The 288,358-nt window shown below is 38.0% G+C and overlaps 2 protein-coding genes across 3 annotated transcripts; both read left to right on the top strand.

The window, feature by feature from the left end:
• The first annotated feature begins 69,146 nt into the window (after positions 1–69,146).
• Positions 69,147–115,675, top strand: MINDY3 (MINDY lysine 48 deubiquitinase 3). 2 transcript variants are annotated; one of them, XM_039707086.1, is made up of 15 exons: positions 69,147–69,174; positions 72,402–72,481; positions 73,567–73,624; positions 74,062–74,235; positions 77,816–77,867; positions 79,739–79,853; positions 80,280–80,353; positions 80,812–80,891; positions 85,772–85,842; positions 87,799–87,879; positions 104,419–104,491; positions 105,278–105,350; positions 110,399–110,486; positions 113,674–113,745; positions 114,604–115,675. In XM_039707086.1, exons 1-15 carry the CDS (start codon positions 69,162–69,164, stop codon positions 114,751–114,753), a joined length of 1,254 nt encoding a protein of 417 aa, XP_039563020.1. In that variant the 5' UTR covers positions 69,147–69,161; the 3' UTR covers positions 114,754–115,675. The 2 variants fall into 2 exon arrangements, with proteins under 2 accessions (XP_039563020.1, XP_039563029.1); XM_039707095.1 differs by lacking the exon at positions 69,147–69,174 and adding an exon at positions 70,219–70,765.
• A 5,395-nt stretch (positions 115,676–121,070) lies between these two features.
• ITGA8 (integrin subunit alpha 8) lies at positions 121,071–235,176 on the top strand. The gene is made up of 30 exons (XM_039712677.1): positions 121,071–121,410; positions 121,568–121,692; positions 133,261–133,361; positions 135,873–135,996; positions 137,437–137,498; positions 138,777–138,822; positions 139,749–139,874; positions 140,996–141,040; positions 142,469–142,512; positions 143,453–143,509; positions 143,634–143,686; positions 149,071–149,276; positions 151,426–151,617; positions 163,893–163,938; positions 165,911–166,018; positions 173,617–173,672; positions 174,311–174,465; positions 175,621–175,758; positions 176,232–176,299; positions 177,251–177,398; positions 183,673–183,765; positions 189,432–189,511; positions 192,499–192,579; positions 198,066–198,171; positions 199,964–200,122; positions 206,022–206,147; positions 208,916–209,029; positions 221,816–221,917; positions 230,780–230,902; positions 232,153–235,176. Exons 1-30 carry the CDS (start codon positions 121,226–121,228, stop codon positions 232,237–232,239), a joined length of 3,156 nt encoding a protein of 1,051 aa, XP_039568611.1. The 5' UTR covers positions 121,071–121,225; the 3' UTR covers positions 232,240–235,176.
• Positions 235,177–288,358: the final 53,182 nt, after the last annotated feature.

Genomic DNA, 288,358 nt, shown 5'->3' with positions numbered 1-288,358 from the left:
CTGTGAGACCTCCACCTCACTCCAGCCATCCTTTTCTGTTGTTGAGCCTTGCTTGAGTCCAGCTCTTGCTTTCCCCAACTAGCACCATCAATTCTTCAATGAATTAAAGCAACATTGTACTGCTCTGACCATCTCCCACATTGACTCAGACCTCTCAAAGAAAACAGGAGAAAAACAAAAAATTTAAAAAAAAAAGGTTTTATATAAAAAATAGAAGGAATTAGCTGCTATGCATTCAGAGTGGAGAAAATTATTATAGACAGACTGGCCTAAAGATTGATGAACACAAGTCCTCCATTTTTTGTAACAATACTAGAAGTCTTTCTAACATTTAAAAAAATAAATTGTAGAAAAAGGCTTTTTGGAAGTTCATAAAATCAAAGGTTATATTTGTAGACCAGCAAACATGGTATCTGTTTTTAAAAGAATGACAGAAGAAATGAAATCCCAGCAACTATGCTCTAGTTTGTGGTCATCCCAGAACATGATGTCTGGGGATTTTGAGAACAAGTGAGAAAACAGTGCTGTCAAAGACTCAGAGGTAAACAGAAGAGGATTCATCAGGCCAGGAAAGAGAAATTAAAGGGTTCTGTGTCTTCCCTTCCTTCAGCCCTGGTTGGTGTTACATAGGTGGTGCAGTTGCTGGAAGGGTGGTGGGCAGTGGTGGAAGGGCTTTCCTGCAGCTGTGAAGAGGCACCAATCAGAGCACTGCTGTTTCCAGTCCTGTAGGAAGAAGATAGGATAAAATTCAGTATGAGATTCCGATGTTTTTTCTGATATCCTAGAAGAAGATACTGTCAGAATAACTGTGGCTTCCCCGACAATTTGTTTTTCCACGCAGCAGAATTTAGCTCTAAATATAAAGAAAACTTTTTTACAAAACCCAGACAGTCATGAAGACTAGGTTACCTATGTAAGATCACTAATGTTTAAATTACTCTGACTCTGCCCAGGCTGATAACAACTCTGTGTAATCCTTCAGTTCTGCCAGGAGCATTTGACCAAAATGTTCTCAGAAAAGGAGTATATCTCCAACTTTTTGTGGAGAAAATCAAAGCAGGTTCCAAAACTTTAGAAATTCGATGTTAAGTCCTTGGAAGTTACTTGTCCTTTCCTGTTGGTTTCACATGTTTATGAGCAGCTGCTGCAGTGTGAGCCTTGGTGGACTGGGAGCATTGGCAAGCTGCGGGGCATCACTGAAAATAGGTTTAGGCAGCTCTGTAGAGAACCCCGGAGCTGGAGAGTGAGGGCTGATTGCTTTACTGGCATAGCCTCCCTAAATAAACAGGTTTTTTGCTTTCCATCTCCTGGTCCTCAATTTGCTCCCCGGGAGTCCCTGAGGATGCTCACTGGTGACAGACAGGCACGTCCACCCTGAACGTGCTGCCCCCAGGGCACTGGCACAGCCCAGAGTCCTTGGGCAAACTCTGCTCTGCTGTTCACAGTTGTTTTCCTCTCCTGCAAAGGTTTACTGTGAATCTTAATAACTTGCCTGAGACAGAGAAGGATTCTCAGTCTTTCTTCCCCAAGTTAATGTCAGCATGCCTGTTAATATAGGATAAGCTTAGCTACAAATCAAGTGTTTTTTCCAAGCTAAAACAAACCAAAAGATTTCAAAGGCATTTCATACAGGTTTATAGGAGAAAATCCTTTCTGTACTTGCCTCTCAGTGTTTAAATCCTTCAACCATTCCCTAACCCATCTTCTTATTTTATGATCTGAAACAAAAGGCACTAGAGCAGCTCTTTCCTTGTCTCTCATTTCACCTCCCTTTCCTTCAACCCACAGCAAAACAACAAGGACAGTGCAAAAAAAGTATTTTTAATTAATTTTGTAATTTTGCTTTAAACACGATACACTTTCTTGAGAGTGCAAGATGTTTCTCACATGAATGGGTTAAGATGAGGGAAAGAAATAAATCAAATGCTGAGTTTGCATGAGGGAAAGAGAGACATGAATTGTGACTGAAAGGAACCCGTACCTGACAAAAGGTTAGTTACTTGTTAACCACCAGATTTGGTAAAGATTTGTCTTTCTGGTAGTTGCAAAAATCAGGTCAGGTTCTGTGTTCCTTAATCTGCCTCACTGACTCAGTCACCATCAGCTCCATACAGTACTGGTAGTGTCCTTATCAAGCTGTACTGACTTATTCTGAGATTTTAAGTTTTCTTGTGTTGTTTCAGGAGGCAGATATTTCAGATGGGCCCACAAAGCCAAAAATGTAACAAACCCCTAAAATACTCATTTTTAAAAGGTTAAAAGTAGTAGAGCACATTTTACGTAGTTTTTAGGATTGATCTAAAATGCTTGGGCATGGGTTGTTAGTCATAGTGACTGCGTTGTGCTTCTACAAGAACTTCCTCATGGATCATTGCTTAGTTACTACTTAATGATTTCATCCATGATTACACAAAAAACCATTGCTAAAAACACTGGCATTGACATAAATGCCTGTGGATGGTATATAGGAACGAAGCAGAACAGACAGATATTTTAATTAGTGAAAAAATATACAGAGCCTCATGCGTGAAACAAAGCCACCTGTTGAAGGAGACATGGGAACATGAGACTTCCCAGTAAGGCTGTAACTTGCTGTGCTGCCCAGGCTGTCTCATCCAAGCACCCTTCTGCATCTTCCAGTCTCTGCTTTCTGCAAGCCAGGGGGACAGCTTCAGAGGACCACCAAGAGTACTAGTACTGCTGTTTCATGCCTGTTCTTCTCTACAACACTTTTCTGAGCAACACTATTAATTTCTTGTTTACCATTTGGATGGGTTTGAATGTGGTAGTTGAAGTTTTTCGACTTATAATTCAGGAAGGACTTGTTGAAGAGGTTGATGGTGCCCTATAACTTACTCTCAAGGACATTTCATGGTAATATGAGTTGATGTATATGTACTGCTTTCAGAGGTTTTCCTGATGTGTGCCACAGAAGCACAGAGAACATTTTTTAGATGGCAAAGAGTGGTCACTTTGCCTCAGACCAGCACTCTGCTAGCCCTAAATAACTCTCATGAAGCCTTTTGTCTTTTCTTCTGACACCAGCATGCTGTTGTTTTTATCCACATTTTCTGCCAAATTGCGTTCAGGAAATATGAGTGTCTGTATCTTGTGACACCCTCTAGTTTCACACAAACTGAATCACACTGTACAGTTCAGCTGAGTAATAAAATATAATCTGATTGGCAGGAGGTATTAAAGAAGGCCACATCATTACAGATCCTCTCTTAACCCAGTTTAACAAGTTGCTCCTGAGAAGTTATTTATTCTAGCTGTCAACATCTTGTTGTTGAGATGACAGCGATCAAATCTCTCTTAGATCCTAATCTTGTTCTTCTTACTCCACTTTCAAGTATCTGAGAGCCTCATATAAGCAATATCACTTTTTGTCAGCAAAATGATTTGTTTGACTCTGATCATTTGCTGGAAGTTACAACAATGTATTTTTTAATACCTACAACAATTATTAGTATGAAATGGGGATGGAATAAATAGCAAGCAATAGTGAATCGTGGAGCGTTGGAAGTCTGAATTGTTGCTGTGTTGTGCACACTGATCCATATACAAAACAAGAATTTCACAATTACAGAACTTAGCAATGCATTCCCAGGTGCATAGATGTCACAGCAGCAAATTATTAGTCAGAGACTGATGCTCTTCTAGTGTCCTGGGGACATCTTACTAGCTAGCAGAGTGCCAGACCCATCTCTTGTTACGAAGTTATAAAAGTTATTTTATTATGACTCTTATGATGCTAGGACTGGGAAGGAAAAGCTATATATTATCCATCAGGCAGACTCCACCTCAACTTGAACAGTTCTCCGAGTTGGAAAATTCTAGCCCCTAAATGATGCATTCTATCCTGATTTTAACTTCTCCAGTCCCCCAGTCCTAAAAACTCCTGCAACTCTATCATGCCATGCATTATACTGAAAAGTGAAATGTTTTAAAACTAGAATTTTCCTGAAAGTAAAGTTTAGAATGTTAATTGGAATATGGGAATATTTTTTTAATTGTTGGAAGCTTAGTACTTTAGGCTTATGACACATCTGAAGTAAAACCACCTGCTGAGTTCAAAATTATTCATTTAATAGGTTACCTGTCTCTTGGGCCATTTGTGAACGCTAGAAGATCTCATTCCTTCAAAGGAATCTGAAAGCAAGCTCACTTTCAAATGTGGTAATATTAAAGGTAATACTCCTGATTTTCATCTGAAATCATTAAGGAATGTTCTTCTAGTGGAAAAGTTTTAAACTCAATGCACAGTATATTTGTGTCAGAATGGATCCAGCTGATGTTTTTGAAGTTCTTCACAAAAGTGTGAAATTATTGTACCTGATGGAAAGACAGCCTAATCAACCCTGCATCTAATTGACTGGGCAGGAGTGTTGATCTGCTGGAGGCCAGGAAGGCTCTGCAGAGGCATCTGGACAGGCTGGATCGATGGCCAAGGCCAGTTGTATGAAATTCAACCCAGCCAAGTGCTGGGTCCTGCCCTTGGGTCACAGCTAATCCAGGCAGGACTACAGGCTGGGGGAAATGTCTGGAAAGATGCCCAGCAGAAAAGGACCCGGAGGTGCTGGTCAACAGCTGCTGAACACGAGTCAGCTCTGCCCACACAGTCAAGAGCACCAATCCTAGCCTGTATGAGAACTAGTCTGGCCAGCAGGAGCAGAGAAGTGATCATCCCCCTGTACTGGGCACTGGTGAGGCCACACCTCGAGTGCTGTGCCCAGCTCTGGGTCCCTCACTGCAAGAAAGAGATTGAGGGTCTGGAGCGAGTCCAGAGAAGGGCAATGGAGCTGGTGAAGGGTCTGGAGCACAGGTCTTGTGAGGAGCAGCTGAAGGAGTTGAGGGTGTTTAGTCTGGGAAAAATGAGTCTCAGGGGGAACCTTATGGCTCTCTACAGCCACAACCTACTACAGCCCTGAAAGGACCTTGTAGCCAGCTGGGGGTCAGTCTCTTCTCATGGGTAACAAGAAACAGGGCCAGAAGAAATGGCCTTAAGTTGCACCAGAGAAGGTTCAGATAGATATTATGGAAAATGGTTTCATTTTCCATAATATCTATCTGAAGAAGAAGGGGTTGTCAAGCACTGGAACAAGCTTCCCAGAGGCACATTTGAGTTACCACCTCTGCAGATATTTAAAAGACATGTAGATGCGGCACTGAGGGACATGGTTTAGTGGAGGGCCTGGCAGTGCTGGGTTAACAGGTGGAGTCAATGATTTTAAAGGTCTCTTCCAACCTAAAAAATTCTGTGATTCTATTCGTATTATGCTGATTCATTGCTTGTATTTTGAGATCTTATATTTTGGAGACTAGAATTTTTGTGCATAAAAGGAAGATATGATATTTTCTGACTCCGTTTGGATAGGCTGGCTTTCTGCAGTGATTTTAATGAAGTATGTATTTCATATATATGTATGAAAAAAAAAAAGCTGTATCACACCTCGTCATCCCTCATCTCCTCCTCAATCCAGCAGAGAGTCTTATGTTTTTAACATTATTTTTTCCTTCTCATCAATGAATCAGTTTGGCTTCATATTTTGACATAGCTATTTATGAAAGCAAATACCCTTGAAATTCCTACTAAAACATTGATTTCTACATTTAGTTTGCTGGCTTTCTTTTCAATTTCACTGCATCCATTACATAATTTAAAAAATAGTACTTCTATATTGGTTTGAACACAAAATAAGAGGAAAGCCTTCCTTTTTCTCCCATAGGAACATGTTTGAGAAATATATTGATTTCTCTCATTGTTGGAACTACAGATGTAAGCTTTGTGGAGGTTTTCATGGCATGTATCTATTTCTGGAATTTCTGCGGAAATTTCTGCATTTCAGAGCAACATGTTTCTGCATACATGGGTGAAGGAGACATTAAGATAGAAAGCTGGTGTAAAATGCTGTAGAATGAAAAGAAAATTCTCTAAAAGCAAAATACCTAATAGAGGTTATTTCCCATGGATTTGTCTTACATTTGAATTCTGTGGTGTCCAGTAATGCTCAAATCTAGATACACTACTTTGCAGAAGACTTCCCTGAAAGCAAGCTGGAATTAAGCACAATGGGAACTTCCCAGTTGCTCCTACTGGGGTGAGTCACTGTGCTCCAGAAATGCATGCCCAGGGAGGAAACTGGAAATTCTGGACCCCTCAGTGAGATAATGGGCTGCTTTGAGACTGGTTTGAAATGGGTGTTCAACATTATCCCTTCACAGCAAAGTGACTGATTGTGACAGGAGCTCTCCAGATGGGAATTTCATGCAGTGATGGAGATTCTCCCCAGGCAACCATTTGTATGCTCAAATGTGTTGATTAGTTTCCTGATTGGAATGTCCCAGAGATGCCCAGGCTGCTTCTGCTGTAGAACTCATATGTGTGCATAGATAAGACACTTGTTAATAGTCGAAACTGTTCCTGCAGCTACAGAAATGTTCACATAACCCATTTTTGATATGTTGTTAAGATATTTAGGAGTTGTTTTATATGTTGTTAATTACATTCTGGAGGTGGTCATGTAGGACCATGAGCCAACCAGGTTAGAACTGAGCAGAGCAGCAGCTCTGGGAATCTCAACCCAGCCAAAGACACTGCTGCAAAGACTCCTCCAGCAGAGATCCCTGTCACCACTAGACAGCCACTGGCAGTCATGTTTGAGGGATCTGATTCCTTTTGCAAATGTCTTTATGCTAACAAACTTCCTGTTCATGCCTATGCAAAAGCTAGAAAGTCAGGCTCTCTAACTGACCTTGTGATTTTTCCTTCTTTTTTCTTTACTGTCATTTGACTTTAACACATTAATACTCTGCTCTGCTAGGTTATATGGTAGTCATTCAAATACTTTTATGGTGAGTAGGGACTAGAGCTTTGAACCTGTCTTTCTTCCACCTCTGGGTGAATGCTCTGGTGAATAGGTTCTTCTAGAAGCTGAGTACTTTCTTTTTCTCTGATTGTGTTTCCAAGTAAAAGTAATCCTTTGTAAGTTGTGACCTCAGAAAATTTATTTTAACTCCCAAATATGATTAGATGGAAATAGGTGCCAAGTGCTTAGGCAGAGAAAACCCCCTTGCTGGATTAAGCATCATAAATTCAAAGATATGATTTATTGGTTCAGCCTGTTTTATTTGGTGTTATACTTCTAATCTGAGTAATTTAAATTCCTTTCACTAAAAATAGAAAGACACAATTCAAGGATATTACTTCCAATAAATGATCCTTTCTTTCCATTGATTACAAAGACATCTTTGGGTAGCTACGTCAGATGCTAGTATTTGCTTTGCAGATATTGAAAGTCAGACAAAATTTACCCACAGGGTCCAAGGCCTGTTCAGGAAAAGCAAAGCAAAGGAAGATGTTCCTCCCTCTCCACTCAGCCCAGGGGAGACACTGCAGGGCTGTGTCTAGTCCTGGGCTCCCCAGGGAAAAAGAGACTGGGACACATTACAGAGAGTCCAGAGAAGGGCCACAGAGATGTTGGAGAGGTTGAAGCATCAGACACATGAGGAGAGTCTGAGAGAGCTGGGGCCATGCAGCCTGGAGAAGACAAGGGTCTGGGGGGACATTATCCAAGAGTACAAATAGCTGAAGAGAAGGAGTAAAGAAGTTCAGATGGAGCTGCAGTCCTCCCAGCAGCCCTCAGTGACAGGACAAGAGGCAATAGGCACAAGCAGAAATACAAGAAATTATGGTTAAACATCAGAAAAAAAAAATTTTTATTCTGCAGGTGGTCAAACACTGGAACACGCTGCTCGGATTGATATGTCATCTTCATCAATAGAGATACTCAAAATCTACCTGAACGTGGCCCTGAGCTACCTGCTGTAATTGACCCTACTCTGAGCAGGAGGTTGGACTCATCCATCTCCAGAGGTACCCTCCCATAATTCTGTGATTCTGTGAAAATTATTCCAATTCATTCCATCTATGTTTAGTCTAGTAAACTTTCTTATATCATATTTTGTTTCTTTTTAAAAATTTTTCCTTAATCTTAAGAAATGTGCCACATCTCTAGCATAACATTTTGAGAAAAATTTCAAATTTCAAAGATTTTGTGATATTCTTAAACTTGATCTTCCCATAAAAATACTCATAAATAATGAATCTGAGAAAATTGCCCTATATTTAGGAATTTTACCACATGTCATAAAAAAAAATGTAAAAGAGGCTTGGACTTTTGTTTGTAAATATAAATGTATCTAAATATGTGCTTCTCATATCTGAATATAAAAGTTAATCTTTTGTGATCTTTGTACAGGGCATTAACTTGAAACCCTTGCTCAGGTAACAGAAATCGTCTCTAACTAAAGATCAAGAGGAAAGTACTTTGAAGATATTTTGCTACATTATGTAAATTTGAAAAATTTACTGTGCATTTGGGGCATGAATTTCATCCTGTGACCTAATTCTTGCCTACAACTATACCATGAACATACTGAAAAAAATGTAAAGATTATCTTTTGATCTCCAGCTCTGTCTAATTAGGACAAAAAAACTTGTTTTCAATAATAAAACCAAAACATTCCATAGGAGAAAACTGAGGTTTGTTTTATTTTCATATGCAAAACTAAACCTCTAGAATACTCCTGTATGAAAGTTAAACTCACAGAAGCATAGAATGATTTGGATTGGGAGGAACCATCTAGTTCCAGCACCCTGTTGTGGACAGGGACAACTTTCACTAGACCACATTACTCAATTCCCCATCCAGCCTGGCCTACAACATTTCCAGGGGTGGGATAGCCACTTTCTAGACCACCGTTCCAGTGTCTCACCACCCTCACAGTATAGACTTTCTTCCTAATAATGGAATGATTGAAGACCCCCATGAGGGCCAAGACTTCTGAATGCAAGGCTGCTCTAATCTGTCTCATCTGCTCAGTCTCACTCCTTGGTCTTCCTGGTCAGGTGGCCTGTAGGAGACTCCCACTATAATGTCACCAGTCCCTGCCCTCCCTGTAATCCTGGCCCACTTCCCTCCATCCCCAGGCAGAGCTCCATGCACTCCAGCTGGTCACTGACACAGAGGGTGACACCCTCTCTTTTCTCCCTGCCTGTCCTTCCTAAAGAGCCTGTATCCATCTATTCCAACACTGTGGTCATAGGAGCCATCACACCACACCTGCACAACGCAGACATGTGCATGGCTCTAACTCCTCTTGGTTAAGGTGTGTGCATTTGCACAGAGGCATTTCAGTTGTCCCTGCCCGTGCCCCCTCTCTTCCCCCCTCCCTGCATCCTCCGATGAAGCTGACTGGAGTGGCTGCAGTTCCTTGTGCTGCTTTCCAGGTGCTCTCCTGCTGATGTGCGATCCCTCCGCAGGCTCTGGGCATCTCTTGAGGGCACTGGCACCACACTCGTGGGAATGGGATAGATGGAGGTTCCCTAATTTAAAGTCCACGGCTGAAGATGCTCGTCCCCTTCTCTGACAGACAGACCCCAGCAGCCCCAGCTGACCAGGATTCTCAAGGACAGTCCCATGGTCTGAAGTAGTCAAACCCTTGGCTGTGGCACCAGTCCTATAACCACTTGTTGATTTGTCACATTCAGCTGGCTCTTTCAGACCCCTTCCCTTTGATCAGGGGGACTGATGAAAAATTACCTGTTCTCCAGAGTCCCTTACCACTCCTCCCAGTGCTTTGCAACCCTTGATACTTCAGGCTGCTCCTGGCGGTACCACTGGTGCCCACATGAAACAGCGGGTAACAGTAGCAGATAACAGTCAGTGGACTCTAAGAGCCTTGCTAGTCTCTTGGTGGCATCCCTGATGCAAACACCAGGTAAGCATCACACCTCTCTGGAGCATGCATCAGGTCAGCAAACGGTGCTCCAGAACCCTCAGAAGAGGGTCACCTCCTACTACCACTCTGCACCTCTTTTGAGTTGCTCTGGTTCTTATACAGGGAGCAGATTGGGCTGCCTTACTCAGCTCCAGAATCTCTACCAACGTGTGGTAAATTAAAATTAGATTTGCTATGTCAAAAGGCTCTCAGAACAGCATATTTGTTATATTATACTAAACAGAAGATGAAAAAGCTATATTCCTAATACTCAAAAAATAGAGCTTAGAACTTCTGTCTTTGAACCACAGCAAAGCATTTGGCTGTAGTTCCAGTGAAGCAAATAATGCATCAATAATGTTTGCAATACTTCCTTAGGTTACATATGCAAAACAAACAAGAGGTTTACTTAACGTCGGCATAACTATTCCCCCTATTAGTTTTGATCAATTGCTCTGTGGTCATGTTCATTAGACAGCCTAATCTGAACTGCAATTAGATTTTATCCTTTTAAAAGACAAAGCAGAATCCCAAGTCATTAATTAAAGGGTCTGACTACAGTTGGTTACAAGATGGATGTTGCATACCCTTTAGTGATGACTCAACTCAGCAAAACAGAGCACTTTAGTTTTAAGTGGCAAATACACCAGCACTAATTGAATGCAAGCTTTTGCTCTAGTACAGCTGGAGAAAAGGAAATAATTTCATGTGCAGATTCTTGAAGACATGAAATGCTAATGAGAACCATGTGAATAAGTTAGATTTACATAGGGCAAACTGCAAGTATGAGGAAGACATTTGAAATAGGGGAGAGTGATTAATATACAATCCTGAACCACTTACAGATTTTTTATTTCTCCCAGAAACTGAAAAAACATTTAGTATTTGTTTTCAAACCTTCTGTATTTAATGCTGCAGTATCCCAATGTCAAAAACCAATTTATGGTACCTAAGAAATAAAAAAGCTCATTGCTTTCTAACTGATTGCACTCCATGGGTGCTCCCCAGTCCTGGCTCTGGAGTAGGCTGCTCCCTCCTGCTATCCAAAGTCTATATTCTTTCCAGATATTAATAAGTCCATATTCTTGGTCCCTCTCCTCTTAAAACCAGAAAAAGCCTTACAGGAGTTGCTGATCTTTAAGATCTGAAGTTGTCTGGCCAGACAATAAGCTGCACTCAGCCACTCACAAGACCATGTTATACCACATGCTCTAGGTTTATGTCTCTGCTTCTCCAAAGATTTCCTGTATAACCATGAATAAATCAGAGGCATTTAAACCAATTTTGAAGGCAGGTAAAACATGGTATTTTTTGTGTATGAGACTCAGGCTTTTGTGGATAAAATGCCCATATTTCTCAAACTCCCAGGGGTTCTGCAAGGCTTTGAGTACCTGTGGTAACTGAGGAGATGCACAAAATGTGAGGTTGGAGGTAAAAGTGAAATTTGGATGCAATAACTAAAGTTTCAAAGGAATTTTTAAGGGATTTTGGTTAATTGAAGAGAAGAAAAAGTCAGATTTTTTTTTTTTTTTAATGCAGGATTCACTGAGCTATCATCTGGTGCCTATTTGAATGTCTTTCCCTTTCCATGAGTTTGGAACAAGACTATTGCCTAGAAGCTTTAAAAGAAGAAGGAAAAGCTGATCACTGTTAGTGATGGAAAAAATATAATGCAGAGCTTGGCAGTAAGGGCCTGCAGCTCCACCAGTCATCTCAGCATGTAGCCAGAGCTGCTAACTCAGCTAGAAGGGAGCCAAAGCACACAGAGAGGTGCTTTTTTCTTTTAATTAGTTTATTGTCCATTATTAATAGAAAACCCACAGAAAATAAAAATACAAATTGTAGACAAACAAAAAAGCCTATTTTTAGTCTGTGAGACGTGGGAAGAAGGTACATTGCAGCCACAGGAGGTTATCTTCCATTTCTCTGAAGTTTTCAGCATAAGTTTACCTCCACAGCTGTCTGCTGCATGCTGCTGGCCAGAACTGCTCTCAGATACTACCCAGTGCCCTTGCACTAGGCTGAGGGGATAGCAAAGAAAAATCTTGCAGTAGCTTGAGGAAGGTTGTTTAGCATACATGTCCTCTAGGATGAGACTGAAAATGAAGAAAGAGCTGGGTTCTCCCATGATAGCCAAACAAAGCAAAAAACCAGGAAAATATTGGAACACCATCAAGAAAAGCAACAAAACCAAACACAAAATCGAAAGAGGAATTGGGCTTTACCTAAGAGCTGCATTACTAGCACAGGGAGTCAGAATTTAATAATCAAATTTTGTTTGAATCTGCTTTGAAAATCTGCTTTTAATGATTTCCATGTAGGTATTCATAGACCTTGGAAAAAAACCCTACATATCAAACCTCTGGTCTATCTCTTTCTGATAGTGAGCAAAATGCTGAGCTGAAAGCACCAAGGTAAACCATCATCTTCATCAAGTTGTCTTCAGGAGACAACCAGCAGAGTAAATTATGCCCTGACTTGTATGTGATACATCATTCAATATTGGAGACACTTTGAGTAAATTCATCCATGGATAGAAAGAAAAAGGGGGAAAGGCTGCTATTTTTCCTGGCTGTGGGGAATTTGCTACAGAATAAGTAGTTAATTTAATGATAAAGGGCTTTCTCACTAAAAATTGTTTAAAGCAAAATATGAGAAAAGCTCTATATTTTAACCTACTAAAATAACAGAATATTTACATAAACAGCACAAAACTTCCAATATTACTATTCTAGGAAAAGAACATGTTGGATTTTTAGTTCAAGATTACTTCTATACTGACATTTAAGTTACTTAAAACATAGAAGTTGGAAGCAAAATGAAATATTTTAAACTATAGAAATGACAACTTCACCCATGTTATTGCTTCCTGAAAATTCTCAAATTTTGATTTCTTATATTTGTATGGTTTAAATTTTCAACATTTCTGAACCTTTTTAGTACAAAAAAATAATTTCCCCTCCTTATTCATTAAGTCTTTACCCTTCCACTGATCATGAGTAGAGATTGTCCTCCCAGTCTTGCAGACTTTTGCACACATTGGAAGATGACATGCATATTTGTGAGCCTTTCATATATCTATATGGAAAATCATATAAAATATTTGTATGTTTTTGGTTGCAGCTTCAGTATAAACATGCTTTTCTCTCCTAAAAGGAATACCAAAAAATCCCCAGACACTGGTAGAAGCCTAGAACTGTTTGGGGTTTTTTGATATATTGCTGCCTACATGCTCATTAGACAACCTCCTTCTTTCTAATTTATCACTTTAACATCAGATTCAGTACAAAGAACCAGCCTCTGCGAAAGGTAAAAAAAATAATTATAAATTCTACTGACCAGTTCACATTAGTGTGAATGCTGGCAACACTAAGGTGTTTCTATTTATCACCATTTGCTTTGATGGGGCACCATTCATTTCATTTATCATTTGATTCTTTTCAATTATTTCTTCTTGGGAAGAAGTAGAATCAGCATTATTTAGTTAGGATTGTGTTTGCCCAACAGGTTTTGTAAAGTCCACTAAAAGAAAACAGTTGCTAGATACTTGTGTATTGGATGTACAGTTTTCCTTCAGTATCTGCCCATTTTGTGGTTTAAAAACTTATGTGTGTTTTTTAGTATTGCAGGAAGCCAACATAGACTTAGGCATTTATTCTTGAAAGAATGTAGCAAAATTATGTAATTATTTTTTTTCCAACTTCAGGGTAACACACTTTTGTCTGGAATAACAGCCAATTTGAAAATATACCAAGGAACATTGCTGTATACCTTACTGTTTGGGTTGAGGCTATGGTGGGGGTGAGGATTGTGTTGTTTACAGTTTTTTTCTCCCAATTTTGGAAGCATTGGGAATCCTCAGTAAATATATGGAACACATGATTTCAAAAATTAAATTAAAAATCCAGAATTAGCTCTAGTGCAAGCACAACCTGCTTAGGTGCACTGAGTCATTATGGGTAATAAGTCTGGGCCACCTCTCACACCTCTTCTTCCCCTACCATCATCTTTCCCGAGAAAATACTGAGAAAAGATGCATGTATCCAATGGGCAACGTAGTTCAGGGAGGGCTCCTGGACTGTAAATCCCAAGCAGTTCTCTCAGCATTTCTGTATAATTCCCTACAAACCAGCTGGATATGTGGGGCGTCATGACTTTAATCCTAACCTCCCGTTTGCTCTGGGAATTGCACTGTTGGATCTTGATATCTTGGGCAATAACAACTGTCTCTTGCACCCATCCCTCAGCCCCTTTGAACTTGCTCTTTAAGTACCAGAAAATATCATATGGTGAATAAATACTGAAGTGGTGTCCAGGAGAACAAGGTGACAGTCAAATGTCAGATGTAAATTTACAAGTGTGAGTTAATACATTGCAACAAGCTGTTCTTTTCTGTTCTTACTTTCAGTGAAAAATTTCTCTCTTACTTCTGGTTTTTTTGTTTGTTTTTTTTTTTCTTTTGCGACTCTGGGCTTCTCTTGCCACAATCCTGGACAGTTGAATGTTTGAAAACATTGAAAAGGAGGAGATCCTCCCCTGAGAGTTGGTGCAGACACCAAGGAAACAGTACATGTGAGGGTCCAGAACAACTTTGGCTAAAGGAACAGGGACAGGACTTGTCTCACAGTGTTTGAATTATTTCACTTGGAGGAAAAGGATTTTAAATTCTGTGAAATGTTAACTGTTCTTCTTTCAAATTTTTCATTTTGCCCTTTACAGGAGGTGGTCAAGGCCTTTCTGGAGCCATCTTCAGATTGCCAGTTAATCTCTTGACAATACCTGCAATTAAACACTTCCCTGTGTTTCACATACCAAAATGATTACGAGAACAGTGAGAGGTCTAGTGGGAGCTTTGAGGGCCACAGAAGAGGAGCACAGTACTTAACACTACCTTGTGAGACACATGCCAGGCCTTAGACTTCACAAACCTCTAGTTTTCTATGGGTAGTAAAGGGAGATGGAAAAAAAAAACCATTTAACTGTCAGAAGTAAAAGCAATCTTCAACAGCTTTTTAAAGAAGGAATTGCACAAAGATATCCCTAACGTAAGAAGCCCATAAATATTTATGCATCAGCACAACAGTCACACAGTCCCATCAAAAATTTCTGTGCCAGAAACTCTCTGGAAGGTAAGGGTGGTCCTGTTTGACTCTAGGACTCTTGCCTTTGACAAAACACCAACCAAACTCATGGACAATAGCATCACCTGCAACCTCAACATCTCTAAATAGTAGAAAAGTGTTGTGATTAGAGGTCAGGAAGGTATCTGCCTCTGTTTTGTTTGTTTGCAGAACAGGGACTCACGGGGGCACAGCAGGGCAACTGGCCCTCCATCTGTTGTGCAGAGCTATGGGTTTTTTCTGCAAGGTATACAAGAAACAACCAACACTTCATTAGGAGAGCACAATTTGACCTTCACTTTAAACATGCCTTAGTTTGCCTAAGAAGCTACAGCTTGAGATTCCCAACCTCACCAACCAGTAGTAGTGAAAAGAAAAAATAGTCACAAAAAATCCCCTAATTTTTGCACCACCAGAAACCTCTTGAAAGATCACATGGAACCTACAGGCTCTGAGGTTTTTTCCCATCTCCTCCATGGTGTTTCTCTAAACACCACCACATAGGAGTGATGTCATAGCCAAAGTTGCTGACCTTTTCTGAGTTTTATAATGCATGAAGAACAGGGATGATTTATATTAAAAAATAGGATACAGCATCAAATTCCCCTTTGAATATTGGTTTGAAGGCTTGGAAAGGCAGATTCAAGTGCTTTTACGTTCAGAACATGTTCATATGTTCAATAACTTTTACAAAAGTCTCTAATAATTTATAATCAAATTTAGGTGTTCCCCCCTTATACACTGCCCAGTCTTTGTCTGCAAAATCCTATAAAGATTTTCAGACTTTTAGGACAGCTTCCTTCCCAGGGAGATACCAGCTCTGCCCCAGTCCCACCCTTGCACTACCCCAAGACAGCCTCCAGGACACCACTCAGCTCACCATCAGCTCACCCTTTGTGCCTCAACCCTTTGATCTGATGTTTCCAACACAAAATAATATTACCCAATTGTTTGGTCAAAACTCCCAAGCTCTTGGCAGTGAGGAGGAGGTTAATGAAAGGGGGGAGGAAGAGGCAGATGGGTGTGGAGAAAAGTACAGGGATTTTTGTTGATTATAGCTGTTAGACTTTCTGAGTTACCTGGATAGAATTGTTGTGCAAGCTGTGATTGTGTTAAACAAACAGATTCTATACATTGAGTCTGTGAAAGGGCACAATCTGCCAGACATTCCCCATCTCAAGAACATGCTTCTGACTAAACTTTTCTTCATAAATACTTTGCTTCTCAAAAGGGCAGCATCTGGACTTTAGAGTGCTATCATAAAGCCTATCTTTTGGGGTACAAGATGTTCAGCACAGGAGTAGTTTAGACAGTAAACTTGGAAGGCTATTAGACATCAGGAAAAATACCAAAGGAAAGAACAAGTGCAATTAATAAAACATAAAACATTTGCTCCATAAAAATCTAGAATATCATCATTACTGCTTCAAATTAGTTGAAGAGTAATTATCCCCAAGATGCTCCAGCACCTTCTACATCTTGCTTTCAAAAGTTTAACAAAACAGGAAGGAACTGATAAAGCTAAGGATGTAAAACTCTGTTTGATTAATAAGGGGAAAAGAATGAAAATAAATTATTTTAAGTAGAATGACAATACAAACAAAATTGGACAGCTCTAGTTATCTGTGAGTGTGCACATGCAAGTATCTGAACCGCAGTGAAGGTGACCTTGCATAGTCTCATCTCATAGAAAAGCAGATTAAAATTCCTATTTATCTCAACTATTGTCATTACTACTTTCAATAAACAATACAAACCTAGTGGAAGAATCCAGCTCATTGTTTACGTGAGTAAATGCTTGATTTGCTGAAATTGAGCGGCCTTTTTTGCTGAGGTGATTTAGAAAAAGAATTTATTGAACACTTTTGGGGGCATAGGAATGCTTTGTGAACAGGGTGGAAAAAGTCCTTATGAAGCTTTACTTTAAGGAAGGTCTTCTCACGAGACTTGTAACATGTGAATGAATATCATAAATATTTCCACTGTTTACCTGTGATAAGGAAAAAGGAACTTCTGTATATCCCAGTGGTGTAAAGGCAGCAGAAAATTCAAGGTTAAGATTGTCATTGAGGCATATTCCTCCCCTGGTAAGACCAGGTGAGACTTAGTGAGTACAGCAAGTGTGTGCCCTGCAGAGGGGCAAAGGTGGTGAGCTCCACAACCCTTGGGTGCACCAAGCGACTGCAGGTCAGGCAGAGCAGAGGAGCAGACATCTCTTCCTTGGAAAAAAAAAGGAGCAGGGGAGGAGAATGTGCTGAGAGTGTATGGAGAAAGTGAAAGGAAAGAAAGATGGGCTGCTCAATGCCCTTCCTTCCCACCAGATCCTGAGAAGAACAATACTGTGCTCTATACTGTGCTAAAACATGACATTTAGACTTAAGCACTTTAAACAGTCCCCTGGGCTATGTTGAGGGTGCAGAACAGCTGTACGTATAATTAAGTAAAGCTAATTACAATAAATTAACTAGAAAATCAGTCACAGCTTTCATTCCTAAAAGTTCTGTTGTTGTCAGACTTGAAACTGCTGCAGGGCAAGATGCTGGGCCACTACAGATTGTCAGAGACCTAGTCACTTAGTTTTATTTTTAGGACTTAATTTGTAACTGGAAAATGTTGGAGTAATGGGAAGGTTCTTCATGTATTCCAAATTTAGCATCTAGACTGCTGATCTCTCTGGGATAATTGTAGCAGTGAGGTATATGCCTTCTCTTTCTCTTGGCTACAGAAGACTGCTGAATGTTCAAATTGGCACCAGAGTATGGTGTGAATGTTTCCTTTGCCCATCTACCCAGCCATGCCTGCACAGCTTTACTCTAAAACTGTCACAGGTGCAAAAGGTTTTGTTCTACCACAGCTTTTAAACATGACACAGAGTCCACTGAAAATATAGTCCAGCTCCAGGAAAGCCAGCAGAGTTACATAAATATGCTGTTGGTGAGTCCTCCCAGAGAAAAGGGCTTGCCTACCCATTTATTGAGAATCCTGCTTCGAGTTGTGCCAGGGAAAAAGAGGCAACCTGCCAGAAGCAAGCCTTATTCTGTTGCAACTGGTGGAGTATGTAATGCAACAGATGAATTTGTTTGGATTTACGGTGGAATCACTGTCTTGAGGATCAACTGCAGGGAGAATTGTTCACAAAAGTTTTCTGAGGAAAACGTTGGGCAGAATTTGGCTCTAGCTGGGAAAATGTGTGAAGCACAAAACCCTGAAATCAAGGCAAAGACACCATGACAGTGTTACTGTAGCTTTCTTTTATCTTACTTCTTCCCAGAACATCTGCTGCTGTCCACTCTCAGAAACAGGATAGTGGGCTGGACAGATCTTGAAACTCACCTTATATGAGTATGATGATTGCAAAGTCTGCTTTTTCAGTTGCAGGATGTATTCAGGAAGGAACAAATTGTGGTTCAGCTGGCACACAGCAAAGAGAAGCCAAAGGCTGTGAAAATTCCTCCTGTGCCTCAGTACTGGATGCTGGAGTTGCAGACCAGATTGTGAGAGGGAGAACGATCTTTCTTTGCAGAGTAATGACTTTACTTTGTACAAGGAGAAAGGAATTACGCTGGCAGAAGCTTTGATGTTTCCTTCTCCCCACAACAAGGCAGCTCCCTGTACTAGCAGATATAAACTGCTCCATGCATCACTGCCTCAAAGTGCTCCCTTTTCCTCAAGCCTCTCCTGGAAAAGTGCAAAAAATTCCCTTCCATTGCCCCAAACAGGGGCAAAACCTGGAGCGAGCCTCCTAGCACCAAAAATGCTATTGAAAACTACATTTAATTCATCTGCATTTACCTTATTGGATAAGAAGGGATGTCACCACAGTAAAGATTTTTGGAATAAAAATGAGTCAGTAACTATCTTTAAAGGACTCAGTTTAAGAGTAGGCGTAATGCAATCCACACAGGCTGTGAAGTTATTCTCATCAGGAGGCTTAAAGGAATGTTTCTGGGAACCAAGGTGAATTAAAGTTTGACCTTCTTTATAAAATTGTCTTTCTCAACACTTTCTCTTATATATATACACTTGTTTTCAGGTTTCAGGAATGAGCTGCATTGATCCTGTTTTTGGAGATCAGTCATAGTGGTAAACAGCAAGTCTCTGTGATTTATGACTGGGCTTGCTGATAGTACCTTAGAGATGTCTGAGCACCTGCAACTGGAGATCCAGCTTAAGGAAGCACCAATTGAAGCCCTTCAGGTATAGCTTTTCCAGCTGTGCTCATTTGTGAGATGAAAACAAATCAGATGAGACAACAGTGATTATTACCAGTGATACTGATCACTGTTCAGCCCATGAAAAACAGATCATCCTGGTGCTATAATATTCTTCAAATCCCCTTCCCCCATGCCATCCTTGACCAGTCCTTTATTAAACACCACACATGCAGAATTTCTCATAGCAGTAATAATAATGAAGCGACAATATCAGGAACTATAATGCATAACATAGATTTGACAAAATTAGTAGAGAACTTTTTAGTTGGTAAAGTATTCAGGGCAGTCAAAAGTGTTTTTGATGTTGTATTGACTCACAACATGATTTCACACCAGCTACCCCAAGAACACAGCTACTGTGTGCAAGTCCTAGTTAGTCATCATAAATGTCAGCAATGCAAAATAAAACTGTATTTGTGAAGACTAAGATTAATTAACGTGTTTGCTTGCCGTTGTACTTAATGAAAACAAGGGCAGCATAGAACACACTCATGCATAGCCATGCTCACACCATTATCTTTTCTTTCTGTCTGACATTGATGGATATAAAGGCATCCTGCACTACAGATAAACCTGTCAGTGACAGGAAAGACTGGCTAGGGAAAGACCCTCCTTAAACTGCCAGCTTCAAATTCAGCCATTTTCACTGCAAACTAAATGATACAAGAATAAACTTGGCTACATGGGACTGGATGTTGTCATGATATTGGTAGACAAGACTGTGGTACACTTCAGCTGCACTTCTGGCTGCACAGCATTGAGCTTAGGGGGAAGTCTACCACTCTCTGAGCCACAGCTCAATCTGCCCCTTGGTGTTGATAGGAAAATGTCAGGATGCCTGTGATTCATCAGCTGGTTTGTAACATTACATCCTTTGACACCAACACAGCAGCAGCCGCAAACAATTCTGGGGAAAACCCTGCAGGTAAATGGCACATCTGTATTGATCCAGACCCACTAAGAAAGGAATTGAAAACATGCCACTCTTTATTAGCAGTGATGAAAGCACAGATTTTTAAGACTGCGAGGAATGATTATGATTTGATAGTCTGAGCTGTACAACACAGGTCAGAGGAGTCCTCTGGCACAAGGCCAAAAGCCAGATTTCTAGGGTGAATTTTCTAGGAAATAAAATATAGCTTTATTTCTTAAAAAGTCTGTGCAAGAAGAACCATCTCAGTCCTCCATAATGTATTCCAATTGCTAATCACTCTGAGCAATACTATACTGCTCTTCCTAATCTCCACCAGTCAATTCACAGACATTAGGAGTAAAACTTAACCAACTTTGAGCAACTTCAGTAGTGGTCTGCAGCTGTTGCAGTCACACTAGGTGCCTTTCACAGACAGTAGAACAAATAGAAACTTTAAGGGAGTGATTCATCTAACCTGTTTTAGACATCTCCTTTAGACTGAGATGAATTGTGCTTTACAATCTACTGAGAGTATTGCTTAGATCTGTATTGACACACAGAGCTTCTAGATGGACTGGCTCGGGCACAGTCATCTATATTTAGCCAGATGAATCCTACCATCATGCATGACTTCTTTCTGTTGAAGAGTTTGGCCTTTCTCAGTTAGATACTTTTGGACTATAAGCAAAGTGTCCCTTAGCCCTAATCTTTTTAAGAGGAATAGAGAGGGTCCCTCAGTATTTTACTTGTTTCCTAATACTAAAAAAAATTCTTAGAGTCTTCAAATTTTCAGTTTCATTCTTGGACTGTGAACATCAGAACTAGAGATGTGATCATATATCAGGATGGTAAATATATCAGTAATAGGAACAACAACACTAGCTGCAGTAGGTCAGTCCCAAGGTCCACCTAGATAAATGTCCTGTCTTTGACAGAGGTGTGGATGATTCAGGGAAAGTTTAAAACAGAAAAGAAGTGATATTTTCTGAACCCCTCTACCAGCCTCCAGCTTTATGACAAATACAGACACCTCTGTGCTCAAGAGTGCTCCATGAAAGGTACTTACAAGAATTTGTCTCATTAGCACAAGCTTTTGGTCTCCATAATCATGGAATCATAGAAAATTTGGGTTGGAAGGGGCCTTAAAGATCATGTAGTTCCAACACTCCTGTCCTTTCACAACTATTTTCTGAACCCCTCTACCAGCCTCCAGCTTTATGACAAATACAGACACCTCTGTGCTCAAGAGTGCTCCATGAAAGGTACTTACAAGAATTTGTCTCATTAGCACAAGCTTTTGGTCTCCATAATCATGGAATCATAGAAAATTTGGGTTGGAAGGGACCTTAAAGATCATGTAGTTCCAACACTCTTGTCCTTCCACGAGACCAGGTTGCCCAGACCCCCATCCAACTCAGCCTTGACCACTTGCTCATATTCACAGCTTCTCTGGTCAGCCTATTACAGTGTCTCACCACCCCCACAAGTAAAGTGTATCTTCCTAACATCTCATCCTAACCTACCCCCTTTTAAGTTACTGTCCCTTGTCCTACCAATACATACCCCTGTAAAACATAATATTGTATGACAGTGAGTTTAGCAGTTTACACACAGAGCATTAAAAAAAGAATCCTTCTTTTGTTTTGTTTTGAATTTGCCATTCTCTTTTCCCATCCTTACTTGAGATCATCCTGTTTATCTTCATTAGTGGTTATGTGCTTCAGCACTGAGCATCAGATCATCTGCTTCAAACCCCAAGAATTGTTCAGAATTTCTGTTTCTGGAGGTGTGTTTTTTTAAAGTAGTAGTCTTTGTCCCTGACATTTGTGCTTGTACTAAGTTGCTTAGCATTACCTACCAAAGCTGCAGCCTCAAGAGGAAGCGCCAAGTGACAGGAGCTGCTCTCTTCACATTCGTTTTGGTGGAGGAGGAAAACTCCTCAGTGCTGTTTACAGTTTTATAAACAGAAGTATAGTGAAGCTCTGATAAAAATTGTTGTGAATGAGTGAAAGCTTTCTAAAATGTTATTGCTCATTATTGTTTACTGTATTCTTCCTTCTCAACTAAGACCCTGAGAGCCCAAGAAGCAATTTAGAGGCTGTAAGTAGCTTCATGCTACAAAATGAAGCACAGTCTACAGTTCACATCAGGCTCAAACAAATCTGTTTTTACTGTTTGTATATCTAGGGTTTCTTTGCCAGGAACAGAGGGTGGCAAGGTATAAGCTGAGACATCATTCAGCAGTGCTACCCAGCAAGCTAGGCTTAACTGGAGAGAACATCCAGGAGCAACTGGAACCTGTGAGTGGGAAGCTTATTTTGAAACCAGAGGTACGAGCCAGTGGAGATAGAGTTACTTAAAAACCCCACCAACAAAGGAATATCCAGAACTGGGAGTGAGCAAAGATAAGAACCATGAACAGCCGTGGCCCAAAATCACTGGTCTGTGATTTTGTGTCTGTTGTGTTCTCTCCCTGACTTGCCTCAGTCAGATCACACAAAATAAATTTCTGAAGGAGAAAATAGGACTCTCAGCCTATGCAACATAGCCAAAAATAGTTAACTCCAAAATGTTATTTACAATTTTTATCTTCTTCCTCCTGGAGGTAGAAATGCTGCTGACATCCTCCATAGGAAAGATGCCTGCCAGAGGGTGGAATGCATGAAAAAGGATAATTTCCTGAATCATCCTACGAAGGCGGCCACACTATGGAGGAGGAACAGAGCGACCTCTTTGCTTCTTCCCTGTTTTACTCCATCTGCAGATGGATGTTGAACGTAGGGAGTAGGAGGTAGAGGGGAGGCACACAGGGAGTTTTGTACCTCCCACTCATCACATTTGAAGACACCAGCCCACTCACCCAGGCTTGCCCTCTCTGCTTTAGGCTGCTCTTTCATATATTGAAGAAGACCAGGGAGCCATACTGAAACAGACATTCTACATCCAAGTTAAAACAGTTATTTTATAGTTTTATATTTTCAAACACATTGTGGCTTGCTCTATGTGCAAAACTTAAGCACAAACCCTGAATCCTGCTCAAAGCTTCGGACGTGAGGGGTCAGTCTTTATATAGATCTCTCATAAAAGGCAATTTTTGTTGCCTGTGAAGATGAAAAGAAGGAAAGGTAAAGGTTTCAGGATATTTGAGGTAGAAAGGGACATGCCTGGCTCTGTGGAAGCAGTAACTGTGAGAAAGAGAAATCAGTCCTGCTGCATGTACCAAAAAATTTTTAATTGTTCATTAAAAAAATTTCATACAAAAAATATTTGAGTCGCTCATGCTCATGCAGCAACTAGTATCTCTTACACTGCCAGAAATAAGAAGAGTTTATAGTGATGAAGAAGTCTGCACACAGTTAAAGAACAGAACCTGCCACCACCAGGCTTTCATTTTTATACCATGAATAAAAGAACTTTTTAGGAATAATCAGACAACCATGAATTGTCATTGTAATATGTTGTTTCATGCACTACAAAGTTATATTAAAGTGCCCTCGGATTATATAATCTGCATATATCAACTGACAAAAGAGTACCTGTGCTTGTATATATGTATAGGAATAAAAAGAAGAAAAGGAGAAGGATAGAATGAATGCAAAGGTTTGTCATTAAAAATTGGTTTAGGATCTAAACAGAACAGATAAATAAAATTAAATATGAGGTATGTAATTTCAGGTTTAGTAAGGATTTTGCAATCTAATTGTGTCATTGGTGTAAGAGATCTGTTTCTACTGACACCAATGTCCCCTGAAGACTGTATGATTGTGGCCAAGGGTGACATCTTCCCTGGCTCTAGCTGTTCACAAGCAGAAATACAACTTAATCCACTGCATTTGAATTGCCACAGATATGTGAATCTATAAGATCTGAAGGATCTATACTTTTCTTATAAATATAGTAGCTCTGTGTCTGAGGAATATTTTCTGTTGGAACTGCAGCATCAAAAACCAAGACAAAAAAATCCTGTGGAAGAGTAGGTCCATGGTGTAATTACTGCCCCCAAATCAGCTGGCTCCAGAGCAGCACAGAGTGAAATGTCGTGTGACAAAGAGCTCCTGAGCTGACCAATAACTCAGCATCCACTTTGCTTGATCTTTGTATCACCACTGAGAAAGAATAAAGCTTCATGTCTGCCGATGCAGGGTGAATATAAATTATCACAGTATTTGCTATCGATACAGTAGCACAAACGTGGAGACAAAGCTGAGCAGATCTGCATCTCTAAGGAATATGAGATCATACACACGACTGACACAACTGCTTCTGCAGGATTTGCAATAGTATAAATATGAAAATTGACTTTGAATCAAAATGATCTTATTAAATAAGCATTCATGTCAATGTCATGGACAACACAATGTTTATTTTATCAGACACATCCACTTACTCCACTAGTTCAACAAAGCATTGTATATCGATTTGACAAAGATACTGTCAAATCATGTTGAGTGACTGCTTGTGGTACAAGTACAAATCTTAATTTATATTCTGGAACTGTGCCCTCTCTGCCATCTTGGATCTCCCTACAAAATCTTCTAAGATGCATGAAAAAAATCTATTCCGCATTTTTCAGATTTATGACTCTCAAATGAAAGAAGGAACAGAAATAATCTTTCCATTTGTCAGCCTGTCACCTACATGGAAGAGACAGAGCTGCTGCTGATGCAAGAAAATTCTATTACAGGTGCAAAATGGACATTTTCTTCACAATTTTTAAAATTAATTTAGCACAAAAATCTATGAAATCTTAGGGCAGTAGAATACTCATTTCATTTTATGAACAAAAAGGCAAATCATAATTCACTTCAGGTTTAGACTTTGTTATTTTGTGCAGCTGAAAAGCTAGCAAATTCTGTGTAGTGCTCAGAAGTGCATGTGCCTGGTTTGGGGAGAGGTAAAATGCAAAGCTGCTCTTTCACTTGAGTCTTCCACCCAGGAGACAACAGGTGGAGTCCCTCCTAGCTCCCTTGAAATTAGGAGGGAATGAGGATCATCCACTCCAGCAACCTTGCTCGCTGATTTCCTCAATCAGTTGTGGATAAAGACTCTCTCCAGACTGCAGATAACTATCAATGAGTTAATTTCTTTTACAGAGGAATATGTTGCTTAGGAAATACATGCAAGTGTGACATTTTATGAAGTAAGCGTTACTTTGATGGTAATATGGAAAACTATTGGAAACACGAAATAAGGAACAACCTTTAAATAAGAATGAAATCAATATAAACTAAAAACCTTAGAAAAAAGGGTAAAAGCCCTCACCTGACTCACCATATTGGCATGCAATATCCCTGTATTCCATCCCAAAAGCTTCCATGGGAGACAGACGGGAACCTGGAGAGTGAAATGTGACAGGGAATGTGCAAGGTGCAGAGTCACCACAGAGTGCTTTGCTGTGTGCTTCCCTTTCAACCATTCACGTCCTGGGAGAAAGCAGCCATCTCGTCCTTGTACAGCAGCTCATCCTGAACCCCATCTAGCCTTGACTTGACCACTGCTTCCTGCCCTGATCTAGTGTAGCCAGACCCTACTCTACTCTCTGTCACTCTCCTGAGTCCACAGAAACCATTTCTTTTCCTCAAATTTGCATGGGCTCCTTTCACTCTTTGCCCTCACATCCCACCTGTCACCTGAAGCCCCCTGGCACAGGGGGATGTGCTGCACCTTGCAGAGGGATGCCTTGCTGCCCCCCACCTTTCTTCCTCCTCCCTCTCTTCTTCCTCTCCAAACGATGGCAGGGGATAGAGAATTGGAAGCTACTAAATACCAACAGGAAAGAGAATCAAAGTGCAAAATGTAACTAAGCCTGGGAAAACAAGTTGTTTCCAATCCCAGACGTTAATGCCAAGTGTTTTTGCTAATTTGTTAATGCAGACGCAGCATCGTATGACTTTAAAAATAATGAAACTAATATTTGTGAGCTTCTTTCATTTTATAAAAGAGTGAAGTCTTGACATTACAAAATGAGCTTTATATCCACGTGTCTGACCTGTCTGTGTGCTTCACAGAGAACTTCAATGAGAACTTCAAATGAAAGAAAAACCAAATTTAAACTATAAATGGGTATGGAGTTAAAATGCAAAGTGAGATTACTGGACTAGACTAACCATGTATTTTGAGAAGACTAACTGATTTTTAAAGTGTAGAAGAACTGGCCTGTCTGGATTTCAGCAAGGAATTTAGCATGATGCCACCTCAATAATATTTCTGGGTAGCATGAAACTAAGTTCAGAGAATAGATCTCTGGAAAAAAAAGTATCCATTTTAGTTTTTCAAGCAGACTGTGTTTCAAAAACAGAGATCCATGAGAGCAAACAGATTCCAGCATGGAAACTTGATTTTTGCCTCATTTTGAAAAGTTCTACTTATAGACTTTATATTAGCAATAACAGGATACTTAACACTGCTGGGATAGTTTAAACATCTGCTGTGTCCAGAATTTAGAAATGTTCTGCAGCTCATATATATAATGATGCATTATAGACTGGAAAGAAAATTCTTTCATATTCTAATTCCTTACAAATAGAATATCTATTTTTTCTTAGATTCAAAAGGATAAAAGTAACAGAAAAAAAAGGAGAAAAAACGTCAGAGCCTGCACTCGTTGGCTTCTGCCATGATGACATAAGTAAACCTCTAATTTTCTGAGAAAAGTTATTTTAAAGTTCTGAGACCAGAACACTAGATAATTCACCATTTTTATAAGACTACTATGTTTATCCTTTGGTTTTAGTGGAGTTGGCATACTCATAAATCCCACCTTCCTCTGGCTGTTATTTCTGTCTGGTAAATTATTTTTTTATTCACAAGGCAATAAAAGGTCACTGGAAAGAGGAATATAATATTCACTCCCATAAAATAAAGTTAAAGAGTATTTAGCATTTATATCTTTCCAGGGTGGTAAACAAAATATGGTTTATTTGACTCAATGAAGACCTACGATACTGAAAGAGATAAATCTAATGACTTGTTTTAACAAAATAAAAGAAATCTTTCAAGACAAACCTTCAATAATGCTCTGTTGTTCCTGTGAAGGTCCACTGCACAATTATACATATGTGCACATAGAAAGAGCAGCACTTTGGCTCTTACCTGCCAGAATTACTTATTAGATTCACAAATAGATTTCTTAACCACTTCTGGAAGTAGAACACACTTCTAAATTGTTGCTGTATTAAATTATAAAAGCAAAACATTGCTTAATAAAGTTTAGTACTAAATTTGTTCATAAAATTACAGGAATAAAGGAGGATTTTCATTTATCATGAAGATCTGTTTTGACTGAGACCTGGTTCCTGCAGTGTGTTTTCAAGAAGTGAAGTAAATTAATTCCTATTGAATGGAAATTTTAATCCTACTTAGTAGGAAAAATTAATTCTCTAGCTTGGTTTAAAAAAATATGTAACAGCTAACCAGTAAATGCACCTAAGTGTATACTAGAGACAGGATAAGCCAGAATTTTTTAGAACACAATTGTACGTGAAAACACAGTGAAAGAATGTTTAATAAAATACACTTTTCATTTTGCAACTACAATATTCACTTCAATTTTCTTTTTTTTTTCTGTGATTTCTTCATATTCACATTCTTTAAATGTAGTCTGCATGAATGGGAGTTCTGCCAGAGAATCATTCTGGCCCCAAATAGCTCTTTAGCAAAAAGTAGAATTTTATATTCACAGCCCAGATTTTTCCTGGTTGAACCCATGTATTAATTGTGATCCCTTACATGGACATCCAACAGATTAAAAAAGTCACAAGTTATTCTGCCAATGGAGAGTTGAAATAAGGTTTTCTCCTAAATGTGGACTCAGTTTTGGAGTTTAGAAAGGAAAGTGAAATGAAACATTTCTGCTTCTGCCCTATGGTTTCTGATCAGTCTCAGCCTGTCCAGCTCTTTGCAAACCAGAGCTCACTTCATTAATCTACATTTAGCACAAGTAACAGCAGTGGAAGCCCTCATTTCTCAAGAACTATTTATTCTTACATTTGCTGTCAGGCTGATGCCCCACCATGGGAGGGGACTATTGTAGGAGAAGTCCTCTCTTGGAGTCCTCTCTAGTGACAAGAGCACCAGCCAGTGTGAGGCCAGTCACGCAGCCAGGAGCCAGGGTGGTGTGGGTGTGTGTTCCTTGCCCAGCACGCAGGACTTGGGCACCCACTCAGCATATTCCAGTACAGCAGAATTTGATAGAAAATTATGTTGATGGCCTAAAAAAATTATTTTGCAAAGTTAAAATTTCTGTTATCTGGGAAGCTTTGATTGAAATAACTGACCCATGCTAACACATGGTAGATTTTTAAAGCAAATCTGCTGATGGGAGGAAGAAAAATATAGAAGGAAAGAAATGAAGGAAAGGGAAAATGTTTTGAGGGAAATTATGGCACCCGCAATAGGTGCCATAATCTGACAAAGAACTGGAGTTTTAGAGGAATTGAAAGTTCTTACTGATGAGAAAAAACTTGAAATAGAGCTATTATCAATAGCTTTGCATAAATTATTCACATTTCCAGTCAAAGGCTCTCAAAGTATGGCAGGTGGGAAAATGGAAAAAGAAAAGAACAAGTTCTGTTTTCTAAAGCTAAGAATCTAAACAGAACTGACTGTGTTCTCCCTTACCAAGTAGTTTCCAGCATTCCCCTTGGAGTTAAGGTACACAACATCTCTTATAACCCAGGTTCCTAAGTTCAAGCAGACTACCATGTTGTTTCTTCCTGGTAAATAAGCCTGAATCCTTACACAGTTTTCCTCTCAATCTGTGATACACCAGGCAAGTCTGTTTTGAAAAAAAGACTGACAGATTCAGCAGAACCAAGCTGTACTTCCAGTGCTCTTCCAACCACTGAAAACAATACTTTCAGAGACCCTCCACTCCATTCCCCACCTCAAGGCATGAGCACCTACACCTAAATCATCTCCAAGATTATCTATTTGCTATTTCATGCTACTGGTGTCCTAATAATGTGAAGAATGTGGGGAAAACAGTACCAAAAACCCGAAAAAGAAATGAGAAAAGTGCTCACATTTGGACACTGTCACTCTGATAATCAAGTTACTTGCACTGACTGTCATTTCCATACTATTCCATTAATTAGATACTAGAACTATTTTCAAGTGTAACACAAGCAGGATTTGGTCAAGTCTGAAATAGTTCTCTAACTACCCACACTCAAAATCTTAAAAATTATTTCTTCCCTTGTTCAGCTGCCCAACTGTGTGTTTGGAGAGTTTGCTCTTATGTGAGGATCTAAACATCCCATTCTTGCAGAAGAAGAAATTTCCCCTAGTTGCCTGCATGAAAATCCACATCCCCACTAAGCATTTGGGTTTTAGCTATTTCTCCTGTTTCAGTGAAGGACCACCCTGATGTGATGCTGGAAGCTGCCCAAATGCTGTTGTATCTGATAGAAAGATATTTCCAGAACAAAATCTTAAAGAGTGATTGAGGCTTGATGGAACTTTTTCTTCCTTTCTACCTCAGTATTGAAAATCAAGTATAATCACTATTTATACTTCCACCTGAACAGCTCCCTGCCTTGGGCTTCTCAAGTGGCACCATGTAACTTCATAACTCCCATAAATCAGGTAATCCTGTGTACTCAGTCCTACAGGTGCCAGGAACTCATTTTTTAACCCAACAAGATTTATTGGGTGGTGATTTTTCATGCCTTCTGGCACCTCAAGACAGTGGATATTTATATTTTTCTTCCCAACTTATTCTCTAACATTTCAAAGCAATGACTGTATATCACAGTTTGTGTTCTAAAAGTATCACCTCATGACGAACTCCCTACGCATTGATACGCACAAGATCTAAGGGTTCTGCCATTTTTTTTCCATGGCTGACTGTGCTGCAGTTTTTACAACCAGAGAACATATATATCTGGAACAGTGTGTTTTACACTGCTGTTTTGAAAGACCTTGTGATGTACCAGTATAATGGATCTCCCCACTTTGATGTTTGTGAAAACTTGCAAGCTACAGATTGTATATTATGTTCTGCATGACAATCTGTTACCAAATTTTGTCACCAATTTTTCAAGAGGCTATTAAGAAGACAAATTACCTGTAAATAAGATACTGCAGGGAGTTTCTCTCTTAATACTAAAGTGTCCTGATACTCCAATGATTGAAGGTGTAATGATTGTCATCTTTGTCAGGGAAGCTGGATCTGTGGTAGAAATCAGTAATACTACAATTTTACAGATGTGGTACTGTCAGCTGAACTTTCCTATGCCCCTACTGAAACAGTGAGAGTTGAATGTTTCCGAACAGCTAAACATCCAAGGCAAAAGTAACAGTAGGAAAACTGCACATTGAGTCAGGTTTAAAATGCTTACCTTGGAACAAAGCTCGTGCTATAAAGCCTGCTAAGGAAATCAAACACACTGGAGCAATGAAGCACGAAATGGTCTAGACCGATTTTTTTCTACATTACTCTCAATAATGTGATTTTTTTCTTAAGATATCTAATGAAAGATTGCCTATTCTGTCTGGTCTTATTTGTCTTTTTGGCTAGACTAATAAGGAGAACAGAGCTGACTGCAGCCACGCACATCCCACTGCAGTCACATATCCACTAATTGTCAGCTCAATGGTTCACAAAGACAGGTCTCTTCATTATAAACATGACACTGCAATACAAATATTACTGGGTGCCATCATTATGAATTTCATAATACTAGAATGTTAATAATATTTTGGTTTTATTTATTTATGCTTTACCCTGTCAGTGTTTTGTTTCTAGGAGTTTCTAACTGTGAGGCATTTTTTGTTTTAGACATTCCCTGACTACATTTATCTGTAATCTTACTGTTGCTGCTAGACAAGCTATTGCCCTACTATATGTAACATCTCCTAAGATCACATAGGTGATCTTCTGAATATCTTAATAATGTGAAGCAAAGCCCTATTAGAATTTCTTATTATGCAGTATTTGAGAACTAGTGCCTAGAAGTGAATAAAACACAGAAAAAACCCATCTGAATTTTAAAAGAACTATGACTAAAGCATGACAGTTAGTGCCTGAGAGTTTATTAAAGTTGCAGAGACTGCTTTGATCTGCATTGTACTTTAACAGTAAAGGTAAAATTGCTACAATTAATCTTGAGTTTGGGGGTGTGATTACAAAAGAAGAAGCTGAATTGCTCCTTCAAGATTCACAGAACTAGGAGAAACGCTGACACTTGGAGGAAAACAAACAGTTTGTATGGAAGGTGTCCCAGACCATCTTTAAGTTCAGGGTTAGGACTGCTTTGGGGTCATGGTCACAGAAACATGCTAATTTATACAGCTTGATGCTCAAATCAATTGCAGTTTGGGAACAATTTCTGTTCCCATTAACTGTGTCTTGATAATGGTTAGTGCCAGAAAGGGTTCTGATTAGATTTACAAAATGTAGATAAATTATTACTTTTGCTACATGATCTTGGAAGAAAGAGGACACAGAAACAGGAGACTGGGCTACAGCAAGAAGTATTTTTTTATTCTTTGCTTCTATTAGCTCTAAAGATGAAGTCTGATCAGCACCATAGACACCAGGAACTTACTTTTTTCTTATTACTACTATATGAAATTTAACACCTGAAAAACAGGCTGACAATTGGTGTGAAATGGGAAACCAGTTATATTTTATTTTGGCCACAAGAAAGGTGTCTAAACTACTATTAAGGATTATTGTTAACAGTAAGACAAAGGCTGGCAAAAACATATTAGAGAGAGCAGTGCCTGAAGTGCTTGGTTTATTTCTCTACCTTGCCAAATCCGTGGTCTAGTCAGTGAAGCTGTCCCAGCTTGCAGTTTTCCATCAGTCATTTTCATAGATGGAAAAGAGTGTTCATGATCCACAATGAGGACCTTCAGGTACTGAGCAATAAAATCAACATGTGCTGGTCCTCTGCCTGCCCATGATCTAACTCCACTTAGCCTCTGCTACATATCTCAGAATAGAATGGAATAAAAACCATTTTGCAATTTTTTTGTAAGTCCTCAGCTAGGTCTATGTGCAGTATCAATTTCACTAACAGTATCAAGCCACTTATCTAACACTTAACACTAAACTCAAGTGCTCTTTTGTGGAGAAATAGAATCCATACCGTGCCTCAGTCAGACCAGCCTTCATGTGGCCCAACACAGCCACAAGCCACCCACTCTTTTCAGCATTGTGCCTAACTAAACTTGACAAGGGATTTGTGCCTGAGGCTCCTTTGCAGACCTTCCTGGAAGCGACCCTTCAAAGACATTGGTGGCATTCTCTCCTACTGGGCCTGGAGTGCAGGCAGCTTCTACTGCAACCTGCTGACCCTTGGTACAGAATGAACTCATGATGAATTGTAAAAAATCTACAAGAATAAGGACTTACATGAGCAGGTAATGATAGATGAAAAGGGAACAGCTTTAAGATAGATTTAGATTAGATATTAGGAAGAAATCCTTTACTCAGAGGGTGGTGAAACAGTGGAAGAGGTTGCCCTGAGAAGTTGTGGGTGCCCCATCCCTAGAAATGTTCAAGGACAGGTTGGATGGGGCTCTGAGCAATCTGCTCTAGTGGGTGGCATCCCTGCCCATGGCAGGGGAGCTGGAGCTAGATGATCTTTAAGGTCCTTTCCATCCCAAGCCATTCTATGGTTCTGTGACTCTATGACACTATAATTTGCATACTCCAAAGTAACTTTAGCTCCAATGACTTTCCATAACTAACCCGTAACCAACCTTACATTTAGCATCATGGCAAAACCCCACCCTTAACAGGCACATAAAATGTAGGACCCTGTGTGTCCCAGCCCTCATTCTCACTATAGATGATAAGCAGAATCCAAACATTAAGCAAAGTTAATAAACTTAGAACCCTATCCACAACCCTACAGTTATTGCTAAACCAGCAGCACTCACAAAGCTCTTAAACCAACATGGACAAGATCTCAGAGGATTAAGGTGTAAAACTATCAACACAAGCCTCATTCCCACTCTCAACCCTAATTCAAACTATAACCTTGAGTCTAATCCGTCTTGCCCCTTGCTCATTCCAGTTTTGTCCTAGGCTTGTACAATGAAGAAATTTGAACAGTTTGACTCTGACTAATCCTTCTTGCCCCTTGCTCATTCCAGTTTTGTCCTAGGCTTGTACAACGAAGAAATTTGAAGTTAGACTCTGAATTCAGCCTTTTCCCACACACAACAATGGATCAAGAAGAAATTACCCATTAATCTTTTGTCATAAATCAGTTTCAATTCAATTGTTGCAGAAAGCCCCAGTACCTGGCTTGGTTAAACTAATATCAATAAATCAATATATTTCATATTGTGAATTTTGAGGACTAAAACGAAAAGCAAACTTTCATCCCTTGGGATTTTAATTAAGAGTAAGCCAAGGCACTAACATACATAAAGCGATCTGTTTCAAAAGTTTAAGATATTCTATAAGCTACATTTATTCTTCTGAATGCTCAGTTGTTTTGAAAACTTATAAAATAAATTTTTCCAAGGAATACCAGATCTAAATAAAGACTATTATATTGCCTCTCAAAAACATGAACACACTAAAGTTAGGATCTGAAAAGCAACAAAACGGAAGCAACCTGTAAAAGAGGATGCTGTTGGAGAGAACATCGGGTTCTGCCTGAACCAGAGGACTGCAGAGAGAATTCATGATTTAAAAATTTACAATAGTTCAGTTTGAACAACTTTTAACCATGTAGCCTGCTCTCTCTGAAGGGAAGCCACAGCAACTCTCAACATGTCTCAAAAGAGGAACAGCCCATATTTTAAGCCTATCAGTTCAAAATTTTCTTCCTAAAGATTTTCAAGTATACATGTAGGAAATGGGAAGAAGGATTCTTGGGAAATATCTAAAGAAAAACAGTTAAGATATGGATTATTTGGATGCATACTACTTTCACATGTCCTATGGATGTATAATTTAATAGATGATACCAGAAAATGTAATATGGATTATGTTAATAGGTTATGGATTATGCTAACAGAGTGAGTGCTTGTGGACTCTATAGAACAGGAGAGAAAATTCCTTCATTTTTTAGAAATTTTTGTCTATAGCAAACACAGAATTGTTTGCTCAATTAAAGAATTAAAAAAAGTAATTTAGAAGATCTTGCCCTATAGTTTCCAGTGTGAGCAATAATGACAAAATCTGAAAAGCATATTTAGGCTCAGCCCTGCCACCTTTCTTGATGAAGAAGTCAACCATGTCACCTTATTGCCCTCAACACCAAAAGAGAGGGTGACATGTCAGCAGTGGTGACACTCCAGCTTAGCCTGCAGGGCAGGGGAAAAGGGCTCCCCTTTGCCCAGTCAGAGGCTCTGGAGCTGTAGCCCACCCTGCCAGCGGGGTTGCCAGGGTTACCACAAGGATCTGAGTGTGGAGATTCAGGATTGTAATAGAGAAGCTCTGCTTCACTAAACAAAAAATAGAACAAAAAAAAAGAAAATAGAGAGATGATTAAATACTAGAGGATTGCTGCAGAAATAAATAAAACTGAAGAAAACATTAACAGCTATATACAGACGAAATACCAAGACAAAATCTGGCAAAATGATTGCTAAATCCTGAACTACATGTTAATTTTAAAAAGTGTTTGATAAACCTGGAGAAATTTTTTGCACAATTACATTAACATTCCTGTCTCTGCCACACCCTTTACCACTCACACAGTATGCACACATTTAACCCAGCTATATCACCAGGAGGTGTCTTGCACCTGGTGCAGGATAAGATGAAACCTCAGCTCCAGCCACCTATGATGGTTCAGCACAGCTCCTCCTGCATTTGGCTGCAATGAGTCTCATCCAGGAATTTTTTAACTGAGCTACAGGTTAATTCAGTTTTCATTTGTGAGGCAGCAATTGGATCAGGACAGCTGCTGTGCATTGTCCCTTTTTGGCACAGCAGGTCTGTGTCAGACAGGGTAGCCAGGGCTGAAGAGCAGAGCAAGGCATGAAGCCATGCTGCTGAGTGTGCCAGGGGCCAATGGGCAGCCCTGTATAAGCACAGCAAGAGTCTGGTTAATTTTATTACAAACCCCCTCATTATTACAAAATTACTCAGCTTGTATCTGACTACAGAATTGAGCTCCTGGTATAAACACAGCTTTAAAATATCAGTTCACAAACTACAAACGGTTGCTCTGAAATGCACTAATACTTCAAAATCCTCCTAAAATTTTGAGAAAATTCCATCAGAGACTTAAAACTGCTCATGCTTCTCATAATTTTCACGATATTTTTCTGCTTCTATATTATACTCTGTATTGAGGAAGTTGCCTTCCTTGTCTTATTTAATGCAAATCATTCTTGACATGGAAACACATACATTTTCATGGTCACCATTTAAAATCTTATGTTATCAGGATAAGATCAGGAAGAGGTGACATGTAATAGAAGAGTTTGAGAGAAACCTTAAGAGTAATGTCCCATCACTTGCATAATTATTTGCAATACAATATCATACTGGAAAAATACTTTGAACAACATTTACACTTTTTTTGGAGGAATTGCATTTTGTATCTGAAGTTCAAACATCTACTAAAAATAAAATTAAGAAGGCAAATATAAGAATGAAAAAAAAATAATTAGTAAGTTCAAAAGGGCACTTTACCCAGGGAAAAATAATTTTCTGACCTTGGCTATTTAGCCTTGTATCTTTACTTATTGTGCAGGTTGTCAAGCAGAATGATTCAATTAGAAAGTGGTGGTTTATTATCTTTAAGTTAAGCCCACACTGTGAAGAATTCCACAAAGAAGCAACAATGCTCATTGTGGCTATTTCTGCTTTTGCCACTTTATATTGGTGAACATAGAGTGATTTTAGGAGATGAGGGAAAGTGACACAGGCCAGAGGCCCAAGATATTTCTATTGGTAGGTCTTAAATTCATGTAAATGGGTAATCTGTTCATTACCTGCAGTAGTGGTTGGTTTGAGCACAGGAATCCCTTCATCTGGAGTGACGAGTCTTGTTTCCCAGGACACTTACAGGGGGTTTGGCCTTTAATGTGTATTTAGGTACCAAAGTGGCCATTTCTGTGTTTCTTAATGCTTGACTTTCTCATAGGAAGAACTGTGAAAGAACTTCTGGAGGTGGTACTCACATCAGAAAGCTTTGCATTTCTGCATTTCCCTTGGACACATTCCTCAAGCTGTTGTGTGCAATGAGGAGTGCAAGACCTGACTCCTTTACCCTTCACAGGAAATCTGTGATACCTCTACAGGCTCTGCTTGGCACACTCCAGGGGTAGGTGCCTTCTTCTCCTGCTTTTCTTAGGAGATTTTAAGCTTCTTTTTACTCTTTCCATATCTCCAACTGGTAGAGATTCAAACTGAAAGAGAATGTAGACGGGAGATAAAATACTCTATACGGTACATCAAAATCCCATAGCAGTAGCCCTTTTATGTCACAAACAGGTTTGAGGTTTCATGGTGGTATGAGGCTGAAGAAGAAGCTGACAAAGATAAGAAAAAAATCTCCCAGAATGTATAGAAAATGTAGGGAAAAATAATGTAGCCAGATTAATTGTTTGTGCTAATGGTGTGAAAGCCTGACTTCAAATTTTCAATGTATACATGAATTTATTCACAGTTTTTCTGTCTTTCTACCCATCACCACATTTCTGCGACTTTGAATTGCTGGACCAGATAACTGAATTAAAAAAAAATATTAAGTGTTTAGCAGTAACAAATGGATATAATATAATTTCAGTAATACAATTATCACATGATTCTGGGGGTTTCACAAAATTAAAGGGATTAAATGCCTCTCTAAAGGTTTATAGTTTGATGTGAATCTATAACTCAGAAAGCCTACCTGCAATTCAGCTGTCCAAGAAAGATATATTTAAGATGCACACAGAGCTTTTGATCAAAATGAGAAACGTGAAGAAAGAAGTTGTCATGTTAAAAATTTGAGGGTACATTGTGGCTGACTTTTTGGATTTTGTATTTTTAAGATAAGTTTAGAGGCACCTAAAAAGATTTTTTCACCATATCTAGAATAAATGAGAGGACAAAGGGAGGACTGTCCAGAGAACAAACGATGACCTACGAGATTAAAAAAAAGTCTCTTTGTTGCAATTTTTTCATCACTTGTAAGTGACAAAGTGCCAAAAGACAGGTTTGTGGCAGCAGCAATATATTTTCTTCAGGGCAGGAAAATCATCAACAAGGTGTCTGTATATGTGTAGCACTGCTTGAATATGAAAGCAATTTTCTGAATCCCTGTGGCCTAATTCTATTGTTTTCATCAGGAATGAATATTCTGGATCACAATCTTTAGCAACTGATAACACTGGGCACATTTTGAAAAATGGATGAGTAAGTTCCTCAGATGAGTGCTAGACAGGGCTCCAGTATCATTGACAGCAATATTTGCATTTATCTAAAAAGAGATTAAATGCTAACAAGGTTTCAGTACATTTATCTGCCTGCCTCCTGTGTATGGTTCCCATTAAATTAAAGGGGGAAAGAAAATATGTAAAGGGAATAAAATAGAGGGGAAAAAGAAATAAAAAGCATGCTGCATGTAGAGAACTATCATCTCCCATTTTCTAAAATACACTTATTCTAGAAAAAATATCAACTAGAGATGCAGAAATACAAGCAGTGATATAACTGCTCAATCAAAGTACAGGTAATGTGGGGTAACAGAAATTATTGGATATTCTACCTCTAATGTACTAATACACCTTCAAGAAAAGTCATTATGCATCTAATATTCATTCTTAATATCTTCTGAAAAATGCCTCAGACATATGAAAGCCAGTTCTTTTGCAGCAGGATCATATCCTCCAGCAATTGATAGCAACATAATTTACAAGCTTCTTTAATTATTCATCTCCATCTAGCCTAGCCGGCACCTTCATTATCTTCCCATTCAGAGCATCCTCCAACTTGGAGTAAAGGCTGTGCAAGGGAGCAAGTTCTATATTCAGCTTCAAGGGATTCTCTTTTCCTTGCCAAGCTGAGATACTTGTTGACTTCTCCATCCACTCAAAATCCACACAAAATCCCACTGTGTTTGTTGCAGTTATGGAATTGAATTAATGCTTTTTGTAAAACGTTCCTACACTTTTTACTTCAAGGGATTCTCTTTTCCTTGCCAAGCTGAGATACTTGTTGACTTCTCCATCCACTCAAAATCCACACAAAATCCCACTGTGTTTGTTGCAGTTATGAAATTGAATTAATGCTTTTTGTAAAAAGTTCCTACACTTTTTTTCTTTTCTACACTGCCTTGAAAATTATTTCAAAGCAGTGTCAAATATTTTCATTTGATTCTACTCCTCCCAAAATCAAAGGTAAAAAGATATCTTAGGTAGGAACAAGATCGGGGATGGAAAGCATTTGACTTCATGTAAAACTTCTAGATTCTGATCCTGATGCAGGTAAGAATATAATCTAGGTACTGGCTTTACCTTACCTGTGTAAGTAGCTTCATTTCAGACGCAGCAAGATTAAAGCAGATGGAGGTAAGATTGTCTGTTCAGTTCTTTCCACGTTTAAACAAAGGCATATATTCCCAACATTTCAAGGCCCATTTGGACACCCTAATATTGCTGAGAAGCTGAGTAGTACTTAGGAGCTGTTAAACCATGTTTCTCCGGTAAACAAAACTGTAATAAAATTGTATTTTTAAAAATTTACGTTATTAATCTGATAATAAAAATATTAATATTTTGTATTTAAACTTATTGAGTATTGATTTTGATTATTTGGGTTTTTTTTTCATTAAAAATACCTTTATATTAATTTTAAACCAGACTGTCCAGTTAGTGCAAAAATTAAGATAGTAATATAATATTGGGAAAATAATTTTTGGAAATATTGATTATTTGCTATTTACAAACAGAAACTTTCCACTTCTAATCACACAGACAGGTTCATTAGCTCTCTGATGCAGGAGTAACACAGTTCTGCTGAAGACACATTAGTAATTTGTTATAAAGATGATTTCCCAGGGCCAAAGCACTGCCCATCCACAAAATTCAATGGAAGCTAGCAGTGTTTAGTCAAGGACAGCCCCGGCCCATAGCTTTATTTATTTATTTCTGCATTTCTGGAGCAACAAAACTGTACAGTCACCACGGGACATGATATCCAAAGTGATAGTGTACGGGTGTGCATATGCTGCTACCTCCCTCTCCAGCTGACAGAGGCTGCAGTGAAGCACCAAGGGCTGCCTGGTCACAGACCCACGCCTTGATGGCATCTCCTGTAGTGGGACTCTGTGTTACACTAGGAAGTATTTTTGGCTTAACCTCCAGGAAAAATGTAAAGACAGCAATCTGTCTTCAACTCCCACTCCAATAAGCTGTGAATAATAAATGTCTGAACAGAATAATGACAAGTGGGGCTGCTGTTTAGGATAAATACAATAGCAGGCACTGACTACATGGAGTGCCATAAGGACAAAGGGGAGCTGTTGGTGTTGTTAAACACTACCTACCTAACTAGGGAAAAGAATGTTCTTTATACCTCCAGTATGAAAAGGGAATCATGGATGCATTTCTATCTAATTCTTTTCAATGACAGTAATTTTTGACACTTTTTCCTACAACATTGGATTTCAGAACACATTTAAATAGGCATTTTGCACGTGTATTATTTCCGTACATATAAAACTGATATAAAACCAGTATTGTGAATGGCTGTGGAGTCTGCTATTGTCCATTTGAAAACTGAATTGAATTCGCTATTGAATGAGTTTATCTTGCAGCTGTAAAGTTAGCTTTCATTTCTTAAAGGAAAATTGTAAAAGTATACACTATTATAGTATAGCAAAATATTAAAAGTGTTTTGCCATGAATTTCAATGGAATATAACCAGCACCAGATCCTCCAGTTTGATTTCTTAAATTTCTTCAAAATTTTCTCTCTTCTCTATGTAAAAATAAAGCTAGTCACAGCAAAAGTCCATTACTGGACTGTGGAGACCAGTCTGATGAGGGCCTGGGACTCTGGGAGGGAGCTCCAGAAAGATCAGACTATCAGCAAGAAAAATAAGTCTATTATTTACCAAGATATTGACGTTCTGTCTCTTCATTCAACTACTTCTCACACCACACATGAGAACTACAGTACCGAAAATATACTGTATCAGGAATGGCACACAAGATCTATGAACAATTTGTCCCTCCTGTCATTGCCAGAACAAGCCTCACTGCAGATCAGAAATGAAGCAAAACAAAGGAATAGCCGTAAAAAACTTCAAGCAGCAGATACTACATTCAAACAACCCATATATCAAGGCCTAAATTTTCAAAGTTCAAATTTGGGAAAAAAAAATATATAATTTGCAAAATTCAAATCGCGTGACACAGTATTTCTATGAAATCATACAATGCATACATCCATTAGTGAAGCATTTCTGAGTGTATGCATTTAATTTCTCACTTAAAGTACCAGTATTTTTAGTTTATCATCTACTTGATGCAGCTAGACATGGAAATCACATAGGTATTTTGCTCAATGTAAATATAATAAATAATTTCAAAAATGAAAATTACTTCAATTCTTATATGTTAAAAGAGCAACTAAGAAATTGTTATATTGAAATCCTTTCTATGAAAAATATTTGCACAGCATTTGGGATACATGAAATAAATAGTCATGCAGTGATCTCTGGACTTTCAGTCACATAATTCCTTTCCTACACTCATCAGGCTTCATCTGAAAATCTATGTGTCTTGTGTTCACAGCCCACTGTGCTAGTTTTGGCTGAGGCACAGTTAATTTTCTCCAGAGTGGCTGGCATGGGGCTGTGTTTTGGATTTGTGCAGAACCAGAACATGGGGTTGATAATATAGAGATGTTTTTGTTGTTGCTGAGCAGAGCTTACACAAAGCCAAGGCCTTTTCTGCTTTTGGTACTGCCACAAAGGCAATGGAGCTGGGAGTGCAGGGAGGAGACACAGCTGGGACAGGTGACCCAAAGTGACCAGAGGGGTATTCCAGACCATGTGGTGTCATGCTCAGCGTACAGAACACAGTATGTGTGTTTGGAGTTATGGTGTTTGTCATTTCCACATGAAGGGGCCCTGCTTTCCTGGGAATGGCTGAACACTTGCCTGCCCATGGGAAGCAGCAGATTAATCCTTGTTTTGTTTTCCTTGCATGCAAAGCTTTTGTTTTCCCTATTAAACAGTCTTTACCTCAACCCATGAGTTTTCCTGCTTTTACTCTTCTGATTCTGTCCCCAGCCTCACTGGTGGGCAAGAGACCCTGTGTCTGCATGGGGCTTGGCTGCTGGCTGGAGTTAAACCACAACATGCACACACAGTATTTTCACAAGTTCTCTCTCTTAATATTCCTTTATATTTTAGCCTAAATTTATTTATTCATGTTTACTCATCTGTCCTCATTTGAGTCAACAATGCCCTTGAGTTTAAGAAATTCTCAATTCCTTTTCTCCCCCTTCCTGATGTGATTAAAGCAATCACATTTTCTTCCAGCTTACTTTTTGCAAGACTAATAGAACCCTGCTGTAATCTCTATCTCCTTGATCATCCAGGAAACTTTTCTTTGTGATTGTTTCAACTTGATCTTCGCTTTATTGCATATAAGTGAGCAGAATTTGATCAGTACTCCTGATGAGATCTCACTAAGGTCTTATAAAATGGCATTTGTGTTTCTTTCACCCTTAGAAATGTTTCACCTGATATATCCTGTTTACTTTTCACAGTCCTGCATCCAACCAGCTTCAGTCATCCTTTGGCCAGCTGAGACTGTGGCCACATTGCTTAAAGCACCTTCTACAGGCAACAGCAGAGGTCACAGCCACAAATGATGCCAAATGCCTCCTGCCCACACTGCTTGGGACATGCAGTCCTTTTCTAGTGAGAACCATCTGTGTCTAAATTGCACAGCACTTGATCTGGGTCCCCTGTGGTGTCTGCATGACACTCCTGTGGGCCTAAGATTTCATACTGATTCTCTTGTGGCTTTCCAGTTAGGGTGCCCAAAATAAAATGGAAGTTGAGTATGCTGGAGAAATGCCAGACCAGGGACACTCTTTGGATGTGGGTGATATATGAGAGGTACTGGGTTTGATTGAACAGGTTTGGATGGCTACATACAGGAAGGAATTAATGGTGAAGTCCAAGATACATGCAGAGCAGGAGAAGAGCAAGAAGCAAGCTGAGAATTTCCATCATTTCACCACCCCACTCGTGTGTACTCCTTTTTTCCTCTGTTGTTTCCTAAAGATTGTGACCCCTCTATTGAAAGAAAATGTTCCTACTGCTCTCTATTGACCAGACCAATGCACATTACTTTAAAGTTGTTTTTTTTATAGTTAATAAAAAATTACAATCTCCTTTTGATTATTTTCTGCAGCCATTTAATTCTTAAAATCTCTGTTGTTCCCCTATATTGTATATCAAACATCAATTTGTATTGATTCAATGATTGTTTACTGAAGAAATAAGACTGTTCCCTACAGACACACCATTACACAAAACAGCACCAGTAAACAATAAAACTGTTCCATCATGCAATTATTAGAAAAGTCCATGGTGCAATTTTCCCTTATTTCAACTAGCTGTCTCAGCCCAAGCACCACTCAGGACTTACCACAAGTTGGCAAAGAGTCTCAATCAGCAGTGTGCGTGGAGGCAACGTCTTTGAAGATGAAAGACAATTAATAATATGGACATGGGTTACACCATGCTGTTGGCTTCTTCATCACAAAATAGTCCCAGGCCTTCTTAATTTTCTGGTGTAGATTGGGCTGACAACATTATTAGCTTCCCTTAAAAATACTCATCTGGTTTTATTGCAAACTCTTAAATACATTTAAATCTGAATTTGAATGCATTTCTTCAATGTGTGCCATGGTTTGCCATTTTGTCAGATCTTTAGAAGTGAGACATTCAGTTGAAGTCATCTAACCATGTTTGAATATTCTGAAATCTAATTGTAAATATCCCAGCTCACTTCATCTCTGTGATGAACAGAATCAGTCTCTGAATTCAGATACCTCTAACCTTGGCACCTTTTGCCCAGCTTCATTATTGGCATGGAAAACCTTGTATTTTAATGTTATGAGGCATTTTTCCTCCAACACTAAACCCATTTAATTCCTGAGTTATATACAGAAGACATTTTCTGTCCATAGAAAAGTGGGACTATAAAAAGAACACAGACCTACAAAGGTGGTCAGAGATTGTGATCATACAGACTTTGTGCAGATCACACAGAGTTTCAGAGGAAAAACCTTATCAGTACAGATACAGCAGCTCCAGCCATTATCCAGCAGAGACACACACACCTCTATTGCTCCCTTACAAGCACCACCAACTTCAGTGACACCACACACACCTACAGAGCTCAGCAAGATAAGGGACTGCCTATTTCAGACTTCTCTGACCCTGACTGGCTCCTCTGAGTTCTCAGTAATTAATAAGTGATCACCACCATGTATTATGCATTCAAAAATCTATTTTTTACATGGATATTTCTTCATTCTCCCAAGTAACATACATGTGGAATTTTTACTAAATGCATTGCTCTAGGTGACTGTTTCATACTTGGGCTGTGTCTCTGTGCCCTTGCTTTCTCAGCTGCTCTCACCAATGCTCAGGAAATGCCCAGGTTGATTTTGTTAGCATTTTTATAGTACTGGGAGCAAAGAGGGAGGGGATAATGAAAAGGAAAAGAATCATTTATCAAGACAGAATTAAAAGCAAAACTTTAACAAAAATATATTTGGGTTAAGATTTTAAATGGCATTTGCCTGAATTGTCTGGGAACCAATTTCCACTCGCTCTATCCTCCTGTGGCCAGAAGGCTTATACAATGCATTTTACACTGTGATTTTCCCCATATTATAGGAGGTGAGTTATTTCAGATTCCACTGTGCTTTCAGAGTTTCAAAGCTGAGTCTTAACCTTTAAATCTGCTTATTAATACTCATGTCATGGCTCCTATTGAGAAAGAGGTTTAGTGTCACTGTCCTCAATCAGTGTCCTTTCATTCACTTTCATTAAAGAACCATGTTTTCCTGACAAAGGATAACAAATGGACGCTGTGGGTCCCTAATGTGCTTTTTGACTACAGAGCCTGTACCATTTCTCTGAAGCAATGGCAATTATTTGTCATTTTAATATGACTTGGCAAGGAGATCCAAAAACATATGACCATTATTCATCAATATGTATATCTTGTGCTTGCATTAATATTAGAATATCATTATTATTACCCTGACATTGTATGAGCTAGACAAAATTACATCATGTAAAAAATGTATTAAACTATGTTCGGCTGTATCCATGCAGCAAGGCAAAAGTAATTTAAAGACCTGTAGCAGCTCTTTGTTGAATGCAGCAATTCATTCTGATTAGAGGTAAAGTCCTTTTACCTGTGTATTAATGAAATATATTTCAATACTGCTCCACTGTTAATTGAAAACAGCATAGTTCTGTGTTACCGTTGTTACCAAACATACCTAATGATCACATTAATTTTCTTTGTTCTTAAAATCTCATGGTATTCTATACTCCTGACATTCCTGGTATATAGGAAGAAAAAAAAAGTCAATTTCTGTTAATTTGAGCAAAGGCATAGCCATGATTTTCCCATTTCTTGTTGTTTTTTGTTGTCACTGTTTTTGTTCAAGCTATTGCACATCTTGAGCTTGTATACAATACTTGAGTCCAGAACTAAATTCATTATTATAGTTTCCTGCAGAGGAATAAAAGAGCTGTGCTTATGTCGGTGTCTGTTGTTTTAGATCCAAAACCACCGACTAAAGCCAGGGGGATACTCCTACTGTTTCTTGGGTTTGTTGAACATGAAATTAAAAGTGAATGAAGGAAACATCCTAATAATATTTAAAACTTTCCTTTTCATTCCCTTCCACCTCATAAATAACACTGCTCCATGTTAAAAAAAAAAAAAAAAAAAAAAGATAGAAAAATCTCAGAATAAAAGCTCTGTAATAAAATAATAAAATGCAGGGACTTCAGGTTCTATCCAAGCAGGCTATTCAGGATATTTCTCTCAACTAAGTACGACTTGAGGGACAAAGACTCTACCATGAAATAACATTTGAGGAGCTATGTTTTCATAGATGATGTACTTATTTTGGTATGATACTAACATAGCTCAAGAAGATACAGTCCCTTCCACTTTGCAATGCAGCAAGTTCAGGCTTTTAAGGACACTTTCCTGGCAAATCATTGGAAAACACAATTCATAACTAAACAGCAATGGCAAAATTAAAAGAGGTGATGGCAGAGGCAAATGGCTTCAAAACGCTCAAAAAAAGTAGTTTATATTGCAAAGCCTGGAACTAAAAACAGCAATGGCAAAATTAAAAGAGGTGATGGCAGAGGCAAATGGCTGCAAAACGTTCAAAAAAATAGTTTATATTGCAAAGCCTGGAACTGGCATGATAAAGTAATTAATTTATTAGCTGAGTAATTGCATAAACTTGATTTTTCATCTATTTCTCTCTCAGTTGAATGAAGATACGAGGAACTTGATGTTCTGCTTACAAACTTACATCTGTGAGAGTTTTTCAGGTCACTTAACCCCAAGTGTCTCAGTCCCTCCACTTAGTAGGCCTGGACTAATATCCACTGTGATCTCCAAGGGGTATAGGACTCTTCCTTTCATTTATTCTCCTTAACTTTTACTTAAAAACAAAAGCTACATTATTCTACTCATTTTACATAATTTGCCCATGATTTCCTATTTTCTCCAACCGTAGCACTCTATCAATTTTGTATCAGATATTTCAGTTAAAATTAGGTTACTCTAAAACATCCAAACCCATCACACCAACCATGAACCTCACTGTGTGCTATGTACTTAGAACATTGCCCATTCTAGGAAGGGCTGCTCTTTGGCCAATTGAGTGCTTCCTTAGTAGGCAGAAAAAGTGAGTTGTAATATGTCATTGAACTCCTCCATGGAACAACATAATGGGAAGCAATAGCTGAATCAACATAGGAGCAAGCATGTATGACAGCCAAACAAAGGCACTTCAATTATGCAGGTGGAGGGATTTTTGTAGAACACCATTTTGTGCAATTCAAAGACATGAAGAGAAAGAATCAATAAATCAACAATATGAAAAGAACAGAACTGGGATTGTAGCCCTAAAAAAAGCCCTGCAAAAGTTATGCCAAGTGCTACCTGCAAGACGCTTATAATTCCTGTTTTTGAGTCATTTTGAGCACTCTTTGTAAATAAAGAGCATGATTCCTAGGTACCTAACACCTTCAATGGCTTTTCCTAGAAGAAATGTCTCATTGACCACTTGCTCAAGTCAACAAAAAAAGATGTAGGAGGAGTGTTGTTTCCTGTACTTTCACATCATCTTCACTTACAAGCCAAATAAGCAATCCAGGCAGAAGGAGATAAGTGGGTCTGGTCAGAGCAAACCCAAAAGCAGTAGCAGAATGGAGAGCAAAAGGGGGAGTGAAGATGTCTGCAGCATAAAAATCACATAATGCAGTGAAGAACATGCAAAGAGAAATCTGGACTGCTTTTAGGTATCTGTAAAGACAAAGATGATTGCAAAGGGATTCCTATGTGAAACTTCATGGTCATTTTCCATTCTTCACTAAGTATAAGAAAGTTTTAGATATGTCAAGCTGGAAATATATTTCTTCAGAAGTCAAAACCACAAAGGGACTCAGCAGCTCTAAAACTGCTACAGATTTGACAGTTACTGAAAGAGACTGGAAACAGGAAGATAGTGTTCCCATCTCAGAACTTGGGCATATCAAGTTCTGCAAAACAGAAGGACATCCTGCTCAGTAAAACATATGAATCAAGTGAACAAGTTGTGTTTAATATCTTTGTCAATGACACAGATAGTGGGATCAAGTGCACCCTCAAAAAATTTGCAGGTGACATCAAGCTGTGTGGTGCAGCTGACACACCTGAAGGACAGGATGCCATCCAGAGGGACCCAGACAAGCTCGGGAAGTGGGTCTCTGTAAACCTCAAGAAGTTCACCATGCTGAAGTACAAGGTGCTGCACCTGGGTTGGGACAACCTCCAATCTCAGCACAGGCTGGGAGATGAAAGAATTGAGAACAGCCTTGACAAGAAGGATTTGAGAGGCTGGACATAACCTGACAATGTGCCCTTGCAGTCCAGAAAGCCAAATGTATCTTGGGTTGTGTCACAAGCACTGCAGATAGAAGGTTAAGGAAGCTGATTCAGCCTCTACTCCAGTCTGGTGAGACCCCACCCAGAGTGCTGCATCCAGCTCTGGGGTACCCAGCATAGGAAAGACGTGGATCTTCTGAAGCAGGTCCAGAGTAGGGCCACAGAAATTATCAGAGAGCTGCAGCAAGTCAGCTATGAAGACAGACTAAGAAAGTTGGAATTATTAATCCTGGAGAAAAGAAGACTCTAGGGAGACCTTAGAGCAGTCTTCTAAAGGGGGACTTAAAAAAATATGGCGAAAAACATTTTAGTAAAGATCTTGTAATTGAACATGAGATATGGTTTCAAACTAAAAGGGGGTAGATGCAGACAATGAAAAAATGAATGCATACAATGAATAAACTTTTCACAATGAAGGTGGAGAAACGCTGCAACATGATGACCAGAGAGGTGGTAGATGCCCTACCCCTGGAAACATCCAAGGTCAGGCTGGACAGAGCTCTGAGCAAAATTATTCAGTTGAAGATGTCCCTTCACATTGAAGGGGAGGTGGACTAGATGCCAAACCCAAAACTATTCTAAGATTCTATGTACAACAAAACGATGAAGCAATTGCAAAGCACGATCAAAGAGGAAGAATCTAAAGCTTAACTACATGCAATGGCTCTCTGAGAATCAATGAGCCCTGGAGAGAGTGAGCTCTGGTTAGGTGTTTAATATCTGCTCAGAGTGCACTTACTAGGGTGTGTTTTTAATACCACTTTGCAATTGACTTTCCGTTTCCTACCTTTTGATGCAAAATCAGTGAGCATGTGGGATGGCTGAACTAGCTGCATCAATGTTCAGTTATTGCCTGGAGTGCTTAAAAACACACCTTTCTGCTGTTTTCTCAAGTGTATATATTATGGTAAGAGCAGCAATATTTCTTCAATCTTCTGAGAGCACTACTAAGAACAAAGAAAAATGGAAAATGCAGCACAATTAAGATCATCACCCTAAAGAATAGCCATACTGAAAAGCACAGAAAGAAATCACAATTATTAAATTGGTATTTGTATTTTGAGATTTGTGTTGTTTACCTTTCCAGTTTTTAGTAAACAAAATAGAGCTGGAATGAGCTGAAAGAACCACTTTATGCAAAATAGTTCATGGAAGACTTGAACTGTATTTGAAATAGCAAATTGCCTGCTGGTGTTATAGAGACAGATGATAACCAAAAAAAAAAAACTAAATAAAAATTAAAACTGCAATCCTCATTAGGTTCCTGACCTGGCTCGCCAGTGGGAACCCACTACTGGACCCATTGGCATAGCAGCGGGTGAGGCACATGACAGAGCAAATGGCTTGAAGCGAACAGTGGCAACAGAGAAGCTGAGAGTGCTACTGAAAGAAAGGAACATTACACAGTAAAATAATTCTGGTGCAAGCTTTATGTCTTTTCAGGACTGCACATTTGTGTAACTGCTCTGAACACAGCACCATCTTTTCCTTGTATTTCATTGGAGAGGATCCACAGTACACACTGTGTGTGTAGCTGGGTGGCCACCAGTTGTGGTCTAAGAAATCAAACTTTGCAAGAAGTTACAAAGAATGGGCATAAATATCTGAAGGATATAAAGAACAGTTTTCCAGGATGACCTAGAACAAAGCTATTTAAAGTCTGAAAAAAATATGGAACCAATAGAAATCTTTTAGTGATCTTAAGGGTTTGAAATAGACACAAAAAGGCACTAATGGCTTTGATGACCTTGAGCTCCTTTAGAATGAAACCAGAGCACTGGAGAATAACAATGATGAAACAAGACCTCTAATTTCTATCATTTGGGCATTCTCTTTCACCACTTGATCACCTTCTATATTGTCTAGAGATAAAACAGAGATGTAAAAAGAAAAAAAATACACAAGGTAGCATGGCTTATGCTAAAATACAGATATAATTTAATAGATTTAAGTATTTTAGCTTAGCAAAATTATTTTCACTTTACTGGTTTTTGGGTCTATTATATTTGTTGTATTTTACGATATTTTGCATGATGTAGCAATTTTCTGGTAAAATCTCTGGGACAAGGCTTGTCTCCTACAGTCATTAATAAAATTCACAGACTACCAAAACTTCTGTCCCTTTTTAGGTTTCTGAGAAGTGACATTGAAAAAAACAAAACCAAAAAGGAAAGAAAAAAATAAGGGTATTATCTTGCATATTTTAAAGCTGCAGATGATGTGTATTATATATTTGTTGCTGCTCTTTTCTTTCTATGAAGGCAAATATTTATCTTGAGAGGTCAACTAATGCATACTAGCAGCAGGTATTCCAAACACTAAAGTGCTACACCAAGAACATCTTCAAACTCCCCTCTTCCAGGTTATTTACTGTCCTTGACCTTGACTGTTTTTGAGAAGAGAAAATTTGGTTTTAGCTTTGATATGCAGTAGGAAAAGCTAATCAAACTCACTCGCACTTCCATTTCCGGCATCTGTGTTGCCTTTTGAAGAGGAAGCAGCACACAGAGTTTAACCCAAACAAAAGACACTTCTCCCAGGATCTCTGGCTATCCTGACATGGTAAAGTAACTCTGTGTCAACTTCAACAGGTTTTTAGCTAATCTGGCATCCTGCAGAATTTACCCTCAGCATCCCAGTTGTATTTTGACCTGGACAGCCTGGCTGTCTCACTGTTTTACAGTAAACTTTTGATAGTAAAGAACAGTCAAATTCCTTTAGACCAAAGGGAAATTTTCCAGTAGGGGAGTGGGGTTTTATCTCATTCTAGCTGCTTTCTAAATAGAAACACTGTACAGCACTGCTTTTACTTCCACAGTGACGTTCTTATGAAGGGACAAAAATTTTTCTCATAATAGATAAGCGTTTCTTTTAGTGAATCAGTGCTATAAAGATGGTACAGCAACAACACATTGGCTTGAATGATGTAACAGGGTTGAATGCATTTCACATATATGAGATCAAGATATTAATGTGTAAAAATCAGGACAGTGTTCTTAAAAATGAAACATTACAGCCACATTATCTTATCAAGAAAAAAGCTTTCAATAAAACATATTTACATCTAACTGACCAATACCCAAAAGTATTCCCATAAATATTTTGCAAGCTAAAGCTACTTTTAAAAGAAACTGTCAATAATTTCTAAAACAAAGCATAAAAATAACTAAGGTGTCCTTTTGATCGTTTGGAGTATACTTTATTTGTCCTTGAAAAAAATATATCCAATGTACTTTTCAAAATGATTTATTATGTGTTATTGTTACAGTGTTCAATATTGTTCAATACTGAACTACTGTACTGATTACCACTCTCCCAGTCTGCTTTAGTTCTATCATGTGCTTTTATTTACCACCTGAGGCAAGAACATTTTAATTGGTTTAGGGAAGCTTGAACTCTCTTTTATCAATGACACATTTCATCAAAATAGAACAAAGCCAGGAGCTGTACGTACTCTTCCAGTGTTGCAAAACAATGGGTTTGTTTGAGGGCTTAAGTTTGGAAATGGATCTTTGCAGTGTAAATTACTTAATCACTTGAATAACAACATCAGAACATCTTGACTTTTTCTTCCATTTTTTTTAATAGTACCAAAATTTATCAACAAATTGCACTAACTTTCCATATTTTAACTTCATTTTAGACAAATATATTCTGCAAACTGACCCTAAATCTCTACTGTACATCTAACAAAGATCTAGAATATAGCATAACATGGATTATAGCACTGTGACAGAACTAAATCATGTACACATCGATTTAAAAAGTTTCTGTTAAAATAATCCTTACATGAGACAGAGAGAGAATTGAGTCACGTTTGAAGTTTCATTGTTTGCAGTCATTAGAAAAAAATATCAAATTTTTCCAGATCAGTTCTGTCCTTTTAAGAAAGCATGCGTGACTTACTTAAGGAAGATATCATATGACTTGTAAACAATAAAAGTAAACTACCTTTCTATTTCATTAAAAGTGCTTAGCTGAAACAGCAATCCCATTGTAAGCATTGCATTAAAAAAAAATTACATGAAAAAGATATGTATCAATAAAATATATTAGTCAAAATTACTTAAAAAGCAAGGAATAAATTTATTAGTCTGTTTCTATCAAATATTTTCAACTGTGATCATAAATATTTTACTTTGAAATACAATAAGAATTATACAAAATATTTTTTTTCATGAACAACAGAGCTAATGAACCCTTTTCTCGTAACAGGTTACAGACTACATCCTTCACAGAGGTTGCTGCCATAGCTCCTGCTTTTATCCCAGCTTTCTGTCTGGGCAAAAGGTGAAATAGCTGGCTGGTATCACACACATGGTGACTGACCAGCAGTTTCAGTACATGTACTGGCTCCACATGTACTGACTCAAATAAGTTGTTTTGTCTTTTCCTCAATGGCATAGATATTAGCTATCCAAATACCAATTTTCACGAAACTTCTCAAAATTTGTTACTTTTAAAATCTCAGATCCCTGTCCATATTCTTTGGAATTAGTTTTAGGATTCAAAAGTTTTGATGGATAGCTGGAAGGAAAGATGTACAGAGAGGCCAAAAGAATAATTACATGTGCTTTGCTTCTTTAGGAATTCAAGTTTTAAAAATGCAGTATAAACACACAATGATGACTATCTTTACCTTTTAAAGTACTGCTGCTTTCCACAGCATGTCAGAGACCCTTCAGTGTCACTGGAAGAGACTTCTGCTTCCCTAACTTTTGTGGTGCTTGATTTCTGTCTGTTTGCTGCAGGGGGAACAAGTCTGCAAACTTCAGACACTGCAGAGGATGTGCCAGGCCTCCATGGCACTGGTTAAGATGCCCAATGGCCCTGCTTCACAAAATCTTTACAGGCTGAGATGAGGAATGTCTTATCAACCCTAAATCACAGGAGACAGGTTGAGAAAAAAAAGGAAAAAAAAAACCAAAAACATTATCTCCAGAACAAATTGTACATTTTAAAACATTTACAGAATACATTGACATAACTATTTGTGTTGGATTTGTGTGACAAGGTTTTGGGAGTGGGGGGCTTAATACCTCTGGGATAACACACTTAAAAGGAGGAAAAAACTGCTGTGAAACAACAGCAGCTAGAAAAGATGAGTGAAAATATGTGTGTGAGAAAACTCTGCAGACACCAAGGTCAGTGAGTGGCAGGAGGAGGTGCTCCAGGTGCTGGAGCAGAGATTCCCCTGCAGCCCGTGCTGCAGACCATGGTGAGGCAGCTGTGCCCCTGTAGTCTGTGCTCGACCTCCTGGCAAAGCAGAGATCCACCTGCAGCCCATGCTGGACCTCCCAGCAGAGCAGGTGGATACCTGAAAGGAGTCCGTCACCCTTTGGGAACACCACACTGGAGCAGCTCCTGACAGGACCTGTCAAGGCAGGAGCCCACACTGGAGCAGGTTTTCTGGCAGGACCTTTGACCCATGGAGGACCAACACAGCAGCAGCCTCTTCCTGAAGGACTGCACCTTGTGGAAGGGACCCACACTGGAGCAGTTCTTCTGGAACAACTCACATTTTAATATAGATTTTTCCATTTCACAGTTAAATAACTGCTTCTCTAATACCTAGTAAGGAACTTGGAAAAATGAGATTTAATGAGCATTGTATTTTACAGTGGAGCTTATACTCTTTATCCATTTTTGCATTAGAAACATACATGATACAACTATGTAAGAAGCTAATGCAGTGTAGCTTATTGTTTTCTCCAGCTTGAAAACAGATATTGGAATTTATTAACCACTTTAGGATGATCATCTTCTTTTGAGTCACTGATTCTTAAGCTTTTCCTTTTAGGCCTACCATAACAATATAGCTTAGAGAAGTTTTTAAACATGCTAAATGGAGCTAAATATATTAATTATTTTGGTAAAGCTTCTCAGTTAGCTTTAGAAGCTAAATAAAACAGATCTCTTTCCCATTTTTCAACTCTTCATGATTCTGAACAAGCATTTGTATTCAAAACCTCTATAGATGAAAACAGCATTCAATACTGGGAATCCATAATGAGACACGGAGAATGGGATTTATATTTCAAAAGATCAAATGGACTTTCTATCACCTTCAGTGTTCCAGATGAACAGCTGGAAAAGCACTGGCAAATCTCTGCCGGACCTTTAAGACGACACAAGGTTGAAGGTCTGGTACCAGCACTTGTGCCAAGTTTGATTAAAAGAGAAATTTGGCCAGGTATTAAAGATTACTGGAAATATTAAACTGTTTCCAACATTATCCTAACCCAGATTTCTATATCATTTATTCTGAAACAAGAAAGAGACTGTCATCTAGAGAACTACTACCACCATTTGTGGGATTGCTACAAAAAGTGGATATATAGGACCTAATTTTAAATAGCTTCCCCTATTCTGTTCTGGTTGGTTCTGGAACAGCTTTGTTGACAAAGTCATAGCTAAGTCATAAGAAAAATGGCAATACTTCCAAACCATTTGTTGAAAATCCATCCAAATTTGGACCTCCTTGGACTTAAGGTTCTGACCACATAAGTTGGCATTACTGTATTTTTTACCATGTACAGTTATATATAAAAGGATACTCAGGATTATATATAAGACGACGGTATATTTTTTGTACTTATGAAAGCCTCACTGGCAAAAGTGTTAGTAAGGTGTTTATTGAAAATACTTTTAAAATTTATTTTCAGTTTTACTTTAAAAATGCTTCAAAAGCATACTGCAGGAGACACCTGACCTAATTTACAAAAAGTCAATAACAAATTTTTGCACTGAATCCTAATTCCATTCTGTAATCTAAAATATTAATTTTGACATACCAAAACTTAAGAGTCAAGAAGAGAAATCAAATACTGCAGACCATGCCTATTAAGAAGTTCAAAGACAGCAAAAGACCCCGCTCTAGCAGGATCTCTAGGCAAACAGAGAGGTTGCTATAACACTTGGTAACACAGAAAACATTTGGTACGTTATTATTTCACAATCTTTACGTACACAAACCCAGTTTAAAGGAGTGCATTGTAAAATTATGCTCTATAGTTTCCTATAAGGCCTGGTTGATATTACATAAAACAAACTGTGTGGAAACTAAACTAAGTCCTATGATTTACAATGTTTTTTCCATGTTATTTATTACACTGAAATAGTTTATATATATATGCCATTATTACATAATATTAATCTCTGGATTGTTTTGAGTTAGCACATTATTCCTTAAATTCTATTCCCTTTCTTTCCTTTTGTTTATGGGCTGCAATAAATTCTTATTGTTTCTCTTTCTTCATTTTACAAGGTAAAAACTGTTCTTAATGCCTCATCTTATGGGTATAAAAATGGAAGTTGATGGAGCACACTGTTATGATTTATACAACTTCACCCAGAACTGCCTGTGTATTTAATCCCATAGTGAGACTATAATGTCTGTATAGCTACCATTTATTTCTGAATAATATTATTTAATACTCAAAATACATAACTTGGGGGGGGGAGGCAGGGAAGCATTACAAGAGAGAAAACCAAGAAAGGCTAGAAACAGCTTCATTATCAATGCACAACAGCCAAGCTATCTGAAGTCTGACTTTAGATCTCATCATCCATTGCACAGTGATTTTGTCTTGGTGCTTTTCCTCTCTGGAGTATTAGCCTGAGAGAACAAAGATGATCCTGTAACTAGTCACTAGCTTGCATGAAAACATCATTTCTCTTTTAAGCTTTCAAATACTGGACTGTCAGTGGGGGAAATCTCAAAGTCTGTTAATTTTCTAGTTAATAACATAGTGGAAAGCACCAAGATACTTCAGATCAAGTAGAAAACTGCTAAGCTGTTAATCAAAGCACTCAGTATACAATTTATAGTAATTCTCTTGTGTTGTTGCTTCAATAAAATAACTTCACCTCTCCATTGAAGAAGAGACTTCAAAATTACTAATAAACTTCTCTCAGCAGAAGGAATACACATTATCATCATTATCACAATTAGCTTGGGAATCAGAAATTACAGGAAAAAAGAAAACAGACCAGGAAAAGCAAAAAGTCTAGGTTTCAGCTGGATCACCACTGGTGTAGGCAAGCAATTGATGAATGCAATTACTATGATATTCTTATGAGAGAAGTTATCAAATGAAATATCAAGATGACATAGAGAAAGTGATATGCATATAATACTGTTCATGCACTTCTAAGACTCAAGCAACACACTATACAAATGAAAATTCACAACGGATTTCTTCTTCTTTTATTTTAGTTGCTTCATTTTTATATATTTCCCTGCAAAACAAAACTCCATTGACCTGTACCTGTCACTTCAAAAACATGAATGAAGAGAGAGAAATCTCTCTTACTGGCATCAGTCCATATGCATTCAATGACTACCTTAGACAGAAGCAGCTGGAAGGAACCACTGGAAAGCACAGTGTAAGTCTATTCAGATCCAAATGCTGAAGGCAGTGGCTAGTCCAAAGGGGCTAGTTTCCTTGAGTGGAGATTCTACAATCTATACAGGCAATCTGTTGCAGCATTTGACCACTCAGGGCAAAGATTTTCCCCTTGCACTGGGATGGGTTTCCAATATCCCAGTGTTTTAACTTCTGGTCACAGGCTCTTGTCCTCCCACTGTGCTGCTCTGAGAAGAGCCTAGCTCTGTCTTCTCAACACTCTCCTGCTAAGGGAGAGATATAGAGCATTAGCCTTCTCTACTTAGGACAGAAAAAACACATCTCTCCTTGTACATCATGTCCTGTAGGCCCCTAGACATCCAAATGGCTCTCTGATGTACTTGCTCCACTATCTCACTATCTCTTCTGTGTTGGGGAGCCCAAAACTGAACACAGCACTAGAGATGTGGTCCCACAAGTTCTAGATAGAGGGAAAGAACCATCACTTCTCTTCAGCTGCTGACTACTTTCCTCCTAGCACAGCCCATGATGCAGCTGCCCTTTTAGCCAGAAGTGCAGCTCACTGGTGACTGAGTGTTCACTGCCCACAGGGGCCTCAGGTCCTTTACCAGGCTGCTTCCCAGCTAGCCAGTGATGCCCTGTGCTGTTCCATGGGATTATTCCATCCTGGAACTTTGTATTCTTCTTTGGTTATTTTTCTGAAGCCCCTGACAGCCCATTTCTGGATCCTAACAAAGTTCCTTTAAAAAGCAGCCCTGCACCCCAATGTACTGAACACCCCTCCCAATTCATGTATCTGCAAACCAGCAAAGGATGCACTTGATCCAGTCATCCAAGCAGTTACTGAGAACAGGCATGGCTGGAATCAATCCCTGAGGCAAGCAACCTCACAGCCAGGTGAGCTTTGTACTAGTAATCACTATCTTAGTGTTCAATGGCTGAGCTAATTTTCTACCCATCATACTGTCTATTTATTCAGCTCACCAGTTTGGCTGTAGGAGCAGTATGTACATTCTTAAAAGCCTTGCAATGCAACATCCATTACTCTTAATGGCTTAGTTGGTAGTCTCATCACAGACTAGAAGGCAGATGATCCTCCCAGACCACATGGCACAGAGGATATACAGGTAAAGAAAGCTTAACAGAGATGAGAGGTGGCCAGAGTACATAAGAAGCCGTCCTACAGCAACTGTTTCCGACTGGTGCAAACTCAACAATCCAGAAATCTGGGAAGCCAGAACCAGTTAGTTTCCTGCTGGCTTTGCATTTTCTTCTGAAATTTTGTCAGGAAACCTCTCTTTCCCCAATGTTTCTGCTCATTGTAAAAATGATGCCCTCTAAAATTCAAAAGAAAGTGTTGGGATTTTCATTTTCTCTGTCAGTTGTAGCAAGCTCTCATGTAAATGCAACAACACTGGAAGCTTGCACTGGAAGAAGTGCAAGATTTAGAGTATATGTCCTTCTCACTAATTGCCTGAAATTAACAGATTTCTTCACTAAAATACACAAAGCTTGTTAAAAATTTTGCCATGCTAAGCCACACATGGATTTTTCTTTTCAATGTCATATGAAAACTGTTCCAAGCCAAAAATGTTTCTCTGTCATCATGTGAGTCATCACAGCACTGACTTACACTCACATCTCCCGATGAGCTCCTCAGTTTTGCTTTCAGTTGTGCTGCTACAGAATGAAGCTATCATAAAAAGAGGAAAGCTGCACTAGGATTTCACTGTACATAGGTGAGGCTGCTGCAAATATACTAATGCTGACTGCTTATGAAGATTTTTAAAGCAAAAATGAATTAGTGAGGCAATGGGAGAGGCAAATGGCTTTTGAAACCCATCCATATGCACTTCATGTAATGTTAAGTTTTGTAAAACACTACACAAAGATGTACCATATGTCAAATTGCAGAACAGGCTCTGACACTACCAGTTTCATACATTTAATAACACGTATTTAAACTTCAACCATTTCTAGTGACTGTGACAAGATGCTTGAATATCAGACTGTCTCCTCTGTTTGCCACAGCCAGCCATCTTAAGATGAGAGCTGCCATAATACTTTAAATTTATGTGCTGATTATTTTTCTTAAAGCAGTGTTAGCAGCAGCAGTCCCACTGTTATGCTGAATGAGCATTTTTCTTTTTAGCATTAATTTTCAGGTTTCTAAGAATATGTAATACCCAAAGCTACCCAAAGTATATTTTGAAGAGGCAGGAGGGAAGCAAAAAGAGAAGAAAAGCTCAGGACTTTCTGGAATTGTTAGTTTCACAAAACCCAAAGAAAACTGAATTTGTAGAAAACAAGGAAACTTGTTTATTTCCATCTAATGGCAAAATTAAAATAAAACATAACATTTCTAATACTTGCAGTGATGGTCGGTAGGGACTATGAATCACTCCAAGTATTTTATTTGAGGAATAGATGGTTTTAAGTAGCAATCAAATGTAGTGTTGAGGAAATGCTCCTATTCATCTACACAGTTTTTTACTGAAAGAGGAATGTGGTACTGAGGATATGTTCCTAATTAATCTAGACAGTTCTAGATCACAATCTCCTCTTGAAGCTTTGATGTCTATCAATTGCTTCTTAGAATGACAGGAGAGAGGTTACTAGATTTTACTAGTATCTATTCTTCTGGTTTGCTTTTTTTTTTTTTTTTTTTTTTTTTTTTTTTTTTTTTTAAATAAAAGAATGGGACGAAAACAAAAATATAACCATAATTTTGTTTGGGGAAATTTAAAAGAAAAAAACCCAATCTAACAACCCAAAGTCTAGCACAGTTTATAAGTTCAAGAATAAAAGTTGTCAGTAAAAATGCCAACAGTATGTAAAATGGAGACAAGTCATGGTTGTGGTGGGAAACTGTAAATTTGAATCCTTCACTTTGTGTATTTCAAAGCAGATGTTCAGCTGCTATAAATCAGCAAAACTCCCTGACCCTTGATTTCCTACCCACACGAATGTGCTGAGGATTTTTTTTTCACCGAATTTAGTTAAGCTAAGTATCAGTACTCTAGCTATTCTAAGAACTACAACACCCTCTATTGGGCAAAAAAAATTTCATTCAAATATGGAAAACCAGTTAATTTCAATGATCCAAAGCAACCACTGGTTGCATTCTTCCAAAGGTCGAGCTTGAGTGCATGATGCACACACGTACAGTCTATACAAATAAGCTATATATAAATATAACAATGTATAAAATCCTATTAATTATTCTGGTGTGATGATAACATTTTATAAAGAGAAAGTAGGAATTCATCTTTTGATGAAAGAAAAGACCATCTCAACTCAATAATGAAGTTACTCTTGAACCCCCTTTTCCTGAATTTTCTCATTTGATGAGTGCTTTTCTCAATACTGCCCAGAATCTCCTCTGGACAAATCAGTGTTCTCAATATTGGTGCTCCTTTTTAATTTGATCCTTGCATTCTTCCTTATGTATTCTTAAAATATCCTAAGTATGTGATACTTTTTAAGGTTGCAGTGTCACAGGCCCAAAGAACTTACAGATTCTTGCAGAGAGACTATCAGTATGAAAGCAGATGGGATTTTAAGCTGCCTCTGTGAAAAGAAATGAAATAATGAATTTTCATCACAAATCAGAAAGACATCATGTCATATAGGAAGAAAAAGATTGTTGCAAGAATAAAAAAAGCAGTAACATTTAGACTAATATTCAAGAGAGAAAACAATGGTTTAGGATGAAAAATGTATGAAAAAGGCAAGCATTATTAAACAGAAGTATTCTAGATGAATGGGAGATGAGAAGCAGTGTGTCAGGGTTTTAAAAAAGAGGAGTTTGAAACACAAAACCTGTAAAAGTAAAAAAAATAATTTAGAGAGCAAGACACTTAAATGGGCAAATGGTTTTGATTGCTACACGCAGAGAAGGAGATGCCTATCCCTTTAGTACAGACCACTTTCTGAGGATCTTTGTTTTCTCCTATCAGCCATCTGAACCACCTGTTCCTTCTGCATTCTCCCAACACATCACCTGCTTGGAAACAAAATCTCCCCAGTCAAACGAACTTTCCAAGACAAAAAGTAAAGTTAGTCTAAATATATTGATGGCATCTTCTGCTGGAAACCAGTCATTTTAGAAGACTGGAACTTTCCTGTTTAATTTTGACTAAATAATGCATATTTAATTCTTTTAACATTTCAGTATAATTAATATATTTCAACTCAGCTTTTTTTGAAATCAAAAATTCAGTTCCTTGTATCAAATAACTTTTTAGTTTGAAATGCAGTTCACATTACTAAATTTGATGAATCTAAATGCGTTTTATCTTTCCTTTTGTGCATTGTCACTGCCAGGTAAACTCTGCAATTAACCAGAGGATACTGACTGCACAGCAAGTTATTAGCCCACTGCATAATTTGGCTTGAAGCTTGCCTGAGCCATTTCTAACTAATAATGCCAGAGGTATAGTATTAGTATCACTGTGTTGGAACTTGTCATCCTTAATTTAATTATACCACTAATTACAGTCTTAAGAATTACAGACTTTTTTCCTTGCCAATTACAATGTCTTTTTTTTTTCTTTTTTCTTAAAAAATTGAAGTCCATAATCCAAAGCATGTGCTGAGAGCTACACACTGAGTGACCATGTAAGGATAATGGATGTTTAAATTTACCTGTCTCTGTAAGATCATTTCATCTGAAAATAATAGAGAACCTCAGGATGCTTTGGGAGGGAAAAGATGACTCTTGTCTTTAAACAACATGAAAATGCCATGGTAACTTGCAAAAAATGAATAAATGACTGTTTCTGAAATAGTCCATTTTCGTCTTCCATACACTTATGAATGTTAAATGAAATGCAACAGTGAGTGGAATGGTTAAGTTCTGATGTAGATTGTACTAGGAGTACAGGGATATTCACTCACTGGTGTTTCTGCAAATGATGGAGTTTTAACTCCAGCTGTTTTAAACAGTTTACCTAAAACTAATCTATTGTCTATAGCATTAAGACACTATTTATATATGTTATATATATATAAGAAATAATATATGGTATATACACAAGAAAAAACTCTTTTTTACCTTGCTATCAAAGAAAGTTGTGATTCTCCTGAAACTCCTCCCTTTCCACAAAGATGTCAGTGCCAAGCATTCATGTGCATAGGACAATCACTGGCTTGTTTAGTCTCATCAACAGATTCTGAGGGCAAATACCTACCATGCAATTGCCCTTTTGCTCTCTTCTGTAATTTCAGTAGGAGCCAGTAAACTAAGAAATTTTTCCACCTAACACTAATTCATCATTCCAAAAGAGGAAATAAGAAACATGAGAGCTTTCTCTTTCTTAGACTTGGACTCATCTTCTCAGAGAATTTGGTCCTGATACATAGCTCAAAATAAAAGTTTTACCCTCTTCTCAAAACAAGGAGGCCTAAGAAGAGACAAAAGGGACCATGAAATTGTTGCTCCCTACAACAACATCCAAAATTTAAATTCTTTGGGTGTCAACAGACATCATCAGAGGATATCTCTTGACACCTGAAGAATTTAAATTTTGGGTCCCAATTTTCTTCCCAGTCTTTCTCCTGGCAGAAAGCACCTTAATCTGCCCTAGATTGGAGGACCTTTTCCTTTGCAAGGGTTGAGAGGGCAGAAGAACAGGGTGAGGTAATTAAAAGAGGGGGGTAAACAGAAAAGGGAACTATAGAAAACTTTAATACACATTTTTACCTCCTCAGAACAATTTAGTAATACAACACCGTTGCAATTCCCTATGAATCTGTATGAACTAAGTAGCTCCTGCCATTAATTAATATATTTGTTTTTTCTACCACCCAAGCCAGCTTTTTTAAAGACACATAAGGCAAAACTATCTCAGTAGAGAGATGTAGATGAACTTTACTGAGATATGTCTGGCAAAAATCTACCATGTCTGTAACTTATAGTACTGTCTGTCAACAGTTCATAGCAGTAAACCCATAAATTCTCAATAAAAAGTTTCATGAAGAGATTTAATTCTTTAAAAATAAATTAAGTAAACCAAATGGGACTGCTCACTATATGCTTATATTCTTTACCTACTCCTGTCTAGCAGAGAACTGTTCTAAGATGTAACATACTGCAACCAAAAGAATCAAGCTAATCTGAGTTTGGAGTAGAGATTAGGAGGGAGAGAACAGTATCTGCTATGTTTTCCTAAAACCCCAAACCCACCACACCAGCCTGCAGAGAGAATCAGCTGCACCAAGAAAAAAAAGCTGAATCTTAAGTCACCAAACCAACCACATGATGGCAGTCCAACATTAAAAAAGGGAAAAAAAGCCTGTATTAAGAGAAACTATTTGAAAAAGTAGTATAAAACTGATACATATTATTCATTATATAACCAAAACATGCTGCAGAAAAGTAATTTTCAATCTTTCTGTGTTTGCACACCTCTAGATCCTTGAAGGACTTAAAGACCCAAAATGCAGATAAATATGCTGTTTATCTTCCATGAAGCACTGACTTCATAGACGAGTTTTTACATCCCAGAGTCCACAGAAAAAGAATTTAAATACCAGTTGCATAATTTTAGAAAATACTATTTTGAAGTACTAGTATGCAGATTTGCATTCTCTTTGTTAAGAGTTCTGACTTCAATTCACTTACATTTATTTCTGAAATCCAGCATAGCTGTCAATGTGCTATTGTACAACTTAGCTTGTAGTTACTTCTAATCATGCTTGTTAGTTTCCTCCTCACTAATTGAAACTCAACTATCTACACAAATTCACACACAAAGCTTCCTGTACAAATCTTTGGTAGGTATATGCAACACATCATCATCTTATGAATGCCCAACACTTAGAAGAAACTGATGACATCCAGGGTATCATTTGCTTGGATTCAGTGTTGCTTGCTACAGTCAATATATAATTTGATTTTTACCATTTTTATTAGTGAAGCTAATGATTTCAGTGATATTTCATGGTATTTCCAAAATAATTTTCCAGTGCTTTTCCTAACCAGCATGACAGATTGTTCCAGTTGGCACACATCCCCAGAATTGCTCCCTTGTTCCTAGATGAATTAATTTTTATTTGTCTATATTGAATTGCATGTTCTGTATGCCAACCAAATCAAGATGGGTGAAATCACTTAACATCTTGTGTCTCTCATTACTGTCTTTGCTTTTGCCAGTATTGTGAGTAACTCTGAAAATGTGTTTTCTCATACCAAATTATACAGATCAAATTAGCAATATCAGAGTTCACATCAGTTGCTGGTGAGAGCATTTTACACAATATAAGGCATTAGCTGCAAACCAGTCACTGCTACACAAAAATACTACTACTGCAACAAAATGTGGCAATTTCTCATTCTAACTCAGGTTGGAAATACAGATTTAAATTTATATTGTGATGTTACAAGAGATGTGAGCTGCTAGGTCACCTGCAGGTCTGTCATCACAGATTTGAAGAATGTTTATCAACATTCTTCCACTCTATGGTGCCAAAGTAAATTTGTTGCACTTTAATTTAGAGCACATTAAACTGTACAATCTCTTCTGGCTCACAGCTCTCCAGGTTGTGACTCAGCTTTTCCTCGTATGTGGAAAAGTTTCACTGTGAATACCTGTTTGTACCTATGAAATCAAAGTGCATGCTCATTAACTTCATTTCCACAATCACCGCAGAGTCAGAGAATCATTTAGGCTGGAAAAGACCTACAAGATCAAGTCCAACCTTTGATCACCACCTTGTCAACTGAGTGACACGTCCAGCTGTCACTTGAACACTTTTAGGGATGGTGACTCCACCACCTCTCTGGGCAGTCCACTCCAATGCTTGATGACCCTCTCCATAAAAAATTATTTCTTTTGTCAAATCTGAACCTATCCTGGTGCAGCTTCAGACTATGTCCTCTCATCCTGTTGCTGGCTGCCTGGGAGAAGAGCCCACTCCTCACCTGGCTACAACCACCTTTCAGGTAGCTGTAGAGAGTGATAAGGCCCATCCTGAGCATCCTCTTCTCCAGGCTAAACAACCTCAGCTCCCTCAGCCACTCTTCATAACTCACTCTCTAAACCCTTTGCCAGCTTCGTTGCCCTGCTGTGGAGACATACAATGCCAGAGATGGAAGAAGAGGAGGAGCTTTTCCAGCCTTTTGGTGCTTCTGGGTGGTGCCGTACAACTCCTCTGCTGTACAGCAGTGGCCATCATCCCACTGCAGGTTCAGCACCCTTGTTTTACAGTGCCTTCTTCTCTCTCTCTACTGAATTGTTTTTCAGAATGCACCCTGAGCATTCATGACAATATAAACTTTCTTCCCTACAACAAGCCCAGGAATTTGAAAAGCTGGCTTAAAACTCGCCCTTCTTTCCTCTGCCTTGTAAAGCCTTCCTATTAATGGATACAGTCTGAAATTCGTTGAGCTGTCTTAGACTTGCACCATGGCATCATTTTGACAATTACTTTTCTGATGTACTTCACATATATATCCAACAACACGCTTTAAAATAAATGTACTTTGGTATTTTCCTCCGGCTCATGGGATGTTTACAATCTTAAGTCTGGTATACCTTGTATTAAACTCAAAGTACTACAACAAAATTTGCTTTTTACCACACTATTGATTTGAAAGACACAAAACCTAGCAACATGATGGCCTTTGTTGTAGTAAGTACAGAACTCTATTTTGTTGTCATGATGCCTTTAATTCTAATTAAATTCCTTATCATTGTTTGAAGTTGTTTCTTTATGCTAAAAATCAAAAAGTGTCCATTATAATTGCATTATTTATTCCCAGAATCCATTCTGATAATCAATATTGAAGGAAATTGATGACTTGTCAGTAATTATTCAGAAAATGCTTAACTGTGCATATACTTGAAAACGTTTAAAAATCAGAAGTACAACCACCCCATCTTCTGATCAATTTGTGGTATGACATGTCAGAAAACTCAGAAACATGCTTGATATTGGTTATTTTCATATTTAATTCAGAATGACTGTACATGTAACAGCCTCGAAACATGCTCAATCTTTATAAAAGCACTAAGTGTATGATGAAAGACAAGGAACCACTGGAGGGAGTCAAATGATTAATGACATGCTTGATATTGGTTATTTTCATATTTAATTCAGAATTATTGTACATGCAACAGCCTCAATAAGTACTCAATCAATAAAAGTACTAAGTGTATGATGAAAGACAAGGAACTACTGGAGAGAGTCCAGTGAGTGGTGGGCCACACAAATGATTAATGGACTGGACCATCTCTTGTACAAGGAGAGACTGCTGGAACCGGGCATATTCATTCTAGAGGAGACTGAAAGGGAAATTCACCAATGCATACAAATACCTCAAAGGTGGGTGCCAAGAGGCTGGTGCCAGGCTCTTTTCAGTGGTGCCCAGCGGCAAGATGAGGAGCATTGGCCATAAACTAAAACACAAAAAGTTCCACCTCAACATGAAGTAGAATTTGTTTACACTGGGGGCGGCAGAGCACTGGCACAGGCTGCCCAGGGAGGTCATGAAGTCATTCTCTGAAGACATTCAAAACCCGCCTGTAAACATTCCTGTCATAGGCTGTAGGTGACTCCACCTTAGAAAGGGCTTAGACAAGTTGATGTGGAGATTGTCAAAGGGGAGATTCAGATTAGATTATTAGAAAAATCTTTTTCACCGTTATGGTGGTTGGGCATTGGAACAGGTTGCCCAGGGAGGAGGTGGAGTCGGCATGCCCGAGGTGTTTAACAGTGCCTGGATCTGGTGATGTGGTTTAGGGATCACAGTGATGTGGTTTAGGGGTTACAGTGGTGTGGTTCAGGGGTTACAGTGGTGTGGTTCAGGGGTCACAGTGATGTGGTTTAGGGGTTACAGTGATGTGTTTCAGGGGTTACAGTGATGTGGTTCAGGGGTTACAGTGATGTGGTTTAGGGGTCACAGTGATGTGGTTCAGGGGTTACAGTGGCGGTGCTGGGTGATGGCTGGATGGACTTGATGCTCGTAAAGGTCTCTTCCAACGCCGATGATTCCATGATTCTATAATTCTGCCTCCAGAGCTCTCTTCCATCTCTACTGATTCAGCAATTGTTTAAGAAAGTGGGCACAACACCGCAGCTCCATTTCGGCCGCACACCGCAGGAAGAATTCCAAGCGCGAATACACAGCAGTTTCATCCAGGAACCTTCAAGCCCAAAGGCTGCTCGCTAAGGGAACAGCTCCCTCCTGGATTTGTCGCAGCACTGCCCAGCCCCACACACCCGCAGCCCGCCCATCCCCGGGCCCGCGGAAGCAGCAGGGCCTGCTGGGGAAGCGGAAGGGCCGCCCGGCCCGGCCCGGCCCCGCCCAGCCCGGCCCCGCCCGGCCCGGCCCGGCCCCGCACGGCCGCCCCCGCGCCGCGGGTCCGTGCGCCTGAGGGGCGCCGTGCCCTGCGCGCCGCCCGTGTGCCCGCGGCGCCGGCCCACGCGGGAAAATGATGCAGCAGCTTCCCTTGCTAAATAATTATTGTGGTTTTTTGCAGCATAATCGTCTTTAGCCACACATCTCCACAGGAACTTAAAATTGTGTAAAAAAGGATCGGAAATTGTTAAGTATAACAACGGCGTCTTATGTCGTGATTTTACGTAGCTTGTGGAAACGAGCATAAGTTGTGCTTTGGTTTTGGTTTTTGTGTGAGGAATATATGAGTCACAAATAGCAAAAGCGGGGCCAAACTTGGGACAGAGACCCACAGATTTGTTTTCTGAACTGGTTATTTGGCCGTGGAGGCAGGTGCATGCCAGTATTAGAACATGCCAAGAGATAAAGCACCAGTAACGCTGGAACGTGTGGTATTTGTAAGGTGTTTTTTCTGTGTTTACGTTGTACAGCCAATGCATGGTTTCTTCTTGATGGAAGCTTGATGGTGATCCTTAGAAGTACAATTGCAATACTTACTTATACGAATTATATGCAAGGAATTAGTCTGTGTACCTGTCCTGGCTGAAAGAAGGGAATAATGGCCTTCTCTATAACTTACTGTGGATTTTGAGGAATTCTAGTAATGATTCATGTTTGTGACAAAAACTATGGATTCCTGGAGAAAATTCATAAGTGAAATAGTTGATAGTGAAATTTATAGGTTAAAAAACCATGCATCCAGGTGTCAGGTTAAAGGTGCTTGAAACAGAAGTTTCTTAGTGTTCTCTCTTCCTATTTTTTAACAAGGGTGTTGTCATCTACATAGTTTCAGTAGATTTGGGAGCTGCATAGCTGCTCCCCACTACTGAACACAGTACATTACCAGACTCATATTTTTTTTCCCTAGGTTTATCTGTCTTCATATAATTCAGTGATAAATATTTAGGGGAAAAAAGCCAAATTTCTCCTAAGATCTAGAATTTAAGCAGGTGGAGCAAAGCCATTGCTTTTCCTAACAAAATTGCTTATTGAAATGTAATTACTTTCTGTAATGGCTCTTTAAGTTTTGGTAATATTGCAGTTTCAGCATAAGGTGTGTGCAAAGTCAGAAAAGAAGAATTGGTGTTAAAAAGCTTAATTATTTCTGTAACTGGTAATGTTAGATTGCCACAACTGAAGTTTTAAAGATAATTTGTATGAGAAATTTCAGCAGTTTGAAAATTTATTGAAATGTATGTTATGATGCGCTGTACTTGCGATTGAGTGAGGGTTTAATGGAAAAGGTCTCAGGAGTTCTTGGTGCCTTCTGCAATGGAGCTATTTCCAGTCTGTCTTTAGGGAAAGTCCTGTGACTGGAATATGTAGTGCATCTATTCCCTTGTCTATATACCTCTCAGTAAAATCAAAAACCCATGACATTGCGTTAGATTGTTTGGAGGTCTTGTGCTGAGAATCAAAACAGTCAATTCCAGTTCACTTATCTTGTTTAGCTGCGTAATACTTTCACCCAGCTTTCAGTTTCTATTTTGTTGATAAAGTTCTGCAGCATTTACTTGCTGCAAAGGAGGGCCATCAACACTGACTCATCAAGATTTAAAAGAAAAATAACCCAAACAAATATATCAAGCTTTATTATTTCCAAAGACTTGAAATTTTAAAAGATAGACCCTGTTCCGCATAAAAAGTGCTGAAAGCATCAAACAACTAGTTTGGTATTGGATTTTTTTGTTTGTTTTTATTTCTTTTGATTGTAGTGCCAGCAGTGGCATTTATTTGGATACTTGCTGAGCATCGTCTGATCCTTTCTGAAATCTTTTGGAAGCTGAGAGCTATGATTTTCATTTGGAAAGGAAAGTAGGCAGTTGGGAGGGTGATGAGGAATGTAAGACTGATAGCTGTCATTTTCTGAGTGAAGACAGTGCATTCCAGGAACCCTGTTATGCACCAGGCTCCTTGACCATCATACTCGTTTGAAGATGGGCTGGTTTGCCAGCAGTTAGAGAACTGCCCCAGCTCATGGGGATGTGCTGTTGGAAGTTAATGGCAGTAATTCCTTCAAGTTTCTGCACTGGCAACTTGAAATATATTGGTTTTATTCTGGACTTAAAGGGATGACTGTAAAGTTGTTATGAGGGTTTTCATGTAGAGTTCTGTACAAAATTTTTCTCTTTATGATTGCAGCAGAATTTGCAGTTTGAACCTTGTGGATTCTGTTTACCAGAATCCTCAACGCAAACACAGGAATGTAGTGCAAAGCTTCAGTCTGCTCTTCGGTGTTTCCTGGCATAGATGTGAGGACTTGGGAAGGAGCTGAGAAGATGACTCAACCCTGAGGGAACATACCTGTGTTAAGAGTAAATTTCTCCATTGACCCAAGGACAAATTTCATGTATAGAATGCTCTTCAGATCATCCCCAAGGCGTGAGGCATCATGTCTGTCCAATATAAGTGTCTGGCAGGCTTGCGCACAGCATCCGTTCAGAATTATGTAAGCTGTGTTCACACTGGTCCTTGGAAAGAAAGATATGGAATGGTCTTCTCCAGCAAGCATTTAACTGCAAAAGCATAATGGGAAGTACAGTTTGTGCATATGGATAACATGCAGTGTAAAAAGGTCCATTTTGTCTGGATTCTCTTCCAGCTTCCAGTAGCCCAATTTAGTGATAGCCTGCCAGGTAGTTTGTATACGTTCCTCAATCCCTTACAGAACTTCCTGTCTCTTTATCCACCACCCATTCCGTGGGTTTTGTTGTGGTATTGCTGTAGTAAATTCTCCTTTGTTTATGTGGGCAGGAAACAAATTTTTGTTTGTTGGGTATTTTTCTCCTCACATAAAATTTCAGAAGTTTCATTTTACTGGAAAGATACACTCGGAAAACCTAAAGCCACAAGCAAAATATGTATCATTCTATTCCCAGTGCTAGAGAATGAATGAAACATTAAGATGTGTTGTAAATCTCGTGCTTGGGTAATAATGTGTTATTCCACTGTTTCCGTCAGGCAGTTCTTGTACCCCTAAAGAGAAAAAAAATGCACTTCCTTGGTGGGAGGTGGCTGAAGTCACTTGGTTTATTCAGCTTGAAGAAGAGGAGGCTGAGGAGAAACTTCATTGTGGTCTTCAACATCCACACAAGGGGAAGTGAAGGGGCAGGTCCTAGTCTCTTCTTGTGACCAGTGGCAAGACTTGAGAAAACAGCATGAAGCTGAGTCAGAGGAGGTTTAGGTTGGGTATCAGGGAAAGGTTGGAAAAACCAGAGGATGATTGAGCACTGGAATGGGCTCCCCAGGTAAGTGGTCACAGCACTAAGCCTGTCAGAGTTAAGGAGCCTTTGGGCAACGCCGTCAGGCACATGGTGTGACTCTTGAGATGACCTGTGCAGGAGCAGGAGTTGGACTTGGTGATCCTTGTGGTTCCCTTCTAACTCAACATATTCTGTGATTCTAGGACAGCAAGTGGATAGCGCACGGTCTTTATAGCTAGATTTTTTACTTGGTTTGTGTTGCATGCTCTTTGCTAATTCCCTTTTCTCTTTCATTCAGGTAAAATTGGGTTTTTTACAGAGTGAAAATACTGAAGAGACGCAGCATCCTTTATGAAATGACAGTTATATCTGTGGTGTCTTGGGTGGAAAAAAAAATTATAAATAGGCTGGTAATAAAAAGATGCAGGGAAGTGGTGGAGTAGTCATAACAGAAGAATGAATGGGTTTTGTAGTACTTTGGACTGTGATGTAGCATATTAGATGAAGAACAGTGGTTAAGTAACTCAGGCTAATTTTGGTAAACTGTTTGTAGAAGAGAATTAGATACAAGAAAGAAATATGGACCTTCATAAATGCTAAATGGGGAAATAAGGAGAATAAAACCTTGTGTGGTGTGATTATAGTGGACAAAGGATACAAAGACAGATTTCTCAGTGTCATTATTCAAAATATTGGGCAATGCACTGGCTACCAACAGGAGTCTAGATCCACTTCATCTCCCTGCCACATTGCCTCAAAAAGTTAAAGCAGCAGAGCAGTAGTGATATTGAAAAAATTAGGTCAATGCAGTGTTTAATAGGGTTATAAATGACATGGAAGATATATGGTAATGACATTATTTTATGTTTCTTGCAGGGAAATGATGCTGATTATACTAATGGATAAAAGGAAGACAGATTAATTTTAAAAATATAATTTTGGCTGCATTACATCTTTTTTCTTTTTTGAAATTTTATCTTGAGTGAAAAGAGCTGTATGATAGATATGAAAAGTTGAGAGAGAGTAAGCAGAAGTTGCTTTGGATCAGATATGCTCATCTTGGTAGCTTAAAGTGTGGCCAGGCCATTCTTACAAATCATAAGGAAGACTGTGGGGTTCATGAGTGTTTACAGAGATTGCCCAAAATGTGACTGTTGTAGAGGGTTAAAAAGGGAAGTGGGTGTGGTTTCAGGCTGAGGTAGACTTGAATCCAGCTGGAGTTTGGAATGCTGATTTCTGAAATTTTACCTGAGCTGACTTCCAGTTCTGTAGAACTTTTTTAAAAGAGCAAGACCATACTGCCTGAAGCCCACTTTTTTCCTTAACAACTTTTAGAATCTTAGTATTTACTAAACATTAAGCAGCATTTAAGTAATAAGAAGTGTTTCCTTGGGTATTTATATGTATTTTGCCTGTGGTTGTAGTCTGTGAAATTCTGTGTGATATCAACTTTACATTGTCTGTCTCAAATTTATATTAATTCTGGTGGATCACTTGATGTTCTTTGTTTTTAGGAAGCAATTTTGAAAAACAGGGCAGGGTTAAGCTGAGACAGTACATGCATTCTATAAGAAGCCTGAAGAATGTGAAGCAAATTCAAGATTTCTTAAGTGTGGTTTACTGGCACCACACCCAAGTATGTTGTTTTTCTGCAGAAACAAATCATTAAAACAACTAAAAAAGCTCTCTTGTTGAAGTGTGCTTAGATGGCATGCAATAATGCTTCAAAGCAGAGGAGGACTTACCTTTTAATATTCTAAGCTTGCACAAACCTATTCAGAAGGTTGAAAGGACTGATGAAATTTCTTAGTCGGGCATGTTAACAGGGCAGTGAAATGGCATTACTACAAAATTTGCTTCAAGTAGGAGTTAATGGAGCTTCATTGCTACATCAGGTGATGCCAGATCGAAGTATGCAGGCTTGACCTAGTCACCTAGGTTTTGGATCTAAAATACATCTTTGTAATGCACTTGCTTGCACATGTGGTTAAAAACAACCTGGAGCCTTTGGTCAGATACAGCAGATACCCCATGGCCACCCTGATCCTGTTTAAAACAAAAAATTCACATTGTTGTGGAACATCCACTATTCCGTGATGAAGTATGGCGTACAAAACGTGCAGTGTCCTATCTTGCTGCTTGGGATGAGGTACTTGCCGTGCTGTAGTGTGGGGGGATGCATTTCCTCAGTTCAAATTCACATCCAGGGTTTAGAGTGCTTTTGTTATGGCAGTTTGTAATCCTACAGAATTGGGAAGAGGAGAAATTGTGGGAAAGTAGCATTGAATTTTCTTTCTGCTGAGGCTGACACTGTCAGTCCATGATGAGATGCATGTCTGTCCCCTTTCTGCCTGCCCCCACTTGCTTGTGTTTGCTGGTTACTTGCTGACTACAGTTGCATGGTTTCTAGATTACAGTGAACTAGAATGACTTTGGCACAATCTTATCATTACTTAAAAGGATAATGCAAAACACCACTCACTCTAAGTTGCCGTGTGTCAGCTTCATCAAGGTAATTGCATGTGCATTTATCAATGAGTAATGAATTATATGAATCACCTATCTTAAAGACAAGTTTAAGGGCAAGGTGGTAATGAAACAATTTTGCTATAATTGCTCCAGTATTTGCTTTATTACGTGACTTTAAGATAATTCTGAAATACAAATTATTAATACAAAGCATTAAAGCTGGAGGGGGAGAATTGTTGATGTTGCACTTCAGTAAATGCAGTGTATCTTCTGTAAAAGAACAACATTAAGAGGTTTGATTCAGGGGTTGCAAGTGAATATTTAAGCTACTCAGCATATTTTAGTCCTTAATAGGATGTGCTGGTAGGTCAAAAATGAGATCAGTGGGAGGCATACTGTGCCATTCATCAGGAATAAAAGTGTATTATGTATGTTCAGCAAAGGTTCCAAGATGTATTTTCATTACGTATGTAGACAAAATAATACACACATTTTAATTTATTGAAAAGAAATAAACTATCATAAAATAAAAACCTTGGTTTAAGTTAGAAATTCTTTTGTTTACAGTCCTAGCTGTTGGACCTTTGTGGTCATGATTTAATTGCAGATATAAATAATTAATATCTGTCCTTTCATCTGTACTTGTGACTTTTTTGCTTCAGGTAGTTTAACCATATGCAGTTACATTACCAAGGAAACAAAACCCTAATTTTTAAAGGTGAATAAATCAGGTGTTATTTCTGTTAGGGAAGGAGTATACATACTTGTTTACATATTTCATTAAATCCTTTTTCATTTAACAGGATTTGTTTTTAGTGACTCTGAATCAACTGCATTAGAACAATTTGAAGGTGGCCCTTGTGCAGTGATAGCACCTGTACAGGTAAGATGCCTTTATTGGTTTAAAATCAATGAGCCCAAAATTTGTTCTTTATACATTTGGAGCTAAAATAGATATGAAAAAAATTGCAGATCAGTTGTATTTTGGTTTCATAATTAAAATGTGGAGGAGGCAAAATCTCTGTAAAAAGACGGGGATGAGCATGGGCTGATTTTGAACTATAATTTTGCAGAAGGACATTTGTTTGAGGAAATGCAGCAGGCTGATCCAAGCAGAAGTAACTTCAAAATCGGGAATGCATTGTAAAGGGGAGGAGGAAAAGATCAGATACAAATTTAATCCTAATCCTTTCACATCTCTTGAATTCCCTGCCTTTAAGGGTAATGTCTGTGTCACAGTGTCTGCTTTTTTCTTTTGTAATCTGTATTAGATATATTTGAAGTAGTTGATTTTCACGTCTAACAAAGTTCGCAAAAAAAAAATCTATTAAAAAAAAAATCTGTAATGGGAGAACAGGGTGAGCATGTCAGGAAAGCAGTGAAAGTTGAACCAGCTGTTTCTGAGGTGGTAAAAATACCTGAAATGGCAAGACTCTCCTTCATGAAGTTTCTTCTTTCATTGTTCTGTCTCTGTAACTTAGAGCTTTTTTGTTTAATTGCAGCATTACATTAGCATTGATGATAAAACAAAGCAGGGATATGGAAATGCATAGGATTTCTTTAACCTGGTCTAGAGGTTATCATTTGCAATGGTTAAAAAAGGTGGGCTTGTTACCTACTCAAGGGGTTTGTGTTAGTGACTAGAGATGTCTTGTACTACTGATCAGTTATACTGAAAAATACTTGTGCCTCCATTCCTGCAGTCCTGTGAGTCTGGAGGTGTATATGCCAAAATGCACTATGTGTACTTGAGGTTCAAACTCAATGGTGTTGAATGTAGTTATGAGGCCACCTTTGTTGCTGGTTTGATGGGGAAAAGTCAATAAACAAGGCTCAGAGTCTTGTTCTGAATGGTAAGCAGCTTGAAACTCTTTTAAAAACATGCAAAAATGCTTTGATGCTTGTGACATAATGCAAAAGGTAATGTTGCCTTGTATTTTAATAATATTTTATTCATTGCTAACAAAGGCATTCCTTTTGAAGAGGCTTTTTACCAGTGAAAAGTCTACTTGGAGAGACTGTCCAGGTACTGAGACCCTTTTATTTTCCTCCTCGTTATTTTTCCATTTTATTTATTTATAAAGCATGTATTAGTTAAAAAAACTTAAAATATTTCATACTTTGTTGTTTGTTTGTGCTCTTCCATATCATATGTATACTGTATGCTTCTGAACTCCTCTTTGTGAGGTCTGTGCTGATGCTTAATATTTCTGTGTTTTAGAAATATTTCATTGAAATCTGTTCTTAAGAAATGGAAAGAGTTACAAATCCTATAAAACCACATTTTTCTAAAGACAGCCTTGTAATCTTTGGTCCAGTATAGTCAGCGCAATTAACATTAGTAATTAATGAGATAAAAGTAGTAATTATTTAGATTGAATTAATGTATAAAAAGGATACTAGTAGCTTATATATGACAATGGTTCTCAGCTGTCAGACTTACGTAGGTTTCTGATCTTTCAGAAGAGGAGCAGAAGAACCTTCTCTGTCATACATTATGTGATATTTTGGAAATGGCTTGCTCTGATAATTCTGAGTCGTACTGTCTGGCAACATGGATAAGAGGAAAAACAACTGAAGAAACTGCCAGTATTTCTGAAAGTCCTGCAGAATCTAGTCATCAAGAGGAGCAACCTTGTAAGCTGTATTTCTGTGCTAAATTACCCATCACTTAGTGAAGTAATACATGGTTTTTGAGGGACCACTGCTATTTTATTGATTCACAGATGGGGGGGTTTGCCTTTGTGATCCCATTAGCAAAAGACAAGATTTTTGTCTGTTGTAATTAGAGGCATTTATCCTTTTTGTTGAAAGCAATGTGGTGTCTTGCCAGTGGAGTTCTAACATATATGTTTCTTTAGTATTTCAGCAATTTCCATAATCTTCAGTTTTATTTTGTAATTTACTGGGACCTGATACATCTTTAATTTTGAAGTATCTACATGCTTCTTAACACAGGAAGAATACTTGTCACTTGTTGCTTTAGAAAACTTTTGTAGAAAATTCTCCAGTGCTTTATTTGTTCTAAATTATTCTGGATCCTCTGTTATGGAGAAGTAGTCTTTTGCCATTTGTCTGTGCAGTACCAAACAATTTAAACCACCTTCTGGTAAATTACCGTAATTTCTTTGTAGTTTGGAATTTTTCAGTTACCTGCTTTTTGCAAATGTCTTCACTCCTTCATGAGTTACTAACATCAAAGATCCAGGAGACATCATCTGTTGCACTAAGATGAGGCACCCAGTCATAACTACTGCAGAGTCAGTGACGTGGAAAGTTTGTGCACATATGATCAGAGAGTTGTGTTTATTAATCTTTAAACAGGAAAGATCTAATGTATTAAAAGATAAGCTGCTTTTTCTTTTAGTTTTTGTTCACAATTTGTGCCTTAAGAAGTATGAAGATCTCTTCACATGAAAACATATTGCTTGTAGATGTGCTGTCTTTTGATGGAAGGAATATGTTATTCAGCAGTTTGTGGCATAACTACAAAGGAAGAATTGTACAAATAGATTTATATGTGCACAGCTAGTTATAGCAATTTGTAGTGCTGGAGCTCTTTGTTACAAGTCATCTTCATCTGCTTTTAGCAAGTGTTCCCTGTGCTTTAGAAGGCTCAAGCAATAATAATTAAAATGATATTTAATTGAAGAAACAGACGGTCAGTGCATAAGAAAAATGCTCCAAGGTGAGCATTTTTTAAAGTAAGAAAAAGTATTACACAGAAAGTTTTATCTGCAACTTTTCTGTTTTATCCTTTGCAAGATAAGGCAGTTGTAACTCTGGGTTAAATGAAATTTCAAGCCAGTTGAAATTCTGGGTTTTTCCTTTTTTTTTAGTTGTCTCTGAAGCTCTTGCCAGTGATAGGAAGTTTGTTTTCTACATAAAGTGAAGCAGAGCCTAGTTGTCTACAGGATCTTACTGTCCTGTTTTTTTAATGTATTGCTTGATTCCAAAGGACTTTTTACTGTAGAAAATGTTCAACAGTGTTTTTAAACACACAATCAAGTTAATAATTACTTTCAAAACTGACACTTACGAACTAATCCATTCTGTTATATAACTACATTTTTCATGTTTCTGTGCAAGTCTTCAAGTTCTGCCTGTCTTGTCCTTAACATGGAATGTGCTCAGGGAAGACCAGGATACATTTCCCATGTACAGCCTGCTTATGTCACAGACAATGTTGATCTCTTTCATTGTTCTGTTCTACATTCCCTGCTAGACACTGCACCTCTCCTATGTACAGCATTTTGCCTTCTATGTGTAATGCTGTGCACTTACCAATTTAAGATATGTTAGTTAGGTTTGGGCTTTTTTCCCTTCCTCTGTCCTGCTATTCACCTGTAAACCATCTTCTTAACCTGGTTAAGGGTGGGACAAAGATGTTGAGGAGAAGATATTGTGAGTAATGCAAAGTTGTGTAACTGCTAGTGCAAAGGAATAAATTTATTTCTTGCCTGACTGCTGTACTTAATAAAAATAGAAACTGGCATTGTCATAGTTGATAGGAGTTAAGAGATGAGTTGGGTGAGCAGGGAGTATTACAGATACAGTTCCATATGGCAGGCTGTTTGAGAATTGGATGTGGAGATATGTTTATAATAAAGCCATGAAATATGCTTAGACACAGCATGATAGAGTACAATTTTAAAGAATTTCTAAACAATTGTATTTCTCATGCATCTCATGTTCTCTTGCTGTTTGTTCTTTTTCGTTCCACTAAGCACTGTCTTTATTTAGCATTGTTTGGGTTATGTATAGCTCTACTTCTCTTTAGAATTTCTACTTATTTCCCTTTATTTCAAATAGTAATTATCGTAGCATTTCACTCTGTTCTTTAGTAACAGAATGAAACTGCCTATCATCCTGCTCTGTGAACAAAAGGTGGATTCGAGCACACTTACTGAATGCAATAGCATTTTTCATCTGCTTTTGTGGTGTACAGCAGTCACTTGTTGGCCATGTGTTGGCTTTAGTAGTGCAAGTTCCCAGTTCAAAGATTGCTTTATATGAGTTAGTCCCTCTAACCTTCTGCTTACAAAAACATGTGTTCTTCAAGCAAGGTTAGTTTTTGCAGCATTTTCTGCAATTTAGATTAATTGTTTCATATTTTATAAAAATGTCTTTAAAATACATTCATTTAAGTGCAGTTTTACTCTTGGCAATCTAAGCAATTCCTTGTAGTTATTCATATGACAAAAACTAAAATTCTCAAGATTGCTGCTGCTTTATTTCTTAAGTCGAAAATGAAAGTATTCTGTTGCTTAAGAAGCAGTTGTATTTGCATGTGGGACAAATTAAATACATCTTTCAAAATGCAATCAGAATAAGCATAAAATGCCTTTTGGGAAATTCTGGTGGGGAGAATTGATCAGTAGTGCTAGCCATAATGGCTTCAGATCTTAACGGAATTGTATGCAGCTACATTCTGTAGCTCAGTGATCAGACATTGTTTAAATACTCAGCATCAATTGGTATCTATCAAAAAGCAGATCTGTCTGTTTTGTGTATTGCTCTACTAGCAGAAAGATAAAGAAAAGAAAAAGGAAAGGTATAAAGCCTGTGTTGAACTTGGGAAGACACTAATGCTGTATTTTTTATGCCCTGGACACACGCTAATTTGAAAGGCTGTTTATCCGTTGTTGAAAGAAAACAACAAGAACTTACTTAAAAACAGAATGTGTAACACTGTTTAGAATAATTCTACTTTTTTGTTTGTAATAAATAGGCATTAAAGGGGGAAATTATGAATTTCAGTAACAGAAGTGTATATTCAAAGAAAAAATACAGCTTACCTACACTGATAAAATGATCCAAATAATCATGCTTGCTTTTCTAGGAAATAGTACTTCGTGTTGACCTGCAAAATTATATCTATAGTATGCATATGCTTACTATATGACTTCGTGACTATGTGACTTTGTGACAGCCACACTGTGTACAAAAGCAACAGCTCAGTGTATGACAAATATTTCCAACATGCCAGTGGCTTTGTGCTTTTAATAAATTGATTCGTCCAAATAGAAATGTTCTCACTAATTTGTATGGTGGAATCTTAATGTTGCAGTAAATTAGTTTATACTAATCAGTTAAATTTAAATGTCAGGAGAGGATTAAAAATATAATTAGAGCTTGAAAGTATTCTAGCTTGCTGTGTGTATCTTGTGTCATTTTTTTGCCATGTGTAGTGCTGAAAAGTGTCTCTTGTGTATAGCTGCCTTGGCTGTGGAAGAGCTTGGCTTTGAGCGATTTCATGCATTAATTCAGTAAGTAATATGTTGGAACATTTAAAATACAATATTTTGAAGTTACACTAATATTCACAGGCCTGAAAGGGGTATGCTGAGGAACTTTTTGTGTGTTACTCATTAGGTTAAACTTGGATTTCAAGTTTTGGTGTGGGGGGTTTTGTGTTTTTTCTTTGCATTTTAGCCATTTAAAATGGAATATCATTTTGAGCATAAGTATTAGGCTTTAAAAAAAAACTGGAGCAATGTCATGTAGTAAATTGGTTAGATAGTTTATGCATTTCAAGTTTATGAACACAAGGTTCTGGGAATCTAATAAAGATTACTATTTAAGTTAAAGATGTTAATCCTCAATAACTATATAATGTCATCAATACTTTTTCCTGATTTGAGATATCATAAGAAACATTTTTTTAAAATGTTTCATATACAAGACTGATTTTTGTTTCATACTTTAAACACAGTTCTTTTTTTGAGGTCTAAACACAGAGCTCACAGTTCTAGTGAGTTTGTATTTAAAGGTAACAGCCTTTTATTTTCACAGTGAACAATTGGGTAAATATTATACAAATCAATCCCCAAAAAGTAAATAAAGACCAGCAGAATTCCAAAAAACACCTGAGATGGAAAATGTTGCTAATTAGAACTGAAATAACCACAGCTCATTTTATCAATAGTAATTATAGTTTATTTTTTAAAACCCATTGTCATATAAGGAAATAAGAGGCGAATATAAAATTTTTATAACCTTAGCTGATCAAAACACTAATTTCCTGCCCTTCCTCCTCCCCTCCTGCTCACCCCTTCAATCTTTGGACTTGTGGTACCAAATTAATTTTTTTCTGTCATTCTCACTGGGAATCAATGCTCTGGCATTTGCCTTTAGACATCAGGTGGATTTCAGAACTGGCTTTTCCTTGCATACCTTGTATGCTGTGTGTACTCTACTGATGAAGAAAGGATGTTTACAAATCAAGTATTAGCCAGAGTAAACCCATCTATGGATATATTTTTGTAGATCTGTTTCTTTTTTAAACAAAGCTTACTAAAAGTGTGCAAGAAATCAGAAAAAAAAATAATGTGGTGTTTGTGTAAGATATGCAAAACTATGATCTAGTTTGAATTACTCAAACTAATGTTTGTGTTCTGAAATGTAATATTTAGCTCTAACTACCCAAGGAATTCCAAGTGTGTTGCTTCACTGGGATATTGGTGAATTTCTTCCTTTCCTCGGTTTTTATTTCAGATTTTTTTCCTTTTTAACCATATGATCACATGATGTCACCTTACCAACCAGGCAGTCACCATATTATGCAATAAGATAGTATCCCAAATGTCATTGTGCCACTGTTCAATGTTTTGAACAATTTGCATTTTCCAGAGCTAGTGTCTTAACAAAGTCAAATTCTTATGGGAAATAAAATAATTGCATCAAAAGCCTGGAAGATAGTCTCACATGGTTAAGTAGGTTTATTTCTCCATTGTTTCTGGGCTGAATGTCGTTCAGAACACTATATAATACAAATATTATTTTGGTGACATACAGTATATTTGCAATTTCAGTAACAGTGTTTTATAGAATTACAGTAGTGGTGCAAGCCACTCGGCTCTTTCACACATATATATAATTTTATGGTTAGTGCTTGCATATAAAAATCATTCATTTCTGCATTTTGCTCCAGAATTATTTATCATCTGCAGATGGCAGTTACCATAACTCCAGAGGAGCTGCTGTGTCACTCTGTATATAACACCAGATCTGTTCTACTTTGACATTTTCATGTTAGCTCTTAGTAATTCTTGGCAGTGCTTTGTGACACTATTCTAATGCTTCATCTCAATACATACTTCTTTTCTGTTGTTTGTTTGTTATTGGTTTTTGTCTTTAGCAAACGAGCATTCAAAAGCTTCCCTGAACTGAAGGCTGCAGTTTGGGATCAATATTCAGCATGGACAAACAGATTTGGAGTGTTGCTCTTTCTGTATTCTGTAATACTGACAAAGGTTTGTGGATTGCTTGATGTGTTTTTTGGGTGGGTTTTGTTTCTTTGTTAAAAGAAAGTTTGATCATGTAACCCTTTTTCTGTAAAAGGTGAAAAAATAAACTGATGAACTAAGTTCAGATAAATTAATGAAATGGTATCTTCATCTATGTTGCAGTACAGTTCCAGCCTAAAAATTTGAAAGGCTCAGTCCTTTGGTTTTTTGTGGTTTTGGTTTGTCTTTTTCTTTTTTGATCTGGGAGACTTACACATTTTGAAAATATCCTTCCTTGCAAGATGTTTGAAAACATCTTCCTTTGAAGAGAAAGCAACCTTTATCAGTTAATGTAAAAACATCAGCCTCCCAATGTTTTACTGTTGCATCCTGTTGTATAAATGTTGCAGCTCATTCCTTAAGACAGCAAAAATGTTTGTAATTTTTCTACAGGGTATAGAAAACATAAAAAATGAAATTGAAGATGCAACTGAGCCATTGATAGATCCTGTTTATGGTCATGGAAGGTAAGCTGCAAAAAAAGTTTGCTACCACTTAAAATAGATTTTTGGGCTAATTTTTTTTTGTCTTATGTAACTGGTTGTTTTTTAGGAAGTCACTGACATTAAAAGAGAGACTCAGTTGTAACTTTGAAAATACCTAAAAGCTACAGTGAAAGTCTGTCTATTTCACTGCTAACTCCTTTTAGTACATCAGTTCTGAGGAAATGCTTCTGTTGTTAAATTTTCAGATGGATAATTCTCAAATTCAGGGCTACATTCTGTATCAAGTTCATGTTTGAAAGAGTGGAGATGATAGAGTTCCTGAATTAAAATGCACACTAGTTAATGGAAAATAGTTACAAAATGTCTGCTTGGGTAATTCAATAATTTTTGAATTTGTTACAGATAACCATATTTTTTGAAAAAAATTTCATGTCCCTTTTAAATTCTTATGTCTTACATAATTTCTTTCTGTTGTGTAGCCAAAGTTTGATTAATCTGCTGTTGACTGGACATGCTGTTTCTAATGTGTGGGATGGAGACAGAGAATGTTCAGGAATGAGTAAGTTGGTTCTAGTTTATGCTTGTTTTTTTTTTTTTATATACTCTGAGATGCTGACCTATAGATTTGGAATGTATTCCATTTCTGTTTGGATAGTCTCCTTGTTTACTGCCCTTTGAATTAAGTAGACTTCAAATGGAAATACAACATACTTGCACAAAATTGCTGATGTTAGTATCAGTGAATACAGGATTGTCAGCTACAAGTTGAATGGAGACATTACCTGATGACCTGGATGATGGAAGGGAGTGCAGTCTCTGCAATTTGGGAAGTTTGAAGACAAGGCCACTGTTCAAAACAGCCACATCAAACTAGAGAAATGAACTGACAGTAATGTCCCGAGATGTACCCGAGTCCTACACCCAGGATGGAACAAACCCGTGGAACAGCAGAGGGCAGCACTGGCTAGCTGGGAAGCAGCCTGGTAGGAAAGGAGCCGAGGCCCCTGTGGGCAGTGAGTTGCACTCAGTCACTGGTGTGTCCTTCTGGCAAAGAAGGGCTGTGCAGGAGGGTAGCCAGCAGCTGGAGAGAAATGGTGGTTCTTTCCATCATTCTGGGACCTCTGGAGTGGTGTGTCCAGTTTTGGGCTCCCCAGGGCAGGAAAGACATGGACATAGTGGAGTGATTTGGTGGAGGCTCATGATCAGAGGGCTTTTGTGGTTTTTGGGTTTCATTTTACAAGTGGAGATTATATGAAAGCAGGAAAAATTTGATTTGTTCACATCTCCTCTTTAACTGCTAGTCCATCTCGGGTTCATCAGCATGTTTCTTAATGATTTTCTATCATCCAAGTCAGCACAGAAAATACTTACTTGAAATTAGGTTCAGGACAGATCCATGCAAGACCTGAATCAAAATGCTGTGGTTTGATGATGAACAAGTAATATAATCTCCCTTGAGACATCTTAGACTTGCTCTTGGTTATGATGTCCTGCAGCCTGTGACTGACTTAGAGAATGTCATTTGGATATTCTATCTAACTTTCCTCTATTTGACATTGTTGTCATTTATCCCCCTATTTCTAATAGAAATTTATTTTAATTAGCCTTCTGGGTTTTATCTGTATGTTTTCTTGGGTATTTTTAATTTTCCCTTTTTGATTATGATATATCAGTCTGAATTTTTAGATTATGATCGGTCAATCAATCTGAATTTTCTAGGAGCTTTCCTTTACATTAGGCTAAGTTGCTGTTCTGCAATTCGGTATACTGGTTTTGAAAACTGTGAGTTCGTTGCCTCATTTGCTTTTCAGATTATCTTTCTGGTAGGCTTTATTTCTTTGTTGTCCAAGTTGGAATTTTTTTCTTTTCTGAGAATGCTGAACTTGCTCTGGACATTCAGGTTCTCAGTTAGTTCTGCTCTAAAAACCTAGAACGGGAAGTCCCATAGAGTCTTTTTGTGGAGAGCAGAGGAAGAGAAAATGATCTTTAGTACTTCTTAAGGATCTGGTGTTTTGTGTCCTATTAGCTTTTCTGACCAGTCAAGTCATTGGACTTTATGTTGGGAGCCCTCCATTTTCTTGAAGACTTTGGATAATAAGCCAGAACCTGCTTATACACAGTCTTAAGTCTATAATTGTATTTGTTACCAAGTGATTTGTTACAGTCTATCAAAAAGAAAGATAAAGAGCAGCTGGTACTGTTCACAACTTCATAGGCTAGGCTGAATTTTGGATACATTGTCACATTTCCTTTATATAGAAATCCTTTTTGTCATCTTTTCTTCTTGAGCATTTCTCTTGGATTTTTTCTCTTTGACATGAAAGAAGCTGAAGGTTTTACACACAATGCTTATGAGCTTTTCATGTAGAAGGGTTGAAGATATCAAAGCAACAAGGACTGAACACTGTTGCATTCATAAGTTATCTGAAGTTACTTTGCCTCTTTTTCAACTAGTTAGATAAGCAGTTTTTAATTAAATAAATAATTAAAATTATTTATAAGCCATTTTAAAGGTACTGCCAGTAATTTTAGCAGTGACAAAAAACCAGACTAAATTGCAAACTTGAGGAATTAGCATGTCTTTGCAGATTGTACTCAGAGCACTGGCTCTCACAGTATTGCATATTTTCCAAATAGGGTAGGAGTTACTAACTGGAATTGCTCTTGGCCACGGGTGGTAAAAATGCCACTGAAATGGTCAAGTCTCTTCTTTGACTATCCACATGTTCTCCTTTAAACCTTTCTTCTTATTCTGATCTCTTCTCTTGCCACAGCTGTTCGCAGTAGGAAGATATGGGGAGGTACTTGTTATTTTTTGCTGCTTTTTTGGGGCTGTTTTTCCTCCATGCACTGTAGCAGCTCCCTGTGAGTGCAGCCAGGGCTGGAACTGCTTTTCCCGGGCGGTGCCAGGGATTTGTGGGCTTGGTGTGGCCCCTGGGTGGCGCTGTGCTGATGCGGATGGAAACGGGAATGGGTTCAGAAATTTGAGTCTTGGCAAAAGTGCTTTTCCAAGCAAGAGAAACTAGCTTTGTGACAAGAGGCATAAATATTCATTTTCTTAGTTGATCCTTGGTCTTATCAGATGTCTTCCAGTCATCTCTCTTCGTGGAGTGAGGATATTCACAGAATAAACTTCGATTTAGTGCAGCTAGCCTCCTTTTGTTTCTTTGTAAATCATCTGAGCGTAGTTTTTGCTTTTGTGTTTCTCCTCTCTGTTGGCTAATTCTGAAGGAGGCATGGGTAGATAGATCAGTGACTACAAGCTGAAGTTAACCTAGGAGCTTTGTACACAGATACACAGTCTGTGTGGCTTGGCTACTGACTATTCAGAATATTCACACTGTGTGGCTACAGTTATAGCCAGAATCACAGCACTCTCTAATCTGTACTCTCTAGTTATCAGAGTTCTCATCTAGTTATCTGTCAGGGGGACAAAGTACTTAATCATAGAATTATTTTGATAATTTTCTGAATAGTAAATATTATTTACATGTGACTTAGATGTTCTGTGCCCAGGTACTGGCTCCTATATCACTTGTTTAGCAGACTGAACTTTACATTGATTTTTTGTTACTGGTTTTTAAGAAGTATCTGTGATGCATAAAATTACTTTTCTAATGTACTGTTGCTTACTTCTGCCACTCATTTCCTTCATTGCACATATAAATGTGCTATTTCTGTATGTTAGCTGTTCCCTAGTTTGCAGGATTCCTCACTAGTTTACTGGTTTTTAAGAAGTATCTGTGATGCATAAAATTACTTTTCTAATTTACTGTTGCTTACTTCTGCCACTCATTTTCTTCATTGTACATATAAATGTGCTATTTCTGTATGTTATCTGTTCCCTAGTTTGCAGGATTCTTCACTAGTTTTTTTAATTGGGCTATAGCTCTCTTTCCCCCAGCTCAAAGAAAGGATGAATTGTGTCAGCATATGGCAATTTATAGCCACTCAGCTATTAGCCAGGGAGGTAATGGGGTTTTGCTGAGCATAATGTGTGCACCCCTGAATATTTTAATTCCAAGCAAGTTTGAAGGTAATCTGTGAAAGCACAGCTTTCAGATCAAAGAATTCTACACTGCAAAGAGCCTTTTAATATCTATAGCTCAACTCTAAGGAAAGACTTGTACTTTCAGACACAAAGGCAGTGAACAAACAAAGAATTCTACACTGCAAAGAGCCTTTTAATACCTATAGCTCACACTCTAAGGAAAGACTTGTATTTTCAGACACAAAGGCAGTGAACAAGCTCATGTTTGTAAATTTTTTGGGTTTTGATTTTCAGAATTGGATATAGAGGGACTTTTGCTTAACAGTAGAGGGGAAAAATTAAACCATTACTGTAATAACTGTTCTGCACTGTTCCAAAATTCAGTGAGGTAAAACTTGAAGTTGGTGAAGGGAGTATAGCATGCCTGGTGCTGCAGAGTTCACTTCTGCGAATCCAGGAATCTTTTAAATTCGGAATGGCTTCTTTCACTTGCTGTGGTCCTGAGGCTTTAGCCCATGGATAAACAGTTTTATGCTGTTGTACACAGATGACTGGTGGTAAAAATTATGGTTGAGACTTAGTGTTTTAGAGGGCACTTTCAAATATGGAAGTCAGTGTTCAACAAAATAAAGGAAATGCAGATATTCTTAAACTGATCATAGTGTGTGCTTCCAGTGTGTGCTGCTCTTGTTAGACAGCATTTGGGGTTCTAGCAGAGCTGTTCTAAGCAGGCAGTACTTGGAGCTCCTTAGATGATGTATACGAAAGCCCAGAGCTTCTTCCAAATCTGTATAATTAGGTTCGAAGCTTGAATTTTGAAGTACTTTCTCTTTATTTATATTAGAGGACCTCAAATAAGGCTCTATAAGTGCTCTTCCAATCAGTAGTACATAAATATTTCAGCTGTTCCTGGCAGCTGTGTGTGTTTGAGAGCTTTAAATAGAAGTCAGCATTGAAAATCAAATTAGTTTTTCTGCTTAAAAAATTATTATTTCAAAAATTGTGTTTTATTATTCAGAATGTGAAGTGCATAAGATAAATATGGTCAAGGAACTCTAAGAAAAAAGAGGGAGAGAGGAAAAAGCATTCGTTTATCCATGTATATGGGGTTTTCTCTTCTTGAAGATAGCTGTTCTTCTTAGATTTTTCTAAGAATAATTGTGATGTAAATTGCAAGTCTTCCCCTCCTACAAAGTCCAAGAGGCTTTTAAATGAGGCTATCAACAAGAACCTGTTAAAACTATGAGTCTGGGTCTTATTTTATAGAGATATCTTATTTATAGAGAGAGTTATATATTTTTTACTATAGCTTGATGATTTGTTATTGTTACTAAAACTGCATAACTTAAAATTGTTATTACTTGACCAATTTTGAAAGTAAGAAAAAATGGCTTAAAATAGAATGTGCAGATTTTTCTTGGATAAATGTTGTGTTTTCTTTTGAACAGAACTTCTTGGCATACACAAACAGGCAACAGTAGGCTTTTTGACGTTGATGGAATCGCTGAGATATTGTAAGGTAAGCTGTTTTCTACATCATTTAAAATTTTTCTTTCATTAAGGTGTTGTGGGCTTTTTTAACAGTATTACTGAAAGCTTTACTGTGTACTGTTGGAGATCTTAAAGAACATCCAAATAATATCCAAATTCATATATTGAGACATATATGAAACATATATTAAGACAAATATGTAAAAAATTTAAATGCATCTTACTGAGTAAATGTTCTTTGGTGCTATTTAGATTAGAACTTTATTGCACCAATTGATTATTGTTAGTTAGAAGCTTATGTTTTTATGGAAATAACTCTAGCTAAATTTTGTAGATGGTTTTAAAACTGTGAAGTCCCAAAAGGGCTTGCTGTTGTGTTGCAATTTTATTGATCTCTTTTTATGCCTTCACTCTCTTCCATTTAAAATAAATATCTGTAAGTAAAAATGATAAAACTACTATTAAGCAACTCTATTCTAAATACAATATATTCAAAATGTAGGAGGTATTTTATGTATTTATCTCTGAACATTTGAAAGTTGCTGGTGCACCTTAGTCCATTTTGTTTCTTCCTGTTGTGACAGAATTTCTTGATTTCTGGTTTTTATATGAGAAATAAAAAAAACCCTCATGGCTCGAGATAAAGGCAGTTTAGTAGGGAAAACAAAAGCCACACACACAAGCAAAACAAAATAAGAAATTAATTATGGTTTTTGATGGACAGGCAGGCATCCAGCCATGTCCAGGAGAACACAGTTCCATCAAGTGTAACAGTTACTTCGCAAGATGCCATCACTCCAAATGTCCCCCCATTCCTCCTTCTTCCCTCCCACTTTATATCCTTTGGTCACTAATTCTATTCCATTCCAACAGCACATTCCACCCCTTATTCCATACCCTTTATGTCATGCTCAGGTCCCACACTATTCAATACAACCTCATTGAACACCACCCCTCTTTTCACCCTTTGTTATAAAATATATCTGTCATTCCCTTAGTCTGACCACCCCTGCTGAATGTCTGTACCATGTCCATGAAATGTCCTTTGAGTTCATTCAGTCCCTGCTTTGGGCTCCATGTGTTCAGGTGGTCACTCCAAGTAGGAGATGTGGTGCTGCCTGGAGTCATTGGGCACCAAAGCCAGCTCAGGACAGGTCACTGCTGTGCTGCATCTGCTTCCTGTAAGGCTGCTCCTCCACTGCTTCAGGTGGTTCCTGTTACAGTAATTCCTGCAACAGCAACTGGAATCATGGCTTACAACAAATGAAAGACATCCATTACAACCTCTGCCCTTGGTCCTTGGGCCAGGTTGTCTGTTTTAATGGTGCAGTCAACTCCTTCACTTCTTCTCTGGCTGGCTGCAGCAAGGGACTCCTGCTGTAGGGCACCATTAGTACAGTCCATGTGCTGGTCCTTTGTGGGCTGCAAGGGATTCTGTACTTCCCCTCTTCCAGTGTGGGGTCCCACCCATGGGCAACAGCCCTCCCTGAGCTTATCCAGCATCCCCTATGGGGTCCTGGCTGTTCTACAAAGACTGCTTTTGAAACAGCATTAATACTCTTTAATTCGTTAACCTTTTTGGTTGTTCTTTGCTTTATTTGTAGTCTGTATTAAATTCTTTAGCTTGTCTCAGAGTTGAAGAGAATAATGTAGTTGGCAGGATGTTGGTGTATTGACTGCAACTGGGTGTCCTCTAATTTATTAAATAAATGTCAATTCTGAATTAATTAATCCACAAACAATTAATAAATCAAGTGGCCTTCTACTTTTCATTAGCATCTGATGGTAGTATTGTTAAGCATAGTACTTGTCTGCAAGCTAAATACATCATTTTATTGAACATTTTATAACAGTGGAGTCCTAACTATGCTGAAAACTACCTAAATTTTCGTTAACTTGGTCACTAACTTGGTGAACTTTCTGGTTTCTCCAAATGTCCCTGTATTTCTGATTTTGTATTTCTGATTTTGCTGTACCTTTTTAGGTTGGCTCCTATTTGAAATCTCCAAAATTTCCCATTTGGATACTTGGCAGTGAAACACACCTCACAGTCTTCTTTGCCAAGGTATGTTAGATGTGGTTTTGGTAACCTCAGGCAGATAAACACCACATAAATTCAAAGTACAGATCTTGCTACAAGATGACTTTTATGTGGCTTTAATGTAAAAACATAGTCACTGAAACTGTTAATTAAGCCTTTCCTTGGAGGCAAAGTTGTTCCCGTACTTCAGCAATATTTCATAACTTGCTGTGTGAAATCTTGTGGTTTTAGCCTAATTTATTGGGCTGGGGCTGGTTTATGCTTTGGAACACCATGCTTGGGATAAGTACTGTCTTAAATTTCTATAGTGTAAGAGAGATTTATGTAATAGTTTAATCTCCCTGACAGTACTTTCACAGTTCTTAATCTGTAGTTGGTTGATCTACATTTAAAATACATATCAGGATTGTCACAATAATTCTTTATATATTCTGTCAGATATCTGCTGTAGCCTGTAAAACATAAAATGCTTTCGGGAGGACTCTCAGTTTAAAATCTTAGACCAGATTTTCCAAGGAGACAATTTCTGGTTCTTTAATTGAAGATTGTAAGTTGTTTATCTTAAATTTTAGTTTTATAGAACACTTGTTTCAGATTAAAAAATTGATTGAACTTTGAATGGTATATTTAGTCTATTTATTGGTACTTATTAGAAGTTAGCTTCCCTGCACCTCATGTGTGAAAAAGTTAATTAAAAGTTTAACTATAAATCTTGAAAATACATACTAGAACATATGACAAAGATAAAACTGTAAATTCTCAAACTGTTGAATTTCCTAAAGTAAAACTTTTGTCTAATCTTTAGAAAGACAACACAAATGCCAAGGTTTTTCTTACTAAGAAACAAACCTCCACAATATATTGAAAGTTTGTGGAGTAGTATTTTTTAATCTTTAAACTTAAATTTTAAAAAATCCTTGAAATTAATAAGCCAGTTTTACACAATGCTTTTTTTTTTGCAAATTTTTAATCCCTAATATCAGATAAATATTCTTTCTTCCTTACTCCATGAAATAGAAAACTCCATATTCACCTTTGGATATTTGTTTTCTGCTTTCTTCCCAGTCTTTCCTAGTAAAGCTTTTTTATTTCAATTTTGAAATTTTATCCCCAGTTTTTCTGAATGATATCATCAAAGTCAGTACCATGCAGACAGCAATGTGATGCAAATAGGTATAATTGCTCTGTAAATGGCAGTCCAGGGTTCCTGTCACAATGTTATCACAGTTAATGCTCAGTGTCTGCAGAGGCTGTTTCCTGACAGAAATCCACTTCTAATGCTCTTTCTGCTAGGATGCTGAAGGCCGTTTCCTGGATTTAGAGTAAATGGGTATCAGTATCTGGTGTTTCCAACTGGTTCTCCTTTCTTCACTGAACTCCACTTAGGCTGTAGAACTTCAGCCTGTGATTATTAAAAAGCAGAATAAAGAATTGACATGGTCTTGGCAAAGAATTTCCTAGATGTTTTAATTGTTGTTGTTGTTATTACACAGAGCAGGAGCTGAAGGTGTGTAAAAGCTGTTAGTTTTTGAATTTGAGGTCTAACCTCACCCTTTCTAAAGTAGCTGTTGTTGAGCATTTCAGGTAGAGATGTCAGCTGCAGTGGAAATACAAATTGTGTTGACAATCAGTTATTGTATCAATTGCAGCTACATGTTGAAAACTACAGGAAGAAACTTGAATTTGTTGTCAGTGGTTAATCAGCAAGTTGTTAAAAAATTACACAATGTGTAATTGTGTAAATGGTGTTTAGTACTGAGGCCGTAGCTTCTAGTTTGGTGGTGAGTTTGATTACATGAGAAAGAAATGTTCAGAATGGAAAGAGAAAAATGAACTGTGGAGCCAAAAACCAGAGATTAATTAATTAATCAAGCTGCATGTATTTTACAGGAGCATAAAGCCTTATTTTTAAATAGAATAATGTTAGGCAATTATTAATTATTCTGTTAAGCAGAACAGTAGTCAGTTTTGTCATTAGCTGAGTAATTTGGTTCAGAAATCTAGAAACAGCAATCTTCCTAGGCTACTGTTGCTATAGACAACTAGCATGGGAAAATTAGGGGACAGAACAGAATCTTCATTTTCTTGAGCTTGGAGGTTTAGCAAGCAAAAGGTTTTACTCATATTCTGCATTCTGCTCTACTTAAAGAAAGCTGGCTGCTGTTCAATTAGTATTTAGATGTTTGACTCAGATTTTTTTACATTAGATGAATTGTAGACATTTTTCTCCTATCAGTGGAATGAATGATAAACTGCTGCACTTTTCTATCTCAGAACATTTTTATTTAAATATTGTAGACTTCTATTGTTGTCTGCCAGAATATATTTGCACTGCTCTGAATGTGGACCATTCTTTTAGCTGTGACTGTGAGGAATGTTTTATTTTGTAAAATAAATGATTCTGTTCATAGCTGATGTTTTAAAACTCTATATATTTTCAATGGATTTTAATGTACAAAATGCAGCACAGTATCTTTGACTGAAGGTCACACTTATAGCTTGAAGTGACAATTAATTAAATAAAGTGTGTAATTGGGCTTAAGCTCCCTTGTAACTGATGCTGCATGAAACAGCTGTAAACAGAGACAGTTGAGCCAATTCCTAGTTTTAAGGTGAGTCTACAGTGAGTCAGCAATTTCTCCTGTTACTAAAAGAGTAAGTTTTCCTGCATGGTCTTCATCTGCACATCTTGACTGTCTTAGCATTTCTGTACATACCCAGTGAGTTATTAACCTTGTTTTAGTACAGAGATTTGGAGATAGAGAGAAATAACAAATAATTTCTTTGTTGTTTTCATTGAAGCACATTTTATTAAAGGTAATATCAGTAGTTTTATTGTCTGGCACTTAACCAACCTGTCATCAGCCAAATAATTATTTGTAATTAGATCTTTTGGAAAGAAAATAGAATCTTGAAATATGTGAAATGAAACTTCACATCTTCATTTATAGAACAGACTGTCTTGAGCAAAAATACTACAGCTTGTTCTGCAGATAGGTAAATGTTGAAGTCAGAAAGCACATGCAAATATCTATATTATCAAAATAGTTATTCAAAACACTGATAGTTATGTGTGTCCTAATAGAGTTGGAAAAAATTTGTGAATCATTGCAGGGGGGGTCCTGCAAAAGAACCATAAGTAGTACCATCATATTATTTTTCTTCACAACTGTTGTGTGTGTAAAGTCAGAAAGCTGTTTAATGCTCAGCAGTCCAAATTTAACATTTTCTACAAAAATAAGTTTGGCTATTACTCTTAGTGGTCATGGATTGTGCATTTGCAACAAGGTAGATTTTGCCTGAGAAAGGTGAGTATGTAGATTATTTGTAGGCTACTAAATCTAAGCAGCCATCATTTCTGCCTCTCCCTACCTACTCTTCCTTTCAGTGAATAGAAAAACTTTCAAATGGCTTCAGTCCAACAAAAGTAAACAAGGAATCTTTCATCTGACACCATGAGTTTCTCTGCATGCTCTGTCAGACGGTGTAAAGGCAAATATGTGATATTTTAAATGTTCTCTAAAAATCAACTTTATCACTACAGTCTTTTTGTATTTTTTTTTCTCTTTCATTGTAGAGATAAGAGAGAGTAGGAAGTGGGGCAGCTCTGAATAAGGCTGCGATGTTCGGGATGAAATGTTGTACAGGCATTTTGTAATTATTTTTATGATATTCATAGGAAGTTATGAGAAGCTGAGACAATTCAGAACTTTTAGGACTGTCAAAGTGGGGTCAGACACTGTATAAAAGAGTACCAACAAGTTGAAATGTTATGCAAAATATAACAAGAATATGTTCCACTGCAAACAATAGGAAGAAAAACAGGAGATGAATAGTGCTTTCTAAATATGGTCTGTGACATGCAAATCCACATTGTGTTGAAGTCTGAATTCAGACTCATTGAAAGTGAAAAGACAGCATGGAATAAATGTATGTCTGGTGACTTCAGGTGATTGAAGCTGTGGGGACACTTCAGCTGTGTAGGTGTTCAAACAATTTCCTTTGTTTCTATGTCTTTGAGCACAGAGGCCACCACAGAATTTGCTATCCATTTTCAGTTACAGCATTGTGGCATTTCTAGACTTGAAGAGTCAGATAAGCAGAGAAAACACCTGTTTGAGAAATCTGAATAAGTTGCAAATTACTGCTTTTGAAGGAAAATGTCCTGTCCTGGACTCCTGGAACCACATGGGTTTCGGATTACATTTTTTATTTCTCTGACTTTGATCACTGTAACCTGTTCTACACATTCTCAGGGCCTTTCTTCTGCATCCTTGATAGCATTGTCTCCCAGAAGAAAGAGCACTGACTTCTCTTCCTAAACAATCTCTTTCATCAGGGTTCAGCTGAGGGGCACCTCACCAAACACTGACAGTGCTATAGGAGAGCCTAAATGTGGGTCAGTGGTGTTTACCAGAGCAGGGCAGAGGAGGAGTGCTAGTTGGTGCAGCATTTAAGCTCAGAACACCAACAGAGATTGTCGGTGGTGTGAAAGGAAATGAAATGCACGTGTAAAAATTCAGTCATTATTAGTATGTGTTAACACCTTTGGTTTCTACAAAAATAACCTATGTGTATCCTTTAATTTAAGAACTCTTCTACTTAGGGAAGGGAGAAGAATATCTATGCACCCATGACCAGTAAATGCAGGTAACCAAATTTTGGAAAAGTATGTTTTCATCACAGAAGAAATTATCACATTTTGAAGATTCCGCTTCAGGAAATGGTTACAGAGCATGTGGTTATAGGGTCTGTAGGTTTCAGGAGTAAGAGAAGTTGGTTCTGTTGGAACAGTCTGGACAGCTACCTGGAAATTGATATAGATGTGTGAAGCAACAGCAGAAATAATTTCTAGACTAAAGTAGGGTTCCCATTTTCTGTGTGCTGTTTCAGAGCAGGGAGGCAAATGCTGTTCTGTTTTTGACAATAGCACTCACCTGACTGATTCAGTATTGACTCCTCAAATATTCCTATTGTGAATTTAAGAGCTCCTTTCTGCAGGAAGAGACCCATTTTTATAATTAATGTTGATGGAGGATGTTTCCTGTGGGAACTGTGGGCTCCCAAAAAGAATTGAAGTTACTCTTTGGTTGGTTTAAGATTTGTAGTGTAAATGCTATTGCTTAATGAATTTAAGTTGTTCTTAATAACATAGTATTTCATGAGTTCATAAGCAATTTCAAATGAATTTTCTAGTAGAAAGGCCAGCTTTGAGGTCTATTGTTGGCAGAGGACATACCAAAATAAAGTACTTCTGAAAGGTTCTAACCTACTCTAGCTTTGCAAGATCACAGAGCATAAGTATGAAGGCTTGTTCTGCTATTTGTGGGTCTACTCTGATTTTACTTGCAGGTTAATTAGTTCCTATGACAAATGTGTGGTCCTTTTTGTGAACAAGTACTTCTGAACAGTTTGTTTATTGTTTGTTTGGAAGGTTTTCTGTGGGAGAACTTGTTATGTTCATGTCAGTGATTTTCACACCAGCATTTATCAAGTAACTTTTAGATTTTGTCAAAATTTTTCATTCTAGTAAAAGAGATTCTGTATGTGAGGCAACAGTTTGTGGTGGCATATTTCTTTCTAATGAAACAGTTCATGACAGCAATTTACCCAGAGTGGCTTTGTCTTCCCTAAAGATAAAAAATCTGAAGCCTTGTCACGTATGAAGCCTCTGCGATTTTTCGGAGGTTTTTTGGTGGGTTTACTTGCGTGTTGTTGATTTTTTTTTTTTTCAGAGGGAATGTTTGGTTTTAGTTTTTTTGTTTAATTAGAAATATGATTTTGGTTTTAAGTGGATTTGGCTTTCATGAGAAACTGTAGACATCAAGCAGTTTTTAGATTGCTCAAGAAAAATATTTGTTTCATTTTATTTTCCTGTTTCCCACATTGTTTGAATGAGCAGCCAATTCTGATAGCTTCTAGGAAATAGTAGATCTCTGTCTAATCATAATTTTGATGGTCTCTACTTCAGCTTTACTGCAAAAAAAAAAAATACTGGGGAAGGCAAAGCCCCTCTGAGTTACTATACTTATTGAGAAGAATTTGTCCTGAAATGTTACGCATTTTGATACTGCTCTGTGCTCAGGTAGATGAGAGAATGCCTTTGAACTGACTCTGGGCATGCTGTTTCCACACCTAGGTAAAGTCTTGTAAAATGGGGTATGGGGAGTAGTTCTGGCAGTTCCAATAGTAACTTTCCATTCAGCAACACTTAGATGTAAAAATTGAAAATGAAACACTGCCACTTGTTGCATGAGTTACACTTTAAAAGGAAGGAAGGATAAGAGAATAAAGGATAGAAAACCAGTGCAATAAGAGAACCTTTTCTAGATCCACAAATCAAAAAGGAAGGAATTTCCTACAAACTGTTAAGCTCTCAATTTAGTCTTGCAGCAGCACTTCTGAATAGGAAAACTTGGAAAGAAAATATGGCTAAGTAATGACCATGAATATCACATTAAACATTTTTAGGAAGACTGTCTCCTTAATCATTTCAAGTCTATTTTAAATACAGTTAGGAGGAAAAGTTATTGTAGAGGCAATGCATCAATTTACTTTTCCAATTTCCTAGTTCCTTTCAAACTGTGTGTACTCTGTTTACTTTCTGCTTGCTGCATTTGCATTTCAGTTGGTTAAGAAACAAACTTTTGTCTGATTTTTAAAAATTACCACTAAGTTGTTAGTAAATATGTGGGAACATATTTGAGTCTAATGGGTAATCATTTCCTTGAGACAATATTTGGGCCATAACTTGATGGATACATCGTGTCTGAACATGAGCTAGCTCTGTGTTTATTGGAAAGCTTGTGGTGAATGTATAAGGCACCTGTTGTGAAAAATGTACAGAGCAGTATAGAAATGGTGGATCATTTCATGCCCCTTTGTAGGATGTGCTGTCCTGAGGAGTACATTTTCCTTTTCCTCCTATTAGCATGTATGACTTTCATATATAAACTGAAATTGGGGGTTGGGAGGTAACAAATTGGGTCCTACCTCACAGGAAAACTTCTAGAAGGAATTGCAACCTCCTGTCTTAGGAAGGAGGAGGCTATGAGCAGCATCTAGTTTGCATGTACATTAGCCTACCAATGGAAAGACTGATTTTTAAAGAAACACATTTTAGTTGTGTCATTCTTTTCTGTAGTATATGCAGAGTGGTTTGCAAGTAGTAAATACATCAAATTAATTTCTAAAGCAATTTTATAAATTATAAAGTCGCTGTCAAATTGTGAAACTAGAGGTACTGGATAGAAAAAAAGGCTGAGAACTTACATAATTCTGTATCCCTTTTAAATGTGAAAGCAATATTGGCTCCAGTTATATTTTATACAACAGCAAAGACATTGGGCCTCCAATGGGTAGATAATGGGTAAATAATTCTGGATTTTAAATTTGGATTAATAGACATACTGGCTCATTGTTAAAATACAATTAATAGAGTTTTTAATAGTATTGAAGTATTTAAAAATCAAATCAGTATTTAACAAATTGTTGCATTTAAAAAATGGTGTTTGTAATTCCAAATCAGGCGAAAAGCGTAATACACACACAGTTAGGAAGATGACATTAGCTTTCTTAATACTTAATCTGGTGTCAAGTGAAGAATTAAGAGTGTTAATTAAGAGCAGTAGAACATCCTTTCCAGAAATCCTGTAAGTGCAGTGCTGTGCTCCAGTGTCCACACCAGGCTTTGGCACAGTGGTGTATTTATGGCAGAGATAGAAGGTGCTGTTTGTCATAAAATGCAACCTCAGTGCATGGAGAGGGGAAAATGTTGAGTTTAGTTTCCTTTTTATTTCCCCCCCCAACAACTGTATATATGCGTGATTGTCAAAGGTTATAAATCAGAGCAGGTCAGTAAATAAGCAAATTTAGGACAGCAACTAGTATATTCCTTATCAGGGGTTATCTTTGTGGAATCATTTCAGAAATTGAATTTTGAGTGAGAAATTTGGAGTAATTTCCGCACAGAATTTTTTAAGAGCCTTAAAAGTTAAACCACTGTCTTCCAAAATGCAGAATTTAATACTATAATAATACAATGAAGAGAAGGCAAATAAAATGAACAACTTCTGCACATGCCCCATGTACCTTTAGATGAGGTAAAAGGTAGAAATCATGAATCTTGATAGTGCCAGGCTCACACCATCCATTCTTTGCTTTACAAAGCACTCTCCCTTTTACTTTATCTTTTAATTGTAGGCTACTAACTGCAGCCTTAAAAGTTAAACCACTGTCTTCCAAAATGCGGAATTTAATACTATAATAATACAATGAAGAGAAGGCAAATAAAATGAACAACTTCTGCACATGCCCCATGTACCTTTAGATGAGGTAAAAGGTAGAAATCATGAATCTTGATAGTGCCAGGCTCACACCATCCATTCTTTGCTTTACAAAGCACTCTCCCTTTTACTTTATCTTTTAATTGTAACCTACTGTATATTTTTAATACCAGACAATAATACCGGTAATACTAAGTGTTGGGAATGTAGTGTTCACCATGTGACAGAGTGGTTGTTCAGCTTATGAACTGATTCTCTGCCTGTTGTGTGATCTGTTTGAAGAAATGAATCTCTATGAGTGGCTGTTAATCCTTGCTCCCTTGTTATAAATACATGTTCTGGATGGAATCCGAGGAATCATTCTTCCCCTTAAATTTTCTTACTGAGAAAATGTCCTGAAGTCATTAATGTATTACAGAACTTAGGAAACAGAGTTTTAAATATAGTTAGTGAATGCCTATTAAAGATATTTTTAAGTGAAGTGTTCTTGGGCAAAACAACAGGGAAATTATTTTGAGGCCATTTTTCTCTTTGCCTGTTTTTTCTCCAAAATGTCTGAAGACCAGATGTTCTTTCTAAGCAGGGCACCATGTATCCTTGGAAGTAGAGGCTTACATATTCTTTTATTCTCTGTTCAGCCTGCCTTATTCCCATGTTCCCAAACCCTACTGGGATAGATGCAGGAACTAGAAACAGTAAATGAGACTCCCAACAGGCCAACATATGCTTCAGTAATAAGAATAGACTTTCAAATAGTAACTCTTATAGTCCTGTTCTGAAACTTTTTGCCAAGTTCTGCTTTTTGCAAAATTCACACACTGTGTAATAAACCTGTGACACGACAGAGTGAACTTGTGTAGAGAAGAATCTCTATCAGGAGACTTTGGATCATTTTACATATGGCAGGAACTTGGTTGAAATCTGTTTAAATTGTCAAAGCTGTTGATCCACAAAACCTTAATACATGTGACAGCTGTGGAATCCCCAGGAACATAGGGTAAATCCATATACAGCATCAGATTTAATCCAAGTACAGTCACAAAGATCTTCAGCAACCAATTTCTAACAATTTTTTAAAAAGCATTGAAAAATAAGTTTTTCATCCCTTTATTTACTCCTTTCATAGCAATAACAGCTTTGTTGAGTACAAAATAAAAATAACATCTCTGACCTCTTTTGATAAGGCAGCTCTACTTTCAGGTTAGGATATGTAAATGAATGAATGGAAAGACTAAATGTGGAAGGATACAAAGACAGAGAAAAGGCAGAGACAGGGATTGTCTGTGGAGAAGGGACCTTTGAACTCCTAGCAAAGGTGAAGCACATTTAGTGATACTTTAGCTATTGCCTTAATTTTCTATCTTTCTCCTCTTACATAAGAAGCTACATGTGATTAGCTATGTGAATAACATATTCTTTTGTTTCTAAAACTCAACCTCTTAGCCACCTCACGTAGCAAACTCATTTAGATATTTAAGTACTTTTTTTCCAGTGTTGGTTTGTTTTACCTAAGAAGCTTTTGAAATCTGTTCTCTTTGTATGTTACAGGGAGTCCAGTGCCATTTTCCTCTCCCAGCTGATAGTTTAGGGTATCTTATATGTGTACTTCAAAAATATCTGTTACAGAGGATTGCCAAAGTTGTCAGAGCCTGTGGTATGAAAATGTTGAAGCAGTTCAGGTGTATTTAGAGAAGAAATTCAGAAATTCAGTCACTGCCTATGTGTAGTTAAGAAAGTTTATGCAGCTGGAGTGAAGTGAGATGGGCTTTATAATACAGGTTTAATGAAAAAAATAATGTGTTTTATATTAATAAATAATAAAACATTGTTTTTATAGAAGCTAGTTGCTCTATTCTGCTACTTGTTAGAATTAGCTACCTGAAATAATATACCTCAAAGACCAACATAAATGGCAATACTGCTTTTATAATATATGAAACTGTGATGTTTGTGAATATTTAGTATTTTCTCTGTACATGTAGCAACATGTGCATGTAAAATTTCCTGAAATACAACTTACCATTACTAAATAAGTGTATCCTGTGCCATTATTAATATACTTTTTTTCTTTGTTACTTCACAGAGCTTGTACATTTCACATGAAAAGCTATAAAATATTACTGTTAGGTTAATGAACCAGGCTAAGAATTGTCCTTTAGAAACCCTTGGCTTATTTGACTTACAAAAGAATTGATCTGGTCTATTTTCAAAAAACATTTCATCATTCTGGATTGAAGCAAGTCAGTGTTTTCGACATCCCAAGAGAGAATTATATGGTTTTAGTGGGAAACTGAATACTGTAAGCTGGTTTCCAACATTAAGTGCAACTTTCAGTATTGTTAAAACTGTAGTTAGGAAGATTTAAATTTCTGCAGTCCATCTTGACTGGTTTTAAACTTTGCTATCAAATGTTCCTGACATACATGTTCATTTCCTGCCTCTTTATTGTAATTCCCAAATAGAATTAGTAATATGTTAATACTCACTACTATGTTGTGTAGCAATCAGCTCATGTCTATAGGCTGAAATAGTGTTAGCTGTATAAATAGTATTTGTTACTAGATAGTAATTTTTTTTTACGTAGAAAATGGTAGCATAGTAATAGAAGCTAAAGTTCATCTTGAATTAATTATATTGTGAAGGTTTTGGAAGTCATAAAACATGGAATTTGTTCACTTCCAGATTGATTCCTCTTTAACAACAAAGTTTTGTTGTTATATAGCATTGTGTTCTGTCTTCCAAAAAAAACCAGCTATGTGAATATAATTTGAAAAGCTGCCCTTTCAGATTAAGCTTGTGACTGGAGAGTAGTATGTAATTTAGTTATTAGATAAGAATTCCAGTAAACTCAAATTTGCTGACTCTTGGTCTGTAATTCCAGTAATGTATTTTTACTTGCAAAACAAAGACATTTTGTGTTGATGAGCAAAACAAGCTAGTAACTGAATAAGAAAAATACTATATACCTAATCTTGATTGGTTTTTAGCAATCTCTTGTAATCTGTCCATGAGAGCAAGGAACATGTTGAAGAAGCTCTTTTTTTTTAATGAGTCAACATGAATTGTTGCCTTCTTGATGTTTTAAACTAAACCACCAACATCTGTGGCAATGTAACTGTAAATAGGTATTCTCTGTATACTTTTGAGTTTCTCTTATTTTTAAAAACTGCAACACTGTGGCTTTTTTTGTTGGCTGTCTTATTAAACCACCCTCTCCCAAAGGAATGGAGGATATATTGTGGTTTCTATAACTTCCTTGAGTGTATGTTAAAAGTCCCACCTCCCTGACGAATAGGCTGACAGAGTCCTCAGATTTCTGTTGCTGATTCTTTTTCTTTGGTTTGTGTTCGGTTTTCTTCCACAGCCTCACCCCACCCTTGGATCAAGTAGACTCTCCTTTCTGCCTGGTACTATGGGTGAAGGTGAAAAAGAGTTTGTAGTCCATAGGTAGCTTTTCTTTCTTCCCTATTGAGAACTCTCCTCTGTCCTCAGCAAGGTACTGCAGGTACTGTGGAGTAAATGTAGATGATTCACTTTTGCAAGGCAGTGTACAGCTAGAGCCAATTTGATTCATTTTAACCACCTCGCTGCAGCAAATTGCTTGTCATGAATGTTCCTCCTGTAGCACCACCACTACCTCTGATGAACACTTTGAGATTAACTGTTGTCTTTTCCTGGTCTAAACTAAAAGGCCTGTATTTTATTTTCTGAACCCCTGATAAGAATTCCAGTACTTTGTGAGCGGCATTCTTCCTTTTATGTCTTTTTCCTCTCTTCTTATTCAAGGGAAGTATTTTCTTTTGGCATTTTCTGAATCCCAGATAGACTTATAGCCCTTCTTCAGGGCTTAGGAGGATACAGTATATGGTCTTTGACACCTGCTATTCTGAAGTGGAAAGAATTGGCCACAGAGCTCTTGTATAGTGACAGAAAAGTCTAGAACTTTTCCTTCAATTTTTCCATATACATCTCTCAAGTGGAAAAAGATCTTATACTCCTTCAAGTATTGTTTGAGTATGTTGAGTGGTTTGGCATTTTTTAATGCCTTCTCTCATGGAAGATAAAGTGCTGCAGAGCACTGGCACTTTCTGTTGGCCAGCACAAGAAAATTATGGTAAGCTGTCTGTGCAGAGCACTGCCATGGCTGCAGCAACCAAGGGCACTGCCCCCTGCAAGCTACTGGTGTGGACAGTGTCCCTCAACACAAATGGGAGTCTTGAACTAGCCTTCGTTAGCCATCTCTGTTCAGAGCCAGACTTGTAGTCTTTAAACTGAATTTATGTCAAATAACATAAATGGTTTATGACTGACTTCACAGGTAAGTGCTGTAGGATTTGACTTGCTTTGTTACCATGGCATAATTCTCTAACAATCCCACTCCAGACAGACCCTTCACAATACCCTGCCTAGATGGAAGTACATGATATGTTGGTATTTAATAGAAACGGTAACTTCATACCTCAGCAGTCTCAGTACTTCCTCAGTGATGCCTAAGAGGAGAAAAGATCTGTGACCTTTCCATAACTGTTCAGTTCTTTCTATAATGGTAATAATGGCCTCCCATTTTAGATCTTAAGGATTCTCTTTTCCTTGGTTTGATAAATAGCTCCTAGGAAAACCTACAAAAAAAGCTGCTATTTAATTTCAAGCAATGCCCAAATTCTGTTGAGCCTTCTTCATCTTAACGAGGGCCAGCAACTGGATTTTTATATCATTCTAAATCTTTGAACCTTTTTTTACTACTGTAGTGATAATACATTTCCTGCTTTTCAACTGATACCAGTCTGTGTTAAATTTTAATTTTTGGTTCACTTCCTAGCCAATCCCTACAGGTAAAACTCTGATACCTTTAGGACACAAACTCATTTGTATGCATGGTGATACACATGGCACTTTGCTCCTTGCCCCCAAATCAAGCTGCATTCAATTAATTATTTTCTCTCTTAGTTAAGTGAGTTGTTATATGTCAGGCTCTAAACAGCATTTCAGTTCTGGCTTTGGTAGGAGGATCCCTTCACCCTTTGAAGAAGAACTTTCTCTGTGTGCTCTGGGGTACGTAGAGCGGATGTGGAGATATGATTGCAAATGAATGATTACAGCCACAGGAGGATCTGAAGTTGGATTATGCATGGTGATACACATGGCACTTTGCTCCTTGCCCCCAAATCAAGCTGCATTCAATTAATTATTTTCTCTCTTAGTTAAGTGAGTTGTTATATGTCAGGCTCTAAACAGCATTTCAGTTCTGGCTTTGGTAGGAGGATCCCTTCACCCTTTGAAGAAGAACTTTCTCTGTGTGCTCTGGGGTACGTAGAGTGGATGTGGAGATTGGTTGCAAATGAATCATTACAGCCACGGGAGGATCTGAAGTTGGACGTTCTAATTTCAGAGCACTGTCCAATTTGAAATGCATTCCAGTCGTGTGTGAAAGACCTGTGTGTCCAAATTATAATGATACAGTTACACAGTACATCAGTAGGATTGTGTGAAGTGTCTTTTCTCTTTCAAAATACAGTCTCCAAAGGAACCTTGCTGACACATAAAATCAAATTTCTTTTTGAACCAGCTCCTCACTGAGATGCTCTGCCTGGCATCCAGTTTCAACAATCAGTTGTGAGACTCCTGTAAAATTGAAATTGGGCAATGGATTCAGAAGTCAGCTAGAGAGATGGGAATAACTTTCAGAGATCCCATCAACCTTGTTGTCTTAGGAAGCCATTTTGGAAAAGTTGATGCCTTGAAAGCCACTGATTATAGTATTGAAAAATACACACTTTTCTCTGTAATTCAAGACTGTATTGAATAAGCTTCAGTTCTTCAGATGCAACTAAGCTATAGCAAGTTAAAAAGTTGATAAACCATCAGTGTTTCTATATTGTTTTTAGGTAAATTTTTATGAAGAAAGTTAGCATTACAATATATAATTCTTCCACTTATCACTCAGTAGTGATAGTGTAGAACCATAAAGCAGTTCATTTGCATATGCAAACAGATTTCATTTTTCAAGGCAATGGGTCTTTCAGGGTGTGGTTTTTGTAAAAATTCATAGCAAGGATTTCAGTGTGGCTTAGGCGTTATGTTCTGCTTTGGATTTGTCAAATGAAAAGTTTGGGAATGTTTTCATTCAAACTTATGAAGAATATTTTTTGCCTCTGAGGCTAAGCATGGGATCTTAAAATAACTGGTACTACTGATGGGAATAACTTTTCAAAGTAATATAAAATGACTTGTTTGTGTATCACAAGAGCCAATGAGTGAAACATGATTTTTGGGACATGTTGTTCTTACTATTGGAAATAATTATTGTAATTAACTGTTTATGAGATTCCCTTATATGGAACTTTTACTGCATGGGTTACATCAAAATACAATTCATAAGGCTGGGGTGGGGAATCCATTTTGGCACATATGGTGAAATATCAACTTGGGCAGCTGAAATATGTTTTTGTTAGATGTTTATCACATTTTCAGCTTTATTGCATGAGGGACCTATGGTATTTTTTTCCCCAGTACAAATATATGGACTAATTGAAGTTTTTTAAGATATCTGCATAGTAGAAATGAATGACATGATAATTTAAGAGGTTGTGTGGTATTTCTGTGTAAGGGAGCTTGCATTTTAACTTTTTATACTACAGCAATCTCAGTGAAAAGTTAGAATTATTCTGCAGGTAAAAGAGGTTGGGTTTTTGGTCATCTGACTCAAGAGACAGACTTTTCTAAATTTCCATCTGAAGTTACTTGCTTAAAGCATCAGTGCATCACATTTAGTGAATAAAAAATGTTAATGTGTAACAGTTTGGAGGCTTTACCATATTTGAAAGTTCCTTTAAAAGGGAGACAATTTTCAGTATGACTAAAGTATGCATTTAGTGACTTCATCTCTTAAGTTCTTCCCATGTATACATACATGAACTGAAAAACTAAGGACCTGGAAAATTAAAATACTAACAGAAATACGTATTATTTGCAATTGGACTATGAAAAAATTGTTGGCAATAGCAGCCGATTTGCTTTAAAGAAACTGTTTTGCATCACATGAAACTGTGGAAAGTACTACATGAACAAGATAATTTGTGGGTAGGCAGGACAGCACAAATGGTAATCTTTTTTCTTGGATTACATTAAGATTGTATGGAAGGAACTGCATACTTGTAAAATTATGTAGTTTATATTTGAAATTCTGTGTCTTTGCCATTGGAAGTTACTTTGGGTTATATCCTTCCATACCATTGGAAATTCTAAGAGTTCTCCCTTGTTGCTTAGGCTTTGTGAGCTGCTGATTTTTCTAATAAGAAACTACCACTAAAATATCCCATCTTCAGCGTTAAATTCTGAATATTGAAATCACTAATCATCTTGTTGTTAATAAGCTTTGTCTGCTATGGCATCATTGGTTTGAAACTGAGAAATATTTACATTGGTTTATTGTAATACACTGTGATAAGGAAATCTATTCCTGCTTAGTATGTTTTATATTCCAGATTATGTAAGAGTTGGTCAAATATTACAAGATTTCATAGTGTGTGTATGTGCCTTATATAATAAGTGTTACCTATTATGACAGGTTATGTGCTCAACAACTGCACAACTTCATACTTTATTTGGCATCCTGAAACCAACTTTGTTGAGCTAATTTAGTCTTCTTGTCTGAATGTACTTTAAAGCATTTTAGAACATGTTAAACGTGAAGATACACTGTTAGAATATTGGTTTTCTTTAAATGTTCTAGTTATTGTTCATTTATAAAATCAGTGGAAAATTTTTCATTTAACAGTGGATTTGTTTCTATTAAGTCATATTTATGGATCCTTAAAATTACATTATCGTGATACTGAATTAATATAAAAATCTAGCATTTATATTTCCAGTACATGAAGCAAGCAGTTTTCAAGTTGTTCTGATCAGGAGAGATGAGCAGGACAAAGGGACTCCTCCCAAATTAGTTTCTCCTGTGCACTTTCCCACTTGGAGTTCTTGAATACAAATGATTGGAATTGTAGTTTCCAATTAGCTTTTGTGCCACAACATCTGCACAAAAAGACTTGCATATAATCAGCCTAGAAGTTTGTGGAATAATCTTTAGCATACTTCTTGATTGTTTTATGTCACTATCAGCAAAATTGCCAAGTTACTTTAATTTTTCTTCTGTTGTATTGAAGTTTTTATTAACTTAGGTTCCAACTGGGTGTAGTATGGCTAAATATTTTCTTAGTAATTTGTATCTGACCTAAGAATGTTTTATGTTTTCTTTGTGGGTTTTTTTTTAACTCCATAGGACATGGCCCTCGTTGCTCCTGAAGCACCTTCAGAACAAGCAAGAAGAGTTTTCCAGACATATGACCCTGAGGGTAAGGGCTGTACTTGGTGCTGAAATAAGATTTTTTAATAGAAGTGTACTCATTAAGAGAGGAATGAAATACCTGGTCCTTAAGAAATGTCCTGTACAGGAGTCAATCTACAAGTGACATTGAGCACCCTAGTCTACTGGAAGGTCACCCTGCCCACAGCAGGCAGGTTGGAACTAGGTGATCTTTAAGGACCCTTCTAACTGAAAACATTCCATAATTCTATGAAGAAATTATCTGAGAATTCTGCAGTAAGAGAATTTGTGCAATAGGAAGTAGAGTTTTTTAAAGGAGACATTTTTTAACCTTGTTATGTTCTTAGTAGTTAACATAAAGCTTGAATAAAATTTATTTCTCCTATATTAAATTTTCATAAAACAGCTGCTCTGATACGATTCATTCTTCATGAGATTTTGTTCTTGAATGTATGTAGCATACAAGGAAAATTTTCTTATGTTTTGGAAAACAGAGGATGTCTAGCATTCAGGTACTATTTTAACTAACCCAAAGGGAAAAACGGTGCAATTATTATCCCAAGGTACGTCGTGGAGAACTCTGTACAAAGATTGAATTCTTGGCAAGCTTCTAAGTGTATGGATGATAAATCCAGTTTCTGTATTGCACTTTTTTTTTAAGTGCCAGAAAAGCATTTGAAAACTCCTTTCTTTCTGGAGCCCAAATATTTACCTGCAAATTTTACATATAAAAATATGTTGTATTTGTAAGTGAAATTTGTTCTGGAAAGTGTTTTGTTTCTTTTCCTCACAAGAAACTTTGCTACTTCTTCAGATAATGGGTTTATACCTGACACACTGCTAGAAGATGTAATGAAGGCTCTGGACCTTGTTTCAGATCCTGAATAGTAAGTATAATAAAATTTAAATACTGCAGAATACTGGTTTTTTCCTAGTTTGGATTTTTTTCATTCTGGGCACAGGGTGTTATTTTCAAACGTTAAGCTTTAAATTTAAGGGGAGGAATTAAAATTAAGATGTCTCTAACTTTGGTAGTAATAATTAGAAGCAAAAAAACCCCCTCAAACCTCCTGCATTACTATATATTCAGGAGATGGTCAGGATTATATTTTTATATATTAATGTAGGTGAAATGGTGTGTCAGAAGACCTAAACAGTCAAGGGTATTCAGAGAGAAGTCTCTATTACCACTGGATCTTTCTGCTGAATTGGAAGCTGAAACAGCTTCAGTTACAGTTTTGTTTCCACCAGCACTCAGGACCTAGTTGTGTTTATAACTGCCATTTATTTTCAGAAATAACACATTGATTCCCAGGGTTGGAGTTAAAACTCAAATGTTTTATCTCTAACATGGACAGATAAGACTAATATTAAGTGAAAGCAGTTAACTCTCCATGTCAAAACTTACCATGTTTTGTGACTAAATGCTTAACCCAGAAAGGAGAGCCAAGCCCTTGTACTTTTTCACTGCTCCAAACGTTGCTTCTGCTCTCTTGTAAACATTTGGTCTAATTTAGTTGGGTCAAAACTGGAATGACTATGGAGACTGTGAGTTTACTTACCAGAGCCATCTGAAATGTGATTGAGCCTATTTTCTGTCCTTTCAATCGTTTATAGTGTAGTTTATAATGAAGTTTACTGAGTTGTTCTCTGGAGGCTAGGAGTAAAAATTGAAATATAGAGATATCCAAAACAAAAGAAAGTACAAGACAAAAGACTCACATTCATATTACAACAATAAGGGATGCAATTTGCAAAAGACTTCTTTTTAAAGGAGGGGAAAGAAAAAAAGCCGTTGTTTAATAGGTCTGAGAAGGTGACTTTCACCTTTTTGTTCTACTGTCTCAATTTTTTATTCTACTGTCTCTGCAGAAATCCTCTTTCTTCGTTCAGTGGTTTTTCCATTTAGTTGTTTGTCTTTCAGGGCATTTTTGGCACAGCCCTATCCTATTTTATTGTGCATAGCACATAAAATATAAATTGATGGACAGAGAGCCAGTCAAAAGACCTGCTGTATTGAAAACCCATGATCAAACCATGGAATATACAGTCTCATGTCATCTCTTAAATAAACATATTGCCTATTATCTTGAGAACCTACTCTGTTTGGGTTCTAGATGTGCTGTCTTTTTAGTGTGGAACCCAAGTATAAATAATGTATTTCAAACTCCATACAGGCTTTTTTGCTTGTTTTTTGTTTGTCTGTTCTGAAGTAAAATTAAAGGCCTTACCTCCAAATGTAGTATTTAAATTTGTGATTATCTAATTCAAGGCTTAAAGTTTCTCAGAATGTATAGAGATCAGATCTGATTAGAATTTTGGAACTGTAGAGGGGGAAACTGTAGAGCAGACATCTGAATTAGCAAGGTGACTTAGCCAGTACTGAATGTGGTTGCATGTGTTTTTAGTAAAATTTTCTAGTAATTTAGTAAATGTATCTGAGAACCCACCTGTCTCTTTTGTTTTGTCTGTTTCTAAAAATCATTTGATGACCTTTAGGGCACTGATTTGAGACATCCATCAATGTAGGTTTAGCTTGCTTTTAAAAGATTTTATGCTCTCTATTTGACCAGTAGTGGAGGCTTTTGTTCCACACACTTCTCAGCAATATTGTACAAAGGCCATCACCCCAACACTTGTAACCTCTTGAGTTCAGGTGCCAAGCTTTGCACTGAGGAGACTGAAGCACAATCAGACCTGTGTTCAGTAGCTCTTCTGTGGTACCAGTAACAGTGAAAGGTGTCCATGATTTGCTGAAAGAAAAAACCTCAGTTGAAACACAGTACAATCCAAGTTTATTAAATCTACCCTCCTGCTTGACTGATAGAATTTTGTACAGTGGCCATGTTTAAAAACTTACATGGTGCTGCATTTTTAAATAGTTCTTGTATTTCTTTTCTGAGTGTATATACTTTGCTTTAATTTCATTACATAATCTTAAGTTCATTTTTAAAATTATCTCTAATGGTTCTGTTTGCAAACACAATGTTTTTGCAATTCTGCTGCAAGATAGAATTTTGTACAGTGGCCATGTTTAAAAACTTACATGGTGCTGTATTTTTAAATAGTATTTGTATTTCTTTTCTGAGTATATATCTTGCTTTAATTTCATTACATAATTTTAAGTTCATTTTTAAATTATCTCTATTGGTTCTGTTTGCAAGCACAATGTTTTTGCAATTCTGCTGCAGCATTTCAAGAATTTGGGCAGGTTTCAAACAGCCAGTGACATAGCCAATTTTTTTTACTTTGAGAGCAGTGAGAATGAGGAATAGAGGGATTGAAGTCCAGTATCTTGCAAGTTCTCAGTCGTGGTTTCACTTGAGTAGTGATTTTTTAAAAAAATAATAAATTAGCATAGTTTATAGGATACCACATTCAGTGTTACAAATTTTAAAATTCTTATCCCAAGGACCTTAATGGAGCCATTCTCTTCAGATTTGCATAATACATCCTCTGTGCATTGAGGGAGAAACCAAAAGAATTCAAATAACTTACTACTAGTTCTATGTTAAGACCAAGAAAGGAAGTTGCTTAAAGGTGAAGAAACATAAGTGGTAGCCAAAAGGACAAAATGTTTCTATGCAACAATCAAAAAGACCTTGGGAACTACACCTTCTGCTCACAGCCCCCAACAAAAGAGACCTGGGGGTGGTTAAAGGCCTAAGTAATAAAAGAGACATCTATGAGAAACTGAGAGTGTGTCTTCTTAAAGAAAAATGTAGCTGTGTACATTAAAAAATTGGAAGAATCTGGATTTGTGGGATGTTAAATGTAAATACAATATAAAGCAGAGTTAAAATCTGTAGACTAATAAGTAAAGTTATAAAACAAATCTAATAATATTCTTCTGAGCCCATCAGCGCCAAGGGACCTGCAAGAGCTTTGTAGTTCTGATAGATGATTCCCAATGTTCTAAAAGTATTCAAAGTCGATTAGAAAAGTGCAGTGAGTTCTTCATATTCACCAGAGAGTGTGGTAGGGAGCAGTTCTCCTCATCACTGGAGAAGATTACAGAGTGGTTCCACACTTAAGCGTTTTGATGGGTGGTCAGAGTAAGTAACATTCTGAAGTGTCAAAATAAGTAAAAAAATTGCAAAATCCTGAAGAAACGTCAGAATGACATTGCTGAACTCTTTTAGGTTACCTGCCACTGTGAGCTGCACTGGTACCAAACAGTATAGGAATGAGAAAGGTGACAAATGAACAATAGGACTTAGAAAAGGATTTGAAGGCCAGTCTAGAGAAAATTCACATATAAATGTATCATGTGTAAACATGGAATAGGAAGGAACATTTTTTGTAGATATGAATTGATCAAGGAATAAAAATGTCATTTTTTCTTAATAGAGGGAGATAATTAGAGGAATTTTACATGATTTTGTATTAAGTCTGTGAATTTTGTTATTTTACCAGCAAGGATTTGACAGTAGGGATTTGTATGATTGTTGCTGATACAAGTGTGTTTGAGATGTTAAAAAAAAGGATGTGTAAGAGCAGCAGAAGTTACTAGAAGATACAGGAACAGAGAAGTATAAATAAAGTAAATGTAGATTGGTTGCTCAGGGGATTAAGCAATGCTGATTTCACACAGATATTATGGGTCTGTGAACTAGATATTACTAGTCAGGAAACAGATCTTGAGATTTAAACTCATAGTGATAGCCAGACTTATGGAGTGGGATTCAAAGGCGTTATGTCATTGTATAAATGCCTGATGTTTCACTCCATCTTGGAAAAAGAATATTATAGAAAGCTATCAACAAGGCTAATTAAAGCTACAGAATGCCATTAGTGCAAGGAAAAGCTAGGTTAGAACTGTTTGACCTGTAAAAGATACACAACCATTGACACAGTAAATAGGGAATTACTATTAATTGCTTCACACTGTACGAAAATGAGGGGTCATCAAACTGAATCAGGTGACAGGTTCAAAACATAGAAGACACTTATTTCCAGAATCCATAGTTTAATTTGTATTTTTTGAGTGGAGTTTATTAAGAGCCAGAAATATAGATGGATTCAAAGCCAATTAGGCGCATGCATGGAAAGAAAAATACATATCTTTGTGTTTTAGATACTGCCTGTCACTGAAGATGTCTTTGAGCAGCAGACTGCTGGAAATGGGGAGGGTAAACTAAGGATGTGTGTTTGCCCTGTTGTCCCCTATCATAAACCTCCACTCTGACCAGTGTCAGGAACAGGACACTGGGCAAGGCACTCTGGTTTGCCCCAGTGAGGACATTCTTGTGTACGGTACAGCTTGGAACTCAAGCAGAGGGCTAGATGCAAGTAGATACAATCTGCTGCCTGTAGAAATATATTGCTTAAATAGATGTATAGTCTTAAAATTGACCTTCATTTGCAGTGACCTGAAATTAGACTGTAGTCATGCAGTAAGGCTTCCAGATTAGTATTGTTAGTATTTCCATTGTTTGTTGGTTCTGGCTTCTTTGATACCGAGTACGTGATGCAAATAAGAAATGTATCTGTTACATTTAATTTTATTTCAGTGTACTTAGCAAATTTTGGAAGGTATTCAAATCTCTGTTTAAAAACAGGTTGTTTGGCAGTCACAGAGCTATATTTGAAAGGTGGCTGGTTTTTGTATCTTTAAAGAATGCTTACAAGACAGCAAAATGCCTTTTGGGCTGTAAACCTGGTTTTAGATTATATGGGTTTCAAATTATTTTACCAAATATGGTGGTCCTTGAGAATTATCACTTATTTAATTTAAAATAACAGATTACTTTTACTTAAAAATAACCATGTTTTGGCAACTTGCATGCCATTCTGGTGCAGTTGTCACTTATGATTAAAAATAGAATAGTATTGCTATACTTGGCAGTCAGTACTGTGGTAGCATAGCATAACTTAGTCATGCAAGAATAAAAGTGTCTTACTCATACTTTTATATTCAATGTTTTTGTCTTAGTGTAAACCTCATGAAGACCAAATTAGACCCAGAAGGACTGGGCATCATACTACTGGGTCCCTTTCTGCAAGAATTCTTCCCTGAGCAGGTAATCAATGTAGCTTCATTGCTGCAGAGCATTTCTATTCTGTTTGGCTTTGAGAATCATTAAAAACTTTCATTAATATCACAAGAGTAAATTTTAATAAGTATTGTGTTCATTCAACTCAGCTAATTAGCAGATAACTTCTGTATTCCACCACAAATGGTAGACTTCTGTTTTCTGTAACACATCCATGATTTTGTCAGCTCTACACTGGAAGGAAACTCCATTGTTCTAAATTTAACTTCAGGAAATATATAAGCATTTTGCATATGACATTGAATTGTTTCCTTACTCAGAAAGTTCATCTGAGTTTGGTTTTTCTGAGAATAAATTACCATACTGGTTTTATCAATATTAAAAATGTTGCTTGCAAATGGAAAAAGGTTATAAACACATTTAAAACTATTTTTATGTACATTTCTTGATAATGCAAAATTTTTGACAGTTTAACAAAAAAGTCATTATGGACTTAGATTTAACATATGTGGAAGTTAGGGTATTGGAAAGTTATTTTCAGACACTCAGTCTGTTCCATATATTCTTTAAGACTGCACCACTACTGAGAGGCAGGTGTTAACCTAGCACTGCTGTCCTCTCTCCTCTTTGCCTTGGATCACATTTTCCTACTCTCACACTGCCTTCCTGCCCCCAGGAGCCTCTTTAAACAGATTTGTGGTAAACCAGAACAGGGAGCTGGCCTGGATCAGAGCTCTGTTTGCAGATGTGTGGGGGCTTGTTCCATGGCCATGCACATGCTTGTATTGGCAAAAAAGAGCAGGTTTTCCTGGAGTGGAAGAATAGGCTGGTGGAAGAAGAAGGGCTGAGAGGTGTACTTCTTTAAAGACTTTTTAGCTTAATCTGTCACTGAAAGTATTTAGCTTAATTTTTCAATCAAGGAAATGTGAAGCTGATGGGTTTAAGTGCCTTCAGCAAGATCCTTTTTGTTAGGATTGTGCAGCACCGGGTATAACATTCTGTACTATGAAACATCCTGGTCAGTCAGAAGACACTAGAATTGCACTGCCAAAGATGGTAGGGATTGAATATATCATATCATTCAGAGGCTTTCATCATCTGGAGGAAGGAGAAGGAGGAACTAGTGCTCATTTTCTCTGGCCTTTTAGAATTACATCTGCTTTATATTTTTGCCAACTGTTTCTTCTTCCTTTCATTTGTTTATACAGAAGTGGAAATACATGTACAATTGAATAGTATTTGTTTCTTACAATTATATTACATTTGCAAATCTGGAAGATTCCACTGTTTCATTTTAGGCCCCAAATGCTTAGAATGAAGTTCAGAATGCCAAAGAACATCCTCCATCATTGGCTGTGCCTAAACTGTCCAGTACCATGGGCCACAGGGAAGTGGAGGAGAAAAGAGCCATTGTTTGGGACTGCTGCCTCTCGTGCCTGTCATAAGGGCATCACTGACTGAAGAGGGGTAGCTGGAGAACAAAGCACAGTGCAGTCATGAGCAGAACCCTGTCTTGGTCACCTTGGTGGGGGAACTCTGCCTCCTGTTAAAGTTGGAGCCCCTGAGTCAATGCCTGTCTGTCAAGTGCTAATTCCCTGCTACATGTGATTCCCCACCACTGTGTTTCCTGTCCTGTTAAACCTTCACTGGCTCCAGTGAAAAACATGGGAACTGTTACTGCCTTATGGGTGCTGTTTGAGCAAGCAACATGTTTTGGACTGGAACCTGCCAGCAGTATCCATTTTTTCAACCTGTCTGCACTTTGTGGATCAGGTAGCAGTAGCCCTTACCCATACTGATACCTTGCTCAGAATTCTTTCAGAAACAGAAATTCTGTAGAAATGAGATTAATATCTTTGAAAGTCTTTCTTTCAAATACTGTGAGGAAATAGCAGATACCAATCATGGTTGGAATTGCTGATGTTAATATTTGAACATCTAGCTAGGGCTTGGGAGATCCAGATTGGATTCCTTTGCTGAGAATATTCAAACCCCTATTCTTATTCTGCTAAAAAGTACTCAACTCCACCTTGAAAGCAGGAAGGTATCTCAGTTTTCCTTCTGAAAACTGTTGGTTTAGAAAAAATTATTCAAAGCTATTCAGCCTGACTCCTTACTACTTAGGGCAGTCACCTGGAGAGGGGGATTCCTGAATTCCATGCTAGCCTTTTTTTTTTTCCCCTTTTTTTTTGAAACAATTACAGCACTTTTCCCCTTCTGTGAATTCCATGCTAGCCTTTTTTTTTTTCTCCTTTTTTTTTTTGAAACAATTACAGCATTTTTCCCCTTCTGCGTGAGCATAACTTCCTCAGGGAAATGAATGTGTCCTCTTGCCTTTCCCAGGAAGGCTTAATTTTATTTCTCTCTGTGAAGCAACTTCTGTAAGCAGAGTTACCAGAGTTACTTCTTACCTTCCTTTTCACCACCCTCCCTCCACTGAATAACCTGGATGGCTGTGAGAGACCCACAGAGAGATAGAGTTTGTGAATCATTCAAGAGTAAATGAGGGTTTTTGTAATCTGATGGATGTACTGTAACCTGAGCAGATTTATTCTCATTCCAGCCTTTACTTCCATGTAAAAGGGATAAGCTTTTGTTTGGAGCCTGGTCCAGTAGATATGAAGGAGTTGATACTACACCTGATGTGTGTTTCCTGGTTCACTGAAATCCAAAACTTTCAGTCCTCTTAGGACTACAGCATTTCAACCCCTGGAATGGTAAAGATCACCAAGAGCCAGTAGCTTTGCTGTTGGACCTCAGCAGAACCAGTGTCTTCAAAATTAGTGTAGTTAGACAGGCATGGGAGTATATTAGCTTTTTAGCTCTCAGATAGAGGGCCAGAGATTGGATCTGGTCCTTAGTAAAAAACTTTGTGGTGTCCAAACCATCATAAATAATATGCATGTGACTACTGCATAACGTGTCTGACATGAAAAATTAGGATGGCTTCTTCATGGTCAGTGCTAAAGTTGTACTTCTGATCATCCACATGAACACAGAAATTCATGGCTTGCTCTTGGGGACATTACTCATTAATTTACTAACATCTGTGTTTTTATTTCTGATAAGAAAGGTAAAATGAAGATTTGAAGAAATGGCACTTTTTAACAGTTTTCTCAAGTCTTACTGATTGGATGTATCTGTCTAGTTGTAAAGAGAAGAGAATCAAGGCACAATGGATGCCACATGAAATTAACTGTCTTCTTTCTATTAGGACTCCAGGGTTTCAGAGTCATTCACTGTTTACCATTACAATGGACTGAAGCAATCTAATTATAATGAAAAGGTAAGATTTGCAATTACGCCCTAATAACAGTCACAAACAAAACTGAATATAATTGAAGGCAAAATACTCTAACTTGAAACAGACTTTTTACAAAGCTATTATTTTGATAATTTTCTTCCAAAATTACATATTTGGAATTGGAAACTTCTTTGTGCTCCTAATTGTATTTGAGCTACTATAGTGGATTGCTTGGCCAAACCAGGTCTCTGAAACTTTGTGTTTTGAAAAGAGCACTTCTCACACCTACCTGTCATAAGTGGGGGTCTGAACTGCTATGGACAGTGGAGGTGTAACACACACAAAGTGCAACTTCTAGAAGTAACTCTACATCTAAATTAGGTTGTTTAGAATTTTTTGTGATTTTTTTTTTTAGTAGTACATGCTCACATGAAAAAATTAGGGGGTTTTTTTGGAGCCATTTACTGAGGAAACATAAATGACCTGTTTTCAGCGTTCTTGAGAAAAGGGGTATACCAGATATGATATGACTGCTTTTGAGTTCCAGAAGGAGAATTTAGAGTAAAAGACTGAAAGGCATTAAGAGACATAAGGAGCAAGAAAGACTTAAGTAAGACTTCTTCCAGAAAATATACCTACTCAGTCTTTGGAATAGCTTGTAGTTAAGTCCTTAAAATTACCCCTGTGAAATCTCCAGTGGTTCCATACCCCAAAATGTAAGCAGAAGCATTCAAAGATCAGCGTTTTTCAATTTCATAAATTATATTTTATTAAAAAAGGAAGTATGTAAAACTTCACAGATGTGATGTGTATTATTACAAATCCTCTCTGGCCTGGTGAAATACTCACCTCATCTTCCAGTTCTTGAGCAGGCTGACTGAGTTGGGTTTGCTTTGACAGGTCATGTACGTGGAAGGCACAGCAGTTGTGATGGGCTTTGAGGAGCCCATGCTGCAGACGGACGACACTCCGGTGAAGCGCTGCTTGCAGACCAAGTGGCCGTACATAGAACTGCTCTGGAGCACGGACCGCTCCCCTTCCCTGAACTGACGCCGGCCGCGAGCAGCACCCGGCCTTCGGATCCCCCGCGGGAGCCGGAGCCGCGGCTCCGGGAGTGCCACGCTTTGACTGTGCGGAGTTATACACTGGCATCACTGAGGAATTGTAAATAATGATTACAAACACTTTTTCAGTGTTAATTGGAATATTTAATTTTTTAATCAGATTGATTTCTATTATAATAGTTTGTCTTTTTTGGCCACTGTAGTACTGTTAATGTGAGTTATCCTTAAAAAAAAAAAGCCTACTTATAAAGTCTTACCGTTATTTTGCCATCTCATAAAGATTTGAAAAATTCTGATATTGCAGAATCTGCATATTAGATGTCAGATCTTTAAACATAAAACATATTCAACTTTCTCAGAATCATATAGGCATGTTTTATTATTTAAATTATATTAGCTTACATTACAGTACCATAATGTGTGGACTAGACTGGCCTTTGCACTGGATATGTTTTAATGAATTTAAATTTTTTGCAGTTCTTCCTAAAATCTAATTTTACCTAAAGAGCTTGCACAATGTGACATAAATAAGATACATTTTTAGGAATAAGTATAATTCTTAAATACTCTTTCTTGGCAGTTGTATATTACTGTGGCTTAGTTATTGGGCATGTTAAAAGTGAACAGAAAATCTGAGGAAAAAATAAATATATTAATATTTATTTGAATTTGTATAAATGAAATGTAAAAACAGCAGAATTTCTTGTTCTATAATCTCTAAACTATTCAAAACTTACAATATTGCCAAATACCTCTTCTTAATTTGTCCAAACAGCAGTGTAAGCCAGCATTACTGTATGTGTTAAGTGCATGAGAACATCTGTTATTACATTATTATATTCCTTTATTTATTATCAACTTCTTAGCCCTAAAATAAAATCTTTTCCTTGAATCATATATTATTAAAAGTTTGGTTTACTTGGACTTCTTTGCTGCTTCTCTGAGATGATGAAAAGGAACCACAGGTTTAGAAATGTCAACTTTCCAGTTGAATGCATCTTGGGGGAGAAAAAGCCCACACCAAAAGGTAATCTCCTAACTTCTGGAATTACCATGATCATTCCTTATTGCAGACTCTCAGCACAGTATCTTGGTATTAAGAGGGTATTTTTCTTGGAATTTTTTTTTCAGAAAAATAAATCTTTTGCAGATAACAATGATTTGCAAAGATTCCTTAATTGGACTTTATTTTGAATGCAAGTACTCTGTCTTACAGTGTGGGCTTGACATTAAAAACTTGTGCAACAGTGGTATTGCTGCTGAAAAATATAGATAAAGAGAATCTGCTTGTCAAGTATGGAATTTTACTTTTCAAAAAATGCTCAAGTTTTATAGATATTTGTTTTAGCTGGTTTTGCACACTTAAGATAAATGTCTTTAGACTTCCACTGACACCTTGGAAGGGGGAAATTCACTTTTCTTGCTCTTTCTCTTGAATTTTGGTGTCTATCCTTGGCTTGTACTAGAGTATCTCACACCAAATTTTGCACTGAGTCATAGCTTGAATCTGTTAGAATATGCATCTTTTTTTTAGCCCACTCTCATAAAATTTATGTTCTATCTCCCAGAAAAAAAAAAATTAGAAGCCCAGCTGATGTGAGATCTGTTTTTAAGCATTAGTCTGGATTAAAACTTCTGCTGTAGTCTAGAGACATTTAGCTGATGATGGTGTGATTTAAGAGCCCTCATTCCTGTATCGTTTTTACTTCATATTGCCTAGCTGTTAGAGGCCTGGATTCTGGTTTACTTCACTTATTTTTGGATACAGAGGCTGACTAGCAGTGCTTTATGGCATTCAGGCAGCTCATCTGAGAGCCTCAGCCAAGTGAACCTTTCTGGCCTTTCTTCCGTGATGAGAAATGGGAGAGATTCTGCCTTTATGGAAATTCACTTTTTGTCCCCTAAAAGAATGTGGTTATTTAGATGGCAGACTTAAAACATGCAGGACATTAATGTTTGCTACATTTGATTTGCTTTCACAGAAAAATATCTAGAAACCTATACACAGGCTGTTCTGCTCTAAGTGCTGCCTATGTGTGTGTGTATATTGCAGTTTGCAAACTGAGGCCTAGTCAATGAAATCAGAGCACTCCATGGAATTAAATGCATGCTGTAAGTAACCAGAGCAAATTGGTAATGCTAACTGTAAGCAAGTGTGTGAGCTAAATATGTAAGTAAATGACATTTTGATTAATACTCTAGGGGGTTTTATGTATTGCAGAGTCATTCAGTTTTAATTGCCAAGGAAAGGTTGTCTCTCTTCTGGGAGACAGCTACTATTCTAGCTGAAAACATGGTGCAGTTAGCAGGATGTTGGACAGTTGGTCTGGAAAACTGGCCTTTCCTTCCCATGTCTCAAAACCCTTTGAGACAGAAGATATATGTTGGTGTCTTTTTGCTCTAAATTAACTTTGATAGAAAAGAGGTGATGGGGGGCGAAGGGTCCTGGTGTCAACTGCTGGGTAAAGGGTAAAAGAAATTATTCCCACTTCAATGTACACTGAGGTTCACAGTCAGAGAGCTCCAAATAAGTTATCAAAGTAAATAATAGAAAGACTACTTGCAGTGCTTCATATTAGCCCAGATGAGTTATATTTGAAGGCTGACAGCTACTACATATTTGCTTTGTTGAAGTCTGAACTGTTTAAAGGTAAGCAGCCAGTACAAACCCAAATGTAAATATCCTTGTTAGAATCCACACAAAGGGCCCTTTAAAACAGTTAATCACTTAAGTACATGCTGGGCATTTTGGTTTTTGGATGCTTTTGTTGAAGTTCTGTTCCTTCAGACAGTTACAATTTATGTTTATCTGGTTCATCTATATGCTTTCTCTCATGTCTTTCAGTTCTTGTGTGGATGAGTTTAGGTTAAAGAAGCCCAAGATGGGTCTTGATGGAGCAGACAGGCAGAAACAAGAACCTCCCTTAGTGCAACACACTGATTTGCTGTCCAGCTGGATGAGTGTCTGCAGTCAGGCTGTGGGCACCTACTCAGTGTGCTCCTGCTGAGCAAGGCTGCTCAGCACAAAACATCCAGCATGTTCTGGAGAGCACCTTCAGCCTCCCTGTGCTGCAGCTCTGCTCCTGGTGATAGCCTGAGGTGCAATGGGAGCACTGCATCCACAGCTTCCCCTGCAGCATCCTGTCCTTTGGGGTCTCACACACAAAGTCTCTAATTTCACCAGCATAGTAGATTGCCTCATTAGACTCATTTTACGTTGATTTTGTGAGGTTAATACCTATAACTAATGAAAAATCAGTATTTCCATGGATCTCTTGAAAATAAACTGATTTTTCTGTAGACTATATGCTTTGGTTGATAGATTGATTTAATCTGCTTTGATTCAGGTTGATTTAATCTGCTCAATCTAAAATTAGCCTTAACGCTTTTCATGTAGGAATTACTTCTGCTAAGATTTTTAACTTGGACAATGTTCACAAAGGTGAGGTTCAAAGAGGGATGCTGAACATCTCTTGTCAGCATTCATCCTGGATTCAAACTCACTCTCTTTGTAATGCATGGTCACATTCTCATTTTATCCTCTTGCGACACAATAATCAATACAAAATACTGTCTATGTAGTTACTCCAGCTACAGCTCAGGAAAAGGCTTCTGGCCTACAGAAACAAAACTAGGAAACAGTTGAAAGGTAAGTTTTCTGTGGGAGTTGGACATTTCAGCTTCTGTACTGCCATATTTTGAAAAGATTTAACAGTAAAATTATCACTTATTTTGATAAGATTTATACTAAAAGTCCATGCAATTCTTTGAAATACTTGTTCCTCTGCCAGCATGTTCATTACTAAAAAACAGCATAAATAACATTAAAGCTCTGATAATGGAGCCTCCTACAAAAAATTAATATTTAAGTTTCATCTCAGCAAATCTTTCCATAGAAGATTAGACTCATCTATTTTTAAGATTAGGGTAGATAATGATTGGCTAAATGTTCTTATGAAAGCTCTCTGTCCTGGCTCCAGGTGTGGTTCTAGAGCCTTTTAAGACTTTTTAGTTAGATTCAAAGGAGTTAATGTAATTAATGTATCAGACCACATGTACGCTAATGTACAAGCTTCAGTCTACCAACAAACGGGGGAGCTGCTTACCTCTGATGCAGTGCAGATCAGTGTGCACTCCAGACATTATGAAAGTCCAAGGAAAGCAAGAGGTGAAATAAGCTTCTAGTGATCAGAACAGGTCCAGCTTGTTTAGGGAAACTGCAAATTCTTAGAAACATAAATTGTTTATCTCTTTGAATTGATTTGGAATATCCTGCATGCATATATCTCTACTTTATAAAGAGGGAAAGGAAAAGGGTAAGGGGAGGGGGACACTGTTGTAGGTTAACACTTTGGGGGTAAAAGGATCTTGAGAGTTCCTTCTTTTCATGCTGTCCTGCCTTCCTATAGGTTTTAGCATTGATAGCCATTTGAAATACTTCTTTGCTTTTTAAAATTCGGCTTACAAATACCAGGTTAGGTGGCATGTGTCTCTAACTGTAAGGCAGGTACAAGGGGAGCACATGAGAGCTGCCTGTGTTCTTGCTTATGCCTCTTCAGCTTGATTTGTGTGAACACTCTCCAGCTGTGCTAATTACTGAATTTTAACTGCTTTGAATGGATCACTAAAAGTGGCTACAGCACCAGAATGTGCTGCCTTCTCGCTTCTGGGTGCCAGTGCTCTGGACTGCAGTCTGAGCAGTTCTCCGAGCACCAGAAACTGCATTTGTGACACTCAGCCTTGGAACTGACTGCTGTGCTAAAAAGGAGCATTATCATCATCGTCATTATTTAGCGTAAGGCAACACAAGTTCTGAATGCATTCAATTGCCTCAAAACTGCATGACTTTTAGGAGGAGGTGTTGATCCTATAGTCATTTAGAAGTACCTCACTTCTGAATTTATTAGTACTGCTTAGATCTGTAAGAGATACTTGTACAATGTAAAATAATACAATAGTGTGAATGGTGATGTTTCACTATTTAGGAAATAAATTTGGCATAAATACAAGGCAGGCAGAATTAAGAGATATTACAAGCCTGTGGGGACAGCTAAGGGTCACACAGCTAATGCTGGAAACAAACACATAGTTCTATTTTTGTGAAAAGGAATGTCAGTCTTATCTGAATAATCTTGCCAAGAAGCACTTAAAATAAAACAAACACAAAAATAAAGTAACCAGAACCTCACAACAAAACAAACTGCTCTCAACTGCTTTCATAGGTAGATCTAATATAGCATGTTTGTAAATGGGTTCTCTATTATTTTGATCTTTCTCTGATTCTGTTTGGACATATCTGCATTATAAATGCTGAAAACCAATTATTTTTCCTTGTTGTTACCGTCTGATTACATGGAAAATAAAATGTTTCTCCTTTTCTTCTTGCGTTGACCAGAAAAAAATATTAATAATGCTGTCCCCTCAAGATGTGGGTGTGATGCCACACTTGGCTTCGTAGGGGAAGGGAGCATCTCAGGCAGCCAGGTTTTTCTGTACATTCTTAACAAAACCAGTTAAAACTCTGTTGTGGAGCTTGCAGGGGCAGAACAGTTCTAGACGGGAGTTATACAGCCCCATCCTTTTTAATTACTTTTAACAAGAAATTACCCGAGGAGCTTTCTAAAAGCGCAGTTCCATTCTGTGCCACGTTCAGTTGGTTATTTCTGCGGGAAAAGCGGCACGGCACCTGCGCCTGCACGGAGCCGCGCTGAAGGCTCTCCTCGGCGCCGGTGCCAGCTGCCCCTTCAGCTCCTGAGAGCTCCGCATAGCCAGGCACCCACGGGGAGACCTGGAGAGCAACGGGGGAATCGCATCTTCCAACGCCTCCTCAGCTCCGTGTCCGGCTCCTTATCTTCCCCCTGCTTACAAGGGGATTTTTCGTTGCTGAGGTCCTTTGGTTTCTATTTAATAATGGCCATGCCGAGCAACCAAATAACAATCTGAGGGAGGTTTACATTTTTTCAATGCGCTTCAGTTTCCTAAAAGAGATTTTCAAGTATCACGCTCTTCAGTTCAACCCCTGGAAAATTATGGAAGTCGAGAGAAATTCAACTCGAAACCACCAGCCCACACTCCGGCATCTCCCGCCGTGAACACGACAGTCCCACGGCAGCCATCGCTAGCTGCAGGGCAGTCAGGGGGTGTCCAGCTTAGCCGGCGTTTGTCGCAGATTCCCCGGCGGAATTCCCGGCGCTGCTTTCCCGCCGGGCACCGCCGTGAGGGCAGCCCTGCCCCGGCGGCGGCCGCGCGCCGCCAGGGGGCGCCCGGGCGCGCGTCCCCCGGAGCCTCCGCGCCGCCCCCGCCCGCGCACGGCGGCAGCCGGGCCGCTCCTCTCCGCCCCGCACAGCCCCGCTCCGCTCCGCACGGCCGCCGCACCTCTCCGCCCCGCTCCGCACCGCACGGCCGCCGCACAACTGCGCTCCGCTGTGCCAGCGGGAGCCGCCGCGGAGGCGGCGAGGATGCTGCCCCTCAGCCGCGGGCGGCCCCGCCGCTGGCAGCACCCGCTGCTCCTCCTGTCAGCGCTGCTCTGGGCGCCGGCGCTGGTGGCTTTCAACCTGGACGAGGAGAAGCTGACGGTGTACAGCGGGCCCCCGGGCAGCTACTTCGGGTACTCGGTGGACTTCTACATCCCCGACCCCAGCACGTGAGTGCCGCCGCGGGGGTGGCGGGGCCGGGCCGCCCCGCGCCCGGGGAACGCTGCGGGAAGGCGGTGGGCGAACGGCGGCGTGGTGCCCGGCGGTGCCAGCGCCCATCGCCCGCCTGCCCCGATCGCCCCGGTGACCTCGCGGTGTGTTTCGCAGGGTCAGTGTCCTGGTGGGAGCTCCCAAAGCCAACACCACGCAGCCCGACATCGTGGAAGGAGGAGCGGTGTACTACTGCGCCTGGCCCGCCGCCCGCTGCCGGCAGATCCCCTTCGACAACACCAGTGAGTGCGCGGCTGTCCCGCGGCAGCGCTGTGCGTGTCGCGCCGCCGTGCCCGCGTCCCCCTCGGCTCCTCCGCCCTCCCGTGCTTGGGCTTTGATCCGAGTATCTGCCCTCGGATAGAAATCCCGCTCCTGGGAGTCTGAATGCATATGCTCTTGCAGGGAAGGGTTTAATGGTCCCCAGAGACATAACAGGACTGTGACCTCCAGGACCAGTAGTTCATCTTAATAACTGCTTTTTTTTTTCTTCTTCTCCTTCTCTGCTGAAAGGTATTTGTGGCAGATTCCTGCTTTTGAAAATATTTTTGCATGTTCAGAAGGCAAAGCCCCAAAAGCCTTGTCTCACACTTCTCTGAACCATAGAAATAACAGGATTTCTAGTGTTTGCTGTTATTTTCAGCGAGGGGATTTCTGGCTGTTCAGACGGATGAAGTGCCTCGTGTGGCATGCTTATTTAATTCTATTCAGAAAGCAAGAATTTTGTTTCAGAATACTGAAGCTGGATGCAAACCGATTTAGGCACAATGTGGATAGATTATATCCACTTCCAAAATCCCAAGACAGATGTTTCTTATTTAATTAGAGGGAACACAAGTTTTAAACAATTCAAGCTGTTTATGTTTTCTGTTGTCTCTTTATAGGTTTTGAAAATAATTTAAACCTAGTGTTTGCAGAGACTTTAAAACTGCTTCCTTTATTTAGGCAGACTTTGACAGTTTGACCATTAAGCGAAAGTTATTATTCTTTAGGTTATATTTAATCTTAATACTTGTGGTTTATTGAAATGTGAGCGCAATACAATTCTTTTTTTTTTGTTTGTTTGTTTTCTGGAAGAAGTTAAATTAGAAGAGCTCACTTAACTGTGGCACATAAGCAGTGCAGTTCTTTACTCCTCCCAACTCCAGCCACCCACATCTTATTACTGTCTCAGTGTCTAGGAATACTGATCAGGATGACTTTCCTATCATGCTGAGCATTCTTCAAAACAGAGTAAGAAGTAGTTCATGTGTGTGTATATGGCTACTGGAGCAGGTAAAACTATGTACAGCATCTGGTTATGTATATAAATGGAAATGTATATAGACACTATGCATAATTACTTTAATTGTGATATGTTCTGAGTGTACATATTAAAAAAAACCCAAACAAACAGAAAACAGGGGAAATATTAATGTATTTCCCATCTTACGGTTAGACAGTTCATGTAACAAAAGTGGAATGTATTATTTATACAAAATCATTTCAAGTTTGAATAGAAAACTTACAGACCAAATGAAAATTCCATCGCATTTTTGAAGGGGTTTTGAGAAATTTATTAAAATCTAGTGATGAAACCTAGAAGGACATCTGACTTTCCTGTGGGAAACTTGGGACAGCTCCATACTCTTTGCAGAGATGTCCTTTTGCAGATACTATGTTTTGAATAAAGGCACAAACAAACTGGGAGTAAAAATATCAATAAGACTTTGGACTGTATCACACAACTGTTCAGTATGGAATCTCCAAGGGGTGGTTCATTGAGTCTTCCTGAGCTGGTTGTGTCCTCTAGCTAGAATCCTGACTTGTAGACAGCTGGAGGTAAGCCAGAGAGCAGCCGTGGTGTAGGCAGAGATGCACTGTCCTTATGGGAGGAGTGACAGCATAGGCAGGTTTAGCAGTGCTGTCCCTGGCTCTCCAATTCCAGTCCCAAGGGCAGCAAAGGTGTCATTTGGCACAATTTAGCAATGTCCTGTAGACAAGGACCCCGGGAAGGTTTGCATGGCTTGTACCATGCCCTGTTCTTCACTGCCAGCAACAGAAAAGCCATCTCCAATCTTTAGATGACTCCTTCTGCTCATTTCTGGATGTATATTACATGTTTTTTTCCTCTCCCAAACCTGCTATTAATAGGGTCAAGTTTTCCTTCTTTTCCACTATTACCCCAAGCAGAGTACACATGAGCTCTATCCTAGGTGAAACTATTTCAAATAGTCCGTCACACAAAGTTTCTTTTGAAGAAGTCTAGCTATGTTATACCTGCTGGGATTTAGATAGTCCTTGCTAAATACATGGTGTGTTTCAATTCATGGCTCCTGTACAGGCATCTTGTACTCATTATGCCTTCTCCTACGACATCACTCAGAAATGTTGCTATTCCCATTTTTAATATTTATGCTAATAAACAGAGAGAAGTCAGTCTGGGTTGTCAAAGATCGTACAAAAAGTTGATGATGATATTGGTAACTGAATGGGGACCTCTTTCTTCTTCTTCCAGTACTTTTACCACAAGATTATTCTTTTTTCCAAAACAGAAACACTCAAAAGTTGTTAGAAGACTAGAAGTTCAGTTGTAGCAGCTTTAATATTGAAGATTAATGTTTCATGCCTTGTAGGAGACCTTTAAAAGTCTTGTAAATCTTTGAGAATGTTTTCTGAAACAAAACAGAACAACTACAGAGGCTGCTTCAGAGCTGAAAAATTTCATTTTGATGCATTTCTATGCAATGCTTCAATTTTTCAATACTTTCTTCTTGACTCTAACTAAATAATCTCTTTCTGTTAGATTAGCTAAGCAAAGAACAATAAAAAAACCAAAACTACTGAATAATTTTGAATGTTCCTAATTAAGTTCAGAAATGTAAACTGAATGGAACTGGAAAGAACTGGAAAGAAATGCAGTGTGAACCAACAAGTGGATCAAGAATTTGCTAAATTGCCATTTTGCAGCCTCAAAAGTTCAGTGGGGAGAACTTCTAAACTCTAAAAAATTTGTCAGAGTCAGGCAGACTCACATCTACTATATCCAAAGTTCAATATGTGAAATTGCTTCAGGTCACAGAAACTAGAACTTTCACTATTACATAAAAATTCAAGAGATGAACAAATCCAAGAGGCTGAAAGACAGAGGCTTAAATTACATATAAGCATTAGGACTCATGTCTTCCACTTCTGAGGACTGGATGCACAAATGAAGCTCAGCTGTGTTGTGTTCAATGCAAGTTATGTTTTGCCTTTGAGGAGGGAACATGCAGTGTGTGCACTTGGATGATGTTTGGACTTTTACTGCCACAAACAAGTATCTTAAGTGGATATCTAATTGGTAAGACTCGTATGTAACTGCACAGATTATGTCTGTTTCCACAAAAATAGTACAGCTAATTTCAAGTGAGATTCCTTTTGTTTGCAAATGCTTTTGTTTTGTTTGTATTAACACTGTTGCCATCTCAGTCCTACAAAATGAAATCGGTGAGGATACTGACTAGTATTGTGTGATGGCTTTAAGTCAACATTCTGATATCATGGTGTGGAGTTACTTTGCACTAATTTATAGTTATCATGTATTTTACAGTAACTGAAGTGTTTAATGAATGGCTTGTTAGCTAAATAGGAACAAAATACCTCTCCACCAACATTGAGGCTTGTTAAGAGGCAATGACAGGCTCATGAGTCAGGAAAGGGAAAGAGGAAAAAAGTAATCTGTTGAATTTCTAAACTATTCGTTGCCTTAGAAAGAGGGGGCATTTGTTCAAGAAGTGATATGAGGGAACCAAGTAACTGAGAGACATCTTAGTTAGAAACTTAGTCTTGCTTAGGTTAATTTTATGATGTTCAGTGTTGAGATAGGATGATATTTGGTTCTGTAAAGGCTGTTTGGTTCAAGGGATTTTTTGTTTGTTTATTTATTTTGTATGTTTATTTAGTTATGTGAGTAATATATTTTTATTTTTAAAATAACTAAAATATTATTTTTAAAAATGTCATTCTATATCCTGAGCCATAGAGTCCCGAAGGGAGAACATGAGTGCCAGGCCTAAATCTGACATCCTGACACTGGTGGAAGACAACTCAGTGTTTCCCAGTGGATCAGGGATGTGACACTGCAAGGGATGCAGCCAGTCACTGGCAAGGTGTAGGTAACCTCCCTCTTACCACACAGACTGTGGCACTCAGTATTAAACTTTATTTTTTGGATTGTGTAAGCTTTAATGAAGAAAAAAAAGTCTTATGGTTTATGAAGCCCCCTTACTCTTTTTTATTTTTCCTCAGAGGCTAAGATCAGATGAGGGCGTAGACACTGTATTCCCAGTGAAAAATACAAAAAAACCTTTAAAAAAATGCATGACTACTGTTGAGTGTCATGTTTAACCTGTCAAACACAGACTTGGCTCCTTACTACTAACAATGATACTGAAGACTACTGAAATCATCTCTGTGGCACTGTGCATGTGTTAGAATGCCCAAGATGGTCTGAGTGCTATGGGCAGCTGCATAACCTGTGTACATGTGGAAATGTATGTGGGCTAAACTACCCTGCTGAGAAGATGGCTTAATTGGAGTTAATTGAGGTGCAGGAGTATCTGCAGCCCATTACAAAAAGCCACATCACCTAACTGAAATTGCTCTAGAGGAAGTTGTCCCACATGGTTACTAATTTCTCAGGCCACCCATCTCTGCTTTTCATGGTAGCTAACCCAGAGATTTCCGAAACAATGAGGTTATTTGCTTGCAATAATTAATCCTATTGATGAAATAGCATTTCTAACAATCAAGAGAGGGGAAAAGGAGGGAAGGAGGATGAAATTTTGTCATGTAGAATTTGAGCTGACCCATCTATAAGCAAGTCATGTAACCCGACATTCCCATATGGGTTGGCCAGTGATATGGCCTGCAGCCAAGAAGGGGCTTTAGCAGGAACTCTCTGTGTTTCCTGCTGTTGATACAGAACTGACTCTGCAGTCCTGTGTTTGCACTTCTTTAAAGCTCCCTAAATCTGTGTGCCAGGGTCAGGGCTCTGAGAAGAAGCTCAAAGCACTGCCCCTGAGAGCACAATGGGTGCTTTAACGTGCTCCATTGCAGCAGGGAACTTAGATAAAGCATAATGGAAGGGCTTTTAGTATCCCCTTACCCCAAGAAATATAGATTGTAGGGCAGCAACTCTTCTCCCTTGTTTCCCTACTTTGTGAAGTTGTCTGGTTGCATTGCAGTGTAAGGCTGTGATACTCTGAAACTCAATGAGAGGACAGGGAAACAAGCGTTGGCATCATATTAAAGGCTTGTGGTCCGTCTTTCCTCTCTTGCCTACACAAAGCTAACTTATTTTCAGTTTCTTCTGTATGAAATGGGTTTATAATGACTACTTTTGCCTTAACACTGAGGTAGAATTACCAAGTCAGTGTTTCAAATGTGTGTTCTTCCATTCAGCTGCCAGGAGAGGTAGCAGGAGAGCAATATCAAGAAAACTTTCTCCTCTCTTGATTAACTAGGCAACTTCTGAATCATTCAAAGCATCTTGCAGTCAGAAGCAGACTTAAATACCCCCTAAATTGCAATTGCACTATTGCATTTGAAATCTGGTAAAAAGCTAATAGTTCAGATTTTGGAAACTCATTATTAAGGTCACTTTTAGTTATAATACTTAATAGGCTGCATCAAGTTCTTATATTTTAAATTAGGTCCTGAATGCAGAATTTCAGACACCCCTTCCCTTAAATTTCTGGAACACATTGGGGTGTTTTCTTTGCTCTCGGTTAACTCTATCAGTTTTACTAAAATAGGTTATATTTTTCTAAACTAGCTGGAAAAAATCTGAGCAGCCTCTGAAGAGGAGCAGGGAAGGGGGATGTAAATCAGTTCTGACCAAGCACGTAGTTGATAAAAAACATAAGCTAATCTGGCCAGCAGTTGAGCTGATTGTAACAGAACCCAGGTACTATATAAGGAGAAGATGTGTTGTGGGACTTGAGAGCTTTAGTTACATGAAAAAATTATTAGCTGTGGAGATAGTAAGACTCTGGGAAAAACTTAGAATCCTGGTATAAAACAGAATTTGCATCTCAAGAGAAATTGCTGAGAGAGAACTTCATTGTACTTTTAAATGTTGACACATTTTAGTCCACTATGCCAGTAAGACCTTATCTGGAACATCATGGTTCACTTGTAGCATTCTGATTTATAATAGACTCTCATGAGTTTCTTTTCTAAGTCTCAGCCCTATCTAAAGAAAGGAAAAAATACTCTTAGCTGTGTTAGTTCAAGCCCTGAGGTCTTAATTTGTTTTTGATCAGATTGTATTTAGGGAAAAAATTCTACTGGGTTTGATGATTTATTTTTGGGTTTTTTTTGATTCATGGAATGTCCAAGTGAAGCTCTCTAGATATGATCTATTAAATTAAAATGACTCATATGAATAGCAGCTAAGCTGCAGTAAAAACCAGATATAAAATAGATTGTTGCAGAACCAGATAAATCTAAATATAGAAGCAACTCTTCTCATCATGACACTGTTTTGCATATCCTTACTCTTCCTCAGCACTTCGGAGTCCCTTTTTTCCCGGCATTAATTGAAAGCAGTTGTTTGGCTTAGTTCCCTAGATCATATCTGGTGTTTAGCTGTGCATTTGAATTCAGTCTCTCTGGGGAGGGTCTAATATCAGTGATGCCGTGAAAGTTACTGAGTTACCTTTGCTTTGTAACAGGTGGTATCATCAGACTCTGTGGCAGTGATATGGTGGTAGCATTGTCAAGATTCCCTTGTTTCCCTCACTTCTAGAGTATGGGAGCAAGTATGCCAGGACCCTTCCTTCTCCCTCTTCCCTTCTGTAAGTCAGAATGTCAGTGATGCAGCAGAGCTGCTTTCAGAGTTAACTGAGGTTGCTCAGGGCCTTTTGTAGTCAGCTTCTGAAACCACCCCAGAGGGGCAGACAGTCTCTCTGGGGAGTCTCTTCTAGTGCTTAAGACTTACTCGAAAATTCCCCTGCTGCAACTTGTGTCTTGTTGCCCCTTTTCCTTTTACTGCATACCTCAAATGGGAGTTTGGCACTCTCTTCTCTCTACCTCTTGAGCACTGGATGAAGTACAAGTAGATCATCCTTTTCTTTCTCTTCTTTGGGCCAAACACCTGCAAGTAGTGATGTCTCAAAACTGTACATAATATTCTAAGTGTTATCTCCATGTCGGGGATATTTACTTTCCTTTACCTGCATAAATTTTTAGAGATATTTGTTTGTTTTATACATTTGTATTCACATTTTATACAAATATGGATAGATTTATGTAATTGTTAACCTCTACTCTGTGTATATATAATTATGTACCAATATATGAAATCCATGTATTGTATTTTAATTTTATTTTTATATGATGCATGTGTATAGATGCTTACACAGATATATCAAAACAGGTATTTTGAAAGGGATTTTCCATCATGGATGTAGGCACAGATCTGAGTGCAGAGTGTAGCTGAACCTGCTGCAGATGCCTGGTTAATGGACATCTGTGTTTATCCAGGAATACAGGCAAATAGACCCAGAGCATTTAGACATAATACTTTTCAAAATTCCAGAATGGTAAAAACTTATGTGAAAGAGCTACAGGTGTATTACATAGACAGGTATTTTGCTTTGACCAGAAGCATTGTTTGTCTGTGTTAAGTTTAATTAAAATATTTTCACAGAATCATTTAGGTTGGGAAAAACCTCTGAGATCGTGGAGTCCAACCTTTGAATGATCACCACCTTGATTTGCTTTTGTTCATTTGAGTATTTTTAAATTATGAAAGATGCTGCATTTTTTACTCTGAAGTTTTCAAGAGCTGAATGACTCACACACAGTAATTACCAGTGTTTACCCATACATCTCTTATGCAGATATTAATTAGTATAAAAATATATAAGTAAGGGAAATGTTTGATTCATGCCTATTAAGGTGTTTATGATGTGCTGACTTAGTGACTGAGAGGAGACCAATTCCCACAGAAAGCACCAAATTTACTCTGATATGTGTAAATGATGAATTTGCACTAACACTTGCTCTAGATCTATGCAGATATTAATTAGTATAAAAATATATAAGTAAGGGAAATGTTTGATTCATGCCTATTAAGGTGTTTATGATGTGCAGACTTAGTGACTGAGAGGAGACCAATTCCCATAGAAAGCACCAAATTTACTCTGTGTAAATGATGAATTTGCACTAACACCTGCTCTAGATTCAGGCTTTAATTCCTACAATTGAATCTGTGCTATTGCTCTTAACATAGGTTTGCTTTTTGCTGTCCAAACTCAAATTTTTTATATTTGTCCAATTACTGTTTTGGCAAAGTAAGGGACTTTTTGTTTTTCCGTTTGGTAGCCCCTAGGTATCTCAACTAAAAAAAATTTTTTATATTTGTCCAATTACTGTTTTGGCAAAGTAAGGGACTTTTTATTTTTCCATTTGGTAGCCCCTAGGTATCTCAACTGAAAAACTGGTTGAAGGAATGCTGATTTTCATAATCATGTTTCTGTATCTCCAGAGCTGCTTCTGAAGCTGGATTGTAGGGCAGTACCATGTATCTGATTTTCATAATCATGTTTCTGTATCTCCAGAGCTGCTTCTGAAGCTGGATTACTGTAGGGCAGTACCATGTGCAGGAGTTATGGCTCCTGCAGCAGAAAATGAGGTGCTTTGGGTTTGCTGAAATGCAATTTAAGGATGTTTTCGTACCTAAATTTATATTTATAAATCTCTCTGCTCTTTGCATACTCCTGGTTGTCTGGGCCTTAGTCTGTAGTGCAGTCTTAGGCAGTATCATTATGAGTGACTCCAGAGCTGCGTCTCAAGCCAAATTTGCGAGTCATGCAGACTGTTGAACGTCTGGAACAGCTCCTGGGCTGGCTCTGAAGCAATCCAGCTGGTATCAGGCACTCCTTGGACCTCTGTGTGGACAGGCTCAGGCGTTGTGTGCCCAGCCCAGCTGCTGGCTTGTACTCTTGCACTAGTGTCACATATCATGATACAAGATAGCCTGGACTCCTTCCTAAAAGGGGCCAAGCACTCTCTTCCAGAAGAGAAGATGATACGTGAATGCAACCTGAATTCTCACAAAGTTTTTGCTCCTCACAAAAATATAGCTGTGGGTAAGGTATGGTGTAGACTTAGCCTGTGAGCCTCAGATGCCCATAAATAGTACTAGGAGAGATATTTCCCTGTCATGTAATGGTTTGTCAGGATACAGACATGCAACTTTTTGAAATGCTTAGATAATGCTGCTTTGAGGAATATACAGGTTTGAGGGGTTTTTTAAACTGGATTAGGATTTATGTGGGTAAATGAATAGCACTTGTCTGGGTCTAATCTAAGATGGTCATCCATGGCTATTTACAGTTGGTTTAAAGAAAAAAAAGGTACTTTAGGTATTTTTAGGCCATGATTCTTTTGACCTTCTGAGAGTTTTGCTTTAGGAGGAAAAGAAGTGGCTTAGATCATGTCCTCACATATAAGTGGGTGACTAGCTCAGAAGTGGACAATTGCAGCAAGGCATAGTAATGACAGCTTGTGTGTATTCAGACAAGTTAGTTGTGTATGTTGCTTCATTTTGCTAAAGTTACATGGAAAGCAGTAGATGTTTTATAGCATTCTGAAGTACTGATTAGTTGTTACATATGAAAGACTGAACTGTATTTTATGGCACAACCTCAGAAACTGGGAACATGGCTCCATACCTCTAGCAAGGATGCTGAGCAAAACTGCTTAGAAAAATTCTATTGAAAGAGATTTATCTAGGGGAAAAAAACCCTATTTGTTAATTTGTGTTTCTGTGGTATTTTAAAAATTATTTTATAATTAAAATCCCATGCCACGTGATGAAGGATTCCTACTACCATATGCCACTAAATGGGGTGGGATTGTGCATATGTGTATGTACAGTTCTTGCAGATTTATTGGTAAATTCAGCTGTGATTTAATGCAAATGGTTGTCCAAGTTGTAAAATTTAATTTCTTTTCAAATGTTGGTAAGCTTTGCCAGCAGACAAATATGTTGTTTTGATTGAAAATGTAAGCTCCTTTAAAGTTAGAATGCTGGCCACGAGTTTCCTCAGAGCCAGGCTAGCATTGGCAGCTGTAAGCTGGCCATGGCTGATTTTCAAGCTTCAAAAGTTTTGTTTGTATCAAGACCCCATCTGTGGATATTGATCATATTCAGATCTTCTGGAGCATTAAAAAAAGAAAAAAAGAAACCTTTAAAGTCTGAAAGGGTCTGACTTCACTGGAAAAAATAATTGAAAGTAGTGTTGCCAACAACTAGGTAGGAGCTGGCAGCGCCTACCATGCGGTGTGTCAAATGTGCTGTCTATCACATCCACACAAGTTTAGGCCTAACTTCAATAAAATGTATTTTTAAAATTAATATTTTTAGAGTAATTTTAAATTATACTCCCCAAATTTTTAAGAGCTAAATATTCCTGAAGTTTATCTCCCTAAGCATGAACTTCAACAGTAGCTGCTGTAATTTGTGCAACACAGCAGCAAATACTTGCGTGAAGGAAGATGTTTCCTTAGAGATTTTCAGACTTTAAAAGATTCATGCTCATTCAACTTTCCTTCATGTTTATTAGGAAAAAATAGAGATAGAGTACCCTTGTTCTCCAAGTATGATGTATTTTTCTTTCTAATTCAGTTTATAACATTTATGAGGTTACCATAAGCTGAAGTCACTGGTGAGCTAACATCCTAGAAAACATTCAGGTATCTCCTGTATTCGTGCTGGGCAAATCCCAAGGAGTGTTGACTTTTTAAAATGTTGGCTGTATTTTCTCTCAGTTATTTAAAAAGTATGTAAATCCTTAGAATATGATCTGACACTACTTTTTTTTTTAACATTCCAAGGTATACAGTGTGTGGTTTTATTTTCACTTAGACTTCGAGTGACTAAAAAGGATTGATTTTTCTGAAATCCCTCCTGACATGAACCAGAAACAAACATAAGGGAATGCAGATACAAGGGGGTAGGAGTAATGCCCTTCTTATGTATAAATTGAAAAGTTCATTAGGAATGACTGGTAAGGGAAGAGCATAGCTCATGAACATATGGGAAATCAGTTTACTTCAGAGAACTGAGGGTGAAGGGAAGGGTTGTCTGCTTTTTATTAAAACCTGAAATGCATTATAATTGGCCTGAATCTTTGCCCAGATGGCTTCTCTTATGCTGACATCTGCAAGAGTGTATATAAAGCAACATTAGGAAGCTGTCTCTTGTGACAGTGTGTACACATGTAATTCTGTTAAAAACTAAGTCCTTTGCTATCTGTAGTGTTGGTCTTTGAATAAGCACGCTGAGAAATGTCATTTGTTTGACAAAATCTAATTATGGAACATCCTTTTTACATGGAAAGTTTCTATCACATCTGAGAAAACTTTTTTGAGCTTTTCACCTATTTTTGTAGATTCTTGTTCATTCTTCATCACAAATTCCAAGTAAACTTTTTTTTTTTTTTGGCGGGGGAAACACAGCATTTCTTATTCCAATCCTATCTTGTTCATTCTTCATCACAAATTCCAAGTAATTTTTTTTTTTTTGGCAGGGGAAACACAACATTTCTTATTCCAGTCCTGTGTATTATTTTCTAAAGTTTAAGTGTTATTATTTTGAATTTTTATGTGTGAATTTAAGCTGGTTTTTGCTGACCAGTGAAAAGGTTAAATGATAATAAAAAGTCGATTTCCAGTTGAATGGATTGGATGATGACAAGTGGATGCAATGTAATATATCTGTTAATCTGTTCACTTCTGTTAAAAATAAGCTGTCAACATAGTGCTTCTTTCTTTGTCAGACAACAGGAAAATTAAAGTCAATGGCACCAGGGAACCTATTGAATTTAAGACAAATCAGTGGTTTGGGGCAACAGTCAAAGCTCATAAAGAGAAAGTTGTGGTAAGTCTTACACATTTGATATTAATTTGGAAATAGTGTTTATTTTTCTCAAATGTATGTATTTAATAGCTTTCTATGTGTACATTATGGAAATAACTCTCTGATTGTGCATGAATTATAAAACAGGATGTATATAATTCAAAAATGAAAGCAACCTATAAAATCAGGTTGAACTGATCAAGTGAAGATGATCCTGCAGCCATGTGAAAACAGCAGAATATCATATTGTTGTGGAAGCAAATTATATTTTTTAAACAAATAATGGATATATTTCCGAGTTGCACAGGAACTGATAGCTGTCTGCTATAAAATGTTTGGTATTATGAAGATATATCTGGAATGTTAAATACAGAATGTAGTGAAATTGCATGTATTTGAGTGTAATGAAGTGTTTTGAAAGCCAAGAACCTCTGTTGATGTTCAGTTAGGAAAACACCTCTTATGTCACATTTACTTTGTTTTGAAGACCTATGTCACAGTCGTGGTGACACAGCTGCAAAAAAAGCTGATAAAAAAAGCTGATAAAAAAAGCTCCAAATCAAGATGGCTATCAAAATGCAGTATATGTTCTCCAATTTCACTGAATGTTTTACCTGGATTGATAGAGGCCCAACAGTGGGCAGGTATTTTTATTGCCCAGTAAAGTGCTGGTGATGCTGCTTATACACAGACATTTTCTATTTCCAATTGCATTAAGGTTTACATTAAAAACAGCACTGAAGTAATTGTGATAAAAATAATTGGTTTGGTCATTAGTTTTACTAGTTTTTGCAATTACCAAACAAAAATTTACCTTGGGATTTGATTAAAACTTCCAATTACTACTTAAAAAGTACTCATAAGGGAGGACATGTTGAAAGGAAATGCTTTCCCTTATATTGAAAGCCTTGTAGTTAACCTACAGAAGGATTTTGAAATGAAACTGGTCGTGAGTAAAACATCACCCTATTCTGTTACAGAGCTAAGCAAACATAAAAACTCTAAAAAAATTCTAAAAATAGATTAACATTTTTCATTTTCTGTACTTTACTAAACAATTCACAAATTGAAATAAAATATATCTTTACCACCATTTGCGAAATCTTAATCAAGTGATTAGAAAAACACATCTCCAACAGATGTGCTGTGTCTTTACTGACCAAACTTCATTTATTTGAGGTAACTCTTCTCAGAATCTGAAACTGAGGTAGAGTCAACACTTTTCAGGCAAAAACATTGGACAGCAAAGCTGGAAAGCTTTGTCTGTTAAGCTTTGTAGGCTAAGGTAAAAAGAAATGTCATCAAACTGTCAGGAACTTGTTTTTTAAGCTACAGATTTAATAGTAAACTGCATTAAGTCAACATTTATGATTATATTGTTCTTGTTTCAGTCCATTTGGCTTGAGTCAGATATACCTAAAATCACCCCCACAGGACACATGGTCCTCTTTGCTGCACTCTGGTTTTGCTCTCTGTTTCAATATGCAAGGTTTCCTAGGCAGGGGTGTATGAAGTGTTCCTGTTCCTTAAGCCATTGCTCACAAGCTCTGGCTGGTGGTAAGCTCTGAGTAGCACTGTGGTTCATACAGCTAGTGCTGATTGCAGAATGAAGGCTAATCCAATATTGTAAATAGTAGCAATACCTTGCCAGAGGTGGACAGGTTTGTAATTGAAAGAGTAGGACAAGACAGGACATGAATGAAGGATTGATTTGCGTCCTAGAGAGGCAAGGTTGCAAGGAGAAGTAATGTCTTCACGCTCCCAGGCAATGAAAAGTTTCAGGGTACAGGAGACTGTGAGGAATGACTTGCAGACCTGAGAGCTTATTGTTCTTATTTTTCTAACTATCTGGATTACCTTCAAAAAAGATAAAGCTTCTCTCTACACAAATCTTTTATCTTTGTCATGTTTGTAACACCACTGCTGTAACATGGAAGACTAGATATCTAGACAAAGCTTCCTTTAGCAAAAAATTATTCACTCAGTCTGTTGAATGCCTTGTAACTGTATGAAGATTTGAACCAGGGAGTTATAAGGGGTTATTACCAAGCAGACACTGTGATGATTGTGATCAACCATATGACAACAACCTGACAAATCTCCTGCTAAGTGGAGTCAGTTCTGCTGCTACACCCATTATCTTAGAACATACCAGGACAGAACTGGGATTGCCTTCAGCCACATATGTCATATGCATTCTAAATTATGGCATCAGCTCCTGTGCAATGAGCAGTAATAGAGCTAAAATATTACTTGTGAAGCAGACCCAGACAGTATTTGTAACATGGCTTAAATGTGACTTGTAGCCCTTGACAGATTTCACCTGCCAAGGGCTAAAAGTGAAAATCAGCGTGCTTTTCAAGTTATAATGAAATTATATGAAGAAGTGATCCTGCATTTCTTCTGTCATCGTTGCTATTTGAACGATACAAGAGAGAATTCTTGTACACAGCCTATTAAAAACTACATTTGCCAGATGCAAGAGTGTGTGAAAATATGTGTGTCTTCTGTTTTGTGTTTCTGTCTTGATAGGCTTGTGCTCCTTTGTATCATTGGAGAACCCTTAAAGACAGCCCTGAGAAGGACCCTGTTGGCACCTGCTATGTAGCAATTCAGAACTTCAGTGCCTATGCTGAATATTCACCTTGTCGCAATAGTAGGTATTAATATGAGCAGTACTGTGTTGAAGGAATTGATTTTGCACTGAGTGTTTTCATTCTTTCAGTCTTCACACCATTGAGTCTTGATTGGATGAAGGTTACTGTATGATGTTATTGCATTGAATGAGGGTGTAAGGAAAAATTAGCATTAAACTATATGCCTACAATTGGATGCTGTATTGTATAATTAATTGAAAGAGGAGAAACTAAGTAAATTGAGTGTGTGCAGTTACAGTAATAAGCTATAATTGGTTCAATTTTTGTGGTTTTAAAACATAGCAAACAGATCTAGATAAGAACCAGACAGCATATTAAACCAATTATTCATACTTATGCTGAGTATAAATATCTCATCACAAGGTCATGATTTGAAGATCAGACCCTGCATAGAAACACACAAGCCTGTATCATCACTCATGCCAATATTATCCACAAGAGCTCATTTGTGAAGAGCTTTCAGCATGGAAGAAAGCCATGCACATTAACACTGCTGTTCCACACTCTTTTCTCTGCTGTTCTGAGGATGTGGTAGCTGACTCTGGGCCTTGCTTCTTGGGGAATAGGGATAAACCACATGCATATTTTGAACCTGATTTAGCCACCTAGAAGTCTAGAGAAAATACCACATGTTAGGTTATTATCAGTCATTCATCTTGTTCAGCATTCTATGCCTATTGTAGTAGGGCTTTAAGCAGAGTTCTGTTGTGTCTTCCTTTAAAGCCTAATCCTTGTCTCTGCATGGACAGACACAGAAAGAAGCAGAATCTGTAAGAAATGGTGTCCTTAAGATCTGGTTTATGTACTTACTGATGTCTCACTGGGCCTTCAGCAAAGGCTTATGTCGTTTGAAGAGAGAATTCAAGTGGCCCTTCCTACTCTCAGTTTCACAATCCTGCAGTCTTCTGGTACTCTGGCACACATAGAATTGCCATAAAATGCAGGGCAGCACACTTTGCACAATTATATAAGGATTTGGAGAATAGAAATAGAAGTAGTCAGAAGCAGGAAAGTTGTTTTTCCATGTACACATCCTGACCCTTACACTGTATCAAGGTTTTTTGAGAACAGCTTAGTAAACACTTTTTTTTTTCATTTATGATGGATCAGACTATGTTGAGCATTCTACAGTCTTGTTGAGATTTTTACTTTTTTATCTCCAACTAAATTAAAACTGAATCCTTGATAGCTGTTTCAAGGGTCCTTTCTTGGCAGTGGGAAGAAAAAGTCCCAAGTAGCAGGTCCTATTTTTCAAAATGTTCACAAGGGACTGCATGATCAGTGTCTTGTAGAAGGTCTTGATTTGCTCTGCCTCTTCTAAAAAACAATCTGTATTTTCACATATTTTGGCAGTATTACATTTCTTAGCTAGGAGTATCTGTGTTATCTTCCACATACACTGTAAAATAAATAAAATGCTTCTCCCTTCATAATTGCAGGCAATGCAGATCCTGAAGGACAAGGCTTTTGTCAAGCAGGTTTCAGCTTAGATTTTTACAAGGTGAGATTCTGCTTCTGAAGGATTTTGACCAAATGTCATTATAATATATCTGCAGGGTTCAAGTGCTGTCTCAGTGATCATGAGTTTATCTCCATGCTGTTGGATATGGAAAGTTTTGTGAAGTTGTTGCAAGTTCTTTCCTCCTTTTCAAGCTTCAAACTTGCTTGTTTCATTAATAAAAAGAAATAACCAGCACCTGCTTTTCTCTGTGGCATTCCACTTTTTCTCAGTCTATCTTAACAGGCAAAAACTTCTATGTGCTTCTATTTCAGTCTGTGCCATTTAAAATGCTTTACTTGACTTTTAGGAAGCAGTGGGGCAGGCACCAATTAGTTTTAAAAAGTTAAAATATGTCACTGTTTAGTAAGAAATGACACAAAGCCATCAGAAGGCTGAGTGGCATATAGCACCTGTTTATTTCAGTCTGCTCCTTTTTATGCACTGTTCAATACAGGTGGATTGATTGGCATTTAGTTAATACATTTCACCTGATTGGCTAATTAACAAGACACCCTTTCATAAACAATCTTTGAGAGTAACAAGACAGACAGTAGGAAAACAACACCTGCAGGTTGTTTTTAATAATAAACTATCATTTTTTATCTCCAGCTCCCTAAAGAATCCCAGGCTGATTTTGGGAAAACTCTTCTGGTTTTCTGGCTCTCTGACCAGGCTGTCACATCCACAGAAATAGCCTATATAAGGATGCTTTTGGTGGCAGACTAGTCATTTGAGTAAAACCATTCTCATATGGAGATGAAAGTACTTAAGGGAAAGGACTTAGATTTTCTTAAATGCCCGGGGGGTCCAGTAACAATGTGGTGGGAGAAGGGATAAACTTTGTGTGATTGTTGTTATCTGGACCATCATTTACAGCACCAGGGCCACAGGTAACTTTGACCATTGCCACTCTTTTGAGTGTTCTGCAGCTGCATTGTTTAATTTTCTCTAAAACATTACTGTCGTTTCATTGAATTGGAGCACCCTCTTTTCTGTTAACTTTGTTACAATTAAGCAGCAATTTTTGAAATGTTATATTAGTGGTAAAATAAATGGCTTTCATTCAAGTGCAGATGCATAGGGTGATTTTAACTTTTTTTTTTTAACTGTGGATTTTCCTGCATATCCATGCACCTACATCCTTTCCTTGAGCATGGCTATTCTCCTTTATCATGATTCTGATTTTATTTTGGTAATTTAAATTGCTTTTTTCCCATGCATGCTTAATTTTACTGTGTTCTTTTGTTGTGTAATTTTATTTAATTCTGCTTTTTGTAGAATGGAGACCTGATAGTAGGCGGGCCCGGTAGTTTTTATTGGCAAGGTATGTTCATCTGGCTGGTTAACTGGATCTAAGGAGTGAAGGAGAAAGTATTGTTGTGCTAGATTTCCACTGTTTTTTAAGATAACCAGTCTCTGATCTTATTTTTAACAAATGTAAATTAAAAGAATTGCTTAACAAGCAACTGAGCATAGAAATAAGCCACGAAAATCCAGGATGTGGGTTGTATAGGAAGTTAAACAAATGCAAATAACTATTTTTATGTTGGCATTTTAGTATATTTGTAATTTAATTAATAAGCTGAATTTTTCCTTACAAATACTGCAGGTTTAAAAATTGCTAATATTTGTAGAGCAAATGTAAAATTTTAAAAATGTTTGGTTTTGAACACAACAGTTTATACCTATCTACATGGATTTTAGTTTCATTTGTGGCATCATTGTAGGTTCCAAGATCTAGTTTCTTGTGTAGATAAACCCTGAGGTTGTTTCAGTAAAGGATTAAGAGGTTATTTTTGTTTTAACATGTTCTTACATGTACGACTCCCAGCCTCTGCCTACCAGCTTGCCCACTGTCAGCCTCTTTGATGTGTGTTTTTGTATTTTTTTAAAAGAAGATCTAATTGATTGTCATTGTAGGGAATTCATAGCTTTGAATTCCCCACTAAGAAGTTCCTTTCATTGGTCTGCTATGTTTGTACAGTGCAGTGACTTTAGTTTGAATTAATAGATTGAAATGGGTTTGAAGGTGGTTTTTAATGGTTCAATAGAGATTCAGTGCCTTGTTTTAATGATTTATGTGTACTCTTGAAACTTCCAGGGTAATAATGGAGAAAACTTCTCTCAAGCTATCTCCTCTTTGTGCAGTACTAGTGTCCTTTCTGCTCTGTTCTGGTATTCTGCTAGCCCTGTTTTATAGAATCTGACCCTCTTTTAGTCCCTTTCATTTATGAAGCTGTTTGAATCCAGGTCAGGTAATCACTGCAAGCGTTGCGGACATCATTGCAAATTATTCCTTCAAGGATATTCTGAGGAAACTGGCACGAGAGAAGCAAACAGGAGTGGCACCCCCCTCATATGATGACAATTACATGGGTAAGCTGAGTTCTGTATGACTTAGCAATCTGTTCTGAAGGGGTGAGGCTTACATAAGTATGAAAACAAGCCCTACATTACTATTGTCCCAATTGTGAGAGGATTTGAACATGTTTTGCCTTAAGCCCAACAGCAAATCAGTAGTTTGCTGCTTACTTCAGTGAGATTACTAACATTCTGAAAATGATGCACAGCAACAGGGTTTGAAGGTTGAGACCTTGAATGGCTTGTTAGGGTTCTTATTATTTGATCTTAAATAATTAAGCAGAAATACAAAATTTTCCCATTTATGTATTTTTTCATTGCAAGATGATGGATTGAACTTAATGTAATTAAAGACAATTTCAATTTTTATTAGATAAATTCAAATTCCATTCTGTACAGCACTACACAAATAATTTATTCTCACTGATATTTAAAAGATACAAATTAAATAAGCAATAACGAAAGTCAATTTGAAGATACCATGTAATTAATGGAAAAAAGGCTCCTTATCTACTTATTAGTACTGATCTCTAAGAATTTTCTTCATACTCATGTTTCTGCATGTAAGGCAGGTTTTTCTTCACACAGATATAGAAGAGATTCAGTGGAATTTGAAGGTGTGTCCTTGCACTGTTTCCCATAGATTTGAAATTAAAGACCCTGATACAATCCAGAAGTCTTTCTTTTACTGTGACAGTAGTTACTATCTCACAGGTTTACTAAAGTTCCAGGAGGTGCTTTACTGCATCTTTGGAAATTTGTTTTCCAAATAAAGCTCAGCCAGGACACTCACAAATTACAGAGCAATAATGAAGACCTGAATTGTGTCAATAGCTATTAGGACAAAACACCATAGTACCTGGTGTTTTTTCAGATGAATTAGTAAGTATCATTGATGTAGAAGCTCATTTTTGGAGAAGAGTGATCAATTTCTTATACATTCAAACCTGCCGTTAATTTAGTCATAGTGGTGTGATAAACAATTTTCCTTTTCTCCATACAGTTTTAGTATACTAATGTTCAAAAACGTATCCAGAAGATCCATTGAACATACAAATCTGATGGTCCTTGCATATTGTTTGAAAGAAATTGTTTATCAGTTGGGTTGGTTTTTTTTTAAATTTATCTTTAAACAGGATACTCAGTGGCTGCTGGGGAATTTACTGGGGATTCTGAACAAGGTAAGCACCTGTGTACTTGAATGAAAACCATATGGCCATGCACTTACTAAATTCCTTGGTTTGGGTCTCTGCACAGGAACATTCCTATTATACATTTGAAACACTGCTGAGACTTAAGCTGTCTGTACTCAGTATTCTCAGAGACAATTCTTTCCTTAGACAGTATAACATAACAGAATTAAAGTAACACGAAGATTTGAGTTCCATAGGGGTGGCTTTCTTGAGCAGCTGAACAGCTCTGTAGTCCAGACTCACAAAGCCAATAGGGACATAGTTTGTTTCCACAAGTAAACCCAGTGCTCCAGAACTGCTGCTGCTTAACCCCTTTGCAGTTAAATTTGCCTGTCCTGCATTATGAAGGATTCAAAAATAAATACAAAACCATACACTTTTAAGCCAAGCACTATAATGTGTAAAAAGAGAAAAGGGAAGGCTACATATTTGTCTGCTTTTTAATGCATACTCAGAGTTCTATAATGGATGATTTTTGAATCAGTATTTCATGTGAATGACTAGCACAAAAATATTGCATAGTTGGCTGACTTGAGATTCATCCTGTGTCATGTTCAGGCTTTCATTAGTACTTCCACTTCCACTTGAGCAAACACATTCAGTCAGAGGGGAGTGTATGATCCCAGTGAGAAACAGAGGAAGGCTATGTTGGTACAAGCAGGTGGCTGAGGTGCTCTGTAATCTGAAGTTCCTGCTGCTGTCTTCTGATATGGATATCCTAATGAGGCAAGGTTTAGACTGCGTGACTGCAGGCTGGGACTTTGCTTTTTCCTTCTTTTTTTACTCATTTTTTCTACTAGTTGTTTAAGATTTTGCCATTGAGCAAAATTACTCCTAGAAGGAAGCTAGGTCTAATGTTTAATGTTCTTATTCATTGGATCCTTCCAATGCCACTCACAAAAATTTCCTTGTAAAGCTTTTAGATAGACAGTGCAGAATTTGTTGAGCACTTACATGGCGTCAAGTGAAATACTGGGTGAGACAAACTGTTGTTAGGTAAAAAGAAAAGAAGTATTTGTAAGGACAGTTTTATTTAGCTTCTGTGCTCTAGTATGTGATGCCATGACTAATTTTCGTTCCATCAGTACACAGCTGTCAGGTAACAAGCTGAATTGTACCAAGAACTTTATTATGCTGTGCTATGCTAAGCAATGCTAAACAGAAAGAGATCCATGGATGGGTGTATTCAAAGGTTAGAGGGTAACGTTTTGTGCCAGTAAATTAACCAAGTGAATGCTGTAGTCTTATGAAATAATGGCTTGAAGTGATTTACAGGTCTTTCAGACACAGACCACAAATCAAAATCCTAAGGGATGTGACATATATATCAAGGAAGTTTTAAGTGGTGTGGGATATATGTTACATACACGGCTCACATTGCAAAACCAGTTCACTGTTGATCATTTGTCCTTTCAGAGCTGGTTGCTGGAGTCCCAAGGGGAGCACAGAACTTTGGCTATGTATGTATTGGACCTTCATTTTATAATTTTTATAGTGAGAAGGCAATTAAGTTATTTTTAAGGTTAAATGCTACATTATATTTTCTATCTTTTTCATACAAAACTTTCAAATCAGGGAAAACTGCCACTGACTTTCACCCTTAGGCTTATCTGGCTGGGTTGGAATGCCCTTACTGGTTTGGGTTTTGAATGGTAAGCACTTAGTCCCTTCTGATGTCTGTTTTCACTAGGCAGTCACAATTACAGTTACATGCTCTGAGTCTGACTAGTATCTCTATACCCACCAAGTATTATCAGACCCAAGCTCACCCATATTTTTGTGCAGTGCTATGTCCACAGTGCAGAGGAGTGCAAGTTCAGGTTATTCATACCCATTGTTTACTTTCAGTGCTATAAGTGTATATACTGAAATCCAGATGCAAAGAGTCATGATGTGCAGTTAGAAGTGAAGGGAGAAAACAATATACGTTTGTGGATACAGCTGTTAACTTGTAGGCAAAAAGTTCCACAAGTAACCTGACTGGGAAAAGAGATCCCATTCTCTAGTTTTGTGAACCCCAAATTCCTTGTGTCTCTGTGACTTGTAGAATTTTTAGGAAAAAGATGTGTATGTATATATATTTATATATCTGTGTATACTTCTTTGTGTTTTAAGTTCATGTTTTCATGCCTAGTCACTGATTAGTTGATAGTCTATGATTTGCTGCTGTTCAGTGTCCAGCAAGGAAGAAAAATACTTTTCCCTATTTTTTTCATAGGGAACCTGAGGGTCATGCAATCTTAGCAATTATTTCAAGATCATACAGGATAACTGTGGGGAGACAGAAAAAGAACTGTTTTTTCTTGGACCATCTTTTACTATGTTAAATTCTTTTGCAGTGATGTCATGCTGTAGCATCTCCATGTGTGCCTGAAACTTTCCTTATTCTTCTGTTGCCAGGTCTCCATTATTAATTCTTCTGACTTGACCTTTATCCAGAACTTCACTGGTGAGCAGGTAATGTTAAGCAACTGTGTGATTAAATATTGTATCTTTAGTGCACCAAAGAGGATTATCAGTAAAAAAACCTTTACATTTTACATCAGCTATAAAAGCCTATCTGTTGTTGTTTTATTTTCAGATGGCGTCCTATTTTGGGTACACAGTTGCAGTATCTGATGTTAACAATGATGGGTAGGTTACAAAATATATTAACCTCCAAGCTCCACTGAACATTAATAGAAGCAATGACTGATATTTATTAATAAATGTGTGTTTTCAGGTGCTTTATACCTCAAAATGCTTCTCTGCTTCTCTAATTTTAATTTTCCACATAGACTTATCTTTGTGCAGTCACGGTGGTATGAGTATTTGCAGGCCTAGTTTGGATGAGTTTATCTTCCTGAATATTTATTCAAAGCAGTGTGTCATAGGAGGATCCAGAGTCCTAGGAAACAGATCCAGGTAGAAAAACAGTGAATAAATAACACCACAGGGAAGAGATTGGGAGAATGAACTTCTGACTTGTACCTCTCTCATACAGGAAAATTTTCTTGTCCATAGCTTCACTTCTCAATGTTAAAAGCCTTCTAATGCCATCAGCTCTTCTTTCCTCATTCCAGCACCTGCTGGTTGGCCATCCTTTTTTACCAGCACCTGGCTGGTTGGCCATCCTGAGGACCACCAATGTCTGTGCCCCACAGTTACAGCAGGCATTGTGTGTGTTGGAGGGATAAACAATGCTCCGCTCCCAGGGGTCATGGTACTTGGGGATTATTATCCCTAAGATACTTGGGGATTTCAGGCTCTATTGAACAAAACTCTGGTTAACTTTCAAGTCATGCAAACTCTGATTAGATATTTTAGAAGAGGATTTTAGTAAGAGAATATTTATAGTAGCTATCTAGCAAGGAGATAAAGATCCTGAAAGTCAGAGGCTTGGAAGTCTGCACAAAGATGAGCCAGGATAATATTTAGAGATGTAGTGTACTCTTACTGCAGAATGCCTCAGATGTGTCTACATCATATGTTTTTCTTGTGATCATTTCTTATTAAGTGCTTAAACATAGTGCATGAAATAATTTTTCTGGGTTGAGTCATTGCTTCTCATCAGTGACTAGTGACCCTTTAAAGACTGAGTTTTACAAGAGAATAGAAAAGTAACAAGGTGGTGAAGTGTTATTGCAGTTACAAAAAAAAAAACCAAAACAACAGAACAGAAGCTTCAGCAGTTTCCATGGTGGCTTCATAGAACTCAAATCTTTCCAAGTTTCTGAGATTAAATTTTGTCATAGTATCACAGCTTTTGAAAATTTTGTTTTTTCTCATATACAGAATCAGAAATTATTTAGTCCTACTGATGTATTACAAATGTTAAAGGGTGGAGAAACATTCATCTAAGGTGCAATAGGCACTCGTTAGACTTCCAGGGTACTTATTTAACTTCTCACTGAACCAAACTATTTCCTGTGCAGGTTATTTCCTGTTAACCCTAGGGTTACTTGGCAGGTCTCATACTTTCTGTGTACCTCTAAAACCACAGTTTATGTCAATAATATAATCAAACTGCTGTTGAGATCTGTGTGGTCTCCCAGTCTATATCTTAAAAGAAATCTAAAGACTCTTCCTGAGATCCAAACATCCCACAGAAAACAAAACACAAAAAGCTCTACTGGATAAACATGTCTGATTAGATATGTAGTCTGCCTTTGCTGGTTTGCACATATAATCAATAGAAATATTTATCTGAAAGGAAGAGTAAAGGAGGGGGGAAAAAAGCAAAAGGGAAATAAACACTTCAAATTCACTTAGGCATTTTATTGAGCTAAAGATGAGGAGGTAGTGGTGGCCTCATCAGTATGAGAAACCTGATTAAGTTATTTGCTGGGAAAAAAAAGAATACAAGATTATTAGGAACAGTGCTTTGCTGTAATAAGACTCAGGATATGGCTCAAAGATTAGGCTCATCTTTGAGAAAAAAGTTCTGTAGATCTGGCCCAGCAGTTCTGTGGGTATAGCAAAGTGAATCATGCAGTTTTCTCTGCACCACATCAGGATTGCAGGCAGAACAGGGATATTGAGGATACGGTTTGAACTACCCTTTAGTTGCCTGTTGCTAATACTGAGAAATCCGCAATGAAACTTAATAAATCAAGTTTGCCATCAACTTACAAGCTACATTCCTAGTAAAGAGAGAAAAAGAGAGCACTTTCAATTTAGGCTGGATCAGTCCAATAAAAATAGTGAAATAAACTGTTTACTGGGTTTTTTTATTTGGCCTATATCAAAGCTTTTCATAGTTATACTTTGACCTCTTGACATTTCCCATATTCCTGCTTTTTATTACTCTGCAGGATACAAAGGAATGGCACACAGTCTCAGCAGGTGGTCAGCTTTGTGCTTTTTAAAGATTGGGGGTTTTTTAATCAGAAGGGAAGTAATACTGACTGGTTACTTTTCTGTGTTGGAGCAAAAATTAATATATCATTTATGTTAACTCTAGCATCTTAGTGCAATAATGAAATCTAATGAACCAGTTCGAAATACCATTGCACACTGAACTGCATTTCCTGGTTTAATATTACTGTCCAGGGGCTTTTGCTTTTATTTACTCATATGGCTTTTTTAAAAGTAATCACTTCAAACTGAATTTGACTCAGAACTCTCAATTTTGTAAATACCAACTCCTACAATTTAAAAAGCCAATCGAAATATCCTCTTTCACCAACAAAATCCATAATACTAACCACATAAGCACTTAGAACCCAACAAGTACACACACCCCCCGTACCCCCTTGACTGCTTGCTCTCTAAATAATTAAGTTGTAGAAGGTGGGAGGTAGAACTGAGTATAAATTATGGTAAGCAGCAATTGTTTGTTTATTTTACCCACTTGAAGAGGAACCAGAAGAACGTAAATGAGGATCAGGGAGGGTTGGGTAGCTGACAAATCCTTCCTTTCTAGTTATAGTACACTGCTGTGACAGCACAAAAACCCCAAACTCTAATCCCAAACCTCTAGAATTGCCTAAGGGAGAGTTCCCTCTTGCAGAGGACTTGCTGAAGCAGCGTGCTTTGACCTACAGAGCTCAGCTCTGAAGGAGAAGGAGGAAAATTTAAGAGGGTGAGGAAAAGAAGGCCTTGGTGAGGGCAATACATATGAATACCTGGAGGGAAGACAAACCAAGTGTTGTGGGTATTCCAGGTGGCTCTGCTGACCATAACCAGTTGAGAAATAGGTCAGTGTATTAGGTGCCTTCCTTCCACCTGTCCCTCAGTACATCAGAAGATGAGCCATCTTAGCTACCAGATTCTGGTCCCTTCTCCCTGGACTGTTCATGCATTTTATAGAGTCATTGTCATTTATTTTAGCAAAGATGAAATTTTACCAGAAAAAATAACCCAATACTGTGCACTTCTAGCTGGGATGCTGTGCTCCCTGTTAAAAAAGCTCCAGCTCCTCTTTGTTTGATTTCTGTATCACCTGGTGAATCTTGTGTTCTGGGTTAGGCTTCTGCTTAGAGAGTTTTAGTACACAATAGGTAGTCTGTGTTTCTCTTTTCACCATTTTAGGCACTCTAGATATTGCTCTATGGACCAAGGTTTTAAAGGTATCTGGGTATCTGTTTATTTTACATCAGTGTGCTGGGAGCTTTCTGACTCTCAGTGATTTGGTTCATTGTAATCTCTAAAATAATCTTCCTTTAGTCTTAAAATTGCTCATTTATAAAATATTCAAGGGAGCCAAGCACATCTTTTATTTCATGGTTCCTACAGTACTTAACTCTGTAATGCTTTCAGTACATGGCATATGTAAAATAACTTATTTTTAAAACAGCATTCATTATTTCTTTCTGTTGTTGCTGTTGTTTCATGGCAACCATTTCAGCTGATATTCTGTCCCAACCACAAACATCTTCCATTAGTAGAGGAAGACTTTTAATGTTTAGTGTTAAAGGGAAATCCCACCTTTGATGTCAAGTCAGCATCTGCTTCCTTCCTTTTTAGTTATTTATGCCATAGGGAAAAATCTAACATAAAAAAGAGGACAGCTGTACCAAACTGACCTGACATTTGGAACTGCACTTTCCTTTATGGAAACATACTATAAAACTTAGTAGAAAAATAACATTCCTAGAAGTATGTTGTCACAACTTATATAATGTGTAAGTTCTACAGTGAAATTTTTTCTTGCTAGATGAAATATTCTGTGCTAAATTCTACAGTCTGTATCTTAGAATCATAGTGTACATGTGTAAAATAATACCTGAAATACTGCTGAATCATACTTTTTTTTTTCTGTCAGGATTAGGAAAAACAATGCAGTGCAATTTTATTTTTTGGTTTGCTGATAGATAAAGCCTCATATGGAAATATGATGAATTGTGAATAGAAAGTTTTCTGTGAGTTTTACAAAGTTTGAAAAAAAATTCACATTAGAGCAAGAGAATGTGTTTTCTAAATTAAATATTCCGTGATCAAGTATTCCTAGTTATTTGCAGTAATAGACTTCCTTAGTACAGATGATCAATGACCACTGAATGTAATGCAAATTATTTTATTATTTGGCCTTGAGCAACCTTCAGCATATAATCTGATACTATCATTTCATATCTCAGAATAATCCATTAAGAATACTTCTGCTTTTTATGAGTGTCAATCACACTTGTTTTTATTCTTCACAGTTTATGAAAGGATCTTTTTATTCCCTCTGAATAAATGTTGGTAACATGTTTTGAAAAATGGCTTTTTAGAAGAACAACATGTAAAATATGCTTTGATTGGTCTGTGTTCTTTTACTGATTCATCTTGGAGTAGCGTAATGGACAGACTTTTTCCTGTAATCATCTTATTTTTATGATTTGATTATGTCCTTACTTTTTAATACTTAGTACAGAAAATTATATGAGCACTGCAACTACTTGTGTACCTAGTATTGAACAGAAGAAATAGGGCTTTGGCTTTGTCTCCCAGTTTCTATATGAAGAAGTGATGATGCATTCTCTATTAATTGATGTTCTACTTGTGTTTCATGTATGTTATTCAAAAATCTGTTGTGAAGTGGCAGATTTTTTCCTTTTGGTCACTTACTGGTGTATAATTTGCAAAAACTAGATTTCATGCTAAAATTTGTCTCTTTCTGGCTCTGTTAGTAAAACAGATCTACAGAATTTGTTCTAGTGACACAGATTCACTCTTAAATTGCTGACTTCAGCATCATCAGTTGCAAAGTGGAAGTTTTTGGTGTCTATTGTGGGCATGAATTGAAGTGCAAGCAATTCCATTTAAACATAGGAAAAAAACCCATTTTGGCTGTGGTGATGATCAGACACTGGAAGTAGTTGCCCAGAGAGGTTGTGGAGTCTCTATCCATGGAAATACTCAAAACTGAACTGAGTATAGCTGTGGACAGCCTTCCCTAATTGAACATGCTTTGACCAAGTGTTTGAACTAAGACTCCAGAAGTGCCTTCTTACCTCACTTAGTCTGACTGCATGATAATTATCAGTTTAGCAAATGTATAAACTGTGTTGTTTACACTCAGTCTCTCAGTGACACTGGTTTTTTGTTTTTTCCAGTTTAGATGATATCCTAGTCGGTGCCCCTCTTTTTATGGAACGAGAATTTGAGAGCAAGCCTAAAGAAGTTGGGCAAGTTTATCTGTATCTGCAAGAAAGTGCATTCCTCTTCCAAGATGCACAAATTCTGACAGGCACTGAAGTGTTTGGTAGATTTGGCAGTGCAATCACACACCTTGGAGATCTCAATCAAGATGGATATAATGGTAATTAGTATGTAATGTAGTGTACTTCGAACACTGAAATTACAAATGCCCAAGCAGCAAATATTGTGTCTGTGCTGTGCTGGAAAAGGATTTGTTACATATTTGAAATTCATGAGAATTTACACTAATGCTAATGAAACTGATATTGAGACCTAAATCATGAAAAGCGACCAATAAGAGGGCAGTCAGTGTGATTGACTACAGTGTGATTTTTTACTAAATATAAGTAATTTTTAATAAAAATATATTTTGTTTTATAACTATAATAACATTTAATTACTTAAGATGTCTCATTTTTTTGAAATCAGAGTTCTTCTCTACTCAAATGCTTGGAAGAGTTTGATAATTCAATGAGGCTCAGTATGTGGAGCATTTGTCAACAATGAAAGAATTGGGCAAGTACAGAAGTACTATTTGGGAGTCAGCTTTCCAGTGGTACCTAAGTACTAAAAAACCAGTGCATAATGGGTTCTTTTAAATGCTTATAGCACATGCACACAACAAAATATTCATGTAAGTTAACTGGCAGCCTGCATTCAAGCAAACAGCACAAATAAACTTACTGCTTGATTACCTCAGAAAGCTGGGATACCTTGAGCACCTAGAGTTAGCCTCCCAGACATGATCAGTGGCATCTTGGTTTCCCTGCATGCATTACCTTACTTCTTATTTCCAGGATGTTAGGGATCTTCAGAGGAGGTGTCTTTGCATCTAAAACACCAAGAAGTTTTTTTCCTGGAAGAGCTGTTTTGCACAGTAGCCTTTAGAATAGTTGTCCCACTAAGGAAAAATTAATAAACTAAGGAAAAATTAATTACCTCAAGGGCTGTTTTCACAGCCCTTGTTTTCAATGCTCTAGCCACTAGATTCTAGGGTAACATCCTCTTGTGTGGCTGCTGTTTGAGGGATCATTCGTGTCAGGAGTCATAGAATTGCACTGGGGTTCAGAGTGTACCACATATGAATATCCTCCTGTGGGTAGAAGCCATTGGATTGTGACTGCTGAGAGTACCCTCACTGACTTATCCTGGAATCCCACCATGGAGTTCAGCACAGCTGAACCTCATGGTGGAGAATTCCTGTTTTCTACCTGTGAGCAGTTGCAGACACCCTCAGCTACTCTGGGCAGGCAGTGTTGGTCTCCTGTCTCTCCAGAATTCAGATGAGGTAGGCAGAAGACATTTCTGCTTTTCTCTGTCACTGTGTAAAGACTAAGAAGACTCTAGAGCCAGAGTCTTCTGCTTTATAACTGAATATGCCAGTCATAGAGCTTTGGTGCACTTCTGCCTTTGGAGCAAAGCTACACAGAGTCCAGGTGCTCAATTCAAGTTTAATAAAGAAGCCCAGCATCATTTCCTAGACCAGAACTCAAAAATGAGAGCTATAGGTACATATCCTCTATTGTTTCCTATTGTCTAGCTCAGCTAGAACAGCTGTTGGATCTCAATCTAGACAATATTGTCTCCACATCCTGTGCACAGAAACTAAGAGCACTGAATTCTGCTGCTTGGATATGGCACCTCATTTTTAAGGATTGAACTGTTTAATTCCATAGTTCTGAAGACCTCTTGTGAAATTCCTGACTCAGTACTATTCCATCAATAAAATGATGAATTGAAATAGATGAAAACATTATATTCCACTGTTCTCTTTTGCATTCTAAAGCATTGGGTGTCTGAGGGCATGAAGTTTTTTGTCTATGTAGGATATATTATCTGGAAAAAGAAAATTAGTTTTATCTAATAGCTGCTCCTTATTAAGAGGTGATAGAAGAAATCAAAGAAAATTCGTACCTGTTTTAAAATATTAAAGTAGAAGCAGGCATTCATTAGAGCTTGGTTTATTAAAGCTAATTAACTGCTCTGGAAATATGTAGAGGAATCCAATGTGGACTGGCTATTTAGTATAATTAAATAACCTCTTCATAGGATTATTTTATAAGCTTTTTTCATGAAAGTTTGAAACAGAAAAACCACTGTTAACATTTTGTATATTTGCCTTTAAGCTAGAATGCATGCAGCAGTACAGAATGTTGAAGTTCTTGCATGTTTGTAGCAGAAGCAATTTGAGTCTATTTTCCTGCAGGGAGTTAATTTTTAATGGTGTCCATTCTTTTTATCCTGTTCTTTTTTTTTTCTTTTCACTGCAGACATTGCTATTGGTGCACCATTTGCAGGAGAAGACAGAAGAGGCAAAGTGCTCATTTACAATGGATACAGTAATGGGTTAAACCCTAACCCTTCCCAGGTTCTCAATGGAGCCTGGGCCTCACAGTCCATGCCTTCGGGATTTGGCTTCACTCTGAGAGGAGACTCCGATGTAGACAAGAATGATTACCCAGGTAAGATTTTTGCATTAGAAAGGGAATTTCATATTTCTGTTCTCTGGTAAATGCATCATGCCTAAACTGCTCCTTTTGGAAGACAGAGGTCAGGATAAAGAATAGACATTTCTGGGCAGTTCTACTTTGCTTTCCTGAGAGTTAAAAACAGACAAAACAAATACTCCCTTTCCTGTCAAAAGACATGATCAGAAAGTCAAGAAAGGGCTTAAATAGTTGCATTAACATAAAACATGTGAAGTTTACAATGAAAACCTTAACCCTTTTCCCCCACTTCCAAAAGCTGAATGGTCTCAGCTTATTGAACTTGTAAGGTCTCCTTCATCCTGGCATTCTTTCTTAATTAAAAACATGTTGCATTGTAGAAGAAGGGATTGGTTTGGTTGTGTTTTTAAGTTGTTTTTTGCTGACCGAAGAGACATTGAGCTATATATAGTTAATGGCTTTGCACTACAAAAAAGCAGAGAGAATGCAAATTGCTTAAAGCAGCTATTTTATTTGGGCCTTTCCATCCCTTTTATGTTTTCATTTTGAGATATGGACTCTTCCTTTTTAGGTTAGCTTTGATTCTTCCTAATGAGTTTACCTGACATGTATTTGCATTTATCAATTTTGTAACATTAATTAAGTTTTTCAGGGAAACGTTTGTTTTTTAAAGAAAATTTTTCCTACCATCTAAGTAGTCTGAATGTAAGTGTGCTTGTATTTACTGTCTCTCTCATCTGGAAACAAATCTGTTCTGTTTCTTTTCATCACAACTCAGAAGCCTTAATAAGGGTAGTTAAACATCATATTTTCTTACTGTGGAAGGTTCATCCACAGTAAAATCCTAACAGCCATGCTTCTCTGACTTACTATGAAATCACTCTTGTTACCCTGGGTTATTTCAAGACTAGAGTTCTTAAAAGTTGTATTATTTCAAAAGTGAAAACTGTAATTTTTCAAAGGGACAAAAATAGGATCTTTTACCTTTCTGAGATGGATTGTAAAAGCCTTGAAAGAGATATCTTTCCAAAAGCAGAAGGCAATTTCTGGGATGTTTACAATAAAAATTACAGTTTTACAAACAGAAAAGCTGACTGCAGAGTAATAAAGTGAGGCTATCATGAGACTAAAGTAAGAGGATCTTTAGCATTTGAGAGAAGAAAGGGCTTTTAAACACTGTTCTGACTTTTTGTTTGCATATTGTCGATGTTACTATTAATAGTCTTTCATTGTCCATGACTAATGAGGTTCTCTTGGACAACAGAGCTCTTTATTAAAGTTTCAGCATTTAAACATTTCCTAAAGCACCCACAAGCCCCCAGCAAAACCAAAGGAAACAGGATATTGCATTCCTGGCATTTCTAAGATTGAAAAGATAGAGGGAAGGGAGAGATTCTTCGACTCACATAGAGAAGAGCAGAAGTCTAACTGCTGTATTCGCATGTTTTATGTGGAGCAGCTTTTAAGCTAATTTGTGGAAAGTTTGGGTGATAAGTCCTGATCTTTCTAAACATGCACTGAGGAATTGTGGTATAATTGTGTGTTCTCTGTCTGTCATTGTGGCCTCCACCATGCATCCTACTTGCAGAATTTCACATTGTGTTATCAGTTCACTATGTGTTAGATCATTTGGTTATATTACAGGAATTACCTAATTAAAAAATGAAAACAAAAGAAACACCACCCTGCATTTACTGTAACTAGCTTTGCCCTGGATAAGCAGTCCAGAGCACTGGTGAAAATCTCTCAGAAAATGAGAAGAAAAATCCCTTACTATGAGTCAAACACCTCTTCCTTGATTCATTAATATTTGGAGCACCAAAACAGAGCTGTAAAAATAGTGCAAACATGGCACAATGCTAGCACAAAAATAGAATGCCTTCCTATGGGAAAAGGAAGAAAAAAAAAAAGGAAATAATATAGGGAAATTGAAGCCTAAGACAAACACTCTAGGCAATGAAGAAAGTAATCCTTCTCGTGTCAAAGAGCTTTTCTTCTTCACCTCCTGACGGAAACGCCTAAGGGCAACCCTTGTAAAAGGAGGAAACAAGGTACTGAAGTTGGAAGGATTAGGAAGGAAGTTTTATTTTAGAGAAATGGGGTCTGTCTGACTATAGAAGGTCTAGAAAATTAGCCTTTAATTCCATGCTTCCCAAACTACTGTTTGTGCCTGTGATTCAAAGAAGGTTGTGAAAAATTAGGGGAAAAATATCACAAAAATTTTAATTTAAGCTTTCTAGTGTGTATATTCTAAAAACGACCATTTTATAAAAAGAAAAATGTAATAAAATCAGGTTATTCTGACTTAACACTCCTTCAGAAGTTCTGTTCTCAGAAGTTCTGGACTGGAAGATGAGACAGCTGTAATGTCTGGCTGCAGGTATAAACATATATTGCCAGTGTCTAAGGTGAGATTCTCCAAGCATGGAGCTCTTCCATGGCTGGAGTTCAGTTGTTCCAGACTGACCTGTATAACTATAGCTGTGCTTGTGTCATTTACTCAAGCACTTGTGCTTGACATTGTTCATGAGGCAGCATATCCATGCTAGGAAATGGGAGTCTGAGACTTGGGAGTTACTCTGCTATTTCGTTTCTAATGCACTGTGTAGCATTTTCAGACCTTTTTGAAGTTCAAGCCTTCTTTAAATCACACTATAAGGTAATGTTTTTGGGAGCAGTCACTGACCAGAGGGCAGAAGGTACCACCTGTTCATATGGCGTCTTATCACAGACCACTGAGCTTCATCCTGGGATTGCTGTACTGACCCCAGCAACCAGTGCTCTGTGATTACAAGTTGGGTAATACAGTTACTAAAAAGTGAGGGTGAATCACAGTCACATTTTTCTCCTATTGGAAAAAAGTTAAATCCTCTCTTGGCTGGGAGTTCAGTTCAGACAGGTCTATGTATTAGGCCTCTGGAGAAGAGTGGCTGTTGGTACAGGGAGTAATATCTTCCTCTACTCGTCCAAATGCCAGTATAAGCTCAGGAACAGAGAAGAAAACAGGGAGCAGATGAAGACTCCCTAGTACACAGAGCTTTTCAAATCTCTCAGCTTTCCTGTGGAGGCAGTGGTTTCTCTTTTCTCTTCCAGCAACTGCTGCCACCAAATGGACAGAGTCTCCCCCACCCCCCACTTTCTGGTCTTCTTTAGGAAAGGCAGAGAAAGAGTCTCTTGTTCCCCATGACCCCAGCTGTATAATAAATTTGGGAGAAAACTGATCACAGGCAGGTTTAATGAAGGAGCAGCAGAGCAGACAAGGAAGAATATGATACAGCCATACTGATAGAGATAAAAGATATGTCTAGCACCATAGCATGTTTCCAACAATGGAAGATATCCTGGGAGTTGTACAGTTGTGATATTTCCTAGAATATTCACCCAGCATTAACCAACCAAATATCAAGGTGACCCTGAGTCAGAGATGGCACTTCCAAAATTATTGTCACTTGACAGACTTTTCTTCCAAGAATTTGACCAATCAGTTGTAGAACTCATGCAGACATTTGGCACATGCAGCATTTGTCAAGGGACCCCACAGCCCAGCTGAATTGTCTGTGAAGAAATAATTCTCACTGTGTCCCATTCAAATCTTGAACGTTCCACTGGACATTTTCTAGTTCCTATACTGAATAGACAGTGAACAGTTCTGCAGTCCAGTTATTTTACAGACTTCCAGCAAACTTCCTCTATCAGCCCTGTTTTAATTTAATTGTATTTAATTGTTCCTTGTGCAGTGGAGAATGGCACACCAGTTCTGTACCATTTCTGTATCATTTGCTGTACCAAATGATTGTTCAGTCTTGCCACCACTGCTGCCTCTTCTCCTTTTCTTCATATATTTTTATGTAAAGAGCAGTTGGTAGTTTATGGCTTGTGTATGGGTAAAGTATTGTTTCTGATAAAGATTTTACCTTTGACCTGCATTTCATACTTAACCAACATAAAAAAGAGCTGTATCTTCTCTATTGAGAAGAAAATCAGAATTAGTACTTGAAAAAACAATAATCCCAAATATTTTTTCATTGCTATCAGTAATTATGTTTGTACAAGAACATAAAGTGGGCCAGGAGCTGGGTCTGGGCTTGAGGCTGCATGGCACAGCACAGCTCGCTATCATCAGATGTCACCACTGAATAGGATGGCAGTACCCATTTTCCCTTTTGTGAAAGTTCTTTAGCCCAGGCACTGCCCCAGACCTGTCCCAGCTGTTGTCTAGGGGAGTACTAACTTGCACACACTAAAATCACAGCTAATCTGTACTAAAAACACAAAAAATATAGACAGTACTCACACAGTGTCAAGCTCATGCCCTGCCTTTATTGCACAAGCACAGCTGAATAACTAACTAGTCAACATCTTACCTAAAAATGGAACTTGCTCTGGTAGGGTCAGCGTGCAGACAGAACTGCTTTTCCTTCTTGTTAGCAGTTCTGTCAGTGTAGTGACCATCTGTCTTCAGCTGTCCTGGCCCAGATGTTGTCACTGTAACAGGCCTCTCAGCATTGTGAAAATACAGAGATTTTTTCAAAAGGGAAGACTGAGTTTTGTTACTAAGTACAACCTTTGGTTTACATCTCTGCAGCTTTCAAGGAGGGAGTTCTGTAAATTGTGTCATACTTACAGATGCTCCAGATGTTATGTACCCAGAACTGTTCCTTTATCAGCACAGACAGGGGTGATAATGTGGAAGTCCCTGCTTTGCAGGCTTGGAGGCAATGGGAAACTTTCAACCCTGGGAAGCAGCAGAGGCAGAAAACTGTGCTGATCATCCTAACATCTGTGTCACTCATGCAGCTGCCCTCTCTGTGCTTGTGTTCATCACCTTCTGCCCCAAAGAGAGGGCTCCTCCTCACCTGGATTGCAATGCCAAGCAGTGGTGATGGTGGTAATTAATGGATAGATGCTGCTTTCTCTGTAGTGATGTAAGAAACAGAATCTAATTAAACTTTATAGTCAGATAAGACTAGTAAAATGAAGCAGGTTAAGCATATCAGTCAGATAGATTGTGCCAAGCCATGATGTGCAGCTTTCCCAGTCTTCTAAGCATGTCACTGACAAACTTAATACCATGCTTACCTGAAATACTCAGTATCTCTCCAGTACACAACATGGACCCAGTATTTGAAGGAAAAGACCAATTAATCCTCCTGAGGTACATCTACACTAGTCACTGTCTTTGGTTCTGAACTAACTGAACACTTCTTGTGCACACTATTTTTTGCCAAAACAGGGTTACTGCATGCTCACTTTTGTGGTCTGATAATTGGGATGGGTGAACTGTGTTAGGACTATTTTTATGATACCACTGCATATAGTAAAGATACAGCACGCAGGCACATTCTCTGCCACTGTTTTACTAGCAGTGACATAATTGAAACATCTTTCAGCAGATGATCCATTTCACTGTTTTCTGACAACTCATGTTCTAAGGTCATATTCAAAAAAGATCTGATCTCACTTCTGTTGCAATAGTAAATACTGGTTTAATGCCATTATTCTGGATTGACAGTCATTAAAAAAAAAAAGTAAATGGGATCAAAGAAATAAGGGAGGTGATGAGATTGAAAGAATGTAAAAGATGGGCTTTTCCCATCAGTTTAAGTGCAAATACAGTGATAGCTGGAATTCTGTGCAAGATTCTGTGCCAAGATGAGGACATGGCAAAGCAGCATTGTGCTATGTCTGAGGTGATCTTAGTGAGGGCTGTAACACAATTTATGTAGCATTGGGATTCTCTGTAACAGCAGCTCTGCAAGGTTTGCATGAAGATATTCTGAAATACCTGCCTCAGCACAATCTTCCTGCCTGTCTTCTGTGCTGGGACATCTGGGATGCATAATAATATCTTTCAAGGTAGCTTCCACTATCCTGTAAGTCTGGGGCTTTTAGGACCCCTTTGCTCCATCCTGAGCTTTATGTGTGTTATCAAGGCCTGGAGCAGGGAATGAAGCAAAGGCATGCATTTTGAATTATAGTTTATTTTATTTATAAATTTATTTGTCTTTTTCAATTAGCATAGTTCCATTTTCATAGGAACAAAAGAAATCCGTTAATCTGTTTAATGGGAAAGAAATTTGTTTCTTTTGGCTTCTGGGCATCTGTTCAAAGCTGGCCCCACTGAGTGCCTGGAGTCTGTGATTATCTAGGTGATGATGCTACACTTCCAGCTGGTTCCTCTATCTGTACAGGGCTCAGACATCTGTAGGCTGTAAGGTTTCCACCCTCACATTTCAGCATGTGTTCAGTCACTTGATGGCCGATTATAGCTGAGCAAATAGTTTATAATGAATAACTTACTCAACTCATTAAACTTGCTTTCTTCTTGTGGCATATCCTCCCAAAGACTGGGATTTATTTGAATGTGTTTCTGAATCAGGATGATTTAACCAGTCTCTTCTAACAGTGTGGGTAGATTCAGAACAGTGTTTTGGATAAATTCACTACTCAAAGACTAGTTAATTGCTCAAATAAATTAAGCACTATCGTCTCTGCTCCTTGCCTGTTTAGATGCTTGTGTAAGTCTTATTAGCTTAAGAGTCTCATTCTGGAATCAGTGCCACTGAAGCTTCATCTTCAAGGTATCCTACTTCAGGTGTTTGCCTGTTCTTTTGGTTTTTCTATATAGTCAAGCCTTTGTCAGCACAGGGAAATGTATAAAGGCATCTTCATGCTTTTTTATTTTGGGCTCAATTATTATCTTAAGAATATCATAGTAGTTAGTTAGTTAAAATATCATAGTAGTTAATATCAAACTACTCTATAAACATTTTAAGAAGGAAAGAAGTGCAATAAGAAGACAAAATTTCCACAGAACTTCAGTAATCCAGTCTAATCTTAATAAAACAGGAGTATTTAACAGCTCCATCTGCTGAGTACATTAACTCAACCAGCAGGAAGAAAATATTCAAATTTCTTTCTGAGAGGCAAGAGTCTTCAGATTAATAAATTTTTTTGAGAGCAGTAGGCATTGTGCCAACAATATTACATATCGGAATCTAGTGATGATTAAATTATGAAGTTGGTCCAGGAGATTTGTGGAAGACAAACAAATTAAATCAATGAGAAGCTGCATCTGCTCTGGTAAGAGAGGACTGCTATGTGTGGGAGCCAGAACAATGGATTGGGTTCTGCCAGCAAATGTAGAAAAGCTGAAGTGCTTCTACCAGCTAATTATTTTTTCACATTTTTTCACAATAATCAGTCAAAAATGTAGTGACAAGCCAAGAATTTTGTACAAATATGTTGATTTTATCAGAAACCGTCTCTGTAATTTTTAGATGTGCTTTTCTAAAATTCTTTACAGTATTTTATGAAATCACAGTATTGTGCCCAATAGAATGTAAGAGTAAAGCAGTTGATCCCAGTAGTGTTTTACTTAAGTGATAAAGCATTAACTGTCCTCTTTGGGATTTTTTTTTTTTGTAATATAATGAATAATATTGTAGTGTTGTAAAAGGGATTCATTCAGACAAAAGAGAAGCATTGATATGAATTAGCCTTAAGTGTTACCTGTAACAGACCTGCTACTAGAATGGTTTAAAAACAGAGAAGGATTAGGGTAGCTGAGAATGACAGGATTGGAAGAAAGTGACTCTGCTTTGAATGATGGCTGTTTGTAGTATTTACTAAAATTCTCAAGTAAAAGTGGCTATGCTGGACAGGCTTGTGTCTTTTACTATGGTCAAGGCTGAAGTAATGGCCATTTAAAGGCATTTTTATTCTAGATCTTTTCTACTGAGATTTGGGTTTGTAATGCACATTGAAATCCAGGAAAACAAATAGAGATATGGTCATGGGCCTTTTTGGCACCTCATCTGCTGAGGAAAATAAAAAAGCAAAAAGGCACACAAAGATCTTTTAATAAAGTTTAAAGTTAGGCAGTTTCCCCCCCCTGTACTAAATTTCCATTAGCACCTGTACTCAGGTAGAATGTAACTGGTTTCCGGTTCCTTTTTATCCTATACAATGAAGCTGACAAAGTGCATGAAGTTATGTTTAAAGCTGTCAGCAAATAATTCTGAGTCCCCAGAGTTAACACTTTCCTGTTTGTGTCCTGGTAGAGTTGTAGCAGGGAGATGACTCAGGTGTCATTTCATTTTTGGGTTTCTGACAAGTGAGGTGTTTGCCAGTTATGTAGTTGCTCACTGGTTGTTTTTCTTGGCCGCTGTCCCCCCTGCACCAATGAGTCACCATGTCTTGGCAATTTCCTGGGATTGCTGGGCAGGCTCCAGTCAAGTGTAGGGTACTGAACGTGATGCATATTCCTCCCTACTTAGACTCCCTGAAGCTGCATCTCTCAGAAAGAGTGGGGATGACCTTTAAAAATATGAGGGAATCATAATAAATTTTTCTTGAGTTAATAAATTAATATGTCTTGTTGAGACTAGAAGTAGGACTTTGTTGATCTTCCTACTTCATGTGGTTGAAGGTTTAGTGAGCACCATGGCAAGTTTCTGCCCTTTATCACACAGTGTTTCAGGTTTGGCACAGTCACATGGCAGAAGGTGCAAGTGAACTCACATGCTTATAAAATCCAGTGTCCCTTTCAGTGCCATTACCTTAAATTTTTGCAATTTTATCTCAGAAAATAGACTTCTTGCGCCAGACAGCATCTTGCAACGTTTCTCTTCAGAGCAAAGTAAATTTGAAATATTTGAAAATAGCATTAGGATTGTTTAACTTTGTGCAGTGCCCCTTGACTTCAGTTAAATATGTCCCAAAGACACTTGTTTCAGCTTTAAGCTCTGCAAACTCCACCAGTTGGGACTTCATTGCATACAATCCGCAAGCTGTGTTAAAAATGGAAGTTAAAAATTCCTGTGGAGTTGCTCCATGCTTGTTTTCTTAATTTTTGCAGTGTGGTTGTAACCCCACAGCTCATTTATTCCTCAAAAGCAATGAGACAGAAGCACATGGGTGCTGATGCCAACTCTTCCTTACAGATCTTGGCTCTCTGCAGGTGAGCAGCTGATAGAAAATCTTCTCAAACAGACAGTGTAGGCAAAGTGCTCATTTAACTAAACCAATGACATCCCTCATCATCCCAGAAACATGAAATATAAGAAAAGAAGAACTTAAGGAGATTTTGTGATTCTTACACTTTTTTGTCTTTGTTTTTATGTTTTAATCACATGTTTTGATTTGAGCTTGAAAAAACCCTCACTGATGCAAAAGAGTAGGCATAGACTTTTCTTCAGGCTCTCTTTGGAAGGGTTGTAAGGAGTTAAGCTGGTTTTTTTAAGATGGCTTCTTTTGCTCTGTAATTACTTGTTAAAACCTTGTTTTTCAGCTAGTGACCTTTTCATCAGTGACATTGCATGTGTAGCATTTACAAGAATTAATAAAGAAAAGTTCTATTCTTAGAAGGGGAAAGTTGCCAAAATTCAGATAATTTAGGCATCTCATGCATTTTTTTTCATAGAAATTATTAGTAACTTTTCTCCTATGGAACATTCAACAAATTCAAAACTTCTGCTTATAAAAGTGCTCGGATTGGATGTGCATTCAAATCTCATGCATTTACATCAACATCAAAAACTATTTTTTCCAATTATGAATGTAGGAGTTGCACCCCACAAAGCAATGAAAGAAGGAAGAGTGAAATTACTGCTTTGTAACAGAACAAGACAAAGCAAAGAAAAATCTCTAATTAATCTTCCAGGTAATGCTCTGTTTGAATATATAATCAAATCATTTTGTCCTTACACTAGATTGTAGGAGTTACTACTGGCTATAAATATGGAGGGATTTTTTGCATATTCATTCTTAATTCCACTTTCTGTACTCAGTAGTTTCACTCATTCAAGCTCTTCAGATCAAGAATAAGCATTGCTTAGACCAGAAAACAAATGACATGTCGGGGTAAAAGTAAGAGCCTCCAAACAAGAGCAGAATGAGCACAGTCCTGGCTGCCCTTAAAGTAGTCTCAAATAGGCCTTATGTGGTGGTGCCATGATTAAGGATCCTCATCCTGTTTGCTGTGTCTCCAAACCTGGCTGAAGTGGCAATGAAGAAAGATTGTCATGGAAAACCAGTCTTTTGGTGGCTGAGGCCTATATTTGCTCCTCTAGACCCATCACCCTCTGTCCTCAAATACGCTGGACTCTGACCAGAAAAACCAGGATTTAAACCATTCAGCAGATGTACAAAATCCTCTTTAATATTAAGTGGAGATGCCAAGATAGAGGGTACCTTTGCACAGCAGTACATACTGAAATTGCATTTGCTCACACTAGTGAGGCCAGCTGTGTCTGACAGACTCATTCTTCTCACCTTCAGGTTCTAACGGGCTGCATTTTTTTAAGCTTAGCTAAGTTGTGTGTTTAATCTTTATTTTTTAATGAAAGAGTATATTATGAAATCATCACTAGGCCAAGGTCTGAATAAGTATTGGATATCTACCTGTTTTTTCTCTCACAACATAACCCTGAAACCTTTTGAGTTATCAGGCCTGGCATGAACCAGTACATATCCTAAGTCTGTTATAGAATTCACAAAAAGTGCCCAGCTGGGAAGACCAGAACAGAAACCCTTTCCATCTTGTCTTCTACTTTCTGTTCATAACATAATGTTTCTTTTTCCTTAAGAAATAACAAACAGAAGAAAACCCCACGCAACACAAGACTCAAAAAATCCTTCGAACACAAGCAAAATAAAAATCAACAAAATATTATATTTTTTGGGGTGTTGCTGTGGGTGCCACTATAAGTGAGCTGCCAGAAGTTCTGTTTGTGTGTGGTGCAGCCTTCATGGTGGTTTTGTCTCAATTAGTTGTTTCTTTAAGAGGAAAACATCTTTTGCTTTTGGTACTCTGGGCAAGTTGTCTATAAAAGCTACTAAAGAATACCACATACAAATGTCCCAAAAAGGAGATAAAAACACTTATTTTCTTCTGCTATTTTAAGTGTTCATGACCCTGAAACATATTTCTCTAAGGCCAATGAAATTAGAAAAATGTAAATGTTGTACAAAAAGAGGATCAAACCCATAAACTGTCCATGTCTGCTCCTAATAGGACATTAATTAATGGCATTCAGTGGAGGACTGGCTGTTGCCCATGTGAAGTATTTGTTTATACTTTTTTGTGAAATCCTGACCATCTGAAAGCCAGAGGAGCACTGGAAAATACACTGCCAGCCCTGGACCAAACCCATCCAGATAATTAACATCAAAGTTTGGTATTTGCATCATGCTTGATGACTTCAGGGCTTCTTAAGCAAACCAGTGCTCCAACTACAGAAGCAGCAAGTAAGGGTCTGTTTACAAGCCCAAATACTCATTTAATTAACTTATTTAGATCAATTTAGGTTGCCAGTCTGTACCACTGCAAAGTCTGTTGCAAGGCTCAGTCTTCTGAATTGGATACATGTCAGTCATGTTGAATGATAGCAGTAGTGGAGTGAAAATTGTGCCCAGATGGACTCTGGGGGCTTTGAAAATGAAACAAAGCTCTTTCCAAAGGCAGAGGCAGCAGGAAAGTTGATCCTTTTCCTCATGGCTTGGCTCCAGTTTTTCTCCAGCAGGCCTGAATGGATCCAGCAAGCCAGTCTGGATCTTTCTCCCCATCTAGATGGGGACTCCAGGCCAAAAGAGGAAATATTCTGGCCTGTAGATTCCCAAACCCAGGCCAGTGACCACTGACAAAGACATGCCCAAGTCCCAGTGTAGCACTTGTGTTGTTGACTCCATCTGTCAGGGAAAATTACAGCTTTAGATGGATAACTGTTGTAAGCCTTTTCACGTATTGCTACAATGCTGGAAACATTAGAGGCTATGAAATCAGCCATCCTCTGACCTTGCATTGTGTTTATTTGCACAGAGATGTAATGCCTAAATTAATCAACAAATCACTTAAAACACAAAACAGAATGGAAGGATTGTCAGGAAAGAACACCATAAAATTTCAACATGACTTATATGCAACTGGCAAGAAATTGTTTTGCAGCTCTTAATTTAGTGGACAGTTAAGGATTTGGAATAAAATACATAGAGTTTAATGACATTTTGTCTCCTATAATACAAGTTGGAGAGAAGTGAGATCGTGGCGTGGGTAACATTGTGTTAAATAGTTTGGCAGTTACTGGTTACAACTGAAACATTTGTGACACCATCTCTGACATTTGGAATGTTTTCCTTCAGGTACGCTTGTGAAGAAAACTGCTTAGAAAGGAATTATCATATATATTTTATGTTACTGCAGTGTTAATGTAAATAATCTAATTTATTACGGGAAAAAAAGTGTGACAGATTTTTCTATAGCTATTCTGAAACCATTTTGGTTTTTCCAGATTTAATTGTGGGTGCATTCGGAGCTGGAAAAGCAGTTGTTTACAGGTATGTGGTAAATACAATAGATTTGATATTTCATGGCTTTGATGGGAAGTATTAAAATTAAAAAATGTCAAATTCCTATTTCCCTGTTGCAGTGTGTAAAAGGTGGTCATTAGAGATGATAAATTAAACATCTTTTGAGAAACAAATGTTTTTTTCCCATGCTCAAAACCTGTAATTTTCAATGAAAGTTTTCATGATTAGGCTTTGCTCAAGCAGCTTCTAGAATGTTTGACTCTTTAGTTAATTTTAAATAAGAAATTTAAAAGGCGTCGGGTTGAAAATTAATTTCTTTCCTGGGGAATTGGTGCTACTAAGAAATTTTAAAGTGACCAGTCTTCAGAGATTGTGTATGTTAAGACATGAACCATTTATTGAAAATAAAGACTGCTACTTTTAGCGTCAGTTTGAAAAATGCACAAGATCCCACTTAACAAAACAAAAAGTTACTGCTGACTATGGAGCTTCAGTAAATGCACTTTTTGATTAGGTGTAAAATTTAAATCTACCAAATACATAAACATTTACATAAAATCTGACAATGCTCTGTTAGTCCAACCATGCTGACAGCTCATTTAATTTAAGTATTCACCATCCATTGCTACAACCTGTAGTATTTCTGATTCTTGTCTGGCTTCTTGTTGTCTGTATTCCCAACAGCACTTGACTGAGAAAAGGCATGTTCTACTTCCCAACTGAATGTTTGTGAGAGCATAAGAATTTTGTAAAATAGGAATGTTCACTCATCTCAGCTAACAGTGTAGGTGCAGTGAGAAGTCCCGATTTTCCTTCTGTGCTATGAAAGAATCATGCAAGTACTTTGCAATGCCATGAGTGAGTGCACAGGATAAAGCATTGAAGAATTAGATCCACTGTGTATTTTCAATAACAATAAAATGTGTTCTTTGTAATTTAATAAAGTGAATAGCAGGAGGTAATTTCCTAGCCATAAAGTATCAAATATGCAACTTGCCATACTGTTGAAATAGAATTTTATTACTGAAATTTTCTAGGCAAAACAAAGGTTTTCCCTGGTAGAATTTTATTACTGAAATTTTCTAGGCAAAAAAAAAAGTTTTCCCTGTTGCATGAAAGTGAAGAGAGTAATTTTATTTTTTAATGTCTTGCTGAAGTAATATAAAGAAGTAATCATAAAACTCAGATGTGGATTAAAATATCAGGAAAGAAACCTGTGATGATGTAAGTTACTGTAAATAGTATTGCTGTCTTAAAAAATCAGATTCTGGACACATACTTATTATTTGTCTTCTAAACTGCTTGCAGTTATTGATTATCTTCTCACTTAATAACAGCTTTAGAAGGATGGTTTCTGTCACCACAACTGTATATGCATGTACTCAGCACAATTTACTGGTGATTATTCCTGATTTACACAGTCAGTTGTCTCCAAGAAATGTCAGACAGAGTTTACTTCATTTTTGGCCCAAGATAGTCTACAGCAACTTCTACTTTAACCAAATCATGTTTATATTTTTAAGAGTCTTGAAACAGACATAGTAAGTTGGAATATATCATTATTAAAGGAGACAGTCCAAAATAAATCTGCAAGATGGCCCAAGGACTGCTACAAAACCCAAAAAGGCAAACTCTGTCCCTTTGAGAAAACTCAGTGTGATGAAATGTGTCTGATGTGCCTCAGTCCTGGGACACATCTATTGCTTAACCATAGGGTACTGTTTCTGTGATGTGTTAACATGAGGTGGTTTTTTTTGTTGGTGTTTTTTTGTTGGTTTTGTGGGGTTTTTTTGGTTTTTTTTGTGAATCAGTAGGATTCTGATGGGGGAAAAAAGAAAAGGTTCTTTTGGCTATGAGCAATATTATAAAACTGTGTTTTCCCAAGTAACCCTACATCTCTGGCTTCTTTGCAGCCAACTCAGTTCAGTGTTTTCTCTGCTGCAACTTAGGTACTAATGTGCTCCTTCTGAACGTGGTGAACCTTATTTCTGTCCCCCAGAGCCAGACCTGTTGTGACAGTGAATGCTCATCTAATTCTGAACCCCATGATTGTGAATCCAGACAATAAAACCTGTCAGCTCCCCGACTCTCAGCTTTTGGTGGCCTGGTAAGTCCGTGATTACTCAAAAAATATCCTTACCCTCTTTCTCAGATAACTTCCCATTCCTTAATTTTATTGTCGCTTTTTGTTGGACGTGTTCAAAGTTAACAATGTTGAAACATGCTCTGAGCACAACAAAACCCCCCTACATAGAAATCTTTTCAGTATTTTCTAGTACTTAGCAGATTGTCTAAATAAGTATGGTAGGTAAAATTTGAGTCCTTTGATACACTGAGCCTCCTTCTGCACAGGAGGATGCTCAGCTCCTGGGCAAGCTGCAAAGTTATATGCAATGTTTAGATAAATGAAACATGAAACAATTGAAATGGACAAAACATATAAACAGTCATCTATTTGTTGACAAAATGTAACAGTGAGAGTGATGCAGAGCTAGTGGGCCCACAATTTTCTCTTGGAGAAAGACAGATCTTTGTCCTTTGTGGAAGAGAGAAGGTATCTGGCTGGCCATTGTGAGAGGAGTTCACAGGATGTTGTTTCTGGCTGTCTTTTGTCAGAGGAAAGTTTTTTTGCACATCACACAGGACAATGTTTCAACCATCCTTAAAAGAGAAACCCTTAACCACAGTAGCATTTAACTTTGAATAGGAAAAAAAACCAACAACAAACAAACAAACAAAACCCAAAAAAACCAAAACAAAAACAGCAACTCAACATAAAAAACACCTTGGAGCTAATTAAAACAATTTAAGATCAGTTACAAGTACCAAACGCTTGCAGGAGATGTGGAGGCTATCTAACAGCACATAACACCACATAAAGGCACTTTTACTGCACTAGAAAAAAGTCACTTTGAAAGGACCCCAGGAACAGTTGACAAAAGAGGCTATTACAAATACATAAGATACTGTTTAAAAGTGGAAATCATAACAAATGAGGAAACTAAAATCAAAACACAACATAAACACGTGCAAGTTGAATATAAAATCGTAGTAAGTCTTGCCAGAGAGTCTGTGAGGAACAGATTTCTAAGATGTAAAAACATTAGAAGCAGGAAGCCTGCCAGGATGTGGGCTGGACAAAAACAATATTAAGGTGTAAAGGAGGACTCCAGAAGATAACATGAATGCAGAAATTTTGTTTTTAAACCAAAGATGGTCAGAGGATTTCCTCACATTCTTTAAAGGAGATAAGTCCTAAAAATCATCTCAAATGTAAGATTCGGCAAGAGAATCTTAAAGAATCTTAAAAATTAATTAATAAATATGAACTGTAAAACATAATCATGACAAGCAGCTCATTTAAGAACTGTGGATGGTCTAAAAGCAACGAAACTCTGATACACATAAACCAGTAAATATGTGGGCTTCCAAAGCATATGGGATGGGGTTGTCAAGAGATTTTCACTCTTGTGTTGTTCTTTTGCTTTTTATGGGACTTCTCATATCTTTTATCATGTTTCTCATTTCTACATCCAGTATAGAAAATTCCCCATCTACAGAGCAATGTAGAAGGTATGTGGTGGAACTATGCAAAACCAGAACTTTAGAAAGCTTTGGCCTTTCTGGAATTTTTTTGATTCAATTATCTTTTGTTTTAACAGTTTTGTTTTAACAGTTGATGTAAAAAAAATAATTTAAATACATACACTTGGCTGAAGCATGTTCATTGATCCAAATTATGTTGTTTCACAACTCCAGATTTTAAGACTTTTAAAAAATGCTTAATGTCATAATAAAAAAAAGATTTTTAACAGTTAACAACAGATAATTGAAAGAAAAAAGATGGGTTTTTTGCACAAGAGGAAGAACATCTCTCTTAAAAAATATTCTTGGTCTGAGATATTATTTAGAAAAAGAAGAAAGAAATGCATACTCCTTTAACACATTTTTTGGAGTTTTTTATTCTCTGCTACAATAAGCCAGAAGTTTAGCTCATATCTACAAAAGCTTTAATAGGAGCATAATTTAATTTCTGTCTGCTTTATTCTAAAATAATGTTCCCTAAAGATTTAGTTCATGTTATGAAATGACTGAAGAGCAGCTGCTATTTTCCACACTGTAATTTTTTTCCTTAGTTGATATAAGCTTGTATTGTACATATGAAAACAATTAGTAGGGAAACTCCAACAGGCAAAGAATTCCTCAGTCCCATGGGACAGATTTCTGTATCTCTTAGCCAGCTGTGCAACTTGTATAAAACTCTACTGACTGACACTGCAAAATTAGAATGAAAGGAAACCTCCTACCAGAAAAGCTTCAGGAAGTGTGTGTGCATGAATAATGTGGATTATTGTACGTTTCCAAGTATTAGGAAAATATTATTTCTGCCATGATATGAATTGCAAAGCTGAAGCAGCAGAGGAAACATGCACAAAAAGTCATTTTTATGCACAGCTCAAGGAGAATTGTCCTGAACTTCTAGAAGCTTATTATTAATTCTCTGTTGTGTGTAAAATGTGGCTGTTTCTCAGTTCCCAATACTAGCAAATCTGTAACAAATTCTGCAACTTTGAAGATATTAAAGAATATAGAAAAAGACTTTTTTTTCCTCTAAGCATGAAAGATGCAAGTGAATACCTGTAAAAATGGAAATTAAATATTTTCATTTTTCAAAACCTCTTTCCACAATGTGGTTTGTTATGTTCAAGTTTGGGCTCTAGCTGTCAGAAGGTCTAATTTATCATGCTTTGGTGTTTTTATTACCATCTGAGGTCTGATTATTCACTAGCTACCTCATGTATTTGTTCTTAAATTGCATCTACAAAAGTTTTTTACTCACCTCTCACTAATTTAAGGTGAATATTGTTAATTCCATTTTGTAGAGGAGCAATAAGTCAGAAAAGTTGCCTGACTTACCAAAAATTGTGTAGAAGTGTCCAATTATGTGAAAAAGTCAATTTGTAGCATATATTGTAGAATATATTTTTTATATATATATATATATTTCTATGTTTCTATTTTTGTATTTGTAGACTATATTTTTTTATTTGTAAATGCTTTTCATGTTTGGATGTCTGATTTGAAATGTGCCTTGTAGCTATCCAGCTTCTGTAAACGCAGTAAAACCAGAAGCAGAGAGCTTAAAATTTCTGATTTTTCAAGTTCCTACTATCAAAAAATACTTGGAAAAAAAAATGTAGCTCCTTTATCTCCAAATTTCTTACTATTAAAGTAGTAATAATATATTTATGATTGTGTGTCAGCTAGATTCAGTAAATGAGACATTTCTACATACACTTTAAAAAAAGATGAATACAAAATTCCTATTGAAGATGTAAACTCCCAAAATAATATTTCAGCAGTTCAGAGCTGCATAGGTTAGATGATGTTTTTACTTTTGCTCCTTTCTACTGCTGTTATTTTCTCTTCTCATTGACCTAATTTGAAAGATTATGTGATTGGTGCCCCATGCAAATGGGCCTAGGGGCCATTGTTGAGATGAATTTGTGTGAGATTTTCCAAAGATTGTTGGCCAGCCTGACTCCATGGGTGGGACAGCAAAGCCTTATGGCCAAGAGTCAGAAGATGGATATGTCACTTCTTAGGGCTGGTCAGAGTGGGTAGGCAGGTGGTGTCACTTGCCACCAACACAGCTGAGGTGCTCTACAGGAGACCTCTGTGCCAGGTTTTAGCTTCAGTAGCCCTGGAAAGATCCAAAGGGCAGTCACTTGTTTTATCTAGCAGGCCTAGTGCTCCTGCAGCCTGGCCATGCGATGTAGCTTGGCCATGTGATGCCTTCAGCATTAAAACTCTGTGTTGGTCACTGGATTAGACTTGGCCATAACAAAATCTAAAATCAGGGCAAATATTAGTGCATTGTAATAGAAGTGTATTGACTTGCTTGCTTTTACATATTGTACTTGAAAAGGGAACTGTTTGTTTAAATGTCGTTCATCAGTAAACAATAACAGCTTCTTCTCTTCTGTGGAGGTCTGTGACCTTGCGGGTTGGGTGTCAGCCTCACACAGAATGGAATCCCAGAACATTAAAGCTTACACTGCCTTTCTGCTAAGGCATTATCCATTCTTTCTCTCCATCTGGGTGCTAAAGAAATCATTAGCAATGACAAATGACATCTGGTTATTGTACTTGAAAAGGGAACTGTTTGTTTAAATGTCGTTCATCAGTAAACAATAACAGCTTCTTCTCTTCTGTGGAGGTCTGTGACCTTGCGGGTTGGGTGTCAGCCTCACACAGAATGGAATCCCAGAACATTAAAGCTTACACTGCCTTTCTGCTAAGGCATTATCCATTCTTTCTCTCCATCTGCAAACCTGGGTGCTAAAGAAATCATTAGTAATGACAAATGACATCTGGTAGGATTTGCTAATGCCTTGCTTTTCACCTCCTGAAGTAAGTTTTCTAATTTTTTTCAGCTGCTAGAGTAGCCATACCAAAATAATTTCTTTCTGGTACTAAGTGCAGTCTAGAAAATATTATACATGGGTAACTAACTTTTCACCACTTCTGGTGACAGTAGCTAATTTTATTAGGGTTAACTTTTTAAGAGACTGCTCCCATCTGTGCCAAGAGTAGTTTTGAAAAAAGGAATATTTTCAAGTTTCTTTTTCTTGTAAAAATAATTTCTGCCTACCTGAAAAGCATAAAATTATTTTAAACAAACTGCTTTGTTGCCCCACGATTGTCAGGAAAAGCTAGTGTGTTCAGTTTTAAGGCTTTCCCTCTATTTTGTAACTACATTCAAATACTATTTGAATAAAATAGTATTTTATTCAATTCTATTTCAATAAAAAAGCATAATCTCAAAGTGATGACAGACACAGCAGAATAAATGTGATGTGGGGATCTCTTCAGAGAGGGAAGATCGGTAGTGCATAAAACGTCTGTATGCTTCAGAATGATGGACTACTTCCATCCACTATTTGTTTCTTACTTGCTGAAGTTTTCTTCCTTTGATTGTTAATTGTGTTGTTTGGTTGATGGCCCCTACAAGCAAGCTCGAAAGCTCAGCTATCTTTTTCTTACTGTGCCTAGGAGTGAGATCTCAAATCTCTATAAATTCTTTAGACTCTTTTGTGGCCTGTCTTTCCCTCTGCTTTTCTTTTTCTTGATGCTAAAACACCCCTCAACATCTCCCCAGCATCTTGCTGTTGAAGTCATGAGTGAATCTAAATTAATCTAGGTTTGCCATTGAAATCCTTGATGCCTTTAGCACTATTTCCGAACTAAATAATAAGATCACAAATGTGTGCCAGAATTCTGCTAAAACCATAGTCTTTCCTCTTGTGTGGCCAGAGTGTGGGAGATTATCCACTCAAGATTTTTGCTTTTTTGGTCTGCCATTCCCTTTTTGACATGCTCTGCCTGGAGTGGAAGGAGTATATCTTGACTCTTGCAGTAATATTTGAGAACATGACTTCAATTATCAAATATGTATTATTAATTATTCTGTTCATTGCATTAAATAAAGCATACACTGAAATTGTTGTGTTTAACAAGTAAAGCATTCCAAGCTGCATTTTTGAATGCAATCTTTTCCCAAACATGATAGGGCAAAATTTATGTGACTCCTCCAAAGCAAGATAACTGAGTTTAATACAATGGCAGCTCTTGAGTTTACATTTGAGGAAATACCCTCTTACACTCTGACATGTGAGGCCTGTGAAGTCTGATGTCTAAATTGCATTCATGCAATTACACAAGATTTCCTCATTTTTGTTATTTAGTCCCTGTGTATTTGGAAATAATTGGTTCTTCCTGTCTTGATTCATAATTGTAAAGAAGTAAGAATATTAAAAATTTGCACTTTCTGCATGGACTGGAATGACTATTTGAAGGCTACAGTTTAGTGGAGATTAAGGGCATTATGCCGTTCTTGTTTCTCAAGAAATAATGAAAGAATTTTCTGTTAAGGTCATGAGAGTGACACATATGCCAGATGTGACAGTTTCATTACCTCTGCCAGAGGAAACAAACATACAATTAGAATGGGATTAGGGGTTGATTTAAAGGTTATGTTAGTGGTTTTGTGTCCACTGCATGGGAACATTATTATACAGTATAACAGTAGTGAGGAGATCAAGATCAATGAATAATGCATTTTTTAAAATTTAACTCAAGCTGATTTTAATGCTGACCTACAATTTGTTTTCCACATGCAAACCAAAACATTTTATGAAGCCATGAAAATTTTCATTAAGAATGATTGGTAATCAGAGACTCTTGCAAGAATCTGGCACCTGAGCAATTTTGTTACGTTATATATGCTTTAATTAGGAATTATGGTATGCAGAACTAAGTCTATGTGGCAGATGACAGCAGAAATCAAATCAAGAACATCTTTCCAGATTTCTTGTTTTGCCGCTCAGAGAAGTACACTCTGCTAATTGCATCAACAGGCATAATTAATACTATTTCTCATACCATCCAGAGTAATTTGTGAAAACTTTTTCAAAATGCAATTCAGTTAAATATTTATAAAACTTGCATAGATTCCTTACAAAGTGAAACTTGTCTATAATCATTACTTTTTTAGGATTTTTAAATTAATTTTTATGTAAGTTAAAAGTTTGGATTAGAAGATATCAGCCAATACAACTAAAAAAGGCTTCTCTTATCAGTTGTTGAATATAACTGCAAATCTGTTGCCAGTCTTGCACAGAAATATTTCTTATGGGAAAGGACTCTCCTATGATTGAGGTGATATTTTTGTAATTGTGACAGTTGTGATGTGAGTATTTCAAGGCTCAAAAGAACTTGCTTGGATTAGAAGATATCAGCCAATACAACTAAAAAAGGCTTCTCTTATCAGTTGTTGAATATAACTGCAAATCTGTTGCCAGTCTTGCACAGAAATATTTCTTATGGGAAAGGACTGTCCTATGATTGAGGTGACATTTGTGTAATTGTGACAGTTGTGATGTATTTCTAGGCTCAAAAGAGCTTGTTATAAATTCAGAACAGGCAAATTAAAAACAATTAACTTGTGTTGCTTTTTGTAGAATGCATTGCTTTGGCATACAAGATAAAGAACATGAATCACCAATTTCTCTATGCTTTCATTTAGATAATGTATATGCCACTTTCTGCAAAACTTAACAAATTAAATGCAATACAGTTTGGTTAGTCTGATGTCAGAAAAATCTAAAAATTTAGGTTTTATGTTTGGAATTAACTATAGCCTGTTGAAATAATGAAAATCTTACAGTAATGCCAGCAGAACACATCGGTATCCCGAGTGTTTTAATTTGCTGGGAGAGACCTTGAGCATTGACAATATGCTCTAAGATTTTTCTGATTTGACCATGATGAACCAGAAAGTGTTTCTGCAGACAGCCTCTTACAAAGGTGGTTTTCTGAACCTCAGCATAAAAAATCCAGCTTTGGCAATAATGTCAGAAAGGTCATCTCCACAGACTCTCTCAAGAACTGCTGGGACCAGAGAATCTTCTCCATACCTTTGCCAGGAAGTATTCAGAGACTGTCTTCTGTGATTATTAGTGAAGCCTAGGAGACTTCCTGACATAATTAGGGAATATCATAGGTAGCTAGATGCAATCTCAATTAACATCTTTTTAAGCAAATTGAAATAAAACTTTAAAAGATACGACTTGGGAACTGTTGATTCCCAGCTCAGTCCATTTTCTGCTAATAATGAACTACGTCTCCTTTTTTTATATGTAGCTTTACTGTAAGAGTCTGCGCAGATTTTGAAGGTCAAAGTATTTCAGATGAGATAGGTAAGAAATGTTTTCTATTCCTGTAATTTACCCTAGTCCTGCTCCATCTCACATGTATTTTTTTCCTACACTTGGAAAGACAATAGGAATGATATATATGTACATATATATATATATATATATGTAATGCGTGTGTGTGTGTGTAGATGCAAACATTTATTACTCACTTAAAGGATTTTTCAAGAAATGTTTTCTATTCCTGTAATTTACCTAGTCCTGCTCCATCTCATATGTATTTTTTCCTACACTTGAAAAGACAATAGGAGTGATATATATATATATATTTATTTATTACTCACTCAAAGGATTTCTGTTTCAGTTTAAGTCATTTTCTAAATAAAACAAAGAATGTACCTTGCTGGAGAATGTTCTGTTTTGGAAAAATAATAAATTAAAGAAACAGAAGTCCTGTACACATATGATCTGTCAATGAAATAAGAAAGTCTGAATTTTACATCCTGCATAATTTAGATCAAAACTTAGTGGGCTTTCAAATAGATAGGCACTTAAAGCATGGATTAGTTTTTCTTGAAAGAAAGTTTTTCTTGGTGAGGTTAATTAATTATAATACAGAGTGAATTCTTTACTATTTTCTTTCTGTTAAAACAATAACTAATTTATTTATTCGTATCCTTTAGTGTTGAAAGGTGAATTGCAATTAGATTCATTGAAACAGAAAGGAGCTGTTAAGAGGACTCTCTTCTTTGATTACCATCAGTCACATCACTACTTCTCCATTGTGATAGAAAGACAGAAGCAACTCCATTGCCAGGACTTCCTTGTTTATCTCAGAGTAAGTTGTTTAAAATATTTTGGACTTTCATCATTGTTTCAGTAGTACAAGGGATTTAAAGGTAATAATAAAAAGGAGTCACTGGAAAAGGAAGAGTAGTTTCCAAAATTACAGAAATGGGACACAAGATAGACTTCATCTCTATGTTCAGAATGTCTAGAGCATTCTGCTACCTTGAAAAAATTCCCTGTGTAAATCTTTGGCTCATCTATTGTCAATATAAGTAGAAAAGAAAGACTGATTTTGAAGACCACAGAATTTCTTTGTGTAAAAATACATTCATTTCACACTGTTCTGGAAATGCTGACCAAATACTGCATCTTCTGATACAAAAAATGGAAGATTGCTTTCCATTTTTTGTATCCCTTTTTTTTTATAGTATTCACAGTGCAGTAATAAATGAATCATGTTAAATGCTATACCAATTCAGGTTCAAAAGATTTTAAAGGAGCCTTGCCAGAAATATTGGCCTAAAATTCATACATTTTTAAAAATATTTTAAAGATATTTTAAAACGTTTTTGGAAAAAACTAAAAATATGGAATTGAAGTTGTAAAGGAGAAAGGATCAATACTTCCTCACTTGCAGATGGGGTTACCTCATGCAGTTGAAGTAGATTATTCCAAGTCTGATCCAAGAAATGCAGTGGGAAGTGAAATGGAGACGTTTCAAGCACTATGTAAGGACATATCTAGACAATAAAGGTGGTTGAATTTTACCATTGCTAATTCTTATAAATTCTTGGTTATGGTACACACCAGCAATATTACCTCCACAAATCCACACATGCCCCACCTCCATTTCAAAAGGAAGGAGGGCAGTAGCTGATAGGAGTTGGTTCTGTGTGTCTCTCTTAAACAGCTTCATTTTAGGCTAATGCTTTGAAAAATATCTGAGTCTACTCAGCTCAGCTTCTTCCAGATGTGGGGCTGTGGAGGCAATGTGTTCTGAGCATTCCAATTGCTGGTGAGTCACTTTGCTTTCCTAATGACACCACATGCAGCCAGAATTTGGCCAGCATCTGTCAAAGAGCCATGCCTTACCTTCAATAAAGACCACATCTTACCTTCAGAAATTTGAATCTATTGTCTTACTATACTAACTGAAATAATCATAGTAAACAATTGGTTTTTATTATGTGATTGTTACTCACAGGATGAAACAGAATTTAGAGATAAATTATCTCCCATCAATATAAACTTCAATTATAGTTTGGATGAGTCCAGTTTTGAAGATAGTTTGACTGTGAAGCCAATACTGAACTATTACCAGAAAAACTCACTAGCAGAGCAGGTATGAGTTTTGCATGTCACATTTTCTGTTTATAAACATGAAAGCATTTACAAATATTATGTGTGTCATCTTCTTTAAAAGAGAGTATCATAGCCAGAAATTACATGAGAGGGTTTTAATTAATACAAAATGTAGATTGAATATAAAACTAGAACCAACAGGCCTTTCAAGTATCTCCAAAACTTTCTTGTGCTCATAGTTTTGATTGCCTTCTAGAATATGTAAGCGAAGTTAGTGTGGGAAAGGGCCTGAAGATTATGTTGTTCTGCTAAGGGCATATTTGACCATCTAAATAGTCTCCAACCTCTGACTACCACATGAAAAAGAACTTACAGAAAGGATAAAAAGATTTAATTCACTAAAGCAATGCTAGTGGTATTTAAGACACTTAGGTTAGCAATATTTAATTAAGTGATTTGGACTTTAAGGCATGTACTAACTGTATTATATTTTTTTATTTTGCAATGTTACAGGCCTACATTCTTGTTGACTGTGGGGAGGACAACTTATGTATTCCTGACTTGCAACTTTCTGCAGTGCCGTAAGTTAGATAAAATTCATTATGCTGTATATACAAAGTCCAGACACTGCTAACTGTTGCAACAGAATGATGTAGAACACAGTTCTGTTGTTTACTGTAGTTAATCACTCTTGATTTGTAGTTAATCACTTGATTTCCAGATTTTAATTTGTGCATCCATTTCAGCTATAAAACCAAGAAGTTGAGAAATATACATGCAAACTACATTCATGATGTTTAATGGTTATCATAGAAAATATAGTTTTCAAGTGTTTGTTAGGAGTGGCTCTACTCTGAAAACCAAGAGATGATACAAATCGTTGTTCAAAGGAGGTTTCAAGTTTCCTATTTCAGTGTGCCAGTGACTTTGAACTTGGACACAATTCTCCTGAACTCAGTATACAGTGAAGTAAATTCATCTCAAAATAAAATTTTCAAAATATGGCAACAGTTTCTCCTGTGGAGGGAGAAATATGCCAAGCAGGACAAGTGAGGTATGTCTGAGAGTTACCGACTCGTCAGAATCAGTCTGTAGCTGTGAAACAAGGGCACATGCCATTGCAGGTCTCAGGAGAATTTCTGTCATTGTTTGTATTACAATGGACATGATTAGAAAACTGTCAGCTTTGTGTCCTTCAGAAAACAATGCTCATGAGACCCCTGTGGCAAGTGGTTCCTCCACTAAATGCTTCTTGCTGTTTAGAAAGTAGTCCGGCTCTGAAATTTTTTACCCATTGCTTTCAAGGTTTGTGGTAGTCCATTTTGGCCACAGTGGTGTTTTCTCTTAACCTCTTTTCTACCCAGGTGCTGGTGTACTTTTTCATGCTGTCATTTTTTATAGAAAATGTTTTATTTTGTGTTTACAGAGTGTTTTCCAGAACACTCTGAGAGCAAAATGTCCTTCTGCTTTATTCATATGTAAATCCTAATTGTGCATGTTTTAACTCCTGACAAGTAGTATGTTCTATACAGGGATACAGATCAGCTGATAATTGGAGAAGAAAACTGTGTCATGCTCATAATAAATCCAAGGAATGATGGGGAAGGAGCCTATGAAGCTGAGCTGCATATAAAGATTCCACCCGAAGCAGATTACACTGGGGTCGAACGCAACAACAAGGTGAAGTAAAATCAAGATGTTAGTGATAACGAAGGAGATATTGAGAGCAAGGATAACCTACACAGGCTGTGCCAGCTGAAAGTAGCACCTTTTCAAGAAGGGAGATTCCATCAATTCTCAGCTATCCTTGCTTGCACAGCCCAGGGAAACGATAAGCCATGCCTCCAAAAGATGGGAAGGACAGGAACATTCTGTTCAGACCCAGCTCAGATTCATTCCCATTAACCCAGCTCCTTCCCACTAATTTCTTTATAATACTACACAAATACTGTAACATTTCTTCTAGGAATACAGGTATTCACATAATTCAGATTTTGAACCAGTAAAAAATACCAGTAGCAGAAAGTAATACTGCCAAATTCCCTCAGTGCTTCCAACCTGGCATCCCATGGTACCAACTTCCAGTCAGAGTTAATGAGCCCTGCTGACCCCTAGACACTTGGACACTGCTGTCTCTTCTCACAGCACACCACTGTTTTACCATTATTAAGGGTGTCCCAGTCTCCAGTATCCTGAATAGTTTGACATTACTGCAGTATAAACTTGACAAAGTTACTTTCCCTTGTTGTCAGTTCTTCCATGTTATGAATGGACCAAAAATGCAATTAAAATGTAAAATGTGCCAGTGTTCACAGAAGGACTAATGTTGACTGAAGTCCTGCTGAGCTGTACTGAACATTCAGTGTTTTTCCTTTTTGGGTCTGTTTGTTTTTTTAAGAGCAAAGATGAAACCCTATTCTGCAAACAAGCAGAGTGTTCATGTATTCTCTGTTGGACAGCAAGTCTGAATTGCCTCATCTGCACATATATCTCCCAGGCTGTTGCAACATGAGCCTGCTTTTTTTCTGTTAGTGCCTGGAATGTTCAAAAGGGCCTCAAGGGTGAGAGTGGGAGAAAGCAAGTTAATTTCCTTTCTGAAGGCAAATGTTTTTAAGGAAGTTGAAAGTAACTTACAAGGTATTTCCTTATTCTCCTTCTGTCAGTGACTTTATTAATAGGCTTCTATCCTAGTTTGAAAAAAAATTCCAAGAAGAAGTAATGCTGTCATCAAAGATGATAGAAATTCTTCGCAACCTCACATCTCAGAAATATATCTTAAAGACACCAGCCTTTTCCTACTGCCTGTTCCTTTTGTTCTCTTAGCAAAGCCTCTGGTTTTTTGGACTGTAATCTACAAAACTAAAGTTCTCTTTAATATGCTACAGATGGTTACCTTTTTTCTCCATTCCTCTTTAGAAATCATTTGCTGTTCTTTTGGACATTACCAAGGTGTCAGAGAAGACACTAATTCCAAAACCCAAGCATGTATTAGCACATATCTATTATTTGAAGGACCTGGGGATGGGAGTAGAGAAGAGGCTGGACATGAGTTGTCAACATGCTCTCCCAGCTCAGAAAGCCAAATGTGTCCTGGGCTGCATCAGCCTTCCAGTACATGAAGGGAGACTAAAAGAAAAACAGAGAGAGACTTCTTACACTGACATGTTGTGAGAGGACAAGGGAGAATAAATTCAAACTGAAAGAAAGGAGGTTTAGATCAGATACTAAGAAGAATTCTTGGTTGTGAGGGTGGTGAGGCACTGGAACAGGTTGTCCAGGGAAGCTGTAGATGCCTCATCCCTTGAAATGTTTAAGGCCTGGTTGGATGGAGCAACCTGGTCTAGTGGAAGTTGATCTGTCCACAATGGGCATGGGGGGTGGGTGGAACTAGATGATCTTTAAGGTCCCTTCCAATCCAAAACATTTTGTGGTTTGGAGTGAAGAGAAATTATTCAGAGCTTTTTACATTTTTAGGAAAAATTTTGTTTTCTAGTGTCAACACAATAGACTCATGGAGAAAGGAAGGAAAGAATACATGGGGTATCCTGGTGCTTTGGAAGAATAAAGAGAAGCTAGAATGGGCTGAGAAGGAGTTTTAAAGTGAAAATACTTTTTCTTTTGAAGACAAAAACCCAGGAAACACAATACAACTACGTCATTCTTTTCAGATTTTGGGGAAGACAAAAATGCCTTTCTGCCAAATCCAATTCTGAATCCTTGTAGATTTATAAAAAACTGCCTTCCTTTTCTCCACATTTACTTAGCTCACTCCCACACATAATTTATTTCACATTCTTTGCTTTTCATACTTCATTCAAAAAGATGTCATCATGTTCTTTCTGAGAAGGATCAAAACATTAGTCCTACTTGCTACATAATTTTTAGTGTCTTTCTTTCTGCATTTCAAGGACTTTCACAAGGATTACAAATGGCACTGAAAGTAAGTTTATTCTTCCTACTGTTTTTAAATGGTAAATGTATATTTCTTTAAACTATGTTTATTGCAATATTATGGTTCCATTAAGTAAACTAAAATATTAACTTCTATGTGCATTTGGAAAAAATTGATACTCTAAATTTCTTCTAAAATTTTCTAAATGTAAATTCTTCTGTTACCAGGATTACATAATTCTTAGGGGTCATAGTATCAATGAGTGTAAGTGAGTATAAATGAGGGGGACCTCAATTCATTCAACTTACAGGGCTTTGAGCAATTTGAACTGACAAGACAATTATTGACAGAAGAAATAATCACACTGGATGCAGTAAACACTGAGGTATATGGAAAAAAGGTCTGCAGGCACTTTTGGAGTCATGGACTAGAGGTGAAAATTACAGTTTTCATATCAGTTGCAGTGGAGTCAGGATTTCAGTTCTTATTTTTATGTTTATGTTGTATCCTGACAATGGGACATCTGTAACTGCTCCTGAAATCTACCTAATTTAATGCAAACCAGTTTCAGCAGACAGGTAGATTTATGGTAGAGTGTTTTGTATTCATGTTCTTAAAGCTCTGCCTCTAGGATTGCATTTCCTCTTGGTTGCATCTGTGCTTACAGTTCTCTGAGTAGATGGTTTTCTCCAAACTGCAGAATTCCTGGTATTAAGGCAGAGATAAGATTCTCCTCGGAGCCAACAAATCAGGTAGACTAAGGCAAGAATAAATGAAATGGAATCAGCTGAATAAATCACTTGATTAATTTCTGATGGAGCTGAAATATCTGTAGAATGAAATAATTCAATTACACTGTCATAATTTCAAACTGACTGTATTCATAGAGGAATTTGTCTGTTGTGGGGCTATTCTGGATTTAGTCTAGCTAATAAAGAAACATTAAGTGCTTAACAGATAAACACCTTAAGTGCCTCCTGTCCAGCCCTGCTTTTTTATTTTATTTCATGTTAACAATGTGTTATTCTACATAATTTGCACACATACTGTGCAACTGCACAAAAGATCAACAACGTTTTTGCAGAAATGTGATCATATGTAAGTGGAGAGGCAAGTGAATGGGTGTGATCTTAAAGTTTGAGGTCAGGGACATGATTTTGGAGCTTCATTGATTCCTGCAGATGCTGAAACTTCCTTCAGTCAAAAGCTGACAATTGAAATAGAATTAATTTAAATTAAATCACATGTTTTTTCAGTTGTATTGTGGAAACACTTAGAAGATCCAGAAACCAGGAAATGAGAAAATTACCACAGCTTCACTAGTTCCTGGAAACCCATTGGCTTTCAATAACTGTTCATATGCAGTAGGCATGAATTTACTGAAATTAGCTGCACTGAAGAAAGTATAAGCACGTATATTGCCTCATATTTCCAGCAGTAGATCCAGAGACAATATATATTGCTGTGTGGTACATTCTTACACTACAACAGTCATTAACATGACTGTGTGTTTGAACCCTCAGCTATTGCCTGAATACTGTGCACTAATCCTTTGCTCCATGATAGAGCTGCCCATATTGAACAGCTCAATCCTGCCTTAGTAGCAAATTCTGGGACCCAGATTCTTGTGGAATAATTAATAAATCAGGCAAATATAAAGCATTAACATATATTTGTTACACACCAAAAGCATTATGTATTTTGGCAGAACTGCCTCTGCTCAGGTGAGAAACTGCAGAGTGGTGAAGAACACAGGTACTGCAGTGGATAAGCTCTGAGCCACTTCCTCCATGCCTTTCTGAACTAAAGCATTACACTCTTAAAATGAGAAAAAGACCTGGAACACTCTTGTCTTATATGGAAATTCTTAGACTAGGTACATTGTGGCTGGCTAGATGAGACATGATTTGAGCTTGGTGAAGGCAAAGATTACTCTTCATACGTCAACTACATACATAAATATACATCAACTAGAAGATCCCCATATCAACTAATTAAATCAACTAATCCATTCACTTTTCCTCAGAAAATAAAATTGGAAGGTGTTGGTAAAGGAATGAGCAATTTTTTGCTTGCCAGCCTGTTGCATTTAACTGTTGTGGCATCAATTAGTAATTCATCTCTACAACCGCAAAAAAGTTTCAAGTTTGCAGGCTGCCCGGATTACTTAAAGTATCCAATCACTTTCTAGTTAAAATGCACCCTGGGAGCACACGTGATAATTGTTGGGGTTTTACTTCTGCTCAAGACTGCCAAAAAGCCCGTGTGTTGCTAGAGAAACGTGAATTGCTACCAGTGCCAGGTAGAAGGGCTTTGTGGCAAACCCTTCCATCTGGCTGAGTTACATGTGAAAGCAATGATGCTGACAACAGTAGGTGTACAACTCTCAGCTCTTGCTAGCTTCCTGCCTGGTTTTAATTTTCCTATTTTTTATTAACCACCTCAAAAAGATGATTAGTGCAAAAACAAAGACCGTAAATCTCATTATGGAAGGAATTCTACCACGGTTGACCCTTTGTCACATCTTCATACTGCACAAATTAGCTTTTGTGATGCTGGTCAGATAAATTCTGCAGCATTAATCATTTTAGTCTAGGAACATAGCCTCCAGATTACAGAAGAACTCCTTGAAAAATTCCTATATTTTTTCAGCCTTTGAGGGACAAAAAATAACCCCATGTGATAAGGGCTGATTTACTTTGTGCTGGTTGATAATACAGCATCTTTAAAGAAACTGCCAAATATCTAATACAAATGAGTATTTATTTTCAACTTTTAGACCTCAGTTTCAATCCTCCTCCCCCAACAAAAGCAAAACTATAAACCCACACATCAAGATCAAATGGACAATTTTCCAGACACATTTGATTCCAACTGTGTTAACACCCACTTTTCTCCCATGCGTTGCTTCCCACCTCTAATTAACCAGCTGGAAAGAGTGTAAAAATGCTTCCCTCCCAACCCTAGAGAGGCTTGGGAAGGCTATTAGTGCACTGGACATGCTGTGTAACAAACTTTTGTTTCCTCCTAGCAAACTGTAAAAATGTCAGCACACAATGAGGTGTGTGCTGAGGGCATGCTTCACATGGGCTCTGTTTAGTACATGCCCTGTCTTTTCTTTTAATCTCAGGAAGTTTCAAGGACAGTGTGTCCATGCTGGATTTTGCAGATAGGACAAAATGGTACAGATATTTCCCAGGTCTTTTTATATGGAGGACATAAACTCATTCGCACTGCTTCATCTGTGAGAATCACAAATGAGCAGAAAGGTAATGCAACTTGCTGCATCCTGCTTTTACAAAGCTGGTTTACTTCTGCACATACATGGAAATGCCTTCATTTACTGAAGATGTCAGAGGAAAACAGAAGAAAAAACCAACACATTTTATTGCAAACCCACCATATTTTATTGCTTTGCTTCATTCTGTATCCTAGCTTGAGCTGTTTTATAGCTGTACCTCTATTTGTAGAGTTTCTTTTGTTTACAGATGATATTACTAGTGATAAAGATTGCTATAAACAACAAAAACCTTTATATCTGATAACATGAAAGTCTACCTCCTTTGTTGCTAATTTGTAAACACACATAACAGGTTACATTTTTACAGAAGTATTTAACATTCTAAGTGGAAAACAAAGATGTAGAATTGATCCATACTCGAGATTTGCCAATGACAGAAATCCGTTATAGAGATTTCTTGTGATGGATAACACTGTAATTACTGTGAGACCTACTCTTCTCACTTAGTTTTGCCTACTCTTTGTTTCTCTGTTGAGTCATTATGGCTATAGGAATGATTCACAACAACAAAGCAGTGTGGTAAAACTAGACATAGAGTGATCTCATCCTGATTCTTAAGGTACTGGGAAACTATCCTGTTTGTTTTTCCCTGGCATCAGTTTTCCCCCATTGTCTGACAATAACCAACTAAATGTTTTGATAGTGCTCTGAGCAGGTGTCTGAAATCAAAAGAAAGGTCACAGTCAAAAAGGCATCACTTTCCCAACTGGATACATTTCACTGTGATCTCTGACCTCTATATTGGTGTCCTTTTGTTGCAGGCACTGCGTGTGTTGAGCTGTGATTACAAGATGGAAAATGAAACTAGAATGGTGGTTTGTGATCTTGGGAACCCCATGGTGGCTGGCGCAAACGTAAGGGAAAACCAGATGCATTTACTGATTTTTATCTAATTGAATCATAAAGGGGAACAAATGGAAATTTTTCAATTACCAGAATGTGTCCTAATAAGCAGCACATCAACCAAATTATTTACATGGACAAGAAATTGTTGGTGTAATAAGAGGCAGAACTGTGCCTCTGAAAAAGTAACAGTTTGTTTTTCTAAAAAATTAGTTATGCTAGAACTTGAGGTTTATGTCACTCAAAGAAAGTGAGAGTGACTTAATTTATCACTATCATTTCATGAGAAGTTGCACTAATATAATGAGAATTCCAATCTATAATGTGATCAGTTTATCTCTCCCTTTTAGTACTCTCTCTACTTAAAACATATATGTATAGTGTATATATGTATATTACATGACAACTTCATCCTCCTGATTCTCATCTTGAGTACATAAGGGTTGTCTTCCCAGTTTATATCACAATTTATACCAAGGAAAGTATGTTTGGAATAAACTTTTGCTTTAAAGTTATTATTTTAATTCTAAAGATTTCCCTAAGCCTCTCATAAATCATACTACACATTAGATGGAATGATGGTAGCCTTGTTTTTGGACAAAAGCAGAACTGCATAATAAGTGATGATGAACATTAGATAAGGATAAAAAGTAGGTTTGGAGATAAAAAATTCCACAATTGTCATTCTTTGTCCCTATGTCATGACAAAACAACCCAGGAAATCCCAGAAGTATTAAATCCAGGAATGTTCAGCTATGGATGCTCTTGCAGAGGAATGTAGTGTTTCTCATAAATTCATAAGTTCTACGAATATTTAACTAAAAGAAAGTAATCCAAATATTGATACTTAGATAAAAACTGTCCTAATAACAAGCAAATCAACAGCATAAGCACATATCAGGAATAAATAACAGCTTTTAATTGAAAACTACTACTGTTTGAATTTCATATTTGACCTATAGCTTTTCAAAGAAACCAAAACAAATTTCTTTAGTATTTTCAAAATACCTACTAAGTTAAGGTTTATCCTATAGAAGATCAATATTTCAATCTTCAGCCTCTCTGTAGAGGGGGGCTTTCCTGGCCTCTTTTAATCTTGAAGCAGTTCATGTCTGACCCTTGATAGAAGAACCAAATGGGTCGTATCACTGGAGATTGGGATTAGAATAAGATTCTTCGGATCTTTGGGATAGCCTTAGATCAGCCACACAACTTTAGAAAGTGAGTGAGGACAGGTGTCTCATAGAGTCATCTGCTTGCATGGCCACAGGCAGTCCCAGAGATTCTTTGGGACTACAGGGAGGTGGAAACCATTGAAAATTGAACTCTAGGTGATGGACCTCCTGAAAAGAAGAATCTTCCTGGTAAGGATCCTTCTACATTGAACTACTTTGAACTAGAAGTCTGAAGAGATTACTATAAACATTTTCTGGGAAGGACATAGGTAAGAAGGCCAAAAGATCTTGTAGGTTTTGTTTTATTCTATTTAATGAAAGTCCTAAAAAGTAAAAGTAATTAAAAACATTCCTGAGGAATGGAATTTTCATAATGGGATGATGGGATGCAATGATGGGCCAAAGCATGAGACAAATTCCAATTCAAGGCAAATAATTTCTTGTACAGAAGACAGCAATTTCACTTACCTGCTTAGTAGTTTCCTAGTTAGTGTCAAGGCAGAAGCAAATTCTCAAGATACAGACAGAAGTGGACAAGAATATTGTGGGTGATTGGGATGCAGTGGAGTGGGGCAGGAGAACATAAAACCCCTTGGGCTGGAAGAGAAAAGGAAGACCAAACACAAGGGACACTAACTTTCAATCCAAAGCCCTGTTTCCACATCATCCTCCACCCAAAATGCTAGCACTAGCAGTGTGAAGACTTCAGGAATGTCATTTGGTGGCCACTAAAACATTACTACTCTTGCCTGTCTCTTTATGAATTTTCACAGCATAACTAATCCTTCTTCTCTTCACAATCAACTCTAGGACTACTCTAAATTCCATTACCAGATACTCCTAAGCAAGCTTCATAAAGAGAGAAGTAGCAGAATAAAACAGTGGGGTTCATAACACATTCAAGGGTTTTCTACTTTAGAACAAAATAATCCATCCCCTTAAAATTGAGGCATACAAAGGTAGAGCATTACAAAGACAGATGGCAACATTGTTTGATTAGAATAAGTGAAATCTTAAATCCTAAATTCATCTTTGAAGCCAGCTCTCCTGGAAGCCCAGTAAAGGTGAAAGGACTCGTGTTTTTTCAGTCTAAACATATTTGTGATGGCAAATGTTCTTCCAAAAGCAAAATACCAGCCCTTTGTACAAATTTCATAAATCTCAAAAGGTTGCTCTGATCCATTTCCAGTTTTGCAAAACAATTCTGTTCTGGCAGGAGATCAGTTATTCTGAAAATACTCAGTCAGAAAGGGACTCTTTGTGGAACTTGTGAGTGGGAAGGAAGGGTTAGGTCAAAATTGAACATTCCTAAAACTCTTTAACTATTGAGTCACCTTAGTGACTTGCCAGCACCCTGAAATCCTAGAATTCTTGAGCTCTTGAAGATCAATTTCTGAGTATGAGGGTTATGTTGGGATTTTGTAATATAATCCATGGGATATTACTGCAGCAGACTACAGGGTTGTCTGACACCTCACATCTTCAAAATGCATTATGTCATCTGTGTCCTTAAAATTGTTTACTGTCCACAAAAAATATTTCATCTTTTCAGTAATATCTTTGAAGTTAAAAAAAAAAAAGATGAAAGAGTAAAAACTAAGACAGAAAGACTTGGTAAGGAAAACCTCAAGGCCAAATGGCCCAGAATGCCAACTAAATGTCTGACAACACCTCACTGGCAAAGATTGCTCAACATACTTATTCATGACACTGAAGTGGATCAGATTGACAAGCTTCCTAATGCCTGTTCAGTGGCACTTGCAAGTGAGAAAATTCTAGTAGAAATACCTGGAAGTTTATAGAAATTAATAGAAATAAGGCTAGAAGAGTTGGAAGATCTTGCCTATTTCTTGGTATGTAGCAAACTGATTCTTCAAGAGCATCATCTTTTATCTTTCTTATGCACTGTAAGACATTTCAAAAAAAGCTACACCTCTGGATCCTGGCATACTCCTAAATCCTGTCAAACAGAATAAGTTAAAACTTACTAGTAATAGCAGAAATGTCATGTATTTCAAAGATACATGATGTTACAAACATGGAAATAATGCAATTTTAATGAAACTTTACTTCAAAAATTTTAAGTAAAAACAGACTATTCTGATAAAATTGATGTCCTATTAAAATAAGGATGTTGAATAATTGCTAAATTATGTGTTCAAGCGAGTTAAACTCCTTTGGCCTCAGTGGGTTTTCATCAAGGGCATGTGAGCATCTTTGCCCCGTTATTAGTAGCAATGTCAAGGGTTATGTGACATTAACAAAGTTGTACGACTATACAAAGACAACATCTGCAACTTATTAGAGTTGTACAGTAGGAGTGTGTTTCACTATTAAATAGGGGATTAAGCCTCAGGGGTGTAATAGATCATCAGAACTGCAGTTCATGTCTGCTCTGTCTGATGAAAATTTTATCTTTGGTTCATCAAATGTTTTCTGCTATAAGTGGAAACAAATTTATTTAGACTGGTTAGTAAAAACACTAAGATAAATGGTGAGTTTAATATCTGGAAATTTTTGTCTAAAGGACAAAAGTCATTATATTTTTAAAGGTGAATGAAATATCAATAGAGTTGCTAATATCTTCAAAAAGTGAGATTAAAATTAAAAATTACATCTTTAGTTCAAGTCAGCTATTCAACTTTTGAACAATTTAATGAGTGCTGTCTTTTCATCTGAAAGATTTTGCTTCAAAAAGGAGAGATATACTGTAACTATGAAATTAAGATAATTAGAATTCAAAGATTTGAACTCACAATTCAATTTATGATGACAGTATTGGTTCAGCATAAGTCAGCTGAAGGTAGTTGAAACATGTTAGGTAAGTTTTGTTCTGGTGATGGATTGTGTTGCACCACACAAATGAAGAAATAGGAGAATTGAATGAAAATAATTGGTTTGGAAAAGGAATTTCCTAAACATATGAAATGACATTCCCAGAGGAAAATTCCTCATCTTCAATGATGTTGAATTTAAGTCCCTACATTTGTGTGTCCAGTCCTGTTGTTAACAAGGTTTCCTGAAATAGTCTAAGGAAATTAAGCCAAGCAGACAACCTTTTTTTCTTCTCCCCCCACCCCCATCCGATGGATTGTGTTGCACCACACAAATGAAGAAATAGGAGAATTGAATGAAAAGAATTGGTGGGGAAAAGGAATTGCTTAAACATATGAAATTACATTCCCAGAGGAAAATTCGTCATCTTCAATGATGTTGAATTTAAGTCCCTACATTTGTGTGTCCAGTCCTGTTGTTAACAAGGTTTCCTGAAATAGTCTAAGGAAATTAAGCCAAGCAGACAACCTTTTTTTCTTCTCCCCCCACCCCCAATCTAGTCAGACATTGGCAGAAATGAGAAAATGATGTCCTCATTTCCTGATGCCTTTTGATGAATTTCTCACAAAGATTGTTTGTCCACATGGAGAATATATCTGTGTTTTACCATCCTTTTTTTTTAAATGCAAGTACAATGTGCATGTTATCCTGCAAAAAAATTCTGCTATTAGGCCAGATGGAAGGTAGAGGGGGAGTGAGAACTTGTAGGAATTGAAAAATTCACATTTTGAAAATTACCAGATTTAAAACATGCAGTTGAAATAATTTAAAACAATAATTTAAACATTGAACATTAATTGAACGTTGAGGACAGATGGCATCTCCTGTTACTCACCTGCCATTTACACACTGGGGCTGTAAATATGTGCAGTGAGAGGCTTACAGAGACCACCACAGGCTATTGTATATTACTTCTCTAGTTAGCCCTTCTCTCTTCTGAATAAACTTGATCTGCTTATCCCGGCTCTTCTTGCAAAGCAAATGGAAATTGTCAAAGGGAGGAAGCCAGGTCTGCTTAAACAGAAGGCAGCACCAGTACTTCCACGCTTTATCTCCTTCAGTTTTGGGACCTGTGTGTTTTACTCTCTCCTCTGTCACTCACTTCAAGTTGAGTTGTGCCACTCCAAGTTGTGGTATTCCTCTTAACAGAAATGCAGTGTTAAAAAAAAAAACCCAAACTAAAATAAATTAAACTTCTCCTAATTCAGCCTCAGGTGCTCAGTGAGCCCCACAACACCTGAAGCAGGCAGTGCAGAGCTGCCAGGTGCAGAGACAACGCTGGGAGCAGGGGGCCCTGCAGACCTGGACAAAGGCGTGCATGGATGGAGGCAGGGATGAGAGCTGCCAGACAACTGTTGTTTGCTCTTGGCTTGGCAAAGCAAAGCAAAGACTCTCTGGATGAAGAAGGGCCCACTGCTGTGTTCTTGGGAGTGTGCTTCTCTATTCCTCTGATCTTTCCTCTCTCCAGCCAAGTTTTCCATCTGGTGACATACAGAGGCAGGAGGGTATTTTTTCCTGAGAACAACTAGATGATGTTATTTCATACTAATTTTGAAAAGCAACAGTATCCAGTATAAGTCTGTGAAATGCAATGTTGAGCAGTACTGCTTTATTGATCTGGAGAGACCAACTGTTTCTAGTAACCTGTTGTTTTGTTTCTTTCTCAGTTCTCCACGGGCATTCGATTTTCTGTGCAGCATTTTGAAAATGCAGATTTCAGCATCAATTTTGAGCTGCAAATAAAAAGGTTAGATATTTTATCAAGAGCATGGTCATTTAAATTATTAATTCCTATTGGCATATGAAGTTTATTATATAAGGTCCTTTTTGAATATCAGTAATTATTTCAGGGGCTTTCCAATGGTAGTTTATATCAGGAGGATTTTTGAGGTTGGAGCCTCATTAGCTGTTAGGAAGATCAGTCTTATTTATTTAAAATTCAGGTTATTCAGGTATTTCTTTAAAATTCAGGTTAACTTATTTTTTAAGTATCTTCTGCAGATTTGCCAAATTTCAACTTTATTTTGTACTTCAGAATCAATTAAGTTAATTAATTAATATTTTGTTACATAAAAACCTTTGTAACAAAGGTAAATACGTATAAACACATCATGCTCTGAATTAAACCAGACGTGCTTCTTCTTCACAAAAATTTAGAAAATAAATGGAAAGCAGCTAAAATCTGCTCAGCAGATTTACTGGCATGGAGAGAAGTGTTTCAGTTTGGTGCAGGTGAACCTTTGTAATTTTTCTATTTGATTCCTCCCCATTTGTGGGCCTCACATGTTAATACTGTGGAATCTTGTGTTTTATGCTGAACAGTGCTGCTTCCACAGAGACAAAAAAAGCAGAGTGTGGGCTGGGTTAGGATAACAGCAAAAACAAACCTGGGACTTTTTCAGTAGGTGGAATGGCTTCTGCTCCATCTGTCCTCATCAAACACGCCCTGGAGTATGGGGCCCTCTCTGCCCCACATGCAGAGACTTAATTGCTAATGTCTGGCCTTTAATGAGCGCCTTGATCATGTTCATTATGGTAAATAACTGAGACATTTGAAATGTTTAAGTCATGTCTCCATAATGTAACCCTTGAAAGGAAAAGACATGCAGAAACTCAGGAAGGGAACAGCAATGCCACAGAAGTCCATCAGGCTCTTGGTCAGGGGTCAGCCCTCTCCCTGGAATCTGGCTGGGGACCATGCAAACCGGGACATGAGCTCCTCTGGAGAGAGACACAACATTTACCTTGTAGGTCCCCTGTCCATGCCACTATTCATTTCTTAATGCAAGCAATAGTTTTAAATAGTTATCCAAGGCTCATGTCACTACATGCTGTGAAATTGGAGAGGTCGAGAGCTTTTTGGGTAGTTAAATCTGTCTAGGTAATAAGAGATGAATGTAGGTAACAGTTTTTGAAAAGTGACAAGAATTTCCTGAGGAATAAGGCTGAACTTCAGGAGACAAAAACATCTCATGCTTCCTCCATGAGTGTGACTCACTAAAATGTAAAGGAAGGAAATGTGTTGGGCTACAAGCTCATATGAAAATGCTGAAGAGCACACAGCTACTTAAAAAACAACAAAAAAGGGAAAAATAAAGAGTAAAATTTCTTTTACAGGGAATGTACCCTACAGTTAAAACTCACTGCTTTGTACATTCACTTACAAGCAGCGGGACAATTTGTGTGTTTCTATGTTCTTAGTGAGCAGGTAAAACAATCCTAAAAGAAAAAGGGAGCAGAACTCCATGAAGCAAAAAGAGGAAATTGCCTAGATGGAGGCAAGAATACATCAGAATTTGAGTCCTACTTTAATTTATTCAAAAGAGAGGACTTTCATTTGCTTCAAAATATAAAGTGGAAAATAAGTATTTTGGTTTGCAAAACTGGAGTTCATTACTTATAAGAAACAAGCAAGAAGCTGAGTAGTGTCTTGAAATCTGATTCCTTTTCTGAAGTGGATGTTGCTATGCAATTATGTACCTCTTAGAGAGAGAGATGTCTTGGCACTTCTATTTAAACTATTTTCTTCTCTAAAAAATGCCATAAAGCATGAACAAGGTTTGAATACCAGATATGTATGATCAAAATCTGTATTTTAACTCTATGGAAAGTGGACAAATAATCAAATTGGAGAGCAGCTTATTCTAACAAAATAGTGGTATAATAATTTTTACACTTTAAACAATTTTTGTACGTTTATACTCAAAACAATGGCTATAGAGGATTACATAAAACTTCAAATAATGTTTGATGGGAATCTGCATTAGTTTACAAACAAATTAGAGCTGCTTTTAATTTTAGCAATCTGTAACCAGACATCCTGGATCAAAGCTCTTTATTCCTCAGGAGTCAGTCACTGAGAATGCTGACCTCCTCTGAATGTTTCCAATTGACTGATGCTACCCAGATGTGATACCAGCAAACTGGGACAGCAATAGAAACTTGGTGTTCATGGAGCAAGGAAGACCACACCTGACTGAAAAAAAAAATCCAAATTTAGTGTTGTTAATCTCATAATTAGATAAATTCTAAGTCTATAATTACTTCACTATCTTCATGAATTTGAACCTGCAAACCTTTCTTTATAGGAATGGGCTATAATCACAAGAGTAGCCTTTTGAAGTAAGAGAGACTACATTTATTACTAAGGATTTACAATCATAAAAGACAATAAGATGAGTGATAGCTCTAGATTTTAAACACAGAGATCTGTTTTCACTACTAAGTGGTTTTAAAAATGTAAACACTCTGCATAGGGGAGGGAAGAAAATAAGAAAATTAAAGAAACAGTTGATTGTGGTTCTTTTTCCCCAAATACTCAGTCATGTAAAAGTCACAAGTTTGGAGAGTCACAGAATTAAATTTTATTCTAACAAAGCCTGTCTTGTTCATCAACACTGCCTTCCTCCAATGTATGAAAACAAACTTCTATTCTATTAAGATACTTTTATCTGTACAGATAGCCAAGTTGTACAAGATATTCTGAGCCAAATAAATTTGTATCATCTTATTCATCATCACAGGATTCTTTAAAGGAAGCTTGAGTTGAAGATATTATTAAGTATGTGATGAGCTCAAATATTATCCAACTTAAATACCAGTGTCCTACAAGACTGAAGGGTGCCAATAGGAAACATTTTGTAATATGCCCAGTGGGGCTTGTGTGTTGAGTGATACAATAATCTAGAGTTCTGATATAAAACCTTTGTTGATACTTCTACTTATTTTTTCCAGTTCTAACAAGATAAATCCCACCAGCAACTTAGTGAACCTCCATATCAATATCAGTGCTGTGGCTCAAGTACAGATCAGAGGGTAAGTATTCAACCATTTCAACTCATTGTGATAACTACTTTTTACAGAATCTCTCTGCATGTGATAATCCCATGTAGTGAATCTTTTGGGATTTTATAAACTCAAATGCCTTATCCATCCAGGACACCTGGGTCTCACCACTGCAAGCCTTGCAGGATGGAGCTACTACAGACTTATTGAGTGTCTGTGCAAAGACAGCAACCTAAAGAATCTCACATTGTAGTAACAACAGTAATTTTATTTGGGCATTCAAATTGTGTATAGATATTACTAATATAAAATGCCTGCTCATATGTGTAGGTCTTCTTGTGTAACCACTTGGATCCTTAATGCTGAATACCAAACAGAATCTACTGCTTTTATGGCTGGAAATGTGAAACACATTATGGCAAGCATGTGCTAATAGAGAGCAGAGTGAGGCCTTTGGGGAAAGGATGAGTAAGAAATGAGTTATGATAAACTGTTCACTGACACAAAGTATACCAAAATTAAGCACAGTATATAATCAAAGATGATAATTTCTGTATCTGTTTTCATAGATTAATTTTGGAAATTATAAAATGCAATTAGGTGATAATTGCCAGCTGAACATGAGCCAGCACTGTGACTATGTGGCCAAGAAGGCCAGTGGCACCCTGGCTTCTATCAGACATAGTGTGGCCAGCAGGCATTGATCAGCCCTCTGGTGAGGCCATACCTTGAATACTGGCATCATGTTTGTGCTCCTCACTACAAGGAGAACATTGAGGTACTGGAGCAAGTCCAGCAAAGAGGAACAAAGCTGTGAAGGGCCTGGAGCAGCTGAGAGAGCTGGGAGTGTTCAGCCTGGAGAAAAGGAGGCTCAGGAGCCTTATTTCTCTCTAACAGTAACTGAAAGGAGATGGTGTATGGTGGGAATCAGCCTCCTCTCCCAGATAACAAGTGACAAAACAAGATGAAATGGCCTCTAGTGGCACCAGGGGAGGTTCAGTTTAGATATTAGGAAAATCTTCACAGAAGGAGTTGTCAAGCACTGGAAGAGACTCCTCAGGGAAGTGGTACAATCACTCTCCTGGGAGATACTGAAAAGACATGTAGATCTGGCCCTAAGGGACATGATTTAGTGAGCTTGACAGCACTAGTTTTATGGTTGGACTCCATGATCTTTAAGGGTTTTTCCAATCTAAATGATTCTAAGATTTTATAAGAATATTAGAGTGCCCTGTAAAATCTTGGAACTAGACTCCTTTTCTGGCATCCTGGAGGAAGTCAGGAGGATGTCTTTTTAAAGCAAATAATTACCCCCAATGCTTTTTGTCTGGCATATTAGATTTCCTATATCTCCTCTTATGAAATAACAGCTCAAAAAAACCTTTAACCATTATCAGCTCTGCAAGGGTTGAACGGGAGCTGCGAGGCCCAGTTTCACTTCCAGAGGCAGGCCATGAGGCTTGGCTGATGCAAGAGGGGTAGAGGTCTCATGTGATGCACCTCAAGGGGCTGCCTTAGATGTAAACAAATAAAAATGTATTTATTTATGGGTTTTTTAATTTATAAAAATGTATGTATTGTTGTCACTTCCAAGACAATATGACTACCTAGTGCTAACAATAAGTCAAATAATTTTGCAGATCAGAGAGAACGTGTTTTCTGCTCTAATATTCACTCTGTCTGCTCTAATCTGGTCTAATATTCAGTCTAAATCTGAGAGATTTTAAACGATTTTTCATCATATTTTGTAAGTGTATTCCAGGTTAAGAAGACCCTAAAACTAGTCAGGAGGAAAAAAAAAGTTGGCAGTCAAAGACAGTGTGAATATATATTAATTATTTTATTTCTGAAAAGGAGAACTTGAAATACACCATATTTAATAAGAACAGAAGTGAGAATATTATTTCATTCTCTGTAGCTAGTGGTGATCTAAGGAAATGAGCTGGATAGAAAGAGAGGTGAAAATACAAAAGGTGTAATACAGAAGTAGAGGCTGAGGAAAAAAGAATCAAAAGTGTTATTTAATGGGCTACAGATGTTTGAGAAAGTGTTGGGAGCCAGAAGCTGCTGGGTGTTGCCATGGGTGAACACCCAGGCTAAGGACAGTCTGGAGTTTTGGAGTGGAACAGTTATGGATATATACACAGGACTTCCCAGTAAGGGTTGCTTCCAGTGCTGTGGATTCTATTTTTTTTTAATGAAGTCTCTCTTCACTTTAATAAAAACGTATTACAAACTTTTTATTCTTTGCAGACTCTTTGGAAACTTTGCCTTCATCATGCTTTTTCTGTGTCATAGAGTGTTCCTTTTAATGAAAACTTCTGTAACATGTAAATAGATAGACAAAAAAATAGATAGACCACAAAGTCCTGAGTTCTTACGAGCTTGGTGATAAGTGGAAAAAGTTGCTTGAATGGCTGCCTGCAGTTCTAGGAAACAGGTTAATAAATACAAAGGAATTACTTAATTGAATGACTTCCAGTTTCTTTCCTCTTAAATACTTTAGTTTTCTTATTAGCTATAGCATTCCCAACTGCTTTGTTGACAGATTTTGCTAATTACTCAGAGATGCTAAAACATGCAGTTCCAAGGGAATTGCTCACTATTTCCTAGATAAAAATAAAAGAGAGTCCACATTTGGACTGGAAAATATCTTGCATTAGTTTCTTTGCTTCTCTTCTGAGAATTCCACAGAGTGAACTGGATGCACTGTACATTTTACTGACGAAAATCTACATTTGGACTGGAAAATATCTTGCATTAGTTTCTTTGCTTCTCTTCCGAGAGTTGCACAGAGTGAAACTGGATGTACTGTACATTTTACTGACGACAAGTAAATATTTATGGAATTGTGCATATGCATACATGCAGATATACTTGCACAATAGAATCATGCAAATACTTTTGTGAGAAAGGAAGAAATTATCAATATCTCCTCTAAAAGAAAATTAACATAACTACATAGATAGTTCCACTTTGCTTCTCTTCTGAGAATTCCACAGAGTGAACTGGATGCACTGTACATTTTACTGACGAAAAGTAAATATTTATGGAATTGTGCATATGCATACATGCAGATATACTTGCACAATGGAACCATGCAAATACTTATTTTGTCAAAAAGGAAGAAATTATCAATATCTCCTTTAAAAGAAAATTAACATAACTCCTTAGTTCAGTAAGCAGTTGCTTTGATAACTAAGGTTTACCTTTTTTCATCTACAAAAATGCAGAAGTTTTAGTATTGTCATTGTTATCTCCCACTGTTGAAAAAGCACTAGAGGAATGAGGGATTCAGGAAAGTAGTAATTTGGATTAAGAGGATTTGGAGCTGGCAGAATTTTTATTCTATATCCCCATATAAGCATTTTCTGTGGGCCATACTTTGTTTATAATTTTTTTCAGTACTTATGTTTCATGATAATTGTCACCTAAAAGTCTAGGAGAAATCCTTGTCTAATAAATCATTCAAATGTTAAAAATATTCTCAATTAAATGCAAAATGAAATGGAAAAAATAGTGGATTTGTTTTCTTTGACCTAATTTTGCTACTTTTGTGTCAATAGCAGAAATCCTCAAAATAAATGTAAATTCTGTTAAAATAAATGTTCTTATATATACTACAATAATTTTAATTTAATGTCTAAATTTATACTTTGCATTTTGTAATTCCATGGATAAGAATACTTCCCTGGCAGTGCAGTAGAACACACTGAGCTTTGAAGCCTCATGTCTGCTTCTTTTTGTCCCTGTACAGTTTCTGATTTGCAGTTTTTTGTGGTAGATTAAGGGTCTATGTGTCTTGGATTTTGTAACAACACCCTGAAGTTCCTATTTTCCAAAAGCAATGAATAATTAAAATTCATGTTGGGAACAAAATGGTTGTGAAACTTAGGCTAAGTACGTAATCAGAAATTACATTTTTTAATGAATATGTTGAGTTTCTTTTATTATTAGGGTTGGCTTGTAAATTTGTCTTCTGCCATACTTGTTAGTACAAACTGCTGACATTTTGAAGTGTGAGGAAGTATTAAGGGATAGCAGGATACTACAGAATACACCAAATTTCACAAAGAGTTGTTTTCAGCTGAATGGCATTAAGCTGTTCTTCTCTGGGATTTCTTGCTGCTTTGAGAAGCTGCATACTGTAGAAAATTTTCTTTCAGACATTTCATTCATTGTATATGACATAAGAGCTGTAATCAAAAACAATTTGCTCCTTTCAATAGTATTTTTTCAGCATTTGCAACAAAACCATCCAATCTTTTCTTCAAGAGGAAATCTGCAGCAGGGCCACTGCAAAACGATTAACATCAGTGCCTAGAAGTCCATCATGTTATTCAAATTTTACACTCTAAAAATTAATGATTGGTTTGTAACAGTTTTGTGTTAGCAAAACTCCAGCTTTGAGAGAACCAACACTGAAATTTTATGGATTTTCTTTCTGCTAAAGACTCCATAAATCAGCAAAACTGAGTGAGAGTTGGCACTGGCAAAGAAAGGGTAATACCATTTTAGCACCAAGAGCTACATGCAGTACTTGTAGGTGACAGATGTCTGTGCCAGAACTGACCTATCATGCTAAAAGAAATTCTTGGGATATGATTTCCCAATTTCTGAACACATGAGTGAGGTTTAGTTGGCATCTGAATGGGACCAGTACAATGAAATTCCAATTTTTATGGCAAAGAAAATGTTTGTGATTCAAATAAAAATGTTAACAGAAGACTACTTTCTTAAGGTCAGATCCAGAAGAGAAGGAAAAATAAAAAAGCAGGTGGAAGAATGTCAAATATTAAGTCACAGTTTCCTTTGTTTATGTTATATTTATGTGTTACAAGTTGCAACAATATTCCAGGGAATGCTTCAATGCCCACTTTGTTCACAAAGCAGTTGGAAAGCCTGGAGCCCTCTAAAAGAGTCTAGGCCTGAATTCTGTTTCTCAGTACACCAATTTCCATTATGACTTCATGCAAGTCACAGTAGCTCTGTTTCCCATCTGTGAGATGAGATGGGCTACTTTGCAAGGTTTTTTAAAGGAATAATAGCAGACATAACAGAAATTTATAATCAGAACAGTTAATATCTAAAAATGTATTCTAGGGAAAAAAGATGCATCGCATTAAACACCTACAGGCTTTAAATGGAAATAGAAAAATACATTTATTTACTCTACTTTTGTGGATAATGTATTCAAGTATCTCATCAGTGAGAATGATATAAATGCCCAACAGGTTGGATTCCTCTGTCCAAACAGAGTTACACCCTGGACTGTTTGGAAAGGACAATCCATCACAGGAAGTATGACACTTCATACTCAGTCACAGTCGTTTGCAAGGATTGGGTAGTATGTTATGGAGGCATTGTAGCATTCACCTCACCTAATTATAAAGAATATGCCCAAATAACAAGCCTTTGAGGATTCAGGTAAAGATAGTGATCATCATTTTGGTCTAAAATGAGTGCAATCAGTCACTGGTAACAGTTACTGTTTTAACCTGTTTTGTGTATTACAGAGTGTCTCACCCCCCAACAATTATTTTGCCACTTCACAACTGGGAACCCAAAGATGAACCTACAAAAGAAGAAGAAGTTGGTCCTTTAGTAGAACACATCTATGAGGTAAAAATTATGTATATTGCCTCAGGACCTCACGCTGCCCCCACTGAATTCCTGATGAATTTTATTTATTGTCTGTATCTGTAGCTAGATAAAGCCACAAATGTAAATACTCTGACTTTAGCACCACCCAAATTTAATCTGGGAATTCACAACCCCGTTATCTGTTCATATGAGTGGAGGGGATATTAGTTTATGTTAGGAGTCTGTCTTAGATATTTAAGGGATTTATAAACATTTTGGGTGTTTGACAAGAATTAAAAACAGTGCTTAAAAGTTCCTTATAATCAATGACAAGCTTCTCATTAGAAGCTGTACATGCTGCGCACTGGAAAAAATGTTTTCTTTGACATTTAGCTAACTGAAAAATATAATGTAGACATACATATAATTTGTTACCTCAGAAAATATTCTGTTGAAACACAACTCTTAATGTTTGAAGTACACATATTTTTACCTTGTACTTTTGTTGGTTTTTTCCTATGGAGGATTTGTCAGTTAAAAGAGTTCAGCTTAGAAAAAGGGCATTGGGTGAACTACATGGAATAAAAGCCATCCTTAGAATCTGATGGATAGCCTTTATTCTAGAGGGTAAAACAGGGGGCTTCACATATGGTTATAATTCACAAACTAGCACTCAAGAAAATATAAGCAACTGAGCTTAATCAGCAGTGTAAGATTACAATTTGCATGACATACTAAAGTGTAGTGAATACAACTGTAAAATACAAATTATCATTTGTGAATTCTCCATCTTAACACATTTCTCTAAACTGAAAAATACTTCAAATCATCCTGTCTCAAGCATTTGGGTTGTTTGTGAAACTGTATTTGTGACTTCGAAGATAGTAAAATAATTACAGTGATTAGTTACAGTTACTAAAGAAAACACTTACATGGTTTATATCAGCAAAGCATCCAAAAGACCAAGCAATCTCCCAGAAGATGTAAGATTGAAAGGGCTTTTTATTTAGTTGTAACTAAAGGTCATCAGTCACAAAAATTCTGCAAATTTAAAAAAGGAAGTTTTTACATCTCTAGGAACTTTGCATAAAGGTCCATGGTGTTCAGCTTCTTTAACTCTTCAAGCCCAATGACAACACTTGTCCAGACTGCTGTTGTCATCAGTTATTTTCAAAATGTAAACTGATATAAGGAAACTACTTCAATAGCCTAGATTTCTAAACTTCTATTATTTCTATCTTTGCTCATTTTCCCCAGAAAAAAATAATGTCCTGGCATATTGAATTAGGCAAACTAGTTCCTTTACTTCTTTTGAGAAAATCTAGATTGAGAATATTGAAAATATAGTTCTTAACCAAAGAAGCTAGTTTAAGTTCTGCTCTGTCTTGTGCCCTGAAATGTGATCCTTTTGTATTCTGAACTTCTGGCTACTACTTTCAAGTATGATCTATTAAGGTTCATTGTTCATATTTCTGTGGGGTTCATTTGCTAGTGTGTTTGGCTTGGAATTTTTTGATACTTTTTTAGATAATTTCAACTCTTCATATGTAGGAAAAAATGGGAAAGGTGATGGATTTTTTGGATACACACTCAGACAGAAAAGACTGTTCTCTCAGATTTGCCATTGGATTTGTGACTAATGTGAAGAGGTTCTTCTCTCCTATCTGCCACAGATTCTCCATCAATAAAGTGATGTTAATAATCTGTAATAATCTTCCCTAAATACTCTAAGGCTGTGTCCACTAAGAATTTAAAAATATCTGAGTGGTGGTTGCAATGTTTTTTGTTGTTTTTCCTGCCTTGGAAGGTACTGATTATACTTCTTCAACAGCTACACAATATAGGACCAAGTGCCATCAACAGTACAGTTCTCCATGTTGGTTGGCCTGTGTCCAGTAGAGAGGAATTTCTTCTTTATATTCTTCACATTCAGACACATGGACCATTGCACTGTCAAACAAGCTCTCCTATTAATACAATGCAAATAAAGGTAAGTACTTTTTTTTCCATCACTTTCTGCATTTTGATTGGGGTTTTTTTGCCTACACTTCACATGGAATGGAAGTTTCACATAAATGAAACTTTAATGTGACATTTTAACAGTCCAAGATCATTTTCCTGGGTAAGAAGCAGGATATAGATAATCTATAACATTTCTAAAGTGAGTGTTGTGTTGCTTGGTACATACTTATTTTTTGTACTCTTTATATGAGGAGATGGGTGTGATCAATCCCGCTGCCGATGCCAACAGAGATGTCAAAAAGGGCCCTGTCTCAGTACCAGCACTGAGGAACACCACACGTCACTGGTCTCCAACTGGACATTAAGCCATTGACCACAGTTCCTTGAGTGTGATCACACAGCCCATTCATTATCCTCTGGGTGCTCTGTCAGATCCATGTCTTTCCAGCACAGAGACTGGGATGTCATCTGGGACAGTGGCAGATGCTTTGTCTAGGTGCAAGTAGATTATGTCAGTTTTTCTTCCCTTATCCACCAACACTGTGACCCCACCATAGAAGGCCACCAAATCTGTCAGGCACAGTTTGCCTCTGGTGAAGCCATTTTGGCTGTCACCAATCACCTGCTTTTTTTCCATGTGCCTTAGCATAGTTTCCAGGAAGATCTATCCCATGATTGGGCTGGGCACAGAAGTGAGAATGACCGGTCTGTAGTTCTGCACGTTTTCCTTTTTCACCCTTTTTAGAAATGTGGGTTATGTTTCCCCTTTTCCAGTCAGTGAGAACTTCACCAGACTCCCACAACTTTTCAGATATGGATAGTGGCTTAGCCAGTTCATCTGCCAGTTTCCTCAGGTCCCATGGATGCATCTCATCAAGTCTCATGAACAAGTGCACCTTCAGATTCAGAACAGGCAGTTCATCTCCCTGCTGTGATTTGGGCAGTGTGCCTGGAGCATTTGCCAGTGAAGACTGAGGGAAGAAAGTCATTGAGTACCTCAGCCTTCTCAACATCCTTGGTAACCAGGTCTCCTATTTCCTTCTGGAGAGAACTTATATTTTCCCTCACCTACCTCTGAGTATCCATAGAAGCTTTTCATATTGTTTTTAACATCCCTGGCTGCATTTAATTGTCTTGAGGCTTTAGCTTTCCTAACACAATCCCTGACTGTTTGGACAATTTCCTGTTTTAAGATCTATGTTTGTGATGGCAGATCCCCTCAAAAGAGCTTGGTTTGGCTCACAGTCAGAAGATTAAGCAAAACACAGCTCTACGTATTACCCCATCAAAAACAAGGTATCCAATTTATTAAGCATGACTGATTCCAGACATTTCTGGAGTAAACAACAACACTTCTCAAGTTTAACTAGTAGCCTGTTAAACATCTTTCAGGGAGAGCTGCATTCCAAGTGCTAAAAATGCTCTACATCTTTTGCATACCAGAATGGGTTTGAGTTTGGTATATTGGAAGAAAGGGGAGATAGCTTTCTAGTGAAGAGGAGTGGTCACAACCTAAGGCATTCCAAGTGCTAAAAATGCTCTACATCTTTTGCATACCAGAATGGGTATGAGTTCGGTATATTGGATGAAAGGGTCTCCCCTTTCTCTTCACTAGCTTTCTAGTGAAGAGGAGTGGTCACAACCTAAGGAGTTACAAGTCAAGTCTTTAGCTTGAACAGACAACTACAATACATACTTTAAGAGTAAAGAAAAATTGATGTCTAGCAAATACAGCGTGGCTAGAGTTTTGTGTTTCACTTGGGAAACCAAAGAGGCATTGGAATTCCACCCTTTTATTTAGTTTCTTTAGAGAAAGAAAAAGCAAATGAGTGATAGAAAATGTCTGTCCAGTTTATACCCAAAGCACAGCAAGATTGAAGACAGGGAATTTTTTCTACATATCTTTTCTACCTAATTTTTCACCTCTTTTTCAAAAGTGGTGAGGAGAAAGAAGCTGAGGTGCTTCTTTGCTGCATTTGTTCTTGCAAGCCTAGCTTCTCAAGCTCACTGATCAGATCAGGTTGCAAGCGCATGAGAAGCAGTTCACCATCCTGTGTTCTGTTTAAGAGTGAATGAAGAAGCTGGGTAGAATTCTGCCACAGTTCTTACTGACATTTTCAGACAATGTATATTTTTTAATTTAATTTTGTTTATTTTTTGAAGAAGTTTGCTCTTCCTTCTCCTATTGATAACAATTGCATCTGTAACATAAAAAAGACTAAACTTTTGTGAAGCTTGTGAGAAATTTTTCTGTAATAATGATACATCTGTTGTAGCAGAATATGGCTTTAGATGCACAGTTATTATGGCAAGAAACTAAATATCCTTTTCTTATTTCAGTTTTTAAAAACATTGAACAATATGAATACACAAATCAGGTTTCAGATATGTAGTGCTTATCTATTGCTTCAGATGGCAAGTGGACACAGAGACAGGCTTCTTCAAGTTTCATATAAACAACAGGATGCTTAGCTCAAATTTCCAAATAAGGCTAAGGACATTAAATGCCTGCCTTCTCTTGGATATCCAAACTTACCTCTCTTAGGGCACTGAGGCGTTTCCCCTTTGAAATTACTCAGATTGTTGTGTTTCAATCAAAGCAGTACATTCCTTCCCACTGCTGAATTTCTTGTCTTGTAAAAAGGTTTTATTTGAGCTTTGTTGTCTTGTCCACATACCTCTCTTAGGGCGCTGAGGCGTTTCCCCTTTGAAATTACTCAGACTGTTCTGTTTCAATCAAAGCAGTACATTCCTGTTTTTTCACTGCTGAATTTCTTGTCTTGTAAAAAGGTTTTATTTCAGTTTTGTTGTCTAGTCCACCAAGATAAGTCACACCTATTCACACATGGGGAGACTTTTGTTTAGGAACTTTTCTGTAGCTTATTTTTCTACAAAGACAGTGAGGGATGGGAAAGGATAATAAAATTATGAATCTTAAAAAAGGTGGAAAAAGGAGCAAAAGTACTTATCAAAGATACGGAATGAATTCCAATGCAGAAGAACTCAGAACTCAGTACACTAGGACACTTAATCTAGAAAAGAGGTGACTATGCACAAATATGATCCTCAAAATGAGTAGTGGCAGGAAGAGCGTGGGTGTGGATTGACTGTTCTCTGCCTCTCCCTGCACAGGAACTGGAACATCTAATGAAGTCTGGAGAGCCAGATTCAAAACAAGCAAAAGGAAGTGATGGTTCATGGTGGCAGGTCTCAGGTGTCTGGAATTTGTGGCCAAAGGGAAGTAGTCAAGGTTAAAAGTTTATGTGATTCTAAAAGGAAAGTAAACAAATGCCCAAAAGAGAAGTCCAGTGAAGATTAGCAAATGAACACAAACTTCATATAGATAAGGAAGTCCCTGATCTGAAAACATTCGGAAGCTGAAAGTTATTAGGAGAGTACTGTGTATGCATGCCCCATTCTTCCTTCCTTCTTGCTCTTCCTAAAGGCAGCTGTGATGAGAAGAGGGCTCAGTTAGGTTGCCTTCTGGCTTGAGACAATATTCCTCATGAGTTGTTTTTGTCTCCCAGACTGATGGCAAAAAGCATTTTTATGAAACCTGTACCTATAAATGCCGCTGTGGTAGAATATTCAGACACACATGGCACATTCTCAGTAGCTGGCCACTGCAGTACCACAAGTGGAGCTTCTGTCAGAGAAGCAGTGAAATTACAGCAAATTCCTCCACATGTACAAGGTACATCCCCCAACATGAGTGGCAGGAGTAAACCCCTTCCAGAGGCAGTCTCCTCATACTGTTAGTACTGTTAGTACTGTGTTTAGGGCTTGGTCTTGGGACAAAGTAATACCATCCAGTGCATTGCTCTTGTGTAATTTTGTGTATAATCTAGTGATAAAATATATTTATATTACATATTATGTAACATATGAGATGTATTGTATTGTATCTATAATATTAAAATATGTACAATGTAGTATAATATAATATAAAGTATGTAACATAAAACAATGTGTATAATCTTTGTGCAAAAAAGTCCTCTTCCAGAACATTTCTGATGGAGTTACACAATTCAGCAAAGGCTGTTGCCTGGCTAGAAAATTAGAAAAGTGGAACAGGGTGGAATGAGAAGTGGGGAACTGCAGAGGTCTGGAAACTTGCTCAGGAGAAGAAAGCAGTACGGTTTTCCATGGTGGGGAAACCGAGACAGTCCACTGTAGTGGAAGGGAGGGAGTGATCCTCTAAGACAGTGTGGCAAATATGTGACATATAAAATAGTAATAGAGATAGGTTATACAGTTGAGCAATTCCATGTGAGCAGATCAAGAAGGATAAAATATCTTTAACCTGGACATCTAGGCCACTGGACAAATTCTGCATTTAAATCGTTGCAGGAGACACATGTGTTTCTCTTAACTGCAGAGGGCTGTTTTTGAACCTTTGCTGTTACAATTCACTAAGATGCTAACACTCTAGGATCTATGAAAAAAGAAAAATGTAAATATGAAAATCCTTTGCTATTCAAATGGATCTACATATATATCCATATATACATATATATCCATATCCTGAGGGCTTCTTTGCAGGCACATTACTACATTGTGGGTTTTTTTAAATTTGTCATCATTAAAGAAGTCTATATGCTGGTGAAGGAATTCTGGAAGGCGTGTTTGCACATGTTGCCACATTGAGAGGGAGAGATTTACTAGCTACTTACGGGTTCCCTTATTGCAAATAGACAATGCTAACCTCATGAAGCAGCAGAAAAAAAGGAAAAAAAGAGGATTCTTTTTTTTTCATAGATTTCATCTGTTAATGAATTGTAGCAGAAAAAAAGGAAAAAAAGAGGATTCTTTTTTTTTTCATGGGTTTAATCTGTTAATGAATTATAATATCTTTCACTTTGTAGGATGCTTTTGACTGAAGATCTCAGACAATGTCAAATGTTTATGTTCTATTTATAACACTATAATTTTAATCAGATAAATTACACCACTTCTCCAAATCTAGTACTACCCAGCATTTGTGTTTGGGAGGTTTTGTATGTTTATAGCTATTCTCTTTCCTTTAATGCTACAACATTTATTGCAATTACAAATGTTTTCTTTAGGAATTTGTTTAAGATATTTTGTGTTCAGAGGTTAAAGGAACTGATAAGAAGGATCTGATGTAGCACTTTATAATCTGATGTCCTTAAGGAATAGCTTTGGCTATGTTTTGTTGAGTTCCTGTTGAGATCTTACTGTAAACTTCTATGTATATTTTATTGTGGTTTTACATTATTGGATTGTCATTAACTAAAATTTATCTTTACTTCTGTAGCAGTTGGCTCCATGAGTTGAGGCTTTATAAAAGGAGCCATAAATGCCCTGTATAGAAATTAAAGAGAAACTGCCAACAAAAAGAAGTTTTTAATTGGAGAACAAAAATCTGTAAATATAAAGCTGAAGAGAATGCATTTTAATGTGAGCTTAAAAATGAAGAAGCTGTTGCATACAAAGTTGAGCTGTTACCAAAACAAATCTGCAACATATTTGTTATAAGATCAAAAATTGTGGTTTTTGAAGTCAGCCTTCCTTTTTTTCCTAAAACTGGTAAAATCATTATATTTTATTAGGCAGATTCTGATCTGAACTAAGGAATAAACTACTGTGCAACAACTCTGAATTTATCCTGTTATATATATATATCACAATTTTCCTGAGAGTCTTAACAAATTAAGTAAAACAACGAAATTTACACCAGTAAAAAGTGGAGAAAAATGTTGTCTGCTGTAATTCCTATAACTGGACAATATTTTCCTGTGCTATTACTCATCATGCTCCTAGTTGAAGACAAAGTATTCTCATGATTGTGCTGTTCAATTGAAAAAACAGTGTTAATCCAAAATCCAAGACCTCTGAGACAGGAACAAATCTGTTAGAATCATTGTATGTGTATGTCATTACCATTCCCATTTCTCTCTTTGCAGTTTGCTGTTCCAGAAGACACTCCTGAACTTGCTGCTTTTTTATATAATTCCACAATTTCTCATTACATCAGGAAAAGGGATGTTGCAGTGGCAGAACCTCACAGGAAAAACTCTGCAAAAATATTGGTGAGCTATCTAAAAGCTGTATACTGGGAGTGTGCAGGGAAAGGTGAGACTCTCTAAGTACCACAGGCAAGGCAAATGGGACACAACACTGTATTTTTAACAGTCCAGATAATGCTGGACCAATAGCAGTGCTGTCTGTCCTGGGAAAATACTTCTGATTAGACAGACCTGAGTATTTGGACTTGGCTGTATTTTCATATGTTTTTTTTCCACTCCTGCATTCAAAGTGCCATCCTTAGCACACTTCAGCCCTGTAGGTGTCTGCTGCCTTTGCCTAAAGGCAATGTGCAAACACTGTGACCTTGAGATCAGTCAAGGGATTCACAGTCAGTGCTTTCCATCTATTTTTATGAACCTTGGGCAGAGTTTCTTTCATGCTGTCCAGTCTCTTATTAAGCTGTTTACTGCAAACTCGTGCTTGAGTTCCTTGACCTCACTAGAATTTGGAAGCAAAGAACCTCACAAATTTAAGTGTTCTGGACTAAGAGAATAATTATTGCTTCTGAAAATTAATTTGGCAATTTTTATAACAGGAAGAAGATAGAATCTGAAAGTAATGAAAACTGTAATGTTATTAAGAACAAAATCACAGTTTAACCCATTTTAAGCAATAATCACTGTTGATTCCTGTGCCATTCTTTCATCAACCCAATACCCTAGGCAGAATCTGATTCCACTGGGTCTGAAGGAAAAATGCCAGGACTTTCAAAGACGTTGCCTGTCAATATCACAGAACACTTAATCCATTATTCAGTGATATCTTAATTTTCAGTCATCTTTCTGAGTGACTAGGCTTATAGGCTGCCAACATAAAAATGACTGCAGCAACTGAAAGTGGTTAACAAAGTTCTAAAGTATGCATTGTGTTTGCAGCTTAAAATATGAAGCAGAGAATTTTCAGCTGCTTGATGTAGATGGATCAAACATATTTAGTGGGGTACTCAGTAATATAAAATTGGCACTTTGATGAGCATTCTTCTAGTAAAACATGCTTTTGATCAGCACAAATTAGGATAGGACTGGGGGCAGTGTTTACCACTGGATATATAGAAATACTTTTCCAGGGTGAGCATAGAAAAGCAATGTCATTGGTTCAGTTAGAAGGTGTCCCAACACTAATGCCTTCAGCATTAGTTACTGCTGATGCATATTTTTTTTTTAATTTGACACATTGGAGGTATACATGGAAAATGAAGGTTTCTGTGGAAAAGACCGATTGGCCAAAGATAATTCTTTGTTAAAAATTGTAATTTTTTTTTTAGAAATTTTAAGTTATTTTCATTTTCATCAAAGCATTTTCACAGAGAGACAAAATGTTCTGAGAATCTCTTATTCTATTTATACTGTTGATTAAATATTTGGTTTCTTTTCCATTAGTTCCAATGTTACATTGTTCTGAAAACTACACTACACTACAGGCTGAATGCATTACTAAGAAAAACAGAAATATGTGTTCAGGTCCTGAATGTCAGCCAAAAGTAGACTTTTGCATACTAATGATTTGTTTTGCTAATGTGTGTTTTTGACCACTATGATTAATGAAAACAAGTCTTCTCCTTCCTGCAAAATAAATAAATCTGTTTGGAGGATGTTTAAAGCCAAATAAACAGATACTTTAAAATATTCATTAAAAAAAAAAAGTTTATAGTTGCAAGTTCCAGGGTTTACAGTTTCACTTTCAGTCAGATATAGAAAGCAGCAATTAAGCATACAGCTTCTGCTCCAATAAGATAGAGATATGTGAGGAAATCTGTCTATAAAGATACAGGATTCCTTAAGGGTGTTTTCAGATCTGTTCCATGCATCACCATCTCATTTCCTGAAGATTGGGTATTCTCACTCTCACTAGGGAATATACTTACTTGTGAAAACTTAGCTTTGCTTTTGAGGTCACAAGGCCTTCTGTCATGGGAGGGATTCTCTGCTTTGTTATAAAAATAGGAATCAATTAAAACCTCAGCCTTCCCCTGAGTCAAACAAAACTTTTCAGATAAAACCCATTTGTATATACAAATTTTTTTTATTTTTTCCACAAACATTTAATCATTTTTTATGAGATCGTTTTTCCTTTTTATGCCCTAAACAACCACATAATTCCTGTGGTTACCCCATGAGACTCTGCTCATTCTCTTCAGTGGCTTCCAGTCAGCTTTTAACCTTTAGTGTGACATTCTTTTGGCAGACTTCAGGAGTATATAGTTTTGAGTTGCAATGCTTGGCTTTTGCTTTCAGCCTAGTGTATGAGCCAGAATCACTGCTCATCAGGAATGGTTCACAGACAGTAAGCCTCAAGTAAAGCAACCAGTGAATCTCAGCAAATGTTCTGGCTGCTATGATGTAAATATCAGTGGGAAAACCAGGAGAGTTAGAAAAGGGGGAAGATTTAGCAATATAAATAAACACTTAATGCACAGAGAACAAAAAAATGTGTTGAAATCATAAAAAGATTGATAGGTGAGGAAAAAGCACATCCTTCAAAGGATTGGCAAGTGCCTGGACATTTTAGGAGTTCTTCAGTGCAGATACTGTTAAAAATTATTACTTTTATTTTCTTTACTATAGGTAGGTATTTGTATTCATTTGTGATTAAAAAAGAATCTGCTCCGTGGTTTAGAGTTATCACAATGACTCATGGGGTATCTCATATACGTCAGATGAAATTACTGATGTCAGACTATTTAGCTCTTTAAGGAAAAGTTTATTTGTAGCATTTGAAAATGATTTTGTTTTCAAAGCATAAGTATGACTTCCCTTTATTTTTTGCTCAGAACTGTACAAACGTGAAGTGTGTCTTAATTTCATGCACTGTTGGACAGCTGGAAAGAGGAAAGAGTGCTGCACTAAAAATCAGGTCCCGGCTCTGGGCACAAACATTCCTGGAGGTAATGCACACAAACATCTCTTTCTATAAACATATAAGAATATATTTTATTTGAGCTGATATTTAAAAATAGAAATTATTAAATTAAATGGGGCAAATGTAAATATTTTTGTTACCACTTTCTTTGAAGATAACTTCTCACTGGTTCCTGTCCAGGTTTTTTGGATGCTGCTTACTTTTATTTTTCTTGCTATCACTCCTTTTAAAATCTATGTCCTGAATCCTACTTGAAGATTCCAAGATTACTTTTAAGTACCTTTCCTGGTTTTGTTTCTGCTTTCCTGAACTGACCCAAATGTTCTGCAATTATAACCTCTTTTCCAATAGAAGGTTTTTCTTGGACCCAAACAGCATATCATGTACACTATGTCCAGCTTAAAAATTCATTCTCTATTAATCTAGGGGAGAGTAGTATGCATCAAGCTCATATGATACATGACACTCATGTACTGACAATCTGTCTTACGAGTAAAAGGGGCAGTGTAGATGATGGAAAAAAAATAAAGCTTCTCTTTGCAAATTCTTGAATTTCCAACTTCTACTCTCAGGATTATATTCACACTGCATAAAGGGACCTGTTGGAGTGAGTGCAGAGGAGGGCCACAAAGATGACTGGAAGAATAAAACACCTCTCCTGTGAGGAAAGGCTGAGAGAGCTGGGGTTGTTCAGCCTGGAGAAGAGAAGGCTGTAGGAAGAGCTCATAGCACCTTCCAGTACTTAAAGGGGTCTTCTGAGAAAGATGGGAACAAATCTTTTAGCAGGGCATGTTGCAATAGAACAAGGGGTAATGGTTTTCAACTGAAAGAGGATCTATTTAGATTAGATGCAAGAAAGAAGTGTTTCAAAATGAGGGTGGTGAAATGATGGAACACGGGTTGCCCAGAGAGGTGTCAGATGCCCCATGCCTGGGAACATTCAAGGTCAGATTGGACTCTGAGCAGCTTGGACTAATTGAAGATGTCCAGGCTTATGGCAGATGACTTTTAAAGCTCCCTTCCAGCCCAGATTATTCTGTGATTTTGTAAGGCAGAGGGATTTTACTTTGAGCTGTTACCTCGCAGCTGGCAGTGTGTCTGTATTTACTATGCAGATGTCATACCTTTAACGCTGGAAAATACACTGAGAAATTTATAATTCCATTTGCTGTTATTAAGAAATACCTGCATCTCCTGTCTTGATCAAGCTGATTTATTATTGGCTTCTTTCTCAAGGAATTCAGAATTCCCCAGTCTTTCTGTCTGGAATGGAAGAACCTTTCCTTTGTTCCCTACAGGTGTGGGAGAATTCTTTATATGCAGGGTATCTCTTACCCTAAGAACCTTTCCTTTGTTCCCTACAGGTGTGGGAGAAGAATTCTTTATATGCAGGGTACCTCTAGCAAGAGAAGAATTGAGGATCTTCAGTTTACAGCTTTAAATTAAGCTCCTCACACCTTTTAAATTAATTTCTTCCATCCCTCAAATATGAAAGTAGACAAAATAAATTCATCCTCACTTGTTTTCCTGGAGAAATGAGAGCAGATAGGATGGTATTTCCAGAAAGCTGAATGCCAGCTCAGTAGCTAACCAAATCTGTAATGGGTGCGAACTTTTGGGAGGTCATTGGTCTCTTTTTGTGTACAGGACTATGGCAGTGGTTACTTGAAAGGATGACTTGAAAGGCTTTTTTACCTATCTGTCAGGAGGCCAGGTCACATTCTGTGTTCTTCTTCTCCAAAAGCTGTTATAGGACCACTATGACCAAAGAGCACTTAAGTTCTGTCCTCCCTATCTGGCCTTGCTTGAATAATAGAGTTTCTGTCTTACTCAATAACAAAGGATCTTGCAGATACTAAGTGAACTAATTCCTGATTTGTCAGTGCATTTTCTTTCTATGAACAATCAGTCCCAAGAAACTTGCATATCCTTTCTTCAGTTCCATTAACACAAATAAAATGCTTTTAAGAGGACGCATATTTAAAAAATGTTAGCTATGTCTAGATACTCTAGACTGGATGTACCTCAGTTAGGGTTGCTGAGTGCATCATCTGCTAATGCAAAACAAAGGCAAGGTCTGGTTCAAATTCAAGCCCAAAAACATGACAGCTTGGATATCTTTTTGTCCTTTCAAATCTGGGAATTGGGATGGACATCATTTGGTGCAAGCTTTTGCAAAGGACAGAAAACACCAGTATGTAAGCATCTCTACAGCTATAGAAGACACGTATCTATTGGGAAATGGAATGGAAATTTGATTCCAGTTTTTTTCCAATTCCATTAAGAGATGGCTGGAGAAGCTCACACAGGATAGTCCCTGTTAAGTTCAGGTAAGGACTTCACTGCACTGCTTGTCTGTTCTTGACACACACAGAGAGAGGCAGAGAGTAAGAAATATATCCTTGACTGGAACAATGTGTGACAATTTTGAGCACTGCAGTGGGCAAGCAATAACACAGAGGATCTTTATCATTTTATTCACCAAGCAAAAGATAAAGCTCCCTTAGCTACCTTCCTTACTGCGAACTGAGCATGATGTATTCCAGATCCAGTCAAGTCTTTCTCCTCATCATTCTGCTGCTGAAATACAGTTAACTCTGTAAGGGCCAAAAAGAAGGTCTCGTGAAAAAATCCTATACACAGATCTTTAGATGAAATTTCTAGGCTATTTACAGCTGTTTCAGTGGAAATTAGCCTCCTTACAATTTTCCTAGGTCTAGTTTAGTATATATGAAGAAGTATCTGTAAGAGATTAAAAAAAATTAATGAGAAACAGTTTCTCTGAGTTTTTGGCTGTGGCAGAAGATGTGTAGCAATTGAAATAAACTAGCTACAGAAGACACAAAATCTCCTTTTTTTTGATAATTCTTAGTAAAAACAATCTTTTTCCGAGGTTTAACCTTAGTTGTACTGACTTAGGTTCAGAACAAGTATAAGTGCATGAAATTCAGTGCCATGTTTAATGCAAGAGGAGTGGAACTCATTTTATAAAATTCTAGTAATCTGAAAGTTAGACACCAAAGCTGGTTGCTATCTCTGTAGACAGTGACAAGACACAAAGGTATCTTCAGAGGATGCATTATCCAGCTGATTTGAAATATCTTCTCTCTCTCTGATCTGGATGGGGAGACAGGTCAGAGTTGGGCCCAGGGACATGGGTGTGTGCAAACACGGCAGGCAATGCCAGTGCTGCAGTGCCTTTAGCTCCTCCTTGCTCCTTAATAAATCCTGCTTGCTTTGCCTGCACCTCCCTTCCCTCAGTGAGCTCCAGGCAGAGATGGAATGTTACACCAGCTCGTGGGCAGGGACAAGGGTGAGCCATCCTGTAGATTCACTGGGTGGAAAGACCTCATGGGAAACACTCCTACCAGATTACTCCACTGGCCTTGCATACCCATGCTATCAAACAAGACTTTTTATGGCCTGTGATTTTACCTTTTCCCTGTAAACATTTTTGTGTCCTTTGACTAGTAATTTGCAAGTCTTGTTAAGAATCAGAAAAACTCCACTCAAAGTAACAAATTTTTTCCTAAGTAGAAAAGGGTAGTTCCCAGAGAACTGTTGCATCCCCCCATTTATGTCTAATTAGCTGCCAGAATAAAATGATCCCTCTTTCACATGCAAACTTGGAGACAGTAAATAGTGTCCAAGGGTCTGGTTGTCTTCCTTCCACTCATCTCAAAACAGTTCCCTTTTTCACAGCCCCTTTTAAAATTAACAGTTACACAACCATCACCATAAAAGACTGTAGAACATAATCAGTTTCCTAAAAAGGGCACAATCTGCTCTTAGTAAGTCTGCAACTGTTGTTAACTAGGCTGAAATCTGCAGATCCAAAATGAGGATTAAAATGCAGTTAAAATAATCAAGATGAGGTTATTGTGAATCAGGAAGGGCTGTTCAAGGGCCAGACTGAACCCCACTGTCATGCATTTGTAAAGAAACTTAGGGTAAAAGTCTCTAGAGAAGCATTGCAGTTCATGTAAAAGTTAATGTAAAAGTTTTCATATGCCAAAGAAATCAGAATAATTGTGTCATACAACATTCCTCAACTGTGTTATAATCCAAATGAAGACATGATGATTTGCAGAAGAAATTGTTTGTGCTCATTAAAGCTGAGAACACGGTGTCATGATGTATTTTCTTCTTACAGATATGCTAATGCAAACCTGAGAAGGATTTTTTTTTAATGATTAATTTATGCTAGGATGAAATAATTAATGTTTTTCATCGAAGTTATATGGGCAAACATGTGTATTTTGTTGCCACAAAAGACCTGTCATGTATTGAGTGACTCCTTCCTCTTCCACTTAGTTTAACTGACAACAGCTGACCCTTTTGTCTCTTGACAGTTGTAACCTGTAACCTTAAAACCCAAACTCCCATAACAAATAACAGTTAAATGACGTGCAGTGATTAGACACATTTGAATAAATAAAGCAGCCAAAATTTCCCAACCAGCCAACAAAGATAGAGACAGACATTGTGCAAAGGCCAAGAAGAATCACATACTTTTTTGGAGTAACTTCAAAGTCTGACTGTAAATATGAACTCTCTAGTAAAGCTGACTTTTGGATTCAGACTTGCTGATCAGGCAAATAATAGCCTGATTTGTTCAAAACAGAAACAACCTTCCATGGTTATGTTACGTTGTGTTCTGATGGGGCTCCATTATGTCCCCATTTGTCTAATCATATTTCTGAGTCATCTGAGGGAGACCAAAGGGGATCTGTCTGGTCCAGTATTCTTTGCATGGATGGGTACTTTTTAATATAAGACTCAGAGCTGTCTAGTAAAACATCTGTTTTGAAAATGCATTTCTAAGTGATGAGTCTGTATAATCTGTCTGATTTGTAACAACCTTCAGTCTCCAAGCTCTTTGGAACTTATAACATTGTGGGATATGGAACTCAGCTCATTCTTAGCTACTGTTTCATCCTGTACTGAAAATGTCTTATAATGATACAAATCTCCTTTTGGGAGAGCTAGGGGAGGCAGTAATGTACAAAACCACAGAAGGTGTGTAAGGTTCCCAAGAAGTTAGAAATTTATTGTATTTTCTTTTAATGTTACTGAATGTAATTTTATTGTTTCTCTGTTGAATTTTTGACAGCTCCAGATATGTGAATTTGGTACTCCTGATAGAATGAACTTTAATAGTTAGAAGGGATAAAAATCTAATTTTAATCAGAAAAAGTTGAAAAGCAAGAGAAGCACTGCATTTTGGTCCTCTCTTGGTATCCAAAGTCATATTTTGGCTTCTCTGTTAAGTACTCATTATTTCAATGTTTCCGAATGTGTACTGATCCCATTTCTTTTTAGATGCCTAAAAATGGAAATATATGCTTGGCATATTAATGGTGATGTGTGCTGCAGTGCACTCTTATCTTAACTTCCTGATGCCAGACTGGTATCCAAAACCTGAAACTAAATACCTAGGCTCCCTGTTCAGCATGTGGAGAAAATGAGATACCTCAGACAAAGTGACTTGCATTAGCCATCAGGTTGGTGCATGAGGGCTATTCCTTGTCAGGAGGATAGGCACCCAAATCAGGATTTAGCAGTCTTTCATTTAATTCTATAGAATTAGCAAGTCTTTCATTTAATTCTATAGAATTAAATGAAAGACTTGAAGAGGACTTGGTTTATTCCATATTAATTGCCAGAAGCAAGAACTGGCAGTCCAATGATTAGAGAATTCAGGACTGGAAGACAAAAATTCAATTCAAACTCAGCTTGAAAGGCCCCATATCCCTGCTTTATAAAATAATGGTGTTCCCTTGTGCTGAGGCTGCACCAAGGATATAAAAAGAAATTGAGAGCTCTGGAAGGGTATAGGAAATGAGGAAGACCATGATGTAATACCTTGTTGGATTGGACCATCAACTACAAGTTCTCCCAGTCCTGGCATCCACCTTTGCCTCCATTGCCTGAAACCTTGAGCTGTCACCACTGTTGGAGTGCATGTCCTAATGAGAAATTTGGTTCAGAGTCTCCATATTTTATTACTGGTGAGCTCAGAGCCTCTTCAGTGTGGTAGAAGTTCTCTAGGGCAGGTAATGCTTTTGTAGTAAGGATTCAGTTCAGCTACACAAAGGCCATTAAAGGAAGAATGCAGATTGTGCAGTGGGGTCACACAGTCTGCAGCACATGTGTGCTGGCAGAGGCTTGGAGCTCAGGACAGAGGTGAACTGGTGGAGATGATGGGAGACAGGTGAGAGATCTTCTTGTTCACTTTTCTTCCTCTCATATTTACTATGGGAGCAGTTATTCAATCTGTAAGTGGAATATGACTCCAAGGAACAATAATTTCTATCCTCAGAATCCTCCAGCCCAGAACCTCTTTCTGTGTCCAGTAGAAGACATCTCAGTCAAGGGATGCTTAATATTTTCAAAGAATAGTTCTGCAGTCAACCTGAATTCCCTGTGTGTGGATGGAAGTGGTGAAACAGAAAAATTAGTGAGAGAGACATCTCATGCCCTCATTCATTTCCATATATAAACCATATATGGAAGTTTAAGTAGATTATTTTAATCCAGACTGAGAATTAAAAGCCAAAAATTTGATGCACTGCCCTTCAAGGCACATATAATAACAAAAGGAGGAAGTCATTAACAACATTTTCAGTTGCATAAAAACACTGTTGTTATTTGAAAAAACAAAATAAGTAAAACCCAAAACTTTGGTTGTGGCCAAAAATACTATATTATACCTGATTTCACTGTTTATGTGGAATGAAGGCTAGAAAGAAAGAGACATTTGCATGGGGCTGAGCTAACTGGAGGTCTTTTGGGTATGGGCTAGTTTTGTTTTCATTAATTTTTATTTAAAATATTTTCAGTGTTAACAAGCGCAGAACATGAGAATCTTCCTCGATGTGCTACAGTATAGGTAATGTTAAGTATATGAAGAAATTCGTATATGATTAAAAACATCTTAGATTGATAACCATTACAATCTTTATATTGAAATCTTTTGGAATCACAACAAAATAGCTGCCTCCATTGTAACTTAAAATAGGCTGTTAAAAGGAATATAAAAAAATACAATATGTGAAGTGTATGAATATAATGATAAAGAGAAGGACGTGTTGATTTCAGAGTGCTTTCTTTGATTACAGCTGTGTTTGGGTGGAAATAGAGTCTTGCTGCAAATAGCACAAATACATTTTACCATGTGTACAGAGTCACATGTACATTTTTAAACAAATTATTAAAAAGAAGTAGTTGTATGAGCTCTACTCTCTACTCTATTGGCAGCAGTTCACGTTTTGGGAGGTGTTGGTCAAAGAAAGCAAGTTAATGAATTCCCAAAGCATGTATTTAAAAGGTATTGCTTACCCTCCTGTCTTTAAAGTGTGCCAGACTCCAGCAGATACAAAGGGAAACAAATTTTAATCAAGCAGTGCCAATATTGTTGTAACAGCACTGAACTCCATGTGCAAAAGTCATAAGTTCTTGGGATGAAAATACCACCACAGCATGCAGCTTACCATAGGGGAAGTATGTGCATTTCAGCTAGAGAGACTTCACTGGGCTACATCTTAGCAGGAAAAAAAAAAAAAAAAAGGATTTCCAAGAGCCTGAACAATTCTCCATAGGGGCAATGGAGCAGAGTCATTCTGGGAACACTCTCCAGTAGCCAAACTCTTCAAACCTGCAGAACAGCAATGATCTGCCAGTCTTTAAGCTGCTAAAGATTCTTCCTACCCTGAGTCTAGCTCCCTGGGATCCAGATTTGTCCCCGCATTTCAGTGTGCTCTCTGACCAGGATGCTCACATGCCTTAGAGATGCTTTGCAGAAAGCACCAGCATCCCACTGGAGCCTGGTGAACTCTCATCCAAATTGTCAGAGATTTTCTATCACTTCTCACATTATTTTGGTCTCAATTGTATGTAGGAAAACACTGCACTGGATATTTATTGGGAACACTTTCCTTCATTTCTGGCTGCTTCTTTGTCTTGCAACTTTTAAAGAAAACAAAGGCTTCAATTTAAAAATCTATTTGTGAAACAAAAGCATGTAGAGAGAGAAGCTTTAATAAGTACATCATCAGGATCTGTCACCCAGCCAACACAGGGAATGGCCATGTTTTGCCTGCTTCCCAGAATATTGCAAACTACTGTCTCAGCAATGAGCACAGGATCAGGTTCTGCTTGTTCTAACACAAGGGGAACCACAAAAGAGCAGTGTAGTTAAGGCTGGGCTCTCTACTCTTGATCATTAAGCACTGACACAAATACCAGATTCTTTCTTCTCCTTCCTCTGAGGCATGACTAAGTCCTCAGCTTGAATTTCAAACCACAAGTCCTGCAGCTTCCAGTAAATACTGAATATTTAAACATACACCATTAAAAATTATTTGGTAAAGAAATGCTGTTTCTTACAATTGGCTTGAGAATTATAAAAAAGGCTGTGGGAAAGACAGCTGCTTGTATCTCAAAGGTGTTATACAAGTAAGAATCCTGTTTGCAACCAGTGTTGACCACAGTCATTGTTTTAAAGTCCTTTGCCACAAACACATAATTCTGTAAATGCAGGAAAATATTCTCTGGTCTTTTACAGTATCCATTCCTGCATTTCCAGGAGGTAATCAAGGGTTGAGACAAGTTGATAGCTGTGGTCACAACCCAAGCTTATTAACCCAAGCCAAGCAATAATCCACAGGATGTACCCTCCTCTGATGTTCTTGTTGCTGGTACAAGCTGAAAATTAAATAAGCCACGTATAGTAGGTGAAAGGCTTTATTTTTCCATTACTGCTGTTTCATTTATAGGAGATTTCAACAGAGTTAATGCCTTTACTGTACCTTAGCCGATCCAGCTGAATGTCTAATGTCTACTTCTTCAATAATATAACATATTCTGCTCTCACCATTACAGATTATATTTATAAATCATATAATCATATCCAGAAACCTGCTTGATATGAATTGCTTAGGATTTAAAATATAAGGCATTTTTCAGGCTTTTTTTCTGAATGTTCAGTCACAGAAACATGCTGAGATTTTGTGTAAGGAGGAATCTAGTGCTGAAGAATAAAATATGAAGAATGTCTTGAGTCTGAAAATGGAAAATAATTAATGTGATAAGGAGAAGTTATTTTTCTGAATATCGCCTCATAGATGATCAGCACCATGAATGTGTGTAAAACTACTTATTTACCAAACCTAATTTTTCATTTCAAACACTATTGATAGAAATAGATAGATATTGATAGTTCCCTTTCATTTGATACTGTCTGTGTTAAGCAGCTGATTTGACTATGCCTGTGTAGTTGTTTGAGACAGATTTTTTAGTATTGCTCTTTCCTAGTATAGGCCCCAAGGAGAGGTTGAATTTTCTGATAATAACCATTCAGCTGCTCTCAATATTTTAAAAGAACAAAATTATGGCATAGCCAAATTAGTTCCAGAAGGCAATAAATGTGCTGGCTTTTTATCACCCTCACATATTTACAGACAAAATTAGTTTTTTAAAAGGAGACTGAATGGACAAGGCAAATACCAGAACTATAACCCTGGAGCTCAGGAAAGCACCCTTTACAGGGATCTGTTTGGAAGAAGTCCATGGGAGATTATCCTGAAAAAAAAAAGAGAAATCCAGAAGAACTACTGATTCTCCAGGCTCATCATCCTTTAAGCTCAAGAACTGTCCATTCTGACAAGTGGAGTTTTGCCATCTTGGTACAACTCAGACATACAAAGATGGTGATAGGTTAAAAGTCGGACTCAGTCATCTTGGAGGTCTTTTCCAATCTTTATGATTCTATGATTCTGTGAAACATAAAAGAGGTGGAAGCAGTTCACCCAGGGCAGGGGTCGGATAAAGAATGTAGAGGGTGTCTGAGAATGCAGGGACAGAGATGGGAAAGAAGAAGCCCACCAGCACCTAAGCCTAGCAAGGGATTTAAAGGGCATTAAGGAGGCTTCTATAAGTATATCAGCAGCCAAAAGAAGATTAAGGAAAATATGGGTCTTCTGCTGAATGGGACATAGAAAATGGGCTGAGTTACCCAAGGCTTCCCTCCATCACTTTTGTCTTTAATGGGGAAAAGCTGCATACAGTGAACCAAGGTCTCTGCAACCAGATAGAAACTTGCAGCAATCAACTTTTATCTTCAGCGGAAAGATATAAGGATAGGGGAACATTTAAACAAATTGGACATACAAAAGTCCAAAGAACCTGATGGAATACACATGGAAGTCCTGAGGGAGGGGCAATGAGAATGTGAGACCTTTCTCAGTTATCTTTGAAAGTTCATGGTGACTGGGGAGAATTCCTGAAAACTGCAAGAAATGGTAATGCCTGTCTTCAATGAGGATTCAGAGGACTATAGATAGGTCAGTCAGCATTATTTCAATCCTTGAGAAGAGCAGGTGATGGAGAAAAAGACGTGGAAGCCATTTGCAAACATCTAAAGAACAGGAAGAAGATTGGAAGCTGTCAGGATGGGTTTACAAAAGGGATATCATGCTTACCGACCTGATAGCCTGATCATTTGCAGATGATGAAGTGGAAGGAGTGATTGATAGACCAGTTGTATGTATGTCCTTTCAGAGGAACCTCAACAGGCTGGAGAAGTGAGCTGGCAGGAATTTCAAAAAGGGTGACAAAGGGAGATGCAAAGTGCTGCACCACAAGAGGAATAGTCCTATGTGCTGGTGGAACCAACCAGCTGGAAGGCAGTGCTCTAGCAAAGGATCTTGGAGTCCTGTGGAGTTCAAGTTGAACATGAGCCCACTGTGTGTACCCTTGCAGAAAAGAAAGTCAACAACCTCTTGGGCTGCATTAGGAGGAGCATTGCCAGCAGGCCAAGGGAATTGATTCTTCCTCTGTACTGAGCACTGATAAAACAGATCTGGAGTTCAGTCCTGGGCTCCCTAACACAAGTGAGTTGTGGATATACTGGAACAAGTCCAGCTAAAAGCCACAATGATGATTAAGGGCTTGGAGCATTCGATATACGAGGAGAGGCTGAGAGAGATGGGAATGTTCACTCTGGAGAAGAGAAAGCTCAGGAGGGATCTCATCAGCATGTGTAAACATCTGATTTGTGGGAGTAAAGCACATTTCTCAAAATCAAGCAATAGAGAGGAAGCACAAATTGAAATACCGGAAATTCCATTTAAACATTTTTATTTGTAGGGTAGTAAAAAACTGGAATAGGTTGTTTCTTGGGATTGTGGAGTTTCCTTTCTTGGAGATATTCAAACCTTAACTGGACATGGCCATGAACATACTGCTCTAGTTGATTCTACTGTGCCTGTGCTTGGAGGAAGCAATCTCCAAATATGCTCTTCAACCACAGCAGTTCTGTGAAAACTTTGATTTGAGCCATGGCCATTCAAATACATCCACGCTGGCTCCCAGGCTTATATTATGCTTATTTCAGGTCATTTTCACAAACAAACCTTTCTCCATCAGTGAAGGAAAGAAACAGTCCAAATTATTAAGGGGTATTTTTAACTCAGTCTTTGCTCAACAGAACAGCAGAAAGAGGAAAAGCAGTTTTTTGAGAGGGTTTATGTTTTTGATTCAGCAGGAAGCTACAGGGAAAAACTGAGGAAAATATGTTGAACAATCACAGAGGAACCAAATCTTGTCAGTGGAGGAGAACTCCTAAATGTGTGAGAAATAGAAGGAATGAGAAGGTTATGCAGAAGGAAGTGACAACAATGTTCCAAATATGCTGGACTGAAAAAGCTGGTGACAAAAGGAAAGACTGCTTTACTTACAAAGCTCTGTCTTTCTGTAAATCATCAGCCAAATACTGTGTTGAAATCTGATCATCATATTTCATAAAGGATTAAGACAAGTAACAAAAATAGGATAATAATAATTATTGTTATAATAATATAAGAAAATTATGTAACAGTCATAATTCCTAGCCCTCTGAATTCCATTGACCATATTAGTGCTTAACAATCTAATACTTCTCAGGGAATATTGAAGCACTTTCAAAGAAGGTCCATATCACTACCCCAGACTTACATGGGAAGGGATATACAAGATGAGATGCATGTAGCATCACCCAGAAAATCAGTTGCACATTTTGTCTGCACATCTTTGGGTTTGTTGAAATGCTGAGTAACAGCTATACAAATATTTTACCAGGTGGCCAGTTAAACAATGGCTACTGTACATTCCTCTCACATTGATATGACTTAGTAAACAAGCAAGGTGGGTAGGATTTTTGAGCTCTACTGCAATGGGAAATCAATCATGTTCTAAGTGTAGCTTGGTCTAGGTGACTGCCTTGCAGAGGAGTTGGACTAGCTGATCTCCAGAGGGCCCTTCCAACCCAAACTGTTCTGTGATTCTGTGTAAGTGAAGGTCAAAGATGGTTGTTCCTTCTATTGTTTGGTGGGAAGGCACAGGCATTTCTTTGATGTTATCTGGAAGCTCTACCAGCCTGGTATCAACATAGGCCTGTAAATGTTCTCTCAATATACCCATGCTGGTTGTTGGGCTTGTTCAGCAGAGTGAGGGTTTAAAACATAGACACCCCATAAACTTTGCCCATGCTTTTAACTCACCAATTTCAGAGAGAAATATGAGAAATAACTATGTATCTTTCTGCATGTGTAACCCTTCTTCCCCATTTTGAACATGTGGCCTTTGTATTGCAGCTTTGTGCTGTATTTATCTCATGGACACCTACAGGTCTTAATTCCTGCACTCTTCACCAAAAGAAACCATCTTTGACTTATGAAATCAGTGCTCTGGAGTTTTTTTGACTGCTTATCTTTCATAATGCTTTTAAATATAAACATGGGGTTTAATAATTTCTTTTTTTCTATCATTTCAGAGAAAGAATGATCTCTACAGTCTTTCTTCCAATGTTTCCTTTGAAGTTAAGAGCATGCCATATAAAGTGCAACCAGCAAAGCTCCCCGAGGGAAGCATAGCAGTAAGTAACTGAAAATTATATCTTTGTGTGAAGCACATGTATTTGGTCACTCTGATCACAGCTGTGAAAATTCTTATAGATGAAAATATTGAGATTGGTCTTTCCTGTGTTCCTAGTGTAAATTCCTGAAGTAATACCTAAAGGAAATCACTTCATTGCTTTCTGTGGAAGTTGATGGTACATGATTCTTATTACATTTTAAAACAATTTATTGCTGAATTAATGTGCAGAGTGCTTTATTGCAATTCAGATGGATTTTTCACGCAAAAGAAAACAGAACTGTGAAAGCAAGTATCTAGTTACTTTGTTTGGGGTAAAAAAAATCTGGAGGAAATTTTTATGCAAAATCCAGAATCGTGTTTCTGTCAGGTTTAGAGAGCTCACTCTTCTTCCAGTCAGCAGTTCTCTCACACAAGCTTGTGTACTGTCTACAGCAACTTCTCTCTATCTGTATTAAGCTTCTTTGATACCCTGATTTTCAGGAAGGTCTGTATGCCTATCTAGGATTGCCACCTCACAGCACATCAAGTGCAAAGATACAAATTTACTTGGTAATCCTTACAGAAGTGATAGATAGATAGATAGATAGATAGATAGATAGATAGATAGATAGATAGATAGATAGATAGATAGATGCTAAAGTACTTGCCTTATTTGCAGACCAAGATTTGTATGATTTGTATGGCTCTGGAGTACTATATGAAAAATTAATTTTGGAGGCATAAATTTGATTTAATGATTTAATTGTTTGCTGGTGCCAAAGGATTTGGTTTGGGGAGTATTTTAAAGTGATTTGTTTCTTGTGGTGTCTAATACCATGGTTAAAATTCACTCTATTTTGTCATTACTGATAAAGATAAGTAAAATATGAGGGCAAAAATTGATTCTAGTATAAGAGTAATCTGAAATTTTAAGGTTGAATGTTCTCATCTTTATAAATATTGATCAGTTACAGTCCTTCTTTTAAAAGGTAAGCTCAGTTCAAACTTTGCCAAGTTGAATTGTGATGGAAATACATCATATCAGTCTGTTCAGATGCAGTGGTAGGAACAGAATACTTTCTGACCCAGAAAACCAACAGAATAAAACACTTTAGAGCTTACTTTGAGTATATTTTAGAGGATACAGGCTTTAAAGTTTTGTTTTGTACATGCACAGATTGAATGGTTGATTGATACTCGCTCTGGGAAGACACAAGGTAAAATCTTGGTTCTGTGTGCACAGTGACTCTACCCTCCATCGTCAGTAGAACCATGATTTCACTAGAGAGGATTGGTGCTTAATACAGTATTCATCCAGAAAGGTTCAAAGGCACCAAGCTGACAGATATACTCGGGCTCTTTTTATTTTCTTGCAGCATGTGTTCCATACCAGAAACACATGTGCAGAATTCTGTTGATAGTGGGGCCTTCATCTGGTCTGGAGTGCTTTACCCCAGGTGATAGCCTGCTGTTCTCAACAAGTGTCAGATGATCTACCAAATGATCAGATAAGCATTTCATTCTCTTACTCCAGCCAGTATAAAGCTTGTTATTTGCAGCAGATGATTTACAGCAAAATGCCTGTAATGGCAACTGTAAAATGTTGAAAAATGATAACACTTTTATGTTGTTTCATATCTGGACATGGCAGTGGATGCTTGCCAGCTCTACAGCTTGATGTGTTATATGCACCAGTTCTTTGATGTTCCACTTGCAAGAAGAAATATTTCCTTGAAGTTGGGCAAGGCTTAATATTTTTCTTCCTTCTGAAAAAGATCACTAGTTGTATTTTAAAAGCTTCCAAAGATTTATTTAAAAGTTTATGATTTTCCTTCAGACAATGAAATGGTGGAAGTGGAAGAAATATTTAAATATTTTTAAAATCAGTTTTCAAAAGTATAGGTAATAATCAGCTAGCACTTTAAAGTTTATATAAAGAAGAAAATATATTTTTAAAGAATAGACCATATGTCCTTCATTTAATTCATGTAGGGCTGGATTCCAATTAGGCAGGTTGATACTTACTTTTAGTTTTAATGGCATGAATAATCCCATACACAGCAATAACTTACAGAGCCATGTAGTCCTAATTGTAGCTCTAAGGACTTCATCATCATGGAATATAGATAGGTCTTGGACACATGGATCTTGAAGACAGGGTCATGATAAAAAGGTGTGTGAAGTGTTAGGCAAGTATAGGAAAACCTGGATCCTCAATAGTAAAACATTAAAATGAAAATGCATCAAACAGAAAATTAGCATGGAGCTTAAACCAGAATCCACTGACATCTATAACAGGATTTCCATTAATTTTGATAGTCTTAGAATTGCAACCATATATTATATAACTTGTTGAATTTCCTTGTAACAGCTATTTCATTCAAGAGAAAATGTTCATTTTTTTGCTATAAGTATTATTGTGGCAAATAATACTGTCTTACTTGGTGAATTTCACATGCAACATGAAAGTACTTTTTATTGCAAAAAGTGCAAAGTTAGACTAAGCAGAAATTTGCTTTACTTTAATTTATGATTCTTGAGCCAGTTTGGGAGTTTAATAAAATATGGTTGCTTTTCTTTAATGTTTGATAGGATTTTGGCTGTGGATGCCTTTAGTCTAAACTGTTTGACCAGTGTCCTCCAGTGAGTAACATTGGGTTCAGACTAAGGCCTATGACTTTTTTTAGTTATTACATGTTGATAGCACTTTAAACAAGCTTATATTCCTCATTAAATATATTTGCATAAACATTTGTAATGTGTAATCATAAATGTGACTTCAAGCTCGAGGGAGCCTTTACATTCTAATTTGAGCATATAAGAACATCATGCTGTAATGGTTGGATGGGGACATGTAGGAGTTCAAAAGAATTTCTGTTTCTCAGCCTCTGTAAAGAAAATTTCTGAAGACTAAAGGAAAGTCATCATGGGCAGCAAAATCAGTAGCACTAGCATAATAATTAATTTAGTTGCTTTTTCCTAAAGTAGCAGAATAAATTATGGAGAATTTATTTTTATTTTTTGAAATGTGTCTTTTAAAGAACCAGGGACTAAAAAATAACTTTGTGAGAATCCCACTGGCTTGCACTGAATTCTGACCACAGATGCTGGAAGTTTGCACCAGTCAAACCTAACTCCCATCTATACACAAGGAAGTGCCAGTGAAGCAGCAGATTACTTCATGTGCTTCTCTCTGCTTTGTGCTCCCTTCCAGAGGAATTAAAGACTATTTTGAAGACACACTAACACCAAAATCAGAAGCAAAATCCCAACTGGATGAAATACAGTGGCAAAAGCCCTAATAATTATTTTATATATTTACAGTGAGCTTAACTATGGCACATTTTTAGAAAGGCATATTTTAAAAGCCTTCTGGGGCAGAAGAACACTTTCATAAGCAACAAATTACTTTCATGGAACCACAAGAGAGGTTATGAAGTTAAGACTGTCTGACAGCATTTGTGCTAAGATCAGTGTGGATTTCATGTCCAATAGCAAGCAAAGGCTCTGTCGTAACTCCTGGGTGGACTTCACCCTCATCTCAGTGCCTGAGGCAGATGGCATCCTCTGGCACCCTTTGGATACCAAAGGCATGAGATGTTCAGCAGTGTCAGAAGTCAGATGGCTCCTCTCAAGTCTTTTGAGATGTGCTTTGTGCTTCACTTCACAGAGAAGCAGGCATTGTTTTTAGTGTTCAGCATAAAGTCTTGTCCTGAACAGAGAGGAAAGCTAACATGCATCTAAAGTACAGTGTCAACATGCAACACTTGTGTAAAAAATCCACTTGATATTGGCCACCTTAGATGGAAACATTCCCTGGCTCTGATCCTGGAGTGCTAAACCTACCACATGGAGAAGAACAGAAATCCAAGCTGAAAATACAAACTTGTTTTAAATCAAAATCACATGTAAAACTGTTGTGGACAGCATGGGGTGAAGAAGCGACAGTCCTCTGTAAAAATGGTGAAACAAGGCAGACAAAGCTGAAGGAATGTTTTGTTTCTGTCTTCCCCTCCAACTTCTGCCTCAACTCTGTGGGTGTTCAGGACTTGCAGTGTCAAACTGTTCACAAGGAATTAGAGTAGTAGCCTTGCAAGGCTTTGTGTAGAGTATAAAGGAGGGACAGCCCAGGGGCATTATATCCTACTGGTAATGCACGCAGGCAGGAGTGAGACTGATGCCTACATATAATCCCCTGCTCAGGAAATAAATCTCAAGTACTTAGCACAACTATCCCCTTGCTTTTAAAACCTAAGGCAAAGAAGAATTCATGGGGAAAGGGTGTGGGTTCGACAGCATGGTTTCAAGATTTTAGCAGGCAAATATTTCATTAGCGTTGGCTGCACTCAGGCTAAAAGAGAAGAGAATTGTGGCAGCTTTGCAGCAGTGTCTGATTGATACAGGATAGACCTAATTTCTGCTGTCTGTTTTGCTCATTGCTGATAATCTAAGGATTATGAACATGACACCCTGCTCTTCTGTAAGATTACAGTTTCTTGTTTATGTTTCAACATTTGTCAAGCTCCAGCTGAGCTACTGAAATTAAATCACAAGTTGTACTTGATGGTCTGTAAAGGCAGAATGACAGAAGGAGGAAGGGAGAAGTGATTCTGAACACAGGCAGCACAAGCAAGGTTGAGTGCTGCTACACCTTTCATAATTGTTTAGCATCCTCAGGAAGATCCACATGTCCTTGTCTGAGAGGTACTCTGTAGATATCAGAATAAGAGCTAGCTAGTGTTACTGTTTTCATAGCGTAAGAGGAAAGAAAACACAGCACACAAATACAGCAAATATCTAGAAGTGGCACATAAAAGAAGGCATGGAAAGGCAACATGTGTACTTGTACTTGCATACACTACTGTCAGCTTTATCCAAAACCTAATAAAATCTACCATCCCTAATGTTCTAATGTTTTCACTGATTTCAGGAGGTTCTCAAACATGCCTTGAAGTCAGGATTGACCCTACCTAATTCTGAACAGAGAATTGGCACACATCGAGTCTAGTTGTTGCTCTGCTCCTGTGCCATCATATGCTGCCCTATGAGCTATTCAGACCTAAACACCACACAGCAGCTTACTTCACCCTGTCTCAGTACCTGTGGTGCTGAAGTAGTTACCTTAGATTGGGTTAAACTGGACTTGGTGCCCAAGGAACCAGATGTGGTTCAGTCAAATACTATCTGAAAAAATCTGTAAACCAAAATTTCTTCCTACTCCAAGAAGTAGTTGCCCACTCACACAATTTCTATATTCAGATGTACAATTTCAGTAGGGTGTTGTCCTGGTTTAGGAATGCTACTCCTCAGTTTAGTTCTCCCACTGTGACTCTCTAAACCATGCACTGCCTGCTTCCCTGCTTTCCCATCCCTCTCACCCTGCAACAGGATGGAAATAAGAATTGAAGGTAGAAAACGTAGCGATCACGAGTTGAGATAAGAACAATTAACAATTTTACAGGAAAGAGCAATGAGATAAGAACATTAACAGTAGCAGAGACAATATTAATGACAGAGGGTACAGGAAAGGAAAGATTGACAGGCAAGCTCCCTAACAATACACAGCTCCCTCTGCCAGGCTTACTGTATTGGGAGGAACTTCAGAAGAGACTCCCTTTCCCAGTCTCAGGTAGTAATGTGAGCTATAAAGTAACCTCATGGACATGCCCCCTTCAGGCTACTCCAAACATTAACCCTTTCCTGACCAGACCCAGTATGACTGTCCATCTATCAAGCCATCCATACCTAGCCAGCAGCTTGTCAGAATCTTTTTGTTCTGTTTTACTGGTGTTCTACAATCCACTCTAAAGCAGCAGTGCTGGTTCCCATTTCCTCTTGTATTTATCTCAGTCACGTTGTGCCACCTAGGAATTTGGCTGAAGCTATCAGTAGCAGAAATGGCAAAATAAAGTCTTTGCATGTAAATGGGTCTTCCCTGTGGTTTGGCCTTGCTGTAAAATGGAGTCAGTCATTTCATTAAACTTGAGACAACAGAAAGCACTGCTTGCCTTTTATTTTTTCTGCTGTTTTACAAATATTTTTAAGAGGGTTTTGGTAAGTAGTCTTTGACATTAGCGCTCCAGATTCATAGCAACCTTCTCAGGCAAGTGATAGTGTTACAGATAGAAACTGTAGTGAAGCTCAAATTTTAGATTATTAAGATATGCAATCTGTATGTTGACAGTGTCAGGTCCTTTCCAAACAATAATTAAAATTTGTAACTTCATGTATGTAGTACCTCAGAGTTTGCCAACAGAGGAAGTGCACATTGTGAATGAGTTGGGTTTTTTTGAATCAGTATGTTTTTACTGTCTTGGGGCCCATGAATTTTCATCAGCACTTCCTAACTCTTGTGCTGTATGTGATCAGACTTGCTTCAGGGCAGCATTCATGATCTTCTAGCTGTAGAATGGAGATGCTTTCTTCCTTGGACAGCTGAGCCCATTGTTTTCTACAGGCTTCTAGCAGCCCCTTGTAACTGCATCCTTTCTGTTTTTCCTGGTCAGTTAACCTTTTCCTTGAATTAATCTTTTTCCTTAATTGGCTTTTCTTGGGAAGAATCTCTGCAGACAGTTCAGATGACCCTTTTCTCATTTTCTCTGCCCTTGCATTTTAATGCCGATCTGAGACACAAGCAGAGCCATTCAAGGGCATTTTATCCTTACTAAATGAGCTCTGCTCTAGCTGAATCTAATGATGCAGAGAGCCTATGAAATTTTGCAGTGGTTAAGAAGCAACCCAAAGAGGAGGCTGGCAAAGGGAATGGTATTCTGCAAAGGCATGGGTGATCACTGGATGAGACCATCAGGATATCTGTTGGGACATACGGGTGACATTTCATGGGTTGTTTTATTAATGCTTTTTTCCTTAAAATAATTATTTCTTGCTTTAATTTGCTCTCATATTTATTCTTTATAGATGTTATCTTTTTGAAATATAGTAGACTTTTGACTATTTAGAGCTGCTCCAAAGGTGTATATTAGCTGTGTTTTTTAGATCAGTGATGGTATGACTAGCACTGCAGGTACTTCATCTTCAGAGCCAATGTTAAAGTGCAAACACCAGGACTGGGCAATATAATGGAATCTTCTGTGTAACCCTCAGTGTAAGCTTTGGTAGAAAGCAAGTGGTTTCCTATATAGAACATTTGTCCCTACATTTTGTTTCCTGTTGAGGGATACTATGAAAAAAATACATGCATCAGTAGAGCTCACCAGACTGCCATCTCTGTAAGCGCTGGGTCAGAGTAGGGAGCAGCTGCGCAGATGAGGTAAGGGAAAATTACTATTCAAAAGTGTATTCTAGTTAAGCCTGACAGCAGCTGGAAGACAGATCTACTGGTGCTTTCAGAAGGAAGAGTCTATGAAAGAATGCTGATCACAAAAAAAATTGAGAGAAGAAAGGACTGGATGTTGCAGAAAGGATTAAGTGATTAAATTTGCCATCTTCAAGGACAGAAATGAGAGGCATGGGAACAGAAACAGTTTTGAGCTGAACTACAGAGTTGTGCCCATTCTTAAAAGTTAGGCTGCTGTTATGAACAATGAACAAATTGGAAATTAGTATTTTGTTAAATTTCTAGTGTATCAATCACTAAGGTAATAGAGGAAAAAAAACCATAGAAAGAAAATTTATGATGAGTGCAGCTTAGGGACTGGACCATAGCCAAGAAACTTATTAAAAAGAGTAAATTTCCTAGCTGTACCTTGAGTGCAGAAGAGGAATATAATTTGAGAGTTTCTTTCTTCAGTTGCTTTGCAAACTGATTTCATCACGCCACAAAGCAAATAACTTCCTGTCGGTCACATACTTGTCCTGAGGGAGACTAAGAGTAGACAAGAGAGGTCTAAGAGAAAACCCCAGAGAGAAATCACTTCCTAGGCTAACAAGAAAGAGAAAAGTTTGAGAAAATAAACTAAGACTGAAGGGATATAATTGTGTCAAAAGAGCTAAGGAAAGCCCAAACTCATTCCTTCCCACGTGGGAGTAGCCAGGACTGAGCAAATATTTAGTGAGACTGAGGAGCCTTCCAAGCAGAGCCTGAGAGCATATAACACATTTTGTACAAGGTATGGAAAGGAGAGTATGGAGGAGAGTGTGATGTCCTCAGAAGGAGAAATACAAAAGGTTATTACTACTCTTGGTCCACATGAAGGTCTAAAGGGAGAAGTTTCCCAAGTCAGTTAAAACCTTTGATAACTGATGTTAACCTCTGCTGCTTTGTAGAGCCTCAGACAATGGGAGAGCGTGTTTCATGCTTGTTTCCCATTTAGGTAATAGTCTGTATGCTTGGCTTCTTTTGAAGAAGATAACATCATACTGTGTGTTAGGCTTTATCACAAGGACAATACACTCTGCTTGAGTTTCATTTTTGGACTGCTTAGCTGAAATGCAAATCATCGGAAAAAATGTATACTGGTATGTCAGCAAAAATTAAAATAAGAAAAATCTTGCTGGTATCTACTGTGGTTTGAATTAAGAGTTTGGGCCAAAGTCAACCATTGTTTGGGAGTAATTGAGTGCAGTTCAGTGTACTGGCCTAAGTTGTACCAGCATGTGAGCAGAACTTTTCTCCTTGAATATTCATGAAGCATCTGCACAGAAGGGGATTTTTTTTGCCACTCTGTATTATGGGAAAATTATTTGTATGTCTGATATGACAAGACTTTTATATATGTGTGAATTCTATTTCTAGTAATTATCATGAACAAGTGGAAAGGAAGTTACAATAAATTAAGTCAACATGGGAAAATTTCAGTCAATGTGTATTTCTAATCTACAAAAAGCTGTTGAAATCAATGCTTCTAACCTCTGCATTCTACTGTCAGACTTGCTTTACTTGCTTCATTTTTGTTCGTTAAATGTATTCTTTTCATTGCAGATCAGAACATCTGTCATTTGGTCCACCCCAAATGTCTCCTTTGAGATCCCTTTATGGGTTATAATACTAGCTATACTTCTTGGACTACTAGTACTAGCTCTGCTGACCCTAGCTTTATGGAAGGTATGTTCCATTATTCCTGTTACTGTTGCCTTAAAAAAAACAAACAAACAAACAAAAAACACGGAAAGATTCTAACAGATAAAAAGAGAGGCTAGAAATTTGTGATCTTTAACAGTTTGGAGCAAAAGCAACAGTACACGTGTCTTTTTTGTTTTGGCATTTCTGACATGCTAGTGTCACTGACCTTTATGCAGGGAACTTGTTTTCAAAGTCCTCCTTTATTATTGAAGCCTGGTTACAAATGGGCATACAGAGTTTGGCTCCGTTTCCCAAGACCTATGATCCTCTATTTCAGGATGTTTAGGTTCAAAAAGAAGTTATTCTAACTTTGTTTTCTCTGAATAATTCAGGAATTTCCAGTTTTTGTCAGCATGGAACAACACTCCCAGTTCTGAGAATTAATTTTTAAGTTTCCTTTTATATTAATATATAATATATTATGTTTTTTAAAGTCTTCTATTTTTCTATTGGTCGTTACACTTCTTTCACAAGTTTAAGACAAATTATTGGAAACTGCTATATTATAAGGAGCCAGTGTAGCTTTTGTTCATCCTCTCAGTTCACATTAAAAATGAGATTGAAATGATTCCATACATTAGGATATGTTTCATCTGTCTTCAGCTGCCTAAAGGTTATGGTTAGGTGTACAGCCTATGCTGACTTCCCAACTTCACCAACTTCACCTTTTTGCAGCAGCAAAAAGTTATGTCTAAACATGCAAGAAGGAGAGAAATTATCTTTTGGTGGTACTTTCCTTTAACAACTTTTGAACTTTTAACCTTCAACTAAAAGAGTGAATGTTAGGCAGTTTAAGTAAGGTGAGAAGAACTCATCTTTAGTGATCTTTAGACTAGGTCACAACACTGTCCTGTGGACATTTCCCAACACATATTATACTGCTCTTATGATTACTGCTTGTCAGTCTAAACCTCCTTTCTGAATGAGTGCATTGCTGAACTGAGAGGAGCAGATTTCTCATTAGCATCAGTCCATACCAGCATTCAGGCCAACTTTACATTTGCAAAGACATCTTTCATCTAATTTGGATTTTAAAGGTATGTTTTGGAACCCAATGCCTTGCATCTAAAACTTTCATAGGGAATGATTTTGATAGAAATAAAATGTCTTCACAGTCTGTCAGCCTGCCATACATTGTGCCCAGCATTTCAGGTTGAACAATCAAACTGCAGCTGAGTCTTCCTGTTGTTGTCTTACCATGACATCTTTGTTTCTGTTGATTTTTTCTGCAGTGTGGCTTCTTTGACAGAGCTAGACCTCCTCAAGATGACATGGCTGACAGGCAACAGCTGACAAATAACAAGACTACTGATGCATAAAGGAAGAGAGTGACAGTTCAAGTCAGAATCCTGCCTGAGAGACTATAAACACGACAAGGATTAAATGAAAGATTCCTTCCAACCAGTCTTATTTCGTACCTGCAAGTGACATGGTGTCAGTCTGATCTATGCAATGTTCTGAGAACGTGCCACATGATGGGCATCCTTGCCAAAGAAAGTAACTTATCACTGCCTTATAGACATATTTTCCACTGAACAGAATGTTTATCCCATATTCCAGTCAGTTACGTTTCAGCAGATGCTTCCGAGCACGTGTGGTATACTGAGATGCTTCCAGAACAAGCCCAAATCTCTCAAGGAGAGAATCCTTCATTGCTGTATTGTCTAGAAGATGAAGCAGGACAAACCTTCTGAATGCTACTGTATCATGCAGAGTACCTTTGAAACCTCCCTAAGAACTTCTATGAAATTATGGCTCAGGGAGACAGGCAATATATCAGTACTGTGAAAGTACTTCTGAAACACAAAGGTAATCTATAAATACCTTTATAGATGGGGCACAATTATTTATTTTTCCACCTTTTTGTAATAAGTATCTGATATAATCATCAATATAGATTTTGAGAGAAGGAAAAAATAATAGAAATCATGTACTTACTTTGCATGTAAATAGAAGAGTAAAGCATTGTACACCCAGAGCAAGAACTCCTTGGCTACGAGGTGTTTTGCAAAGCAGAAGATTTATGGAACACTTTACAAGATGAGACTTGTGATAAGCAAGTACACGTTGTATCTTTCTGCCCAGAGCTGGCAGTACCACACCCAGATAACTCAATCCATGCACAGTATAGAGCAGGGATGAGTTACCCTGTCCTTGCTTTGCTGATGGCTGGCAGCTGTACACTGACACAGGATACAGACATTTCTGAAACACTGTTTTAAATTTTCACAGCCACACTGGTGATATTGAAAAGGCTTGAGGGGGTTTGGGGCTGGGGCAAAATTTCTTGGCCTTTGCCCTGTTACTTTGTTGAAATCCCCTCTTGAAATGGAACAGCTACTGCCATAATATTTCACCTAAAGAAATCTTTGCCTTTTTCATTTTTCAATCTACAAGCTGGCAGCATCTTAAAAGTAATGCTTTTGGCAAAGTTTAGGGCTTGATAAAATTATTTTTAAAGTCTCGCAGGAAAGGGTGACAGGATTTGTATTTATGCAGAAAAATAGGATGCCAGCCAGCCAAGCATGAACAAAAAGAAAGAAAGTGATTTTGAGGCACAGAGTAAAAATACATACTTAGTATTTATTATGATTTTTTTCTGGGTTTAGGATCCCAAAGAAAGGATGTTTCATTCTTTTCCTTCTATCAGCAAATGGTCTTTATCTCAGCAGGGGCTCTAAGCCCTGATCTATGCAAATTTTTATGTGAAAGTTTGAATCTTTCAGTGCTGCCTGTGAGTGTGAAATTAGCAATATTGTGTAAAATTCACGAGGGATTGTTCATTTTATGAAACATACACACTACTTGCCTTCTCCTGAGTTCCTTTTCTTTCCAATCCATCTCAGCTTCTCAACTGGTAAATGGCCTCATCCATTCTGCCACTTCTTTTTGGCTCCTTTTAAACAACTGGCTTCCTAATACTTCAAGATAGGAGTAGTTATGAGACATTGTCAGTTCTGCCAGTCTGACATGAGATTTTACAGTTTTATCGTTTCTTGTATGCAGACTAACCTGAGAAGTCCAAGCAGGAGCTGTGTTACATCTTCATATCAAAGACAAATTTGCAAGAAGACCTTTATGGAGTCTTTAGCTTATCAGATGCAGTGTGCCCAAAAGACAGAGAGAGAAGGAGATATGTGCCTCTGAACATGGATGTGAAGCCCCTGTGTGCTTCACACAAGCAAGCATCTCTGTCTAGGGATGGGGAGGCCTGACAACTTCCCAGTCCCCCAGAAAACCATTAACAGACTCCTTCTCCAGATGGCTTTGAGCTGATCTGTTGTAGAATAGAGACATCAGCTGATAAATTCCATCACAAAGCAAGCCCCTCCTGTATTTGCACACCTCTGTATCCCACACATTCCAGGCAAAATCATCCTTCCATGAAGAAAAAAAAAAGTGAGCTTCCATCTTTTGTAAATATTTGTTGTGTGTAGCAGCTTCAGAAATAATATCAGCAGCTCATTGTAATCATGTCATCTGCACAACTCTCATGAAATAGCACCATAAGGAGATACTGAACATAGGACTTCTATATGTGCAATACTTTATATTACTTATATACCTGAAGCATGTTTACACTGGCATTTGTGGTTGTTTTTTAAACTTTTGAATATACTGATAACAATTACAATAAAAAAAGGAATGGGGAAAAAAAGTAAAACAAACACCATGCTGTTCAGTATTTCTTGCAATGTGTTTTCAATCCTATGTTGCTCTGAGGATGGGACTAGGTGACCTAATAAGTTCTTTGCAGTTGTAACTTCTACAGTTCACTTTTGAGAAATTACTCTCCATTTTAATGATGGGCAAAACATGTTCAGATACTAAATTTAAACAAAAAAAGAACTTCAGTGACTGTTGGGTCTGGCTGGAATCCATTGGCTGCAGCTGTGTAATGTCACTGGAAACCAAATTAGAGGCACATGATCTGACAAACAGTTACTTTGAGCAATACTTTGTTTTATATTTCTACATCCTTGTAGATTAAACTTCCCCCCTGGAAATGTCTGGAGTTGTGTGTTGTCAAGGACTGTAGTCTATTCCCAGCATTTGTGGATAGTTTTGGCTGCAAATTGCAAACAGCTTTGTGAAGATTTCTGGGTTTCAGTGCTTGCCAAGAGTGTTTATTCCCTGGGGAGATTGCATCCTGGATGTGGACACTTAGCAGGCAGTTGACATAATCTTTCCCCCCAGTATATTAGTACTGTGCTACATGATAACCTCTGCCACATCCCTACATGACTGACCTTTTGTTGCAGTGATGTCAGCTTTGTAATGTTACTAAATGCAGCTTTCTGTAAAAGTAATTCAGCCTTATTCTTTCCAATGTTTGTGGTGAGCTGCTAATTGCAGAGAACATGGGAGGAGTCCAGAGAGCAGGAAAAACAGATTACTTTAAAAATTAGTCTATTAAAACTCTTTATTGCTATGACCACCACAGCAGTCTAGTAAACAGAGAGACATTGGTCTTTTCTTTCACATGCTTCTTGTTGAATTTGAGAAAGGCTGTCCACTTATTTCATCCACACAGCAGACTGTGTCATATTTTCTGTTTCATGAACATTTCAGAATTTGCAACCAGGGATCAGTATATTTGAATATGTTTTCCCTTACAGTTTTAACCTTTAGAGATATTTAGCAAATACAATTTTAATTTTACCACAGGTTAATTTTTTTCTTGTCACCATTCTGTGACTCATTTTGAGTTTTTCCTGTTTCTCACAGCTTTTACAGGATTCCCACATTAGACAGCTCTTGAAAACAACATTGATTTTCTCTATGTTTCAGCTGTGAACTTTCCCTCCATTAGCATGAAGGATCTTCTGGAAGGCATAGCTTACATTAACTAAAAAGCCTTTTGGGAACCTACACAACACCTAGAAATACACAGGAGAAAGAAAGCCCCAGCCAGCCATGGTCCATGGTACTCCATTGCAGCAAGCCTTTTTTTAATGAAATACCCTCTGACACACTGCCTTTAGGAATTGTTTATGAGTGAGTGTTTTATTTATGATTGTTGGCAAAGATCCATATTAAAATGTAGCGTAATGGCAGTGCCTCTTAACAATAAAAAGTCTTGAATTCAGCTCGTGCAGGCACCATGATGTGACACAGCAGGAATGCTTTTAATATTGAAGAACTGTTCTTTTTTTGCCTGTGTGTTGTATTGGAGAGGCACTTAGCTATTCAAGATGCTACCCTGCTGTACACAGTGACTTTTAGAAAAGAATGGAAGTAATTGTTCAACTTGCTTTTCAGATGGTTTCATTTGTTTTCAACATGTTATTCTACTTCACCAATGCACTATATTTCATTTGGTTGTATATTGTTCTTTGTTTCAGTGAGGGTTTGTAAAGCAGACTTCAGGAACTCTTTCCAAAACTGGACTGTATCAGACAGTATTACTTTTGCAGAAGCCACTCAGGATAAGAGCAGCAGAGCAGAATTCAGGATGCTGTGTGAAACGGTCAGTGCGTTACAGGGGCTAGCTTACTTTTCAGGAGTTTACCCAAGTTCATGTTCAGAGTTTTATTAACAAAACTTCAACCTTAGATTCTCCATTTCTCTTGTCAGGGAGGGCCAAGGTGTGCTCTGTTTGTCATTGCTGTAAAAGCCACACATCAAGCAATTTTCACAAAGTTGGGGAGAGAAGGGCACGTTTTAAACTTGCACAAGACAAATGTATAGAACCAAACCAAGTGTATGGCAAGAGCACAAACACCATCTCTCTTGCGATGTTCTCCTGGTCATGAAGGTTAACATTTTCCCAACTAAACATTCTACCCATTTATCACAGACCTGCAGCACCAAAAGATAATCTCTGAAGCTGCAAAAAGTTTCAAAAAAGTTTCCATAGATTTCATAATTTTTCTGGAAATTTTACATTATGAATTTATATGATTATTTATATGATAGTTCTTGACTCTTCAGATAGCCTTACTGATTTTTTTTGTTTGTCTTTAATATTTTAATAGCACTAGAGAAAAGATGGGTCAAGCAAGACCTGATAAGGAAAATAGATTTAAACTAACAGTGAAGTCTCACGGGAGACCTAGGCTTATATCTGGGTTATTTTTTTTTCCATTTTAGGCTTGGAAGAGGCATCAGGAGATAGTTTAGTGGAGAGTGTTCTGGTTTTGTTGTAACAAATACTCCCATGCCAACTAATGTGAAAACCAAAATATTTTGTTTTAAAGAACCAGATCTATCATGTTCTCTGTGCCCTGTGTATGAGAACAGGCACAGCATGGGTAACTGACACCACTAAACCAGGGGTAGGAGACATGCACAATTTCACTCAGTACACCGAGAAGAAACTTTCTTGTGGAGAAAGACAAAGACTACATTTTCTCACTGCCTAAAATTGGGAAAGATTTGTTTTTCTTGAGGAGAACATGACCCCGTGGGAGCCCTGCCCTTCAAGCACCACGGGTACAAGAATAAACACAAGGTAGCTGCACACAAGGGACTTGCTATCAAGCAGTTAAGGAGGCTGCAGGATACATTAAACAACTTAGAGAGGAGGAAGAAGCTCTAGAGGAGAAATCAAATCTTTAAACACATAGATGTTATCACAGATCTGAAGCAACAAAAAGGATGAGTAAAATGGATGGACTGGAAATAAGGTTCAGCTACAGGAGATTAGAAGTTGTGACCCCAGAATACAATGAGATTAATTATCTACAGAGTGATTTGATTTTTTTTTTTCCACAATGGCCAGCTGATTCATTGCTCATGCAAAATTTGAGGAAGACTATTTCTCTTGTAATTAGATAATGAAAGGAAAAATACTGCAGCTGTGAGAGGCTTCTTGAAATAACTGTGAATCTCTCCCATTCCTGAATGTAATGAAAGGGCTGTATTCATTGACTTTGAGAGAAGGAAGGAGGTGATAAAGACATGACACTTGAAGTTTTTCCAGCTTTGGCTTCATTGCTGTTTCAGAGTAACTTCAGTATTTGCTGAGGCACTGTGACATATTTCACTGTAGTGGTACAGACTGTGCTATCCAAAGGTAATAGAAAGGCTTTTCTTTCAAGCCAGTAAATACTTAATCTTTTGTGGAAATTTTCTGTCTATGCCTGGCTTACCCAGGAAACCTAAGGAGTAAAGTGGTGTTTAAGTGGGATGGTTTTCTTTATCAAGTGTTGCTACATGCACTAAGAAGCTTCTCTATACATGTAAAAAGCTTTGGTCTTTAAATCCATTTTCGAGTAGTTAAACTGAAGTAATTCTTTGCAAACAGATGAAGGAGGCACAACTAAGTCAGCAATGGAATTGAAAAATTAATTGATGTAGTGAAGATGATACCTATTTAATTTTGGCTGTAATGAATGCTTGATATTTTCAAAGTTTGCTAGTTCTTTAAGTCTACATTTAATATATTATTATTCTAATGAATCACTTAGACATTATTCAGAGTGATATTTGTGTTTAGTGTAAGATACTCACTAACAGATCAGACAAACAAAGCAGTTACTCTCCCAAGAGGAGAAAATGCTAATACCATAACAGTTTCAGTCCTTTTGACATAGTTGTTTGCCTCAAAATTTCTGAAGCATGTTGCTCTGCTCTGTTGAGTGCTGCTTCATTAATATTATTTGCTTCATTGGCTCCTCCACACTCAACTGGTTTGGGTGGTAGAGAATCAATGCCACCTCCTCTGCATCTGCTTCTTGTTTAAAATGCTGAGGATATCTCCTGTCTCATGAACATGCCTGCAGCTTTTCAGTAATTCCCATGTGATTAATGAGAATACATTCTATTTGATTTTGGGAGAAAGGGGTGTTTAGTCTCCACCCCACTTTTCTAATGCCCATATATACACAAAAAGTCCTGCAGTATCTATTACAGATTATTTCACTAAGCAACCAGCCAAGTCTTTGTTGTGTAATTTAGCAGAACAAAGAAACCCTAAACTTGGCCCCCCAGCCATTTTGCAAACATCTGTGTGAAACCATTGACTCACTGCAATGTCTTTAAGAGGAAATCTCGTAAAACATATTGTGGACTCCTCACTGTCATCACTACAGGTGTTATGTTGTGTCAAGTGTATACTGATCTTATGTAGATCATGGTTAGGGGAATTTATTATCTCCAAAATGCTTTCTCTGGAGAGTGGGAATGAAGTGCAAGAAAAAATGTGGATTGTCTTCTGGAAGCACACTCAGAGCTGGTGAACTTTTAACTACCAGCCTCTCAGGGGGACCTCCTGAGCAGGTCTGCAGGAGAAGGGGAAGTGGCTGTGTGGGGTGTGGGCATCACCAAGGAGGAGCACTGCCTGGAAAGATGTGGATTGGCTCCAGCATACAGCATTGTCCAGACCTAGTGTGGAGAGGTGCTTCTGCAGCTGCCATAGGACTGAGGGGCTCTGTGCTGCTGGTTCACACAAAGGGAGGCACATATGCCTTCCCAAAGATAAAGCATTTCTCTGGTCTGCTCATATTGCTCCATCTCTTCTCCACTTTTGTTTCTGGACTGATCCCCCATGTCCCAGAACAATGTCCGTGCCCATTCCTTGCAGACCACCTCCCAAAACAACCTTTGACTTGTTGACCTCTGCCTGTTCCTCTTGGCTGCTAGAGCTGCCCATGTAATATGTGCCCTGGTTCTTTTTAATATCTCCCTTCTTTATAATATCTCCCTCATGACCACCCCAGGCCCTTCAGCTTGTTCCCAGTATACCCTGGGGACATGGGAGAGAAGGGATAGCCTTGTGCCTGGCTGCTGGGCTGAGCTTGGGCAGTGGGATTGCCCACAAACTTCATGTAATTTTGGGAAAGCACTTCATTCCTTGCTTCCTCATCGGCAGCAGGGCCACCAAATAACAGTGCTGGATATGTGCTTGCAAATAATAAACTCCTCAGGTGGAAAGCAGGACTCTCCTATTTCTCTAAGGCTGAAGCAAGCTTGAAAAGCCATATCAGCACTGATTAACATCAGCCTCCATGGACCAGCTGCTGCAAGTTCAAGGGCCTCTATTGGAGAAGCATGTGACTGCTCCCTTTCTTTCCCCACAGAGCCATAAAACCACATAGGATTATTTCTTAGCTGCTTATGGTTGCATTATTTGGCCCATCATTTATAAGTGATAAAGTAAAACCAAGCTGATGAAAAAAATAGTAATGGATACTGTGATTTGAGCTATTTATTCATCTCAGGCTTGCAGGAAAAAAGTCTGCTTATTCCATTCTCATCAATCCAATAGATATAAAGCTATTGAACTGTCATACAAATAATAGTTTTTAAAAGCTGCTGTGTAGAACAACTTATGTGGGAAGAACTAGTTATACTGAGTATTTATCTTTTTAGCTTTGGATCCATGAACACTAAAAGGATCGAGCTTGTATTTCTTTTGAACATAGAATTATATAGGAATTACATGTCACATCTAGAGCTTCTCTAGAATTACTCTGGAGATTTTCGGCAATGAGATAGAAATGTAGTGCCTTGTCTTTGCTCTACTGCACACCAGGTTATTGCATTTTTTGTTTCCGTAACAGAAGAGATGCACAGCCCTGAATGGGAGTACAGAGACACAAGCAACCGTGAATCAGATAATTGAAGAGGATTTCAAGGAATTGAAAATGTGTCTCTGAGCAACAGCCAAGCTGGTGTGTTGGCTCAAATAAGGAGTGGCTACAGATGAAGTGACTGGGGCATTGAATCCCTGAGTGCCCTCCAAAAAATCTTAACTGCCTGAAGCCGAGCAGTCAGAAGCATTAGAGCATTTGACGGTCTTGGCCTAGGCATGGCATTTTGTCAAACAGAACAGGATCACTTCATATCAGCATCCAAAGCTGCCACAAAACCACCGTAATGGAAGAGGCTGGCAGTGGAGTCTGTGTGTTAATAATGCAGTTCCTTGTTTTGGCTGGCTTGTGTCACAGATGTAAAGATGGCATGTAAAGCTTTTGTAAAAACTGTCTATTCTTCCCCATGTACTCCAATGATGTCTACAGCTTAAAAAGCTGAACAGAGTCCATCTCCTACTATGACCTCCACGTCCTGTATTTTTTACCACTAGATAGCAGGCACCAGCTGAAAAACACCTCAAATGCTGGTACTCTAAGGAGGAATGAAGCATTTTCCACATGAAATACTGTCTGAACTATTTTGTTCAAGTGTTCAGTGTTTCCACCACCACCTGTGGGGGAAGTGCAGGATTTGGGTGTTGGCATGCCTTTACTATGTGCTAGGCACAGAGCAAATTTGTGGCACAGAAGGGCTGCATTTCAAATATAAAATGTGGAGTAGCAGATGAATGTAATAAAAGAGAACCATACAGAAACAATGACACGATTATGAACATCATAATAAGCAATGGTCACAGCATGCCAGGGCCATAAGTAGACTTCCTATTCTGGATTCCTAAACTGGGCATCATAATACCTAAATAGAAGTCATCTGGCCCATCAAGGCAGCCCAGGGCATCTCTCCTAGTTACTCCAGTGCCACATACAGCCAATGCCATGTACAGCCATGAAATGGAAATGACAGCTGTGAGCTCACTCTCCAGCAACTCCCTTGAGCCCATCTGATAACATTCAAGCCTAGTGCCAAGGAGGAAACAGCAGGCATCAGCTTGGGCTATTTTCCCTGCCTTGCTGGGGGCTGAGGAGCTGGGTGCCACTGGGATGATGAAAAGGCCACTTTTCAGAAGAGCATTGGTGTGCAGGGTAGGGGAGACAAGCAGGCAGCAGTCGTGCCCAGGAGCTCATCTCAGCCCTGTGTTACATGCTCTGGCTGTGCTGTGCTGTGGTTCATGGCAGGCCATGATGCAGAGGGACTACAGAGAGAGTAGAAGGACCTGGCTGCAGGTAACTGAGTAAAGCAATCTCCTGGGACTGGAAAGTTATGGTCTGTGTTCACAGGCGTGAGTGGGTGGCATCTTCTGTAATACAAAATGCTTCAAGCATGGACATTTAGAACGCCAAGTAGATATCTTCTAAGTACCAATGCTTGCTGTCCTGTGGTTCCCAGGTTCCAACGTCCTTTTCTACACCAGTGGCACCAGTGCTGTGGGAAAGATGATGCATATGTCTCTCCCCAGACATGTCCATCACCCAGTCATGGTCCTCTCCTGAGAAGTAAATGATTATTCACATCCTGACAGGTTGAATTAATTCCAGCATTCAGTTGCTCTGCTTTTGTGGCTGAGTACAGTGGCCAAGACGCTGTTATACATGTAGTGTCCCTTTCTCCTCTGATGCTTTCTTGACCCTGTCAGTGTGTGGCATCTAAACAGGTTCAGTGGCTTGGGCCTCCCACAGACTTTGAGTTATTCTCCACCAGTTGCAAAAACTCCAGCAATGAAGTGCTCCTGCTGATACACTTCTGAGTTTGTGCAATAGCCTGTGAGTATCTACAGCCAGCAGCAGTAGAAGCAGCAGTGTTAAGGCTGGATACCTCTATAAGCTGGCTGCCTCAAATAGTATGTGGTTCAAATTACTCTGTTGAACTAAGGCTCCTAAATTTCTCTTAAACCAGCCCTAGGTTTCCTAACAATCAGTCCAAATGTAATCCCTTGCCAATAAATGAACTTGAAGAAGCCTGGAATTCCAGCTATGTTTTTTGAGATCTCCAATGAATGTCTTGGAAAGTTTACAGCCTTGCCATGTTCTGCTAATCATTTAAACATTTAACTTGCCAAATGCTCAAAGGTTCAACATTTCCATGTTCAATGTCCTGAATATACTGTGAAAACATTTTCTAACTTGACCATTCAAAACAAACAACTGCATTTTTATGTAGGCACCTAAATCAATGCTTTGCTCTGCCACGCTTTGAACTCTGATCTCTGAAAATCAGCCACTCTAGATACCTACATATGGCTTTAGGGACCTAAGTCTTGGCAGCCAAATTAATGTTTGTGATACTCTCACATGTTTTCAATAAGAATCTAAACATAAACCAGACCAAAAAACATAGAAGTGGGGGGAAGGAAAGAAAAACAAGGCTCTGTAGGATATCTATGTGTTGACATAAAATATGGAATAATCCTGGCCTACTGCATCTGTGTGTGCAGAGTTTTCTTTCAAATGTGAATTATTGAATCAGTAGTTCAGCCTGTCCTTAGAAGAGAGCTACTGCATCTCACACATACCAAGAGAGCAGGCTCCACACAGAAATGTTTTGAAGTGGCATACAGGTGCCCACCACACCTCAGCAGAAGGTCTTCATTTGCTCCCATGTAATTTCCTGGGTCTTCTCAAAAATGAATTTTGGTGTCACTGTTGAGTAAAGGTTTTTGTGTTCTCTGTTCTTATGCAATTGTCTGACCTCTGCCCTAAGGCTGCAGCTCTGGGCATCAGGCCCACTCTGCAAGCTGACAGCCTCAGGAAGGCTTCTGAGGGAAGAAAAAGTTTATGGTATGAGGCCACATTTGGCAGTATCTAGGAGATGCCCAGGGTTACTAGCATCAGAAATTACTTGATCTGGTTTTAAATTTACAATTTGTCAATGTGGCTTGTTTTTAAAGGTACAAATGTGATAGGCTCACCATCGTACCTGCTTCAAGGTCCCTTGATAAGCTGTGCTTTATATTTTTTCAGGGAAAATAAGCCCACTTTTTTCATTCAATGATGTGGCCAGACAGAACAATACAGTAGCAGAGTCAATACAATGACTATTTTGAGACTGCTGTTATGATTTCTCCATCCAGTAGACAGAAGTCCAAAACAGCCCCAAAGTTCTCCTGGGGTGTACACTTTGTTCTTGCAACTCCTCTCTCTGCTCAGCTGGTTCTCTGGAGAACAGCACAGCTGTGAACAGGTTTGGGCAGGTCCATCCACAGCTCCTCTAGGAGGAGAGCAGAGTTTGGGAATTTCTGGTAAAAGGCAGCACAGTTCTATCAGCACTTCAGCTTTTACCACAATGCTGTTATTCACCAAAGATTGTGGTCCCTTCACCCCTGCCCTTAGTCACAGTGTGAGATAGATTTCCCAGGTGGGGCAACTAAAGGTGTTTTACTCTTTTATCGTGCCTGGACATAGGTTTAGCTGCAGGGACCCTCCAGCCTTGAAAATTAGGAACTATTCTTCATACAAAAACTGGAAAGGTACATGCTTATGCCCAAAACTTAAACTGAAATCCACAATTATCACCATACTCTTACCAGAAAATTAGGAACTATTCTTCATACAAAAACTGGAAAGGTACATGCTTATGCCCAACTTGAACTGAAATCCAGAATTATCACCATACTCTTACCAGGAGAACACTCTAAAAACATGAAAATTGAGTGTTTTCACTGTGTACCTTCTTCCTGCTCTAGAGAACATCTACAGAGAAGCATAAGAGCTGTATATCTACCATAGCCTTGTACATATATGTTTGCTATGGCAGAACTCTCTGAGGCAGGATGTGTACAGAACTCCAGATTTCAGTCTGGCCCAAAATTTGCAGCAGGAGCTACAGAGGCCAGAGTTCCTTATTATGGTCGAGCCATAAATTTAGGCAAAGATTTCCCTTTCTGTGTTTGCACCAGCACACACATACTCCTCTCCCATGCAATGTTAGGCAAGAAGATGAATTTCACCTAGCCAGAAGCATCTGATGGGGTTTAGCTCTTCCATGGCTTTGCGTCTGTGACTCAGCTCAACTGTCTGGCTGTTGCCAAATGTTGTATAAAGCCCTCTTCATTCTTTACATTCAGTACTTCTCAGTTTGGTTTACACCCACCAAAAATCTTTTCCATGTTTTTCTTCCTTACAAGGAAAATAAACTTGTAAAGAGGGAGAAGTGAAGGGTTACATCTGGAGAGAGTTATGGCTGTGGCTCAAAGGAACAACTGGAATGTCTGTAATGCGGAAGTTTCTTCCACAAAGCCATTTCTTTCCTCTACTTGAGAAGAACAGATACAGGCTGCTGCTGCTCACAGAGCACAGCCCAAGTGCACATTCCAGTGAGGAATGCCAACAGCATCCCTGCTGAGAGCAGGGTTGATGATTTACATCGATGCTACCCACTCAGCCCCATGCACACTGTCAGGAGCAACTCGGCATCAGAAACTGCCTGTCCTGAAACTAATTACAAAAGCCACAGCCATAATAGTAGCAACCAATTGTATAATTGGCCAATTCTGATACTTTTTGATATGGATTTCCAACAAGCCAAGTGCTTGTAGTCACCACTGAAGTCAGTGGCATTGGGGATGTTTGGAATGGAAAGGACTCTTTATATAGGTCGTGACTCTGAGATCAGCAGCACTGAGTCCACCACAGCCTCACAGCTTCATTCACCTGTGGCAGATATTATGTTGGAGGGTGACATCTTCCACCTTCAGGCTCAACTGTGAATTTTGAGGAACATGTGGAATGAAGAGAAAGGAAAGGAAAATACTTTTCTTTGGTGTAAATTGGTGATGGTGAAATACACATACAGAGAATCCAACTGACTTATCTTGCATGTCTAGAATTTCCCTCAGACTACAGTTCTCAAAGGTTGGAGTTGACTTTTTTTGTTCCATGCAGGTGAGAGGTATGCAGTTCAAAACCACTCCCTGCTCAAGCAAATGCAAAAGTTTGCCATTAAAATTTTTAAACAAGAAGTTAATTTCAGATTCTAAAATTCAAGTTATATCTGCATCAGATTCTTTAAAAGACATTCAACTTAACTGCTTAAAAACAACCCCATTTCTGAAAAGAAGAGTCAATGTTTGAAACATTTAATATTTATTTAAGCAAAACTTACAAATTTTTCTTAAATTCATGTGTTACCTGTAAAATTATTATCTCCTAAATTTTTATATGTTTTATAAGTTTGTTCATAAACAAACTAATTTTGGAATAATGGCATTCAGGGAAGAGGAAAAAAACAAACTATGAGACAATAACATCTACAGTAATAGGATTTTTTTTTCCATTTGTAAGGCATAGAGTATTTGCAGTGAACAATTTCATGCATACTGTTCTCATTTTGCTTTTCTCATAAACATGCCAGACTAAGGACAAGGTTCTGTGAGAAATACCGAATTCTACTTGTTTTAAAATGCCATTCATCAGAAAACAAAAGCTAGCCTTCCCCATTGTGGATCTTCCTATTTTTCCCTGAGATATTCTAGCTTCTCTTTGCAGTCACTTTTTCTTTCCTTTCTAAAATATCTAATATAGAATAAAACTATGGCAAAGTGAAAGTATTGATTAAAAAAAATGCTATTCACATCAGTGTTTAGCGTATTTTTTGAAATAATTGTGAGGACAGCAGCTACCAGAATTCCAAACAAGCAACATCTGCAGTGCATCTAGCAACTGGCTTTCAAACATTCCCATGTGTGCTTGACTTGTTCCTGCACTATCTGCAGCAACTATTCCTGGTAGCTATATGTGTCACCAGAATGGATGTGGAGGAGAAGTTATGTTGGAAAATGGCGAAAAACACTTTGGAAAAACTTGGGCAGAGACCTCTCCTTGGAGGACATCTCCTTTCTCACTCTTGAAACAAATCCAGTGGTCCCAACAAGACAGTTATGGAAGCACTGGGCTGACAGTCCATCATGATGAACCCAAAGCCTATACTGTCCTTGGATTTTACCATTCTTCATGCTTGATTGCTTATTTGTCTCTCCTAAGCATCCAGTTATGCAGGAATTAATTATACACTATATTAAATTCATCTGAGAGATATTTTGGTTTGCCAGCTATTTAGCCATCATCACTCTCAAAAATTAGTGTCTCAATTGCAGCAGTTGCTTCATCTTCTTACACTTGTCCTTTGAACAGGGAATTTTCTACCATTCTATCATATTGTTATATCAATATCAATATTTGTTGTGTCTCAATAATACAGGAATGTTTGTGGGATTTATGGAATTATTCATAAAAACCATGAGATAATATGGGAGCAGAACTGCATACCTTTAGAAACACCTGCTTAGTGATGTTCCAATGTTCTCCAATGTCCTCCCATTTCCAAGTTAAAATTTGTCATATCTTGTCTGTTTACTTGGTAATCCACTCAATGTGAGCCACACTGATTCTGATTCACACTGAAATTACTTTGCAAAGAACCCCAAAAAATCAAATGTTTTAAAGAACTTAGACTTCTATCAATGCTGCAGCTTTCATCAAATATAAATCTAATCTCATTTTTAAGATAAAGGTAGGCAAGAACATTAGCCATACAGATCACAGGGTTACTCACAAAACTACAGGACTTTAAATTGAGGGGTTTCTGGTTTTAATGGTAATGCTCATCTATGAAAGACTCAGGAGCATTGAACACCATCCCACTGCCATCACAAAGTCAGAGCAGCTACCAAAACCTCCCTTCTTTCCATACAAAGAGTGATGGGAGGGTGATTGGGTCTGTGGATATCTTGGCTCTGGCATGGGAGAACAGCAGCCATGACCTCTTCAGCTCTTCTCAAAGTCTTCCACAGCTTTCTTAAGTGAAAAGGGAAATTAGAAGCTGGAAGTTGATAAGCATTCTACCTTAGCCCATTTCTGGCTTCCTCACATTAGAAACAAAATTTAGTGGGAGATATGATGCCTTTCTGTTGTAAATGTGTTGTTACAATTATGTATGCAGATATACTGAAACTTAAAATGCGTGCAACTGTACTTAAAGTTTGGTATTCACTCCTAATATGGAAAGCAGCCATGGATTTATTTACCATTACAAGAATAAAATAAATATTGCACACAGCATGGTTTTAAAGGGAAAAGGAGAAGGATTTGATATATAACCATGCACCAAGGATCCTGATTTGGCAGGATTTCCATTGGCTTTTCCTTTGGAAATGTTTCTTATCAAGACAGCTATCTGGAATCTTTCTCATCTTTTCTGTTCCTTAGAGTTTTTTCTTAGAGAAAATGTTTTAAAATTCAAGATATAATCACAATTCTTTTCTTTGCCTTTTCAGACTCAGATGTGTCCTATGTTCTGTGCTTCCCAACACAGACTGCCAGGCAGCTGGGGGAAAAATATTTCTTTATAAATTGAAGCTCTTGTTTCTTCCCTTCTTTACTCCCTTGTCCAGTCATCCAGATTAATTCTTGATTGAGAACATAATTTAGAGCATTTATTGCTTTCCCTCAGGCCAGAGGACATGTATTTTTTAATGGAAAATCTTCATAAATAATACTTTGCTTAAATAAATGTGCTTCAGAAGCTGAATTGTTACGAGCCTTTTCCACCCAGGCAGCTGGCGAATGAACAGCCTCATGGAAAGGGCCTCATTGCTGGGACATGAAGCCAGGACAGCAGCTGAGATGTTTTTCTCAGGTAAATGTGGTGGGATGGTTTTCTCAGGTGTGACACATAAACACAGCCACTTGCCTGCATATCCACAGCAGTGCTACTAATCCTTGTGTGCTACCAACCATCCTGACCCACAGCTCCTGTGTGCTGGTGTGCCATGGCCAGACACAGCAGAGGACACAGGTGGCTTCACAGTGCACGTGCTGCAAGAGCTGCTCCTGCCCTTTGCTGCCACCAACAAACATCTCACCCCTGTAAATGACAAATGTGCTGAGGGGAATGAGATTCGATAAGGAATAAGAAAGAAGGAGGAGGTAAAAAGAAACACACTCCCTTCTGCTGACATGTCATCACTGGAACATCTGCTTTATGTCTGAGTGTGCTAATGATCTCTCTGAAACCCCACTGCAAGACACTTAGGGTTGATAAATCACAAGGTTTTTTAGGTTTTAAGATCCCAGATGCTATGCTGAAAAAGGAGGCAAAAAGAAAAGAATGAACACTTTATCTCACCTAAAATCTGCTGAGTGCTGACACAAAAAAACATGACTTTAAAAAGATAGTAGAATGCCATAAAATGCAAAAAGGGCAAGTTTTTTTCCACTTTTGTCTGGATTCCAACTCATACACAAGACATTCTTCATGATTCTCTATTTTATATTTTTTTTGTGGAAAAAAAAAATTTAAAAGGCTCCTGGTCTTCCTATTCTTTAGGAGTTGTGTGTATGTACATGTTCTTGACTGGTGAACTTTTATGCACACATGAGCATAAAATAAATCCAATAAAAAGTCATTTTAAAAAATCAAACCATAAATTATAGGATGATTTCATTGCAAAGGTTAGGGGAAAGTCAGAATTGTTTGCTAATGTTTATTCTTTCCCTCTCTAGGACATAGTTGATTACAAGGCAGTATGTATCAGGGGCTTTTCCAGTTGTGTTTGTACACACTGTCTCCCACACCCTCCCACAGTGGTAGAAGGCAGATTACATACTGTTTATAAAGCTAAAGCTGGACAAATTATCTGCAACAGACAGCGTGATTAGCCTGAGCGTCCACCTTGCTCACAAATTTCTGGTAGTGGATCCTGGTGTTTCAGATTAGTTTGTTACTGAGATTTGTCCAAGCAAGGGACAGACTGGAGGAGCTGGGTGTCAGCTGCACCACTGGGGAGCTGTGGCAGCTCCACGCTTTTCAGAGACCCTGCGAGAACTGACTGAGAAGTTTACAAACACTGAGCAGCAAGCTGATGCACCACAAATAAGCCACTAATACTAATGCAATGTCAGTTTTCTCAAGACTACTAAACATTGCCTGGAGTTCTCATGTAGAGTTTGTGAGTACAGAACCTCCTCTACCTCCAAAGGATTCTGAAAAAACAACTTCCAGATAATTAAGATCTGTTATTTAAACAAAAATAGAGGGCAGGATCTTTCAGGAAACTGGCACTACAGATATGCTGTCCTTCAGTGGACAACCACTTACTGTGTTTCCTTCATTAAAAGACATGCATATGCTCATTTATGTGATGGTGATGATGATGACGATGACGATGATGATAGTAGAGCTAGAGAAAATTGCTGTGGATGGTTTCAGTAATCACAGATTCCAGTCATTAAAAAACTCTGTAATGCTGATGTCAGCTGATGTTCTCCATTTGCTTTCCCTGTGCAGGACATCTCAGTGCTGGCATTGACCTTACATCACAAAAAGCATGGCTACAGAGTACAGAGGAGCACATAGTCCTGGAAGTGCATGGTTTACTTTGCATCCTTTAATATCTGAGTGAATTTCAGACAGTCTGGGAGCTGCCCCTTCCATTGGGCTATGGGGGCTCTTGAAAGCCTCTAACCCAACCTATTGATTTGCAGCTGTGGTCTCCCCTCTAAACAGAGGGAGACCATGTCCCATGAGATGAAATCACCCTGTGCTCTTGCTGGTGCTAATGCAAATGTAAGAGGACATGCATTTGCTTTATTATTGATAAATCCACTCAGGCAGAACTGGACATGAATTTTATTAAGACTATTTCCCATTGTACTGAAACACCTCACTCTTTGCATGAAAATAAAGGAAATAGTTAGCTAATAGTTACCTCTGGCCATATACCCTTCCTGACGGGGGATTCTAAAATGCTTCTTGTGCAGGGACTGGGGGTTAAGCATAAGTGAGAGGGTTGCCCAACAAAGAAGGAAAATAGAGGGTGAAGTGCAGCTCTGGAGAAGATGTTTTCCAGCAGCCATGCCTGTTGTGCCATAATGTAGCTGTCTTTTTTAGCAGTCAGGGCATGACTGCAAATAAAGAGGAATACAGGCAAGAAGGAAAAAAAATAAGTGCTTAGGAAGGAAGCGACCAGTGAATGAACTACTCCACAGTAGTAGTCACTCTTGTTAGCTGAGAGGGAGAACTCAGAAAGCAACTGCCTTGCATGTGCCTGAAATTAATGGTTTAGAAGGCTCCCAGGCATGTATTGTAACCTGTAATTCTGTGATTGGTGACAGGAGGTTTAACTCCAATGCAGTGCTTCTTCCAACATGTGTGTTCTCAGAGAGAAAAGGCTGGGCATGAGGAGCACCTGACCAGTCTGCCTAGAGCCAGCATTACTAGCTCTCAGCTGGATTCCCACATCCATCTGTACAGCACCAGACAGTACTCAGTTACTTCTTTGCAAGAATCAAATCCAAGGCATTGGTATGCAGTACAAAAATCCCATCCAACTCATCTAAATGCAGACAATAGGGGGGCCCCACTGGTTTACCATCTTAGTACCCTTTGATTTCAACAGTGCATAGTATTCCTCTGCTTGTCTGGATATTCCCTTAGCAATTCTCTTCAACACTTCCACAGGTTTGGATGCAAAGACTGGTATTTTCTCATTGTTTTTCCCCACAACGTTGGGACTTCCAGAACAGCACAGTTCAAATTTGCCTGGATTACTGCAAAACATTTGATACCATCCCATACAACATCCTTATCTCTAAAATTGAGAGATGTGCAATTGATGGGTGGACCACTCAGTGGACAAGGAATTGGCTGGATGGTCACACTCAGAGAGTTGCACTCAAATAGTTGCTTAATGTCTGGATGGAGAGCAGCGATGAGTGGTGTCCCTCAGGGGGACATATGGCAGCAATATTATTTATCATTTTCACTGGGGATATGAATAGTGATATTGAGTGCACCCACAGTGATGGCACCAAGCTGACTGGTGATGCCATTGATAATCTGACTGGAAGGGATGACATCCAGGCAGACCTTGACATGCTTTAGATTTGGGCCTGTGTGAACCTCATGAAGATCAGTAAGGTCAGATCAGGGCAATCCCAAATACAGACACAGGCTAGGCAATGATTGCATTGATAGCAGCCCTGCACAGGAGATCTTACAGGTATCTGTGGATAAAAACTTGAATAGGAGCTGGCAGTATACTCAGGCAGACTAGAAAGCCAATCATGCCCTGAACTGCATCAGTAGAAGCATGCCCCGCAGACTGAGAAAGCAAATTCTTCCCTTCTACTCTGCTCTTGGTCCCCAAGCATAGGAAAGACATGGATTTGCTAGAACGGGTCCAGAGAAGGGCCAGATATGATCAGGATGCTGCAGCACCTCTGTTTTGAAGACAGACTGAGAGAGTTGGGTTTTTAGCCAAGCTCCAGGGAGACCTTACAGTGGCCTTCAGTACTTAAAGGGGGCCATAAGGAAAGATGGGACTGACTCTGAATCAAAGAGTGCAGTGATAGGTCGAGGTAGCAATGGCTTTAAACTGAAAGAGGGTAGATTTTGTTAAAATATTAGGAGGAAATTCTTTACTGTGAGGGTGCTGGGACACTGGAACTGGTTGCCCAGAGAAGTGGATGTGGATGCCTCATCCCTGGAAGTGTTCAAGGCTATGTTGGACAGGTCTTTAAGCACCCTGATCTAGCAGAAGGTGTCCCTGACCATGGCAGGGCAGTTAGAACTAAATTATCTTTAAGGTTCTTCCCAACCAATTTGTTCTAGGATTCAATAAAATGGTGGGCTGTGATATCTCCCAGTGTAAGGCTGTAGCAAACTACTGGAGAATGACAAACAAATAGAAACTGGATGCAAGACCCTCAACGGAGAGGGTGGCTTTCGTGTAAAGTGACTGCAGATTAGCCCAAACAATTATCCTGGTTATTCTCAGCAGAGTACAAAGCACCTGGAAAAAAAATCAAAATAATTCTCAACTCAGATACCACTACACTTAGACAGCAAGAGGAGAAAAGCTGCACCTCTGCTCATTGCCAGTATTTTAAAGAGTTTATTTGCTTAAACTCTGAGGTGCATTTTAGTATCTTCATTATTCTGGAGAGATTGCAGAGAAGCAGACAATTTCCTTCTAGCAGGACAAGTCTGCTGAAGTTTGCCATTAACATGACATCCTAAATATCTGTTACAAGACCCTGCTCTCTTCATAAAGAGGAAGCATGCAATCAAGAAGACCTGAAAGGTCACCTAGTCCATCTCCTTGACAGTGTTTGTTGTTTTGTTCTTCCCTGGTTTCCCACATCTTAATTTAAACTTGTCCTTACTTCCTTCCTCCCTATCAGCCATATGAATCTCCTTTAAAATAACTGCCTTCCTCCTCAGTATCAGACCAGATAACGGAGTAAATATTTCATGTCTTTCTCCTGTAGAACCTGAAATTAATCTGTTTTCATTAAGAGCTAAATTATAGTTAATCAATGTTTTCATCGCTCTTCTTGCTTTTTCTGTGCACTTTGCTTCTATCAGCTGTGGCCAATAGTCCCCTCTTCACCTGCTCACCTGTGAAATTTTTCTTGCATTTAGTTACACAACTTTTTAAATAATCTCTTTAATTATTAGTGAATATTTGGATCTGCATCTGATTTAATTTTCCAGAAAATCAGCAGTGGTGGACCTTTTGGGATGAGATAATGTGTTTTCACTTGTTCTTAGTCAGAATCCTGCTCTTCCTTGCTTGCAGGTTCCTTAGCTTGCTGCCTTGAGGACAATAACATGTTCTCTTGCTCGTTCTTTCCCAGTTCCCACTGATGAACAATTAATCTACTTGAAATGCCTCCATCCTTATTTTTTTCAGTCTTGGTTGTTGGCTTCTCAGCAAGGCTATTGTGGCATCTTCTAGAGGAGCTAACCTCAGGAGAACAAATGCTAGTTACCACTAAAAACAAATGACCAGTCACAACTAAATGCTCAGGTACTAACAAGCCTTTTCTTTTACCTTATATGCTTAATTGCACTCATTTAAAATGTTACTGAAAAATATAGCAGTTTTCCAATAGATTTCCATATACTGCAGCACAGATATATATATATGTGTGTGTGTGTGTGTGTGTGTATAAATCTATAAAATGCCATCTCCTTGCCGGCACTAAGGATTTTCAAGCTGCTGTCACTCTGTCACTCACTGCCTTTTACTGAAAAGCTTTAGTGGCTTTTGGATTACTGTGAAGCTGGCCATCATTGCATATTCATGCATATTCCAATTAACTTCTTCTGCCCCAGCTTGCTTGGAAAAACAATCCATGAGATTTTTGAGGGAGCATTACATCCTTCAGAGAACAGGCTTCCATCATTTTCCCTGTCAAAGAGCTTCCAGATCAAAAGCTGAAAAAAACTCTGTTAACTTTATCAAGACAAAATGCGATGACTTCACTCAAATTAAATGTTCTGATAAGGCCACATTTGTATTCCCAAAACTCAACTTAGGGGAATACTTAGTATATGGGGGAGTATGAATTCTAACTTTTCATTCCAACTGAGATGAAAGCAAATTCAGATGGTAGGTATTTTTTTCCCCAGAACAGAACCTCAGCATTTCACCCAGCTCACAGCAGATTCTCATTTACAGTGTGTGGATTTCCTGTCTGCTCTACAACCTTCTCCAGAGTTTGAGGCTAAAACTTTCTGCTCCCTTCCTCAGTAGATCAATTGATTAAAACATTATCTGATCCTTAGTAACCCAAGGCTATAATTTAGAAAAAACATCATTTCCCTCTGCCCTTTATTTTTGTTTGCCCAAGGGAGCAGAGAAAAAGCAAATATTATCTACAGACATTTTTTTGGTTTTCAGAGGCCACATGCAAAAAGTTCCCCCCCTCCTTGGAGTCGCAACCCTTTCCCTATAGCTCTCTGTGTTATCTCATATATCCTTCCCCTTGTTATTTGTTGTGTATCTTCCAAAATAAACACAACTGCAGAACCACAGGATTGCAAGGCTTAGGATCAAAAACTGCATTGGCTTTAGGCTGGAGGCATGGCTGCACACGGGGATTTGAGTTAAACCTCTCCAAAAGGATGCTATTTTTTCCCTTCCCCTGTAAATACTAGAGCAATATTCACAACAATGCCTTCACGCTTTTCAAGAAGCAGCAGCCACTTGGCTTCATGCTTTGATGAACAGAGAATGTTCCTGCAGTGATTTTTAGTGGAAAAACTTATCCCATAAACACACTATTGAAAGAATAATGGAGGATGTGGGATGGTTATTGGTATAGTCAGGAGGGCAAAACCCTGTTCTGTTGAGATTCATTTATGTTTCTCAGATGGGAGTGTGGGGAACTGGAATTCCAGCTCAGATTGTTTCTGTGTGTATTAATATGCAGTTGTGCATTGCACAAGGTGGCATAACCTATCTGCTCACTGCCAAGCACCCAGCAGGAAAGACATAAATGGCATCATGTCAATGTAGAATTGTTACTCAGTTCCTAAATAGCCTCTTCAAATCAAGAAGTATCAGTTCTGCACACTTTACAGGAGAAGGAAACTGGACATGAACTCTAGAAAATCAGCAGAAGGACAGTATTTTAGGAGCAGAGCTCCAGCTAGTTAACTCTGAAGATTTGTTGTTTTAAAGATGAATCAGAAATATATGGAAATCAGTGATGTTTGCACAAATGTGAACCAGGACTCATAGAGCAGTCTGTATGCTCTGCATGACAATGCCTTGTTACCTTCGGGCCAGTCTGAGAGACTTTGAGCAGATGGGTGCAGGCAGACCCACGTTCATTCTGCCTGAGCTCTGAGCTGGCAGGAGAGGAGCCAGCTCCTGTGTGGCAGCTGTGTCATCGCATGGCATGGCACTGTGACAAACATGATGCACACTGCCTCTCAGCATTGGTCTGTGTCACAGTCCCTTACTGGTCACTGTAAGGTCCCCTGATTCCATCCATACACGGGAAATGGATACAACATCTTTGCGAGGTCATCAAATAAATAAGCCTCAGGCGTTGCTGGGTTAATCGCATGCCCAATATTAACTTAGAAAAACAAAGGACATAATATTTTAAAATAAAAATTTTGTCTCTTCTAGGCAATTCTTTTGACTCATCTGCTCTCAAATTGCCTCTAAAGGTTTAGTCCTCCTTGCTCTCCAGCCACCTGTACAGCGTTCCCACAAAAAGAGAGCAAATATAATTTGGTGTTACAATGTAAAATTGTAACATTCCGATTTTTTTCAAGGAAGGGCTCTTAGGATTCCATTTGATACTATGGCTGTTGTGAAAGAGAGAAAAAAAAATCAGAATTGAACCACCAGATCTTGATATTTCTAAATGTTTTCACTGATTTAGTATGTCATCACTTGAAAGTATAATTCATGGCAGGTAGATAAAATTAACAACTTTTTTTTTTTTTCACTCAAAATTAATCTCAGTTACAGAAAGTTTGCAGTTCTCCCCTTCAGGTGACACTGTTTTCCACTAAGGTGGGGACAGCTTTAGGCAGAATGTGCCAGTCAGTGTTTTCTTGGCACAGCTGAAAGTAAAGACTGTAGAACTGCCTAAAGATTAAAAATATCAAGGAATATGTGGTTTAATTTCTACCTGTTTATAATATTTTATGAAGTCTCGAGGGGGGGGTGCGGAAAAATATTAATTCTTTAATTTCAATACTATGTTTAAAATAGAATACATCATCTTTGGCCACAAATCAGGCTGGCAGCTGTAGCCAGCTGCCCAGGACTGCTGGGTCTCTCAACTGACTCTCAGAGGTGAATATAATCTCCAGAAAGTCAGAATTCTCTAATTTTGTCCAAGTGTAGTTTAACCAGGATGACAGCACAAATGACCCCAACTTTCATTTTATACTGCGCTTGCTTTAATCAGCTTTGGAGACAGAGTTGGAAGAGGAACAGGGCCTCTGTCAGTGGCTGTAAACAGCACTTCTGAACCACTTCACTGTCTCAAGGGTGTTTCGGATAGTGCTGTGTAATCACAGTCAAGCAGAGGAATTGAGAGGAACTGACATAATATTCAAGTATTTGTTTTCACTCTGAATAAGACACAGATAAATATGCAGATTTAAAAACAAAAAAGAAAATGAAAATATTTGGAATGGTATCCTGAGGCTGCAAACAAACCAGAAGAAAGCACTTTTTCTGTTTGTTTTGAGAATAGAAATAAAAAAATGAAAAAAAAATGTTGGAGTGAGATATAAAAATGAAGACAGAAAAAAAAGCCAGAGAAGTGTGTCCCCAATGTAAGGACATGAAATGAGCTGGAAACAAGTCCAGATGAAGACCATGAAGTTGAAAAGAAGACAGGCTGAGAAAGCTGGAGCTGTTCAGTCTGGAGAAGAGGTTGAGCAGAGACCTCACAGCAACCTTCCAGTACATGAAGGGGCCCTACAGGGAAGCTGGAGAGGGACTTTACATCAGAAACTGTGTAGGACAAGGAGCAATGGGTAGAAAACTGAAAGAAGAAAAATTTAGGTTAGATATTAGGATATGCTTTTAGATATTCTTTACTGTGAGGGTGCTGAGATACTGGAACAGGTTTCCTAGGGAGGCTGTGAGTGTCTCATCCCTCACAGGTGTCTAAACCAGGCTGGATAAGGCCTTGAGCAACCTGGTCTGGTGAGAGGTGTCCCTGTCCATAGCAGGGAGATCTTTAAGGTCCATTTAAATGCCTTAACTGTTGATCCCCTCTTCTAGTACGGGAGTGGAATCACCACACCTGGAAGTGTTTAAGGTGTGGCTGGATCTGGCATTGGGCGCTGTGGTTTAGTTTCTTAGGGGTTCCAGTGGTAGTGCCAAGTTAACATTTGGACTTGATGATCTTAAACGTCTCCCCCAACCTTGGCAGTTTTATGATTTTATGAACATTCTACAATAAGTTATAAAACAATTTTTAACGGACCCAGTGACACCAAAGATCTGATTTTATCTTTAAACCATAACTAACAAAACAGGTGCCTGCCCTGAGGCCAAGAGCTGTCCTTGCTTCTCTGCAGGGCTCTGTTTGCAGAATTTTGCCACCGGGCTCGGGCTGTGCCCACCCCGGGAGTGGCAGGGCAGAGGTGCCCCCTCGGGGAGGCCAGAGCTTGCACCGCACCGGGAGAGCTCCGCGGGCACACAGGCGGGTCCGCTGAGCGGAAAGGGACTGGAGGGCGGCGCGCCGCCCTCGGGCACCTGCCCCGGCACCGGCCCGAAGCCCAGTCCCAGCCCCAGCCCCAGCCCCGGCCGAAGCCCAGCCCCAGCTCCGGCCGCTGCCCGCCCTCAGCGCTCGGGCCGGGCCGTGGCCTGTGGCGCAGCGCCCCCCGGCGGCTCGCGCGTGAGGGGATTGGCCGCGCCCAGGGCCCGGCGCCCGCCCTGATCCCCCTGGGGCTGAGGGCCCGGGGAACTTCAAATAATGAAAGTAAGAGTGTGCCGACCCTGTACAGCAACCAACGCGGACTAGGGAGTACACGTCAAATATTCGTACTTAAATATTAGCTGTAAAGCACAGTTTGTATTTGTCGTTATGGATAAACCGAGAGGTTTATGCTGCGAGGTGGAAAACAGCGTGACTCTTGTCAGGGAGAAACAGGCACCTTTAAGCAAAGTCTCCCGTGTGTATTGCTGGTGGAAAATACATTTATCTGATCGGCTGTGAGCAGTTTTGCCTCTCTTTTGCTATGAAAAAGCCATGGTTTACTATGGGAATACAAAATTTGATGTATTGCAGAAAATCAAATAATGAGACTGCAGGATAACTTCTTTTAAAATCTATTGACTTTACTATGTTTTAATCTCTATGAAATAAACTTTCTCTTGCTCTATAAACCACATTGCTTATCAGATGGTAACTCCAATTATTATCCAAACTCAGTACAGGGGAGCTCCAAGAGAACCATGCAGAACAAAATGGGGAAAATGAAAAGATGTGAGGACATCCCACCGTACACCTACTCAACATTTAAAGGCTAAATCCTCCTAGTAAATGTCAGTCTTTTCAGGAGAATCACATTTCCCCTGTGATTTACTTAGTGTCTGCTGTGTGCTGCACATGCACATCAATTGGTCCATTTCTTACTGCCAATCACTACTTTATTACTGCACAAATAAACATCCATTGCTGAAGGTACAGTAATAAATACATTCATTGCATTTATTTAAATAAATTAGGTTGGCTTTTTGTATTTAGTCCTACCTGGAAACTAATATTTGGGGTTTTTCTGGTACAGGGGATGTTTTTGGGCTGGCTGCTACAAAGAAGGATGTCACAGTGAGTAGAATTTTTTGTCTTGTTGGTCACGGTTTTTAAATTAGTTCCTAGAATGCATACTAAATATATCTGCTATACCTCAACATAGCTTTTAAAAATGGACACAATTTTAGGGAGTAAATCGTTAAACAATATAAGTAATACTTTAAATGGCACTAGGCTTACTAATCACTTTTTGCATTCTTAATCCTCATTGTACATCACAGGTTGTTACAGTTATGGAACAAGCAAAAGGTTGAAAATAAACAAGAAAAGGTGCTAGTAAATACAAAACACACTACATTTTGTGTAGAAACACAGACTGAAGAATTCTGGGAAACTACTAAAGAAAATAAATATAACAGATAATTTCAAAAGCAAATAAAGAAAAACTCCATTGCTACTGACTATTGGGCACTGTTAGCTCTTCCAACATGCCCTAGAAATCATGTGGAGAACATCAGTGGAACCATTTAAAATCCACCATGTACATCTGAGTATAGTCATCCAAGCACAAACATTAATTCATTTGGTTTTCCTGAAGGAATTGAAAATAAGTGTTCCTGTTTGTGCCATCAAAAGGGGGTTTTGCCCACTTTGCACAATTTGATTATCTTACTGCTTAGGAGCTGGGCCTGAGGCTGACTCAGACACTGCAAACAGTGGTCCCACTCCAGCATGAGTGGGAGGCTCTTGGTCACCGTAAACATTCCTCCCTCTGCACTTGGAGGCAGCTCTGAGATCACATCTGCAAATCATTCAGATAAGTGACTTTGGTTCCACATAAAATAATGTCTTACAACTGTCCAGTTCTGGAATTTGTATGTGGTTAGTGTGATAAATGTTATATGATCTTATATATATACACACACATCAGACAAAGGATAATCATAGGGTCAATGAAAAATGATAGTGAGGAATAGATATTGGATGATAGCAAACAGAACATTTGTTGAGCAGCTCATTTGTAGCTGTCTGCAGAAAGAAAAGGGAGGGTGAGAGTCTCCCACGTGTTAGAGTTAACAGCAGTATCAGCTATAAAAACTCTAGATGCACTAAAATCAAACAGAGTCTGAAGTCCAGATAGTGTAAGTTTTTAGGAAAGGCACATCTGCAATCCTTTCACTAGCATTTTCTAGATCACAAGAGTCAAGAAGAGATTCCTGGAGATTAAGAAGTAGCAGATTTGAATCTCATGTTTTAAAGAAGGCAAAGGACAGGAAACTATAAACTAGCAAATGGAACATTGTTTGTTTATAAACCTGGACTCTGCTTAAGTGCTTTGGCTAAAGAACACCTGGAAAGGTTCACTCTGATTAAAGAAAGCTAGAATGGTTTATAATTAATTTAGTTGTTTGAGGTCTTTAGAGCTACTACAGCCATTGAGTTCTTTATAGGTGTAATGACTGCTGTGAAAGATACATTCATTTGTATCATAATAATGAGATCATGGTTAGTGTGAAGCAACAGCACATGCTATGGGGTTTTGATGTTCCAGCTGAAGTTTCTGTGAAGCTGCAGGAAAATTTAAATGCTAGACAAAGACCACTGTTTTCAGTGGTAGGAAAGATGTTGAAAACCAAAGGCTGTTAGAAGACCTTTCTTCTATGGATGTTTTTTAAATTCCAATTTTGTGAACATTTGGGAGCATTATATTAACTTATTTTTAAAATAAGTATTTAATTCTTCTCCAGTATTTTTTACAACAACAGAATGAATCCTAGTATCTTGCAGAGAGAGCAAAACTTATTTCAGTGGCAAAATCTGCTGAGATGGCAACACAACCCCTTCCAACCAGAACTGAGAATTTGGGACAGGGAGATAAATTCACAGTGAACACTCCTGTGCCCCATGCAGGCCTTCTGCAAAGCCAGTTGTCATTTGTTATTGCTCTCAAGAGTGCAGGGTGAAACAGCTGCACTGGGAACAGGTATTTCTTCACCTATTCTGCTTGCTGAGGTGAGGTTTTCATCCAAGCTTTACTATCTCGGGCAGAGGCCATGTTTCAGTGGGACTCTATTCTTACAGACTTTTCCCCATCTCTCCTGAGATGTATCTCACTCATCTCTCCAGCTGTATCTCATTCGAGTTAATAATTAGTGCATTGGGGAGCTGTCCCATTCCACCATTCTGGCAGGACATCAGTTTTGCTTTCTCCACCAACCCCAGCCCATTGGAAACAGCAGAGGTTGTGTCTGGATGCTGCTGGGCAAAGCAGACCTGCCAGGAGCAGCTGCTGTGCTGGTGCATCTCAGGTACACATACAGTCAGCCCTAAAAGATACTGTGTTCAAGGAGCAAACAGCAAATAGGATTAGCAAATAGGATTTCTGGACACTTCCCATGTTTTAGCAACCTGATTAAACAGGGCTAGCTGCCAATAAAGAAGGAAAACAATTCATTATCATGTGTATTGGAACCTACTGGAAAATTGCTTACTGCTCAGCAATGTCATTAACTCAGCAATAGATTTTCATAAGGTTTCCATTTTCTCAAACTAAGGGCCAAATTCATCCCAGATGTAACTTCCAAAGTTACAGTGTGGCCAATACAGCCACACTGAGAATAAATTTGGCCCCATGATTTAGAATCTCTGTGTGCAGGGTCTCCAGTCCACCTTCCTGTGCCAAATCACAAAAACGCCAGTATCTTGGAGTCACCTATCAGTTCTTCCCTAACTATTCTTCAGCACAGACTATTTAAAATTAAAAAACTCAAGGTCAGATACCTCTCCAGATCAGGAACTCTACAGCTGAGAGTGTTTTTTCTGGTACAGCATGAGCCAGGGTCAGAAGAAGGAGGCGTGTAGCTGAGAGGAGGATGTGCAGCCCCATACTGTATTCCCCCAGGACCAAAGCATGGCTAAAGCACAGGAAGATTGTGTGACAATTCACTTCAACCACTTCAGATGTGGTTACCACAGTTGTTCTAGGGATGGAGAGATGAAATAGATGTTCCTAAGGCAGGAAGATGGATTAAGACTTAGAAAGCAGGACTGTCATGAAGGCAGTCAAGAATATGGAGTTCTGCATATTCCCAGAATTCTCCTTATTGATAATTTACTGTGTTAAATTTTGATAGCACATCTTTTAGGCGTTGTATAAATGGAAGGAAACCTCATTTGTGTGCCCAGACTAGCAAGACTTTACAAGACAGTGATGTCTCTGACACTGCATGCTATTCTGAGCATGTCCAGGCTACCCAAGGTTTTGTTCAGGTACTTGCCAATGAAAAGTGTTACTAACTCTTTATGAAGAGTTAAATTTCTGAAGGCAGAAAGTCTGCACTCCATACAGGTCACAGTACACCCGGTACCCAGCATTCCTCCTCATGAAAATTTGAATGACTTCTATAAAAATACCACTGATCAAGTTTTTCTATCCATAACTCAGATATGCTTTTCAACACTCTATTGTTCTTAGGGGTTACCAGTGATGAGAACAACTTTATAGTTAGTCAGTGCTCACACTGAGCAGCAAAACCAGAAAGCATTTCCTCAGTTTCTCTTCTGAGGCAGTTAAATATCTCCACACAGTCTTTAATGTCAGTGTTACACTCACATTAATGACATTTATTCACTTCATTAGAGTTTTGTGTGTGTATCAGAACACAGAACCAAGCTCAGATTTGGATTTAATTTCATTTCAAAATATTGGTCTTTCCTTTTAAAAGGAAAATTTATTCTTTGCCAGAATTTGTACCAAAACAATACATTGTTTTTATCTGTTACACAAAGTGTTACATTACACTCTGCACTCTCATTTTTGTGTTACTGCTGTGGGCTCTGCCTTAGTTTAAGTGCTTAAAGTTAGGCTATTCCTTAACTATTTTGTGAGGTGGGGCCTCAGGCCTCACAGAACTACTTAAGAGACATATAAGGGTTGTTTCTCTTTTAAAGAAAGGTGAATGAGTGATGCTGAGGGTGTTCATGAAATTGCTTAGGGCTTATTTATTCTTGGACAGGAAATTTTTGTGGTTATTTTTGAAGCCTTAAAGTTAAGGAGGAAAAAGCAAAGACTTTTGTAAGTGGAGAAAGTACATGTTTTGTTTGGATTTGGGGTATTTTTTTCAGTTCTTAAGTCCAACATCTGAAACTGGAAATGTCAAGAGGTTTGTGGAGTGGTTCAGTGGTCACTCCTGTGCACTGTCATGCTGGTGACAGACCTGTGATGCTGGGTGCTCTCCATCAGAGTTTTGTAAGTGGAGAAAGTACATTGGGGTATTGGATTTGGGGTATTTTTTTCAGTTCTTAAGTCCAACATCTGAAACTGGAAATGTCAAGAGGTTTGTGGAGTGGTTCAGTGTCACTCCTGTGCACTGTCATGGCTGGTGACAGACCTGTGATGCTGGGAGCTCTCCATCAGAGGTTTTCTCTAGTTGTTTACAATGCTAAACAGGTTGGTAGCCCACCTGGTCTTAGGGGCCTCAGCAGCCTTAGGAGTTGTGGAGATTTCCTATGTGCCAAGGGTACTATGATCTGTTGCCACCTGCTCCAAATCCCTTGTAGTCCTGAATTCTTAACAGACATTTTCTGGATCAGACTATCCCTGTTCCAGCTTTGAAGCTTATTGGTTAAGGCAGGGAAAGGGTCAGAGAGGGCTAAGGCACAGACAGTCCCCTCCGGGCAGCGACACCCTTCTTGAAGTGTCTCTTTTGGAGATAGGGCATGGATGGGACTGGCTTGTCCTGTGAAATTTGCTTCCCCATGAGCTCTGGAACAACACACTCCTGCAGAGCAGTGTGCCAGTTATTACTTTGCAAGGGAGAAAATATTCATCTTTTCTCATTTCCTTCATTTGCTTCCCCATGAGCTCTGGAACAACACACTCCTGCAGAGCAGTGTGCTAGTTATTACTTTTCAAGGGAGAAAATATTCATCCTTTCTCATTTCCTTCTTTTTTTTTGCAGTGGCAGAGTGGGAACACCCCTAGGACATGTCCCTGGTGCTTCTTATCAGTTTTAGCATTGGAGGATGTCTGTATTTGTGACCAGGCTTTACCCCTCTCTTACACAGTATCAGAAGACAGCATCTTAAGGGGCATTTCTGGCTGTCCTTACATTCTGCAGCAGAAGGGTTCAGTTATGTCACATTTCATCCATGATTTATACTTTTTGCCTCTATCCACTTTTTTCCCTCCTCTTAATTCTTTATTTTATTTTTTGTGTTTTTCTCAAATGGTCTTTGTTTAAATGTTAAGAGTCTATTTTCATATTAGTGTGTTAATATTTTCAATATCTGTTTATTTTGCTGCATCACTCCAAATGACCTGGCAAAAAAAGTAGCAGCATTTATAAATATAGCCATTACTTTAATTATTCTGATTTTTAACTTGCAGTGTATTTTTATGTGACTCAGGAGATTAAAACAGAAAACATTCCAGGCCACACTTAATGAAATGAGTATTACTTTGTTTAACTTTATTTTCAGCGAGAAAGTCTGGTCTTGGCTCCCTTCAAGCTGACTGTTATATTTATCATCAGAGACTTTCAAAAATTTCAGCCTACTTTTTTTCAGGTAATGAAACTACAATACCCTGGCTTTCACTAAGAATGTAGTAAGACATTGTTTTTCCCTTTTGTACTTAGGCAATTTTAATTACGGGAGGTTTTACAGAAAAGATAGCTCCTTTATGAGTTGGATCCAGATTGCTGATTGTAATTTCCCTGATTTCTATAAAACACTTCCCTTTCCTTAAATCCTTTTCCTAGTGTAACTTTTACTGTTCAGCTCAGGCTGTTGTGGTGCAGCAAACACTCTCTACGATGATGTGCTGCCAATGAACATGCCAGTGCCCCTCTATCCAAAGCACACTGGATCCAGCCCTGTTTTTGCAATGGAGTTCAATGAGTGAAGAAATAATCAAGCTTCTAATTTTCTGAGTTTATAATGGAAAAAAATTATTTTCAGACTCTTATTCTAGTTCTTTTGTTAGTGCTGGAAAAATGTGCAATGGTACAGCAGTGTCATGTACCCTGGAGCTCATGTTAGCAGTACAGATTCTCAGAGCAGCCGTGGGCTGTAGTAGAGAAACAACAGGGAAAAGGAAATAGCATTCAAAGAAGCTTAGCTCGTTCATGTTATGTCAATTTTGCAATGAATTTTCCATTGTGTGTCCATAGATTTATGTTCATAAAAGCCCAATGTTATGTTATATATGAGAACTACCTTTTCAGTTGGGTCTTATCATAAGCCACACATCACTCAAGTGTCGAAATGTTTTCAATTCAACTGTTGCTCTCACATTTTGATGGATTTTTTTCATCCATATGGGAGTAAAAAGGCAATGATGGTGTCAAAAAACAGAAGAGAGGAAATTTGACAGAAACATCTGAGTTAATGTTGTTATGCTGCTGTGTGCTTCTGAATTCCTGACTACAATAGCAGTATTCTGCTGGGGCCCCAGGTTGCCACTGGCACGTTCTTTCTGTGTCATTCTCTTTTTCATTCTTCATCATCAATTTTTCCATGCCTAGTAGAAAATAATAGACATTTCTTTGGCACCACATCTAGCTGTATCTTTTAAAGGACTTAGTACATGCAAACTCACTCCTCTACTAATTGCCTGAGCCTTTCCCATTTGGACTCAGAGCTATTTCTCTTGCAGTAATGAACATCCCCTTTTTGCATTTTCCATTCAGGTTTTCTCCTGTAGACTTGACTTTCTAAGAGACTAATTTTTAGCATTCTTAAAAAGATTCTTGCGAATGGGAGAGTGATAAGAATGCTATTAAAATCTTCTTATAAGGTGAGAAAAATGTGGCCCCCACTGAAAACTGTGCTATTACATAGCACCTGTAGGAGAAAAGGTGGAAATTTTGGTAGTTTCCCACATGATCTCACAGAATTACAGGTTTGAAGATAGAAGAGTATTAACTTTTATGCTAAATGTTGTCCATAGCCTATTTTTATTTTCTCTGTTTGGGTTTATTTGTCTAAGAAGGATTTTTGTTCCCTAGACTTTTTGCAGTGATTTGTGAGAGACATTTCAGAAAGGAAAAATGAGTTGATGGAAGTTAGACTTTTTCTTTTGGGACTATTGTATGAAAAGCACAATGCTTAGAGTAAGCTCAAAGATGGCTGTTCTGATATACCTGACACAATTTTCTGCTCAGTGAGTGAGACCTGACCACATCTGCAACTTCCTTAACAGCAGGTTACAAATAAAGTAAGTTATTGAACTGAAACTGGGAGAGCTGGCACCGTTCTGCAAACAGCCAGGGAAACTATAGGTGCTGGTAAGCCAGCTGGGAACATTATCAGGGACAGAATGCCACTGTAGCTCCAACCCCATGAATTATTTTACAGTGGCAGGAGGTCTGGGGGAGTGTTTATGTTTGCTGTCTGATGTCCCTGTGTTTCATTTTTTATGAAGTGTGATAGACACTGTGTTTTTATCTAGCAGTGCTTGCAAGACAGCTTCCCTTTAGATAAGGAATTAGTAAGCCAGAGAGCAGTGGCCATCCCTTGTGAGTTGCAGGAAGGAGGGCTTGGGGTGAAAGACTCCACCATATATTTTCAAGGGCTAGAATTTGTTGATACAAGAGAAAATGAATAATTTGGAAGAAAGAGCAGGGTTCTGTAGTCCATAGGTAACATATGAACACTCAGATTTGAAAAAGTTCCTGCACCCAGACTGGTAAGTCTTTTACCAGTGTGAGCTGTGGATATATGTCCTACCAGCCCTCTTCTTCCTATCACACGGAATGTTTTTTACAGGAAGGAAAACTGAAGTCTATATCAGAGCACCCAGCCAATTCCACAGTCAGGATCCATATCCTACCCACATCCATCTCTCTTGGTCTATCTTTGGATCCTACTGGAGGTACCAAACCCAAGCTCCTCTCATACAGCCCATAAGCTTTTTATGTCAAAGAACCTTTCACAAACTTGGCAATGCTTTAGCCCAGGTCTGTCTGAGAAGCCTTGTGCTCCCAGTAGCCCATGGTCTTGTTCCCTAGCTTCCCACAGGTCATGCTGTCTTGAAGGGCTATGGTTCTTTTTACAGACCTGTCTAAATCAGCTGTGAAGTTGTCTACAAAATATTAAAATATTTTTAAATAATAAAAAGAATCACTGATTTTTGAAGAAAAAACTGAAATATGTTACAACATAATCTCTGCAGCTGTGCATTGTAGGGAAAAATATAATGAAAGTTCTGATTTTTATTTTTATTTTTTTGCAAGAGACATATCTAATAAAGAGCTCAGTTATGGGAACAACACATTCCCTTGGACATGTAATAATTGAATGACCTAAATATATTAGATAAGCACTAAGGACTCAGGAAAAATTTTAACTACATAGGAAATTACAATTTCTCTTTTATAGTCACTCTATATGCTGAAAAGTCATAGCTTATTCTGTAAGACATGAATCAAGAAAGGACAGGGTTTAAAATAGGTTTTTAATTAATGTTCTTATTTAAATACAGAATAACATAAACATCGAATTTTTAGGTTTACAAGGATATTATTACGACTTTATTATGGCAGATGTGAAATTTAACACAGACAAACCACATCCTGCAGAGATGGTATTTCATTTTATGGCATTCACCTGATAGCTTGCCATCCTCAGTGTGGAGTTCTTTCAGCAGTATTAAAAAGCCAGCTCCTGACACTGAGTGGCCAAAAACCCCCACATGTAAAATCACACCCGTGACCTCTCACAGCTCATTTCCCACTCCCTTACTGTAAACCCTCAGGGTTTCAAAATGAAACAACTTTCAAGCCTTAAAAGTGAAATTCACTTCACCTGCATGAAATCATAGTAATCAAATTTTTATGGGTGGAGTATGGCAGGGGAGAGGGAGGGAAAATTTACACTGCAGAAGTGTGGGGTCAAGTCAGGAGGTCCTACACAGTTCTCCCTTCCTTCCTCTCTTGTAGCTGCTCCTTTTTCTGGCATATTGACAATATCAGCAGCTGCAATTCTTCACATGCACGAAAAGCTGCAGACTGCCTAAACCAGAAGCTCTTTCTCCAGCCCACTGTGACCTCTGCATCTTTCCTGTCCCCTTGGGTTCCCATCTATTCATCCTTATCTCAAGACTAGCTTGGTGTTGGCTGCCTGATTAGTTGAACCATTTAGGTCCTAATACAGAGTTCCTGAAGGCAGGAAGAGCTTTTCCAATGAATTAGAGATTTAAACTCAACGTGGATCCCTGAAAACAAGCAGAATGGGATGAAGTGGCAAGGTGACTGTAACTGGAAAATCTGGAACTGGTGTTTGACAAAATTGTTGGGATTCACCAGCAGTGGTAAGGGCAAACCCAGATTGTCTAAAGTGAAGTCTAAAAGACTTCAATAAAGTGCATTAATGCAGATCTCCTGCAGCAGTAGCATGAAAACTGGACATTTAGAGGATGCATGCCAGAGCTGCTATCAGAAATTAATTCAAAAAAGTAGAGGTTAGTCTATGGATATAAACATGTGAATGTCCTTATAGAAAGTATCCTTAGATGAAATTGACTGCTACCCTCACCACAAGGGTGAAGTATTGCAAATACGGTAACTAAAATACAGAGATACTTTTTATCCATCTGCAAATACATGACTTTCAAATAAGGTACAAACTCTGAGAGTTGTCAGAACTACAAATGCTGTCTTTGCTACAGAATAGGAATTGCAGCAAAACCAAACAAAAAGCTAATAAATTATATGTGCATGAATTTGATTTTAGAACGTTCCCTAGATGAGACAGTGTTAGATAAGATTTGCAAAAGCTGAAAATGATCCAGGAATTGCATAGAAATAAATTCCAACTATTAGGATAGGAAGGATTGTACCGGATTATTATTCTGGTTTATTGGGGTTGTAGCTCCTGAATGGTTGTAGGAAACTGTTCTATGAAGAATATATGAATGTAATCAGCTAGAAGTGTAAACAAGCTGTAAGTATTGTTTGATAATAGCTGTGAACAGTGACATTAGGGAAGCACTGTTAAAAATATACCAAAATTCAGGCCAAATAAAGCAACAATTTCCATGATGTGATACAGGAAAACTGGCCTCTGGGAGTAAAGTTGCTGTAGATTTGTGTATGTTGGCTGGAAATAAAGGCTCTTCAACATTTCCTAGACTATTATTCTACCTCACTGAGGTGGCCTTTCTTAAAGAAACTATAGGGATTGTGTATAGCCTGTTTGATTTTGCTACACATTTTACTTGACCTGGAAATATCTGAACACAGCTGTAGGGCACAGGAGTGCCCTACATTTTAAGTGCTTTATAAAGAAACAGGCTTTTAAATGCATTTTGTTATTTATGTATGACAAGTTTTGGGAGGCATGATGTCTGAATTATAAAATATCCATGAAAACAGTTGTAGAGTCATACACTGATCACTGTTTATCCCTTTGATGATAGAAAAACATGATGACAGACAGTTCTGCGAGTGCTGCCATGTGACAGTGGTTTCCCTCTAATCACTAACATTACTCTTTAGGTGTTTTGGTCTGGACAATGCACTTGCCAGGCCAGGAATTGGTGTTCCTTCTAGCTGTGCAAGGGGGTCAAGGATGAAGGATGAGGAAGAAGTGTCATCTCTAAAGCCACAGTAATTTAATATACACACCCTGGCACTGTCTGTGGTAAAAGCTGAGAGTCTGACACAATGGAATTTCCAGATCTGTGCTGTGTTTGTGCACACTCATGCTGACTTTTAGCTGATATCCTGAGAAAACTATAAATGAAACTATGGTTTTAAACCCAACCAAGTGTTGGGATTAGATTTTAGAATTCAGGATTTAATTTTTTTTCCATGTCTTTTTTTCCTTCTGTCATTTTTAATGAACACTTAGACCATGTGACAAAATCCCTGGTGCCCAAGTTTCAGTTTCACACAGGGTTAACAGCTAACTTAGACACTTAAATGACTTGCAATAATTTTGAGACATGTTGGTGTGTTTTGAGTAACTAAAGATTACGTTACAGAATTCTGCAACTGATGGTGTTTATCATCAATTTACAGATATAAGTAAGAAAAAGTTTGTAGTATCAGAGAGGAATTAACTCAAACATTTTACACTTAAATTATATTCTTTCACAAGCAACATAGAAATATTTTTAAAGGTAAAGAAGAGGTTTCAAATAATTTCTAAAAATATCTTGCATGCTAAAATGTCAATAAAGCAAATAGCTATTTTTATTGTATGTTATCAGTAAGATTTAAATTAAAGTTTTCCTACCTGCAAGCTATGAAAAAAGTGACTATACAAAATCAGGGTACTGCTTCCTATTTCAGAATCCTCAGCACTAATTACTGAGGCATGGACCAAAGACTACAAAACTACCAAAGCAGTTACATATTTCTTAGTTTTTCCCTCAAAACAGTGTTACAGCAAGAGTGCAAGAGACCTTCCTCATTGTTGTGCTGTTGTCATCACCTGTACCTTATTAGGGGAAAAAGATTCCAGCACTAGATGCCAATATATAGAAATATACTTATCTATGAAGATAAAGAAGAGGCTCCAAATAATTTTGGAAGTATTTCCTGCTCTACTTTCTCTGATACAGCCTGTGGTTCAGAGAGAGTCCTGTAGAAACTTCAGCATCTAGCCTCCAGCCTAGCTGGACCCAGTTCATGGTCAGTCCATATATGAATTCTTAGATTTTTCACAGATGAAATTTCAGCTGGTTGGGTTTTTAGATATGGGAGAGTGAGCTGTTTTTTCTGTTTCTTTATTATGTTCCCATCTCAAAGCCACAGATTAATTCCTAATTTGTTTTCTGCTTTGTCTTTCTGCATACTTAGGAAATAATGAGAATGCTGTTACAACACTTTGGTCCCAAATACAGTGGTCTCATTTTCAGGAATCTTCACAAGAACATACTGACTCTGGTGGCTGCTCTTACCTCCAGAGAATGGCACTATGCCAACAACCACACACTGTTTTTCACTGCAGAGCCTTATTGAAGGCTTTATTCCCTGGGCAGGTTGCCTGCCTGGCCCTACACCCTTTTCCTTGTCCCACCTGGCATCCTTTACCCCAGGCAGCCTCCTGAGTGCACCACATGTGTGTTGTGGTGCAGAGCATGGATGCTGGTGCATCCCTACCTTGGCACACCTCCAAAGGGTGAGGAGGCACCTTGGCAGCACTGCTCTGGATCTGTCCATGGGGACACTCAGGGCTCCATCGTGTCCCAGAGGGTCTGCCAGCTTGGATCATGGGCTGTCCTGACTCTCAGGGCTCTCTTGAACACAAAGTCTGTATGGGGGTGTCCGAATGCCTTAGGAAAGCTCATTTGCTTTTCAGGAACAATCTTTTTTTCCCTAATAGTGTTTTTGCAAGATTAAATAAGTGTGAAATGGGCATTTATATGATCCCTGTCTATAAAAGATGTTATCTGCCTGCTGAGCCTCCCTCCCCTGTTTGCTAATGGGAGCTGAGTCCTTCAATTCATGGTGCTAAATTTACTGTAATTAATTATATCTCTGTTCCAGTGCTGTTCTCATAAAGGGTAATAATTGTTTGCTCTGCATAAACAGATGTTCCTTCTGTACTGTCACAGGCATGCTTGTCCTGAGATATAAATAAGCTCACAGAAGTGACTAAAGACTGCAGATTAAGCTTTATATTGCAGCAAGGAATCAGACCACTAGTTTTTATTTAATTTTTTTAGAAACTTTATTATTTTTGTACAGTTTTCATAGACTAGGGAACACAAATTGCAACAGAAGACAATTTCACATATGACATTGTCATATGAACTATATAATGCTTATATTCAATAGATACTGTAAAAGAAAGCTTTACAAAACTATTGTAAAGCTATTTACAGTATTATATCTACAATATTACATATATTACACCTCCAAAACTATTAAAGGTGTACAGGTGAAGGATATACAGGGTGACTGTTTTCTGCTTTGTTTTGTGGGGGGATAAGTGGGAACTGAATTTCTGCACCACTAAAACCTATAGATTCAATATCTAGATATCTGGGTGTTAAGGACAATTGCACAATCTCTATCTAAACCCTGTTTCTTAGAATACTATGATAGTATAATAATTATACTGTTAGTGTAAGTATAATCTCCTGTTACTCTTAAAGAAACATATCAGCATGGCATGCTCCAAAGCTCATGGATGACAGACTCCTGGCGCCCCTGAGAGGCAAATGAAACCCTCCCTGAAGCCATGCAGGGCTACTGATCTCTCTTGGCCACAGCAAGGCATGGCTACATCCGTGATTGGAGCTGTGTAGGGTGAACAGGCTGTTACAGACCTGACCTTGTAACACACATTCATGTGTGAAGATAGTGCATTGTACTTTTTACTGCACATCTAACTTGCTTTGTGGTGAGCAAGCCCAGTTAGGAGTGAAGACCCTCAGATGTTTTTCCTACTTCAGTTCCTAGTCTGGTAGATCAGCTTATATGTCAGTCAACTTGTTTCTTTGATTGTAGATCAGAGGTCTCAAACCTGACTTCTTGGCAACTGCTGGTAAAAAGTGCTGCACAGAACTAGGTGCTCATGTAATTACCATGGAGTATGACATCTGACTTCATGAAATCTACTGGTGAAAAGTTGTACGCAAAACTAGGTACTTATACAATTAACATTGCTCTTCAATTTGTACAAATAAACATAACTGTTTGTATTCTATGTCTTACATTGATTCCCAATGGTAGAACTTCAGTGTTATAAACAAAACACCGTAAATAGATTCAAATTTGGTTTCTTTGTCCCTTAATGTGAACTGTATTTGATTAAATTGAAGGATTTCTGAACTGAAACTTGTGTACCAAAGAGAAGTCTGGAAAACAGTTGTTAACATTTTACAACTGAGTTATGAACTCTTGAAAGTATGACCTTTCTCTGAAATTTGGCAGGAGACCATACCCTCCTGCTAATCTGGCTTGCAGGTGATGCTGACTTTATGAAGCTCAAACACTGTATTTTTTTAAACTTTTGAGTGGTGTAATGCCTGCATCTGTGGCTCTGTACTGACTTTATGAAGCTCAAACACTGTATTTTTTTAACTTTTGAGCAGTGTAATGCCTGCATCTGTAGCTCTGTGGCTATAGTTCTTGAGATTTAGTTATTCACAGAGACTTATTTTTCAGTTTTGAAAATGTAACTTACATTTTATAAACATGCTAAAAGTAGAATTTCAACATTGCATTTAGGGGAGAAAATACTATCTTAAAGGAGCTATAAAAGAATTACAAGTAGAAATTTGTTTAGCCTCTCAGGGCATGTTTCAGCTGGCTTATATATTTGCTAAGTATTTTCTACATAAAAGGCTCTACTGTTGCATCTTTTCTCTCCTGGTGTTTTGGAGAGACTGGGCATAATGCCTGCTGCATTATGGAAACTGAACACTTTGGATATGTTATTGCCCAACATTTGATCAAAATTTCAACCTGTCCATATGGACATAACCTAAGTTTTTCAGACACAAATTTTCCTGTTGGCCAACAGTCCTTAGCAAGAACTAAATAAAATTCCTCCTCTGGGAAGCATGTAATCTGTGGAGGGCTTCATTTGGGAGATGCTTGGATTAAAAATGTGCTTAAGTGATGTAGGCACCAAAGAACCAGGTGAGCATGAAGTCTGTAAGATTCCAGTAGTGATTAATGTGTCACTCAAGCTGTGACACATTCAGAGCCTTGAGGCCCTTCTAGCTGGCTTGTGGGTGAAAGCTAGACAATGTGGTGCAAAAAAACAGTGATGAGACAGCACTGAAAAGTAACATATTAATGAAAAGTAATGTAATATTATATATTTCCTTTTTTAAGAAATATGGAGGTTGGCTATTTTTTCCTGGTATTTTTACTGATTAATTAGAAGAATGATGCGCAAGTGGGACACACCTGAAGAATACACTTAAATTTTTGTTCCTACCTTCTGGTCAGAACTTTTTCTCTTCCTGCTACTGTTATATTTTTCTGCAGTTTTTGGATTTTTTTGGAAATTCTGGCTCATTTCAAAAAGTTTTTTATGTTCCATGGCAATTGGAGAAGTAGTGAAATTATGAATTCCTAATCAAGAGGTTATCAAGAGGAGGGCATAAACTTCTTAGCAATCTCTGTATGATTTAACCTTACTTAGCATTTAACAAGAGCTTCATTTACATAAAGAAATGTTAAAGTGACAGAACTCCTAATAAAAATCCCTGAGGCTTCCTGCAAGTCTTGCAGCAAAACGAAAGAATATTAATTTCAACCTTCCAAATATTTTGGATTCCTTAGGAAAAAGTGAAAACATATTTAGAAGATAGTGCCTCACCTTGTTGAAGAGTTTCTGCAAGATTTATAGTTCCTTTGAAAATACAAGTTTCCATTGAAAATGTTTAAAGTAAAAGCAAAATTTATCCAGTTCTCTTCAAATCCATATAGGAAAAAAATGCTGGTGTACTCATCAAAACAACTGTACTAGTTTAATGGTTTCATATGTTGAATTAAATATCACAGATTAAACATACACAGGGAAATCATGCATATCTGTCTAGAGGCCCCTAGATGAAGGAGACGGGGAGGGCACTGAGCTCTCCATGGTGGGGATGGTTCAGATGCTGCGTGGGCTGCTCCGTGAGGACCCCAGTGCCCACACCCTGCACCAAGTGCCTTTGGCATCCTGGTGGATGATCAGCTCTGCTGGTTCTATTCCTTCATGAGGAGAGATTGTCATTGACATAGGCCTGCATAACAGACTTTGATAGAGAAATGAAAAGATAAAACAGATTTTGGACAGTAGAAGATAAAGTAGAAAATTTCTAAGTATGGAGAATGTCACAAATATTATCTCTGCCTCAAACTGGAACAAGGCATACTTACAAACATTTGCACCTTTTTTTTTTTTTTGATGAAACCTTTCACAAGCTCCTTAGGGCACAGAATTTTAATTTCCCCTCATAAAAAGTCACTGTGTTAAATACCAAGTAACCTTAAATAACAACACATGTTTAGGCAGATAATTGAATACTGATCTGCTTTTTAAAATTACACCATCCTCTAAGACTGGATTGATTTTAGAAACCATTATGAATAGGGCTATGTTTCTAACTATGAACTTACTGCCAGATATAATAACAAAACATACATTTGAAAAGTCCAACTAAGTATTACTTATGCCTGTAAAAGAAAAAGCCCAATAACAGCATATTGATCATGTAGTTCTCAATCTCAAAAAACCCCCCTTTTTAGTACCCACCTCTTAATATTTTGGGGAAACAAAGGTCAGTGAAGGTAGATAAACTTGTAGAGTAGGATGAAAGGGTAACTGACTTTCTGAAGCACACTGTACTAATCTCAAAAACATAATGTAAGTAATTTGTGCAGTGGTGTGGGAGTTATTATTGAAGATGGATTGCTGTATTTTGCTGTATTTCTACATCTTACTTTGTCCTAACAAAACAGTTGTGTGATCCTACTATGCAGATCCATCACTATCACAGTGAAGCATACTCTGAAAGTGAAAGATGTAGGAAAAGAAATTAGTTTAAAGTGATTTTCTGTGAAAAGCTCATGTTAAAAAAAATAAGTTGTTTTGCATTTTTTCCCAGACATCTTGAGCAGGACATAAAAAAAGGAGCTGTTAATTTCAGGCCGTTCATATGGTTCTTGGGGGATCCTGTGCAGGGCCACGATTTGGATTTGATGATCCTAATAGGTCCCTTTTAACTCAGTATATTCTATGATTCTCTGATTCTGCAAATGTCAAAGTGCATCTAAGGACCAAAAGAAATATTCTCCATCTTGGTGAGAAATAGGTCTCGGTAAAACATCTGAGGACACTTGGCTCCCTTCTGTACAGCCGAGGCAACGATAGCTGTGGGCACTGATTCAAAAGGCATTGGATGTATTATCCTGTAATACACTTATGATTGAAGTTTTTTCCCCTGTCAATGAGAGGGAGAGAAAAGGAGGATCCTCTAAGCAGATGGAAATTTCCTTAATCCCATTAAGTGAAGCTCCCTGATTTAGTTAAAAACAATCACATCCCAAGTGGTATTTTATGATATAAAGCATCTCAAAGCTTGTTTGAGGATTTTTTTCCCCAATTCCTTCCAACTGAAGCCCAGAGGGAGGCAGGCCAATGACTGCCCAGCCAGCTGGATAGGAAGCATGGCAGGAAGTCCAGTAAATGCTTCTAGAGTGAGTTTAAGGTATGTTCCTGAAACACTAATCTCCCCCATTCATTCAGAAATCCTCAAGGATAAGATTTGCTGACTTGATGGGGGAAAAAAGAAAACTTTTTCTTCCTGTAAATACTTGAGCAGAAAGGAAATTTCACAAAGAAAAATGATTGTCATAAACTTCATAAATCTTTAAGGAGCTTAGTAATACAAAGTATGTGGAGTTAAAGAATCTTTTAAAATCACCTTAGAGCAACTAGAGGTCCCAATCCTCAGCCTTCCAGCTCTTAAAGCTACCTTCCTCCTGTCACTGAGAGAAAAATGTGGGAATTATTACCTCCTTGCATCATTGCAAAGAAAAACTAGCCCATGACATTCTCATGGCTGGCCACACAGGCACAAAACAGTCCTGTAAGTGGTCCCTGAGTGCATATAAGTCCTGTGAGCCCATGCTCTATCAGCACAGGCTGTACATTTCATATATTTCCAGCCACCTCTACTCTCACTGTTGGCAGGTAGATGGCATAAACCACCATCTCATTTTTCAACAGGAATTTATTTTTTAATGGTCTGGAACATAATAATAATTGGTTTAAAAGTTAGAAATTCAATTGGAAATAGCATAAGTGAGTGAAATTAACTTTCAAATATAGTTCAAATTGCTTTTCTTCACTCCCTTTCACCCACTTTGGTCACTGAAAGCTTTGCACTGGGACTGAATCAACTAGAAATATATTTCTGATCCTGCCAATATGTCCAGACTGGATAGGGATGAATAGTATCTTTTTCACCTTGGGTAATGACAGAATTTGCCACTGCCTGTAAGGTCTCTCTGGCAGGAGTAGAAAGGTCAGCTGCCAGGCCTTCTTTTACACAGAAATGTCACCAATCAGAGTGCTGATGAAAAAAATGAAGTAAGTTAGGTTCAAGTATTTCCTAAATGTCAAGCTTCACTCCTCTAATAGGCCCAGACTAGAAAGATTAATACATATTCATAGAAAATTATTAAAATATTCCTCTAAAACTCTTCACGAAGTGAGAGATCCCAGACCTTTTGATGATGTTAAAGGAAATTCTTCTCATGCAATTGGGGTCTGCTACAGTTTATATTTTTAGAGGTGGTGGACACTGCTGCAGTTGAATGTCACAGGTCTTAGAGCCTAAAAAAGGCTGTAGTTTCTCTCTTGTTATTATCAGTTACCTAGGGACTCCAAGAAAAAGCATTCCTATTTGCTGAAGTAGATATTTTGCAGAAGACATTCTTTGTGCTGGAGTATTCTTATCTCTGAGAGGAGATGTTTATTCCTTTGGGTTGATCTCATGTTCTGCCCCAGCTAAATGTGCACTCACATCTCTGAAACAGGGCTTCTCCCACAGTGGACAAGGCTAAGGACATTCAGAATGACTGTCCACTCTTTCCTTGCAGAGACAAGAGCTGATACTGGCTTCTACAAGCAGCACAGTACTTCCATATCTCTGGAAGTGGAAGAAGCAAACTTATAGCTCTGTGTTGCATTGTCTCCATGGAAATGGTTCTGAGGAGTAGAGTCTGTTCTGCTTCTGATTTCCTCCAAATAACACAGCAGATGATTCTTTGTTGAAATTAAAAATGCATCAGCTAAAGTTCAAGGTCTGGCTATAGTTTTGGTTGGTGTTTTTTTTAAACAATTTGTATACTTGAAAGGAGAGCAGGCATTAAATTCACAGATAACACCAGGCAGGGAGAAACAGCAAGAGTAATAGAGGACAGGACCAAAACTCAGAATGATCTTGGCAAATTTAAAAAAAAACCTGTTCTGATAAGAAAAATAGGAAGTACAGTGAAGACAAAGTCCTTAGGTAATCAGGTATAAGGAACTGAGCAAATGCAAGATGGAGCTTGACTTGCTGGATAACATTTTGCAGAGAAGAGAGCATGGAGAATCCCAAGCAAAACAGAAGTCAGAGACCTAAAATGTCATCTCCTGAGCTGTATAAATAAAAGCATTGTCTACAAAACATAGGAGTATTTATTTTCTTATTACGTTGGTGAGTCCTTGGGCAAAGGATCTTATCTGATGCAGGGCAGCATCTCAGAATTGGTAAGTTCTGAATTTTAAAACACTGACACACCTTTCTGGTCCTTCAGGGTGTGCATTGTTCTTCAGACCTCCCCAGCTCCTTCAGGGACACTTTGGTTTTTACTTCTGTCACAGCCACATCCAAGTCATGACTGTGCTGCCAAAGGCAGCTCTGAAGAATGCACAGGAAAGCAGCTGCAAGTTTCCGTGTTTCAACCTCAGGACTAGTGTCACCTATTCAAATACAGAGGAAATATTCAATTTAATATGGCATGTGAGATTTGAGGCTTAAACATGGGAAATCCCACATTACAAGAGATGTCTGGCAACTCCAGTTATTTTTAAAAAGATGTGAATAATCTGAAAGGGATCCAAAGGAGGGCAGTAAGAATGATTAACTGTCTGCAAAGACTGACAGCCAAAAGCAGGAAAGAATGAGAAGGGAGACAGACATAAACTTCTGACATGTAAGAAGTTGCTGCTGCAAAAGGAAGTAATCTGTTTGCCATGTTCATGTTTCATAGGATAAAAACCTAAAAGCTTTATGTGTCACTGGGGGAGGTTTGGGTTAGATGTTAGAGAGTGTTTCTGAACAGGCAGAGCAGTGAAGCATACGAATCACCTTCCCTGGCGAGTGACTTGGGACATGCAGTCTGGAAAACTGGGCTGAACTGCAGAGACTGAGTGTAGCCTAAGGCAGAAGAATGGCAAGAGCAACCTTGCAGAGTTATTCCCAGTACCCGAAGTCTTTCCAGTACTGCTCATAAGTCTATCAACAGCAGTCAAAAGAAGTAACCAGCTGAGTGGCAATTTAGTAAAGTATCATCTTGAAAAATTCATTAGCTCTTCAAGCAACAGGGAAGTTCCCACAGTATGCCTTGGAAAGCAGGAAATTCACCTTTAATACTAAATGTTGTTTTCTTGGAAACAGTCTCAGTGATGTAATAGTGAGCACAAAATAAATTACTGCATTCAAGTCAAAGACCAAATTTCAACTTCTATTGTCTGCCTTTCTTTACAAATAGACATCATCTATAGAATCAGTACTGTGCCCTATAAGATGGTAAGGAACAGAGGGACCTGGGTATTTTTTTATTGCAGTGTTGACATATTTTTTTTACGTATTACCTTGTCCCTGAATCTTTTGCCATGCATCTAGGCAGAAAAATAGAGATTTCACATTAAATGGATAGGTGTGATAACTAACATTAACACTACATCAAATATATTTATATGTGTGTGTGTGTGTGTGTGTGTATGGAGGCAGGGGGAGGTGGGGGGAGAGAGAGAGATAGAGAGACTCATGACTTTCATATGCCTTAAAGGACTATTTGCTCCATCTGATCACTGGAGATACTTAAATTTAGGCAAATGTTGTTCAGTTTGTAGGGTAAGAAGTTGTATTTGCATGTAAATGAATGTTCTAGACTCAACTTACCAAAAGTTCATGACTCTAAGATTGATATAAGAATAATATACACTAATCATGGAAGAACTGTCATGACTATGGTTAACTTACAATTTGAATTTTACTGTATGAAACAGCTAGATTAAATAACTTCACTAATGACTAAAACTTACAGTACAAGCTGTGGTATGATTTTTCTTTAAGATATTAATTTTATCCTGAGACTTGATTTTTTTTCTGAGAGGGATAATGTTTCTGCACTGACAATTTCATAGTGCAAAATTAACTGTGTCTGAACAGAGTTTATTAATTTCTTTGTATTTTATTGTATTGCCTTTTTAATATTTGAAGTAACATGAAAAATAATTTAAATTGCTCACTCCTTCATTACTTTGTTTTCTTTTAAAACAAACATATTTTTCCATGACCTAATAAAAGAGAAACTGTTCATAAAATATTATTTTAATGGTCTTCCATTTTTTATATTCAGTCATGTAAAGGTGATATCATTACCCTGTGGGGACTGTGTTTTTTGTTTGCAGTGGCACCCCAGAGATAGTATAAGGATGTATTTACATAACCATTGCCCTTAGAAATGTCACAGTATCAGGTTTAACTGACTGAGCAATAAATTCCTACCAGCTTTCAAATCCAAAAGAGGCAGCATGGGAATTACTCTTTATATTACATCTTTAAACATGCTTTTCTTTCTAGGTGAAAGAAAAATTGAAGTAGGGAGGAAGGAAAGGAGAAAAATAATCTGACACGTGTTGGATAAATCTGAAAAGATAATTTCTTGTTTCTGGCCTGCTGACTTTGGGGCACATTTTTCTTTGTTTCTCTGCCCAACTTGTACTGGTGTTTTTGAGATGAAGTAAAGACTCATCCACCCTTACAATGTAGTTGTGGTTTTGGGTGAAGATAGGACCAAAACTAAAATGGAATAGGAACCATTACTGCTGGAAGATACTTTCAGCCCAGACTTCTGGACTTCCCCCTCAATTATCTCTTCTGACACCAGATTCTTCTGGCACCAGCTGGTTGAGGAAAAGTTTGGATCAGCTTTCTTACCCTCTTCTCAAGTACTATTCATTAGTTCAATTTTGAACTAATGTCAGGTTTTACCTTCATAATAGGTTTTATGCACAGCCCAAATGACATTGTTCCTTTAGCTCTGATTGTTCATGCACATAATCTGTCAGTCAGCCTAGGAAGTATGACCTAGGAACTGAGAAAGTATTGCTTTTGATGGCAGAAGTGAGTTGCAAATTGAAAGTCTTAATATGGCCCTGTAACTGCCCAGTCCTGGAGTCATTACATTTAAAATTGTAAACAAAAGCCTATAAATATTCAAAGTTACTCTACTGCTAAACTATGCTTTCTACATCCTAATCATCCATCCTATGTAAATGATGGATGATTGATATGTACTTCTAACAGATGCTGCCAATTCCCGAACCTGCAGCCTGGCCAGCAGGAGGCAAGCGCGTTTAACTGGAAATCTGATCTGCCCCTGCTACGTGGCTCCTGGCCTACGATATTTCCTAACTGCTTAGAGCATGTCACTCCCATCAGAGGTCCTGCTCTAAAGCTTCAGCACTTGTACTGCTCAGAAAGGCAGCTCTAATTCACTCGTTTGTGATCCCACTCCAAGACTTTATTTCTTCTCTCTCAGTAGAAGCCTCAAGATCAATACAGTCCATCCTCACAACAAGCGCCCTGGCTGCAGGTGCATCATGGCATACATGTCCCTAGAAAGAAGCTCTAAAACACCCACAGCAGTGCAAACAGATCAAGACTCGGAGACAAAGGCATGCCAGAATCCTGCACCTGAACAGGTGAAGGATGTTCCCAGTGCTCATCCTCTCCAACTTACCTGCCTGGGAAAAGGAGAGTACAAGCAGCTCCTTCTGTCCCTTCTTCCCCTCTAGAGAGTTACTGCAGTGACAAAGTCAGTGTGGGAGGGAAAGTACCAAATATTGACGTTGAAAGGATTTCTGGAGTTTGACAATTTCATTAGGCATCTTCACACTCTATTCTCCTTGCTTCTATCATTCTATTTAGCATATGAAAATAGCAAAAGCTAAAGGACTCTGTTCTCAATGAATTAAAATACAAGATGAGGAAAAAGAAGTTTAAAAGTTTGCTGAAACTCTATGGGGAAACAAACCAAACAAAAAAAAAAGAAAATACTTTTCCTTGTATATATATATATGTATATATATATATATATATATACATATTTAGTATTTCTCATTTCTTAATGTTCTAATGCTCTGATATATTAAAATCTCAGTCATGTCCAAGACTGTTACTTGTCTGCTCTATAATAAAAATGCTGGTTACTGTCGTTGTCCAACTGCATCGGGCGATAGTGCAGCACCACCATCTACTGATCAATTGCCTGTACTACCGAGAGAAAAAGGCCCCCGCTTGGACTGATATGGATTTGCAGATTTTTAATTCACAAGTTCAAATTCTTGTACTGAGCCAGAGTTTGTCTCATGTTGCACATGCCTGACAGGGAGAACAAAGACAACTAAATTTAGAAGTCTAGAAAGGTCATGAAACTAAAAAAAAATCAGGGAGCAACTATTAAGGGGTTTTGGGTAATGCTGATGTGCTGCTGGAAAAACTGCAGATATAGATTATTTGAACAGCATTTTGCTCTGACTTACAAAACATGTAAAACTGGTGACCTGATGGTAGGCAACACTTATTAATGTTGCACTGGAAGGATCAAATACTGCTTTTTCTTCCTGCGCTTTTACTCATGCTAATGAAAATGATCACCAATATTATGTAAATTATCTTTGACAACTCTCCCAAGGTATTCAGCTGCCTATGTCCATTTAAAGAGCTCAGTAATGTAACACATTGCAGTGCATAGGGCACACACTTGGTTCTTCAGGCTAAGCTTTGAGCATATTTGTTCAGAGGAGCTAAGCAGTCACTTCTCAGTATGTCCTCTTGAATTTGACCGTATAAAATAAAGATTATTTCATTTTTGTAGTTAGGAAAGGAATAATAAATGGGCATCAAGTTTCTTAGCTTTAGAGGGATTATTTTGGTTCATATTATTTATAATATAAGTTGATCTTTTCCTAAAGTTTCAAGGTCTCTATGTACTTAGACCAGCTACTCACTTTTTTCACTTCTTTTAAGAGGCTGCACAGAATCTTTTTCTGCCGCTTTAGCAGAAGGATTTATTTTACTAGAAAAGTTATGGGTATCAAAAATGTAATCTCTCAGCCTTTCTTATGCTGGTGAATCCTTTTATTCTGATACTTCTGTAAACCAAGTTGATGTGAACAAGGATTAGCCTGGTAGAGTCCAAGTTGTCTAGAAATGGGAGACTATGAACAAGAATCCTGCTGGGTAGCTTGTGCAGTATCTACATTCTGCAAAGGGATATATCAAAAATACCCAGTCAGAGCACAGGATTTCTCATGTTTTCCATCTTGGTATTGTGAATGGAGACACAGACTTGTGCTCAGAGCCATCCTTTCCACTTCAAGTCCACTGCCTTTTGTTAGTGTTCCATATGGCTACCTCTTCAATCCACTTATCTTCTTTTGTCCATGTTGATGGAGTTGTGCTGACTTACAGATAATAAGTCATTATGTTCTGTACTGGTGTTAGCTCTGTGTTTCACTTCACTCTGTGCTCTAATTTAGATGCTCTAACACCAGTGTTTGAGGACAGTCTCCTCTGATTTATTGTTGAGAATGTCATGCACACCTCTACACAATAAATAGTGTGATAATAACAACTGACTTCCATTGAGCAAGAAATCAAACACTAGGTAATGATCTAGTGGGCTGTCTTTGACTGCGATTAAGGGAATTTACAGGTGTTCAGCTGGCCACAGGAGGGCTCTCATATTGTTCCCTAGATTCAGTAAGGAAGACAGTGTGAACAAAGACCACATAATTCAGATCAGACAAAGTCTCTTTTCCCAGATTACTCAGAGTTTATAAAAAAATGAAGATTTTTATAGTTCTTAAACAAAGCCATTCAATTGGGGTTAAGACCATCTGGGACCATTAGACTATATTACAGATTATGAAACCATTGTTCCCAACATTTTTTTGCAGGAACTCCCTGCAACCTTCTCCACTTTCCCAGACCCTAGACTCCATCTCTGTCCGATCCTTTCCACTTCTGTTTTGCTCCTTGTACATTCTCTCAGTTTAATGTCTCTTAATGGCAATAGCAGGAAGGTCATGTTAATTATCGCAGCAGGGTTTGCTAGCCTGACTCTAGTCGCAGCCATGCTTAGCCTCTAATGTCATTATTCTGAAGCACACCTTAGTTACTGGAAAGGAAGAACATGAGCTGTAAGATTGTACCAATGTGCTTTTGTTTTGTCAAGTTGTTTTTGCTGAATGTGTGGTATTCTGTGAATTCTGTGCCTTTATACAGTATGGTAATTTTAAAAGAATTATACTAACTCCATAGATTTTAAACTAAACAAAGAATAAAAGTCTTTTTCTCAGGTAATACTTTCCTTGTATGTTTTTATATATATATGTGTGTGTGTGTATATATATATATATGTGTGTGTGTATATATATATACGTGTGTATATACATATTTGCCTACCATGCATAGATACAGTTGTATGCCTACATGCATGTATTTATGTCTTGATATATATCTACATTTCATTTTACAATATGTACAGAAAGATTGAAAAAGGACAATTTTTCATGGTGGCATGGCAAACACATAAACAATGCTTTCCATGGAAAGGAAATCCAAGAATAGCATGCTTTAATTTCACAACTTCTATCTTGGTCCTACTGGATTTTAATAGTTTGTGTGTATCCACATGCATATGCATGCATGCATGGTTAAGCCTAACATTTGAAGAGTTTCAGTTTCCTACAGTGAACATTTCATTAGTGTTCATTAGCCTGAGTCCTTAATTTAAATAGGAATTCTGTGTTTAAACATTCCTGTGAACACTGCTCTTAATGGAGGTACTGAAGTCCTTCAATGCAAAGCAAGCACATCTCAAAAGCAGGCTGGCATGTGCTAGGCTAATCTGAAGCAGAGGCAGACAAATTCAGTGTACATTTGGACAGATTAACTTCTGGGACTAGTCTGAGTCACTCTCATGCTGAAATAATGTCCCCACAACCAGGCCAAATGCAGGGCTTCCTGAGCATCTCTCTCTGCAAGCATGTGATCCACTTAGGGGCCTATTTTTCTTGGGTCAAACCCATTCATTTGTGCCTTCATTTTCTCAAGCTTAATAAAATCACAGCACCATAAGATACACGTAATGAGACCACCTCTCATTTTCTCTGTTTCCCCAGTAAAGCTATATTGTGCTCTGGAGAACACATTGCAATGAAAGTTTTATTTGCATAATTTTTTCACATGAAAGCAGAAACTGCCATCCCCTTGGTTTTTGTGGCACAGTATTTCTGTACTCTGACGGCCACCTTTGTCAATAAGTGATCTCAGTAAATTTTCCCAGTTCCTGTCTCCCATATTCCTTTTCAGTGTACAAGAGCTGTAAGAGAAACAGAGTAGTCCTTGTGTCCTTGAGCCTTGCATTACAGGGATAGCCTGACTTTTATCTATGGACATTATTCCACAATTCCACAGTCAACAGACCCATAAGTTTCTTCCCTCCTGGAGAAAAAATCCACCATATTTTTAGATTTCTTATTAGTCTCTATCCTGTCTACCCAACATATGACCACAAATGCTCTTGCCTTAGAGCAAGAGTTTTCTCTGTGCTGGATGCAGGAGCTGATAATAACATTTTGTTTTATTATTTTATTATTTTATTTTATTGAAGGCATACATTCAGCTGGAGAACTGTTCCCGGAGCATCCTTAGGTGTAGGAATGCTCAGTTAATATTCCTCAGGAAGCAGCACAGGTTTTGGTGTAAAATTGAAGCTGGTAATCCATAATCAAGCAGGCATATGGTGTGTCAGCATGGTGGGAAACACCAACAGATCAGGCAAAGCCTGTGAGCCAAGCTAAGTGGAAGGGCCTGGAAAAGCCAGAGGTTTGCTGCCTTACCTAGAAGCAGCTGATCTCTGCTTCAGTGAGCAGCAGCAGCTCGTTGCTTGCAGGAGTTTGCTCCAATACACAACTACCCACTTTGCCTTTCCCAGAGTGCTCACATGAGTGTTCAACGGGTTCGGAATGCCAGAGACAAAAGCATTTCGCAACACTTCAGCCCCCATCTCCTGAGGCTTGTGCCTCTTGAGGACGCCTCAATTTTTTCCTAAGTAGTCATGAGACAAGTTCTTCACAGCTAGTTCTATTTCTGATGAATTACAATGCCTGGTCTTATTCACTCCTGAGACAAATAATACGGTCCTGCCCATCATTTCAATATTTCACATTTCACTGTGTTTTCCTTGCATACTAGTTAAGCTCTGTCTTTTCCAGATGATGATTATTTTAGACAAAACCATCTACAGATGCTCCTTCTCTCATTCCTGCTCCCCTCCCTTGGAAATCTGTATTTATTTCAGATAGACAGTCCTCCAAAAAGTTGGGAAGAGATGATTCTCAGATAGCAACCAAGACCATGACCACTTTCCTATTTTTTATGCCATTTAATAAAAATTTCAACAATTGTTCAATTCTAATATATCTGTAATCAACAGCACAGATGTCAGGTTTAATTAGAATTCAAGGATGAGTTCTGTCAGTATGTGTTCAGTCAGTATGATCTACTTTATATCAAGAATAATCCAAACTTACTGTGGTAAGTATCACAGTTAAAATGAACAGGCTATTCAGGAATAGAATAGAATAGAATAGAATAGAATAGAATAGAATAGAATAGAATAGAATAGAATAGAATAGAATATCCTGATTTGGAAGAGACCCACAAGGATCATCAAATCCACCTCCTGTCACCACACAGGACCAACAATCACACCCTGTGCCTATACCATGCTCTGGACAAACAAGGGAAAAAAATGAAAAGGATAGAATAGAGCAGACAGAGTTCTGTGCATTTCTAAGGGAAGATATGCAAACCCTGACCTGGAGAAGTTTGGGCACAAGTGTATAAATATTTTCCAGTATGCTAGTTAACTTCTTGGCTGAATCTAGAATACATGAAATGTTTTGTCTCAGTGCGCTCTGGAAAGAAAAGGCATGAGCTGCACAAAAAAAAAAAAAAAAAAAAAAAAAAGGATTCAAATTATTCAAATTTCAATTGTCTTTTAGTCTGCAGGTGAACACCCTTGATTTTTAACTCTATCATTTGTATTTTAAATGCATAGAGAAAGGTCTGCTATCTCCTTTCCATTAAAGCAGAGACTAAGTTAATTTTCTCCTAAACTCTGGCATAAAGAACACAGTCATGTCTTCTTCCCCCAGCTGACAGAAACATTTGTATTGTTCATCAGCCCTTTGGTCACCTTCCTCCGACAGGTTTCTGACATTGTCTTCCTTCTTTCCCTGCCAGATGCTCCTTTGACACTTTGCTTCACACAGAAACTCATTTCTGTTGCTTCCCCACTCTGTACTATGCACAAAGAGCAAGTGCATTCCAGGTCTTCAGGAGCAACCTGAAAACAGCAGGACTGTGATTGTCTTTACTTTCAGGCATAAAGGTTGCAGGGAATGACAAAAATCTTAAGGATATTGCATTTAGCTTTTGGTTATTTTCAAAATACTGGGAAATGGCAGGACAAGGAAAAAAAGCACAAGTACACCAAGATGTATCCTGAGACACTGAGACATCCTGGGACCCATAAGACACAGAATAGTAGCAAGTAAACCATCAGAACCATTTATAAGTATAAACACATGTGAAAACCCAAGCAATTTCCATATACTAATATTGTAGAATTTAATAACTTACGTGTCATGTGAAACAGCTTGGTAGCAAACTCTGAGCTTGAGTTTTGTGACAGAAGGAAAACAAAAAACCATCACAAAATGCACCATATAAATAGTTGTGGGAGGGACAGTGTTTAGCACTCACTAATTCAAAGCTGGGCCCTTGGGAGCTAAGAAACTCCTTGTATTTGCTGGCACAGCTGTGGCTGTCGAAGGGATTACTAAGGCGTGATGGGATGTGTGTGGCTGTCAGATGCAGCAGAACAGTCACCTGAGAAAAGTTATATCAGTAAGTGCCACAAGGTTTTGGGGGTTTTAACTAGGTAATTAAAATATTCCTGAAGTTATTTCCAGTAAGAACTGGTGCCATAATACGGTGAAAGGAATACCTGAAATATTTTAAAAGTTGAGATTTTTAGGTAGAGTTAGACTTGATGAGCCTTGTGGGTCCCTTCCAACCCAGGATATCCTATTCTGTTCTATTCTGGAACAGAGGTATTTGCAAATTGCCAATAACTTTGAGCTATTTTAAAGCTGCTGCATAATTGCATTTGGGAAAAAAAAAACACTGAGCTTTAAAAATTGAAAGTCCCTACCTCTTATGAAGAAACAATGATTCATACCAATGCAGCATTGTCTGTGTGACTCAGCAGGTGTATTGACACCAACCAAGGATAAGGGACGGGTTCTGATCCATAAAAAAAATCCCCATTCCTCAGTTTAGATTAAGGGAGGAAAGAGGTTGAAGTAGGAAGGTGGGAGCACCTGTAGTAATAGAGATTATGTAAAACTGCTTGGACAAGACTATGGCAGTAGGTATGGCAAAGTTCAGAAATATAAACTGGTATAAATGCATGAGATAAAAACAAATGGAAGAAAAGACAAAGAAATAAAAATAAGTGCTGTTTAGAAGTTTGGGTGGAAAGGAACAATAATCTGGTTTTAAATGGTAAAGAAAATTCAACATTTTTGAGTAGAATGTTATAATTTCCAATTGTAACACTGATATCATTGAAACTAAAGTTTGGAATAAATAAAATTTGGAGCAGAAAGATAAATTAGATTTTGGTTAATATAGGTAGTAGCTGAAACCATGAGAATAAGTGAAGTGTCCTGGATGACAGGAGATGTGAGAGCAGAGGTAACAAGCAGAGAAGAGGAAGGGATGCCACAGAAAGCCATAATTGACTTCAGAATTTCAGTGAAAATCTTTTTAAAAAATCTCAGTAAGATTATGGCTTCTGAGAACAATGCTTGCCAGTTTTGTATTGATTTATAAAGTGGTTTCATTTTTTTTTTCATCCCCAAAGATTTTAGTTCAGGACTTGTAATGACAGCTCAAGGCCATTAAGCAAGACTCCTTTTGCATTTTATTTCTGCTGACTCA

This window comes from Passer montanus, unplaced genomic scaffold (genome assembly GCF_014805655.1).
Source record: "Passer montanus isolate IOZ18808 unplaced genomic scaffold, ASM1480565v1 scaffold10, whole genome shotgun sequence".
NCBI classification, from domain to species: Eukaryota; Metazoa; Chordata; class Aves; order Passeriformes; family Passeridae; genus Passer; species Passer montanus.
This window is presented reverse-complemented; position numbering and strand designations above follow the sequence as displayed.

What these genes read in the sequence shown, in the direction of transcription:
- MINDY3 (XM_039707086.1), top strand. An exon ending in CAGTGATAGCACCTGTACAG is followed by an intron (nt 72,482 to 73,566) that starts GTAAGATGCCTT and finishes TTGCTAACAAAG; the next exon opens with GCATTCCTTTTGAAGAGGCT. An exon ending in CCAGACATATGACCCTGAGG is followed by an intron (nt 104,492 to 105,277) that starts GTAAGGGCTGTA and finishes CTACTTCTTCAG; the next exon opens with ATAATGGGTTTATACCTGAC.
- ITGA8 (XM_039712677.1), top strand. Translation starts at nt 121,226, where the DNA reads ATGCTGCCCCTCAGCCGCGGGCGGCCCCGCCGCTGGCAGCACCCGCTG. An exon ending in CTCATAAAGAGAAAGTTGTG is followed by an intron (nt 133,362 to 135,872) that starts GTAAGTCTTACA and finishes CTGTCTTGATAG; the next exon opens with GCTTGTGCTCCTTTGTATCA. An exon ending in AAGTATTTCAGATGAGATAG is followed by an intron (nt 173,673 to 174,310) that starts GTAAGAAATGTT and finishes CGTATCCTTTAG; the next exon opens with TGTTGAAAGGTGAATTGCAA.